Source organism: Ovis aries, chromosome 10, assembly GCF_016772045.2.
Source record: "Ovis aries strain OAR_USU_Benz2616 breed Rambouillet chromosome 10, ARS-UI_Ramb_v3.0, whole genome shotgun sequence".
Lineage (NCBI taxonomy): Eukaryota > Metazoa > Chordata > Mammalia > Artiodactyla > Bovidae > Ovis > Ovis aries.
Window position 1 is genome coordinate 18,077,768 of NC_056063.1, and position 288,358 is coordinate 18,366,125.

At 41.8% G+C, this 288,358-nt stretch overlaps 3 protein-coding genes and 3 long non-coding RNA genes across 10 annotated transcripts; 3 read left to right on the top strand and 3 right to left on the bottom strand.

Annotated features, from left to right (window-relative positions):
- Nucleotides 1-31,554: 31,554 nt before the first annotated feature.
- SUCLA2 (succinate-CoA ligase ADP-forming subunit beta) lies at nucleotides 31,555-115,617 on the bottom strand. Of its 3 annotated transcripts, none has more exons than XM_060394325.1 (11): nucleotides 115,505-115,617; nucleotides 107,625-107,805; nucleotides 100,122-100,221; nucleotides 99,781-99,943; nucleotides 78,376-78,504; nucleotides 75,261-75,399; nucleotides 66,414-66,575; nucleotides 66,181-66,323; nucleotides 64,305-64,425; nucleotides 63,307-63,395; nucleotides 31,555-33,185 (listed from the first exon to the last, which is right to left on the bottom strand). In XM_060394325.1, the coding sequence occupies exons 1-11, from the start codon at nucleotides 115,592-115,594 to the stop codon at nucleotides 33,150-33,152; spliced, it is 1,353 nt and encodes a 450-aa protein (XP_060250308.1). In that variant the 5' UTR covers nucleotides 115,595-115,617; the 3' UTR covers nucleotides 31,555-33,149. The 3 variants fall into 3 exon arrangements, 2 of the variants coding, with proteins under 2 accessions (XP_060250308.1, XP_042110624.1); XR_009595183.1 differs by lacking the exon at nucleotides 31,555-33,185 and adding an exon at nucleotides 55,607-60,090 and having other exon boundaries at nucleotides 61,211-63,395; XM_042254690.2 differs by lacking the exon at nucleotides 31,555-33,185 and adding an exon at nucleotides 55,607-56,542.
- Nucleotides 115,618-115,682: 65 nt separating this feature from the next.
- On the top strand, nucleotides 115,683-144,888 carry LOC132657284 (uncharacterized). The gene is made up of 2 exons (XR_009595184.1): nucleotides 115,683-121,074; nucleotides 140,919-144,888. It is a non-coding gene; the product is annotated as an uncharacterized LOC132657284 (long non-coding RNA).
- A 3,846-nt stretch (nucleotides 144,889-148,734) lies between these two features.
- On the top strand, nucleotides 148,735-157,277 carry NUDT15 (nudix hydrolase 15). The gene is made up of 3 exons (XM_012184994.4): nucleotides 148,735-148,903; nucleotides 152,474-152,670; nucleotides 154,932-157,277. The coding sequence occupies exons 1-3, from the start codon at nucleotides 148,746-148,748 to the stop codon at nucleotides 155,090-155,092; spliced, it is 516 nt and encodes a 171-aa protein (XP_012040384.2). The 5' UTR covers nucleotides 148,735-148,745; the 3' UTR covers nucleotides 155,093-157,277.
- A 3,925-nt stretch (nucleotides 157,278-161,202) lies between these two features.
- On the bottom strand, nucleotides 161,203-175,896 carry MED4 (mediator complex subunit 4). Of its 3 annotated transcripts, none has more exons than XM_012184433.4 (7): nucleotides 175,758-175,896; nucleotides 169,504-169,570; nucleotides 167,468-167,638; nucleotides 166,025-166,082; nucleotides 165,113-165,199; nucleotides 163,913-164,044; nucleotides 161,203-161,889 (listed from the first exon to the last, which is right to left on the bottom strand). In XM_012184433.4, the coding sequence occupies exons 1-7, from the start codon at nucleotides 175,880-175,882 to the stop codon at nucleotides 161,717-161,719; spliced, it is 813 nt and encodes a 270-aa protein (XP_012039823.1). In that variant the 5' UTR covers nucleotides 175,883-175,896; the 3' UTR covers nucleotides 161,203-161,716. The 3 variants fall into 3 exon arrangements, with proteins under 3 accessions (XP_012039823.1, XP_060250310.1, XP_060250309.1); XM_060394327.1 differs by having other exon boundaries at nucleotides 161,203-161,964; XM_060394326.1 differs by lacking the exon at nucleotides 175,758-175,896 and adding an exon at nucleotides 171,758-175,715.
- Nucleotides 175,897-177,092: 1,196 nt separating this feature from the next.
- On the top strand, nucleotides 177,093-219,091 carry LOC121820421 (uncharacterized). The gene is made up of 7 exons (XR_006060915.2): nucleotides 177,093-177,916; nucleotides 187,068-187,171; nucleotides 188,836-189,063; nucleotides 190,011-190,142; nucleotides 209,590-209,701; nucleotides 210,140-210,295; nucleotides 211,269-219,091. It is a non-coding gene; the product is annotated as an uncharacterized LOC121820421 (long non-coding RNA).
- On the bottom strand, nucleotides 199,699-208,770 carry LOC121820423 (uncharacterized). Its single transcript, XR_006060917.2, has 3 exons — nucleotides 208,448-208,770; nucleotides 208,168-208,361; nucleotides 199,699-207,691 (listed from the first exon to the last, which is right to left on the bottom strand). It is a non-coding gene; the product is annotated as an uncharacterized LOC121820423 (long non-coding RNA).
- Nucleotides 219,092-288,358: the final 69,267 nt, after the last annotated feature.

Here is a 288,358-nt window from a genome sequence, read left to right on the forward strand (position 1 = left end):
ATCCCTGTCTCCTGTACAATGGCACTAGCCTCCATCCATAGTTCATAAGGCACTCTATCAGATCTAGTCCCTTAAATCTATTTCTCACTTCCACTATATAGTCATAAGGGATTTGATTTAGATCATACCTGAATGGTCTAGGGGTTTTCTCCACTTTCTTCAATTTCAGTCTGAATTTGGCAATAAAGGAGTTCATAATCTGAGCCACAGTCAGCTCCCAGTCTTGTTTTTGCTGACTGTATAGAGCTTCTCCATCTTTGGCTGCCAAAAAGAAAAAAAAAAAACTTTGGCATACAAGTTCATCCCTTCTCAAAACCTGAGAGAGAACACCCTGTCAAGGAAGTTATGGCATCTCCACATGATTTGCTGGCAACCAGTGCCTGATTCAGGCCTGGAGCAGCCCTGATGAAGGCCTGGCACAGCAGCGATTAAGATGAATACCAGGGTCTGATTGGAACACTGCATGCTGACTATGGGTGCCCCTTTGTCAGTGAATTTTCAATAGTATGCTCCTCCCCTCCCTGAACTAACATCCTCAAGATCTGCCCTTTACCTGTGTTCCCCCAGTTCCTCCTGGTACTTTCACAACTCCTTTCTGAGAACCATTTCTTCCTGAACAGGCCTTACCCATTTAGACCTGAATCTTGTTCTCAACATGATTGCAATGAGGGATAATGAAAGTTGAGCTTAATGAGGACATGCAAGTTATTGACTTTACAGGAGGTTTTGCATGGTATCCAGGCAGTGGAGGGTGAAGAAGTAGACAGGGGAATGAATGTTTTACTTCAGAAAGGTTGACGATGCTATATCGCTGGCTTTTGAAGATAAAGTTGCCACAAGCCACTGCTGCTGCTGCTGCTAAGTCGCTTCAGTTGTGTCTGACACTGTGCGACCCCAGAGACGGCAGCCCACCAGGCTCCTCTTTGCCTGGGATTCTCCAGGCAAGAACACTGGAGTGGGTTGCCATTTCCTTCTCCAACGCATGAAAGTGAAAAGTGAAAGTGAAGTTGCTCAGTCGTGTCTGACCCTCAGCGACCCCATGGACTGCAGCCTTCAAGCTTAAAAAGGCAAGGAAACGGATTCTTCCCTGGAGCCTCTGGAAGAGTCACAGCCCCACTGACACCTTCATTTTAGCCCAGTGAGACTGAAGTCAGACTTCTAACCTACTGAACTTGAAGATAATAAATTAATACATTTCTGCTGTTTTCGCCTCTAAGATTATGGTAATTAGTCACAACAGCTATAGAAAGCTAATTAGGGATGCCACTGCATGCCAGAGTTATTAACTGTCCATGTGCTGGCAGCAATGGAGTTCCTATGGCTTTCAGACAGCAGGCAATTCAAACTCAAACTCCAGTCCTGAGGGTCTGCTTTCTAGACCCACTCCTGCACCAATTTTCTTCCCTTGAGTTCCTTAAGCGGGGGAAAAAAAAGGCTGTGGCAAGACTTACATGCTAAGGCTTTATGGGAAAGTGCAATTTCAGGACAGTAAGAGTAAGACAGAAAGGAGAAAGCATCTGCAGATATAAGGCAGCATACCTTTCATCAAATCACAACTTCACGAGAAAACACAGCCAGTTGCCTGGCATGGTTTCCAGACAGGCCTTGTGAAACCACTTCACCTCAAAAATTCTGTCAGGGGAAAAAGGGAGACATATTTATCCTCTGGGGCCCATCTCCCATCTTCCATAGGTCAGAAAATTTCCTTCACACTTCCCAGGTGTTTACCCACTAGGGCAACTACCAGGAAACCCAGGCCCCATGTCCTGTGGTGAGTGCCTCCCATGAGGCAAAAGTGGTGGGAAGGCAATGTCCAGGTCACAGAGCTCAGAGACCACAGAGAGTGGGCCCTGTGACATTACATTGCTGGCTCCAGGAAAGTCCATAGAGTAATGAGTGACAACAAAAGTGTGTTTTTATAGGAGCTATGTCGCTATGCTGTTAAAAGTACTCAAGGACCTAAAGTAGCTTCAGTACTTGACCTTTTAAATAAAATATAGTTAATGGATTTAAATGGATAATAGCCTGTCAGGATTCTTGAAGTAAATGGGGCCTGGTAGATAAATTATTTTATATGGAAATTACTTCAAAGTCTACTCTAATGCATAGTGTTTTTAAACAATAGAGCAATATTCAATAAAGTTGACTTTAATTGACTGATATCCCATGTTTTCTTAGTGATTCTTCAGGTTTAGCACACTTCAGGACTGCCTAAGCTACTTGTTCAACATGCCCATTTTAGTTGCCAGCCTCAGATGGTAAAGCATCTGCCTACAATGTGGGTTACCCGGGTTCAATACCTGGGTCAGGAAGATCTCCTGGAGAAGGAAATGGCAACCCACTCCAGTATTCTTGCCTGGAAAATCCCATGGATGGAAGAGCCTGGTAGGCTACAATCCACAAGGTCGCAAAGAGTCCAGACTATCACTCAGAGATTTTGAGTCAGTAGGTCTCAGTGGGACCTAGATATCTATATTTTTAACAGGTGTCCTCTTCTTTTATATGTTTCTGACACAAGTCGTTCACAAAGAGCTCTTTTAAAAAATAATGAAGTCTATGATTTGACCCCTACTCTGAAACCTCACCAGTCTTGATGACCAGGCAAGGAATACAATGGGCAGTTTGGTAGGTTGTAAGCACTGTGTATCAGACATCTCTTCCAACACCTCCTACAACCCTTCAGATCCTCTCAGGCCTCATCTGTCACCAATACCCTTGTCCTAGCAATTGGTGACCTGCTCTGCATGGACTCTGGCCAGCTTCGTGGGTTTACGATTCATCAGGACTTCATCTCCATGCCTGTGTCTCCCATTCTTCCCTCCCCCAGGGCTTCATGGTTGACCCAGAGACATGAGGTATTGTGGGACCCACTGGTACCCACGTAAATGTCACCCATAAGTACTTGGGAAATTGAAAAGCAAAACATTGATTCAGAAAAATGGAAATGACTGACAAATTCTTTATCATCCTCCCCCGCCAAGTGGACAATCCCAAGAAGTAGTCAATTATACTACCTTCTAGAAGATGGTTCCATGGAGATCAAACAGTTACCACACATGATACCTCAAACAGCTCTCTCGTTCCTGCCTGCTTCCCTGGTCCCTCACTTGTACTTTGTAGTATAAAATATACTCCTTGATAACATAAGAGCATATAAGCCTTTGCTTCTGGATCCACTTTAGAGAACCCAGGCTAAGATGTATTATAGAATTAAGCTATTTCATTGTAGTTCAGCCAAGAATTATGAATCTGTGCACTCCTCTGACTTGACACATTCATCCATCACTGAAGATTGCTGAGGCCTCTGACCTTGGGTAGAACACGTCTATGTGAGACAAAGGAGGTCCTGAGAAGCCACATCCACTTATACCAGCACACATCCCTAGTCTTGTTGTGTATCCTTTGCACTGCTCGCTAGCTAAAGAAGCTCAGACCAGCCTCATCTAAACAATCATTCTCACCAATTCCCAAATGTGGACTGACCAACTTTTATAGTCTAGCATGACTCACCTGGGTCACACAAAATTCAATTAGATTAAAAGATTTACCTGTTCAGTGAAAATAAAATTTGGGTTAGAGATTCAGAACTTTATCCCAACAAAGCTGAATTCCATTTCTCAGATGTATCTTTTTTAATGACCTATCCTAGGCCATCACATCTGTCACATTCTTTTAATGAGAAATAAGTCACCAATTCAGCTCACAATCACATTCACAGGGGGGAGATTAGACTTCAGCTTTTTCACAGAATACTATCAAAGAATCTGCAGACAGGAAGAAAACCACCACCCAGTTTTGCCCTGGAAAGGCTTACAGGCATATTCACATTTCAGAATCCCTAACTGCTCCTTTCTGAGGACACAATTGTGGCCACTAACTAGTGCAAAGCTCGAAGTAGAGTAGACCACAATTGTTGGCTAAGTAAATAAACTCCAAAGAAATGGATATTACTTTCATGATTTCCTGAACTTTAGTTACTTCAATCATCATTAAATCCAGGTATTTACTCACATAAAAGATCTCAACTGACATACCAGGTGGAAAATTAAGGCAGTTAGCTGAATAACTCAAGCAAAAAGCCTTTTCATTTCAATGACTTCAAAAGATGCAGGAATTTTTGCCTATGATGATATTTTTTTTCTTTCCCCACTAGACTTTCTTTCTTTTCTTTCCCCAGCCAACGTTCTCCTAAAGCGCTTTCCACTCTGTCAGTTTCGAATTCCTCCCGTGGCTCTGAGCAACACACAGCTGCAATCTGTCACACACCCTCTACTGAAGGTGTGAGCTGCTGCTGCTGCTGCTGCGGCTGCTAAGTCGCTGCAGTCGTGGCCAACTCTGTGTGACCACGTAGACGGCAGCCCACCAGGCTCCCCCATCCCTGGGATTCTCCAGGCAAGAACACTAGAGTGGGTTGCCATTTCTGCCGGGGTCCAGCCCCAGTGGATCCAGGGAATTCGAAGCGGGGACGGCGTTGGCGAGGAAAGACTTATTTATTAATAGACGATTAGATCAGGAAGAAATAGTATAGTAGGAAATTTAGGCGGAGAAAAGGAGGCTGAATAACTTGGTTACGTGGAAAGCCAATAACGGAACTTGCACCATCTACCTTGGGCCACCAGCGCCCGTTTGAATATGGGAGAGTGCCCCGCCTTGGGCTCTCTTTCTTACGGATCTTAGAAGCCGGGACAAGTAAGTAGACATGGTGAGCCTCCACGTTCCAAGGGAATTCAGCTGAAAAAGGGGGAAAAGAATGATATGGGGAAGCCCAGCATCGGTGCAAGACTCCAAAAACTATTTTTCAAAATCAGCTTATATACCCCAAGTTGTACATAATGGAATATGCAGAGTTATGCAGGGGCAGCAGTCCTGATCCTCATTGAGATAAGGCTTTCTTTTTGCATACCCTCCCGTATACCAAAGGTCTCAGGTGGTTTACATTATCTTCTGGCCAAGAGGCTTGTTAACATTTTTATGGCTCTCTTCCTAGATAATTGTCTAACAACCAGAAAACTCCTTTTCCCTAGAAGTGTTTTTTCTTTACTCTGCATCACCCTCAAAGTACTAAATAAAGTTACATTCCTGTAGAACAAAGGTGCAGTGGGTTATAACAAAGAAAGTACTTAACTCAAAGATCTAATGTTGCTAATACCAGGTCTACTACCTGTTTTTCTATGTACCAACTATATCTACAAATAAAAGATATGAAAATTTGGCAGCAATTATTGGCTCAACAAATGAAACCTTTAATCAGTCCTATTCTAATGATTTTGACTCCTCGGAAGCCCCTACATTCCTAGGATATTTTAAGCTTCCTGTGCCTCCTGCAGTCAGGAGGCCTCAAACAATCACATGCGCAGCTGTTGGAGTCCTGCAGGCAGGCTAAAAAGCCATCAGAGGGGTTTTTGGATTGAAACACTCGTATTATGCCCAGGAGATTTATTATCAAAAAGCTCTAATTTTTTCCAGAAAAAGGTGGTGGGGGACAGTCCCCTGTTAATAACAGAAGAGTAGGTGGAAAGCATAACACAGTAAAGCAGGCAGATTCTGGTCTCGGGGGGTGGATGCTCAGGAATTTCCAGGGGGAAGCCCTGAAGCCGATCACGTCCTTGCGTTTTGTCAGGCTTCCTTCCGCATGACCTTGTCACAGGTCGGATTCCTCACGCTGGCTCCCAGCACATTTCCTTCTTCAATGCATGAAAGTGAAAAGTGAAAGTGAAATCGCTCAGTCATATCCGACTCTTGGTGACCCCATGGACTGCAGCCCATCAGGCTCCTCTGTCCACAGGGTTTTCCAGGCAAGAGTGCTGGAATGGGGTGCCATTGCCTTCTCTATGTGAGGTGCTACTCCAGCCTAAACGAATCCCAGAGGAGCAGTAAGTTAACGAGCACTAATGCCTTCATTAACTTCATACAGACAGTTGTCCCCTGTGACAAGGGGTGAGAGGGGTGAGAGAACCACAAGGGGTGAGAGAACCACACGGTCTTAATAATAGAATCAGGAACCTGCTTAGGATCTACAACAAAACAAGTATCAAGGGACTTCCCTGGCAGTCCAGTGGTTAACATTCTGCGCTCCCAATGCAGGGTGAACAGGTTTAATCCCTGGTTGGGGAGCTAAGATCCTGCATGCTGCAAGGCACAGCTAGAAAAATTTAAAAAGACTAAGCGTCAAGCCCAAGAAGCCAAAGTATATACGCTTTAAACCTATAGTATCTGAGATCAAAAACAAAGTTGAAAAAAATAGAGATTTCCCCCCCATAGGAAGATATGTATATCCCTAACTACACTTTCTTGAAAAAAGAAACTTCTGCCATAATGCTTTCATTTACTCCACTTGCCCAAGATCAACCCCCCCAAAAAAGTCAATATGTTCTCCAAAAGAAAAGAATGTAGAGCATAATTTATCCAATTTGCACTATCTAGTTATATCCAGCATCCAAACTGACTTTCAAGCAATAGCAAACCTGTTAGTATTTATGGTAGTGGTCCAAGAATATAAATTCAGGCTTTTTGGAAATACTCTTATTCCCCTTACCATGAACTCATCCCTTACTAACTTAAGAAATAAGCCATTTTAATTACAGAGGCAGTGGCTGTGAAAGTCAATTTTTGTCTATTCTTGTAAACTGAAACCTCCTAGGACACAAATTGCCAGTGCAGCCCACAAGTGCTATGCTAACAATAGACCTGGCCTAGCAGCAAAACAGAGCATCACTGAGATGCAAATAAGAGTGAAGGTGTTAGTGGTTACTGAGAAACAAAGCCAAAGGCATCAGGCCTTTTTTTTTTTCTTTTTAAATCTTACAACTCCCACTACTGTGATAAAAACTACACACTCGTTTCTTTTATCAGCTTTTAAAATGGATAGGCGACGCATGATCGAATTTACTTGTTAGAATATAGGACGCATCATTATATAAGGTGCCAAGACTTCACTCTAAAGGCAAGTGGGTAACCCTGGCTCTTCTGAGCCTTACCTTACATGCTAGGCATTGAGGCACTAATATAGAGGTGCTCGTGCTGGAGGCTGAGGTTAGATACAGATAGAATTCCAAGGCCTAGGAGATAGAGTTGAAGTGGAGCAAAAGGTGGTGCAGGATGAAAGCTGGCTTAAGAGTAAAACTGGCTGAGTACAAAAAGGGCCAATGGCCTGGACGAGGCCAGACCCGTTGAATTGATGAGGTGGAAGGAACAGACAATGTGACCAGGAAGCTTATCTGTGAAACCAGATAAATTTGCACTATTATCATTCTGAGGTGAATAGACTTCTTTTCAGACTTGAGAAGCTGTGTTCTGTGTAGGGGCAGCTGAGAAAATCCATTTTTATAAACTCTAAACTGTCACACATGCTTCAGAGCTCTGCCACTGTGAAGTTTTCTATCCAGGACTATACACAATTGCTGTCCCTAGACGTCTTTGAGAATGATAAAAATGCCCATCAGTCAAAAAGAAGTAGAAGTGACAAGGCAAATTCGCAGGCCCCTCCAGGTGTCTGCTTTCCAATAGTCTTCAAATGGAATTATCCCCCAAAACATCATATCTGCTCTGTAATCTGAAAGCCTTCTCAACTGCAATAAAGCTGCAGTATCCATTTCTACCCAAGTGAAAAGTAAAGTACAATGAGTATCGGAGAGATAGACAGAAAGCACAGAGTATTAGAACTAGCAGCCTCCAAAATAAAGTGATGAGTATTCAAAGATTCTTAGAAGGTCAATATGAGATCATGACAGAAATTCATTCATGCCTTGGGCACCATCCATGTGCCAAAAATCATGTTGAGTATGGAGGAGACAAAGATGAAATTCATCTCCAGGATGAATTCATTTCCAGAATTCATTATGATTCCCAAGAAGGGAAATAGGGTTTGTAAAATACAGCATATTACTTGGTATGCTGGATGCTTAGTCGTTCAGTTGTGTCCAACTCTTTGCAACACCTACCTAGGACTGTAGCCCACAAGGCTCCTCTGTCTTGCCTGGGATTTTCCATGCAAGAACACTGGAGTGGATAGCCATTTCCTTCTCCAACACTGAGCAAATGCTGAGGTGCATGGAGGAAAGGACAAATAGTGACTGAGGGGTCAGTGGCCTTCATGGAGGAGGTGGACACTGAATTACATCTTAACTGTGAAAGAGAAAAGGGGAAATGGACTACCCAGGAAGGACAGCTGGCATGTAAGAAATCCATCATGGTGGAAGATATCCGACAAAGACGATCTCCTCTCTCTTTGCAAAGGGTTGGGAGATGGGGGCCAAGCAAGATGAGTTCCCCTCTTGAAATGCTTTAAAATAAGAAAGAACCTCCAACCAGGAAATGTTAAAAAAAAAAAAAAAAGTTTCAGGAGCACAAGGGATCAAAGAGATGGTCTCTCTTCTCCCTCAGCATCTCCAGTCAGTAATGTTAGTATAATTTGCTTTTCAATTCATTAAAGGCTAAAATTAGTATTTACACATTTGGGAGTGAAAGGCTAATATTTTGTGTTGCTGTAATCATCAGATATGGATAATTGTGTTAATTTAGAATCTTAAAATAAATATGATTAATAATCAACCCCAGTAATACTGCTTCACAAAACCACTTCTGAGTGAGTGCTCCCTGCTGAGTTGGGTCTCACAGGAGTACACTTCCTTGCCAATCTCTAGGAAAGAAAAGCAGTTGCAAGCAACCATCACCTCATCCCCCAGAAAGCTTTTCGCACCACCAAGGTGGGGGTTGAGGAGAACCCTTAGGTCTCAATGCTGGCAGGGCTTCTGATAGGGCCACAGATAAAAAGCAACAGGAAACCCAGAATCTCTTTTTTGCTATCAGAATTTGCCAGTGCGAGAAACAACAGGCATCTGGAATTTGAGTAGAAACTGAACCCCCACCCCATGCCATTTTTTTTCCCATAAAATCTTATCTGCCATGCAAACCAAATTTAACATGTGATCCTAAGTTGGGTCCTAAACCAGAAAAAAAAATTTTTTGATATATTTAGGGACAATTGAAGAAATTTAACCAGGGTATAGACTAATTCTGAACTGATGACAAATTTCTTAATTTTCATTATTGTACTGTGGTTAGCTGAGAGAATATCCTCTTAGTAAATACCCACTGATATATTAAGGGGAAAGTGACGGGACTTCGACAACTTATTGTCAAATTGTTCAAAAAAGTAATTATACATAGACACGAAAAATGAGAAAAAAGTGAATGTGGCAGAATATTAGCAGTCAGTAAATCAGGGTGAAAGGTGTGCAGGAGTTCTTTATACTGTAGTTACATTTCTCTAAGTTTGGAAATTGAAGATAAAATTTAAAAAGAGTTTTATTTATACTTCTGAGGAAGTAGAATGCAGAGCACAAAGGAATGTCACCTGCTTGCTACCATCACACAGTATTGCTCCCATCTGCCCTCCTGCCACGTGCTTCTGGTTATCACTTGGGGTGCATTTATGTCACGGAGACTGTGCTGAGTACTCTCGGGGAAATAAAGAGCAGTGAGATGCAAGCCCAGTCCAGCGGGGGAGGTTCAAGTGTGGGCAAACATAGCTATCCTGGAGACAGAAGCTACTATGTGCAAAGGACAGAAAAGGAGATCAGCAATATTGGGGCCAGTTCAGACTGTAGAAGGCTTCATGTCAAGGACATTTGAGGTCAGCACGAGGACAGGTAGGAGCCTAACAGCAGAAGGCAGGGGTGCAGGACAAGTGGGTAAAAGCAAAGAGGTAACTGGAACATCTTAATAAGACCCCTGGCGCAAGAAGGGAAATGCAGGTTCTATCTGACTGGGTAAATTTGGGAATGTGATGGGCAGGGGTTTGAAATAAGGCTAGGAAGAAAGGACAGGGTGAGATGCTGAGTGGACTTAAATGACAAAAAAAAAAGTATTTTGAATTTTATCTTAGACAATAGGGAATTAAGATTTTTGACAAAGTGGTTGTTTCCCTCTGAGATTGGGAACCATATCTTGAAGTATCTTTTGTAGAATTTTACTTCACACACAGCTGATGTTCAATAAACAGTGTGATGTTTGTAAAAAAAATAAACATTTACCACCTAATACGATTTTGTACAAACTCAAATCTCAGAGATATACGTTGTTAAAATATTAAATTTTGAAGGGGGAAAAATTGTTGGGTGCCTTACATGTACCTTTTCCTACTGTTCATGGGGTTCTCAAGGCAAGAATAATGGCGTGGTTTGCCATTCCCTTCTCCAGTGGACCACATTCTATCAGACCTCTCCACCATGACCAGTCTGTCTTGGGTGGCCCCACACAGCATAGCTTAGTTTCACTGAGTTAGACAAGGCTGTGGTCCGTGTGATCAGATTGGCTAGTTGTGATGGTGGTTTTGGTCTGTTTGCCCTCCAATGCCTTCTCTCAGCGCCTACCATCTTACTTCGGTTTCTCTTACCTTGGACATGGGGTATCTTTTCACAGCTGTTCCAGCAAGGCACAGCTGCTGCTCCTTACCTTGGACATGGGGTGGCTCCTCTCAGCCACCGCCCCTGACCTTGGACGTGGAGTACCTCCTCTCGGCCACTCCTCCCAACAGTTGCCAGGCAACCACTGCTCCCAACCAGTCCATCCTAAAGGAGATCAGTCCTGGGTGTTCATCGGAAGGCTTGATGTTGAAGCCGAAACTCCAATACTTTGGCCACCTGATGCAAAGAACTGACTCATTTGAAAAGACCCTGATGCTGGGAAAGATTGGGGGCAGGAAGAGAAGGGGATGACAGAGGATGAGACGGTTGGATGGCATCACCGACTCGATGGACATGGGTTTGAGTAAACTCCAGGAGTTGGTGATGGACAGGGAGGCCTGGCGTGCTGTGGTTCATGGGGTCACAAAGAGTCGGACATGACTGAGTGACTGAACGGAACTGAACTTACATATACCAAATGTTTCAAATATTCTCTTATTTAACTTTTGCAACACCCACATTTAATTAAGTAAAGCAAAAAGATTAGAAAAACACCCAAAATCAATGTTCATGGGCAAGTTAGTCTTCTTTGGTTTATAAAGCAATAAAAATAATATTTTCAACTGAAACAGAAAATGGGAAGTAAATTAAGATTTGAAGGGAAAATTTGGGAACCAGATTCAGAAATTTCAGTGAAGACATGGCAGGTGGAAAGGCAGTAGCTGCTGAGATGAATTCACCTCTGTGGTTTTTAATCTCTTGGTCATTTTACCCAAGATAAAAATTCTAGGCAGACCTCATTCACAGTCATTCCTAGGTACGAAAGGTAGTCTGTCTTTCAATGTTTTTCCCATAATTCTGTATCCATGAGGCAGTAAAATGTAACAGCACAAGGCTGGTACCGAACCCAAGTTTGGCTGCTTGACACCCGAAAGGCCAATCCTGGAGAGACAAGGGTTGCTAAAAAAGGAAAAGTTGCTTTATTCAGGAAGACGGCAATCTGGGAAGATGGCAGACTAACGTCCTAGGACTACCTCCAAGTTGCCAGTTACGAGACAAAGATTTTAAAGGCAGAGTGAGGCATATGCTGCAGGATGCATGAGCAGTTTGTGCACACCTCTCGGATTGGTTGGCAACAAGGTGAAGTTTTGAGCATCACTAACCTTCTGGTTTCAATTAGCCTGGGGTCTATGTGCTTGCAGTCAGCAGTTTTCATCTGAGTGTTCAGTTCAGTTCAGTTCAGTCGCTCAGTCATGTCCGACTCTTTGCAACCCCATGAATCGCAGCACGCCAGGCCTCCCTGTCCATCTCTCCTGGAGTTCACTCAGACTCATGTCCATCGAGTCCGTGATGCCATCCAGCCATCTCATCCTCGGTTGTCCCTTTCTCCTACTGCCCCCAATCCCTTCCAGCATCAGAGTCTTTTCCAATGAGTCAACTCTTCCCATGAAGTGGCCAAAGTACTGGAGTTTCAGCTTTAGCATCATTCCTTCCAAAGAAATCCCAGGGCTGATCTCCTTCAGAATGGACTGGTTGGATCTCCTTGCAGTCCAAGGGATTCTCAAGAGTCTTCTCCAACACCACAGTTCAAAAGCATCAATTCTTTGGTACTCAGCCTTCTTCACAGTCCAACTCTCACATCCATACATGACCACTGGAAAAACCATAGCCTTGACTAGACGGACCTTAGTCAGCAAAGTAACGTCCCTGCTTTTGAATATGCTATCTAGGTTGGTCATAACTTTTCTTCCAAGGAGTAAGCGTCTTTTAATTTCATGGCTGCAGTCACCATCTGCAGTGATTTTGGAGCCCAGAAAAATAAAATCTGACACTGTTTCCACTGTTTCCCCATCTATTTCTCATGAAGTGATGGGACCGGATGCCATGATCTTCGTTTTCTGAATGTTGAGCTTTAGGCCAACTTTTTCACTCTCCTCTTTCACTTTCATCAAGAGGCTTTTGAGTTCCTCTTCACTTTCTGCCATAAGGGTGGTGTCATCTGCATATCTGAGGTTATTGATCTTTCTCCCGGCAATCTTGATTCCAGCTTGTGCTTCTTCCAGTCCAGTGTTTCTCATGATGTACTCTGCATAGAAGTTAAATAAGCAGGGTGACAATATACAGCCTTGATGTACTCCTTTTCCTATTTGGAACCAGTCTGTTGTTCCATGTCCAGTTCTAACTGTTGCTTCCCGACCTGCATACAGATTTCTCAAGAGGCAGGTCAGGTGGTCTGGTATCTCTTTCAGAATTTTCCACGGTTTATTGTGATCCACACAGTCAAAGGCTTTGGCGTAGTCAATAAAGCAGAAATGGATGTTTTTCTGGAATGTCCCATAAAAACAACTTAGGAAAGTGTGTCGGACTTTCACCTGTATCTTTCAGGGAACTGAGTTTGGTGACTGGGCTGGGTGGCTGGTTTATAGTTTAAATTGTTACCAGTTTCCCAGCCCAACAAGTATTCTTTGTTTCCACATCTTTACATTTCCCAAGGCTTAACTCTTGAGCCAGAATTTTGAGACTCAGTGACCGCCTGGGAAACTCAAGCTCTGCTACAAGCAAGAGGCAGGTAGGACACTGGGGTCTCTCCCAGGGAGGTCCTCTAGAGTCCTACTTGCTTACAGCACTCCCTTTTCTTTGATACTACTCAATCATTTTTTAAAGTTTGTTTTGATTTGGACCCTTTTAAAAATTATTTATGTGTTTATGGCTGCACTGGGTCTTCATTGCCACTCAGGTTTTCTCTGGTTGCAAGGGTTACTTTTCATTGCAGCGTGTGGGCTCCTCACAGCAGTGACTTCTCTTGTGGTGGTGCATAGATTCTAGGCTCTCAGGCTCCAGTAGTTTCTGCATGCAGGTTCAGTAGTTGCAGCTCATGGGCACTAGAGCTCAGGCTCAAGAGCTGTGGCCCATGGGCTTATTTTTATTTGCTCCTTGGCATAATGATGCGGACCATTTTTAAAGTCTTTATTGAAGTTGTTACAATATTGTTTCTATTTTATGTTTTGGAGTTTTGGCTCTGAGGCATGTAGGATCTTAGCTCCCCAACCAGGGTTCAAACCTGCACCCCCTGCATTGGAAGGTGAAGTCTTATCCACTGGACCATCAGGGAAGAGCCAATACTCCTCAGCCTTGAGGGAAACAGACACTGGACAAGAAAGGGAAGAACATTTTGACAGACAGAGTTACTCACAAACTCAAGAGAGGAAATCAGTTTCGGGGGGGAACTCAGTTTGAAAACAGAATGTATTCTCAGAGTCTATGGTTGCCATGGAAATAATGCTCTCAGATGCCCTGCTATAAGGATATCTAGCCACCCAGCTGATGCACTCTGGACCTACCATCATTTTCCCCCAAAGCTGTAACCAAAATCTAAGTCCATGTGCCCGGCAAGCAATAAGGCCAAAGGATACCAAAACGTTGGCGTTTGGAGCAGAGAACGGTTTATTGAGGGCCCTGCAAAGAGAGGGCTGGCTCCTGCCTGAAAAACTCTGAACTCCTGGAAAGCTTTCAGCAAAGCCCTTTTCTAATAAAGGTGAAAGAGGGGCGTGGGTAGTTGTTGCAAACTTCTTGAGGTCATCCTATGTTCTTGGGATCAGCTCATGATCAGGTCACAATATTCCTATAAATCTTCACCAAACAGATGTTATTCTCTGTTCTGACAAGAGAGGGCAAGGTCCCAAGGCACAACTGTCACCCTCCAAGGTCCAGGCCTGGTTGAGAAGGAGAAACGGAGGGTGCCTGCAGGGATATGTTTCCTGACCCCAAGCTTTCACCCAACACCCAGTCTGGGTCCTCCCAGCAGCACCCAGGCCTGGCTGAAGAGGCAGATCTCAGCTGCCGGCTCCCTCAGAGCCAAGGCCCCAGATCCGGTCCAGCTGTCATTGCTGAGGGAGGCAGGCGTCCAAGACCCAGATGGCCCTGAGGCTCCTCAGGCTGTGCTACAGCAGGGACCAGTGCAGACTGTGTCCCTGCAGAGGACCGCTATCATTAGGTCGCAGAGGTGGGGATGAGGAGAGGGTCACAGCCACTTCAAGGCCCAGGCTCGCCCAGTGGAGGGACTTGGGCAGGGCTGGAGCCCTGCAGGTCACAGCCTCCAGCCTGTTCCCAAGGTCCCCAACTCACCTGCTGGCCGAAGGCTGGCTCCAGGGAAAAGGCCAGGATCCGCCTCTTACCTCACTCTCCTCCTGACGACCACCACTCCCCAACAGTTCACTGAAAAGTCCACTGACGGTCCCTCCTTGACAGTTGGTGTCTTGGGGGAGGGGCTCACTGCAGCGCCTCGACCAGTGGCTGAGCACAACTACTAGCCCCGCTCTAAACAGCGTGCGCCCCTAGCATCTCGATAACCCTTGCTGGTAACGGGCTGCGAGCTGTAGGGTGCAAGCTACCCGATCTATTACAAGGCCATAGGTTTCACCACTTCTCCCAGCCAACAACTGAGCACAGGGAGGCTGCTAGTTGAGGACTAACTCGGGCTCCTTCCTGCGAGACATGGCACTCCTCCAATAGACACCTGGGCTTGAGGTTCCCCATAAACCTGACCAAACCTTTGTATTTACTCTGCAGACTTCCCACACTGCCCTCCTTCCTGTTCTCTGTCTCAGGTGTCCAGCTTGCATGCTATATGAGGTCTGCTCTACTCCATGGCCCCTGCTCCCTCCCCCGTTAAATCTCTGTACAGCTATCCAGTTCTGGCTTCAGCTTCTCAACAGAGCAGAACTAAAGCAGGGGAAATGCCAAAAGCTGAACTCGGTATGGCCTCAAATCTATGTTTTTTCCCACCCCTTTCACAGGAGCTGCTGTACATAGGCAGAAACAAGTGGTTACCCTAAAATAATTACAGATAATGAGACCCCACTCTCTCCCTCAGGTATCAAGATAGAGAACAAGCTTATCCATAACAGAAAAAAAAAAAAGCTAGGTATGAAATTCATTTATTTTATTTTGTTTATTTATTTTTGGCTGTACCAGGTCTTCATTGCTGTGCACAGGCTTTTCTCTAGTTATGGTGAGGAGGGGCTACTCTCTAGTTTCGGTGCATGGGCTTCTCATTGTGGTGGCATCTCTTGTTGCAGAGCACAGGCTCTAGGGCTCGAGGGCTCAGTAGTTGGGGTGCAAGGGCTTAGTTGCCCTGCAATAAGTGGACTCTTCCTGGACCAGGGATCAAACCAATGTCCCCTGCAATCTTCCCTGCAGGCAGATTCTTAACCACTGGACCACCAGGGAATTCCTGCAATCATTTTTTAGGGGACCAGTTAAGAGATAATTTTTCTATTTCTCAAACTCTTTGACTCTTGGTGATATTGTTTTAAAGGATTGCTTTCTGCTGGTGTGTCTGAAATAAACAGTGACTGACTTCTACTCTTCTGGCTTACTGGTCAATGGAAACTCTGCTCCTGTACTTGGTAATAGCAGGAGGGAAAGAGGCATCCTGTGATCTCCTTCCCAAGCTCTCCTCCTAAACTAGAAACTGTTGCAATAATCAAGTCCCAGTGTGGACAAAGAAAAAAAAAAGGCAAATGTTAGGCACCCTCAGCCCCATTGCCAAAATGAAAGTGAAAAAAGTGTTAGTTGCTGAGTTGTGTCTGACTCTTTGGGACCCTGTGAACTGTAGCCACCAGGCTCCTCCATCCATGAGATTCTCCAGGCAAGAATACTGGAGTGAGTTGCCATGCCCTTTTCCAGGGGATCTTCCCAACCTAGGGATAAAACCTGGGTCTCCCGCATTGCAAGTAGATTCTTTACCGTCTGAGCCACCAGGGAAGAGGCTCTGCCACTGTCAAGGTGGAGGTTAAAAAGTGTCTTTTAGACAAAGACCATTAGATTGTATCTCCAACAGTTCAATGTAAGCCTGGTGAGAGCTCAGCTCCAAGAGACTTCAGAGACATAAGCCAGAAAACTCATGACCTTGTCGTTTAACTCAGCAGTGTGAAAGACCTTAAGATGGAAAAAAATCTTATTGGCCAACTGGCAACTACATTGAAGTGAGACATTTTCATTTGTCAGTCCTTTCCATAACACTCAACCTATAAAAGATATTTCTATATTACTAGGACTGTACTGGAGGAAAACTGAAGGTATTTATAACAAAACAAAGTAAGAATCCAGAAGTCTTAGGAGAAAATCTTGATTGAAATCAAGAAACTTCCATCCATCCATTTTATGTAGCACATATTTATTGAGTACTTCCTAAGTACATAGTTGCATAAATCAAAAACTCTTCAAATAATTTATAACTCAAATAAGAATGTGGGGAATGGTGAATGGAACTAACATTTATTAAATAAATAAGATACATGTGTCAGACAAGACATATACATGTGAACATTTCAACAGCAGTACAGCAAGAGAAGTCTCCAATTTTGAGATATTTACAAAATACAAAAGTACAAGGTACTGAGATTGAAGTTTCTCGAATCGTGGTACTAGGCACAGTAACAATAGCATAGCTTTTGGAATTTAGAATGCAAAATCACCAGCAGCACCCCAGATCTCCTCTGTACTCAGAGTGTTAGGGCTCAAAATTCTGATTTTGCAAGCTTCCTGGGTAATTCTGATTCCCAGTAAAGTTTGAAAAACACTGATATAAATAAAAAGAGCTCCGACCCTCCAAGAAGGTGAGGGCAGAAGTGGTCGGAGAATACAACTTAGGATCTAAGTTAGACTTGGGAAATGAATCAGAGAAAAGGGCCCCCAAGCAAGGGAGACTCAGAAAGTACATATGCTATTGAACCCCCGCCAGTGTTTTCTCCTGGATCTTGGAAAACTTGCTTTATTTTCATAACAAGGCAAATCGCTCATTTTTAGCTGTAAGAGTTGATTAGAGACACTTGAAATGGTTTTAAACCTTTTTTTTTTTTTTTTACTGCAACAGGTCCTAGTTGCTGCACATAGGATCTTTACCCTCGTGTAGGATCTTTAGTTGCAATACGCAAGTATGATGGGATCTTTCCTTAGCTGAGGCACACGGGATCTAGTTCCCTGAACAGAGATCAAACCAAAGCCCCCTGCACTGGGAGGGCAGAGCATTAGCCACTGGACCACCAGGGCAGTCTCTAAACTGTGGTTTTATTCAGTGGATAACTCAGTCTAGTCCTGGTCCCTGATACCTGATCCAATATAATCTCTCAAAGTAGTTGGAGCAGTTCTTAGCATCTTAACAAGATGACATTAATTCCTAACGCTGCAGATGAAAAGCTCTCCCGGCCAGCCCCTTTCAGGCTGGGATTATCTTGATTATCTTCCAAACTCTCTTCAGTCTCTTTTACTCTCCCCAATAGTGATTTTTTTTTTTTTTAAGGAAAATACCCTGAAGTACAGAAAACAGACAGCATGAATTTCAATCTACCATCCCAGGCAGAATTACACATTTCAGAGGATTATTTAAAACTTGGATAGCAACTTGTTCTACAGTTGCAGCTGCAACTTAATAACCAATCACAGCAAGACACTGTGTAGGAATTTCCAGCACTTATGCAAATAGTTTTAAGGCTCATCAACCCGCTCCCCCAAAATGCCTCTCTTTTCCCAGCAAAATTTGCGTATCATCTGTCAATACCCTACCCTCCTACACACCCATATTTCTTTCTAGTGCTTCTCAAGGTCCTGGGTAGAGTGAGAACAAGTTACAGTTAAAACTGTATAGTCAAACTTATACAGTATGACAGGAACATGTTTTCCACTCCAAGTTACCCAGTGAAATGGGACAGAGGCCTCCTACATTAGGCAGAGTGCATTATAATTCTCCTTGTTTATTCATTCTATGAACACTTATGAATAATTCCTGTGGGAGAGGCTATCCACCCCTAGTCCCAAGCATTCTGTTTTCTTGCTGAGTTTGCCAGACCACAAGTCTCTTCCCTCTCCTGACACTGAAGATGATGAAGCGGTAACCAAGTGTAACTAACCTGTTCCCCCAGGGAAGGGAAGTAGCTTGTTTCTTGCTGCACTGCTCACTGCTTGCTCAAGAAGATGATGGGTCTTTGGCCCCACGTGCAGTGTGTAGCACCCTTCCTCCTCATCACATGGCACAAGAGCCCTGGGTAACTGGTCCCATCTAGGTAATGCCTCTGCTGCTGCCCCACTATAAGTAATAAACCATATTGCACTGATCCCTGAAGTCTTGTCCACTTTCAGCACCCAGAGAGTGGCAGGAGGTTTGCTCCTTGCCATTTGCTAGGAGACTAGGGCTCCTCTGTGACATCTGCTCTGTACCAGGACCTGTGATAGTCACTGTTTCTCCACATCCCGGCACAAAAGAACCATGGATCCTGTACTCTCGGCTGCACATGGCACTATAAGGGATGTTGGATGGGACTCAGACTGATGGGCAACATTTTCCAGATCTTCTGGCAAGGCCTTATGACAACATGAGTCCAAAAGAAAGAGAATGAGGAGATGCAGTGGGGTCCATCCTTGCGGGAGACATGGAGATGGGTCACCCAGACTCTCCTTCGAGGAAAGGAGGGAAGTGCTGTCAGCACAGAGACCCCAGCTGTTTGTTCCTCCAGATCTGCTTTAGCTGCAGAGTCACCACCCGCAACCCCATCCCCACCCCCGAGACCATGTCCTCCCCCAGGCAGACCATATCCAGTGGCTGAGCAGCACTGGGGTATAGATGACAAGCAATTGTAACCCCGTGTGGGACAACAGTGATGGAGAATTTTTAACATTAGGTCCCTAAAACGTGCTGTTATCCACTCTCCACTTAAACCCTAACATGTCCTCTCGACCTGTTCAGTTACCCAACTTCTGCTCATCCTTCATTCATGCCCTTAATTTCTCTTCACCTTTCACCTCAGTTGATCTTAACAGTTCAGTATCCCCATCAAGAATCTACTAGAAAAGAGCCCTTCCAGCTTGACCCAACTCCCACAAGTCTCTTCAGCATAATGACTCGTTCATATATTCATTCAATAGTTACGTAGTAATGATTAAATGCCAGGCAGTGCAATAGGCATACAGCAGATAATAACCTCAGATATACAGATGACCCCACCCTTAAGGCAGAAAGTGAAGAGGAACTCAAAAGCCTCTTGATGAAAGAAAGAGGAGAGTGAAAAAGTTGGCTTAAAGCTCAACATTCAGAAAATGAAGATCATGGCATCCGGTCCCATCACTTCATGGCAAATAGATGGGGAAACAGTGGAAACAGTGTCAGATTTTATTTTGGGGGGCTCCAAAATCACTGCAGATGGTGACTGCAGCCATGAAATTCAAAGACGCTTACTCCTTGGAAGAAAAGTTATGACCAACCTAGATAGCATATTCAAAAGCAGAGACATTACTTTGCTAAGGTCTGTCTAGTCAAGGCTATGGTTTTTCCAGTGGTCATGTATGGATGTGAGAGTTGGACTGTGAAGAAGGCTGAGCACCGAAGAATTGATGCTTTTGAACTGTGGTGTTGGAGAAGACTCTTGAGAGTCCCTTGGACTGCAAGGAGATCCAACCAGTCCATTCTGAAGGAGATCAGCCCTGGGATTTCTTTGGAGGAAATGATGCTGAAGCTGAAACTCCAGTACTTTGGGCACCTCATGCGAAGAGTTGACTCATTGGAAAAGACTCTGATGCTGGGAGGGACTGGGGGCAGGAGGAGAAGGGGACGACAGAGGATGAGATGGCTGGATGGCATCACGGACTCGATGGACGTGAGTCTGAGTGAACTCCGGGAGTTGGTGATGGACAGGGAGGCCTGGCAGGCTGCGATTCATGGGGTCACAAAGAGTCGGACACTACTGAGCCACTGAACTGAACTGAGATATAAGAGAAACAGGATTGCTTTCATGCGGTGGGAGGACAGATAATGAATAAATAAATAAGCAAAATAACTCTGAAGAATAATATGAAGAAACTAAGTAAGATACTATGAGAGATTATGATAGAAAATAAAAATAACGGGGACAAGGGACATTCAATCCTTTCTAAATGAGTGCAGTTCCTGGAAGGTGGAAGCATCCCAGACCTGTTGAGTCAGAATCTACATTTCAACAAGAAGCTATCAGAGACCTCCCTTGACCAGCACTTGGACTTACACACCTTTGGGCAGGAGGAGAAGGGGACGACAGAGGAATGAGATGGCTGAATGGCATCACTGACTTGATGGACGTGAGTCTGAGTGAACTCTGGGAGTTGGTGATGGACAGGGAGGCCTGGCGTGCTCTGATTCATGGGGTCGCAAAGAGTTGGAAACGACTGAGTGACTGAACTGAACTGAAGTGACCTGCTTTGAAGAGAAGATTGACAGACACTGTAAATCAACAACAATAACAGTGAAAATGGGCCCATGCTCAGCATTTGAGACCTGGGGTAAGCCTCTCCTTGTAGGAAATTGCTCTACATGATTTTTACTGTCATTTATGGAGCACACTAATCTGACTAATGTTAATTTCAGTTGCCCAGTCCACAAATATCTCTTCCTTAAAGTCACATAAAAGAAGAATTATTCAGAAGGTTATTGAAAACCCCTTTCCATGAAAGTAGCCACAGGTAATCATATTTTAACTAATGACATCCACAAACATGGTCATTAAAAAAGCAAGGAAGTAAATTAATAAGTCCTTGTTATTTGGTGCAAAGTGATGAACAGTGAAGAGATCAAGTGATTTTTACAACTTGAAATTATGTTGCTTTTGGTCAAGAATTCTTGTAATTGGTTCTTTTCACTTCAAAGCAGCATGTCAGATTTTAGCCTGGCATGAAGAAATAACATCACCCAAAAGGCTTACGGCAGTGTGGTCCCCCATAGCACTACTACTTAAGCAACCAAGCAGTCTGAAGCTAGAATTCTAAATTAACCTTCAATATTGAAAGTGAAAGTCGCTCAGTTGTGTCTGACTCTTTGCGACCCCATGGTCCATGGAATTCTCCAGGCCAGAATACTGGAGAGGGTAGCCTTTCCCTTCTCCAGGGGATCTTCCCAACCCAGGGATTGAACTCAGGTCTCCCGCATTGCAGGCAGATTCTTTACCAGCTGAGCCACAAAGGAAGCTCAAGAATACTGGAGTGGATAGCCTATCTCTTCTCCAGCGGATCTTCCCAAACAAGGAGCTTCTAAATCTTGGTTGAGAATAGCCCTCCAAATTTGAGATCTATCTTAAGTTATCCATGAGTAACTTTTAGTGATTTAAGTCCTTCAGTCATTCAAAACTCTTTATTATAGTTTTTTTTTTTAACTCATCATCATAGTATACAAGGGATGATATTTGAAGGAGAAAATCCAAACAATTTATATGGACACTTGTACTTCTGGGCTTCTCAAGACCCTTTCTAAAATGGGGATGGGGGACAATACACAAATGGAAGACAGATCTGCATCCTCCTCAAAGATAGAGGGACATTCACTCTTTCAGAAACCTGGCCCCAACGGCTCAGCTAATCGGATGCGCCCACCTGAGCCTGCCAATCTTAAGGGAGTGACTCAAAGGCTCAGGGTTGATCAAATGTGATGAAGCCAAGGGAACCCTGAGATGGTTTTGACTGGTTGAAGCCTGAGAATTGGAGAACTATAGTTATCCAATTCTTCATTTTTTTCTTCCCACACATCCCTTAGGCTGGTGGTGCCCCAAGTGTGATGGGGCTACATTTGGTTTTCTGGCTATGATAAAGCTCCAGAAGCAATGTATACACACATACATACATATATATTTTTATATATATATAAAATATTGAAAGTCTTCAGTATTTGAACTTTGTACGTCTAGGTTTTATTGACATCCAGTTACTCTCTCAGTTGATGTGATGTGTTTCCTGATCATTAACAGAGCTCTATTGTTTAAAAAAGGAATTAGCAAACAAAAGCACTGACACAGTTAAAGTTTGAACCTGCAAAGTCTTTTTTTAGGGAATCTCTGTGTTACCAAATGAGGCCTGTGATTGCAAAATCACAAACAGAACTTCCAACACTACCTATATCTAAAATGGAAAGAACAAAGAGAGAAGGAATAATGGAAGGAAGGAAAGGAGAAAAGGGAGGGAGAGAAAGAGGGAGGGAGGAAAAGAGGGACAGTCAAAGTCAAAATAGTCATTTATAATGAATGAATAACAGCAGGCTTTTTTCAAAAAAAAAATATATATATGTCATAAGGTTCAGCTCCTTTTGTTCCTGCCACCACTAAAGCAATCTCCTCTACTTGCACAAAGAGGTTCTTAAGAGAAAGAAAAGCTTCCCTTTAAGCCAGAAAAGCTCTCTCCTGGGTCCTGGTACCTCTCTGTCAAAAAGGCAGCATCTTCTGAATCTGGAAGCTATTCAATTTAAAGGTACCATGTGTTATAATCACAGAGTGACCCTCGGGTATCACCCAGGAGCGAGCAGTGGAATAAGGAGAAAGGGCAATGGTGACTCCAGAACCCAAACAGCGTCTAGCCAGGGGTGTGTGTGTGTGTGTGTGTGTGTGTGTGTGTGTGCACGTGTGTGTGTGTGTGTGTGTGTGTGTGTGTGTGTGTGTGGTGGGGAAGGGAGAGGTGTCAATTTAAAAGTCTAGGCTTGTGTTCCATTATAGAACCACACTTCTGGGAATATTTTTAAATTTTAACTTATTTATTAAATGTGTAATCCACACTCATAATATCAAAATTTAGAAAGCTCTAGTGAAGCCTACTAGGAAGCTCTAGTAAAGGCTCCCCAGTGGCTAAGCAGTAAAGAATCCACCTGGAATGCAGGAGACTCGCAGGTGACGTGGGTTCAATCCCTGGGTTGGTAAGATCCCCTGGGAAAGGAAATGGCAACGTACTTCAGTATTCTTGCCTGGAGAATCCCAGGGACAGAGGAGCCTGGAAGGCTGCAGTCCATGGGTTCACAGAGCTGGACACAACTGAGCAATTAAACAACAACAAAGTGCAGTCATAAACAATAGGTCTCCTTCTCATTTCTGTCTCCTAGTAATCCCACTGCTTTCCCAAGAGAGTTTGTAAACTTCGGGGATATTTTATACATCCGCAGGCAAATGTGTGTGTGTTGAGGAATATACCCTTAAAGTGGAAACGTACTATACAGATTGCTCTTCACGCTGGTATTTTTCTTCCTGTTTCACTGAGATATAACTGACATACAGCACTGTATAAGTTTGAGGTATGCAGCATAATGATTTGACTTACACGCATTGTGGAATGATTGTTATTTTTCCTTAACAAAATATTTTGGAATTAATTCCATACCAATATATAAAGATATACTTCATTTTTTCTTTTTTTAAACTCTTTATTGTACTGGAGTATAGCCAATTAACAGTTTCAAGTGGACAGCAAAGGGACTCAGCCATACATATACATGTATCTATTCTCCCCCAAATTTCTCTCCCATCCAGGCTGCCACATAACATTGTACAGAGTTCCCTGTGCTATACTGTAGGACCTTGTTGGTTATCCATTTTAAATACAGCAGTGTGTACCTGTCCATCCCAAACTCCTTGATTATCACTTCCCTATACCCTTCCCCCTTGGCAACCATAAGTTCATTCTCTGTGAGTCTGTTTCTGTTTTGTAAACAAGTTCATTGGCATAATTTCTTTTTAGATTCTGCATATAAGGATATGCTTCATTTTTAATGGCTGCATCATATACCACTGTGCACATTTGTAATATTTGTTTTAATCCATCCCTTCTTGATAGACATTTAAATGGTTTAAGTATTCTCTGAGGCCTCCCTGGTGGCCCAGAAGGTAAAGAATCTGCCTGCAATATGGGAGACCTGGGCTCAGTCCCTGGGCTGGGAAGATCTCCTGGAGAAGGGAAAGGCTGCCCACTCCAGTATTCTTTCCTGAAGATTACACATTGGTAATATTTGCTTTAATCTATCCCCTCTTGAAAGAGATTTAAATGATTTAAATATTCTCTACCATGCTGCAATGAAGGATTGCCTACATCTGTCGCTTTATACTTGCATGAGAGTAACCGTAGGATAAAGTTCTAGAAGTGGCATATGCAGGCCGGAAGGCACATGCATTTGTAATGTATATCCATGCTAGCAAATTGGTATCTAAGGAGTTTGTACTCCCACCATCAATCTGTAAGAATGTTTATTTCCCACACCCTCTTTAACAGACACTATCAAAACAGTTTCATATTTTCTAATTTAATAGGGGAAAAATGATGTCCTAGAATTCACCTTGTAATTTCTTATTAGGAGTAAAAAAAGCATTGGGCATTTGTGCATATGTTTGAACCTTTTTTATCACCTTAAACGGTCAACTTATATCTTTTGACCATTTTACTCTGGGCTTGTTGCTCTCTCGTTAGATTATAGGGACTTTGAATATGTTAGGGAAATCAGTGCTCAGTCTATGATATGAGTTATTTTCATTTGATTGTCTTTTGATTTTGATTATACAGGACTTTGCCTTGCAGAAATTTTATGCTTTTATATATTTAAATTTATCAACAATATCTTTTCTGCTTCTGGGCTTTTTGTTACATTTTAAAGTCTTTCCCACTAGTAAAATTTTTTTAATTCTTCTGTAGTTTTTCTGAGTACCTTTAATGGTCAGGTTTAAATATTTGCTCCACTGTGAACTGACTTATGGTGTAATGGTGTATCTCAACATACTATTCATTGCATCATCTATCTCTACTGATTAGAACCAAATTACAAAAAACTATAATGTTTTATTAAGTTTATAATAAGTATTATCTTAGCACTAAAACAACTATACTTACATGTGTTAAAGTATTTTATTATTAAATGTAAATGTGTGAATTCTACCACAACTTTTAAGATCCTATCTTGGCAAGTCTTTACTTTTAAAGATGCTCTAGCAGGACTTTGAGCTTTCCTGGGGGCTCATTGGTAAAGAACCTGCCCATCAATGCAGGAGATGTGTAAGTTTGATCCTGCAGTCGGGAAGATCCCCTAGAGAAGAAAATGGCAACCCACTCCAGTATTCCTGCCTGGGAAATTCCATGGACAGAGGAGCCTGGCAGGCTACAGTTCATGGGATCCAAAGAGCCAGACGCGATTTAGTGACTAACCAACAACAACAGGACTTCCCTTGTGGTCCAGTAGTTAAGAATCCACCTTGCAACATGGGGGACTTGGGTTTGATCCCTGGTCGGGGAACTAAGATCCCACATGCTGTGGAGAAACTAAACCCAAGAGCCACCATCTGTGTGCTGCAACAAAAGATCCCATGTGATGCAACTAAGACCCAACCTAGTCAAGTAAATAAATAAAAATAAATAAAGATGCCCTAGGAACCTCAAATGGAGCTGCACGAGACTTTGCTTCATTGCTGAGGGACCCTGGAAACATAATCAGTTCCCTTGAACTACCACCTATAGCAATATCCACTTAGTTTTTCTTCTTTCTTCTCCTTCCACCAGCTCAGAAACATAGAGGAAGAGTCCAACTGTCTTAGAGAAGAAAGTGTTGCTTCTAGAGACTGTTAAACAAAGATCTAGATATTCATGTCACCATGGTGACAGCTGTGGTGACTCAGAGCCCATGACAGCAAGAGAGGATGACATGCAAAAGATGGGAGGGGCCAACAAAAGCATCTGAACTGCTAACTGTTATATCCACCGCTAGATAGTCTTCAGAATCACTGACAGCAGAACAGCGAGGAGAAGATTCTGACAAGCAGGAGAGAATTTGACATGGGAGGTGTTCCAGTCCCTCCCTGGCTCTGGGCTACATCAGTCCCCCAACACAGCACATGCCTCAAATGAGAAAAGTGTGTATATTTGTGTGTGTGCGTGTGTGTGTGCGTGTGTGTTTGTGTGTGTGTGTGTGTGTGTGTGTTGTGGTTGGAGGGCACCTGTTTTTGTTTGTTTGGAGGTGGTTTGTCGTCTGGGGCAGATTTGGGGGTTGGATTTCAATCTTGCTGTTTGTTCCACACAGTGGGTTCTGCACCTGAATGTCTTTCTTTCCACCCTGACTTGTTTTGACTGCTTCACAAGATGCTTTCCCCAGGGGAAATTTTGGTAAGGAGCTTAGAATAGTTAAATTGGATCTAGTTCTCCTGATTATTAAATGGCAGAGACAGGATAATACAAACTCGCGTTTTACTTTTTGCTCTCTTGCATCTGAAACAAGTTTACTGCTGGAAATGGCTGCAGATAAAAATACATTCAAGTGACTGGGACTTGGAGTAGGCCACAGAAAAGGTTCTCCTATTTAATGTCAGAATGCAAAACAAGCCAGATGTTGGGGTTTTGGAATGAATGTTCAGCAATGATGTTCATTCCTCTTGGAGGCAGGTAGGTAAAGGAGACAGGTAAATATTCCAGTCCTCACTCCAGGAGAAGTTAACATATAAAAGACTGGTGAACAAAAACAGATAGTGCTCTGACCTCCTCTAGCTTACAGTCCAGAGATTGTTAGGCCAGCAGCAGAGAGAAGAAAAGGCCTTCATTTCTCATAGTACAATAACTAGAGTTATCTATTTGGATGCTTCATTTTTACAGGCAAGGAAGCTACAGCCATCTCCAAATAGTTCATCACCCCTCACCACGACCTCACCACCATGGAGTAGACTGCAGTTAGGCCCATTTTCAGAAAGATTCAGTCTCTAGGTTATCAATAATAACTCATGAATGAATGGATGAAGAATTCTAATGCATTCACTCTGCTGTTGCATGGCTGTCTTATTCTTTCTCCAGGAGCTCTCCTGACAGGTCATCATTCCCTCATGGAGCCTGATCCTCTTCCGGGTTCCCTGTCTCTGTGAATAGCCCACCAAGCTCCACAGGCACAAGCCAGAAACCTGGGCGTCTCCTTAACCCCTCCCCTCTGACACCCACCTTGAGAGTCCTTCACCAAGTCCTGCTAGCCTCCTCTCTCAGAATTCTCCTGAATGCATCCCCAGCTGTCTACCTCCACCACCTCATCCTTGTCCAAGCTGCCACCACCTCTGACCTGATGACAGCGGCCACCTCCTAACAGGATCCCCTCGCCCCATGGACTCTGGGCTCCCTTCAGTTGTCCTTCCACATTATAGCAAGGGTGCCCTTTGCAAAAGACAAATCTCTTCATTCTTTCCCTTTTTCTTTACCTTTCTCTCCTGCACAGTTCAGGAGCAAAGCTGCTAGGTGGGACATATCAAAGCAGGCATCCCAGCTTGAGATCTAAGAAGCTGCTGAAAATGAGACTCTGAGGAGGCAACCTATGGTAATACAGTTACACAGGACCCAAACAAGCTCCACTCAGCTCTTTAACCCCTGGGACTGGGGATTAAAATCAAGAATTCCCATAGTTATGGAATCTGCTGACACACTCTAGTGGGACAAGAGACTGAAGAACCCAGCCTAAGCAAAGTGTTCAACATTGGCTTCTCAGCCTCTAGGTTCTGATGTCATCCATAGGTCCCCATCTTGTGTTCTTCTGTGTTCCCCTCCTTGCCCTTCCCACTGAGCCCTTTGCCAACAGCCTTGCCATATATGGGCTTCCCAGGTGGCTCAGTGGTAAAGAATCTGCCTGCCAATGCAGGAGACACAGGGAATGTGGGTTTGATCCCTGGGTTGGGAAGATCCTCTGAAGAAGGAAATAGCAACCCACTCTTGTATTCTTGCTTGAAAAATCTGATGGACAGAGGAGCCTGGCAGGCTACAGTCCATAGGGTCGCAAAGAGTCGGACATGACTTAGAATGTAGGCACTTGGTTTTAGAGGCTTCCCTGGTGGCTCAGAAGGTAAAGAATCTGCCTGCAGTGTGGGAGACAGGGTTCAATCCCTGGGTTGGGAGATTCCCTGGAGAAGGGAGTAGCTATCCATTCCAATATTCTTGCCGTGGAGAATCTCATGGACTGCGGAGCCTGGTGGGCTACAGCCCATGAGATCTCAAAGAGTCAGACACGACTGAGTGGCTAACACTTTGCCATATTCCCTGGTGGCTCAGATGGTAAAGAATCTGCCTGTAAGGCAGGAAACCTGGGTTTGATCTCTGGGTCAGGAAGATCCCCTAAGAAGGAAATGGAAACCCATTCCAGTATTCTTGCCTGGGAAATCCCACAGACAGAGGAGCCTGGCAGGCTATAGTCCATGGGGTTGTAAAGAGTCAGATATGACTGCATGACTAACACTTTCTTTCTCTGCCATACATGTTAATTCATCAGAAGGCTGTCCAAGCTCATAGTAGTATCAACACCAGACTGCCCCCAAGCACAGATATTAGAAGATTGCTAAGTTAACACTTAATATGGTCTTCCTTGGTATTCCAGTGGTTAAGAATCTGCCTTCCCATGCAGGGGACACAGGTTCAATCCCGGGTCAGGGAACTAAGATCCCACATGACGCACGGCAACAGCCTGCGTGCCTCAAGTATGAACTGGCATGACGCAGCCAAATAAATATTTTAAAAACAAACAAAAAACACTTAACAGTACATAGTTTACACTCTCAAGGCCTTCGTGTTAGGTGTGGGCTAGTGAAAAAGGCAATAATATACTCTCTTTTACATTTAAAAATACTAAAGTATTATCTGGAGGGAGGCACAGGAAACTGGTGACAATGGGTGCCTAGAAGAATAGAACTACTGTGCTGGAAACAGGAACTTGCAAACTGTGTCTGTCATTGTTTGCACTTCAAGCAACAAAAACAACTCTGGCTGATTTAAGTCGGAACGGAGTCTTTCAGAAGGATATCAGAAGGCTTAGATATTTTCCGGATCAAGCATAGGGGACTAAAAAGTCAGAAATAGTTCCCTAAATCAATTCTACCTTTTGTATGAGAAGCAGGCTTTGCCTCAAAAAGAAGACTCCTCCAACAGAGCTGAGTGACTAAGAATCTAAGCAAACAAATTGCAACCCAGCAGTTACACTTACAGGTATATAGCTGAAGAATCAAAAGCAGGAGCTCAAACAGATATTTACACCAATGTTCACAGCAGCAGCACCACACTAGCCAAAAGGTTGACACAACGCAAATGTCCATCAACAGGAGAATGGGTAAATGCGGGGGACGACCCGTGAAGGGTTAAGTCTTGGGAGCTCCCTGGCAGGTATGCCAGGCCCTAGGACATGTGCCTAAGCTCCTGTCCGGGTCTGGTGATTGTATCCTGAGATTAAAAAACAACCTTGTGAGTGCCTTAAGTCACGTACTTACCCTATATACCGCACAATAAAGCAAGGTATCAGCCATTTGGTCTGATCCCATCTTGTCTCTCTCTTAGTGCAGGTGCGACTCTTGCTTGTGCTGGCCGCGGCAGGTAAACAAAATGTGGTACATACATACCACGGAATGTTATTTAGCCTTAAGAAGCAATGAAATTTTGATACATGTTAGAACATGGATGAACCTTTAAGGCATGCACAGTGAAACAAGTCAGTTACAGAAAGACAAATAGTGTATGGCTCCACTTCTATGAGGAGTCAAATTCTTGAACACAGAAAGTAGAAGAGTGGTTACCGAGGACTGCAGGGAGGAAGGGGAAATTATTGTTTAATGGGTACAGAGATTTTGTTGGGGACATAATGGAAAAATTGTGGATATTGATTGTGGTGGGGCTTCCCAGGGGGTGCTAGTGGTAAAGAACCCACCTGCCAATGCAGGAGACATAAGAGACGTCAGTTTGATCCCTGGGTTGGGAAGATCCTCTGGAGAAGGGCATGGCAACCCACTCCAGTAATCATGCCTGGAGAATCCCCATGGACAGGCTTACAGTCCATGGGGTCGCAAAGAGTTGGACACGACTGAAGCACCTTAGCATGCATCCATGCACACATTGACAGTGGTTTTGATTATACAGCCTTATGAATGTACTTAACCACTGAACTATATACTTACAAATGGTTAAAATGACAAATATGTATTTTTACCAGAATAATAAAGAGAATTGCAAGTACCCACGACACAATTTTTTTGCATATTCTTCCGTACCTTCATATCATAGGCATGCATTACCTATTTAAAGCACATTTTTAAAATCAAGGAATTAACTTTTATACATTTACAGGAGATGCTTTCAACAATGAAAAAGTATAGTTCCACTGTATCTTAGAAATGGCAAATTATTGAGAAAAAAATCCTAAGAACCCAAAGCTACATCTGTGTGTAAATATATTCATCAATGTAAATAAATTCATCCATCGCTACTGTTCCCTGCAGGAGCAAAGTACAAACTCTCCCCTCTTTCCTCTCTTCACAGCCCAACCCCAGCTTCCTGTCACACACCTCGAGAATTTCACAACTCTAGCTACCTCTCATCCAAAGAAAGGTCCTTGGCACAAGATTCATCACTCCCCCAAATCACAATGCAAATTACATTTTGGATGCTTAGCACATTAATTTGAGAAGGTGAGCAATAATTGCAGAAGTGTCACAAAACAGACTTTCAGTCTTTTTCTTTTCTTTTTTTCCTAAAATAGAGAACAATGGAGGATGTTGAAGCTGTGACTGGCCGGGAGAGTGCGGACAACCAAAATGGGTTTCTAGCAGCATTAAATGAACCATGCAGGAATGAGCTAGTCAGCCTCTGTTTCTTCCCTGACACTTTGCACCATGATACTATAGCTTTCATCCAAAATACTGGAAATATGGACGCTGAAATAACTTATCAACACACCTTTAAGAACCTGGTAGATACCCAGCAAAGTAACTTCAAGTCTTTATCCTACCACATCTATGGTGTCAAATGGAAACAGGAAAAATTTCCAGCTATGCCATGTTCTATGTTGAACTTGACAACAGAACGTATTTTGTTCACTGTTCAATCCCCGACAACAGGAGGCGCTTAAAATATGTCTGAAATGTTGAATGACTGAAGAAAGGAAGGTCCGGAGCCCTTGCCTCATAGGTCTGCGTGCCAACCATTGGTGGCCTCACCTTCAACACTCAGACCACAGCCAGCAGATCATTAGGTCAAGTCGAGCTGTGACCTTGCTGAGTGGTGGGTAATTAGGGATTTCACTCAGAAGCACCTACTGAAAGCCTAGTCTGTTCCAGATACTGTGCTCAATCCTAAGGGCACAAAGGAAATGGAATGCCCCTGAGCATTGGATGCTGATAATCTAGGAGCAGAGACCAGAATGGGAGCCTACAATTACAGTAAGTCCCTTACATAAGAATGAGTTCTGTTCTGAGAGCTCGTTTGTTAGTCTGACTTGTTTGTAAGTCCAACAAAGTTAGCCTAAGTATCTAACTAAGACAATTAGCTATATAGTACTGTACTATAACGGGTTGATAATACTTTCACACAATAATATTTACTTAAACACAAAAAATGTGGAAAACATTTTTAATCTTTCAGTGCAGTGCCTTGAAAAGTACAGCGGTACAGCACAATAGCCGGCATACAGGGGGCAGGCACACCTATTCACATCTTTGAAAATTTGTGACTTGAAAGTTCAAATGTAGGGGACTTACTGTAAGCTGCAGGATGAGAAATGCCACAGGGCAGGGGTGAGCACAGCGCCCTGGGAGCAGCGGATGTGGCCACCCCTGAAGAGCCCCATATTTCAATTAGGTACAGCCCACCTGTGGCGGGGCAGGGACTAGCAGGAGGAAAGGGCCCTCAAGCGGCCTGGAGGGGACGTCACAGGAAAGGGGAGCTGGGCAGAAGGGAGCTAGGATGTGACCTGCAGGTGCTGAGGAAAGGAAAATGAATGCCAAGGCTGTGGGTGGGTAGCTAAAGACAAACTCAACTTGCCCTGTGTGTTTCCCCTGGGAGAAGCCTAAAAAGAGGCTGGAAAAAGCCTCAGAGGAGGCTGGGAGGAGTGGCTCATTGTTGGGGGGAGCACCCCAGCAGTGAGCGACGGCTGAGGGTTGGGGAGGCCTCGCCTGGAGTCGAGAGGAACTCTGTGTTATAAGAAAGGAGCCGGATGTCATTGCCCTCCTGTCCGTGGGACACGGTGTCACTCTGAGGAGGTTTCTGACTGACCGACCTCCATCCTCGTGGAGGCACGTAGGGCCTGTAGCTCCAGCCTGGACTGGAGCCAAATGCAGCTGGGATTGTAGGGAAAAGAAGTTGGGATTCCCATATTTTTTCAATCCAGATTTTTCCAGTTTCCCTTCTGGAATTCAGGCTCTGCATCTGTAAATTGGGTGTTTAAATGCCAGTCCATACAACATTTTTCTCCAAGCAAAAATAAATTTAAAAGAAATACTAAAATTATAAAGTCCATTCTAATAGGCTCTGACTCTCACATTTAGTATCCATCACAGGTATAGAAATATATGGTGCCATGGACTAAATCACATCATCTCCCAATACATATGTTAAACTGATAACTCCTGGTACCTCAGATGGTGACTGTGTTTAGAGATAGAGCTTTAAAAAGGTAATTAAGGTTAGATGAGCCACATGGATGGTCCCTAATCCAGTCTGATGGGTGTTCTTATGAAAGGAAATTTGAACACACAGAGAGACACCAGGGATGCACAGAGAAAAGGCCATGCAAGGACATGGGAGGAAGGCAGCCATCTGCAAGCCAGGGAGGGGCCTCAGGAGAAACCACACCCGCCAACACCTTGACCTTGGACTTCTGGCCTCCAGACATGAGACAGAAAATCCCTCTTGTGTAAGCCACCAGTTTGTGTATTTTGTTCTGGCAGCCCTAGCAAACGAATACATATGGTAACAGAACAGTCGCTAAAAACTTTAAATCATCCAAGAAGAGAACTGCCTCAAGCCAAACAGCTTCTGGTTCTTCTGACATTCAGCCAGTTCACCTGGGCCTCTGTGTCATGACTAATGAGATGCAGCTCAAGACAACAAGCATGGACTGAATACCAGTCACAGTGAGAGGCGCTGCAGCGCATCTAATCCTCCAAGGTCCATTGGAGGGGATCGGGCAGGGAGGGACGAAGGACAGGTCCATCAGAAATCTACCACCAGGCGGCAACATGGATGGACCTATGGGTCAAACAAAGACAAATATGATGTCACTTCTATGTGGAATCTAAAATATGACACAGATGAGTTTATTTACAAAACAGAAATAGACTATCAGACATAGAAGACTAACCTGTTGACTAAAGAGGAAAGGGGGAGGGAATAATTAGGAGATTGTGATCAAAATATACACACCATTGTCTATTTAAATATACACACTAGTATATATAAATAGATAACCAAAAGGACCTACTGTGTAGCACAGGGACCTATACTCAATATCTTGTAATAACCTATAATGGAAAAGGAATCCGAAAAAGAATACATATATAGGGCTTCCCCAGTAGCTCAGCAGTAAAGAATCTGCCTGCAATGCAGGAGATGCAGGAAGATCCCCTGGAGAAGGAAATGGCAATCCACTCCAGTATTCTTGCCCAGAGAATGCCATGGGCAGAGGAGCCTGGCAGGCTACAGACCAGGGGATTGCAAAGAGTCAGACATGACTGAGCAACTGAACACACACACACGTGTAGACATATATACACATACTTAACTGAATCACTTGGCTGTACACCTGAAACTAATACAACATTGTAGATCAATGATATTTCAATAAAATTTTTTAAATGATAAATTTTTAGAAATCTAACACTAGCCAAAACACTCAAATCCCTCCCTCCTTCATGTGTGACCAGAGTCGCAAACAACTGATGGATTCTCCATGCTCAGGACTAGCCCAGTTTCTCCCAGACATGCTGATAAGCCACAAGTACAAAAAGGAAGAACGTATAGACATGCATAAACTCAGAATAACCATCCGGACAAAGGGGAAGCTGGGGCTGCTCCCCATGAGGGATTCTCCATCTCAAAGTGAGAAGACAATTCAGGAAGAGTAGGGACCTATGACAGCTTCCCAGTGTTTATCATCAGAATGGCTTACTTCACTAAGGCGGGAATTCATTGACTAGGAAAGAATTGTTCAGAAATCCCTTAGATCATTTTCTCAGATATGCCCAGAATATGATGAAGAAAGAAATTTCACATCAGACCTCTTCCTTTAGATAAAAATATGATGAAACGGAGACAAAGGGGACTAGAAAATGGCAATAAGGAAAGAAAGACCTGGGATTTGTTTTACTCTTATAATTAATGTCCTTCAGAGATGAGCATCTTCAGAAGCCATTCTATTATCACAAAATTTTCAGCCGTCAACAATGTTAAGATGAAATCACAGAGGCTAAACATTCTATCTCAACATCCTAAACATCAGAGTCCCACACATGCCTCTGAAAGTCACACCCAGTAGGAACCTCGGCTCCAAGATCTCAAGAAGGTGACCTCTCATCTCTTGCTTTTCAGTGACAAAGATTTAAGGTCAATTCTAGGAGCTTGGTCCTAGCAGAAGAGCATAGAATAAAGATTTTTTTCTAAATGTTCCTCTTGACACTCTCTGTCTTTATTTATATCCTTTCCTAGCAGAGAAAGACAGCTGCGGTCCTTCTGGGGACCTCTCTCATTTCTCAAGGGAAACTGACAGTCACTTCCAAGATCTGGTCTGTACTTCTAGAACGTAGCCTCGCCCCACAGTTCAGGCCAGGACCTTCAGCCAAATGAGCAGTCTCAGGCACTCAGCAACCCCAGGCCAAACCAAGGTAGCCACCCACCCATCACTGGCCTGTAGCCTCAGGCATGAAGTCTTCATTTGCCTGAACCTGGGCAGTAGCAAGTGGGCAGGAGAGGCCCTGTGGACAAACCTCTTAGAGAATCAGAAATAGGGTCTGGAATTTGTATAAATGCAAAGGTGGTGGTTGGATCTGAAAGAAATCAAATTGCTAATGAAATATATAACAGGTAGGAATCCTCTCTTGCAGGATTTACTGCTGAAACTAGGTACTTCCCTGTCTGTTCACCCAGAATCATATCAAGCTCCACATCATCCCCACTGAGAATGGAATTAAGTCCACTGGAGCTCCTTCCTGGCCTGGCCTGGATGGGGTACATCCCTTCTCTGGACCTTGGTTTTCTCACAGAGTGAGGAGCCCCTGCTTTACCCTGCCTGGTAGCTTTTCTTTTTCTTTCTTTCTTTAGGGAAGAGCCTCTGATGCTTATCCCTTTTATTTTATTTTTTTATTTGGCTGTACTGGTCTTAGTCTCAGCAAATGGGATTTTTGTGGCAGCATTCAGGATCTGCAGCATGTGGGATCTAGCTTCCCCACAAGGGATTGAATCCAGGCCTCCTGCATTGGGAGCACAGAGCCTTAACTGCTGAGCTACCAGGGAAGTCCCCACCCTGCCTGACCTTTGAGGCTGAGTTGCTTCTGCAAGTTCTGAACCCCTTCTGAACCCCTGCACGTTCCCACAGACCTTCCAGTTAAACCACCGTTTAACTCCTAGTTACTTCCCTTCCTCATCCCTCCCCAAGCTCTGGGCTTGGATGTATCATGAGGAAGTTGAGAGTTCTCAAGCTCCAGGAGGCCAAGACTCAGAGCTCAAGGTTTTAAAGAGCCTCGGGGAAACTGTATGAATCTACTGAAGCGAAACAGAAGTTAATCGCATAACCTAGTGATTCTAGTTTCCCACACCAGTTCGCTCATCTGCAAAGTGTGGATAATAATACCTACCTCGTGTACTGGGGCTTCCCAGGTGGCATAGTGTTAAAGAATCTGCCTGCCAGTGCAGGAGACGCAGGAGACCTGGGTTCAATCCCTGGGTCAGGAAGATCCCCTGGAGAGGGAAATGACAACCCATGCCAGTATTCTTGCCTGGGAAATCCCATGGACAGAGGAGCCTGGCAGTTTATAGTCCATGGGGCCGCAAAGAGTGGGACATGAGAAGATGAAGCAAGAAGCGATATGTAAAGTACTTAGTACACCACCTAACACACTTAAGAGCAGAATAGGTCTAACCTTATTCTGAAATCAAGGCCATCAAAGAGGACTGAGTACCTTGCATACACTGAGTTGTTTTGCTGAAGTGGAGGTTTTCATGTGCTATGCAGCCTGCTAAATTAATGGCATTTCACTGGGGCATCTCATCCTCTCAAAAGTTTGTTTTCAAAAAAATAACATGTAGGATACTTTAGTGCTTATTGCAAAGAAGTAAGAGGCTAAGAGTGTAACGTGCTGCAGGTACCCAAGCTAACCCCTCCCTACAAAGCAGATAGCAGCAAACTTCATCCTTAGGCTGTTTGGATTTGTTGAATGATAAGTGCAGACAGTTATCAGTGATAAGCTATAAGTAAGAAAGTTCTGAAGAGACCAAAAAGCTTATCAGACTATGTAGAGACTTTCTGGTTGTCAGGAGAGGCAGGTGGGAAATATTCCTTTCTTTTTCTCTCTTTTCATAGAGCAAAGGGAACCATTTCTTACTTTAGAAGTCCTGAACAATTTCCTTCTAGGACTGATTTAACACCTTGAACGCATTGGCTTCATGTTATCAATATCAAGGTGGTATTTTTAGAAAACAAAGACAGCAAATAATTGATATTGAACACATGTCAGGGCTTTGAGAAAGTGTCTTGTTAAGAGAAAAGGCCAGTTTCTTAAAGTTTATCAGTTTGACATATCATGGCTTAGAATTCCCAGCACAGTCAATAACCAACTTCTTGCTCACATCAGGATCTGCAATAATCCCCATTCTCTAAGGTCAGAGAAATCATTCCATCTACAGTTGTTCAGTTGCTCAGTTGTGTCTGACTCTTTGTGACCCCATGCACTGCAGCATGCCAGCTTCCCTGTCCTTCATCATCTCCCAGAGCTTGCTCAAACTCATGTTCATTGAGTTAGAAAAAGGCAGAGGAACCAGAGATCAAATTGCCAACATCCGTTGGATCATCAAAAAAGCAAAAGAGTTCCAGAAAAAAACATCTACTTCTGCTTTATTGACAATGCCAGAGCCACAACAAACTCTGAAAAGTTCTTAAAGAGATGGGGATACCAGACCACCTGACCTGACTTTTGAGAAATCTGTATGCAGGTCAGGAAGCAACAGTTAGAACTGGACATGGAACAACAGGCTGATTCCAAATAGGAAAAGGAGTATGTCAAGGCTGTATATTGTCACCCTGCTTATTTAACTTATATGCAGTGTACATCATGCAAATCACTAGACAGGATGAAGCACAAGCTGGAATCAAGATTGCTGGGAGAAATATCAATAACCTCAGAGATGCAGATGACACCACCCTTATGGGAGAAAGTGAAGAAGAACTAAAGAGCCTCTTGATGAAAGTGAAAGAGGGGAGGGGAAAAGTTGTCTTAAACCTCAACATTCAGAAAAGTAAGATCATGGCATCTGGTCCCATCACTTGCTGGCAAGTAGATGGGAAAACAGTGGAAACAGTGACAGACTTTATTTTGGGGGGCTCCAAAATCACTGCAGATGGTGATTGCAGCCATGAAATTAAAAGATGCTTTCTCCTTGGAAGGAAAGTTATGACCAACCTAGACAGCATATTCAAAAGCAGAGACATTACTTTGCCGACTAAGTTGCGTCTAGTCAAGGCTATGGTTTTTCCAGTGGCCATGTATGGATGTAAGAGCTGGACTATAAAGAAAGCTGAGCACTGAAGAATTGATGCTTTTGAACTGTGGTGTTGGAGAAGACTCTTGTGAGTCCTTTGGACTGCAAGCAGATCCAACCAGTCCATCCTAAAGATCAGTCCTGGGTGTTCATTGGAAGGACTGATGTTGAAGCTGAAACTCCAATACTTTGGCCACCTGATGTGAAGAGCTGACTCATTGGAAAAGACCCTGATGCTAGGAGGGATTGGCGGCAGGAGGAGGAGACGTCAGAGGATGAGATGGTTGGATAGCATCACTGACTCAATGGGCATGAGTTTGAGTAAACTCCAGGAATTGGCAATGGACAGGGAAGCGTGGCGTGCTGCAGTCCATGGGGGTCACAAAGAGTCAGACACGACTGAGTGACTGAACTGACTGAACTGAGTGTCATCTGAAACCATCCGAAGCCACTCCATCTATAGAGTTTGCTGGAAACTGGTACATGTGCATCTGTGATGTTTCCATTTAGAGTAGCATTTTCTTTATAAAAGCTTATATACAACCCACACATATTAACATTTTATATTGAATAGTTTTCCCTTGAGCAAATGAGGAATATATCCACAACCTAAAACTCTAGCCCATATTTTATGATGTGAAAGGACTTAAGTCTTCTCTAAGTTTACCATTTTAAACTGAAAAGGCGAGAATTTCCTTTTTTGTTGTTGTTTGTTGTTAAGTCATGTCCAACTCTTTGTGACCCTAAGGACTGTAGCTCGCCAGGCTCCTATGTCCATGGGATTTTCCAGGCAAGAATACAAGAGCAGGTTGGCATTTTCTTCTCCAGGGGTTCCTCCTGATCCAGGGATCGAACCTGCATCTCCTGCATGGGCCTCATCTCCTGCATTGGCAGACAGATTCTTTACTGCTGAGCCACAAGGGAAGCCCAATATTTCTTCATTATCATCATGAAAAACAGTGTGTTCACATGAGAATCACGGAGACCCACCCAGTACAGGAAAACCCTTTACAAAAATCCTGCAAATGGTTATCTAGCTTCTCACTTAATGCTTTGAAATGACAGGGAGCTACTCACTAATTTACAGGTATCCTTACGATTGTTTGCCATATTTATACTTATGCCCCCTTGACAATTATTATGCTTCTGAAGTCAAAAGAACCATTTCTGATGCTAACCCTTGGATTTAAAAGAGAAATATAGTTCAGTTACCAGCTTACCCAGACGATTTGTTTCAAGGAAAGACACAGTTACAGAGACTGGTTTTGTAATCAACTTACAGATAATGTGGCTGACATAATCCTGCAAAAGATTTATAGTTCCTGGGAACTGGTCTTCAATTTTTAAAAAAATGACTACCTCTCATAACAAAATACGTTTTCAAAGACATGACAGTTGTCATCACGTCCACCCTATCTTTTCTATACCCAGCTAAACTTTTGCAGTAAGTACTCTCAGAGATTTTTTCCAGCCCCATGAATATCTGGAACATCTTCTATTTTGTCAGCATCTCTCTCTCTCTCTCTTTTTTTTTTTTTTCCGATGAATTGGCATATGGGGTCTTGGTCCCCTGGTCAGGGATCAAACCCATGCCCCCTGCATTGAGAGTGTAGTCTTAACCACTGGATCACCAGGGAAGTCCTGTGAGCATCTCTCTTGACTCTTCACATTAGGAACTGAACTGAATAACCCAGAACAAGATACAGAAGAACTTTCTGGTCATGGGATGTGGCCAGTGGCTTCCAAGGTGGTGTGAGCTTTTTTTGGAGATCATACCACACCATCGGCAACTACTTTAAAAATGTCAGAAAATGAACTGCCTTACTTTGAGATGTGAGATTTCACTTACAGTCTCACACATGATCTCCATTTTCTATAAAGCTACATTTACTGAAATGTTATATTGTGGGCTAGCACTGACCTTGTTGTTGTTGTTTAGTTGTTAAGTCATGTGCAACTCTTTGCAACCCTATGGACTGCAGTACGACAGCTTCCATCCTTCATGTCCCCCAGAGTTTGCTCAAACTCATGTCCATTGAGTCAGTAATGCCATCCAACCATCTCATTCTCTGTCACTACCTTCTCTTCCTGCCCTCAATCTTTCCCAGCATCAGGGTATTTTCAAATGAGTCAGCTCTTCACATCAGGTGGCCAAAGAATTAGAGTTTCATCTTCAATATCAGTCCTTCCAATGAACACCCAGGACTGATCTCCTTTAGGATAGACTGGTTGGACCTCCTTGCAGTCCAAGGGACTCTCAAGAGTCTTCTCCAACACCACAGTTCAAAAGCATCAATTCTTCGGTGCTCAGCTTTAGTCCATCTCTCACATCCATACATGACCACTGGAAAAACCATAGCCTTGACTAGATGGATCATTGTTGGCAAAGTAATGTCTCTGCTTTTTAATATGCTGTCTAGGTTGGTCCTATCTTTCCTTCCAAGAAGTAAGCGTCTTTTAATTTCATGGCTGCAATCACCATCTGCAGTGATTTTGGAGCCCCGCAAAATAAAGCCAGCCACTCTTTCCACTGTTTCTCCATCTATTTGCCATGAAGTGACGGGACCAGATGCCCTGATCTTAGTTTTCCGAATGTTGAGCTTCAAGACAACTTTTTCATTCTCACACTGTACAGAGTACATCATATACATACATGACCGTTGGAAAAACCATAGCTTGAACTATACAGACCTTTGTTGGCAAAGTGATGTCTCTGTTTTGACCTTAAACAGAATCAATTGTAAGAAGTTAATTGCTAATGCTGGACAGGAAATGGTTCTTTTGTTGGCAAGCAGAAAGGTCACTAGATGTCTTGCGTAGAAGTAAACTAAAACTGTCTTTCAAATTGGTCATTTTCTATGAGACAGAGAAAGAATGAGAAATGATGTGTACAGCAACTTCCTAGACAGGAGGAAAAATAACAAGCCATGAAAAGCAGGAAAGTCATATAAAATTACACTCACTTTAATTAAGTGACACACTGTGCAAAGACTGGATAAAATAAAAGAGAAGGAAAAGCAACATACCATTTTTGATGCCAACACCCTGATTTCAGAGGGACAGCTCAATCACTGGCTACCCCAGAGGATTTGCTCCAGGGGAAGATGCAGTTAGATAAATGGGTTTTTTAAGTCAGCTAGTGGACAATGTGCCTGACAATAATTCTGCAAAAGATTTATAGGGAGAAGCATGTTCCTGGGAAGAGGGCTCCAATTTTTTTTTTAAAATTTAAAACATCCTCATTTCTCTTTTCTCTTTCTTTGAATATATCTCAACTATAGTTGTTAAAACTGTAGGTTGAAGCAGGACAATTACTCTTTAAAGAAGGGTAGCTTACAAAACATGAGCACGTGGCATTAAAATGAGAATGATTATTGTTAAGCAAGGGTCAGAAGCTATGTACTTTCTGACGATGATGTTGACTGGATGTTCTGTGTGTGCTCAGTAGTATCTGACTCTTTGGGACCCTATGGACTATATAGCCTGCTAGGCTTCTCTGTTCATGGAATTTTCCAGGCAAGAATACTGGAGTGGATTGCCATTTTCTCCTCCAGAGGATCTTCCCATCTCAGGGGTAGAACCCGAGTCTTCTGCCTCTCCTGTGTTGGCAGGCGGATTCTTTACCCCTGAGTCACCTGTGAAGCCCTGACTGGATGTTTGTGTCCTCTCAAAATTCATATGTTAAAATCCTAACCCTCAAAATGATGGCATTTGGAGGTGGGGCCTTTGGGCGGTGCTTAGGTCATGAGGGTGGAGCCACCATGAATGGGATTAGACACCCTGGAGAGTTTGCTCTGTGTCCTTGGGAAGACACAAAGAACCAAGAACAAGATACCCTTGCCAAGGTCCTCACCAGACAATGAATCTGCCAGCATCTTGATCCTGGGCTTCCCAGCCTCCAGAACTGTGAGAAAGAAATGTTTGTTATTTAAGTTGCCAGTCTATGTTATTTTTGTCATAGCAGTCTGAGTTAAGGCATGATAACCAAGTGTGCTATGAAAATGTTCCAGAAGAGAACCATGAGGTAAGTACTCTAACCACAGTCACACCCTTCAGAAATAAAGATAAGTTTCTTACATTATCAGAGGAGCTTCTGTTTAGTATAACTTCATGTGAACTCCCTCTCCCCACAGGTACCCAAAACCAGTTTTTTTAGCCTCCATGGATTATTTGAAGCTTAAGAAGAACATTTGTACCTGACTGATTTCAATAAGTGTAATTATGAAGCACACTATTTGACGTAGGTATTAAGCATGAAGCGTATGGTCTATATCCACTCTGAGAGTTCTCGGACCACTGTTCTTTTTCCCATTATTTTCTCTCCCAAATGTCACCATTTGATCACTTTCCACTAGCTCAAAATTACCTCCTGCCTGCTATGGGACGAATCTTCTGGTTGTATGCCTGTATCACAGCTTATTACATACCATTTCTGTTCTCTTGTGTACCTTAAGTGTTAAACCAAGATATTCCCAGTTACATCTCTGAAGCGATGGATTTCAGGCCTACCTGCACATTAGAATCACCGGGGAAGCTTTCTTATAATTCAAGTACCAAGGCTTCAACCTCAGAGATTCTAATTTAATGGAAGGCCCTGACACCAGTAATTCTTAAAAGCTTTTTGGGTGATTCTAATGTGAACCAAGGTTAAAAATTATTGTGCTACTGCTTTCACTTACCTGCAAGCTGTGATGTAAGCCATCAGTAAAAGATTCTCATGATTGCAGTTACTTTAGGGCAGAGAGAGGGATATTCCTAGGATAGATAGTTTCAAAAAGAGTCCCAGAACACCTCAGGAATAAACAAAATCAAGAATTAAATGTCTCATAAAAGATGATCCTAAAAGGCACACGGGAAAATAAAGGCTAAGAAAACACTAACAAGGAAGAGTTCTGGGGAGGATTAGCCTGATCAGATATTAAAACAAACTACAAAGCCTCTATAGTTAAATCAGTGTAGTACTGGTACACAAATAGAAAACAAATCCAAGAAATGGAATGAAAAGCTCCCAAACAGATTCAGCTACATATAAAAATCAAGCATATGATAAAGATGGGATCTCAAATCACTAAAGCAAAGATAGTCACTTTTAATAAATGAGATTGGGACAACTGGATGGCCATTTGGAAAAAAATTAGATTCAATGCTTATACTAGAGAAAAGAATAAATTTCAAAAGGATCAGAGACCCCAAAAAATGAAACTACACAAGTATGGGGAAAAAACATGAGTGAATCCTCTCTAACTTCAGAGCAGAGAAAGATTTTCTAATCATGACTCAAAATTCAGAGGCAATCAAAGAAAAGATTGATAAATTTGACTACATAAAGAAAAGAATAAAAACTTTTGCGTGGTCAAAAATACTGTAAGCAGTCAAAAGGCAAATGACAGATTGGGAATAAATATCTGCAATATACATCAAAGCTAATATCCCCAATTTATCCTTTTAACTTTTTAAGTTGAGGGGAAATGTCCAAAAATAAGTAAAAGGCGTGAACAGACAATTCAAAAAAAGATTTTAAAATAAACTTTGAATAAATGTTCACTTACAATAAGTGAAATGCAAAACTTTAAAACTTTACTGAGATCACGTTTATCACCTATCAGTTTGAAAAAAATAATAAAATAAAAATGTTGCAGTGTCCTCGCTGGACAAGACTGTGGGGAAAACAGGCACTCCCACACATTGTTGAAGGAAAAGCAAAGTGAAATAGTCCCCAAGAAGGGAAATTTGGAAATATCTTTAAAAAACCGACATCAAACCAGTAATCTTATCAGTGGGAATTTATCCTAAAGATACACCTACAATAATACCAACATATACATGCACATGATTATTCATGACAGCATTACTTGTACCTGTAAAATATTGGAAACTTCCTAAACGTCCGAAACAAGGGAATTGGTTGCATACGTTATGGTACGTACAACCAAGGGAGTACCATGTAAAGAAGAAAGAGGAATCTCCCTATGAACTGAAGCAATTTCCAAGAGACATTAAGTTACAAACATTTTTTAAGGAACTTCCCTGTTGGTCCAGTGACTAAGACTCTGTGCTCCTAATGCAGAGGGCCTGAGTTCAATCCCTGGTCAGGGAAGTAGATTCTGCATGACACAATGAAAACCCAGAGTGGCCAGATAAATAAATAAAAGGAAGTATTAAAAAAAAAATTTAAATAAGTTAGCCTTCATAGGTGAAAAGTAGAAGGGACTTTTCATTGTGCTGGCATTCAAGAACCGTTCATATAGTTCACTTTCTCTATTTATATTTATGAGTCCAAGTGGTTACCAGTGGGGAGAGGGAAGGGAAGAGGAGCAGACAGGGGTGTGGGATTAAGAGGTACAAACTACTAATGTATAAAATAGATAAGCAACAAAGAAATATTGTACAGCAACAGGGAATATAGCCATTATTTTGTAATAACTTAAATGGAGTATAAGAATATTGAATCACTATGCTGTACGCTTGAAACTAATTTAATATCTTAAATCAACTATACTTCAGTTTTAAAAAAGAGAGGCATTAATAAACATCCTTTGAACCCTGGACTTTACAAGTTGCCAGGAAGCCCAGAGACCCATCAAGAAACACAGTTACCTTAGTCAAATTTGTATTCCCTGTGCCTGCTGAAGAGTCTAGCATTTGACAAACGTTTGTTCAACTCAACTGAATTGAATGTCTTTTGTTATAAGTCACCCAAGTCCTTTTGTGGAATGAAGAGGATAAATAAATAGGAAATGTGAAATTTTGTGGGTAGAAAGAAGTAGCTCTACTTCTCGGGAAAAGGAACAGTCCTTCTTAGAAATTCCCTTTTGTAAATCGTAGGTGTCACAGTAGTGAAAAAAAGGCAGGGGCTTTATCTGATAATGAACTGGCTGGTTTGACTTGTGGAAAATAAACCTCTAGTGCCATCTTTCAGGGTGACTGGGATTCTCATGTGAGAAAAAGCAGCTAATTATTCACTGCTTAATTATAGCACTGTCTTGCCTAGAAATGGGAAAAGTAATATATTGAGCTGTGTTGACCTAAGGTGACAGCTTATAGGAACATTAAATTCAATGTAAGGAACAAATCACATTCCCTATAAGTTATATATTGCCCAAACTTGTGTTCTTTGTTTCATTATGGCAGTAATGAGCTACTTGAGTTGTGTTGTTGCTGTTGTTTAGTCACTAAGTCACGTCCAACTCTTTGCAACCCCATGGCCTGTAGTCTGCCAGGCTCTCTGTCCATGGGATTCTCCAGGCAAGAATACTGGAGTGGGTAGCATTTCCTTCTCTATGAGATCTTCCCGACCCAGGGATTGAATCCTCATCTCCTGTGTCTCCTGCATTGGAAGGCAGATTCTCTACCACTGAGCCACCTGGAAAGCCCAAGCTATTTGAGTTGTTTTTAGTCGGACACAGAAGAGATTTCTTATCCTTGAAAATTAAGGAGTGAAATGTTCATTTGATTTTGTCACCTCTGAGGAGTTCATATCTCACTCCTTTTCACGAGGTCTGGTGTTCTTTCTATTCCTATACAGCATTGACAGCTTTTTTGGAATGTGATTATAAAGGCACCACCCCCTTATACATTTGCTATCTGTGTTCTTAACTAATGCCCACTCTACCTTTGCTATAGTTTACCAAGCAGCCTATTTTCCTTTGGGTGAGTGTTTCTCAGTGCCCTAACTTAGGGCATAAAATCTAGTCCAAATATTGATACATTTCAGTTCGATGAATTATGCAGTCTGTTTATCTTTGCACCCCAGAGTGTGCAGGTTCAGGGGTTCTTAGAGTCTGACCCCTGCTCCTACCAATGATAGAATGCTATAGTTGTGAGGTCATCTACCTTTCCAGAATTTCCCTGGTGCCCGCCAATGCAGGAGACTTGAGTTTGAGCCCTGGGTCGGGAAGATGCCCTGGAGGAGCAAACAGCAATCCACTCCAGTGTTCTTGCCTGGGAAACCCCACGGACAGAGGAATCTAGCCTGGCCGGCTACAGTCCATGGGGTCACAAAGAGTTGAATATGACTGAGCGACTCAAGAAGAGCAACAACATCAACCACGCCAGTCTGAGAGATTGAAGCCTGGGCATAAGCAGAAAGGAAGAGCAAAAAGAAAAGGACAGAGAGGAAAGATGGGCAAGCAGAAGGGAGGAGGGGAAAAGGAAGAACCGAAACAGCACAAGGCTGGTGAGGGGCAGAGGAATCCCACCAGGAATGGCCCCTGTAAGAATGCTCCTATTCAGAAAGGGAATCTGAATTGACTTCTTCTAGCAACTACTATCAAATGGCAGAATATTCTACAGCCTAACATCACCTTCACTTTAAAACCAGCAACATATAGAGGAAGTGTGCGGAAATATAGTTTGGAAAAACATGGAATTTGAAGCCAGAAGGCTGGGTTCAGTTCATACTGACCTGACCGTGCAAAGATGCAATAGTAATATCAAGGGTTTGTTGGTTTTCAGTTGCTAAGTAGTGTCTGACTCTTTGTGACCCCATGGACTGCAGCACACCAGGCCTCCCTGCCCCTCACTATCTCCTGGAGTTTGCCCAAGTTCATGTCCATTGAGTCAGTGATCCCATCTGACCATCATATCCTCTGCCACCCTCTTCTCCTCTTGACCCCATGGATTGTAGCCTGCCAGGTTCTCTGTTCATGAGATTTCCCAGGCAAGAATACTGGAGTGGGTTGCCATTTCCTTCTCCAGGGGATCTTCCCGACCCAGGGATTGAACCTGCCTCTCCTGCACTGGCAGGTGGATTCTTTACCACTGAGCCACCAGGGAAGAGGGAAAGGAACTATAACAGGCATCGAATGTCAGGAATGCTGGGTCAGAGGAAAGAGTCAGATATGGCTCCTTATGTGGTCTTCTTGGAAGAAAAGCATTACATTAAAAAGATTCAGATCTATGTTTTCCCACTTCACAAGAGTCTTGGCCCACCAAACACAAAGTAACTCATCACTCAAACCAGTATTTCCATTTCTTCTTGTCAGCCCACACAATCTTATACATTTGGTGTTAAATATTACAGTTTTTTTCCTCTAGTAGAATCTGAATCATCAGAAAGAGGAAAGTTAAAATATTCACAAATAAACAGTGATGACTTTGACAGTAAATGACTGAAGGGAAACTCCTTTGCCTGTGACATCCTGTGCCATGGTTTCCTACCCTAAATAAAAATTAAATAAAGAGCATGTCTTTAAATGCTAGTTTCATACATACATGTATGTATGTATGCATACATGTATATAATGTATACATACATATATACACATATATACATATACATATATACTGAGGCCATCATAGCTCAGTTGGTAAAGAATCAGCCTGCAGTGTAAGAGATCCCAGTTCGACTCTTGGGCTGGGAAGATTCACTGGAGAAGGGATAGGCTACCCACTCCAGTATTCTTGGGCTTCCCCTTTGTGGCTCAGCCAGTAAAGAATCCACCTGCAATGCCGGAGACCTGGGTTCAGTCCCTGGGTTGGGAAGATCCCCTGGGGAAGGGAAAGGCTAGCCACTCCAGTGTTCTGGCCTGGAGAATTCCAATGACTATACAGTCCATGGGGTTGCAAAGAGTTGGACACAACTGAGCGACTTTCACTCACTTCATATACACACAAGAACACATAGGAAGTTGGTATGTAATAAAGGCAACATTCCAAACTTGGTGAAATGGATGAAATAATAAAAAAAAAAAACTGTGTTTGCAAAGTTGGCCAACAATTTAGGGGGAATAAATATCTGCATTCATAACTCAAGTTCAGACCTTATAGCAAATAAATGAAATTATATTATAAATTAAGTCTTTCAAAATATGTCATGAAAATCAGAAACCACAAAGAATGCACATTTGAGTATATTAAAAAGTACATATGAGAAAAATACTGAATGACTCCACTTACATGAGGTATCTAAAATAGACTCACAGGAACAGAGTAGAATTGCGGTTTTCCAGGGGCTGGGGTCGGGGAAATGAGCTGCTCTTCAACAGGCGTCAAGTTTCAGTTATACAAGATGAACAAGTTCTAGAGATGTGCTGACCAACGGGGTACCTATAGTTAAGAATCCTATCTATGTACTTAAAATCTTGTTGAGAGGGTAGATTTCCTATTGCACTCTCACCGCAATTTTAAAAAACTACATGTGATGAAACACATGCAGTATATAACAAATGTGGCTAATCTCAAATATGTAAAAAGTTCTTAAATATCAGTAAGAATGAATAATCATTGGAAAAGTAGTCAAGGAGCATGAAGTGGAAGTCACATACACAAGCTTCTCCACAAAGGACTAGTAAACAGATGAAAGCCCAGTCCATACTAAACAGGAAGAATCTGTTTTTTGCCCGTTTGGAATTAGGGATGCACCATTGTCAAAACCTTGGAAAAACCATATGCACTGCAAATGGGTGAGTAACCAGTACAGATTTTCTGCAAAGGAGCTCAGTAACCGCCATGAAAATATTACATATAGTTATGCTCTGGGGCTTCCTCGGTGGCTCAGTCAGTAAAGAACCTGTCTCCAATGCAGTAGACCCGGGTTTGATCCCTGGGTTGGGAAGATCCCTAGAGAAGGGAATGGCAACCCACTCCAGTATTCTTGCCTGGAGAATCCCATGGACAGAGGGGCCTGGTGGGCTACAGTCCAAAGGGTGGCAAGAGTTGGACATGACTAAGAGACTAAACCACCACCAGTTACGCTGTTACACATCTCTTCCACCTACAGGCTTTCACCTGAATTAACCACGTGATGAGAATATGCACCAGAGCATTCACCTCTGTTATTTATAATGTTAAAAATGCAAAAACTGGACTTCCCTGGTGGCTCAGTGGTAAAGAATCCACCTGCCAATGCAGGAAACATAGGTTCCATTCCTGCTATGGGAAGATCCCATGTGCTGTGGAGCAACTAAGCTCGTGTGTCACAACTCCTGAGCCAGAACTCTAGAGCCTGGGAACCACAACTACTGAAAGCCCAAGCACCCTAGGGTCCATACTCTGAAACAAGAGAAGATACCGCAAAGAGAAGCCCACGCACCACCTAGAGAAAAGCTTGTGCAGCAATGAAGACCCAGCAGGGCCATAAATAAATAAATAAAATTATTTTTTAAATGTAGAAAGTAAATGCCAATAATACAAGACTAGGTTATGTAAAATGATAGTATGTGTATTCTTCCATGTGTGTAGCCATTGAAAGTGATGCAGACCTATATCGGACACCAGGGAAAGCGGTCCAAGTGTTTTACTGAAGAAAAGCAAATTGTAGAACATTATATATAATTTGATCCCATTTATGTAAAAGTATCAGAGAAGGCAATGGCACCCCACTCGAGCACTCTTGCCTGGAAAACCCCAGGGATGGAGGAGCCTGGTAGGCTGCAGTCCATGGGGACTCTAAGAGTCGGACACGACTGAGTGAATTCACTTTCACTTTTCACTTTCATGCTTTGGAGAAGGAAATGGCAACCCACTGCAGTGTTCTTGCCTGGAGAATCCCAGGGACGGGGGAGCCTGGTGGGCTGCAGTCTCTGGGGTCACACAGAGTCGGACATGACTGAAGTGACTTAGCAGCATGAAAAAGTATGTGTGTGTGTGTGTGTGTGTGTGTGTGTGCACAAATGTTCATATGTAGAGAAGACCAGAAGTATGTTTAGCAAACTTAACAAGTCATCTCTGGGATCTGGCTTTGGCATTAATCTTTTACTTGTCTTGTACTTTCTGTATTGTTGGGGGTTTTTGTTTTTACAATGAGTGTGTATCATTTTCACTTAACCAAAGGTCTCTTTTTGTAAGAAAATGCTAGTTTCATCAAGCATATAATATCAAAAACAGAATGAAAGGATGCTTTCTGCTTTTGGAGTTCATCAGAGAAATAATCATGCAGTATTCAAGGTTTGTCTCCAGTTTCCTTCTTACGAAATGTCCACCCCATCAACCTGGAGCATGTTGCCTGAACACGCACGATCTCAACTGGTGGTCAGGTAACTCCTCCTAAAGATGTTGATAATGTCAGGGCTCAGTTAGCATCATGAAACTCAGGATACTCCTGGCCCTTTCATTGCATTCCCCTCTATTTGGCTAAACATCAATCTCTACATAAAAGTCAACTAGATTCTAGGGCATAAAGAAGGCACGTGGCTTTTTTGATGAACTGCAATTGCTTCAGAGATTTACAAAGCTGTGAGTATCATAATGTTCACTAGAAACTATTCAGTTAAGCCTCTCAACCCTAGATGTTTGTTTACATCCCACTTCCAATTCGTGTGTTTACATTCTTACAAACTGGATGTGATGGAGCCTCTCTCAGTCCTACTGAAAATGTGATCTGTGTGGACTAATGCTGATCCATGGACAGTTCACAAACCTCAAAGACAGAAGCAGATATTTTAGGGTAAGCATTTAGAAACCTTTATAGCAATTTGAAAGAGCAATTTTACACTGTTGAATCAAAAATAAGTAAAAGAATCCGGGCTTATATTTTGCATGCTTTTTAAAATTTTATTTCTTCAGTAATAGTTTTTATTACTAATAGTGTGTTATAAAAGAATCAGTCCATGATAGATTAAAAAGGTATAAATTTCTAATTTTTAAAGAAAGCTCCTTCACCTCAGTTTACGGGGTGAAACTCATTTCCAGCAGTCTGAGTATATTAGCATATTGTTTCCCATTGCTGCCATAACAAATGACCACCAATTTTAGCAGCTTAAAACAACACAAATTTATTTTCTCCCAGTTCTATGGGTCAAAAGTCCCAGTGGACTTTTCTAGTTTCTCAGCTCAGCCTCACAAAACTAAAATTAAGGTGTCAGCCAGCTACGTACACTTTCATTAGGAATGCATCCAACTGTTAGCAAAATCCAATTCCTTTCGCTGTGGACTGAGCCCTTTCCTCACTGACTGTCAGCTAAGGGCCATCTTCAGTTAAAGGCTCCTCTCCAGTCCTTGTGCTCTGAATTCTTCTCATGTCTGGAATTCTCAGCTTCTCCTTTGAATGCATCTCTCTTGCTTCCATTTGGAGGCTGTTCTCTGCTTTTAAGGGCTTGGGCCTTGCTGTGGACCGAGTATCTGTGCCCCCCAAAATTCATATACTGAAATTTAATGCCCAATATGATAGTCTTAGGAAGTAGGTCTTTAGGAGGTGTTCAGGTCATCAGTGGAAAGCCCCCAGGAACTAAAGGATTAGAGCTCTGATAAAAGGAACCCCATGGAGCTCCCTCACCCCTTCCAACATGGGGAGAAGGTATCAACTATGAACCAGGAAACAGGCTTTCACCAGACACTGAATCTACTGGTGCCTTGATCTTAGACTTCCCAGCCTCTAGAGCTGTGAGAAACACTTTTCTGTTGTTTATAAGCCACCTAGCCCGTGGCATTTCACTATAGAAGCCTAAATGGACTAAAAGAGGCCCACAGGGATAATCCTGAATAATCTTCCTCTTTTGAAAGCCACAGCCTTAATCTCATCTGCAAAGTCCTTTTGTAATGTAACATAGGCACAGGTTAGAGGGATTAGGATGTGGACGTCTGTGAGGGGCTATTATTCTGCTGACTGCAGACAGGGCAAGGTGAAGTCCAGGAGAACTCACATATTTGGTCTTCAAGCAGAGAACCGAAAGGCTAAAATGACAGGAATAGACTATAACGAAGGAACGGCAAACAGTGCAGGTGGCTGTGGAGGACTCATCAAACTCCTCCAGGAAGCTGCCTGAGCGGATCCTGACAAGGTGGACCCTAACTGTCTTGTGTCTCCAAGATGGCTGCTTACTGAGCACTTTGCTGCCGCTGCGCCATCAGCGGAATCATCAAGTGAAGGCAGGCAAATGGGGGTGGCTCCTCTTGACTACCTGAAGGGGAGGCAAGACGCAGGAATACAGCAATGTAAACACACGATTGAAACAAGTGAAAAATGGAAAGAAGCTGGTTATGTGTGAAGAAACAAAGAGTTGTCCATGATCTTACCTCCTTATGAGGCAAAGTTGTGAATAAGAAAGCCCTTCAAAGTCTTCAGAGCAGAAAAAGATGCTGTCGGAGCTGGCTGTTTGAAAAGGAGAACAAAGACGCCACAACCTCAATTCCGAGAACATTCAGACGGTAGGTCAAATCCTGGTGCTCAAGGACACTCGGCTTTATCCCGTCCCTCCTGCATCACTGCAGACAAGCCTTCATTGCCCAGTTCTCGCCTCTCCAGGCTGTTGCTTAGACGCCCACGTTTACATCATTGTTATTTCATCCCTTCACGTTCACCACTTCGTTTTAAATCAAACGTGAAACAAAAATTGATTTCCCAACCTTTCATCTTCCTTCGTTTTATATTGCAAACCTCTAAATCTCATTTCAGGTTATCACCACACGATAAATTACATACATCTGAAAATGGATTTTTCCAAAGGTCTTTTCTCACCCTTTACGTTTCAGCATGACCAAAGAGCATGATTCTAATTACAGCCCTGCACATCTGACCCTCAGCCTGCTAACATTTACGCCCATGATTTTTTAACTTTTCTTTAAATAGAATTCTCAGCCAGGCAAAGCACTCACTAAACAGCTCACTAAAATGTGAATAGCTTCAATGTCCTGCTGGAGTTGTGAGTGTCACTTCTCTCTTTTTGGGTTTTGCTTGCTTTCTCCCTTAACATGTGTGGGTTTTAAAAATCCCACCTGCTACAAAGCACCAGTATCTATCAAGCTTACTGCCCTAGGTTCTGTAGCTGTAAAGTTGATATAATAGTCAAAATTGGCTATATTCTATGGAGAAACCGGAGAAGTTTATATGGTAGACCCATATAATTGTAGAGAATTCAAATATTAAGGTAGGTTTTCTTTCCACATGAAGCAAGTAGGGCTGTAAGGAAGGAAGCCTCAAGACAGAACATTCATGAGTATCACAGGCACACCGCACTTAACTATACTTGACTTCATTGTGTTTCACAGATTCCATGATTTTTACAAGTTTAAGGTTTGTGGCACCCATGCTTATGGGTGCCATTTTTCCAACAGCATTTGCTCCCTTAGCGTCTGTGTCAAATTATGGAATTCTTGCAATGTCAAACTCTTCCATTTTTATTATATCTGTCTTAACGATCTGTGATCAGTGAGCTTTGAAGTCACTAATATGACTCATGGAGGGCTCAGATAATGGTCTGTATTTTTTAGCAATAAAAATTTATTTTTATTAATTTTTTGATGTGGACCTTTTTTAAAGTCTTTATTGAATATGTTACAATATTGCTTCTGTTCTACGTTTTGGTTCTTTGGCCACGAGACATCCCCAGTTCAGTTCAGTCGCTTAGTCATGTCCAACTCTTTGCGACCCCATGAACCACAGCACACCAGGCCTCCCTGTCCATCACCAACTCCCAGAATCCACCCAAACCCATGTCCATTGAGTTAGCGATGCCATCCAACCATCTCATCCTGTCGTCCCCTTCTCCTGCCCTCAATCTTTCCCAGCATCAGGGTCTTTTCAAATGAGTCAGCTCTTCGCATCAGGTGGCCAAAGTATTGGAGTTTCAGATCAAACCCACACCCCCTGAAATGGAAAGTGAAGTCTCAACTGCTGGACCTCCAGGGAAGTCCCTGCAATAGAAGTTTTTTAAATGAAGGTATGTACATTGGTTTTTAGACATAATGTTATTGCACACGTACCAGACCACAGTATAAAAATATCTTGGGAAAACAAAAAATTGGTATGACTCCCTTTATTGGATATTGGCTTTATTGCAGTATTCTGGAACCAAAGCCACATTATCTCCAAGGTGTGCCTGTATGTGTGCTTGCGGGATGAGGAAGGAGGGTGTATAAGTAGACACCAGTCAGTTATCTCCACTCTCTCTTGTCCACAGAACTGATTTCTTCCCCCACCATTACATTATAATCATTCTTATCAAGATTAGTTATAGCCTGCTGCTTCAATTCCACTAGTTTTTGTCCTGTTGGGCTTCCCTGGTGGCTCTGACGGTAAAGCGTCTGCCTGCAATGCAGGAGACCCGGGTTCGATTCCTAGGTCGGGAAGATCCCCTGGAGCAGGAAATGGCAATCCACTCCAGCACTCTTGCCTGGAAAATCCCATGGATGAAGGAGCCTGATAGGCTACAGTCCATGGGGTCGCAAAGAATTGGACACGACTGAGCGACTTCACTTTCTTTACCTGACTTCTCAGCTGTAACTGATACTATCAGAGTCCACCATTCAAGCAGGGTTTGAACATTAGCAGCCAAGACGCTCTCCTCTCAGTGGTCCAAGCCTCAGAACTCTTCCAAGATCCTAGATGCTGGCCGCACTCACCTTCTGTGATGGCCCACACTGTCTGTGGAATGTTTCTCTCTGAATAAATCCACTTCTTACCTATCAAAAAAAAAGACCCTAGATGCTCATTACATCTGTCGGAACAGCTATGGATCTCTGAACTCAGCACACACAGTTTGCTTTCAGTACCCAGCACACATTGTGATTTAAAATATGTCAACGAACTCCTTGATATTTCCCTCTTCAAGAATGGAGATTAATTCCCTTCTTGTAGACTGAACTTAGTGGTTCTTTTTTTCTTAAGGTCTTTTTAAAAATATGTATTTATTTATTTAGCTGTGCTGGGTCTTAGTTGCAGCACCCAGAATCTTTTAATCTTTGTTGCAACATGCGAGATCTTTAGTTGTGTGCAGCACGAGAACTTGGTTGCGACACGTGGGATCTAGGTCCCTGACCAGGGATGGAACCCGGAGCCCTCTGCGTTGGAAGCTCGGAGTCTTAGCCACTGTACCACCAGGGAAATCTCTGGACTTACTGATTCGTTTCTAGTAGTGTGTCACACAAGGGACAATGAGATGAGAACACAGGCAGGGCAACTTCCTTCTTGTTCCCTTGGATCACATGCTCTGGAGGCAGCCAGCTGCCCTGTCACAAGGACACTCAAGCAGCCCTGAGGACAGGCCGACACGGGGAGAAACAGAGGCCAACAGCCGTGAGTGGGGGCCATCGTGGAAGCAGTCCTCAAACCTGCAAGTCAGTGTATCACCAGGACCACCGCCCAGATAAACTACTTCCAAATTTCTGACACATACAAACTGTGAGGTTAAAATTTTGTTATTTGAAAATCACTAGTTTGGGGATAATCTATTATGCAAGAATAGAAAAAACAAGTATTACCAGGAGCCTGTATTACATCCTCTCTGAAATACCAAGCTGTCTTTAATTCCTGACTAGACCCAACCAAAACAAATGCCAGTATTTTCTGAGCTAATCACTGGCTGGCATTTTTGGGAATGATTTAATTAAAAGCTAAAGGCTTTGGACTTTTAATTATAACTTTACCACAATTCTAAACGGTTCGATGGCTCTGATTTAGTCTTTCAATGTGTAGGCTGGGAAGACAGATTATATGATATAGGTGGTTTGAATGCAGGTATATTCCATGTGTTCTCCCTATACAATTGCCTTCCCCCTCTTTGCCTCTGTCTCCCTCTCCCCACTAAGTAATTCTAGCGAGGATGAGAAGGGGGCTAAGGAAACTGAGGTACACTGAAATTTAGAAACTTGACCAGCTTATACTGCTAGTAAGTAGTGGAACCAAGATTCAAACCAGATCATCTACTTTCAAATTCTGTGCTCATGATCATTGTGCTATGCTGCCTCGTGTGTGTGTGTGTGTGTGTGTGTGTGCACGCGCACGCACGCGCGTGTGATCACATTTCAAGAAATAGGTAGAAGTTCTCAAATTCACCAGTATGTTTACATACGTGGTCTACTCCTTAGTTGATATTTCCTCCCATGGTGCTTAACCTGTTAATAGTTAAATTATTAACTGTTTTATGCAATGAAGATGGACATCTACATACACACACATATACGAATTGGGACACAAAGGACAGTGTAGGCTTTTCTGGAGAAGAGTACCAGATGGCAAACATATAAACAGTAGAATTCAAGTGAAATATCTTTAGATTGCTTTATTATATGCAAATATCATTCCTAGTACACAATCTATGAATCAGTTCCTCAGAGGTATTTAGTGCAATGATAAACACATCACTTTTTACTGTGTTTACTTAAAAAGGAAAAAAAAAATCCAAATCACATTGGGAGATCTTTATTAATTTAAATTGATATTGTTAATTTTGTCTGCCAAGTCCTTAGTAAATAGACCCTTATTTGATACAAACTTCCAGGTTCTTCATAACACAGGATCATCATGAGGACTAGCAGTTATCAAGAGTTTTGTAATGATTAAAATAATGTTCAAACAATTCATAAGTTACTTCACCGAAATACTTAAAAGAATATTCTGGGGAGTGTTTGAAAGATCTGCTTATAAATAGTGACTGATATACTTAGTTAAGTATTTGGTGCTGAAGATAAACACTTCTTATATAAAACATTGTTTTAATACATTGCTCTACTGATGAAACTAGTTTATTAGATATAATACATTTCTAACACTAAAGAATAAAGCTTTATCTTCATATTTACTTTATTCATAAGACTCTTATCAATGAAGAATGCTGTACCCAACAATAATAAACTGGCAGACTGCAATAATAAACTGGCATATTCTGTAAAAGTGGAAAAGAAAGCTGCAACAGAACAGACCAGATAACTGCCTTACACATTCTTTACACAAACAGCCCCTTTCGAATAGAAATAAACGCGGACCAAACGCTTTTAGTTTTTATGCCTAGGTGGTAATTACAAAGCTGCACACGCTTAAGAGAAAAGGAACAACAGTGATACAGAACACAGTATTTTTAACAATTATAACACATTTAACATCCTCAGTCGACCACTGGATTCTCAGATCAGATTGGCAACTGAAATTTCACATCCACCTGGGCTTGCTTGGCTAAGGTCACTATCTCAGAGAGCTTCACAACCTGAAAGGAAAAGAAGACAATCTTTGTCTCTATTTTCACAAGAACACGGAATCAGAACAATTGGTCAATGCGAAATTAACTGCATCTTCAATCCTTTTCATTTAAAACATCTGGGCTACTCTGATATTGTTATAAACTACTTCACAGTCTCAGAAGCATCTGCCACTCTGGCATGCCTCCATGCTAGGCTGCTTCAGTCATGTCCAGCGGTTTGCGACCCTATGGACTGCAGTCTGCCAGGCTCCCCCGTCTGTGGGATTCTCCAAGCAACAAAACTGGAGTGGGTTGCTGGGCCCTCCTCCAGGGGATCTTCCCAACCCAGGGATCGATCCCATGTCTCTTACCTCTCCGGCGCTGACAGGAGGGTTCTTTACCACTAGTGCCACATGGGAAACCCTTGCCACTCTGAGGATGACAGTCAAATCTAACACTTCATAACCTGCATATTATAACCCACACTAGATTCTATTCACATATAGAAAATCAGAAGGTATTAGACACATATCTTATATATGTATATCTCTTTTTCATTGCCCTATTTATATCTTTAATTTTTTCCTCTTTTTAAATTGAAGTTTAGTTGATTTACAATGTTGTGTTAGTTTCAGGTATACAGCAAAGTGATTCAGTTACTCATATATAGATTCTTTTCCAGATTCTTTTCCCTTATAGATATTGAATATAGTTCCCTGTGCTATATAGTAGGTCCTTGCTGATTATCTATTTTATATATAATAGTGGATATATGTTAATCCCAAACTCTTAATTTATTCCTCTCCCCCTCCCTTTTACCTTTGGTAACCCTACGCTTGTTTTCTATATCTGTGTCTGTTTCTCTTTTGTAAGTTCATTTGTGACATATTTTAAACTCCACATGTACATGGTATCATACAGTATTTGCCTTTCTCTTTCTGACTTCCTTCACTTAGTATGATGATCTCTAGGTCCATCCATGCTGCTGCAAATGGCATTATTTCATTCTTTTTTATGGCTGAGTAGTATTCAATTGAATATATGTGTATGTATATATACTGCATCGTCTTTATCCATTCATGTGTTGATGGACATTTAGGTTGCTTCTATCTCTTGGCTACTGTAAACTTGCTGCTATGAAAACTGAGGTGCATTTATCTTTTCCAATTACAGTTTTCTGCAGATATATCCAAGAATAGGATTGCTGAATCATATGGTAGTTCTATTTTTAGGTTTTTGAGGAACCTCCATACTGTTTTCCATAGTGATTTCACCAATTTACATTCCCACCAAAAAACTGTAGGACGTTTCCCTTCTCTCCACACCTTCCTCAGCATTTATTTATAGACTTTTCAGTGATGGTTTTGCATTTCTCTAATAATTAGCAGTGTTGAGCATTTTTTCATGCGCATGTTAGCCATCGATCTGTATGTCTTCTTTGGAGAAATGTCTATTTACATCTGCTGCTCGTAACTATCAGAGAAGGCGATGGCACCCCACTCCAGTACTCTTGCCTGGAAAATCCCAGGGATGGAGGAGCCTGGTAGGCTGCAGCCCATGGGGTCGCAAAGAGTCAGACATGACTGAGCGACTTCACTTTCAGTTTTCACTTTTATGCATTGGAGAAGGAAATGGCAATCCATTGCCTGGAGAATCCCAGGGACGGGGGAGCCTGATGGGCTGCCGTCTCTGGGGTCACACAGAATCGGACACAACTACACAATGCAATACTACACAACGCAAAGCACACCTAAATAAAAGTTTGGGGAATTCCCTGGTGGTCCATTGGTTAGGACTTAGAGCTTTCACTGCCAGGGCCCAAGTTCAATTCCTGGTCAGAGAACTAAGATCCTGCAAGCCACATAGCATGGACATAAATAAATAAATAAAAGCTGATTTTTAAAATATGTATATAATCCTAGAATGTTGGGATAGGAGCTTGAATCTAGAAGTTACTATTTTACTTCCTGTCAGTAAGTTAACAATTATCAACCTGAATTCCAATGTTCTCTCTATAAATCTATCTGAGAATATTCAGCTGGTACCATACAAAATATACAAATTAAACATATCTAAAACCAAACAACAAATTTAGCTTCTCTCCTCTCCAGCAGAATAGTTAGGAGAAGGTTTTAGACACCTTGAGTTCAGATCCCACTCTGATGTTTACAACATGTGATCCTGAATAAGATTAATGTATCGAGCTTTTGTTTCTTCATCTATAAAAGTGGATATTATATCAGCGAACTTACATTAAGTCAGGTAATAGTGGAAGGGGAAAAAAAGGCTTAGAATTGCATGCATAATAAATTATAAGTGGCAGCAACTGCTAATATTATCACCATATTATTAATACCGTCATGACTTCCATAACCTCCTACTCACTAGAAAAACACTACAGACACAACTTAAATCAACTGTTCACTTTTATCTTCCACGGTTTATCTGATCAAGCTCCTACTGATTCTTACCCTTTCTCGCCATGTCCAAAGAGCTTTTCCTAATTCAGGCTCTCACTGCAAACAAGCATATTTTCAGAGAAAAGTTCTAACCTACTCATTCCCTTCACCTCACCTCACATCTAATTACTGAACTAGCCAGACTCCTACTATCCCTCACTCTTTCCTTCAGCAACTGATCCCACATCTCAGTGTCAAAGCAGGCTTTCTGAAACACTTTCTCCCTACCATACCCTTACTCAAAATCTTAATTTGAACTCAGGATTGTGTGTAAGTTCACAATGAACTGTCCATGAACTTCAGATAAAAGTCAAAAGTTGGCATTTAGAAACACCTCTGTTTCCACTACAGAGTATTCACCAAGATAAAGTATTAAATAAAAGAAATGAGGTAAGATATATGTTACCATGATGTAATGTGGGAAAGTGGAGAGATATATGTACACACATACATACATACCGTATTTGTGTTTTTAAAGAAAGTGAAAAGATGAACTAAGAAATTCTAATAAAAAAAAAAATCTGATTACCTATGGGGAAGGAAGAAACAGTAATAGGTATAAAGGCTAGCTTCTCTGAATATATCTTGTTTTATACTTTGACTTTGGAACCATGCAAATATTTGCAAAAAAAAAAAATTAAGCAATTACTTTAAAATAAGGAAATGAAACTGCATCAAAGTGGGATAAAACAAAGAACTATTTCACAAGAATTTTAGAATCCAGCAAATTTGGGGAAATACTTCAAAGGACAAAAAGAACTGTGGACACAAATCTACTACTCTACTTTCAGTAGACATATTGTTGGTATCATTATTATAAAACTGTTCTGTTTGTATTGAGGGACAAAGCAATGAATATTTATGTTAGCATGGAATGGGAAAAAAAAGAGAAACATATCAGATAAAAAAAATAAAACTGTACTCCTGGATTTGGAAATATCAGTACGTGCTCATGTATTTCTCTCTTTAAAAAATATGTATTTTCCTAGACTTGAAACTTAAAATCTAGAAACCATGAACAACCCAAAAGTTATAAGTACCCTTAAGGTTTAAATTGTGATATATAAACACCATTTGGCTGATTTCAGGTCAGCAGCAAGAAATGTAAAAACGAGCCTGACTCCAAAAGATTTGTATCCTGTGCTTGAACGTGAATGGCCTTAAATCTGTTTCAGCTTTAACAATAGAACTTTACTTGGGCAATATTTGCCCATTCTGGTGTAACTTACGTGACTCTATTGCTTAACAGCTGCTGTTGAAGCTAGTGTTCTTGTTCAGTTCTATAGTGTTCAGAATACCTTTTGTCATTGAAGATGTGAATGAAGTGTGCATGTGCATCGACTGTTGAATTCACTTTTGTGCCATTTTTGTAAATACAATAGTTTTGCACAGCCTCTCACAACTGTCTGTATTACTTTCACATATTAAAGAGTAGATAATGTGCCAACCAGAAGCACAAGAGTTCCTACAAAAAACTCTGTATATCATTAGAGCTTTTGTATAGTAAGAGTGGTTTATAGTCTTGGGGTTATAGAATACCAAACTGAAATCTTTGCTCAGTCTGCCATAGACTTAAGCTTTTTCATTTGTTAGTAGTACCCATGACATTCAGTGGCCTTGTGCAAATATGGTATGTTGCTTAGGCGTATCTTTTGTCCTATGCAGAACGTTTCATTTTGACTTTTATGAAAATTACTATTCATGTAATTTATATAAACTTTTTTAATGTAGAAACTTTTTACTTCCACAGTCAATTTAGGGGACACTAGAATAAAATACTTCGCCTCTTGTGGCCCCTCCTTCTTTTTTGCTTCTTTGACTCACATTGTGTTGGGCTGTGCGATTCAGCCTTTTCAGAAACATAAGTGTCTGTATGTTCACTCTTGAAATTTGCTCTGCTGAATGCTGTATTTTCTAACCCAATAATTACATTTTCCTTATAATTTCTCAGTTGTTAACCACTCTTAATCCTGTATTATTACTAACTGACAGTTGTTTAAATAAAAGGAAATTTATAATAAAACAAGTATTTGAGAAGATTGGCCCAGGAATCTAGTCAGGATGAGCTGAATTTTAAGTAGTAATAATAAGCTAAGACTTGTGACAGTTAGAGCAATTTACATGATAGGTGGAACAGATAATATGTATTTAGATATTTTGCTTCTATAGATGTCATTTTAATAAAATGTAAATTTTAAAAAAAAAAAACAAAACAAACAAAAAAAAAAAAACGAGCCTGAAACACCTCATTACACCAGAAAGCATATCATAGGACGTGTGAGGAGTCAACGTGAAGAGGTTCTCACTGACCACAGATGGGATAATCTAAGAATCAGTAAAAATAACTAAAATGGACTGAACCACATCAAATGTATTGAAATCCATGAGTTCAAAATAGGATGTGCATACATGCATGCCATGTAACACACAACACACACCTAAAAACAAAAACTAAGAAACAAAAAAGCCTGTGTTACTGTCATAGGCCATACTGGAGGCACTGATACCATCAGCGCCTTAGCATCATCAACTCATGTACCTGAAATGATTTATGCAAATTTAAAGGTTTTAAATATCTACACAAAATCATTTAAAATTTACTTATCAATGAAAGCAAAGAATCAAGTAAGTATCCTGCCTTTTCTAGGCAAAATGGGCACCATGACAATAAAATAATTGATACAAGAAAAGTTTCACTTTTTATATGTATTCCATATAATAAATAATTACAGAATTAGAAAAATCACCACTTTTGCATAAAATGTTACATCTAAGTTATAAGTGTCAAGGACTGCTAGTATTATCTGAGCAGTTACTTGACATTTATATACCTCTTTATGTACTTACACAAAATCAACAATAAAATATTCTTGCTTCCCGCTCCCCAAAATCAAATACATATACGATCAAGCCTACAGACTGAACTACCAGTTTACAGGGAGTATAGGAGCAAAGGAACATGTTAACACATTACTGACCAGGGGATTTTTTGCAGAAACTAACACCTGTGTCAGACTTTATTTTTTGGGGCCTCAAAATCTCTGCAGATGGTGACTGCAGCCATGAAATTAAAAGATGCTTACTCCTTGGAAGGAAAGTTATGACCCACCTAGATAGCATATTCAAAAGCAGAGACATTACTTTGCCAACTAAGGTCCATCTAGTCAAGGCTATGGGTTCTCCAGTGGTCATGTATGGATGTGAGAGTTGGACTGTGAAGAAGGCTGAGCGCCAAAGAATTGATGCTTTTGAACTGTGGTGTTGGAGAAGACTCTTGAGAGTCCCTTGGACTGCAAGGAGATCCAACCAGTCCATTCTGAAGGAGATCAGCCCTGGGATTTCTTTGGAAGGAATGATGCTAAAGCTGAAACTCCAGTACTTTGGCCACCTCATGCAAAGAGTTGACTCACTGGAAAAGACTCTGATGCTGGGAGGGATTGGGGGCAGGAGGAGAAGGGGACGACAGAGGATGAGATGGCTGGATGGTATCACCGACTTGATGGACATGAGTTTGAGTGAACTCCAGGAGTTGGTGATGGACAGGGAGGCCTGGCGTGCTGCGATTCATGGGGTTGCAAAGAGTCAGACACGACTGACCAACTGAACTGAATGCCTGTGGCCAGCAATATATTATGTAAGTTAATACTGAAACATTCCAGTGAATAGTGTTCAGGTAACAATGTATTAATACAACTCTGGTCAATAAATTGTTAAATGTCACCCCATAGATACAATCATTAAAATCCAGACTATAGGAGACACTACTAGCCCATCAGCCTGTTTTGTTTTCAACAAATAAACTTAAAAAGGGGGGTGGGGGTGGGCAAGGGGGAATCTATAAGGAGAAATTTAGTGATATATTAACCAATTGCAAGCATAGATTTATTTTGATCCTAAATCTAACAAAGATCGTAGGCAAAGTATATTTATGAAAATCAGAGACGTTTCAACACTGACTCGATTCTTTTTTATAAAATATAAACCTAATACCACTATCCCACCTGAAATAACAATAATTCCTTTATATCATCAATACTTTTATCTTTTATAGGCACATGATGGTATGTATGAAATGATATAGTGTCTGGGATTTGCTTCAAAATAATCATGGGCAATGGAAGGAAGTAGGTAAAAATTAGATGAGACGAGGTTGGGCATGAGTTGGTAACTGTTTAGGATGTTGGGATATGAAAGGTATATGGGATTCAATATTCCTAGTATTTAAGTGAAACACTAATTATTAGCAGTATTAGCTGTTCACTTTAGAATCGAAGTGCCTGTTAACCTTTCAGACACTGCAAATTTTTCCTTAGATCAACATAACCCGTTTACCATTTTAGCAGCTTCGTCCAAGTCATCACAAGCAAGAATTTTAAGTCCACTGTCCGCTATCAGTGCCTTAGCATCATCAACTCGTGTACCTGGAAATGATTTATGCAAATATAAAGATGCTTTAAATACATACACAAAATCATTTAAAATGTTTGTCACAATATACTACAAATATAAAAGTTCAACCAACTTCTGTCATTTAATACAAATGCTTCTAAACCAAAGAAAATACTGTAAAAACCTGGAGCCATCTTGTAAAATACTTTGCCTTATCACATTAATGGTAATTCTGACAAGTCGGAACTCAAGACAACGCATAGCAAATAATGTATCAATTTATACCAAACAAAACTATCAATAATTTTGTCCCAATGTTAGATTTTTTTTAACTCACATTTTAAAAAGTCTCTATTATACACTCTTATTTTTAAAATACAGCTATTTATTTTTAATAGCTTCAACTGTAGGGCTGACTTTTTTTTTTTTACTTTATTTTACTTTACAATACTGTATTGGTTTTGCCATACATTGACATGAATCCGCCACGGGTGTACATGAGTTCCCAAACATGAACCCTCCTCCCACCTCCCACCCCATATCATCTCTTTGGATCATCCCCGTGCACCAGCCCCAAGCATCCTGTATCCTGCATCGAACATAGCCTGGCAATTCATTTCTTACATGATAGTATACATGTTTCAGTGCCATTCTCCCAAATCACCCCACCCTCTCCCTCTCCCTCAGAGTCCAAAAGTCCGCTCTACACATCTGTGTCTCTTTTGCTGTCTCGCATACAGGGTCATCATTACCATCTTTCTAAATTCCATATATATGTGTTAGTGTACTGTAAAAATACAGCCATTTAAAACTAAATTTAAATGAACTAAACTCCCTGGAATTACGAACTTTTAATAATGAACTTTTAAAAGTTTAAATAAAAGTTTAATTATGAACTTTTAGAGTTAGTGAAACAACTACAAGATACCTTTTACACTCACCTTGTAACCGTACCACGATCGGTATTTTAATTTCCAAATCCTTTACTGCCATGACTATACCCTGTGCAATAACGTCACACCGCATGATTCCTCCAAAAATGTTGACCAAAATAGACAGTACCTGTCAATAAAATGTTTTGGGAGGTTAAAATTTTAAAGGAATGACTCTTTTTCCTTCCTTCTCAGGAACACACTCATATCTGGGCCTTGTGTGTGTGCTCAGTCACTTCGGTCATGTCTGACTCTCTGCAACTCTAGGCCTACAGCCCACCAGCTCCTCTGTCCATGGGATTCTCCAGACAAGAATACTGGAGTGGGCTGCCGTGCCCTCCTCCAGGGCATCTTCCCCACCCAGAGACTGAACCTGCATCTCCTGTGTCTTCTGCATCACAGGCAGATTCTTTACCACTGAGCCACTGGGAAAGCCCTATCTGTGCCTTACAGAAGCTAACCCCACAGAAACATTTTCAGACCAAACAGCCATACTGTCTGCGTGCAGCTCTCCTCACTGAAGTCTGGCAGTCCACTACCCACCAAAATTTCCTTCCCCTCCTTGGGTAATTTCAACACCTAGTTCACAGTTTCTTCTCTCCTGTTCCACATTATGGAGAAGGCAATGGCACCCCACTCCAGTACTCTTGCCCGGAAAATCCCACGGACAGAGGAGCCTGGTGGGCTGCAGTCCATGGGGTCGCTAAGAATGGGACACGACTGAGCGACTTCCCTTTCACTTTTCACTTTCATGCATTGGAGAAGGAAATGGCAACGCACTCCAGTGTTGTTGCCTGGAGAATCCCAGGGACGGGGGAGCCTGGTCTATGGGGTCGCACAGAGTCAGACACAACTGAAGTGACTTAGCAGCAGCAGCAGCAGTTCCATATTAACAAGACCTCCGGATTCCGTTTACTTGCTTCCTATTAAGCAAAGCCATTAGTCCAGGCCACGTGGTAAGACAACGTTATGTGCAAGATCTCCAGCTTAGTCCTCACGATTTCTCTTCATTCTTCCCCATCAACTCTACCAACTTTCCACAAACACCCCATCCCCCAAAGCACTCAACAATGTGGCCACTCTTTGAATACAGGCCACATTCAAACCTCAGGGCTCATTTGGGTCAGCATTCTTTCATGATCACATAGTCAGGCCACGCTGATTCTCCCAGTTTATCAGCTCTGTCTTCTGTTCTTCTATAGCACTACATTCAATTCATCAGCCTCAACACACTACAGAAGGCCTTGAAGGGAAAAACCATGTGTTCCTAAATCCAAGCCCAGTGTCCAATACAAAGGGACAGATGTATACAGCTACTTCCATGCTATCCACGTTGTCACCCCGGGCTCCGGGCCTGCTTCCGACTCCAATGCCCCAGCACAGGAACTCTTCATGTGCTTCTCTCCATTCTTGTACACAGGCCTCAAAAGCCATGCTTAGAGATATAATAAGAACTCTAGTTCACATTATTGGGATTCCCTGGTGGCTCAGACAAGTAGTCAACGGTTAGGTAATTAAATAATGCTCTGCTTTTAGAGTTTTTGCCAAAGGAAGCTACAGGAATATAGTTCCAATAAAATTTATTTTAAAAAGAATAATTATAAAACAAAAGAAACAAAGCACATTTTGTATCTCATTTTAGTTTAATGCTCTTTATAACGTTGAATATGGCAAATAAGTCCATAGACTCAAAGGGAAAGAGCAATAAAATGAAAAATTTTATTAAACAATTCTAGACTCTAACACCAAGAAAAAATACACAGCACCATCAATAACAAATATTTATTAATGACCTATGTATGCTCAACAAGTAAAACTATGTACTCTACTAATTAATCAAGTTACTTCTTACCATTCAAATCTAAAACACAGGTTCTGCCCTTACCTTTTTATCTGAAGTGATAAGTTTAAACGCTTCTGTTACTTGATGGACTGTGGCACCACCACCAACATCAAGAAAGTTAGCTGGAGTCCCTCCATGGAGTTTTATTATATCCATCGTAGCCATAGCCAAACCAGCACCATTCACTATCAAGAGAGGAAAATGATTTGTGTAAGCGACAAACATAAAGAAAAGAAGATTAACCAGTCCACCTCTAACATAAGAACATGTGGTACCGAGACAGCCTATATTTCCGTCAAGGCCAATGTAGTTGAGATCTGCCTTAGCTGCATCTTTGTCCCTTTCATCTTCCTGGGTCCAGTCCTGCAGGTCAAAGATTTTCTTCTGTCGGTAAGCTGAATTAGCATCAAAATTGATCTTTGCATCCATACACAGCACTTTAAAGGAAAAAAAGAAAGCGATTTTAATTTCAAGATAGGAAAAAAAAACTATACAATAACCAAATTTTTTTTTTACTTTAGGGGAAAAAAACATTTTGTTACTTACTGAAAGCTTTTCAACTCATGTTCACAACTGACTCAAACTATCTCCTGAATAAGAATATGTGAGAATTTAAAACTGTCCCATCAAAGTTACTGCTTCTACATCTCTCCTAAGCAACAGATAAGGAAGAAAGAAAAACCTCAGAAGCATTTAATGTTCTTTTTAATCACCAAGAAATAACAGTCCATGCTCTTAGCTAATTCCATTGCTTGGGTTCTGGGTCCCAACTCAAGGGCACTGTCACAGCAATTCTGCTTTTCCAGCACCATAAATTTCACTCCACTTTTCCATGGGCTAAATTAAACTGGCTTGCAAAAAAGGCTATCCTTTCCCCCACCTAATGAAAAGAAAGAAGAAACTCTTTTACCCACTACCTCCCTGCTTACTCTCCTCTTCTTATACAGCATTATTCACAGAAAAAGTTAGCTGTTTAAATCTGGAGTCAGCAAACTATGGCCCATGGGCCAGAATCAGCCTGTGCTGGTTTTTTAATGGCCTGGGAGCTAACAAAGGGTTTTACACTTTTATGAATAAAGTTATCAAGAAGAAAAAACAAAGGGTAAAGGAAGGAGAAAAACAGCAGCAACTGAGACTATACACGGCCCACAAAGCCTGAAATACTTATTATCTGCCAATACCTATGCTTAACTCACTGCACCAAGTTTTCCTCCTGCCATTCTCTCTTAAATTCACTCTAGTCAAGCTTTTACCTGCAGCGCTCTACCAAAATGGTCCTTACAAAGGCTAATTCTCTGACTTCATCTTTCAGTATTTTATCCCTTCCTTGCTCCAATCTAACTACAACATTGTCCTTACTCCTGAATGGATAGAGATGAAAAGAACCAAGCAGTTTCAGCTGCTGCCCAAAACAAGAGACAAAGTTTGGAGTCAGCCAAGTTAACTAACAACAACAAAAGCCAACCATTCTTTCAGAGGAAGAAGACAGAATTCAGCCTCCCAAAATGTCCAGTATAAAAATTACTACATCTCTTAAGAAACAGGAAAATGTAACCAATGGCAAAAAGGAAAAGCAGTCAAAAGAAATAAAACCCAAGATGACTCAAATTTTAAATTATCAGAGAACTGTGAAACGGCTTTTTTAAACATGTTTAAAATGACTTAAAGGAAAATATGTTCATAATAAAGCACTAGATAAGAAATATCATCAGAAAATAAAACTATGAAACGAACCATATTGGAAATCTAAACTGAAAAGTACAAGATGTGAAATCACTGGTGAATGATAATATATATGTTTCTCATATGCTTCAGATCCCTTGTATTTTCATAATCACTTACAAATTTATAAACTGTGGCATATCTATATATGTTTCTTATATGCTTCAGATCCCTTGTATTTTCATAATCACAAATTTATAAATTGTGGCATATCTATATACGACAGGATTACAAACACTAAAGTAAATGTTTTAGAAGAATATTTCAGTAAACACAAAAAGTGCTCAAGGTACGTTCCCCCCAAAAATCTGCATATAACTTTATAGACAGCCCTCCACATCTGTAGCTTTGCATCCACAGATTCAACCAACTACAGAATGTATAGTACTGTTGTACATAGTTACTGGGGAAAAAAAATCTGTATATAAGTGGACCCTCACAGTTCAAACGCATGTTTTTCAATGATCAACTGTGTATCTATTTTTTTTTAATGAGGATTACATGGACTACATTACTAAGGAACGAATCCTTAGTAGGCCTCCAAGGCATACAGACTCAAGAAGATCAAGACAGGCTCACTAAGTTGAGGGTGATTCTCCAATAAATACAACCTGGGGTGAAATACCTAGGAAGCACATTTCCTAGGCCTGAGCTCTGTAACAGTCAGTAGAACCAGCCACTGACAACTGTGCTAACTAAGCAAGGGTACGTGTAATAGCAGCAAACAGAGCCCACGCTCAATTCATAGTGTTCAAAAGAGGGAAAGCTTTTAAGAGATGTACATACGGTTTTTCACCCCTATAAATCACAAATACCAAATTAACTGCCAAAATCACTAGGCCAAAATTAATTTCCTGCTCAAAGATTTCTCTCAACTGATTTAAAGTCCACAAGTAAAATAATCACCTGGCATCCTGGTAAGACTAAAATCAATCCACTCTCCTTTATTCAGCTTTTGCTGAGTCCCTGCCATGTGCTGTGCTGTGCTTAGTCACTTAGTCTTGTCCACTCTTTACAACCCCATGGACTGCAGCCCACCAGGTTCCTTTGTCCATGTGGATTTTCCAGGCATGAATACCAGAGTGGGTTGCCATGCCCTCCCCTTCAGGGAATCTTCCCAACCCAGGGATTGAACCCAGGTCTCTCCACATTACAGGCAGATTCTTTACTGTCTGAGCCACCAGGGAAGCCTGAGTTTCTGCCATGACCCTTCATAAAGCGAAGTACATGGTTCTGAGAAATAACTGTGCCTGAGATCACTGTTCCTGGCAGTGGGAATGGCCTGGGTTTGTTTTTTTCCAAATTTGGTAACGGAGGGTCAAAGCTGTGATAAACTTATATGTATTATTAACCTTTTGTACACCATTAGAATTGAGGTCCATAAGAGACCTGAAATTCAAATAATGCAACTTCTGAGACTACAGAGAAACTCGACCTATTCCTATGGGAAAAAAAAAAAAAAAAAAAAATCCAAACTGCCCTGGCTGAAAGAATTTAAACTGTATCTAGAATTCACAGCCTCTTGTTCAATGAAAATAGTCAAGAAATTAGCAAGAACATTAATTCCTTTGAATTTCTAACTCAGATAAAAGGATCTGACTTGGGACTTCAGTTCTCTAAGTCCTCTGGACTTTATCACATTTGTGTCTTTATGTTTCAAGTGTGTCTTTATGCAGTTTACTATTAAAGTATTTCAGGGAATTTTAATGCTATATAATCTAATCTCACCCATGAACTTCTGATACTCCAATAGATGACTGGACATAATCTGGAATCAGAAACAGAAAAGAGTAAATTTCCAGAATTAAGCCTAACACCTTCTTAAACAGCTGACACTGGTATACTGTTTTGACCCATTTTGGAAATTTCTGGGGGTAAAAATTCAAACTACCTATAAGGGAACCCATAACATCCAAAGGAACAATGGCTGGGACTGGAATGACAGCCTCAAAATCAGAACAAGACAGCAAACAGACAGCTAATCTCTCTCCCTCAAAATTTCCACATCCACGCTGATAGATCACAGGCTTGATGGCTGAGCTCAGTGGGTAAAGAAAATACTGTGGAATGTTTGGGAGCAGGTGAGCAAATTCCCCACTCTGGATGCTTCCTTTCACATCCGAAGGGCTCACTTAGTGTAACATCTGTCTTGTCATTGCCTCTTTACTTACTTCTTCCCAGAGGAAGGGAAGTAAATTAACTGTCTAGTTAATCTAGATATTATAAAACCAGACATGCATAATTTAGCTCAATCTTTCTTCCTTTTGGGAGTAAGCTTCCCACAGGGAACAAGCATTTCCAACTGCTATTTCCAAGGCATAGCCTATCCCTGAAAGGACTGCCCTGTTAAAGCCTCATATGTAAATAGATTTATTAAGTCTGTCTAATTGTAATTTAGCTGTCAGATCCATTTTAATTAGAACTCAGGCAGGGAAGACGGGTAGTCACTGGAAGATCTCTCAGAAACCCCAATGATAGCAATGGTATGTCAAGCTATTTAAGCAATTCTATTCAAATAAATATGTATATTTTTATATTACCCTATGTTTTCAGAGCATTACTAGGAAAGTAAGTCTACAGTCTACAAGCTTGCATCTTAAAATTATTCAAACAATTAAACCAGTACAAATTAACAGGTATACTTCAATTCTATGCAGCAGATATGTTCCAAAAGAACTGTGCACAAAGGAAATAATTCCAAATTTAGTCATTCAAAATGTCCTTAAACAACTATTTTAGAGAATACTATGATAATTTTCCCAAATGTATATACTATCTTGTCATATGGTAGCTTAGTACAAAAGGAGATAAATATCTTTATTTCCTATTTTTTTAAAATATTACTTTCAAAACTCAGTATGTACCTCATAAATAAAACATATCAATCTGTAGATGTTTAAAAACTACCCAGAGTACACTGATCTGAAGCCTGCATTCAAAATACATAAAAGAAGGTACTATGAGAAATGTAGATGTGTTAACAGAGCCTGAGCTTGAACTTGTCTGTAAAATAAACCCTTCTCTCCACTCCCACTGCCTCTGTTACCTTCTGTTTGGACTACTACTAAGCTTCTCAGCCTAAAAGACTGCTGTTGTTTAGTCGATAGGTCGTGCAACCCCATGGATTTTAGCCTGTCAGGCCCCTCTGTCCATGTAATTTCCCAGGCAAGAATACTGGAGTGTATTGCCATTTCCTTCTCCAGGGGATCTTTCTCACCCAGGAATTGAACCTGGCCTCGTGGCTCAGTGGTAAAAAATCTGCCTGCCAATGCAGGAGACTCAGGAGATGTGGGTTCAATCCCTTGGTCAAGAAGATCCCCTAGAGAAGGAAATGGCAACCCACTCCAGTATTCTTGCCTGGGAAATCATGGACAGGAGAGCCTGGTGGGGGTCTACAGTCCATGGGGTCACAAAGAATTGGACTGAGCACACAGCACACATATTCTCCTGCATTGGTAGGCAGATTCTTTACCACTGAGCCACCAGGGAAGTCCCAGCCTAAAAGATGACCCCAACAGCTAATCCCTTACTACTCCAGTACTGCTGATAGACTACTCTCTACCCAAAATATCCCTGTCATACAACTGTGTCATATCTAAGAGTACAAATTCTGCAGTGGACTATTTGGATTCACAGTCCAGTGCCGGGAGCCAGCATGAGGAATCCCACCCGTGACAAGGTCATGCGGCAGAGATCTGATGGGCAAGGTCGAGTCAGATCTCAGGTTTTCCCCCTGGTATTTCCTGAGCGTGTACCCCCCCAAAATAAGAATATGCCTGCCTGGAAAAAGTCATCTCAAGGCTTTAGTCTTCTGCATTTGAAAGGGTGTTTCAATCCAAAAACCCCTCTAATGGCTTTTTAGCCTGCCTGCAGGACTCCTATAGCTGCGCATGTGATTGTTTGAGGCCTCCTGACTGCAGGAGGCACAGGAAGCTTAAAACATCCTAGGAATGAAGGGGCTTCCGAGGACTCAAAATCATCAGAATAGGACTGATTAAGGGTTTCATTTGTTGAGCCAATACTTGCTGCCAAATTTTCATATCTTTTACTTGTTGATAATAGTTGGCATATAGAAAAAACAAGTAGCAACATTAGATCTTTGAGTTAAGTACCTTCTTTGTTATAACCCACTGCGCCTTTGTTCTATAGAGATGTAACTTTAGTGCTTTAAGGAGATGCAGATTAAAGAAAAACACTTCAGGGGAAACAAAATTAACATTCATTAAGGAAGAGAGCCAAACAGTGTTAGCAAGCCTCTCCGCCAGAAGATAATGTAAATCACCTGAGACCTTTTGTATACAAAAAGATATACAGAAAGAGTCTGGGCTGCTAAGGCTACATAATTTTGTATTACCCATTGATCTCTATGTATAATCAAAAGTATAAAAGGCCTTGAAGGAAAATAGAGGGGGGGCCAGTCATTGGAAGGACTGGTTTCCCCGTGTCTCCTCTTTACTCTAATTTCAGGCTGAATTCCCATCTGGGGCATGGAGGCTCACCATGTCTACTTACTTGTCCCCCGTAAGAGAGCCCAAGGCGGGGCACTCTCCGATATTCAAACGGACGGACGCCGGTGGCCTAACGTAGATAGTGCAAGTTCCTCGTCTGGAACTGTATTGGTTTTCCACGTAAATCAAGTTAATCAGCCTCTTTTCTCCACTTAATTTTCCTACTATACTATTTCTTCCTAATCTATCTTATATTAATAAATAAATAAGTCTTTCCTCGCCAACGCCGTCCCCGCTTCAAATTCCCTGGATCCACCGGGGCTGGCCCCTGGCAGTCCAGCTCTACCATTAGCCATGTGTCCCTGGGTAAGTCACTTAAACCTCTTGATAACTCAGTTTCCTGCCCTATAAAGTAAGGATAGTAATAGTACCTACCTTGCCAGAACTGTTATAAACATCTAATGAACTACAGGGTCTATATTTGAAAAGCTCTTACAATAGTGCCTGGCACTAAGTATTTCTATGTTTTTGTTTATAGAGGGAAAATACTTTAAAAAAAGAAAAAACTTTACTGTAGGAAACTAAATTATACTTAAAATGTCTATTTTGTACGGTCAAAATTCAAAACTATATACTATGAAAGAAGAAATTGGGAACAAACCAAAACATGGGAGACAAGCTGAAACACAGTAGAGATATTTTTCACAGACTAAGGAAAACAAATAAAATGACAGAATTAAAATCAACAAATGAAGAACAAAATCAAAAGCCTCTGTATAGCAGCAATGAACAGTAAGAAAATACAATGGCAGAAAAAAATCCTATTCAAAATAGCAACAAAAAATATATTTCTACAAATAAATCTAAAAGGAAATACTTTCCAAAAGATGCCTTATTTAAAAAAATATAAATGGAAAAAAACTGTATTTCTAGTTGGAAAACCTGACTTCTAGAAAGATGTCAATTTTCCCCAAGAATTTATAGGGATGATACAATTCCAATAAAATTCCAGCATGATTGGTTTTGAAACATGAAGAAAAGATTCTAAAGGTTGCCTAGCAATAGGAATTAGTAATTTGACATCCAAGTACCAAATGCAGGACTAAAGGCTTTAGGGAATCTGAGAAGCTCTAAACCACATGAAAGTTTAGACTTCTACAGTGCGTATGCACACGCACCCATGGGAACACTGGTTCGATTCCTTGGTGAGTGTTACTCGCTTTCATACAATTTCACTGCATTTCTTAAAATTAGTACTTGACCCACAATGGGTTAAGTAATGCCAATCTAAAAGAATAAATAGGTTGAGAACTGTCTCCCTAAAAAAAAAAAGGGAAAAAAAAGTTTTATACAGATTCTCCTACACAAATTATTAAAATTTCATTTTTAAAATGTGTATCAGCCCTCACTCTTTAAAAAGTTTAACTATTTTAGTTTTATAAACTACCTCTATAATCACAAGAGAATTTACTCCTTTGTCTTTATATAACCTTATAAATGACCACCTAAAAATTGATTTCTACAATAATAAACAGAACTCATTAGAAGTACAAAAGTGAAAGAGTTCTACAAATGCTTAAGGGGATTAGAAATATCCAAAGAAATGTGAAATAAAATCTAACAAATCACAGCAAGAGAAGCAATTCACATGAAATAGCAAGAAAAACTTAGGCTACAATAAAGCAGCTTATATTTTTAGAATATCTATACAGGGAAGGGATGGTAATTCAAAATCTGACTTGCCTTTTAAACACATATAAAAGGAAAGCTGTCAAAGTGATAAGCTAATCTTTTTTCCCTAATATTAAAAGGATTCCAGTATCAAAATATACTCTTTGTACAAAAAGAATCATGTCTCTAAAGTCTGAAACCTGGGGAGATTAAAATGGCTAATTACCCCAAACTATAACTATCCACTTCATGGGAAATAGATGGGGAAACAGTGGAAACAGTATCAGACTTTATTTTTGGGGGGCTCCAAAATCACTGCAGATGGTGACTGCAGCCTTGAAATTAAAAGACACTTACTCCTTGGAAGAAAAGTTATAACCAACCTAGATAGCATATTCAAAAGCAGAGACATTACTTTGCCAACTAAGGTCCATCTAGTCAAGGCTATGGTTATGTATGGATGTGAGAGTTGGACTGTGAAGAAGGCTGAGCGCCGAAAAATTGATGCGTTTGAACTGTGGTGTTGGAGAAGACTCTTGAGAGTCCCTTGGACTGCAAGGAGATCCAACCGGTCCATTCTGAAGGAGATCGGCCCTGGGATTTCTTTGGAAGGAATGATGCTAAAGCTGAAACTCCAGTACTTTGGCCACCTCATGCGAAGAGTTGACTCATTGGAAAAGACTCTGATGCTGGGAGGGATTGGGGGCAAGAGGAGAAGGGGACGAGAGGATGAGATGGCTGGATGGCATCACCGACTCGATGGACATGAGTCTGAATAAACTCCAGGAGTTGGTGATGGACAGGGAGGCCTGGCGTGCTGTGATTCATGGGGTCGCCAAGAGTTGGACACGACTGAGCGACTGAACTGAACCGAAATGATAACTATCCACTACAGCGCTAAATACTCTAATCCAAAACTGCCCAGCAGAACTTTTTGCAAGAATGAAATTGTTCTGTATGTGTGTTAGTGCACTAACCACATGGGGCTACAGAGCACCTGAAATGTAACTAGTGCAACTGAGAAATATTTTAATCTTATACCATTTCATTTTAACTGCCACATGTGACTGTTAGCTGGCATACAGTACAGCTTTAATCCCTCTGTGCGTAAATATATAAAGTGTTTGTTTAATGTGTCTCTTTGTTCACGTTCACTCTTTTCATTATAACACAAGTTTCTACATAGGAATGAGTTCACTTCCTTACGAGTTCAATTCCTCAGTGAAGCATATGATAGGGGCTAAACAGATAATCAATGTTTGATGAAAGAAGATACTTTACCAGCTCCATCTGAATCCTCTACCATTGGATTTATTTCTACCATGGTTGCATCGTATTTCAGAAAAAGGTCATAAAGCTTGATCATGTTTTCTGCTGCAGAATCCACAATACTGGCTGGAAATCCCATCTTCTCTGCAAGCTGAAAGCAATATGTCTCTTTATTATAGGAATGCTGCATAATATCCAATCAACATTAAATTGTTACAAATAAATAACCTTGTAGTTTATTATTTAAATAATAAGCATGAATCATTTATGATCAAATATTAATCAATATTATCAATAAATGGTTAAACAAAACTACTCAAAATCCTCACAAAGCAGATAGTATGCCCATTTTACAAAGAAAGAGATTCCGAGAGGTCAAGTGACTTGCCATTCAACTCAATCCCTGTTCTCATGTTTATCCCATAGCCTCCATACTGCTACTAAGCCTTACAGCGAACCTAAACTGAACAAAGAGGCTTATATTTCATTAAAACTACATATAAAAGGTAGACTACTAATCTCACTGGTCTAAAAACAATGGCCAAAATACTAACCCTATTTTACCTTTTAGGTAATTTATGAAGAGTGTCTGCTGCTGCTGCTGCTACTAAATGGCTTCAGTCATTTCCGACTCTGTGCGACCCCATAGACGGCAGCCCACCAGGCTCCCCCGTCCCTGGGATTCTCCAGGCAAGAACACTGGAGTGGGTTGCCATTTCCTTCTCCAATGCATGAAAGTGAAAAGTGAAAGTGAAGTCGCTCAGCCGTGTCCGACTCTTACCAACCCCATGGACTGCAGCCTACCAGGCTCTTCCGTCCATGTGATTTTCCAGGCAAGAGTACTGGAGTGGGGTGCCATTGCCTTCTCTGATCAAGAGTGTCTACATTCAGTAAAATGACTAGTAAAATGAGTATCATCCTATTCATTCAAAAATCTGCTGCTGCTGCTGAGTCACTTCAGTCGTATCCAACTCTGTGCGACCCCATAGATGGCAGCCCACCAGGCTCCTCCGTCCCTAGGATTCTTCAGGCAAGAACACTGGAGTGGGTTGCCATTTCCTTCTCCAAAGCATGAAAGTGAAAAGTGAAAGTGAAGTCGCTCAGTCGTGTTCGACTCTTTGCAACCCCATGGACTGCAGCCCACCAGGCTCCTCCATCTACGGGACTTTCCAGGCAAGAGTACTGAGTACCTAATAAATGCTAGATTCAAAAGATATCTTAAACCTAAACTTCCCTGGTGCCTCGGCTAGTAAAGAATCTGCCTGCAATAAGGAAGACCTGGGTTCGATCCCTGAATTGGGAAGATCCCCTGGAGAAGGGAAAGATTACCCACTCCAGTATTATGGCCTGGAGAATTTCATGGACTATATATAGTCCATGGGGTTACAAAGAGTCAGACATGACTGAGCGACTTTCACTTCAAGCTTCTAATCTAGTAGAAGAGTTCACAGTCTTGAGCAAAGATTTCTTGCTAAATATACCTGAAGAGCTTTTTAAAAAATACATACACCAAGGTCTCAACCCAGAGGCTGTGATTCACAGGTTCTACAGGCGATCAAGTATCTATAATTTTTTAAAGTTTTATAAGCAATTTTGACCCTACAGAAGAAGCTACATGCATGGAAGTTACATGTCTCTTTTTTTAATCCTAAATGCCACAGCTGCTCAGAAACCCTCTGGAGGAGTTTTCTCCTGTTTTCCAATTGTTATCTAAAACTACAATACATTTAACTTTTAATAACAGAAAATACTAAATTCTTTGAAAGTGAATGTGATTCTGCAAGAAGTCAAATGCAAACAATTAAATACAAATAAAATAAATTGGATGATCTAATTGACAAATGCCATTTGGGGTTAAGACATTTCAAAAAAAAACAGTAAGAAGAATTAAAAGTACCCTTTCATTTAGAAAGATTTCAGAGGTCACAATCTACTGTTTTAAATTTAAACATCTGAAAACTGCAAAAGAATTCTGATCAGCCTAGTATGACATCAGTTTGTCTCACATTATACTGAGTAAAATTTCCATTCATCCATCACTCAAAAAGCTACAAACTCAGTACACTATTTCTTCAAATATTGTTGTAAATCAAATGTTTTCTCTCTCATCTAAATTCAAGATTCTAGTTACCACTCTCATATAACTATCTAATGAGTCAAATCTCTGTCCCCGTTAAACATTTATACCACTCACTTGCCTAAATGATTTGCTTCACGCTTTATCGGGGAGGTCTCTGTATCAGTCAAAATTCCTGCTCTACTGTACTTCAATACCATTAGCTTCGTTTGACAGTTTCCTGATAAGAGATGTTAATTTCATTCAAACTTTAATACTCAAACTTCTTTTTAAGATGGGTCACTTATTTTTTATATATAAACAATTTAATAGCAATATTACAAACATTACCAAGCAACTCTCACACACCATAATTAACTTCATACTTAAGTTTTTGTCTTGGAGAGCTCTTTTTGAGGGGGGAATGTAATGAGAGGCAGAGGCACACAAGGATGGTACAGAAAACTAGTGTAATTGCAGGCAAAATTTATTGTGCATGTGAATACACTGAGAGAAAGCCCACAGCTTTAATCAGATTCTTAAACGCACCCATAAAACCCCCAAAATAAAATCACTGATCTATCACAGGGATATATGAGACAGTGTCCCTACCATTCCATATAGTGTATAGGAAATAGAGGGGGGACAGGAACATATTAAATGCCACCATGCAGATGTAAAATCCGGAGTATCACTCCAGGTTCTTCAACAAATGAAAGAAAATGGATGAAGAAAGTGAAGAAAAGGAAACCTATAAGCTATTAACAGAAGACCTATGACACCTATTAACCAACTGCAATGAAGGAACTTATGTGGATCCCAACTCAGATTCTAAAAGGAAAAAAAAAAAAAAAAACACGAGACAACTAGGGAACTGGAATGACTGGGTAAGTGACAATACTGAGTTTACTAGGTATGGCTATGATAAGTATAGTGGCTCTTTTAAAAGAATCCTTATCTTTAAAATGTTTTCAGAAGTTTTATCAAGCACTTCACTTACATAAAGTTAATTCTCTTTAAGTGTTGCAATTATCCAATTAAAAGCTAGAAATGTTTCAAAACACAACATACCCGAACAGCTTGTTCCTTTTTGATGCCTTCTACGATATCGATAGGCTCTTTAACTATGGCCTCAGGAGTCTCAGCAGCAACATCTTCAATGTTGACACCACCGTGAGAACTTCCTATTAATACAGGACCCTAGCAGGAAGGGAAACAGAAAAAACATCTAGATTTTATTTTGGGCCCATCAATAAAATCTTAAAATCTATTTATGCATACTATCAAACTTATACATCTGTCACTTCCCACTATTTTTAAACCCCCTTGAGAATTTATCCTTGCATCTCCTATAGTGTTCTTCTAAACATTTAATTGAAATAATGGAAAGGCGGAGGAAGACATTGTCTTACCTGTGAGGGGAAAAGGATTAAAAATGTACACAATGTATCCAAACAATATAAATATACACGTATATGTGAAATATAACCTCTACATTTCTCACAAGAATTGCAGGGACATTAAACTATTGTTTAAAGAACATTTAAAAAATAATAGAAACAGTTTACTGATACTTAAAAGGGAAAATCTAATGAACAAACGTTCCGATTTATAATCTCTAGGCTATTGGAAGTCAGTGAAAAAGAAAGCTGCTGCTGCTGCTACTAAGTTGCTTTAGTCATGTCCGACTCTGTGCGAACCCAGAGATGGCAGCCCACCAGGCTCCCCCGTCCCTGGGATTCTCCAGGCCAAGAACACTGGAGTGGGTTGCCATTTCCTTCTCCAATGCATGAAAGTGAAAACTGAAAATGAAGTCGCTCAGTCATGTCCGACTCTTCGCGACCCCATGGACTGCAGCCCACCAGGTTCCTCCATCCGTGGGATTTTCCAGGCAAGAGTACTGGAGTGGGTTGCCACTGCCTTTTCCGAAAAAGAAAGCTATCTACCTTCAAAAAAGAGCTCCAGCTATTATCATGAACAATATAATAAGACATAAAGACTAACCAATTAACTTTTAAGTCACCTAAGATCAGTTAAGGAAAAAACCTTGAAGCAAAATTATCTAATAGATTTACCAATCTATGGACAAAAGTGGAAATAATCTTAATATGCAAAAATAGGAAATGGTAAAAACATACTGAAGATTATTTAATGCTTCTGGAAAGGAAAATGATTCAGCAGTATAATCTGGGTGAAAAAAGGTACAAAACTCTAGATTCTATACTCAATTTTTTTTTAACATGAAATGTGTTTAAAAGTGCACCCTCCCAAATTCACAGACACACAAAAAGATAAAAAATAAAACATTAAGTAAGACTTCTATTATTTTATTTTGTTATTTGTGTCACTATTTGGTGACTGAACAACAACATTTTCTAAAAAAAGAAAATTTCCACAGTGAATACACGATTCACGATTCTTAATTCAGGAAAGAAAAAAATAAACCTAAAGACTAATTTCACTTTTCTACCCAAGCATCTAAATGTCTCAGTAACAAATTCATTTCAAGATATAAAGTAAAGAAATAATATTATTGGGTTGGCCAAAATCTTTGTCTGGTTTTTAAAGTAAAAATAAAAGGCACATTTGATCTCTATCAACTTCAACTGGTCTACTCGACCAAGCAGCACTGTCCAGTGAAAAATATCCAGCACAAAACTTCACAAACCATTTTTGACTAACTCACCCCGTCACAGCACCTTATGTATACACTGCACAAATCTTTTTTGTGTATTTCAGTTGCATTTTTACTTTCTTGAAACAATAAACCATAATATGCCAAAAACATTGCTTTTTTTCTTCCATCTTCAATATTAAAATGGCTATACAAAAATTCACCAATTGTGATTTTATTATAAGCTCACTGATCTGACAGCTGTCACAACACATCTAACAAAAGTGTTTCAAATGAAATTAAAAACAACTTAGCCACTGGAGAAGGGGATGGCAAGCCACTTCAGTATTCTTGCCCTGAGAACCCCATGAACAGCATGAAAAGGCAAAAAGATAGGATACCACAGGAGGAACTCCCCAGGTCATTAGGTGCCCAATATGCTACTGGAGATCAGTGGAGAAATAACTCCAGAAAGAATGAAGGGGTGGAGCCAAAGCAAAAACAATACCCAGTTGCACATGTGACTGGTGATAGAAGCAAGGTCTGATGCTGTAAAGAGCAATATTGCATAGGAACCTGGAATGCCAGGTCCATGAATCAAGGCAAATTGGAAGTGGTCAAACAAGAGATGGCAAGAGTGAACGTCGACATTCTAGGAATCAGCGAACTAAAATGGACTGGAATGGGTGAATTTAACTCAGATGACCATTACATCTACTACTGCGGGCAGGAATCCCTCAGAAGAAATGGAGTAGCCATCATGGTCAACAAGAGAGTCCGAAATGCAGTACTTGGATGCAATCTCAAAAACAGAATGATCTGTTTGTCTCCAAGGCAAACCATTCAATATCACAGTTATCCAAGTCTATGCCCCAACCAGTAATGCTGAAGAAACTGAAGGTGAATGGTTTTATGAAGACCTACAAGATCTTTTAGAACTAACACCCCAAAAGATGTCCTTTTCATTATAGGGGACTGGCATGCAAAAGTAGGAAGTCAAGAAACACCTGGAGTAACAGGCAAATTTGGCCTTGGAATGTGAAATGAAGCAGGGCAAAGACTAATAGAGTTTTGCCAAGAAAATGCACTGGTCATAGCAAACACCCTCTTCCAACAACACAAGAGAAAACTCTACACATGGACATCACCAGATGGTCAACACCAAAATCAGACTGATTATATTCTATGCAGCCAAAGATGGAGAAGCTCTATACAGTCAACAAAAACAAGACCAGGAGCTGACTGTGGCTCAGATCATGAACTCCTTATTACCAAATTCAGCGTTAAATTGAAGAAAATAGGGAAAACCGCTACACCATTCAGGTATGACCTAAATAAAATCCCTTATAATTATACAGTGGAAGTGAGAAATAGATTTAAGGGTCCAGATCTGACAGATAAGAGTGCCTGATGAACTACAGAATGAGGTTCGTGACACTGTACAGGAGACAGGGATCAAGACCATCCCCATGGAAAAGAAATGCAAAAAAGCAAAATGGCTGTCTGGGGAGGCCTTATAAATCGCTGTGAAAAGAAAAGAAGCGAAAAGAAAAGGAGAAAAGGAAAGATATAAGCATCTGAATGCAGAGTTTCAAAGAATAGCAAGAAGAGATAAGAAAGCCTTCTTCAGCGATCAATGCAAAAAAATAGAGGAAAACAACAGAATAGGAAAGACTAGCGATCTCTTCAAGAAAATTAGAGATACCAAGGGAACATTTCATGCAAAGATGGGCTCGATAAAGGACAGAAATGGTAGGGACCTAACAGAAGCGGAAGATATTAAGAAGAGGTAGCAAGAATACACAGAAGAACTGTACAAAAAAGATCTTCACGACCCGGATAATCATGATGATGTGATCACTCATCTAGAGCCAGACATCTTGAAATGTGAAGTCAAGTGGGCCTTAGAAAGCATCACTACAAACAAAGCTAGTGGAGGTGATGGAATTCCGGTTGAGCTGTTTCAAATCCTGAATGATGATGCTGTGAAAGTGCTGCATTCAATATGCCAGCAAGTTTGGAAAACTCAGCAGTGGCCACAGGACTCGAAAAGGTCAGCTTTCATTCCAATCCCAAAGAAAGGCAATGCCAAAGAATGCTCAAACTACCACACAATTGCACTCATCTCACGTGCTACTAAAGTAATGCTCAAAATTCTCCAAGCCAGGCTTCAGCAATACATGAACCGTGAACTCCCTGATGTTCAAGCTGGTTTTAGAAAAGGCAGAGGAACCAGAGATCAAATTGCCAACATCCGCTAGATCATGGAAAAGCAAGAGAGTTCCAGAAAAATATCTATTTCTGCTTTATTGACTATTCTAAAGCCTTTGACTGTGTGGATCACAATCAACTGTGGAAAATTGTGAAAGAGATGGGAATACCAGACCACCTAACCTGCCTGTTGAGAAATCTGTATGCAGGTCAGGAAGCAACAGTTAGAACTGGACATGGAACAACAGACTGGTTCCAAATAGGAAAAGGAGTATGTCAAGGCTGTATATTGTCACCCTGCTTATTTAACTTATATGCAGAGTACATCATGAGAAATGCTGGACTGGAAGAAACACAAGCTGGAATCAAGATTGCCGGGAGAAAGATCAATAACCTCAGATATGCAGATGACACCAGCCTTATGGCAGAAAGTGAAGAAGAGCTAAAAAGCCTCTTGATGAAAGTAAAAGAGGAGAATGAAAAAGTTGGCTTAAAGCTCAACATTCAGAAAATGAAGATCATGGCATCTGGTCCCATCACTTCATGGGAAATAGATGGGGAAACAGTAGAAACAATGTCAGACTTTATTTTGGGGGGCTCCAAAATCACTGCAGATGGTGACTGCAGCCATGAAATTAAAAGACACTCCCTGGAAGAAAAGTTATGACCAACCTAGATAGTATATTCAAAAGCAGAGACATTACTTTGCCGACTAAGGTCTGTCTAGTCAAGGTTATGGTTTTTCCAGTGGCCATGTATGGATGTGAGAGTTGGACTGTTCGCACCGAAGAATTGATGCGTTAGAACTGTGGTGTTGGAGAAGACTCTTGAGAGTCCCTTGGACTGCAAGGAGATCCAACCAGTCCATTCTGAAGGAGATCAACCCTGGGATTTCTTTGGAAGGAATGATGCTGAAGCTGAAGCTCCAGTACTTTGGCCACCTCATGCGAAGAGTTGACTCACTGGAAAAGACTCTGATGCTGGGAGGGATTGGGGGCAGAAGGAGAAGGGGACAACCGAGGATGAGATGGCTGAATGGCATCACAGACTCGATGGACGTAAGTCTGAGTGAACTCCGGGAGATGGTGATGGACAGGGAGGCCTGGCGTGCTGCAATTCATGGGGTCGCAAAGAGTCGGACACGACTGAGCGACTAAACTGAACTGAACTGAAGCACTACTGCTGCTGCTGCTGCTGCTGCTGCTAAGTCGCTTCAGTCGTTTCTGACTCTGTGCCACGGAGTCCCATAGACAGCAGCCCACCAGGCTCCCCCGTTCCTGGGATTCTCCAGGCAAGAACACTGGAGTGGGTTGCCATTTCCTTCTCCAATGCATGAAAATTAAAAGTGAAAGTTAAGTTGCTCAGTTGCTTCTGACTCTTGGCGACCCCACAGACTGCAGCCTACCAGGCTCCTCCATCCATGGGATTTTCCAGGCAAGAGTACTGGAGTGGAGTGCCACTGCCTTCTCTGTAGCACTACTACAGCTGTCTTAATGGAAAAAACTGAATGAACCTCTTGGCCAAACCAAAATATTCATTACTGTTTGGAGAACAATACAGTGTTTTAAATCCTCAAAATACTGCAACAGCCAAAGAGATGAGGCTGGGAATATTTATTATTTTTTTAAAAGAGAGTTACTATACCTAGGCAAAAAAAGATTTTTAAAAAGTATCAGTCTTAGAGGAAAAAAAACTGTGTGGTAGAGGAACAAGGGTAGGTGGAAGATTTATACTTCCCTGTACATCTTTGTACCTTTTAAATGTAATATTACAGGACTAGATTTCAATACTGTTGTTCCTGTTCAGTGGCTAAGTTGTGTCAGACTCTTTGCAACCCCATGGACTGCAGCATGCCAGGCTTCCCTGTTTTCACTATCTCCAGGAGGTTACTCAAGCTCATGTCTACTGAGTCAATGATGCCACCCAACCATCTCATTCCTTGCCGTCCCCTTCTCCTCATGCCCTCAATCTTATTCAGCATCAAGGTCTTTTCCAATAAGTCGGTTCATTGCATCAAGGTGTCCAAAGCACTGGAGCTTCGCCTTCAGCATCAGTCCTTCCAATGAATATCCAGGGTTGATTTCCTTCAGGATTGACTGGTTTGATCTCCTTTCTGTGCAAGGGACTCGCAAGAGTCTTCTCCAACACCACAATTCGAAAGCATCGATTCTTCTGTGCTCAGCCTTCTTTATAGTCCAACTCTCACATTCATATGAATACTGGAAAAACCACAGCTTTGACTATACAGACCTTTGTCGGAAAAGCGATGTCTCTGCTTTTTAATACGCTGTCTATGTTTGTCATTGCTTTTCTTTCAAGGAGCAAGAGTCTTAATTTCACGGCTGCAGTCACCATCCAAAGTGTTTTGCAGCCCAAGAAAATAAAGTCTGTCACTGTTTCCATTTTTCCCCCTTTTATTTGCCATGAAGTGATGGAACCAGATGCCATGATCTTAGTTATGATACAAATAAAAGCAGTTGAAGATAGTAAATTTCATATTCTATGTTTCTGACCACAACTTAAAAAAATGACAGCTCTAGACCACAAGCTCAGTGAGCTTCTGAGGTTGCACAATACTCTGTGTGTTGTCATATATCAGTATGTGAGGAAGGTGACACAATCCTGAAGCAAATGAAAATTTTATGTGTGGGATTCTCCCAGACCATGCCCTGTGCATCTCCATTTGGCTGGTTCTGGCTTTTATCCTTTGGCTATAATAAAACTGTAATCACAAATACAGTATTTTCCTAAGGTCTGTGAGTCATTCTAGCAAATTATGAACCTGAGGGATATTGCTGCTGCCAAGTCACTTCAGTCGTGTCCGACTCTGTGCGACCCCATAGACGGCAGCCCACCAGGCTCCCCCGTCCCTGGGATTCTCCAGGCAACAACACTGGAGTGGGTTGCCATTTCCTTCTCCAATGCATGAAAGTGAAAAGTGAAAGGGAAGTCGCTCAGTCATGTCCGACCCTTAGCATGGACTGCAGCCTACCAGGCTCCTCCATCCATGGGATTTTCCAGGCAAGATACTAGGAATCCCTAAATTTGTTGCCAGTTAGTCAGAAGTGAAGGTGACCTGGGGACGCTAAACTTGCAACTGATGTCTGAAGTGAGGGCATTCATGCAGAGGAATGTGCCCTTAACCTGTGAAGTCTGGCTCGCCTCTGGGTACCCTGCTGCCAGAACTCACTGCAACACACACACACACACACACACACACTTTAACAAAATAATTCACGGTGCCTTTCTGAAACTAAAGAAAACAGAAGCAAGCTCAAGTAAAGGGAAATGTTTTAAATTAAAAGTATAATTTTTACTTTCTCTACTGTCAGGAAGCAATTAACAGGAGGCTTCCCGTGTGCTGAATATTCAGGAATTAAGAGGAGAGGCAAGCCTCTCCAGGGGGCTGAGGAATCCAGGCATTTCCTTCGTTAGTTTTTCTATATGGTGATAAATACCCTCTTCCTTCTTGTGAACTATACGGTAAAAGTGATTATTTACAACTCTCTGTCTCTTTAATATGGATCGCCTATGTTTTGTAAGTCTGGAATTTTAATCTTTATCTTTGCTGAGAATAACTACAGTATATATGCCCACACCATGTTGATTAAAACACCTCTGCTCCATCAGAGTTCTGGCACCCATGTCCTGCTTTCTCTCTCTCTCTCTCCCTCTTTCTCTCTCAGGTGATTTCTTCAGAGCACAGAGGCTCTCTGAGTTCACTTTCCTGCCTGGGCTTCTAAGACACACTCGAGAAGGCGCTTTGCGCCTTCACCCCATCGAGAGGGTGCCTGAGGCCTCCGTGAACAGAGCAAGCCCCATGCCAGGGGTTTTATTGGCTTTCTGTGTAAACCAAGGAATATCAGCCTCTTTCTCTCTCCTTTACTTTCTTATCAGTTGACTCCAGACCACCAGGTTCTGGTCCATTAAAGGACCTCAACAAGTGGAGCCCAGAACAGGAGCTTGGTACACATATGCAGATTCGGACGGAGTGACCCCAGGGCCTATTGAGGCCGAAGTATTAAGACATGAGCAAAACGGCGGGAAAGCCCCGTCACTTTTCTACTTTACTTCGTCACTTATTTAAAGTTCAGGGACTTAATGAAACGTATGCTGATTTTTCAGCTAGATTACAAACTGCTATTTCCTGTACTATAATTGGAGAAGAAGCCAAAAGGCAACTAGAGAAATTACTTGCGTATGAAAATGCAAATCAGGAATGTCAAAAAGCTATAGCTCCAATTCGTGAGACAGGGACTATTATTGATTATTTGAAGGCTGGTCGCAATCTAGGCTTAGAAACTCAAAAGATACAAATGCTAGCTGAAACAATGTTGCTGCCTTAAGAAAGGGAAATGAAGGATGCTTTACATGTGGAAATAAGAACCATTTAAAAAGGGACTGCCCTAAGAGAGCTACAAAAAAAAAAAAAGAAAAAAATATATAAAAATAAAAAACCTCCAAAAATCTGCCCTCGCTGCCATAGAGAAATGCATTGGGCCAAAGTCTAAATTTGACATTGAAGGAAAATCTATTCCAGGAAACTCCAAGCAGGGGGGCCCCCAGGTCTCCTTCAACAAAAACCTGGGGCAAATTCCATCTTTTCTCTCAAACCCTCAACATCCGGCAGTGCTGCCGTCATATACCAGCTTTGTTTTTAGATAATATGAAGTTAATGAGCTCTATTTAAATTCAAACCCAGTGAACTGAAAAATAGTAAATATAATGTTTATTTAAATATAAATATAATTTAAATATAATTGTTTGCTAATCTAATTAAGACATGTCTTAAGTCATCAACATTATATAATACTTTTATTATGCCTAGGTTTAAGGTAAACTAAATTTGTCAACAAAAGGTAACTCTTTATATATATATAAATATATAAATGAGATGAAAACTTTTAGATAAACAATATTTAAAATAATTATATTTTAAATAGAATAATCTATTATTATAATTTATTATTATAATAATCTCTTCAGTTCAGTTCACTCACTAAGTCGTGTCCGACTCTTGGTGACCCCGTGAATTGCAGCACACCAGGCCTCCCTGTCCATCACCATCTCCCAGAGTTCACTCAAACTCACGTCCATTGAGTTGGTGATGCCATCCAGCCATCTCATCCTCTGTCGGCCCCTTCTCCTCCTGCCCTCAATCCCTTCCAGCATCAGAGTCTTTTACAATGAATCAACTCTTCGCTTGAGGTGGCCAAAGCACTGGAATTTCAGCTTTAGCATCATTCCTTCCAAAGAAATCCCAGGGCTCATCTCCTTTAGGATGGACTGGTTGGATCTCCTTGCAGTCCAAGGGACTCGCAAGAGTCTTCTCCACCACAGTTCAAAAGCATCAATTCTTCGGCACTCAGCTTTCTTCACAGTCCAACTCTCACATCCATATATGACCACTGGAAAAACCATAGCCTTGACTAGATGGACCTTTGTTGGCAAAGTAATGTCTCTGCTTTTGAATATGCTATCTAGGTTGGTCATAACTTTCCTTCCAAGGAGTAAGCGTCTTTTAATTTCATAACTGCAATCACCATCTGCAGTGATTTTGGAGCCCAAAAAATAATTTCTTAAGATTGGGATAACTTAAATTTCTGGAGTTGTACTAAAGTAAATAATAAAATTTTATTAAATAACTAGGTCATTTCCAAATAAAATAAGATTTTAAAACATTAATTACTGAACATTAACTTCCTCTTACAAAAAGTTTTTCTTACAGAAAAACTAGAGATTTTAAACTATTAATAATATATAATGTATAATATATACATTTATATATAACATATATTATAATATGATATAATAAATATATTCACCAATCTATAAAATGCTAATATATAAGACACTTCATAGTTGCTAAGAAAAAGTCAGATATATGCATAACTTGGAAGTATGACCAGCCTATTTGGACAGAGCAGTGGCTCCTCACGAAAGAGAAATTACAGGCAGCTAAGGAACTTACAGATATACAACTAGAATTAAAGCATATTGAGGAATCTTGTTCTCCTTGGAACTCTCCTATTTTTGTCATAAAAAAGAAATCTAACAAATGGCGTCTCCTAACAGACCTCAGCCTATCACACAAGGTATTAAGCCTCACGAATGCTTTTATTTGGGACACACCTCTTCGTGGTGAAGCTACACAGCACGTTATAACTGACTTAATTAGCTTGTTTTGATGTCATGGGAACTCCTATAAAAACAGACAATGGCCCTGCCTATATTTCTAGACACTGTAATCAATTTTTACAATCTTTTTCTATTAAATGTATTACAGGTATTGCTTATAAGCCACAGGTACAAGGCACAGTCAAACGAGCACATCACACACTAAAGTTCAAATTAAAAAATTTTTAAAGGGGGAATACACAGGAACCATATGGTAAAAGTGATTATTTACAACTCTCTCTCTCTCTAATGTGGATCGCCTATGTTTTGTAAGTCTGGAATTTTAATCTTTATCTTTGCTGAGAATAACTACAGTATATATGCCCACACCATGTTGATTAAAACACCTCTGCTCCATCAGAGCTCTGGTACCCATGTCTTGCTTTCTCTCTCCCTCTCTCTCTCTCCCTCTTTCTCTCTCAGGTGATTTCTTTGGAGCACAGAGGCTCTCTGAGTTCACTTTCCTGCCTGGGCTTCTAAGACCCACTTGAGAAGGCACTCTGCGCCTTCACCTCATCGAGAGGGCGCCTGAGGCCTCCATGAACAGAGCAAGCCCCATGCCAGGGGTTTTACTGGCTTTCTGCATAAACCAAGGAATATCAGCCTCTTTCTCGCTATTTTCTTTTCGGTCAACTCCAGACCACCAGGTTCTGGTCCATTAAAGGACCTCAACACTCTACAAACTTCAAATGAAAAGGCATTCTTCATTTCCTCCCTAGAAAGGCAATTCATAATTATAAGCTTTTACAGAGATCTAAAGAGAGAAGAAAAAATTCAGATTTAAGAGTCTATTTACTACTGTCCTGCTACTGAAGTATAATATAGATGAATTAATGTACAGATAACTCCCAAATATGATTTTACTCAAAAGAAGAGGTAAAATGAATAAACTTTTAGAATTTGAACATTTTATTTTAGTTGTACCGTCCTTTTCTTCTCATAGCTACCAATAAGAGAAGTGAAAAGCCAAATAAAATGCAGCGCTACTGGGGGAAAATAGTTAATATTAAATTCTCACTAAAGTAATGATTAGATCTCCAAGAATTGGCTATAAGTTAGAGACAAATCTAAAAAAATACATAAGAAATTAAATATATAAACAGAAAGTGAACTGCTCTTTGTACTAATTCCCTAATTAGAAAGAAACCCTCAAATCTGTAGCCAACTGTTCAGAAGAAAGCTTACATAGGAAAATTAGAAAGAGATCTGTTAAAACAATGGCTGTAGTTTTGCATATGGTCATGCCTGTTGAATTAACTGGCAGTTCAAATAATCAAATTTCAACTCTGAAATTTTAGTGATTAACTTTCAGAACAGTAAGTTCTGGCAAAGAATTATAATTTCAAATACATTAATAATGCTACTTTCACATTCTTAACCTGAATTTCTCTTTTTTTTGTTGATCTTATGAAAGGTTTTACCTTAAAATGGAACTGGATTTAAAATTATATGACAGAGGGAGGTCCTAAGATGGCGGAGGAATAGGACAGGGAGACCACTTTCTCCCCCACAAATTCATCAAAAGAACATTTCAACGCTGAGTAAATTCCACAAAACAACTTCTGAATGCCGGCAGAGGACATCAGGCACCCAGAAAAGCAGGTCATTGTCTTCGAAAAGAGGTAGGAAAAAATATAAAAGACAAAAAAAGAGACAAAAGAGGTAGGGAGGGAGCTCCGTCCCGGGAAGAGAGTCTTAAAAAGAGAGAAGTTTCCAAACACCAGGAAACAATCTCACTGCAGAGTCTGTGGCGAGCCTTGGAAGCACAGAGGGCAACATAACAGGGAGGAAAAATAAATAAATAATTAAACCCCACAGATTACGAACGCAATGGTAACTCCCCAGAGGAGAAGCAGCGCAGACGCCTGCATCCGTCACTAGCAAGCGGGTGCTGGGCAGGGAGGCGCAGGCTGCATTGCTTTTTAAGGATCAGCCTGAATGCCCCAAGGGTAACCAGAGTGAACTAACCTGGGCTAGCAAACCAGACTGTAGGAATAGCTACCAAGCAAGAAGCTCTAACATAAGCCACCACCAGGACCGTGCACAGAACAAAGGACAGAACAGAATTAGCCGGCTGCCAACCATTCCCCTCCGGTGACAAGCGGCCAGAACCGGAAGGGCCGGAACAGGGCAATAGCAGCCCCAGAGAGACATTAACTACCATACTGCAAACAGGCTTCTTTATTAAGACTTCTTGGGGCTCTGGACAGTCATCATCCACCTGAGAAGGTGCGCCAGTTGTACACCCAGAAAACTGAGCAGCAGGGATGGAAGAGGTGATAAGTCACAGTGACTGCGCTCGCCAAACACCTGAGCTACTCGGACCTGGGAAGGGCACAAAACGCAGGCCCAACCGAGTCCGAGCCTCTGAGGACTATCTGAGTGCCTGAGCCTGAGCGGCTTAGACCAGGGAGGTGCATGCAGCCCAGGGCTGGCCTCAGACGGTTCCCGGCAGAGCAACCTAGAGCCTGAGCGGCGTGCACCGTCAGCGGTGTGCACCGTCAGCGGGGGCAGGCCCCATGTGGCTGAGACACTGCAAGCACATGCCAGTGTTACTTGTTTGCAGCGTCCCTCCCTCCCCACATCACGACTGAACAAGTGAGCCTAAAAAAAGTGTCCACCACCGCCCCCCTTGTGTCAGGGTGGAAATCAGACACTGAAGAGACCAGCAAACAGAAGAAGCTAAAACAGAGAGAACTGCCTTGGAAGTGACAGGTGCAACAGATTAAAACCCTGTCTTTAGTACCAACTACATAGGAAGGGCCTATAGATCTTGAGAAATATAAGCCAGACCAAGGAACTATCCGAAAATGAACTGACCCCACACTGCCCACAACACCACCAGAGAAAGTCCTAGATATATCTTTACTATTTTTACGATCATTCTTTTTTTCTTTTTTTTTAACTTTTTAAAAATTTTAAGTCCTCTATTACTCCTTTAATTTTCATTTTTATAACCTACTATTTCTTTTCAAAAAAAAGACCCTATTTTTAAAGCAAACTTAATATATATATATTTTATATTAATTCTTGTGACTTTTGTTTTCTTCTTCTTCTTCTTTTCCTTAATATTATATTTTTGAAAATCCAACCTCTACTCTAGATTTTTAATCTTTGCTTTTTGGTATTTGTTATCAATTTTGTACCTTCAAAAATCCAATCTTCAGTACCCATTTTTACTTGAGAGTGAGATTACTGGCGTGATTGCTCTCTCCTCTTTTGGACTCTCCTTTTTCTCCACCAGGTCGCCTCTGTCTCCTCCCTCCCCTTTCTCTCCTCTATCCAACTCTGTGAATCTCTGTGAGTTCCAGACGGTAGAGAACACTTAGGGAACTGATTACTGGCTGGATCTGGCTCTCTCCTTTTCATTGCCCCCTTTTATCCTCCTGGCCACCTCTGTCTCCTTCCTCCCTCTTCTCTTCTCGTATATGTGTTCTCCGTGAACATCTCTGAGTGGTCCAGACTGTGGAGCGCACATAAGGAAGTGATTACTGGCTAGCTTGCTCTGTCCTCTTTTGATTCCACCTCATCTCAGTCAGGTCACCTCTAACTCCCTCGTCCCCCTTCTCTTCTCCATGTAACTCTGTGAACCTCTCTGGATGTCCCTCAATGTGGAGAAACTTTTCATCTTTAACCTAGATGTTTTATCAACAGTGCTGCATAGAAGGAGAAGTCTTGGGACTACTGTAAAAATAAGACTGAAAACCAGAAGCAGGAGGCTTAAGTCCAAATCCTGAGAACATCAGAGAACTCCTGACTCCAGGGAACATTAATCGATAGGAGATCATCAAACACCTCCATACCTACACTGAAACCAAGCACCACCCAAGGGCCAACAAGTTCCAGAGCAAGACATACCACGCAAATTCTCCAGCAACACAGGAACACACCCCTGAGCTTCAATATACAGGCAGCTCAAGTTACTCCAAAACCACTGACATCTCATAACTCATTACTGGATACTTCATTGCACTCCAGAGAGAAGAAATCCAGCTCCACCCACCAGAACTCCAACACAAGCTTCCCTAACCAAGAAACCTTGACAAGCCACTGATACAACCCCACCCACAGTGAGGAAACTCCACAATAAAGAGAACTCCACAAACTGCCAGAATACAGAAAGGCCACCCCAAACCCAGCAATATAACCAAGATGAAGAGACAGAGGAATACCCAGCAGGTAAAGGAACAGGATAAATGCCCACCAAACCAAACAAAAGAGGAAGAGATAGGAAATCTATCTGATAAAGAATTCCAAATAATGATAGTGAAAATGATCCAAAATATTGAAATAAAAATGGAATCACAGATAAATAGCCTGGAGACAAGGATTGAGAAGATGCAAGAAAGGTTTAACAAGGACCTAGAAGAAATAAAAAAGAGTCAATATATAATGAATAATGCAATAAATGAGATCAAAAACACTCTGGAGGCAACAAATAGTAGAATAGTGGAGGCAGAAGATAGGATTAGTGAAATAAAAGACAGAATGGTAGAAATAAATGAATCAGAGAGGAAAAAAGAAAAACGAAGTAAAAGAAATGAGGACAATCTCAGAGACCTCCAGGACAACATGAAACGCTCCAACATTCGAATTATAGGAGTCCCAGAAGAAGAAGACAAAAAGTAAGACCATGAAAAAATCCTTGAGGAGATAATAGTTGAAAACTTCCCTAAAATGGGGAAGGAAATAATCACCCAAGTGCAAGAAACACAGAGAGTCCCAAATAGGATAAACCCAAGGCAAAACACCCCAAGACACATATTAATCAAATTAACAAAGATCAAACACAAAGAACAAATATTAAAAGCAGCAAGGGAAAAACAACAAATAACACACAAGGGGAATCCCATAAGGATAACAGCTGATCTTTCAATAGAAACTCTTCAGGCCAGGAGGGAATGGCAAGACACACTTAAAGTGATGAAAGAAAATAACCTACAGCCCAGATTACTGTACCCAGCAAGGATCTCATTCAACTATGAAGGAGAAGTCAAAAGCTTTACAGACAAGCAAAAGCTGAGAGAATCCAGAACCACCAAACCAGCTCTCCAACAAACGCTAAAGGATATTCTCTAGATAGGAAATACAAAAAGGGTGTATAAACCAGAACCCAAAACAATAAAGTAAATGGCAACGGGATCATACTTATTAATAATTACCTTAAACGTAAATGGGTTGAATGCCCCAACCAAAAGACAAAGACTGGCTGAATGGATACAAAAACAAGACCCCTATATATGCTGTCTACAAGAGACCCACCTCAAACCAAGGGAAACGTATAGACTGAAAGTGAAGGGCTGGAAAAAGATATTCCACGCAAATAGAGACCAAAAGAAAGCAGGAGTAGCAATACTCATATCAGATAAAATAGACAACAAAGGCTGTGAAAAGAGACAAAGGCCACTACATAATGATCAAAGGATCAATCCAAGAAGAAGATATAACAATTATAAACATATATGCACCCAACATAGGAGCACTGCAACATATAAGACAAATGCTAACAAGTATGAAAGGGGAAATTAACAATAACACAATAATACTGGGAGACAGTAATATCCCACTCACACCTATGGACAGATCAACTAAACAGAAAATTAAACAAGGAAACACAAACTTTAAATGATACAATAGACCAGTTAGACCTAATTGATATCTATAGGATATTTCACCCCAATACAATGAATTTCATCTTTTCCTCAAGTGCTCATGGAAACTTCTCCAGGATAGATCACATCCTGTGCCATAAATCTAGCCTTGGTAAATTCAAAAAAACTGAAATCATTCCAAGCATCTTTTCTGACCATAATGCAGTTAAGATTAGATCTCAATTACAGGAGAAAAACTATTAAAAATTCCAACATATGGAGGCTGAACAACATGCTTCTGAATAACCAACAAATCACAGAAGAAATCAAAAAAGAAATCAAGATATGCATAGAAACGAATGAAAATGAAAACACAAAAACACAAAACTTGTGGGACACAATAAAAGCAGTGCTAAGGGGAAAGTTCATAGCAATACAGGCATACCTCAAGAAATAAGAAAAAAGTCAAATAAATAACCTAACTCTACACCTAAAGCAACTAGAAAAGGAAGAAATGGAGAACCCCAGGGTTAGTAGAAGGAAAGAAATCTCAAAAATTAGGGCAGAAATAAATGGAAAAGAAACAAAAGAGACCATAGCAAAAGTCAACAAAGCCAAAAGCTGGTTCTTGGAAAGGATAAATAAAATTGACAAACCGTTAGCCAGACTCATCAAGAAACAAAGGGAGAAAAATCAAATCAATAAAATTAGAAATAAAAATGTAGAGATCACAACAGACAACAAAGAAATACAAAGGATCATAAGAGACTACTATCAGCAATTATATGCCAATAAAATGGACAACGTGGAAGAAATGGACAAATTCTTAGAAAAGTATAACTTTCCAAAACTGAACCAGGAAGAAACAGAAAGTCTTAACAGACCCATCACAAGCATGGAAATTGAAACTGTAATCAGAAATCTTCCAGCAAACAAAAGCCCAGGTCCAGACGGCTTCACAGATGAATTCTACCAAAAATTTAGAGAAGAGCTAACACCTATCCTACTCAAACTCTTCCAGAAAATTGCAGAGGAAGGTAAACTTCCAAACTCATTCTATGAGGCCAACATCACCCCAATACCAAAACCTGACAAAGACGCCACAAAAAAAGAAAACCACAGGCCAATATCACTGATGAACATAGATGCAAAAATCCTCAACAAAATTCTAGCAATCAGAATCCAACAACACATTAAAAAGATCATACACCATGACCAAGTGGGCTTTATCCCAGGGATGCAAGGATTCTTCAATATCCGCAAATCAATCAATGTAATTCACCACATTAATAAATTGAAAAATAAAAGCCATATGATTATTTCAATAGATGCAGAGAAAGCCTTTGACAAAATTCAACATCCATTTATGGTAAAAACTCTCCAGAAAGCAGGAATACAAGGAACATACCTTAACATAATAAAAGCTATACATGACAAACCCACAGCAAACATTATCCTCAATGGTGGAAAATTGAAAGCAATTCCCCTAAAGCCAAGAAAAAGACAAGGGTGCCCACTTTAACTGCTACTATTCAACATAGTTCTGGAAGTTTTGGCCACAGCAACCAGAGCAGAAAAAGAAAAGGAATCCAAATTGGAAAAGAAGAAGTAAAACTCTCACTGTTTGCAGATGACATGATCCTCTACATAGAAAACCCTAAAGACTCCACCAGAAAATTACTAGAGCTAATCAATGAATACAGTAAAGTTGCAGGATATAAAATCAACACACAGAAATCCCTTGCATTCCTATACACGAATAATGAGAAAGTAGAAAAAGAAATTAAGGAAACAATTCCATTCACCATTACAACAAAAAGAATAAAATACTTGGGAATATATCTACCTAAAGAAACTAAAGACCTATATATAGAAAACTATAAAACACTGGTGAAAGAAATCAAAGAGGACACTAACAGATGGAGAAATATACCATGTTCATGGATCGGAAGAATCAGTATAGTGAAGATGAGTATACTACCCAAAGCAATCTACAGATTCAATGCAATCCCTATCAAGCTACCAGCAGTATTTTTCACAGAACTAAAACAAATAATTTCACAATTTGTATGGAAATACAAAAAACCTCGAATAGCCAAAGCAATCTTGAGAAAGAAGAATGGAGGAATCAACCTGCCTGACTTCAGGCTCTACTACAAAGCCACAGTCATCAAGACAGTATGGTACTGGCACAAAGACAGAAATATAGATCAATGGAACAAAATAGAAAGCCCAGGGATAAATCCACACACCTATGGACACCTTATCTTCAACAAAGGAGGCAAGAATATACAATGGATTAAAGACAATCTCTTTAACAAGTGGTGCTGGGAAAACTGGTCAACCACTTGTAAAAGAATGAAACTAGAACACTTTCTAACACCATACACAAAAATAAACTCAAAATGGATTGAAGATCTAAACATAAGACCAGAAACTATAAAACTCCTAGAGGAGAACATAAGCAAAACACTCCAACATAAATCACAGCAGGATCCTCTGTGACCCACCTCCCAGAATACTGGAAATAAAAGTAAAAATAAACAAATGGGATCTAATTAAAATTAAAAGCTTCTGCACAACAAAGGAAACTATAAGCAAGGTGAAAAGACAGCCTTCTGAATGGGAGAAAATAGCAAATGAAGCAACTGACAAACAACTAATCTCAAAAATATACAAGCAACTCCTGCAGCTCAATTCCAGAAAAATAAATGACCTAATCAAAAAATGGGTCAAAGAACTAAATAGACATTTCTCCAAAGAAGACATACAGATGGCTAACAAACACATGAAAAGATGCTTAACATCACTCATTATCAGAGAAATGCAAATCAAAACCACAATGAGGTTACCATTTCACGCCAGTCAGAATGGCTGCGATCCAAAAGTCTACAAGCAATAAATGCTGCAGATGGTGTGGAGAAAAGGGAACCCTCTTACACTGTTAGTGGGAATGCAAACTAGTACAGCCACTATGGAGAACAGTGTGGAAACTGGAAATAGAACTGCCTTATGACCCAGCAATCCCACTACTGGGCATACACACTGAGGAAACCAGAACTGAAAGAGACACATGTACCCAATGTTCATCGCAGCACTGTTTATAATAGCCAGGACATGGAAGCAACCTAGATGTCCATCAGCAGATGAATGGATAAGAAAGCTGTGGTACATATACACAATGGAGTATTACTCAGCCATTAAAAAGAATACATTTTAATCAGTTCTAACGAGGTGGATGAAACTGGAGCCGATTATACAGCAAAGAAAGAAAAACACCAATACAGTATACTAACACATATATATGGAATTTAGAAAGATGGTAACAATAACCCTGTATGCAAGACAGCACAAGAGACACAGATGTATAGAACAGTCTTTTGGACTCTGTGGGAGAGGGTGAGGGTGGGATGATTTGGGAGAATGGCATTGAAACATGTATAATATCATATAAGAAACGAATCACCAGTCTAGGTTTGATGCAGGATACAGGATGCTTGGGCTGGTGCACTGGGATGACCCAGAGAGATGGTATGAGGGAGGTGGGAGGGGGGGTTCAGGATTGGGAACTCATGTACACCCGTGGCAGATTCATGTTGATGTATGGCAAAACCAATATAGTATTGTAAAGTAAAATAAAAATAAATAAAAGAAAAAATAAATAAAATAAAATTATATGACAAAGAAGCCACTTTATATATCTCGTTTTAAAGAAATAAAAGTATGGAAAATAAAATTTGGAATTCTTGCAGCACATTTTATATCTAAGCAAGTAAAAAAAAAAAAGAAAAAGAAAAAACTGACAGAGTTAAATGTACCATTCATTTACAGCAGCCTGCAATGTTTTACTAGAAAAATTAAGTAGCAAATATGATTTGTTAAATTAGATTTGTCTCAGCCCAAAAGTACCCAACTGGCACTAGGCAAATGTTAAGAAATCTGTTTTTAAAGTGCCAAAATACTGAAGAGGAACTTAAAATCAATTTTGGGGGGCACATCAACCCTATGGTACATATCTGCTCAGGCTTCCTTATGTGATACACACTAAAGAAGACCAGCAGAGCTTATGATTCATCTCCTGAAAACAGATAAGCAACCAAATCAATTTTTAAAGATCTATTAACTTAGAAGTATTTGACTTTAATTCAATCAAAATGTACTTCTCTTTTTAATTTAAGTGGCTGACTTATTTTTTGTTGCTTAATAAGGAACTGTCCACAGGGATCCCCAAAATAGTTCATTTTACCCGCAAAAGTAACATCAACCAACTCCACATTGGTCTAACATGATAGTATCAAAGTACATTATAATGTCTTTGGCTGAATAGTTCAACTAGTACTACTGAATTTTTGCATGAATTACTACAACTATATATTACTTGTACAAATGAAATAAAAACAGTTTTCCTTAATAAGACTCTGAGTTCTCTAAAAATTCAAGTTCTTAAAATGAATTCAAATTTGATCCTTTTCTCTATTGCTTTAAAATATCTTTAATAAAACATATTCACAGTGTTATAGCTGTATCTTTAAAACATATTCAGTTTGCTACCTTTATTCCCATCAAAATGAGCTACTCTGAATATGCAATATAACAGGACTCATTATCTCAAACTGTTTAGGCACATGTATCCTGTTCCTGGCTATAACAAAAAATAAAAACATAATAACTAACAGAATGATAGATGTTGATATATAACATCACTGAAAAGGAAAAGAAAAAGTAGAAAAACATAAATGAATTTGTAAAAACATAATTTTTATAAATGTTTATAATATACAAGATTACTGTCATGGGATTTCTAAAGCAACTTACAAAAGTAAATTCTATCACATGAAGAAACCTAGAGGTAAAGACATCATTTCCAAACAAAACAATGCTTTTTATCTTATATCCTGAGTGGGTTTTTACTACCATCTAGTGTTATACCTTAAGAAATACTTTCTTATAAAAATTAAAAGTTACAAAAGACATTTTATAATATCACTCAAAAATTATTAGAAGACTTAATTAAATGTTAAAAAAAACAGTATGGAAAACAGCTATTTTTTTAAAAGATGTTTTATGTAAGAAAAGAGTTTCATGACTCTTAAAATTTGTCATATTACCAATTATATAATTTAGTGATGTTCTACATCAAATCTTGACCAGGGCTATGAACACAGTCTGCTTCAAAAGACAAGCTAGTTAGCACACAGATTCAGCTCATAAAATTTAACCAATGCACTCAGAAAGCCAGATAATTATACTATAAAATGACTCTCAACACCCTCTCCAAGCAGGTCTACAAAAGAAATTTCTCGCTCCGTGATGCCTTAAATTCATTGCTAGTATATTAAGTTCCATAAAGAAAGCAAGGCAGAATAAGGTTATGTTCCGTAGAAGCATATTGTTTGCTACTGAATGTCTTCCTTGAACTTACCCAGTAGCAGGTCATCACAAAACAAACCTCAAAGTATAAAAATACCAAAAAGCTGAAAAAGACAAAGATGAAGCCAGGGGTACACATTCTCTTAGTGGATACGGAGACTTTCTCTTTGGTTAGACCATTTCACGGTGCTAGAAGTTCTTTTCTCAGTTTACGGAATCTAAAGGTGAATTAGAGATGATTTAAGCTGCTCTTAGTAAATTAACAATTTAGAAATTCTGTGGGTTTTGCTTCAGCACAGTTTTACCTACAATTTTTATTACACAAGATTCTATTAAGTTTTATGGCATTAATCATGCTGGTTTTTTAAACAAAAACACTGTTCTCCTGACATATACAAATAGATTATGGACCATACCTTTTTAATCTTTCCCATACAAATAGAAATAATGATCAACTTTTGATACTGAATGTAATAAGATCATCCTAAATGCATCATGTCTACAATTACTCACTTGAAATGACCTTTCCATTGTGATTGCAAAGTAGTATTCTCTCCTGGGATATCTTCGTTCACAAACCAATACTTGATTGCATATCCTGCCCTTTTCTCCTGTTTGCTTGGTAAACAACTTTTTCCCAATCATTTGTGAGGAAACAGCTTTTGCTTCTTCTGGACTAAAATAAGAAAAAGAACTCAAACTCTTTTCTCTTCCAAGTGAGGTAAATATAAGCACATGACAGCCAAAACCTTATCTCACCTACTACTTAAATCTCAGTATTTTTATCAATTCAATAGGGCATCTTTTATAATATTCATTATTTCTTTAATAGCGATGATTAAAAAAAAACTTACGAGAAAACTATCTTCACTCCACCTTTGAGGCCACTTTCAAATGTTCCTTTTCCTCTGCCACCAGCCAAAACTTGCGCCTTTATCACAACATCTTTTGAACCTAGAAGAAAAACACTTCTATTAGATACGAAGCATGGAGCAGCACACAACACGCAATACTTTGCTATTAAACATACACATTTAGCAATATTACTAAACATAGTAAATTTAAGATCCATTTACTCACAATGTAGAAAAACGAGGCACTCCACATACATAGATTTTCTAGATTAGGACACTAAAATATTCACCACCTAAAGATTACTTTACCAACTAAGGTCCGTCTAGTCAAGGATATGGTTTTTCCTGTGGTCATGTATGGATGTGAGAGTTGGACTGTGAAGAAGGCTGAGCACCCAAGAATTGATGCGTTTGAACTGTGGTGTTGGAGAAGACTCTTGAGGGTCCCTTGGACTGCAAGGAGATCCAACCAATTCATTCTGAAGGAGATCGGCCCTGGGATTTCTTTGGAAGGAATGATGCTAAAGCTGAAACTCTAGTACTTTGGACACCTCATGCAAAGAGTTGACTCATTGGAAAAGACTCTGATGCTGGGAGAGACTAGGGGCAGGAGGAGAAGGGGACGACCCAGGATGAGATGGCTGGATGGCATCACAGACTCGATGGACGTGAGTCTGGGTGAACTCCGGGAGATGGTGATAGACAGGGAGGCCTGGCGTGCTGCGATTCATGGGGTCGCAAAGAGTCGGACACGGCTGAGCGACTGAACTGAACTGAAAGATTCACAAACTTAAAAAAATCAGCCACTCATATTAAACCATTTATTAAGCATACTGAAAACAAGTTTACCTTTATCTGGTACTTTAAATATTAATTACTCTGCTGCTGCTGCTGCTGCTAAGTCACTTCAGCCGACTCTGTGCGACCCCATAGATGGCTCTACAAAGTACTAAATTTACAAAATTGAGAGTCAAATACCTTCCTAACAGTTTCCTCCCTCTCTATTGACATGTAAACTTGCTATCCTATGAAAATTTGAGGTATAAATGCTGCTTTGAGTAGAAATGTACCATGACTTTGAGGGAAAGTTCCACTACTGATAACAGCTCACACCATCCCACTGACACTCTCCAGCTGTACTGTTGTGAGGGGGATGATAGGAATTAAGGTATGTTAATCCAAAGATTCCAGAATGTTATGCTTCCAAGTCTTTAAGACATTTTTTCAGAAAATAATCTGAACTTTTCTTCTTTAACAGGTAAACTGATCTCTTTTCCTTTCTTTTCTAACATGATGAAGAAAATTATCTTAGGTACTACTCTTCATGATCCAGAGCAACACTTTTTAGAGGTGCATTCTGTCTCCCGAGACAGGCAGAATTTCAGAGCCTCCTCATTTTGCTTCTCATAGTATTTGCCCATACTCGGGTGTTACCGCCTGAATCCACAGAATCCACTTGCCAGTGCAAGTGGATGATCCCTGGATGGGGAAGAGCCCCTGGAGGAGGAAATGGCAACCACTCCAGTATTCTCGCCTGGAAAAATCCATGGACAGAGGAACCCGGTGCACTACAGTCCATAGGGTCTCAAAGTCAGTCATGACTGAGCACAGATGCGTGCTCAGTTACACTGTTACAGCAGTGTAACACCACTATTACATTATGAAAAACAATTAACCTTTGAGGTCAGGATTAAGGACATTGTCATCTTATTTGTTGTATCCTCAGCACAAAGAGGTCCCCGGGATGTAACGACCACTCCATAAATGTGTATCTGAATAGGCTAAAGATGGGAATTCTACCACCAGGAAAAGCCAGTCTCTAACATGCATATACCAAGCCAAATGAGAGGGAACCCTCACCTGATCAAGGAGGTAACAAATACAGATTGTGATCAAATTAGAAATGATCAAAAGTTTACACTGGAACAATTATTACAAAATGTTTAGACTTCCCTGGTAGCTCAGCTGGTAAAGAATCCACCTGCAATGCGGGAGACCCCAGTTCAATTCCTGGGTCAGCAAGTTCCCCTAGAGAAGGGAACGGCTACTCACTCCAGTATCCTCAGGGTTCCCTGGTGGCTCAGTTGGTAAAGAATCCGCCTGCAATGTGGGAGACCTAGGTTCGATCCCTAGGTTGGGAAGATCCCCTGGAGAAGGGAACAGCTACCCACGCCAGTATTCTGGCCTGGAGAATTCCATGGTCTGTATAGTCCATGGGATCGCAGAGAGTCAGACACGACTGAGCAACTTTCACTAATGATATGAATCTGTTCACACTGGAAATGTACACAAGTCAGAAGACAACTCTGTGAGTCAGTCCAGGCAGTGTTTTTTAAAAAAGTCCTTTCTCACACTCCACTATCCATTCAGTCAGGAAACCATACTAGTTCCACCTTCAAAATATATCCAGTCTCTTGACAACTTGTCATCACCTCCAGTTTCGGCCCTCATCCCAGCCACCATGACATCTCACCTAGATTACCCTCATCCCCAAGAGGATATTCTTGGCAGCAGCCAACGTGAGCATGAAACTCCTCTACCTAAAACCTTGCAGTGATTGCCCACTTCCCCACGAGTTACTGGCAGAGTCCCTACAATGGCCTCAAGGCTCCGTATAATCCCCCAGAACCCCTGCCCCTTATCACCTCCTCCTCACTGTTCACGCCCCAGCTACTCTAGTCTCTCTAGTCCTGGGCATGTTCCTGTCTTCCTTCAGGATCTGGCTCCCAGCAACCTCTCTCCCTGGAATACTCTGCATACAGGTATCCATTTAGGAAAGGTACCCATTCCTTTTCAGTTTTTCTTTAAGTCTAAACTGTCCATGAGGTTCACCCTGATCACTCTACTTAACACTGCAACTGCCCACCGTGACCAATCCACCTTACCCTGCTCTTTTTTTTTTTTTATAGAATTCATTGCCTTCAAACAAAATTTTCTCATGTCTATCATTTTTGTTTTGCTCCCCAACTAGAATGTGGACTCCAGAAGGGCAGAATCTTGTTCAGTGATATTTACAAGGTCCTGGGAGAGTTCCTAGTACACAATATATTCTGAATGATGAATAAAAGAACATTTACAAACCAAGAGAATTCTTATGAATCCAGATTTTCCACTGCTCTTGAAAAATCTGAATTGGAAATCTTGGGCCCTACAACCAGAAATGACTAAAAGTGTTTTGTTTACACAGGACATTATTTCAATTTGCCACAGTCCCCACCATTCCCAAATGTAACAACTAATTTTAGATAAAGATTAGAGAAAGTTTAGAAATTTCCTTAAAACTGAAAATAATTTCCTTACTGAGAAAACAACAGGTAGCCTCAGGGACTACGGCAAATTAGAGTACATGCCCAAATTATTGATAAAAGTAGCAGCCACTAGTCATTTTCACCTGTTTCTGGTTACCTGTCGAGTCAGTTTTCCAGTACTTAAATATTCATTTAAATCCAAAGAGGATATCTGTAATCCAAACAGTATAAATATAATATAAAAATGGACAACAGTTAAACTGGTGCTTTGCTGGGCTAAATTCAAACATTCCTATTCATCAAGCTGGGAACTTAACATACTGATCTATTTAAGTAAGAGTAATGAAGTTCTATTTCTTCAAAAACATTTTACAAAACAGAAAGCTCTTCCCCCAAAGTATCAATTTTCTTTTTCTTAGGAAAATAAACTCCTTAAGGGCACAAAAGATTCTTTAAAAGTTCCCTCTAAAAAAGTCCTTCACAACAAAAGAAGAGCCAAAAAAAAAAAAAAAAACCCACAAGTAATGACATACAATCTCATCAGCTAGCAAAACAGGGAGTATTAGAAGATAAATCTGAGGACAAATGATTGAAAGAAGATTTTATTCAATTCCATTAATTCAATCAACAGTTACATCTACATACGAGATACTGTGCTAGAGTTCTTGATACAATAATGAGCAGAGAGCTCAGTCTTACTGGATTTGGCCCTTTCTCTAGTCAGACAAGAGCAAAATTTGTGGGTCTCAAGATTATTTTTAAAGTTTATTCACCATCCCTCCTAGCTTTTGACATTGACATTGACAAGTCGCTCAGTCGTGTCCAACTCTTTGCAGCGCTATGGACTGTAGCCTACCAGGCTCCTCTGTCCATGGGATTTTCCAGGCAAGTACTGGAGTGGGTTGCCATTTCCTTCTCCAGTGAATCTTCCTGACCCAGGGATTGAACCTGGGTCTCCCGCATTGTAGGCAGACGCTTTACCTGAGCCACGAAGGAATCTAGTCATTCACAAACGTTGTTAAGCACTCCTCATACACAGTCATCTAACAGACATCAGTAAAAGGAAAAGGAGGCAAAGTCCTGTTGTATGCCAAAAGAAATCTGCCTCCAGGCTGACATTCACTAATCGGCACCCTCTGCATGTTTATTTAACCAGAGAGAAATTCTATCTCAACTATACTAGAATCCAAACTATATTTCTACAATCAACAGGGAAATCATAAGAATTCTACCAAATGCCTTAGTGAAATCATGTTTTCTTAAAGCAGTAACTGTAAGAAGGAGATGGGAACCTGCTCTTAGAACTGACCCCAAATTATAACTATTTCATTTCTCTGTGCTTAACAACCCTTTGATAATCCATTCCAGAAATGCCTGCATTATGTTCCAGCTTATCATCCTTCATTGTGCGGACTCCTATGAGTCTTAAAATACTGGAAGTAGATTTCTTTCCAACTATTCTCCTATCCCTAACTTCAATTATTCACAATAGGTAAAACTTGCCCCTAGGGCAGTATTTTCAAACTTTCATCACATCATGACATGCCAGAAAATGATAGAATTTGTAGAGAATACTGGGGAAAGAGGTCAGAGCTCTTTTGAAAGCAGTTACCAGCTACAGGGTTCAGTGGCCCCAGGCCTCATGCTAACCAAACTTCTCTTGCCACCCACAGAACTGAAGGGAAGCAATACTCTGTCACATCTGTAACACATTTTTGCCCTAGTTTATCAGTTGGTAAGGTAAGATTTAAAAAGAAAAGGGGGGGGAATTAACATTTTATGAATTTTGGAGTAACTGAGAAGCAAAAATTAGCCAAAATCGACACTGAAAATTGCTAGCTAGATGGAAAGAATCAGGTGTATTTCTAGCACACCTCGTAACACAACTTGTACAATTATATCCCATAATTGGTATCTTCTGATATTAATGACTCACCACAAAAAACAAAATTGTTTCAACATTCTTAAAGTAGTTATGAAATGCATCTTTTAAAATGTAGTGTTTCTGATCCTTTAGATTTAAAGGTCCTATTTATCACTAATCCCGCTCCTTACGACAATCATCATTTGCAGCCTTCTTTGACAAAAGCACACTTTCTAGATAAACATGATGCCTTCTGTTCCAAGGGCCTCAGAATCAGAGCTGCTTATCTGCTCCTTACTACTTCTAAGTCCTGGATCCAGAGAACTTGCCAGAAATTTCACAGCTATAATATATCCTACATATTAACTATTCTTTCTTCCACAGCTAGAAATCATTCAAGATTTTTACAGTGAGTAAATAAATCAAGAGACTGGCATCTGAATAAATCCTGCTTGTTTTATGAAAAAGTTTGTACACAAATTATTTTTTTTGGACAACACAGTGAAATTTGACTAAATGAGAAAATATACGGAAAACTACAAAAACCAATTATAATAATTTGGAAGCAGAAAAAAGAAACACTAACTTTAACTGACTTCATTAAATCTGGCCCTTTTATCACATAAAGTGTATGGAAAACACTTTATGCCTTCAGCTTTATGAAGAAGGAAAGAACTAGTAAACAAAAAATGAATCACTCAAAAAATTAACAAAATTAAAAGAACAAAGTCAAAAGTCTGAAATTCATCCTTAAGTACAGAAGGGTAGAATAAGAAAAACTTTTGCTTCCTAGTTATCTGGGTCTTCTTTAGAAATTAACATTTAGGTCACATATCTAAGACTGAATCTCAAGAGGATAGTTATTAAAAAGTGCCTTTGCAAGAAATACTACAGAATTATAATCATGAGTTTTCTTTAAGCCGTGACCCTTAAAAGCCCCTAATATACATGATGTTTTAAAGATTAAAATGAGGTACATCTTTTACCATGGACAAGTTCAAACTGCACGTTACCATTAATTAACAAAAATTTCACCAAAATTAGTATGAATTTACATCAGACTTTTACTGAATAGAAATAAGTTTGCCTGTAATCTGAATAAAAAGAATTGTTTTTCTGATTAAGAATAAACAAAACTGTAAATTAAAAATCGTACTCCCAAGACAAGGAAATCAAGAGTGCCCCATTCAAAAACATATCATAGGATATATGACAACCTTCTAATCTTCTACATGCTTTCACTTTTGAAACAAAAACCCATCCTAGAAACCAGTAAGTACAAATAGAGATGAAAACTTTTACAATTTTCAACAGTTTAAAATGTTCCACATCTTTCCTAAAAAAAATAATAAAAGCAAAGTCTTCACCAAAACACATTTAAAAGCATATTAATCAAATGTACATACAAGAGAGATTATGATAATTATTAATACATAAATTGGTGTGATTTTAAATACTACTAAAAAGAAAATGCAGTGTAGAGCTAGTACATTACTCATTAACATGTTCTCTTATTAGATCCTTAAAAATAAAAGTGAAGCACTTTCCAAACTCCAAATTTATTTTTTAATTAACATAAATTCAAATTAATCAAAGCTATTAAGGTTTCTATTATCAATAAAAGAATCTAATAAACATGGGCAACTATTTAATTCATTTAAAAATATTAACATTTCTGTTAATATTGATTACCTAAGTGTCAGGCCCTCTTCTAAGAGACTGGGGTCTATTAGTGAATAAAAGTCAAAGAAACCCTGCTCTCATAGAGCTTACATTCTAATGCTAAACTTCTTTTTTTCTCCTCCTGATTCTCTATTTCTAATGTCCAAAAAAAAAGACGGGGAAACACTGTACCTCTCTTTGTGTTCTCAGTCAGTCAGTCTTATCTGACTCTTTCTGACCACATGGACTGCAGCCCGCCAGGCTCCTCTGTCTGGGGAATTTTCCAAGCAAGAATACTGGAGCCGGTTGCCATTTCCTACTCCAGGGGATCTTCTCAACCCAGAGTCTCTTGGGTCTCCTGCACTGGCAGGCAGATTCTTTACCACTGTGCCACCTGGGAAGCCCCAGACTTCTCTTTACAAATACATAAACAGCTAAGATCTCTCACCATTCCCTGAAGAATCAACAGAGCCAGAATTTCCTTCCCTAAAGGACTTCAGCTCAAAAACTAAAAACAGGACTTCAGCTTCTTGAAGCTTTGATTCTTAAGATACGAGCACTATGGGAACTCAGAAAATCTCAATAATTTTAGCATGTCACCAATCATAAGTTCCACCTTCTCTTTTACATTAATAAAACTTATTTTTAAAAATATAAAAGCCAAAAGTTGTTATTAAGCCAGAAGTAAAGTTCATATCTTATCTAAGAACCTATTTCTTAATTTAGTACCTAATTTTTTGGCAATTGCATAAGCTTCATCTGGTGACTTAGCCACATGTCCTTTGGGAATAGAGACGCCAGCTTCCTGCAACAATTCCATACTCAGGTATTCATGCAGCGAGAGATTCCTTTGCTGTTGATGCTGTATTTGGACTCCATGGTTGTTAAACAATCCAAAGCTTCCCAGGACCTAGAGAATTTGGGGACATATTTACATAAAGAGTGATTTAGCAGGAATTCTTGGTTAAAAACACTTCAAAATACTTTAGAGTACTTGATTCCTCAAAACTATAATAAAATTGTCGTAGTAAAACATCAAAATATCATATTCAGAGTAAATTGCAACACAAAACTAACAGCTAATCTACTAGCTAAACATCAAAAGTGACACTTATAGTTTCAACTTTTTCCTCATTATCTCTAGTCTTTAACTTTCACTTGAGCTTTACGACCATATCCCTAATGATCTACAGAGCATTTCTACCTCAAAGCCAAATTCTGCAGATCTAAAACCAAATCAAAAATCCTTCCCATCTTTCTTCTCTCCATCATTCCTCCAGCACCTAACAAATTGCCTGACACGAGATATGAGGTACCCGTACGATGCGGTACGATCAATCTTTCATACTTTCAAAATTCAAACCCCGACTTCATCAGCACCGCACATCGTAGTGTGCTGTCCAGATCCCCCCTCAGGACCAGGGCATTCATGGCCCCAGCTGCTGGGAGGGCTGGCAGCGGACAGGCCTCAGCTGAGTCCCCTCATTGGAGCCTTTCTGCCCAGTCATACTCCTTTCCCACTGTCAGCCTGTAGCCAATGACTGGCCAATGAGAATTAAGGTAAGGATGTAAAAACCCGGTGTGCGTGTGCATGCTCAGTCTCTCAGTCAGTCGGGTCCGACTCCTTGTGACCCTATGAACTGAGGCTGCCAGGATCCTCTGTCCATAGGACTCTACTGGTAAGAATACTGGAAAAATTGGGTTGCCATGCCCTCTTCAGGGGATCTTCCTGACCTAGGGATCGAATCCATGTCTCTTATGTCTCCTGCATTAGCAGATGGGTTCTTTACTGCTAAGGCACCAGGGAAGCCCAAATACCTGGCACCTCACCCCAATTTGGGACAATTCAGGACCTTCCTAGTTGCAGACCTCTCATAGGAAGAGCAGAGGTCCCACTGCACTGCACTGGAGTTGCAGTCAATCCTCCTTCCTTCACTCTCCCACAGGTACTGATCCTGAGATCACTTTTCAATAAACTTCCTCCATGAAACTCTCCATCGAATACTCAGCAAATTACAATCTGCAATATTATCTTTAATGCATTCCTTCTAAACAATTCCCTTTAAAAATCCCTTTAGGTGTATGTGCTTCACAAACAAACTGTGAAAGCTTCCAAGAAAGAAATGCCCCACCAACTCCCCTTTTTCAATCTACGTAAAACATTCATTCACTCAAAAACTCACTGAGCACCTAGACACTGGAAATAGAGAGGTCAACCCAACAAAACCCTTGCACCTAAAGCTTACAGACTAGTATGTATTTGTATGTCGGGGGTTGGGGGAGGCAAAAACAATAAAGAAAGAAAATGTGCCAAACAGCAATAAGAGTAAAAAGATAGAAAATTAAAAAATAAGAAGTGCTATTTTATACAGCTGCAGGAGTTTTCTCCACTAAAATATCCCTCGGGGTCGGGGGGGAGGGGGTGCTGAGTTAAGAATTATCTTTTCAAAAAGAAATAAATAGGAACGAGAAACAAGATATTCCTCTACAAGCTCACTAAGTCACTGCTGAAAGACAAAGGAGTGAGAGTTGTCAGCGTCTGGTTGCAGCGCCACAACAATGAGAAGTACTGGAAGAAGGATGCAATCAGAAAGACCTCAAGCATCTATGGGTCCCAAAACTTCCCCCTAAGTTAGAGCCTAGTCTTAAACCATCATTAACACCACACAGAAACACTTCTCAACCTTTTTCCAGACTCCTCAGTTCTATCAACTTTATATGGCAATATGCAGAACAAATTAAGTGCTACTGCAATCACACATTTAAATGTCATCCATCCATACATTTCCATTATCTCCACACACAATGCTGAAACATTGTTCATATGAAACACAGGTGTCATAAGAAATGAATTTAAAGGAATTGCATAGAAAGTAGTCTGCTTCTTAAAGAGGGTTCATGAACCACCTGCATCAAGATTCCCTAGGAATGCCTCCAAAATGCAGATCCCAAGGCCCAACTCTCATTTATAAAAGCAGAATCTCTGGACTGTGCCACAAAAAATCTGCATTTGTAAAGTTATTCAGTTGATTCTTAAGCACTCTACAGTTTGAGAACGAATAGTCTAACAAATCAATCACATAGAAGAGCAAGCTATTTCTGATTCATTTGGTAAGCTAAAACCCTGGATAAAATTTCTCTTGGTAGCTCAATTCCCTGATTTAGTTTCACTTCAGTATTAAAAACTAAAAATCTCCCAAACTTCAGTGTACGTCTACCTTGTGAAATCCCACTCTTGGGTAAAGCCTCAGGAGAAATGAGTACTTAGTCTATCAAAAGGCATATATAGCAGGCTTATTCATAAGAGACAAAAAAAAATGGAAACGACCTAACTGCTTATCAGCACAAGAATAGGTAGGAACTTCCTTGGAGGTCCAGTGGTTAAGAATCCACCCTTCAATGCAAGGAACATGGGTTTAATCTCTGGTAGGAAAAATAAGATCCTACATGCTTTAGGGCAACTAAGCACCAAAATGAAGACCCAGCACAGCCAAAATAGAAAAATAATTTAAATTGTTTTAAAAATAGAAGAATGGGTAAAATGTACTATATCAATAGAAGGGTAAAGAGCCAAAAAGGAAAAATGTATTGCTCATACAACAATGGATTCATCTCACAAGTACAATTTTAAGGGAAAGAAGCCAGACACAATAATACAAACTTACATGATTTTTTTAAATATAGTTCAAACTCAGAATTAACATACAGTGATGGAAGTCAGAATAAGTGGTTGGTTACCTTCTGTTGGTGAGTACTGATAAATAGAGTGCCTTCTGAAGGCTAAAAACACTATATATATATTATATATATATAATATATATATATAATATATATATATAATATATATACACACACACATACATACACACACACCACGATTTGAATGGCAGCTACACAGACGGATCCATACATACAAATTAATCTAGCTACTCACATGGGATCACAAAGAGTAGGATACAACTTAGCAACTGAACAGCAAAAACTGAAGTTATACATAAATTATGTACTTTGCTGTACAGAAATTATACCTCAAAATAACAAAAATAAGAGGGCCAAGGGGGAGTACCTAGCATAAACTTGGTAAAAATAGCCATACACTGAAACATTTTTTGGATGCCTATATATCAGACACTGTACTCAGTTCAGTCAGTTCAGTTGCTCAGTCGTGTCCGACTCTGTGACCCCATGAACCGCAGCACGCCAGGCCTCCCTGTCTATCACCAACTGCCAGAGTTCACCCAAACCCATGTCCATTGAGTCAGTGATGCCATCCAGCCATCTCATCCTCTGTCATCCCCTTCTCCTCCTGCCCTCAATCTTTCCCAGCATCAGGGTCTTTTCAAATGAGTCAGCTCTTCGCATCAGGTGGCCAAAGTACTGGAGTTTCAGCTTCAACATCAGTCCTTCCAATGAACACCCAGGACTGATCTCCTTTAGGATGGACTGGTTGGATCTCCCTGCAGTCCAAAGGACTCTCAAGAGTCTTCTCCAGCACCACAGTTCAAAAGCATCAATTCTTCGGTGCTCAGCTTTCTTTACAGTCCAACTGTACTAGGAACACTAAAAGAATGAGATCAGCTTGGTCCCAACTACAGAGTTCACAGATGTGTAAATAAACAGCTGCAACAAGTGTAAGAGTGAGCATAATCACCAGGTGGTTAATTATCTAGACAGACCAGAAAAAAATACTAGAGGCTTGATTCCAGTTTAAAAAAAACAAAAAACACTAACAGCTAAAAAGGACATTTGGGGACAACTGGGGAAATACTGCCCTATACATTAGATATAAGTACTATGGCAATTTTATATTTCTAAAGTATGATAACTGTATTGTGGTTATTTGTATTTCTCATTCTTAAGAGACATACATTGCAATATCTAAGGATGAAGTGCCATGATAGCTGTAACTTATTCTCAAATACTTCAACAAAAATATATGAATGTAATTTATACATACACGCATATGTACATAAATTATATATATTATATAAATTAATATATTTTAAATGATATAATTTATATAAATTATAGTATATAAATTGAATAACATAAATTTTTAAAGATAAAGAAAATGTGGCAGAATGTTAAATGAAGGTGAGGGTAATATGGGTGTTCACTGTATAGTTGAAACATACCTATCAGTTTGAAATTTTTCCAAAAAAGCTTGATGATAAATCCATGACACAAAACTCTATTTTTATGGTTTCTTTCAAATGTCTAAAAGAATTAGTAGTACTCATAAGGTGTTGCTGATAGCTTTTCAGACCACATTAAGGTTTTTTTTAAATATCAGAAATATTTTGATAATCCTTTCCTTGTGCCACTAGAAGCTATAACTTGAAATATCATCGGCTGGGAATCATGACGGTAATATAAATCCCTGCATAATCACAAAGATTCCCGACACTGATGCATTTTTCTTTCCTGATATATCACTTAGAAGATTCCTGCTGCCAAAAGGCCACCAACTCCTGACCAAACTCCTACACCACCACCTCTCCAATCCATACTGAGTTTAAGTAATACTCAAATGTGGGGAAACGTAGTTACTAGGGAGTATGATTCACAACGAACAAGAAGATATCTAAAATTGTTTAATATGCTCATAACTTGAACTATTTTTATCAAATATACACTAGGCAAAAGATACAGAGAAACAAGAAGAGGGTCAGAGCACTAAACAAAATGTTTAAGCGAATTTGCTAAACTCAGCGGGTGACCTTGAACAAGCTTCCTTAAGCTCTGCACCTCTATGTCCCCATCTACAAAAGCAAGGGGTTAGACCCAATGTTCTTGACAGTATTATTTACAATAGCCAAGATAATGGAAGCAAGTTAAATGTCCACTGTCAGAGGACTGGACAAAGAAGATGTGGTTCATCTATACAGCGGAATACTACTCAGTCATAAAAAGAATGAGATATGCCATCTCATGAACATGGATGGGTTTCAAGGTTACTATCCTAAGTCAGAGAAAGATAAATATATGGTATCACTTACATGCAGAATAGAAAAAATACAAACAAACTTATTTACAAAACAGAAACAGACTCAGAGACTTCAAAAACAGTGTTATCAAAGGGGAGGAGGAAAACTTGGGGAGGAAGGATAAATTAGGACAAGGGTCCCCAACCTCCGGTATCTAACGCCTGATAATCCAAGGTGGAGCTGATGTAATAATAATAGAAATAAAGCATACAATAAATATAATACACTTGAATAATCCCAAAACCATCCCCACCCCCAGCCCGTGGAAAAACTGTCTTCCACAAAACTGGTCCTTGGTACCAGAAAGGCTGGGGAACACTTAATTAGGAGTTTGGGATTAACACATACACACTACTATATATAAAACAAATAATCAATAAGGACCTACTCTATAGCACAAGAAACTCTACTCAATATTCTATAATAATCTAGATGGGAAAAAAGTCTGAAAAAGAATGAATATATATATGTGTATACCACACACATATATATCCATATATAATTGATATATATAACTAAAATCGAGTATTTTATATATATATATATATATATATATATATATAATTGAATCACTAAGCTATACCTGAAACACAACATTAAAGATCAACTGTACTCCAATACAAATTAAAGATTAAATTAAAAATAAAAGCAAGGGTAGACTAAGGTGAATTCAAATTCCAAAGCTGTATTTCTTAATGTGAGAGTGGAAGAGATGTTTAAGACAATATATTAGGCATCTCTATAAGGAGAAATAAAGACTTTTAAAGGAATTTCCAAAAGTATAAAGACAATCATTAGAAGGGAAACAGATTTGTTCACCAAAGTCTCATTTTCTAAAAACCAGACAGCACCCTTTAAGACCCAAAGAAGGAAGTTTAAGGCTTTAAAAAAAAAAAAAAATCACTTCTCCTATTAGGAAGCAAACTCACAGAATTGACTAGATTGAAAGAATGAACAGCTTTAAAAAGAAAAAAAAAATGTCTAAATTCATTTACAGCATGTCTGAGGCTACTTCAGAACACAACCAAAAGCTCTAGAAATGACTTATGAAGCCAATCATACCCTTCCACAAGTTTATTAGTGTCAACAATATTGGGAAGAATTGTCTAATTTTTATGCTCTAGAAAAAGACTGTAGAGCAGATTCAAACACAGACTTTGGAGCTACACGCTTCCGGAATGAAGGCTCAGCTCTAATCTCACCCGCTTGGTGATCTAGACCAAATTACTCCTTCTCTTAGCCAGAGTTTCTCCATCAGCGATATGGAGATTAACGACTTCCTTACAGTGTTGCTCAAAAGCCTAATTCAAGACTACATGTACAATGCTTGGCACAGTTCCTGGCATACAGCAAATGCTCCAACACACAGGAAACCAAGGCCTCCTACCACCAAATTCCCTTACTGAATTTATGATTAACCTCTTTACCAAAACTTTATTCCCTTTCTTGTCCCCTCCTACCTCAATCCTGTGCTATCTGAACACTAATCAACCGGAGTTTGATGACTAAAACTGCTGTGTGGATAACATCATTAATGTCCTAAACCTGCTACTGCAGAGACCAGCATTAAAGAACAAACTCAGGCTGCTTCTCCAGGGCAAGAGGAGCTAACAGGCCCCAAGCCTTGGACCATTTGATCAGAGAATCGTAAATCATAGACAACTCAACTCCCTGACACTAGAATCAGAAATGTCACAGAAATTACACAAACCAATGATTAATCCCAGCTTCTTTGTTCTCCCCCTTTAAAAAGAAAACTCCTTAAAAAAAAAAAAAAAACGAACTCCTAACTGAAACATCAAGTTGCAGTGGATCTGTGAATTGTCTCCCACTCTCTTGCCTGGTGCCCTGCAAATAAACCCTTATTTTACTGCAAACAACCCCTGTCAGAATTTGGCTTTCTATGCCACGGACACTCAAGCCCTTGCTCCGTACTTTTACTTACACACACACACACACACACACACACACACACACACTTACACACACACACAAACTGAGGCTATGATGCTATGGTGTATGCAGAAAAAAAAAAAGTGATCCAAAAGATTATTTTCCCAACTGATAAGATGGTGAACATGATCTCATTCTATTCAACAACTACCTGGGGGAAACGGGAAGCTTCCCGGCCTCCTCTCAGGAAAGGCCAGTCAGCAAGCAGTGCTGGTTCTGCGAAGCATCCAAGAGACACAAAAGTGTATGTGAAGGGCATGCCCTCCTCCTCAAAGAGCCGCGGAAGCCTCGGCCCACCGCGCGGGAGGCAGGAGCAAGCAGCAGAAGGTGCCCAGCCCCCGCCTCTCCTTTTGGAGCCCACCCTGGCTCCCCGCCGCCGCCGCCCTCTCAGCAGCAAGGTGAGCAGCCCTGGCCAGATGGCCAGAGCTCCTCGCTGACTTCAGGCTGCAGCAAAAAGGCGCAAACCTGAGCCCGTTCGCAGGCCTGGCGGGCAGCACTCCCGGGCAAGCCGCCCGCCACTCCGGCGGGGCACCCCCTGTCACCCAATGTCACCGACTGCGGAGTGACCCGGAGCCCGGGCCCCCTCACACCTCGCCCACCGGAGCCAGCCCTCCACCTCGCCCTTTCTCCTGCCAACCCTCAAAGCGAGCGCGGGCAGGGCCTCAATACCTGGGCGGCGGCCGGCAGCGCCGTCCGGGGTCGGTGGCTCCTCAGGGTGGCGGCAGCCAAGAGCCGGCTGTAGAACACGGAGGCCGCCATTTCTCAGTCCGACCAAGTCCCCTGGGCGCCGCGCGCAGGCGCAGAACCTCGAGACGGCCGGAGACGCGGCGGCTCCCTACGCGCGCACCGCCCCTAGCCCCGCCCATGGGGCGGGGCCTCGGTTTAACTCTGCGGTGGCGGCCATGGGCAAGTGCAGCAGGCGTTCCTGCTGACAAGCTCGCGTAGGCGGACAGAGAGCAAACTTTAACCTTTGTAACAGGACACCGGAGCCTGAACATCAGACCTGAGGTCGGCGCTCAGAAACCCGAAGCTTTCCTAGCGAAATGTAATGGAGATGATCAACGCCACCACCTGTGTGATCTTAACATCTCCGAGTCTCAGGTGCCTCATCTGTAAAACGGGGTTCGTTCAGAAAACAAGAACTTGCATTCCTGTTTTTGTGCCAAATACTGCCTTTGGGATAAATATCCCATACTTTGTCCAGTATGGCCACCTGATGCAGAGAACTGACTCTGGAAAAGACCCTGGAAAAGGCTGGGAAAGATCGAAGGCGGGAGGAAAAGGGGACAACAAAGGATGAGATGGTTGGATGGCATCACCGACTGGATGAACATGAGTTTGAGTAAACTCCGGGAGTTGGTGATGGACAAGGAAGCCTGGCCGCGCTGCAGTCCATGGAGTTACAAAGAGTGGAACAGGGCTGAGCGACTGAACTGACTGAATACGTACAACAGAATGATTCTGTCCTCAAAGGGAAGATGATCAAACACTAGTTACTGAGGACCCTAGCCAGGAGATAACTTCTCAGATAGCTCCGAGGAACTGCTCCCAAAAGGTAAAGAGAAGCCAGGATGTACAGGACTTTTTTGCTGGGGGAAAAGAACATGTAGTTAAACATATAACTGCTGCTGCTGCTGCCAAGTCGCTTCAGTCGTGTCCGACTCTGTGCGACCCCAGAGACGGCAGCCCACCAGGCTCCCCCGTCCCTGGGATTCTCCAGGCAAGAACACTGGAGTGGGTTGCCATTTCCTTCTCCAATGCATGAAAGCGAAAAGTGAAACGGAAGTCGCTCAGTCGTCGTGTCCAACTCTTCACGACCCCATGGACTGCAGCCTACCAGGCTCCCCCGTCCATGGGATTTTCCAGGCAAGAGTACTGGAGTGGGGTGCCATTGCCTTCACTGCTAATTAAAGAACAGACATCTCAAGTTAATGATTTTAGAGCTTTTCTAGGTATAGGAAGATGTAAGGATCTCGGTTTATTGAAATTATTCCTCAGAAATGCATATTAACTATCTGTACATACAGTCCATGGAATTTTCCAGGCCAGAATACTGGAGTGGATAGCCTTTCCCTTTTCCAGGGGAATCTTCTGGACCCAGGGATCAAACCCAGGTCTCCTGCATTGCAGGCAGATTCTTTACCAACTGAGCCACAAGGGAAGCCCAAGAATACTGGAGTGGGTAGCCTATCCCTTCTCCAGGGGATCTTCCCAACCCAGGAACTGAAGGGGATGGGGGCGGAGGTGGGGCTGGGGTGGTTCTCCTGCATTGCAGGTGGATTCTTTACCAACTGAGCTATCAGGGAAGCCCCTTAACTATCTAGAGCCAGTATCCAGAGCACAGAATGCTTTGGTTTTTGCCATCCTGATTTCCCCTCAGGGCACACCAAGGAGAGGAGGTGTGTGTGCTTGTGCGAGGCTGCAGTGGTTTAGGATAGCTTGATCTTTTAGAAGTGGAATCAGGGGGTGACATTCCACATTATCAACCCAGAGGGCATACCAGAATCACCTGGAAAGCTTTTCTTTTTTTTTTTTTAATGTGGATCATTTTAAAAGTCTGTATTGAATGTGTTACAGTATTGCTTCTGTTTTATGTTTTGGTTGTTTGGCCCCAGGCATGTGAGATCTTAGCTTCTGACCAGGGCTTGAATCTGCACCTCATGCATTGGAAGGTGAAGTCCTAACACTGGACACCAGGAAGTCCCTGGGGACTTTTGTGAAAAACACCTTCACCAGAACCCATCTATGGAGCGGGGTCAGGACATCTGTATTTCTTTGAATCGGATGTACACACTGTGCATGGAAAACCTGAGATGGCATGTGCCCCACCAGAGAGTTGACCACTGGACAAATGACTGGATGTCTATTCTGCTCTGAGCAGCGAGCTTTGAAATATGTCAGAGCGATTTCTGTGGGCAAGATCTTAACCTAAGAGCAAGTGGACACTGCTGACAGGCATCAACCAGGCTCTGGCACCTACCTCTGATGCGTAGTGACCCAATCCACTGAATGGCACTATGTAAAGAAAAAGTGAATCCAAACCAAGGAGCCTATCGATTTAGAGAATGGAGGGGAGCTTTTTGCATCTCCCACAGCTCTTAAGTTCTTAAAGGCAGGGACGGTCTTAAGGACTTTATTGTTTCATTGACACTCATGGGGGACTGACCTCAAGGCTCAGCACTAATTGATATTCTTTTCAATTAAAAACAGGGAAACGGGAAACAGTAGTGGTTCAGATGTCTCTTACTCCTCCTTTCTACTGCCCAATCTAACCAATCAAATAAAATCTGGATAATCAGTCCCCCAAATCGGCACTGAGACCTGCCAGTTTCTGTTAGGAACATGTATCCCATTAGATATGTATACAGCATACTTATTGGGGCTTCCCCAGTGGCTCAGCAGTAGAGAATCCGCCTGCAGTGCAGAAGTCACAGGAGACACAGGTTCTATCCCTGGGTCTAGAAGATCCCCTGGAGGAGGGCAGGGCAACCTGTTCAAGTATTCTTGCCTGGAGAATCCCATGGACAGAGGAACCTGGCGGGCTACAGTTCATAGGGTTGCAAAGAGTTGGACACGACTGAAGCGACTTCACACATTGTCAAACCAGCTCTTTTTAACTGTTAGTAGACACAGAAGTTGAGCTACCAAGTACCACCCACCATCTGAGCCCAAGGCCAGTTATTTAAAGGGCACCAGGGGGAAACCAGAATAAGTCAGCATACTAAAATAAGATGTAATGCTATAGCCCTGTTAGGATCCTGACTGGGTTAACTTTGCTTCACAAGCTTCAAGTCGGTCATAGTTGATTCATTAAAGGAAACATCTCCACTGCCATGCCCTCTGTAATACTGGCTCAAAAGCAAGAACAGCAACAGCAGAAGTAACTAATAGGAGCAGGAGTGAGAAAGAGAACATGTAGGTCCCCTGGGGTCCAGCTCTTTTGGAAGCCTACACAAGGCAGGGGAAGGGGGCAGATTCCTCCCACAGCACTTCTTGGCTCTGCTCAGAGCTCTCTACCTCTGGATACCTCCTTAAAGAACTAAGTAGGTAACGTGATGGTGGGCCTCCTACCTAAGTGCTTCACCACCACACAACCAGCCTTAAAAAATGAAATCACTTTATCAAGAAACCACCTTTTGCACAGCAAAAACTTTTGCAGTCCTTATCTGCAAGGATTTTAGAAACTAGTAGACACGGGTTTGATCCCTGGGTGGTGAAGATCCCCTAGAGGAGGGCATGGCAATCGACTCCAGTATTCTTGCCTGGAGAATCCTATGGACAGAGGAACCTGGTGGGCTACAGTCCATAGCATCGCAAAGAGTTGGACACAATTGAAGCAACTTAGCACGCACACAGTGGGCAGTAAAGGATAGCAGAATATGATTAAGTAAAATAGATGCTAAGGGGTTTTGGTTTAATTTTTTCTTAACTTCGGGGAGGTAGGAGGAAGAATATTTGAGGAACAGGGGAAAGAAAGAATTGTTCTTCAGGTACAGTGGAATTACAATCCTCAACGTTTAGGCTCCCACTTTGTCTGTCTCTTTTTTCTACTAGGAAATTAATGGTAGGATGGTATGCAAGGGAAAAAAGGGAAAATAAATTTCCTGAGAGACAGAGTGGCTTTAATTTTTTTAACAGTGCTTTAAAAACATTAAAGTTATATACCCTTCACATCTTGATGCCCAGAGCAAAGCCTTGGCTAAACTGTTCTAAGTTAACTATAGAAGTAATAGAATTACAAAGTGCCATAGAAATAACTTGCAATATATCTGCTTACCTCAACCCTTCTGAGGGCTGAGATGAATAAAAGCCATCTTCCCAGAAAAACATCTATTTCTGCTTTATGTACTATGCCAAAGCCTTTGACTGTGTGGATCACAATAAACTGTGGAAAATTCTGAAAGAGAGGGGAATACCAGACCACCTAACCTGCCTCTTGAGAAATCTGTGTGCAGATCAGGAAGCAACAGTTAGAACTGGACATGGAACAACAGACTGGTTCCAAATAGGAAAAGGAGTACGTCAAGGCTATATATTGTCACCCTGCTTATTTAACTTCTATGCAAAGTATATCATGAGAAACGCTGGACTGGAAGAAACACAAGCTGGAATCAAGATTGCCGGGAGAAATATCAATAACCTCAGCTATGCAGATGGCACCACCCTTATGGCAGAAAGTAAAGAGGCACTAAAGAGCCTCTTGATGAAAGTGAAAGAGGAGAGTGAAAAAGTTGGCTTAAAGCTCAACATTCAGAAAATGAAGATCATGGCATCTGGTCCCATCACTTCATGGGAAATAGATGCAGAAACAGTAGAAACAGTGTCAGACTTTATTTTTTGGGCTCCAAAATCACTGCAGATGGTGACTGCAGCCATGAAATTCAAAGACACTTACTCCTTGGAAGAAAAGTTATGACCAACCTAGATAGTATATTCAAAAGCAGAGACATTACTTTGCCGACTAAGGTCCGTCTAGTCAAGGATATGGTTTTTCCTGTGGTCATGTATGGATATGAGAGTTGGACTGTGAAGAAGGCTGAGCACCGAAAAATTGATGCTTTTGAACTGTGGTGTTGGAGAAGACTCTTCAGGGTCCCTTGGAGACTGCAAGGAGATCCAACCAGTCCATTCTGAAGGAGACCAACCCTGGGATTTCTTTGGAAGGAATGACGCTGAAGCTGAAGCTCCAGTACTTTGGACACCTCGTGCGAAGAGTTGACTCATTGGAAAAGACTCTGATGCTGGGAGAGACTGGGGGCAGGAGGAGAAGGGGATGACCCAGGATGAGATGGCTGGATGGCATCACGGACTCGATGGACGTGAGTCTGAGTGAACTCCGGGAGATGGTGATGGACAGGGAGGCCTGGCGTGCTGCAATTCATGGGGTCGCAAAGAGTTGGACACAACTGAGCGACTGAACTGAACTGAACTGAACTGAACACTTGGCTCATATGTTAGTGTTTGCCTGCAATGTGGAAGACCCAGGTTCGATCCCTAGGTCAGGAAGATCCCTTGGAGAAGGAAATGTTAACCCACTCCAGTACTCTTGCCTGGAAAATCCCATGGATGGAGAAGCCTGGTAGGCTACAGTCCAAAGAGGAGTTGGATACGACTGAGCAAGTTCACTTTCACTGAACACTTATTTTTAAAGCCAGATCGTTTGTTGTTGTTCCCTGACCAGAGATGGAACCCACGGCCTCTGCAGTGTTAGCACGGAGTCTTAACCATGGGATCACCAGGTAAGTCCCTAATGCCAGATTCTTTTATATATTTTCTTTCTCTTTTCTTTTTTCTCCTATCCTTCATTTTGCCATGAGACATTTCCAGAATTCTCTGGTTTTCATCTTACTCCATTTTACCCATCCAGCCTCTGCAAGAGAAAAAACTAACCAGATATATACAATCTCTTGAACTAAAGTCTGGGGATGAAGGAAGATCAGTAACACAACATGAGACAGTTGGATGTTTACATGAGGTTTCTCTTAGTTCTCTTGAAGTCTCACAAATTAGGAGGAACACTCAATCTAGACCACCCTTGAATGGCAATGCCAACAAAGCAAGATACATACATTTGCACATTAATCCTCACAACAAATCCTGCATTTTGCAGAAGGGAAAATTGAGGCTGATAAACAATAAGTAACTTGCCCAGTGTCATAGCTTTTACTCAGCTGTTCCAGCACAATATTCAAACCCAATTCTCAGTGGCAGGATGAGTATTTGAGAGAACAACTGAGATTTATACCCTCCTATTTTCTTTAATCCTTCACTACTTACACCATTTAGCTAAAAGTATTCATCATCTAAAGAAAAGGATGATAGTGCAGACCAGCAGAGAACAGGTTTTGAACTGCAAGTTCAAGAGCTTTGAACTGCAAGAGACTGAACTTTAACTCAAAGTCCAGTAGGACTCAGGGAAAGTTTATGCCTCAGAAATGGAATTGGAAGGATCCCTGACCCCCAAGAAAATGGAGACGAGCATAGAAGAAAAGAAAGTCTCTGGTGGTTCCTTAAGGAAGGTCCCCTTGCTGTGTACTCGCCAAGGCCATCATCTCCAGGCCAAAATTTAATCCTACACCCATAGAGATTCGGGAATCTCAAAGAAGGAGCACTAGAGGGAGACTGAAAATCCTTGACTCCAGGGATAGCACGAGGGTGGGAACCTCTGGCAGGCTAGTGCCTCTCTGCAGATGGAGCTGAGTCATTCTCAGTATTTGGGAGAGTCTGCCAGGGCTTTCTGAACCCTCTTCCAGCTTCCAGTGGATACTAGCTCTCCATAGCCTGTAGCCACGTGACTTCAACTTCGGCCTCCTTCTCTTCAATCTGTGTCAAATCTCCTGCTCTTTTCTTACAAGGATACAGGTACATTGAGAACGAACCGTAGTCTAAGATGATCTCATCTTAAAACCCTAGTTTAATCATACTGGCCAAGTACTTTTTGCCGTGTAAGGTAAAAAAAAAAAAAAAGTAAACTAGTTTAGGAGCAAACTAAAACAAATATGTGAAAGTTCCTTTAAAATGTTAGACAAATATTGTACAACCTGTAATCGTATTGCCAGTTTCCATGACTTGGCTTTTAAAACCTCCAGGGATGTGTGCTGTACCCCTGGCAACCTCCCAGCTCCTCTCCTGGGATATCTTCCCTGGATATAGTCTTCCATGTCTATAGTCTCCTATGGAATTAGAAAGCAAAGTGACCCCATCCTCAGGACACTTCGCTTCTGCCTGTTGGAAAATTAACAAAATACATACAACCATCTCTCAAAGACTTGTAAGAGGAATTAAGCAAATAGTTAATATATTAAAAATAGTGGGATCCAGGTTTTTCTGTATCAAAGAAGGAAGTCAAAATACAGAAGAAAAGAGTTTTCTCTCAATTGGAGTTAATTGTTAGCATAAACTCATGGTTTTCAATATACAGATATATAAATAAGTATAAATATTGTGTTAGGAGTATATACTGTTAGGAGTCTCCAGAGAAACAAATCCAATAGGATATGAATAGAGAGAGAGATTCATTTTGGTAAATTAAAAGTGTTAGTCACTCAGTCGTGTCTGACTCTCTGCGACCCCATGGACTGTAGCCCACCAGTCTCCTCTGTCCATGGAATTCTCTAGGCAAGAATATTGGAGTGGGTAGCCTTTCCCTTCTTCAGGGGATCTCCCCAACACAGGGATAGAACCCAGGTCTCCCGCATTGCAGGCAGGTTCTTTACCGTTTGAGCTAGCTCATTCAATAATGGAGCTAGATTCTGGATTTGACCAGAATCTACAGAGTGAGTCATCAGGCAGGAAACCCTAGCAAGAGCTGATGTGGTCGTTCAAGTTCAAAGGCCATCAGCAGACACATGAAAGAGAGAGTTTCGTTCAAGTCCAAAGTCCATCAAGTTGGAGAATTTCCTTTTTCTTGGAAGTGGTGAGTCTTTTGTTCTAGTCACGCCTTTAGATGGTGGGGTAAGGCCCACCCACACTATGGAGGACAGTCTGCTTTTCTCAAAGCCCACTGAGTTACATGTAAATCTCATACAAAAACACCCTCATAGACACATCTAGAATAGTGGTTGACCCAGTATCTGGGCACCACTGCCCAGCCAAATTGACACATAAGACTGACCATCACAGATATAAATATGTATGTGTGCTCTGTTCACGGAGAAGACCTGGGAGCAGTAATAACAACATCAATACAGCAATAACCACCAATAACAGCAAGCACATCTAGTGCCCATGTATAACTACCCTTCTCCACTGGAGGGAAGTCGGATTTCTTAAAGAAATGGCTGCTTAAGGATTGAGCAGGGAAAGCATATGATGAGCCTGGAATATTTTGTTAGCCCAGAAAGTTAGGGTGTATTGAAAGAATGATGGAAATGCATCAGAAATATACAGAAGCCAGTTTGAAGGGTCCCCCAGTAGCCAGTTATGAGACAATTTGAACAACAAAATAAATAACAGTGGGGAATATGGAGTACAAGTACTTTTCCTATTCTTCCCAATTAGTTCGACTAAAAACTGTAGGCCTTATATATAAAACAATCAAAACAAGACTCTGAGAGCAGGAGAGAAGAAGACAAGCCAGCCAGGGATCCCTAGAACCAAGGAACAACATGGCGGTGAGTTCCCTGGATTTTCTTCTCTGTCCTGTATATCCCAAATCGGTGCTAAAGAAGCTAGCAAGCCAGAAATGCCACTGGGTACAGATCAAAAATTAAAAAAGAACCCCCACCAAAGTCTGTTCTCTCTAACTAAAAGGCAGTGTACAGCCTAACAAGATAGAAAATTTTCAGACAACAGCATTCTGCTCTGGCCAAACACCACAAGAAAAACCGTGGCCCCTCGTCCACCAATGCCAACAAAGTTTGAGTACAGCTTCAAGAGTTCCATCCTTGGGACTTTCCTGGCCATCCAGTGGCTAAGACTCCACCATGCTCCCAATGCAGGGGGCCTGGGTTCGATCCCACATGCTGCAACTAAGACCTGGCACAGCCAACTAAATAAAGAAATATGGGGGTGGGGGGAGGATTCCATCCTTGCAAACTATAGCTAGGTGCTCCAGCACCCCACTAAGGGTGGTGTCAGAAAAGAACACTGAGAACCATATTTTCACTGACACTGAGCCCCCTCACCCCTCAGTTTCAGTGGAGATCATATGGGGAACCTGGTCTTCTGCCCCAACCCAAAAGTAATGAGGTTCTTCTCTCCCTCCTGACCTGGGTGGTGTCAGAAGAGACCCGACAGAGTCAGTACTTTCACCCTTGTAGAGTGGTAACAAAACCACCTCCTCTCTGGTGCTGGTGGAAATCAGGACTCCCATTCCCACCCAGCAATAATAAGGAGCTCCCCACCTTGGGGGTCAGTGAAGGCCAAGAGGAGAACTTGGTCTCCTCCCTTTACCTGGCAGTATCTAGGCAGCACCCCCTTTTCCTTGAGAGAGCAGTGTCAAAAAAACAAACAGCTGAACAGAAGGTTTTAATAAAACCCAAAATCTCATAACATCATACAAAATGTCCAGATTTCCAAATGAAAGAACCACACAATCTCAAACTGAATGAATGAAAGACAATTAATACATGCCAACACAGAGCTGATACCAACATTAGATTACCTGACAAAGATTTTAAAGCAGCCATGATAAAAAAAATGCTTCAGTGAGCAACTATAGACATGCTCGAAACAGACGAAAAAATCAAAACCCTCAGCAAGTCATCGGAGATAAGAGGAGGAACCAAATGGAAACTTTAGGAGTGAAAAATACAGTAACTGAAATAAGGAAGTTCGGTGGTAGGCTCAACAGCAGAATGGGAGCAGAGCAAAGACTTTGTGAACTGGAAGAACCGGCCTCCTCACTGCATTTTTGTCTGCCTGCACTGTGATTACTCCAGGATAATTTCAGTTTGTCTTCTGAACATGCACCTTTTGTCAGTGCATGAATAACACACGTGTGATATAATGAAAAGAACACAATCATACGGTTCATCTCTCAGGGGGATAAGAGCATGGGATGTAGAGCTAGACTGCCTGGACCCAAATCCTGGCTCTACGATTTGCCTGCTCTATAATTGTGAGAAATTTCTTCAGCTGTTCATGCCTCAGTTTCTCTACTGTTTATTCATTTATTCTGCCCATGTGGCATGTAGAATCCTAGTTTCCTGACCAGGAATTAAACCTGTGAGTCCTGCACGGGAGCATGGAGTCGTAACCACTGGACTGACAGGGAATTCCAATTTCTCTGCCTTTGAAATAGATGTACATCAAAACCAGCCCTAAAGTAATCATGCGTACAAAGTGAGTTAAATTGTATAAAAGTGCTTGAAACAGTGGCTGGAATAAGTGCTCGACAAATGTTAGCCCAAATTGTGAAGGAACATAAAGAAAATATGAAGTTAATAGTTCTGGAATCCAGATTTATTTCCGTTAGGATGGTTTCCACTGAAAAATGGATTATATTTTAGTCCCTCCCCCGAAACAGAAGACTGGTATGGTATCAGGATACTACAAGATTAAACAGTGCTGCGTTTCTCTGTGTTTAGTTATTAAGTGGAGCTGCCTGTTACAAACAACTCAACTACCATTGTCTTGAGAGCTCTTTACCCTTCCCCTAGGCAGTACTAAGAGCAATTTAATTTGGGGTTTCCTGTAATAGAGAAACCCAAGGAGCCAGGTGACTAGTAAAACCAGAAATGTGAGTTCGTGGTGAAGAACATACAATACCAAAAATTACCAAGAAGAAAGTAAACAGGGAATCTAGTCTCCCTCCTTTCCAACCCCTGCCAAACACACACACACACACATACATATACATACAAGGTAAATGGTAGAAGTCACAGCAAGAAGTCCACAGGGTCGGACTCAGATATAGCTTAGCAACTGAACAACAATAGCAGCAAGAAGCTGGTGTCTTTCCTCCATTCCCCATCCTAATATAACGAGGGTGTTACTTTAGAAAGAGGCTGAAACTAGGAGACTGCAGTGATGTGTTGGAAGAATTTCCTTGTCAGAAATACATAGTATTTAGAACAGTGCCTGATACCTGGCTCTCAAAACATATTACTTATTACTGTTGTCATTATTCTCATCTATAGTTCCTCAGTTTCCAAACAAATACCCCACTTAGGAATTACATGATTATACTTAGAATATAGAGTATAAGCGTAAGAATTTTGTCTTTTTCATTACGCTGGGACCTTTAACAGGGCTTCTCAAAAAAAAAAACAAAAAAACAAAAAAACAAAACAGGGCTTCTCAAGTGGTGCAGTGGTAAAGAAACTGCTTGCCAAGCAGGAGATTCAGGTTCGATCCTTGGGTTGGGAAGATTCCCAGGGGAAGCAAATGGTTACCCACTCCAGTATTCTTGTCTGTGAACTCCCATGGACAGAGGAACTTGGCAGGCTACAGTCCAAGGGGTAGCGAAGAGTCAGACACAACTGAGCAACTGAGCATGCCTGCCTGCACAAAGGACCTTTAACAGTCAATTATGTATTTTAGACACTCAATAAATGTTCACTGAATAAGTCAATGACTTAATTAATGAAATTAACCTACACAGCAGGTTAGCTAGGTTGCATGGGTAATTTTCAGATTGTTGATTTGAACGTAAATATCAGTTTTGAGTTTATAAATTTTATCATGAAACTGGTAACGGAAATTTGTCATTTTAATTTCTTGTCTTTTTATTATCTGAGCAAGAATTTTATAAAGTTTATTCCGATAAGTAGTAGGACATTTCAGCATGGGGATGTTGACCTGATAGCTCAGTTGGTAAAAAATCTGCCTGCAATGCAGGAGATCCTGGTTCAATTCCTGGGTCAGGAAGATCCGCTGGAGAAGGGATAGGCTACCCACTCCAGTATTCTTGGGCTTCCCTGGTGGCTCAGCTGGTAAAGAATCTGCCTGCAATGCAGGAGATCCTGGTTCAATTCCTGGGTCAGGAAGATCCGCTGGAGAAGGGATAGGCTACCCACTCCAGTATTCTTGGGCTTCCCTGGTGGCTCAGCTGGTAAAGAATCTGCCTGCAATGAGGGAGACCTGGGTTCGATCCCTGGGTTGGAAAGATCCCCTGGAGAAGGGAAAGGCTATCCACACAGCATTCTGGCCTGGAGAATTCCATGGACTATATAGTCCATGGGATTAAAAAGTCAGACATGACTGAGCAACTTTCACTTTCAGCATGGAATTACAAAACCTTGGGCAAGTGCATTATAACCAAAGTATTTCAGAGTGGGATCCAAGCATTGTGAAAAACTGTTAAGAAATGGTTTGCAGCCATCCTATATATTGCTCAAGAACTGATCATAGAATTTACGCATCAAATGAAACAGAAGTATCATTTCTATGACAAATCTACACAAGATAGTATATGCCTGAATTAATTGTTGCATCTCCTGTGTTACTTTTCTGAGGTAGTATCTAACTTGATAAATGAATTAATTTGTCTCCTGTACAGTTGATATCAGCAAGCACTTGAAAATAAATCCATTCAGACCTTAAATTTAACTTTAATTATTGTAGATTGACCTGTAGAAACATAACACATTTATATTACAAACTATAAAGGTACTTATGTGACAATTACCAACATTATAGGTAATTAATGCACTAAAAGAAAAAGATAACTCAGTTGAAAAATGGACAAAAGAGGTTTACTTAATTCTCAATGGAGTATAGGATATCAAAATTGTACATATATCCTTTTCTAAATGAGCCTTTAAATTAACTCTCTGTTTAGGAAACTTTATCTAAAATTACTTCATAAGACAATTCCAAATGGTTTTAAGATTTGAAATCCATCTCATAAACATGAAGAATGGCTTCCCTTTGGCTCCTGGTCATGATAAGCGCTGTTGTATTCTTCGGTCCATTGCACCCTAAGTGAAGGATACAGAAGCGAAGGCAAAGTCTCTAATGTCCACTCTGTCGCCTATGAATAGTAACAGCCAGCTGGTGTGAGCCCTAACTCTTTGGCTCTGGTCCTGATAAGGACTAAGAATTCCAAAGGAGATAAGTTTACAATCATCATAAGAATCTAGGCTAGCTATGCAAAGCAGACAAAACCAGCAGTTCTCAAACTTTCTGGTCTCAAAATGCTTTTACACCCTGAGACTTGTTGAGGATCCCAAAGAATTTTTGTTTGTGTGGTTTTATCTCTCAATGTTGTATACCATCTTAATTTGAATTGAGAAAATTTAGGTTTACTTTAAAAATAACTAAAATAACCTATCACATGTTAACATAAATAGTATGCTTTTATGAAAAATAATTATTTCCAAAATAAAAAGCATTAATGAGAAGAGTGGCAATGTTTTACATTTTTGCAAATCTCTTTAATGTCTGGCTTAACAGTAGATGTTAAACAGTAAGATTCTCATATGTATTTCTGCATTCAATCTACTGTAGCATGTGTTTTGGTCCAAGGGTATGAAGAAAACATGTACAGATATGTAATCGGGAAAAGAGGGGAATATTTTGTTATTTTTATTATTTTCAGATAATTATGGATATTTGTCTTTGACACTACCCTGAAACTCAAAGGATGATAGCTCCCTAAAGATGTGCTGCAACGTAGAATCTGAAACTATGTCAGTGAATTTCTCAGACTGTAATTTTGAAGTCCATTGATCTATTGCGACTGTTGAATGAATCTTTACCTATGCATGATTTTGTACAGGCATGAATTGATCATTTGAAAAAAAGTACTGGTTCACTGAGTTATGTATCATTTGCCGCATCCAAAACTTAGCTCCTGGGTTTCTTTCCCAAGCCTGCTCCTCCTGAAAGTTCATGCCACGTATACTTTTCTAGTTACTCACATCCCACATTTTCTTGCATATCCAATCCATCAGCAAATTCTATTGACTCCCCGTTCGAAATACCTCTAGAATCCCACCACTTCTTAGTCCTTCCATTAATACCACTGTTGGGCTTCTCTGGTGTCAAGTGATAAAGAATCTACCTGTCAATGCAGGAGACAGAGGTTCGAACCCGGGTCTGGGAAAATTCCACATGCCATGGGGCAACTAAGCCCGTGCACCGCAACTATTGAGCCAACACTCTAGAGCCCAGGGGGCAGCAACTACTGAGTCCATAGTGCCACAACTACTGAAGCCCAAATGCTTTAGAGCCTGTGCTTTGCCACAAAAGAAGCACCACAATGAGGAGTCTGCACACCGCAACTAGAGAGTATCCCCCGCTTGCTGCAACTAGAGAAAAGTCAATGTGACAACAAAGACCCAGCACAGACAAATAACTAAAATTAAAAAAAGAAATACCACTGTTGTCCAAGTCACCATCATCTCTTACCTGCATTACTGCAACAGCCTCTTAATTAATAACCCAGCTCCACCCTTGCTCCCGGCAGCCAAAGTGGTCCTGTGAAAATACAAGTTAGATCGTGCCACTTTGCACATCTTAGGGTAAAAACCAGACTTCTTCGAAATGGCCTGCAAAGCCATGGTTAGACCTACTAACCACTAAGACTGAATCTCCTGTTACTCTCCCTTGCTTTTTCCACTCCAAGCATGCCAGCTTCCAGGCTTTTCCTGAAACACATCAGGCATGCTTCTGCCTTGACCTTTAGACAGTTGTCATTCATTCCAACGAGAATGCTCTTCACCCATAAGCTGCCTGACTCACTCTCGCACCTTAAAGTGAAATGTAAAAAGAGGAGGAGAAAGGTCAACATTTAGGCCAGGAATAGCACTGAAAGTATGTTGGCAATAATAATCCCTATTAAGAAAGGACCCAAACCAGATCCATAAGCCTTTCTGTAGACAACTAGTGAGTTATGTAATTTGACTGTAGATACATAAATAGGTCATTGCTCAGGGTCTTTACATTTGATATTAAGATCAGGCAAGAGTTTCTTACCAGGATCACTGTAAGGTCACATGGGACATAATGGAAAACACATTTTTCAGTTCTACTGAGAAATAGATATACATCACTATATAAGTTTAAGTGTAGAGCATGATGGTTTGATTTACATATATTGTGAAATGATATCACAAAAGGTCTAGCTAACATCCATCATCCCATATAGATACCATAAAAAGAAAAAACAGTCACTATAATGAGAACCCTTAAGATCTATCCTCTTAATGACTTTCCTATACACCATACAGCAGGGTTAACTATAGTCATCATATTGTATATTATAGCCCTAGTACTTATTTAACATTAACTGGAAGTTTGTAGGTTTCAACCACCTTCCTCTAATTCCCCCTACCCCGGCTCTATCCCACTGCTCACCTCTGAAAATCACAAAACTGATCTATGTTTCTATGAGTTTGGTGTGTATGTGTGTGTCAAGTGGGGGTTGGTTGTTGTTTCTGAAATGAATTTTTTACAATATCGTTCAGTCGTGTCCAACTCTTTGTGGCCCTGTGGACTGTAGCCTACCAGGCTTCTCCTGGGATTCTCCAGGCAAGAATACTGAAGTGAGTTACCATTTCCTTCTCCAGGGGACCTTCCCAACCCAGGAATCGAACCCGGGTCTCCCACATTGGAGGCAGATGCTTTAACCTCTGAGCCACCAGGGAAGATGTACAATATCCTTAGAGTAAGTAAAAAAAAAGCAAACTGGCTATCTGAGGAGGCCTTACAAATAGCTGTGAAAAGAAGAGAAGTGAAAGGCAAAGGAGAAAAGGAAAGATATACCCATTTGAATGCAGAGTTCCAAAGAATACCAAGGAGATATAAGAAAGACTTCCTCAGTGCTCAATGCAAAGAAATAAGAGGAAAACAATAGAATGTGAAAGACTAGAGATCTGTTCAAGAAAATTAGAGATACCAAGGGAACATTTCATGCAAAGATGGGCTCAATAAAGGACAGAAATGGTATGAACCTAACAGAACCAGATGATATTAAGAGGTGGCAAGAATACACAGAAGAACTATACAAAACAGATTTTCACAACCTAGATAATCATGACAGTGTGATCACTCACCTAGAGACAGACATCCTGGAATGCAAAGTCAAGTGGGCCTTAGGAAGCATCATCATGAACAAAGCTAGTGGAGGTGATGGAATTCCAGTTGAGCTATTTCAAATCCTCAAAGATGACACTGTGAAAGTGCTGTACTCAATATGCCAGCAAATTTGGAAAACTCAGCAGTGGCCACAGGACTGGAAAAGGTCAGTTTTCATTCCAATCCCAAAGAAAGGCAATGCCAAAGAATGCTCAAACTACCACACAGTTGCACTCATCTCACACGCTAGTAAAGTAATGCTCAAAATTCTTCAAGCTAGGCTTCAACAGTACATGAACCGTGAACTTCCAGATGTTTAACCTGGATTTAGAAAAGGCAGAAGAACCAGAGACCAAATTGCCAACATCTTCTGGATCAGAGAAAAAGCAAGAGTTCCAGAAAAACATCTATTTCTGCTTTATTGACTATGCCAAAGACTTTGACTGTGTGGATCACAACAAACTGTGGGAAATTGTTCAAGAGATGGGAATACCAGACCACCTGACCTGCCTCCAGAGAAATCTGTATGCAGGTCAAGAAGCAACAGTTAGAACTGGACATGGAACAACAGACTGGTCCCAAATAGGGAAAGAAGTATATCAAGGCTGTATATTGTTACCCTGCTTATTTAACTTACATGCAGAGTACATCATGAGATATGCTGGGCTGGATGAAGCACAAGCTGGAATCAAGATTGCTGGAAGAAATATCAATAACCTCGGATATGCAGATGAAACCACCTTTATGGTGAAGAAAGTGAAGAAGAACTAAAGAGCCTCTTGATGAGAGTGAAAGAGGAGAGTGAAAAAGTTGGCTTAAAGCTCAACATTCAGAAAACTAAGATCAAGGCATCTGGCCCCATCACTTCATGGCAAATAGATGGGGAATCAATGGAAACAGTGACAGACTTGTATTTGGGGGGGGGCTCCCAAATCACTGCAGATGGTGATTGCAGCCATAAAATTAAAAGATGCTTACTCCTTGGAAGAAAAGTTATGACCAATCTATACAGCATATTAAAAAGCAGAGACATTACTTTGCCAACAAAGGTCCGTCTAGTCAAGGCTATGTTTTTTCCAGTAGTCATGTATGGATGTGAGAGTTGGACTATAAAGAAAGCTGAGCACCAAAGAATTGATGCATTTGAACTGTGGTGTTGGAGAAGACTCTTGAGAGTCTCTTGGACTGAAGGAGATCCAACCAGTCCATCCTAAAGGAAATCAGTCCTGAATATTCATTGGAAGGACTGATGCTGAAGCTGAAACTCCAATACTTTGGCCACTTGATGCAAAGAACTGACTCATTTGAAAAGACCCTGATGTTGGGAAAGATTGAAGGCGGGAGAAGGGGACAATAGAGGATGAGATGGTTGGATAGAATCACCAACTCAACGGACATGAGTCTGAGTAAACTCTGGGAGTTGGTGATGGACAGGGAGGCCTGGTGTGCTGCAGTCCATGGGGGTCGCAGAGTCGGACATGACTGAGCAACTGAACTGAACTGAACTAGAGTAAGTGTAGTGTTAATACTCCCATGGAGCTGTTTCATGTAGCCCTCAATTCAAAGGTCAATTTAACTTAAGAAATAAAAACAAAACAGAGCAAAAAATAAATAGACATTGGAGAGGTGGGGAGAATAGTACACTGATAACCCAAATACCCAGGATAGTACAGAGATTTACTTTGGAGCCTGGATTAGGAGGTGAACTTAATGTAGGTCTTTTTATCTCTTGACCTGGAACATCATTTATCTCTCATTTAATAAATTTTAAAAGACGGCAAGCTGAAGGTTTAATTGTGACCTCAAAGAAGCTAGTCTGATATTGCCAGTTAAAGATCAACTTAGGGCTTCCCTGGTGGCCCAGTGGCTAAGACTCCATGCTCCCAAAGCAGGGGACCCGCATTCCATCCCTGGTCAAGGAATGATTAAGAGATCGAACAGGCCACAACTGAGTTCTCATGTCACAACCAGCTAAGACCGGCCATAGTCACATACATAAATACATTTAAAAAGAAGAAGAGGAACCCAAAAGGTGTCTCCAGATTCTCCCAGTCATTCTTCAGTCCATCCTCCATACAGGAGTAATCAACGCAGATGTTGTTGTTGTTGTTGTTTAGTTGCTAAGTCGTGTCTGACTCTTTTTTGACGCCATGGACTGTAGCCCAACCAGTTCCTCTGTCCATGAGATTTCCCAGGCAAGCATACTGAAGTGGGTTGCCATTTCACTCTCCAGGGGATCTTCCCAACCCAGAGATTGAACCTGCATCTCCTGCTGGGCAGGCAGATTCCTTACCACTGAGCCACCTGGGAAGCCCAAATATAGCAAATACAGCATCACAATAGCTTTTAGAGGTGTCGTTGTGTTTCCACGTATAAAGACCATCAGTGGTTCCTTGGCATTCCAAATCTCTTCATCTCCCAGCTCCTTCCACATTCTTACACAGTCTGGAGACTCACTGAACTCCTTACAGTTAGAGGTCTTTTGCAATTAAAGGTCATGGCCCTGAGGCCAGTGTTCCTGCTGTTCCCTGTCTTCCTCATCACTCACTGGGCAACTGCCACCTCATTGGCTCTTAGGACTTGACACAGTGCGTACCTCTTCTTGGAACCCTTTCTCAACTACCTTTACCTGCCTTTTCTCACGCTCCACTCCCAACCAGGCTGAAGTTGAAGCTGCTATGCTGTGTATGACTTTTGGTACATATCACATTATACTGAAATCACTCAAGGGTTTGATCTTTTTTCCTCACTGAACTTGAGTTCTTTGAGGCAAGGCAAATTTTTATCTTTGGTGCTTAATTCAGTGCCTGGCAGCTGGTCAAAAAATGAACTGTTGAATGGATGAAGGACTTCAACACAAAATATCTATTGATTGAATGTCAACTCTGTTCAAGCAGCTGTGGATCTGGGCACCTGGGAAAACAATGGAAAGCAAAAAATTAACACAGCATCACCTCTCATATGGCTTACACTCTGTTGGACGAGCAGGCATGAGCTAAATACCCACAGTAATGAATAAATAGCTGAAACTAAACTGTGTGTTTTGAAGATGAGGAACACAGTTTAATGAGAGCAGTTAAAAAGGACCCTGATCTAGACTATTATGTTCTGTTCATATTCGTTTGTATGGTTTTAGATGGAAAAGATGTGAGTATATTTAGATTGGATGGGAACAATTCAACTGAGTGAAAGAGGTTAAATAATATACAGGAGAGAAGACAATTAAATAACATCACACTTCTGGAGAGGGTATCTTACAACCCTCGTGGAGGGACTGGCCTCTTCTGAAGCCACAAGAGGGAGCACTGAGAGTGGATACAGAAGTAGCAGGGTGGCAGGTTTTGTACCAGAAAACTGAATGAGGTTTGATCCAAAAGCTTGGATTTTCTGAGGGAGAGGAGTCACAGCTGTCTACTGGGAAAAAAGGCAGAAGGTGAGAAAGTCAGAGATCTGAAGAGACTGGAGAGGCTTTGAAGCTTTCATCATGGACTGTAGGAAAGCAAGTCAAGTGAGAAGCCTCAGGACAGTTGGGCTGTGTTAAGAAGAACCCATCTGAAGGCGGTGATGCTGACTATATACTGACGACAGTCTGCCTATTATGCCATTTTCTCCAGCAGACACAGAGGCTCAGGGGCAACCACAGAGACAGCGCACAGTTGGTTTCACTCCGGGCTGGGTTTTTGTCACATGGAGATGAGAAAGTGCGAGTGGGTGAAGGGAGTTTAGTATAATGTTAAGAATGTTATGGAACTAAGAAACCATGGAACCCAAGAAGAGAAGCCTGATGGATTAGAAAGTGGGAGGGGTGTCAGTGGACCAGAAGGCCCAAGGAGGAAGACAGTGGACATACAGACGGCGGGAAGGAAGGACGGGGCAGAGCTGGAAGACGGCAGATGGAGCAGCTACCCTTGATCACATCCTCCAAACAGAGCCTCTTCCACAAAACATAGATACTAAGAGATAATGAAACAATACTAGAGGAAACAGCATGAAAACGAGGCAGAGAACCAAGCCATCAATGAAGTGGTTAAGAGTTGTACTTATTTAGCTTCCATTTTGCTTCTCTGTCAACCATGAGCATAATAAGCCCCAGACCTCAGCCCACACACTACCCTTTCCCAGGTTTCTTCTCCCCAGTGTTGAGCCTAACTAGGCTGTTGAAGAGGGAAGGACACAATTACAGGTCCTTACACATTTATCAGGGGGTTTCCCTGGTGGCTCAGTGGTAAAGAATCTGCCTGCAATGCAGGATTTGCAGGAAACCCAAGTTCAATCCCTGGGTCAGGAAGATCCCCTGGAGGAGGGCATGGCAACCCACTCCAGTATTCTTGCCTGGAGAATCCCATGGACAGAGGAGCCTGGTGTCGGACATGACTGAAGTGACTTAGAATGCACACATTTATCAGTACTTAAATTTGTTACTTTGGAAATAGTTTCAAATGATGGTAAGAGTTGGGGTGTGGCTATAGGAGCTTGTAACAGAAGTGGAGAAAAGGCCACTGAAAATGAGGAAGCCAAAGTCTTGGAGGGTCATCCATGGAGGGGGATGGCACATGCAGTAGAGAAGGCCATGAGTTGAGCATCAAAGTCTTCACTGAATGACAGAGTACAACCATAGGTGGGCATACGACAGGGACCTGAAGACAGATGGGAGAGCAGATCAAAAGGCATGAACCTTAGTAAAGGAGAATGTTTTTGCAGGAGAGTGAGGGAGTAATGGTCTGGAAGAGGCAGTGAACAGAAGGCAGACAGAAACTTAGTCACTCAGTGGGTCCAACTCTTTGCGACCCCACAACCTGTTAACCCACCTGTCCATGGGATTCTCTGTCCATGGGATTCTCCAGGCAAGAGTACTGGAGTGGGGTGCCATTTCCTTCTCCAGGGATCAAACCAGGGATCTTAACTCAGGGATTGAACTGGTGTCTCCTGCATTGGCAGGTGGATTCTTTAGCACTGGGAATGCTGATTCCTGAGGCCAGTGGAGTCTAAGGGCATGAACAGCCAACATTTAATCTAGGCAAAGGCACACATGAGAAGAACATTCCCTAAACTGTGACCCAGTGGACTGTATCAGCCCAAAAGGCATGGCGTTCAGGTCTGCCAAATGCACCCTCCAGGTTCATTGTGACCTTGGCTGGGAAAGTGCTGACCCAAGGAAGAGTCAGATTTCAGTTAAGACAAGGAGATGGAAGGGGTGGCAGAGAAACGCTGATTAGGGTTTAGCCCAGGGTACAGTCTAATAAATAGTCACTCACTCACTTAAGAGAAAACTTAAGACTAGCTCTCTCTAAGATTTTATCTCTCGACTAAAACCTGGATGGACAGGCTGCATCTTGTTAACCACAGGGCCCAGTACTATCTCTAGCAGATAGCAAGTTCCTGAAATATGCTTGTTAAAAGTAGGAATGAATTTCCTGTTACCACAGTTGTAGTATGGAAGGGAATGGGGGACTTCCCTGGTGGTCCAGTGGCTAAGACTCCAAGCTCCCAGTGCAGGAGGCCTGGGATTTGATCCCTGGTCAGGGAACTAGCTCCCACATGCCACAACTAAGAGTTCATGTGCCACAAGTCAAGATCCCTTGTGCCACAAAGAAGACTCAACACAGCCAAATGAACAAATAAAAATTTTAAAAAGGAAGGGAAATGGGTGAGCAAAAATAGTGATACACACGTTACACCTCCATCAGTAGAAATAAGGTGTGGATGTGACTGGTGATAGAAGCAAGGTCCAATGCTGTAAAGAGCAGTATTGCATAGGAACCTGGAATGCCAAGTCCATGAATCAAGGCAAAAGGGAAGTGGTCAAACAAGAGATGGCAAGAGTGAACGTCAACATTCTAGGAATCAGCGAACTAAAATGGACTGGAATGGGTGAATTTAACTCAGATGACCATTACATCTACTACTGTGGGCAGGAATCCCTCAGAAGAAATGGAGTAGCCATCATGGTCAACAAAAGAATCCGAAATGCAGTACTTGGATGCAATCTCAAAAACGACAGAATGATCTCTGTTCGTTTCCAAGGCAAACCATTCAATATCACAGTTATCCAAGTCTATGCCCCAGCCAGTAACGCTGAAGAAGCTGAAGTTGAACGGTTCTATGAAGACCTATAAGACCTTTTAGAACTAACACCCAAAAAAGATGTCCTTTTCATTATAGGGGACTGGCATGCAAAAGTAGGAAGTCAAGAAACACCTGGAGTAACAGGCAAATTTGGCCTTGGAATACGGAATGAAGCAGGGCAAAGACTAATAGAGTTTTGCCAAGAAAATGCACACTGGTCATAGCAAAAACTCTCTTCCAACAACACAAGAGAAGACTCTACACATTGATTATATTCTTTGCAGCCAAAAATGGAGAAGCTCTATACAGTCAACAAAAACAAGACCAGGAGCTGACTGTGGCTCAGATCATGAACTCATTATTGCCAAATTCAGACTTAAATTGAAGAAAGTAGGGAAAACTGCTACACCATTCAGGTATGACCTAAATCAAATCTCTTATGATTATACAGTGGAAGTGAGAAATAGATTTAAGGGCCTAGATCTGATAGAGTGCCTGATGAACTATGGAATGAGATTCGTGACATTGTACAGGAGACAGGGATCAAGATCATCCCCATGGAAAAGAAATGCAAAAAGCAAAATGGTTGTCTGGGGAGGCCTTACAAATAGCTGTGAAAAGAAGAGAGGCGAAAAGCAAAGGAGAAAAGGAAAGATATAAGCATCTGAATGCAGAGTTCCAAAGAATAGCAAGGAGAGATAAGAAAGCCTTCTTCAGCAATCGATGCAAAGAAATAGACGAAAAGAACAGAAGGGGAAAGACTAGAGATCTCTTCAAGAAAATTAGAGATACAAAGGGAACATTTCATGCAAAGATGGGCTCGATAAAGGACAGAAATGGTATGGACCTAACAGAAGCAGAAGATATTAAGAGGTGGCAAGAATACATGGAGGAACTGTACAAAAGAGATCTTCATGACCCAGAAAATCACGATGGTGTGATCACTCATCTAGAGCAAGACATCCTGGAATGTGAAGTCAAGTGGGCTTTAGGAAGCATCACTGTGAACAAAGCTAGTGGAGGCGATGGAATTCCATTTGAGCTATTTCAAATCCTGAAAGATGATGCCGTGAAAGTGCTGCACACAATATGCCAGCAAATTTGGAGAACTCAGCAGTGGCCACAGGACTGGAAAAGGTCAGTTTTCATTCCAGTCCCAAAGAAAGGCAATGCCAAAGAATGCTCAAACTACTGCACAAATACACTCATCTCACATGCTAGTAAAGAAATGCTCAAAATTCTCCAAGACAGGCTTCAGCAATACATGAACCGTGAACTCCCTGATGTTCAAGCTGGTTTTAGAAAAGGCAGAGGAACCAGAGATCAAATTGCCAACATCCACTGGATCATGGAAAAGAAAGAGAGTTCCAGAAAAACATCTATTTCTGCTTTATTGACTATGCCAAAGCCTTTGACTGTGTGGATCACAATCAACTGTGGAAAATTCTGAAAGAGATGGGAATACCAGGCCACCTGACCTGCCTCTTGAGAAACCTGTATGCAGATCAGGAAGCAACAGTTAGAACTGGACATGGAACAACAGACTGGTTCCAAATAGGGAAAGGAGTATGTCAAGGCTGTATATTGTCACCCTGCTTATTTAACATATATGCAGAGTACATTGTGAGAAATGCTGAACTGGAAGAAACACAAGCTGGAATTAAGACTGCCAGGAGAAATATCAATAACCTCAGATATGCAGATGACATCACTCTTATGGCAGAAAGTGAAGAGGAACTAAAAAGCCTCTTGATGAAAGTGAAAGTGGAAAGTGAAAAAGTTGGCTTAAAGCTCAACATTCAGAAAACAAAGATCATGGCATCTGGTCCCATCACTTCATGAGAAATAGATGGGGAAACAGTGGAGACAGTGTCAGACTTTATTTTGGGGGGCTCCAAAATCACTGCAGATGGTGACTGCAGCCATGAAATTCAAAGACACTTACTCCTTGGAAGAAAAGTTATGACCAACCTAGATAGTATATTCAAAAGCAGAGACATTACTTTGCCAACTAAGGTCTGTCCAGTCCAGGCTATGGTTTTCCTGTGGTTATGTATGGATGTGAGAGTTGGACTGTGAAGAAGGCTGAGCACCGAAAAATTGATGCTTTTGAACTGTGGTGTTGGAGAAGACTCTTGAGAGTCCCTTGGACTGCAAGGACATCCAACCAGTCCATTCTGAAGGAGATCAGCCCTGGATTTCTTTGGAAGGAATGATGCTAAAGCTGAAACTCCAGTCCTTTGGCCACCTCATACGAAGAGTTGACTCATTGGAAAAGACTGATGCTGGGAGGGATTGGGGGCAGGAGGAGCAGGAGACGACAGAGGATGAGATGGCTGGATGCCATCACTGACTGGATGGACATGAGTCTGAGTGAACTCCAGGAGTTGGTGATGGACAGGGAGGCCTGGCTTGCTGCGATTCATGGGGTCACAAAGAGTTGGACACAACTGAGTGACTGAACTAAACTGATAGACCACAAAAGAAATGGAAAGTCTCTGCCCTCAAGAGAAGCTCTGCCAAGTGCCCTTGTTCCAGGCAAAGTCATTGTTCCAGAAGTGGGCTGTACCCCAGGATACCTCCACCCAAGAGGAGTTTTCAAGTACTGCAGTAGAGGCTGAGCAGTAGTTAAAGTTGGGGAGAGGGAGGAAGGGTAGAGAGAAAAGGATAGAGAGTTGGATCTATTAGAAGCGGGTGTATCCAAGACCCAATTGATTTTACCCTGTTTCATATGAAGGAAGAAGGATAGATAGATAAGATGCTTATTAGTTTTCCAGTGGTGTCTTAGGAGAGGAACTGGAGATATACAGCATTAATGCTAACCATAGTCATCTCTGGCTGGTATATTTGGTTTTCTCCTTTGTACATTTCTTCATGGCTACATTTTCTATATTGACTATACCTGACTGATTTTTTTTTTTTAACTGTAGAAAAATATTATGCCTCTTCTAAATTTCTCACAGGCTCAGACTATCTACTCTTAGGGCAAAATTGGCTGCAAACTAAAGGGATTATAAGACTTCAAAAGAAATAATCTCTAGTCATTTCAGCAGTGGTGCAATTGTGAAGAATCAATAGATACCCATTTAATAAAATGAAATGTGTTAGAAAAGTAAACAACTTGCAAAACACCAGCTGTGTGGCTTAATATTGATATTGATCTACAGTATAGAAGAAGGAAAATTCAAGGCTACAAGAAAGTTTGCTACTCATAATGGGGGAAAGACACATTTTTAGTTAATCTCAGGCAATGACAAGGTACCCAAGGGAAAATAACTAAACTATTATTATAAATAGTCTGAGTGATACAAGTTTGAAACTAGATGAGAAATTCTGAAATTAAACAGAAGTTTTTCTTACTTGAAGTATCTACAAGGATACATCCTCTATTCCAACTGAGAACAAGAAATATGTACTTGATTTCGCCAGATCGTGCTGCAGTAACAAACAGCCCCACAAATCTCAATGGCTTACAAGTGTATTTCTCATTCATATTACATGCGAAGGGCTACAGGCTGGCTATGGCTCTCATCCATTTTGCTTCTCATTCTAGGACTGGTGCCAAAGGAATAGTCTTTATCCGGACCTGACATTCTCATGGCAGAGGAAAATATTAAGTGAGTTCGTAGAAAACAGCAATGGTTCTTAAAGTTTCTCCTAAGAACTAGCACATTGTAATCTCCTTTTGGTTTGGTTTTGGTTTTTGTGGAGTTTTTGTGGAGTTATGTTGTTGTTGTTAAAGAAAGTGACGTGGCTAAGCCTAGTGACAGGCACCTATACTCCGTCCGGGGGATGCAGTGCCGTAGACAGGAGTGTATAACCATTTTACAAGGAAGGGATCTGTGGATATTTGGGAATAACAATACAACCTCTCACAAAACGTATTCACTTACACATGCCATGAGGACGCAAACATTCTTGTATCCTTAGGAGCACAAGGCAGAGCTGCCTAAGAGTGCCTGCTGTGGGGCATTTGTTGTTGATGTTTAGTTGCTAAGTCATGCCCGACTCTTTCCAACCCCAAAGGTTGCAGCCCGCCAAGCTCCTCTGTCCACGGGATTTCCCAGGCAAGAATACTGGCGTGAGTTGCCATTTCCTTCTCCAGGGGATCTCGCCAACCCAGGGATTGAACTCGTGTTTCCTGCATTGGCAGGGGGTAATTCTTTACCCCTGAGCTACCAGAGAAGCCCCACTGTGAGCCATATACCGCAGCAGACCCTCTACTCACTGTGTCCTATGGAAGTCTTTCAATAACCCTTTCAGCTGTCATAGGTACTCATTATTCTCATTTTACCTAAGAGAAAACTGAGTTGGCTAACTCTCCCAAGGTCTCTCTGGTAGATTATGAAAATGGCCACAGTCTTCTCTTGGCATCCACACCTCACAGTGTCAGTTGGCAGACGTTCCCATTGAGGAGCCGAGGCTATTTTCTCCACTCTTAAATCAGGTTGGCCAGCCACGTGGCTGGCTTTGGCACATGAGACGTTAATAAATGTAATGAGCTTGAAAAGTGCTTGTGCACAGGGACTTGCCTTTTTTCTGCTCTTGAATCACTCACCATGAGAACAAGTCCAGGCTGCCCTTCTGAATGATGAGCGACAAGTGGCTCACTGCTCCTCTTGTCCCAACCCCAGCCGACTAATCACAAGTAAGGGAGGGCCCCCTACATCATCTAGTCACCAGACAAACCACCGCCTGACAACAGACACACGAAGTGGGTACAGAGATTGAGTTGGCAGTGCTGAAGCTTTATTGATGCTTCTTAAGAAACAGTGAGGGAAAACGATTGAGCAGGGGAGCCATCAAACAATAACCTGACAAGACTGCTAACCCAGTAGGGAGCTCTGGAGCAAAAACGGCCTGTTAGATAAATTCTATGTGGGATAAAAGTGCCTTGTACCTCTGCCTCTAACCGTGATCTCGGTCACTGGCTGAGGAACACCACAAGAAGGTGACCTCAGTTGAAACACTGAGGGTGGGAGGATCTGAAGGAGCTAACAGCTGGACAATGCTAGTTACCCACACAAGGGTTCATATCTTGGATCTCTGTTCTATTCCTTTGGTCTATGCATGTGTGCTAAGTTGCTTCAGTAGTGTTTGACTCTTTGCAACCCTGTGGACCATAGCCTGCCAGGCTCCTCTGTCCGTGGAATTCTCCAGGCAAGCATACTGGAGGGGGTTGCCATGCCCTTCTCCAGGGGATCTTCTCGACCCATGGATTGAACCTGGGTCTCCTGCATTGCAGGCAGATTCTTTACCATCTGAGCCACTGGGGAAGATCAGATAAACTTCTGGTAAAAAACCTGACTCAACTATAATAAATAAATAGAAAATGTATAGAAAATAAACAGGATTTCATTAAAATAACGATGTATTGAAGTTGGACAAAAGAGTCAGTCTGGAGGATTTCCAGCACCCTCCATGGTGGGCATTCAATACTTTTGCCTGGATGGGTGGGAGGAGAAGTGTGCCCTCCCAGGAAAGTCCTCGAACTGGGCATGGGAGTCCCCTGTGCCTGAGAGCCATACCCTTCAGCTGAGAATCTAGGTAAACTAAAAAGAGATGCAGTGATAAGAAGATCTGTCGGGTTCCAATGCTGCAGGAACTATTGGTATGCCCTGTTTAATGGGCTGGCGGTCCTGCAGAAAGGAATTGTGGTATGCGGATTGTCTAATTAGAGTAAGTAACATCCATGTGGGCTGATTTATATTTCTCTTGTAGGACCCCTAAACATCAGGTTGGTGCCTTTTTCCTTTCATAACCATTTGTATTTCATGTCAATCAGCATAAAGATTTTGAGAAAATTTTTTTTCTAGTTTCCTTAAATGATAATGTGGACAGTAGCTTTTGTTCAAGTATTCAAGTATAGGGCACTTACGTGTTAAGTATAGCTTGAGTACATAGTGCAGTGAGATCAAAGACTTTGATCAAATGGCTTTGACATTTGATGCTCTCTCAAAGCTCTCTGGCCTGATGCCCTTCTTTTTTCTTTATCCCTTCATAGGAGGGTAAACTCAGGCCCATCCTAACTCTTCAAGACAAGTTAAGACAAGGCTGTAATGTATAACCAGACTTTATTGAAGGCTTCAGGATAGTAAAATGAAATTACAGCGTAGTAAAGGAAAACTCTGGGCTTCCCAGGTAGCACAGTGGTAAAGAATCCACCTGCCAATGCAGGAAACAAGAGCCGTTCAATCCCTGGGTCAGGAAGACCCCCTGGAGGAGGAAATGACAACCCACTCCAGCATTCTTGCCTGGACAGTTCCATGGACAGAGAAGCCAGGCAGGCAGGCTATAGTCTATGGGGTTGCAAAGAGTTCAACAGAACTGGGCACAGAACAAAGGAATACTTCAAACTGGCTACTAAATGTGACTTCTTCTGAATCTCCTTATCTACCCACTCCTATTAGCCCCAGACTTCCTACTGTGTTTTAGGAGTAGGCTACCCTCCTTACCAAGAACCATGAACATCACCCACCAGAGCTCAGGCTCCCTGAATCTTCTAAGGCCCAGTGAGCAGGAAACTCCTCCCCTTATCTCCAGTGTAACGCTAGCTTTCCAGGAGATGTCATCACTTCCACAACTCCATCCACAAGGATGACAACTTCAGGTGTTGTTAATAGAGCAGTTTAGCTCTGAAATGTCTTTTTTTTTTTTTTTTTTTTGCTAAGCCGCCAGCATCTGGGATCTTAGTTCCCCGACCAGGGATTAAACCCATGCCCCTTGCATAGAAAGTGCAGAGTTAACCACCAGGAAAGTCCCAAGCTCTGTAAGATCTTGACTCTTACCATTGCTAAACTGCATCTTGACTTTTCCTTTCTCTGACTTCCCTGGTGGCTCAGACAGTGAAGCATCTGTCTACAATGCGGGAGACTCGGGTTCAAGCCCTGGGTTGGGAAGATCCCCTGGAAAAGGAAATGGCAATCCACTCCAATACTATTGCCTGGAAAATCCCATGGACAGAGGAGCCTGGTAGGCTACAGTCTACGGGGTCACAAGAAGTCGGGCATAACTGAGCCACTTCACTTCACTTTCCTTTCTTCAAGTCCAAAGTGCACTATGCTTTTTTGTTTTCTTTTAAGTCAGATTTAATGAGATTTAATGTACATAAAATAAAATTCATCTACTTTAGTGTATAGTTCTGAGCTTTGACAAACAGATAGCCATGTTACCACCACCACCACAATCAGGACAAAGGACAGTTGCTTGACTCCCCACCATCCGTCAGGTCCCGTTGTGCTCACCCTCTTTACACCCTCAGCCCCAGGCCAAGAGTGCCCTGTACTATGTGTCTATAGCTTTGCCTCTTTCAGAGTGTCATATAAATGGATCCAAACAGCAGGCAGCTTTTTATATATGATTTTTTTCACCTGAGACCCATCCATGTTGTTTGCTCCTTGTATTGCTGAGTCATTTTCCATTGTATGAACATACTAGATTTATCCATTCACAGTTGAAGAACATTTGAGTTATTTCCAGTTTTTGATGATTATGAATAAAGCTTCTGTAACATGTGCATACAAGTTTCTGAATGAACTCAAGTTTTCATTTCTCTTGGGTATACATCCAAGAATGGAACTTCTGGGTTGTGTGATAAGCATATGCTCAACATTATATGAAATAATAAGTTGTCTGCCATACTGTTCGTACCATTTTGCATTCCTACCAACAATGTATGAGAGGTCTAATTAGTCTGTATGCTTACCAGCACTTGGTAATACCAGGGTTTTTTTTTGTATTTTATTAATAATCTTATTCATTGTAACAGATATGTACAGGTACTTCAGTGTAGTTTAGTTTTTAATGACTTGAGCATCTTTTTATGTGCTTATGTGCTACCCATATTTCTTTCTGGTGAAATATTTTCAATTCTTTTCAAATATTTTCAATTCTTTTGACTATTTACTTATTGGCTTGTTTGCTTTATTGTTGGGTTTTGAGCATTCCTTACATATTCTTGTTCCAGCCCTTTAGCAGAAATATGCTTTGCAAATATGTTCTCCGAAGCCTATATTTAGTCTTTTCGTTTTCTTAAACCAGCCTCTATAATCCAATATCATAAACTGGGTGGTTTAAACGGCAGACCATTATTTCTCACAATTCTGGAGCCTGAGAAGTCCAAGATCCGGGATGCCAGCAGGTTCAGTATCTGGTGAGAGCTTTCTTTCTGGCTTGCAGACTGCCACCTTCTGGCTGTGTTTGCACATGGTGTGGAGAGAGAGCTCAAGCTTTCTGGTGGCCTTGCTGCTGTTAAGTCACTTCAGTCGTGTCCAACTCTGTGCAACCCCACAGATGGCAGCCCATTTACATAAAAGTACTAATCCCATCATGAGGATCCCACCTTTATGACCTCACCTAAGCCTCCTAAGTGAGTGAATCATAGTCACTCAGTCATGTACCGACTTTTTTCAACCCCATGGACTGCAGCCTGCCAGGCTCCTCTGTCCGTGGAATTCTGGAATTCTGGCAAGAATACTGGAGTGGGTTGCCATTTCCTCACCCAGGGGATCTTCCGACCCAGGGGTTGAATGATCATAGGTCTCCAGCATTGCAGGCAGATTCTTTACCATCTGAGTTACCAGGGAATCCAAGCCTCTTAAAACCTCCACAATCAGATAATTGAGGGGGCGAGCCTCCAATATATGTCTATGGGGAAATACAATTCAGTCCATAGCAATGTCTCACAGAGTAAATTTTAAAGTTTGATGAATTCCAAATTAACAGTTTTTCTTTTATGGGTCATGTCTTTGGTGTCACATCTAAGAAGTTTATGCCTAGTTCAAACTCACAAAATTTTTCTATTTTCTTCTAGAAAGTTTATACTTTCAGCTGTTCTTATGTAGGTCTAATCCATGCAGATGGTGATTGCAGCCATGAAATTAAAAGACGCTTACTCCTTGGAAGGAAAGTTATGACCAACCTAGATAGCATATTCAAAAGCAGAGACATTACTTTGCCAACTAAGGTCCGTCTGGTCAAGGCTATGGTTTTTCCAGTGGTCATGTATGGATGTGAGAGTTGGATTGTGAAGAAAGCTGAGTGCCGAAGAATTGATGCTTTTGAACTGTGGTGTTGGAGAAGACTCTTGAGAGTCCTTTGGACTGCAAGGAGATCCAACCAGTCCATTCTAAAGATCAGTCCTGGGTGTTCTTTGGAAGGACTGATGCTAAAGCTGAAACTCCAATACTTTGGCCACCTCATGCAAAGAGTTGACTCACTGGAAAAGACTCTGATGCTGGGAGAGATTGGGGGCAGGAGAAGGGGACGACAGAGGATGAGATGGCTGGATGGCATCACCGACTCAATGCACATGAGTTTGGGTGAACTCCAGGAGTTGGTGATGGACAGGGAGGCCTGGCGTGCTGCGATTCATGGGGTCGCAAAGAGTCGGACACGATTGAACTAAACTGAATCCATTTTGTTATGTGTGTTCAGTCGCTCAGTCGTGTCTAACTCTTTACGACCCCATGAACTGCAGCACGCCAGGCTCCTCTGTCAATGGGATTCTCCAGACAAGAATACTGGAGTGGGTTGCCATGCCCTCCTCCAGAGGGATTTTCCTGACCCAGGGATGGAACCCAGGTCTCCTGCACTGCAGCGGATTCTTTACAGACTGAGCTACCAGGGAAACCCAAGTATACAGGAGTGGGTAGCCTTTCCTTTCTCCGGGGGGAAATTCCTGACCCAGGAATCCAACCAGGGTCTCCTGCATTGCAGGGGGATTCTTTACCAGATGAACTACCAGGGAAGCCCTGGTGTGACTTGTTAGATATGGTGCCAGATATAGATCAAGGCTCTTTCTTTTAACATTTGTATGTCACACTGTTCTACCAGCATTTTTGTTATTATTATCATTTTTTTAATATCTTGTCTGGGACTTCCCTAGTGGTCCAATGGTTAAGGCTCTGGATCCCAACGCAGGGTATCCGGGCTTAATCCCTGATCAGGGAACTAGATCCCACCTGCCACAACTAAAAGATCCTGCATGCTGTCACAACCAAATAAATAAATATTTTTAAAAACCCATATAACACAAAATGTATCATCTCAACCATTTTTAAGCATATAGTTCAGTAAGTGGCACCCTTTAATGGTTCCCGTTGGCTTGTTTCTTAAATCTTGAATGAGTACTGAACTTTATCAGATTTTTTCCTGCATCTATTAACATGATTATATGTTTCCTTTTTTGCCTTTTTTAGAATGGTGAATTACATTCAGTTTTCAAATATTAAGCCAGACTTGTATTTCTGGAAATAACCTCATTTAGTCATGATATATCAATAGTCTCCTTTTCATATGTTGCCAATTTTATTTGGGAAAGCATCACAGAGTATCTTTATGGACACAACACACTGAAGGCTGCTGAATTTCTGGGTGGAAGGAGAGATGCTTTAAAAATGTTTAATCAGTTCATTTACCATAACATGCAGTGTAAGCATATTACTTAAAAATATGTAAGCAAGGGTCAGAAATAACAGCTCAGAATTAAAAGTGAATGGAAGCAGGAGTAGAAAATGAGGTTATTCTTCCACTTTTTGTACCACCTGTTAAAATTATGTGCACATTATTTTAGAAGTAAAACAATTTAAATTAAAGAAAAAGATCCTCTCCAACCAGAAACCAAACAACTCTGATTCAGCTGAGATTTTTTTTATTGGTGCATGCCATGCAAACTGGAAAGGTAAATAGAAAACTAATTTGTCCCAGCATAACTGATTAAGTAGTCCTTAATTTTCTTCCCATGATTTAATACTCTTGTATCACGGTGTTTCTGTATTATTTGTCCTTGTTCGAATACTACACTGATTAGAAATACAGTAGCATGAGTCTGGGCTTCCACAGTAAAAGAATCCGTCTGCAGTGTGGGAGACTGGGTTCGACCCCTGGGTTGGGAAGATCCCCTGGAGGAGGGCATGGCAACCCACTCCAGTATTCCTCCCTGGAGAAACCCACGGACAGGGCTACAGTCCAGGGGTCGCAGAGTCGGACACGACTGAGCGATTAAACATAGCATGAGTTAACTGTAGTGAAGCTCATTAAAAAAAAAAAAAAAGGATGTGCAAAGGCACAGAGGTTTATAAAAAAGTAGGTGGCTGGTAAGCACGAGGAGGAATCTGAGAGTAGATAAATGCACGTTGAAACATCCACAGTAAACGGCACTCGCTTAAACGAAAAACTCCGACCGCGCAGTCCCCTGGGAGGAAACAAATATCACAATTTGAAAGCCGTAAATGAAGCAGACACATAAAGACGCAAACCGCCGAGGCCAGGTTTGCAGGCCCTCACCTGCTCAGGCTGATTGGCAGCGGCCGCGGGGGCGGGGGCGGGGAGGGGGGCCGAACGTCACTTCCCGTCGCGGCCGGCCTGGTCCTCTCGCGCGATGACGGCCAGCGTGGAGCCGCGGGGGCGGCGCCCGGGGGTCGGAGTGGGCGTCGTGGTGACCAGCGGCAGGCATCCGCGCTGCGTCCTCTTGGGAAGGAGGAAAGGGTCGTTCGGAGCCGGTAGTTTCCAGCTTCCCGGGGGCCACTTGGAGTTCGGGTAAGCAGCCGCCTGACTGACTGGGAAAACGGAACGGGCGCGCAAAGGACGACGTCGCCTCCTGCGTGCATCTGTGCGTGCGTGCGCGCTGACGCTGCGTCCTTTCTCGCGCGCTTGTCTTTCTCGCCTGAGGCCGGCAGGGGGTGCTGCTCTGCGCGAGGCGGACGCAGGAGTCGCCACGTCCGCGTGCGAGCTGCCCTCCAGGGGTCAGCTCTTCTCGAGCCCTGACGCGGCTGGTTGGTGTGAGCTGTCTTTTTCCTGCTGCTTGCGCTAGAAAGGCCGGAAGTGCGTATTTACAGGCCTCGAATAGTGTAGTTGTCCCTTCAGACGTTTGCACGGTTTGCTGGAGATTTAAACGCAGGCGGTATGTTATTTTCCTGCTTCCGTAAGTCTCGTAGCGCTCTAACCAGGCGAATGGTTGACGGAAACCCTGGGCCTCTCTGCCTCCCTCGTTAAAACGGGGAAATCGCCCGAAGTACTCCCTATGGTCTCCTTCTCTGCTTTGACTTTCTGTGAATTGAGGTGTCAGACCGACAGAGAAAGTTTGGTTCTACACAGGGGTGAAGAAAGGCTGAGAGTGACCTAGAAGGTGGGTTCACCCGGGCTCTTGGACTCTTTAATCGATAGAAATTGGTAAGATGCCAGAGGAGGAATTTAGGCAGAGCTTTGTCCGGGCTCATGCTGTAGCCGGAGGGAGGGAGCGAGAACAAGAAACAGGTGCCCTTGCTCGCTCTCCTGGAGCGGGAGGTGGTGGTGAGCTGGTTTCTTAAATGGAGTGGGGCGTGGGCACGGATCTGCAGGTTGCGCGGAAGGTGCAGCTTAGGTGGTCTGCCTGCTCCCTTGGTTCTGTGCACGGAAATCATGCCTGGTAACCCTGCTTCGCTCTGAAGTGAAGTGAAGTCGCTCAGTCGTGTCCGACTCTTTTCGATCCCATGGACTGTAGCCTACCAGGCTTCTCCATCCATGGGATTTTCCAGGCAATAGTACTGAGCAGCTCACAAATGGCTGTAGGTCTGTGGCCTTTTTTGTAGTTTGCCTTTAATTTCCCCAACTGTGCATGCGTTATTTTTAGTCACTAACTTTGTCCAGGTGCGAGCACCCCGGGAAAGGGTTCCATCCTATCTCAAAGTGAGAATAAGGATGACGTCTGCTGCAGATAAACAGCATCAGAAACGTTCAAGGGGCTTTCCAGGTGGCGCAGTGGTAAAGAATCCGCCTGTGATACCCAGTCCAGCATTTTTTGCAACTGGCTTGAAAATGTCTTTTTACTGCTTTGTACCAATTTAGACCAAAGAGAGGGTACATACTGCATGTGATTAGGACTCCCCAGGTGCCACTAGTGGTAAAGAACCCGCCTGCCAGTGCAGGCGATATAACAGAAGCAGGTCGGGAAGATCTCATTGAGGAGGAAATGGCAACCCACTCCAGTATTCTTGCCTCGAGAATCCCATGGACAGAGGGAGCCTGGCAGGCTACAGTCCATAGGGTCGCAGAGTCGGACACAACTGAAGCGACTTAGCAGTAGCAGCAAGCTATCACTTAATAAATAATAAAATCACTAGATTAAAAATGGAATCGCACAGGGAAGCACACCCCTTGACGGCGCTGGGTGCGGAGATCATGTGAGGTGCCCTGCTTTTGCTCCTGGCAGCCCACAAGTGGCAGTTGGGTTTTTAAATCTTGTTCATAATTTATGGCAGCTGTGCGCTGGTATAGTTACTTTTGGTCCCTATTTGTTTCTTTTTGTTCTGCCGGATACAGAGGAGAGGAGACGTAACCGGCCCCAGGTCCCAGCCTGTCCCACCATCAACGGGATGGAGGGAGGGGGAATGTACAATTATGGCTGATGACATTGTTGTGCGGCAGAAACCAACACAACATCGTAAAAATTAAAAAAGAAAAAAGTAGTATTTGGGCGTTCCGGTCCTCTTCCTTCCAGGCGTTTGTTTCCTTTGTGGTGGGGAGAGGAGGTGCGGGGCCCTTGTTTTGCACTCTCGGCCGGTGCTTCTGATTTCTTTCTGGGTCGGAGGGGAGGGCGCAGAGCTTTCCCTGGGTCCTGCTGCTGCATGTGCCCTCTGGGTGCAGTATTTACGTGTGCGGTCTTTCTGCGGATGTTTGGTGCTGGTTGGAAGTCCTCCAGTCCTACAAGGATTTCTGCACTGCACAGTTCCCTGACACAGGTGACCAAAAACTTCTGATGCTGGCCGCCAGCTCCTGGTGCTGGCGCCCCGCGCTGCGTTTTCTTATGCCGGGTCCCCAGTAGTCTCACAGCATCTGCTTGGCCCGGAGAAAACGTGCTGCTTCGTCTGCTGCTCGTTTTCTCTGCTCAGCCATTGTGGGCTGCTTTCGCCAGGCTCCTACCGTGCAAATGCCGAGAGTGGGGACGAGCTTCTGTGTTCACGTGCATCCCACGCAACGCACTTCAGACTTCCCCAGCTCGTTGCCTGCTGGTCCTCTGCTCTGAGGCACCGGGCAGCCCTGTATGCTTCCACAGCTCAGCCCTTTAAGTGGGGGTGGCGCACCGGTGCCTCCTTGAGAGTCCGTGGTCACCCCGTCTCCGTGAGCGTTTCTTTCTCTTGGAGCGCCTCTTGGTTGGTTTGGGGGCAGAGGTGGCCCCCCATCAGGAAGAAAGGGAACATTCCCACAGCCTGAAAATTCACAACTTTCCTCCCTCCAAAGATCTGTCTAATGGGTAGAGTGAGGGTAGATTAGGTAATTAGAGAAATAGTCAAGGTACAAAAGATAGAGAAACAGTATTATTTTTTGCTGAATATCTCACATACTAAAGTGCTTCATAAATATAAGGAAATTTAAAAGTCAGTGAACCACAGAGATTTCTTTTCATACTTGTTTTCACTTTTCATGTACTTTATCTGACTATAAAATTCCATTTGGAACCATTTCTAAAGGGAGATGCTATATATTTTTAATCTTGTTTCATGTATGAAAACTGAATAGTGAAATGTTTGAATTTATATGCAGGTTTTGGTAACTTTTAGAGTATCAGTTCTTGTCAGTATCTAGTTATTATGGATCATATGTTGAAGGTGAACTAATCACATCAGTGTATTTTAATATTTTGTGAATGCCTTTTGTTCTCAATTTTGAGGCATAAACTGAAATTCTGAACCTACTGGAAAAGACTTTACTTACTTCTTGATACACTTAAAACAAGCCTGTGAGAAAGCAGCATTATCTTTTTACTTATCCAAGGTGGAAATTAATGGACTTTGAACTCAAACCTAGGTCTCGTTAACTACAAGGCCTGTGCTCTTAACTGATACATCAGACCACCTCCTGGTTGCATGCTGCTTCCAGGCAAGTGAACTAGTGCTGAATTGGCTAAATGTTCATTTTTTGTTGTTCAATATGAAGTCCTTTTGGTCTTCAGATAACTAGATACAGGATAAACACTATCCAAGGAGGGTTGTTGATTTATTGTTTTAAAGCATGAATCAATTACAGCTCTTTTGGGGTTACACTGGAAATTTCTAGCCAGGAATTTCATGGCTAAAAAAAAAAAAAATGAATAAATAGAATTGAATATGGTGGTGTGTTTCTGTTTTCCAGTGAAAGCTGGGAAGAATGTGCTCAAAGGGAAACCTGGGAAGAAGCAGCTCTTCACCTGAAAAATGTTCGCTTTGCCTCAGTTGTGAATTCTTTCATTGAGAAAGAGAATTACCATTATGTCACTATTTTAATGAAAGGAGAGGTGGACCTGACTCATGATTCAGAACCAAAGAATGTAGAGCCTGAAAAGAATGAAAGTAAGAGAATTATACACAATAGTGCATTTTCTACGAGAGCATATGTCTGAAGGAAGATTACTTTATGTCACCATATGAAGAGTTAGAATGTGATTATACTTTAATTAGAGCTTAAATCTACTGAAGTTCTGAAGACATAAGGACAGAACAGGAAAGAGAATGGGTCGAGAGCCAGACTGCTTGGTTTGCATCCTGGTTCTTCCGCTTAGAGGTTTGTGACCTCCGGCCAAGTTCTTTAGGTCTCTGGGCCTCTTTTCTCATTTGTTGTAATAGTAGCTACTTCAGATGGGTTGTTGTAAGGATGAAATGAGTTATTACCTACAGTGGGCCCGTCCTAATGAACAGTGTTAGTTGTATTGCTCGTGTTTAATTTTGTTTCAAACTGATTTTTTTAAGCAAAACATTTAATGTGTTTTCCTCAGTTTTTTCACCTGTGCAAGAGAGATAATAACTTTCTTTTATAGAAAATGATTAACTTGCAAAACACCTAATCTGTTACCTTCTGTGTTGAATTGAGTGCTCTGAAAGCTTTAATGACTAATTAATAACCGTTTATTTACTGTGTACTACACTTTGTCTCTGGGGCTTCCAAGCTGGCTCAGAGGTAAAGAATCCACCTGCCAGTGCAGGAGATGGGGTTTCGATCTGTGGTTCAGGAAGATCCCCTGGAGGAGGAAATGGCAACCCACTCCAATATTCCTGCCTAGGTAATCCCATGGACAGAGAAGCCTGATGGGCTACAGCCCATGGGGTTGCAAAAGAGTCAGACAGGGTTTAAACAACAACACGGGAAGGTGTGGGGACGGGGGCATGGATGCACCACCCTCCCAGCAGCTTGACGTGTTCAGCTCTGAAGCTTTCTGAACCCAGTTGTGTGGAGTTTTTATGAAGCATCATGTTACAGGATTATTATTATTGTGATTGACTAAACCATTGCCTATTGATTAACTCAAACCTCCAGCCCCTCTCCCCGCCCCTAAGGTGGAGTGTGGGGGTCAGCAGTGGGCTGAAAGTTCCAACCCTGTGATCATGCCTCTGTCTTTCTGGTCAGCACCCACTTCCCGAAACTGTGTAGGAGCCACCAGCCATCTCATCAGCATTGACGCAGCCTTGGTTGAAAGGGGCTTATTATGGAAAACAGAAAGATGCTCCTCTGATCCCTGTCACTCAGGAAATTATTAATACAAAGGTTTTAGGAATCCTGCCAGGAAATAGGGATGAAGACCAAATACATATTTCTTATTTCATGGTATCACATGAAGAAAAACACAAGAAGGATCCAGAGGCCTTCAGCTGGCCTAGGGTACAAGAAAAATTATTCACGCCTTAAGAATGGGAAGGCAGGATTGTACCAGATTAACTAGGGGAGCTGATGACTGGCCAAGGTACAGTGGCTCGGGGGTTTTGTTTTATTTATAATACGGGCATGCAGACTCTGCCCTGTGTTCATCAGGCCCTGGATCCGAACAGCCTGCTAGTCACCGCATCTTTCCTCCAGCCGACAGATTATAATTAGAGGGATTATCCAGATGCTTCCTTCTCTAGGAGAGAGGGTAGACGCTACTTCAGGTCTCTGGAGACTCAGTTAACTGAGCATCTTGCAACACATAGTTAGGGTGTGCCTCCCCTCTTCCTCCCCCACCTCTCCTCCCCCTACCCCCCACACTGTGTGGTCACAGGTGCTGATCAGCCCTTGCAGAACTTGTTCCAGGTCCATGGATTCTTTGTCCTCTGCCTTGCCAGAGTGAAACTACATATCTGTATTTTATAGGCAGAGAGATGCGTAATGGAAGAAACAGTAGTTACACATAGATATATACATACAATCATAAACTAATTTAGAACGTAGAATTCTTAATAATCATTGTATTTTTGTTAATATATTTAAACATTCACCTGTCGTGAGCATCTGTGCACGCTCAATCATGTCTCTTTGCGACCCCGTGGACTGTAGCCCACCAGGCTCCTCTGTCCATGAGATTATCCAGGCAAGAACACTGGAGTGGGTTGCCATGCCCTCCAAGGAATCTTCCTGACCCACAGCTCCTGCCATATACCCTGCATCACAGGCAGATTCTTTATTGCTGAGCCACTGAAAATTATGTTTGTATAGCCAAGATAATGCATAGCATTGCGCTTCATCTTATTAGTAGCAAATCACTTTTAAAATTAATTTTTCTTAGTACAGGTTACCTAGCCAAAATGAATATGCTTTGTTTCCTTTCAACTGAAGAAATTGCTTTAATGTCTGTCTTTTCTAGGTTGGGAGTGGGTTCCTTGGGAAGAATTTCCTCCCCTGGACCAGCTTTTCTGGGCACTACGTTGTTTAAAAGAACAAGGCTACGATCCTTTTAAAGAAGATTTGGATCATCTGGTAGGATATAAAGGACGTCACCTGGAGGTGAACAAGGAGATTCACTGAGTTTTTTTTTTTTTAATGGATTGGCCCAAAAGTTCACTTAGGCTTTTTTATTGTACGACGACTATTGTGCTCAGTTGTCTCTAACTTCATTTAAAACAATTTTGTGAGATTGTATTGTGACACCTGTCACAGCAATGTGCATTTTTTAAAAGAAAGTTACCAAAATTGGTGAATTTGGGGGTAGCCATTTTAATATTGAAGATGGAAGAAAAAAAGCAACAATTTCGGCATATTATGCTTGATTATTTCAAGAAAGGTAAAAATGCAACAGATACCAAAAAAAAGATTTGTGCAGAGTATGGAGAAGGTGCTGTGACTGAGCGGACATGTCAAAAGTGGTTTGCCAAGTTTCGTGCTGGAGATTTCTCTCTGTATGATGCCCCACGGTCAGGCAGACCAGTTGAAGTGGATAGCAATCAAATTGAGACATTAATTGAGAGCAATCAACATTATACCACACGAGAAATAGCCGACATACTCAAAATATCCAAATCGAGCGTTGAAAACCATTTGCACCAGCTTGGTTATGTTAATCGCTTTGATGTCTGGGTTCCACTTAAGTTAAGCCAGAAAAACCTTCTTGATCGTATTTCCACATGTGATTCTCTACTGAAACGTAATGAAAGTGTTCCGTTTTTAAAACAAATTGTGACAGGCAATGAGAAATGGATACTGTTCAATAATGTGGAACGGAAGAGATCATGGGACAAGCGAAATGAACCACCGCCAGCCACACCAAAGGCCAGTCTTCATCCAAAGAGGGTGATGTTGTGTATATGGTGGGATTGGATGGGAGTCCTATATTATGAGCTCCTTCCAGAAAACCAATCAATCAATTCCAAGAAGTACTGCTCCCAGTTAGACCAACTGAAAGCAGCACTCAATGAAAAGCGTCCAGAATCAGTCAACAGAAAATGCATAATCTTTCATCAGGATAACGCAAGACCACATGTTTCTTTGATGACCAGACAAAAATTGTTACAGCTTGGCTGGGAACTTCTGATTCCTCCACCATATTCCCCAGACATTGCACCTTCAGATTACCATTTATTTCGGTCTTTACAAAATTCTCTCAATGGAAAAAATTTCAGTTCCCTGGAAGACTGCAAAAGGCACCTGGAACAGTTCTTTGCTCAAAAAGATAAAAAGTTTTGGGAAGATGGAATTATGAAGTTGCCTGAAAAATGGCAGAAGGTAGTGGAACAAAATGGTGAATATGTTGTTCAGTTCAGTTCTTGGTGAAAGTGAAAAATGTGTTTTATTTTTGCTTAAAAATCAAAAGAACTTTTGGGCCAACCCAGTACATAAAAGGCAGAATAAGGTCCTGTTAAAGAACAAAAAAAATCTACATTTCAGAACAACTCCATTTTACTTGAAAAGTCCCACATGATGGACAGTTTATTTGTAGTCTCTTAATATACCCAACACCTTTTCATTCAGTACTTGTGAAAAATTTTCAGAGATTGTGTCATGAATTATTTCAGAAAATGTGATAATTGGTGATGTTATAAATGGTAATTCCACTTTCTGTATTTCTCTGGTATTGATGTGTGTGGAGGAGAGTGCAGTAGAATTTGTCTTAGCGTTTCAGTTCTAGTAGAGATCCTAATTGAAGTGCCAACACAGAATTTATCTCATTTGTTGGTTTTTCCTTTTCTGTTTGTTGTTGTTGTTGTTGATGTATTTTGACAGTGCCTACAACTAGAGCAGACAGGACAGGTCATTAGGGTGTACTTCTGATTGGGAATGTAAACCCAGGGAAGCAAGTTAAACCATCCAGGATCTGTATCCCATTGTTAACAGGCTTTACCATTTTGGATCTCAGTTGATCTCGCTCAAGATTCGATTTCCTTGTATGTGAACTGTGACTAGACTAGGGCCTCGGGGTCAGTCGCTTATGTCACACCCTCATTCTTTGCTGAGTGTACAGAGGAGTTTTCCAAAAACTGCGTGTTACAGGTTACTCTAGTAGAGTGAATGCAAAGCTGATAAAATCTGGCTCTCTCCTAGTAAGCTAGATGTGGAAGAAACTGACAAAAATGTAAAACAGTGCCACGCTTCTCACTTCTTTTTTTTTTTTTTAAAGAAAAACATCTATATTTTTTATAAAAATTATGTTAACATACAAGTTTTGTGTTATGGGTTTTTGTTGTTTGTAAATAAATAAAAGAATTCTTAAAATTTATCAGTTTTAATTCCTAGTATGATACTAGATAACATCCTACAAAAACTCTTTGGGGCCTCTGTTTGTTTGTGTTTTAATGAAGTATAGTTGTTTACAATGTAGTGTTAGTTTCAGGTATATACCAAAGTGATTTAGATATGTATCAGTGCACACACATTTTCAGATTCTTTTCCATTTCAGATTGTTGTAAGATAAATAGAGTTCCATGTATTATACAGTATGTCCTTATTGTTCATCTGTTTTATACACAGTGTGTATTTGTTAATCCCAAGCTCCTAATTTGTCCCTCCCCATCTCCTTTCCCTTCTGGTAATCATGCCTTTTCCCTGCATCTGTGAGTCTGTCTGTTTTGTAAGTAAGTTCCTTTGTGCCATTTGTTTAGAGTCCACGCATTAGTGGTGCCGTGATGTTTGTCTTTCTCTGACTGACTGTGGCCCCCCATGTTGCTGCAGGCGGCATTAGTTCATTGTTTTTGTGGCTGAGTGATACTCCGTTGTATGTGCGAGCCACCTCTTTATCCAGTCCTGTGTTCATGGATGCTTAGGTCGTTTCCACATCTCAGCTATTGTAAATAGTGCTGCTGTGAACATTGGGGTGTGTGAACTTTTTCAAATTCCTTTTCATCTTTTCTGAGTATCTGCCCAGAAGAGGGATTTCTGGATCATATGGCATCTTTTTTATTTTTTTCTAAGGAACCTCCTTACTGGCCTCTTCAGTGGTTGCACAGTGTACATTCCCACCAACAGTGTAGTAGGGTTCCGCTGCCTTCCCCACCCTCCTCAGCATTTATCATTTGTAGACTTTTCGATGATGACCGTTGGGACTGGTACGAAGTAGTACCTCATCGTAGTTTTGATTTGTGATACTGAGCATCTTTTCTTATGGCTCTTGGCCACCTGTATGTCTTTGGAGAAATGATATTTAGGTCTTCTCACTTTTATGATTTTTTTATGTTGAGCTGCATGTCAGTTGCATAATTTACAGATATTCTCTCCCATTCTGTAGGTTGTCATTTTGTTGTGTTTACGGTTTCCCTTACTGTGCAAAAGCTTACAAGTTTGACTAAGTCCCATTTGTTTATTTTTGCTTTTATTTCTTTGGCCTTGGTTGGGAAACTGACCTAAGAAAACATTAGTACAATTTTACGTCAGAGTTTTGCCTGTGTTCTTTTCTAGAAGTTTTATAATGTCACGTCTTATTGAAGTCTTTAAGCCATTTAGAGTTTATTTTTGTGTTTAGTAAAAGGGAGTGTTCTAACTTCATTGATTTTCATGCAATTTTCAAACTTTTCCAGCACCACTTGCTGAAGAGACTGTCTTCTCTGCATTTTTAATCTCCTTTGTCAAAGATTAACTGGTGTGGGTTTATTTCTGGGCTCGCTCTCCTGTTCCATTGATCCAGATGTGTGTTTTTGTTATTAGTATCAGCTTTTAGTATTAGTATTAGCTGTTTTGATACTCTAGTGTTGTCAGAAGTCTGGGAGGGTTATACCTCCAGCTTTGCTTTTTCCTTAGAATTGCTTTGGCAATTCTGGGTTTTCTGTGGCTCCATATACATTTCAGTTTTTCCTACTCCTATTTGATTATTCACATCCTTCTTTTGCCTGCTCATTAGTTTTACTCCCTTCAACTGACTTAACCCCTTTCTGTCCCTGAAAGTGGAGTGAAAGTGTTAGCTGCTCAGTCGTGTCTGACTCTTTGCCACTCCATGGACTGCAGCCCACCAGACTCCTCTGTCCATGAATTCTCCAGGCAGGAATACTGGAGTGGGTTGCCATGCCCTTCTTCAGGGGATCTTCCCAATCCAGGGATCAAACTTGGGTCTCCCACATTGCAGGCAGATTCTTTACTGTCTGAGCCACCAGGGAAGCCTCCTTGAATGGCAGATATGGGAGGCTTGGTAAGAACCCAGGCAAGGCTTGTGGATGAAACTCCTCAATAACTTAATCCCAAGTATAGTTGATTGGGAATTCATTGAGATATATCTTTATGCTAGCTAGTACTTATATAAACAGGTGTTTTATAGTTTCAGAAACTTAACATAAACTACAAGTTTCTTCCGTTATCTCCTTTTAAAAATTTTCAGTAGACTTAAAAAAAGTTTTAATTTTTAAATTAATTAGGAGCTTGTGAGGTTTTCCATTTGTTTTAAATTCACCAAACTAGACATGAGGGTTTACTTCAATGGAAAGAGAAAAACCAATCTGGGCTCTTTATTTATAGTGAAAAGTAAAAAGGTAGAGGGGGATCGTACTTTCTCAGCATCTGACGTGTGCAGTGGCATCCAGTTATCACTAAATAATTTCTCTAAAAGAGCGAATGGCCAGAATAGGATTTAGAGCTCTTGAGTAAGCAGTTAATTCTCAAATGGTTGAGAATTGCTTTTAATAGAAAAAACTAATAACTGACTACTAGCAATGTTCTCCTGAAATGAAATGTCTATACCTCACTCTGCCAGGACGCTGGCAAGTCTGAAATAGCCCTTCATGTGTTTGTTAAATGAAGCCCCAAGGTGTCCTCTATCCCAGGCAAGTCCTCCTACACTGATCCTTGAAACGTCTGAGGGACATAAACGAGAGCTGTTTCTGGAAGTGTAGAGAGAGGAGCTAAAGTCTGAAATAGAGATGCCCTGAAGGTTAAAGAACTGTGCAAAAGCCAAAACCAGGCGGGAGAGTGGAAATCCAATCATCAGTTTAACAGGAATAATGAGGACAAGTTCCTGTGTTGAGGAAATTGCTAAATAACGTGTGTGTATATGAAATGTGCCTAAAATGAAGGTTTAATATTTGTAATTTATAAGATGCCTCTTCAGTTCTTGCTGGGGGTTTATTCTATAATATTCAGTATTTAAGTCCTGCTAACTTTCTAGAATATTTTTTAAAAATCCAAGTTCTGAGGTAATTTTAGACCTAAGGGTTTTGGGTGAGAGGTTGTAGAGCTGTACAGATAAACACCAAATGAGCATGTACACAGCAGTTTGATTTGAGGTACACATGGAACTCCCTTTTATTTCCCAATCCGCTGGTCCACCAACACTCAGAATCTAGGTATTCCTTGAGTCCTATTTTTCCATTTCGGTTTATTTTTTTGTTGTGTTGTTTGTGTTGGTTTATAAGTGAAAGCCCCTCAAGGGAAAAGGTGCAAGATTCTTGGGTTGTGAATGGCAGTGACTGGCAAGGAGCTTAAGGGCTTTAGGGCCCCAGTACTTAGATTTGGATGTGAAGGCTTCACACAGATGCTGTTTCAGCAGGTTAAGAAGCAGATCCTCAATCTGCCTTCTAACAGCACCCAAGTGATTTTCATACGCTTGGCTTGTGGCCACACTGAGAAATACCACTTTGGAGATAAAGTGTAACTAGTTATGTTTGTTGTCCTCTGCACAAATCTAACATCGGTAATATGGGCTGGTGTTTTTTTTTGTTTTTGTTTTTTTGTTTTTTTTTTTTTTACAAAATGTATATAGTGTGCCTTTTTTAAGAGAAGAGTCTACACCAGGAAAAAGAGTAAACGATGCAGTACTGTCTAAAACTGACAAATCAAAATGTAGCTGTATAAGCGTATTATTTAAACAAGGTTAACCACCAGAAAAAAATTAACAGTGATTCTAGGAGCTGCAATAAGAGGGAAGGTGAAGCCTGAGAGTGTTTTCCCTTCTAAAACCCTTCCTACAATTTATGTTCGTCATGACATTTCTATGGTAAGTTGTCAGAAAAAACACCTGCTTCATTTTGTTTCTTCTAAGAAGGGCAGTCTATGCCTCTGAGAAACCTAAACCAAATTTGGGATTCCTAGTTCAGGTGTATATGCACTGCGTCACATTTGCTCATCTTTCGGGTTCTAAAGTGTGGACAAAACGCAACTGGATTTACAGACCTATCTTACCTACACTGGAAGTACATTTTAAAAAATTTAAATACATGCAAGAATACAAACAAGAATAAGTTTATTTACAAAAAATACAATAATTATCAAGTATAAACTGAGATGATTTCTCCTCTTCCTGTGACAGAAAGTAACAGCCTTTACTTTCAAATGAAGGTTTCTGGTATACAGTGCACACTGAGTGACGTGCTGCTCTTGTTTATGCTTTTCTAAATAATTCCAGGAGGCCTATTAGTGATATGCACATGGGTCATTCCCCTCAAATCTTATTTCCAGTACTATGCACAAGTCCAACACAACTGGAACAGAACAAGGTAAGACAGCATTGAACTGAAAAAGCTGTACCCCAACAGTAAAGTGTGATTTTTCTTAAAGTATTAACCTAGTGGTTTAGAACTGAAACCATACTTTTGGGCTTTAAAAAGAAAGTCCACTATGATTTTTAATGGCAGAACAATTCCACTACAGCCAACATCACCTGGCTAGCTTTCCACGTTTGCCATTTAAGAAACAGATTCCTATAGTATTCAATTCTGTATGCTTTTTGTCTTACGGCCTCTAATCAGAGTCACTGCTGCTGCTCGAGGAGTCCGTTGACATAACCTCTACATCGTCCTCGTTTTCTTTGTTGTGCCCTGGAGGTTCCAGCAGGAAGTCGTGACTGTGGTTGGGTGGGAGCATGCTCATCGCCATGTCACTTGCCTGCCATGGGTACTGTGGAGCAAGGACATCTGGAGAAAGACGCACACAGGAGGACAGTGCAACTAGCAATTCATTCGCTCCTTACTCTTTCCTTCATGCAGACACTTCGAAAAGTTTTTTAAAGGTTAAAAATCAAAATATACATTTGGCCAAATTAATGATCAAACTTAGCTAGGAAAAACGTGATGTTTTAGTAACTAGAATCTATGACTTATTTTTTAAAATCATACTTTCCTACAGTCACTATTCAAGACGGTCACAATTTCAAATCAAATGTCTCGTCTATATATGTAATAGGTCATGTATAGTACTTTCTATACACACATTATGAATAGCTAATGTGTACTATACTAGGTATTCCAGTTTAAGCTGCCTCTAAGCCTGCACTCTTCTCCCTGGACCCTAAACACGGTTCTCTGCCAGCAGCGACAGTGCTCAGCTCTGCCCGTAGAGGGTGCCGCAGGGGCTCCACAGGTGGCGGCGGTGGTGTACTCAACAAGTTGTGTCTCCAACTCTTGCGACCCCATGACTGTAGGCCACCAGGCTCCTCTGTCCATGGGATTCTCCAGGCAAGAATATTGGAGTGGGTTGCCAATTTTCTTCTCCAGGGGATCTTCCCAACCCAGGAATCGAACCCAGGTCTGCACTGCAGGCAGACGCTACTGACTAAGCTATGAGGGACACCCATAAGAGGAAAAGGCTTCTTCCCCTACTGGGGCCTGCATTCCCTCCTGTGGTGCCTGGCTGGTGTGCAGGATGTCAGTGGCATCCCAGTTGGATGCGATGCTGTACTTTCAGCCTTCTGCCGGGACTGTACTGACATGATATGGTACAATCACAGTGAGAAAAATGAGGTGATACTAAGGAAAACTAATGCACAGTGAGCTCCCAGTTTGTCTTAGCTAACAATGTTCACAAAAGCTTTAGTAACACAGGGACAGCCTGACAACAAAACGTTAAACGTTAAAAAAGCATTATCTAGAGTACATTTTTAGCAATGTAAAAAATACAGGGTGGGCTTCCCAGTGGCTAGGACTGCCTGCCAATGCCAGTAACGAGGGTTCAATCCCCAGTCCAGGAACTGGGACTACGCATGTTGCAGGGCAGCTGGGCCCGTGTGGCACAACTACTGAGGCTGCTCTGCAACGAGAGAAGCCACCTCAATGGGAAGTCGGCCTGCCGTAACTAAAGACAGCCCATGAACCACAACAAAGACCCAGTGGAGCTGAATAAATGAATGAATAAATTTAAAATAGGTATTTTAAAAAATACACGGAAAATCATGAGATGTGTAAAATACTAAGTGACTGCCCCAAAAGAGTAATTTTTTTCCTATCTTATGCCTTTTAGAAAACTTTTTTAAAAAGTTCTACCAGATGAAAACAAGTAGACTTCTATGTGAAACCTGAGGTGGGCTGAAGAGTTCAGAATGAGCTCTCATAAAAAACACACTCTATTTAGATACTAAAAAGTCCATTAGAAGCTTTGTTATTCACTTAATTTGGGGGGTTTTAACAAGTATGTTCACGTGGTATCCTTTAAACTGAATACATCTTACTCTATTTATAAAGTATGGTTCATTAAAAAAAAAAACTAAGTCTGGAGCTTAAGTTAATGAGAGGCCTGAGGAAAATGGCACAATATCACTTCATTCCAATTTCAGGGGGCATCCCTTCTGGCTCAGCTGGTAAAGAATCCACCTGCAATGCAGGAGACCCAGGTTCAATCCATGGGTCGGGAAGATCCCCTGGAGAAGGGCATGGCAACTCACTCTGGCCTGAAGAATTCATGGACTCTAGTCCGTGGGGTCGAAAAGAGTTGGACGCGCCTGAATGACTTTCACATCACATAGATTCTAATTTCATAGCCTCCATCTAGACCGGTCTTAAATGAGAAGAAGCAGAGCGCAGGACAAACTGGTAAAGTTAACTCTAGCAACTAAAATAAGATGGGTCCAGACCCTCAAACCTGTTCAACAGCCAGACCTCTGTCTTCATCATCATCTCTGAAAAAAAGCCTTTATCTGGAAGTACTATTCTGATTAACACATACCGGGCAGTCTGCCGGCTGCAAGTGCGTCCCCTGGGAGATGACCATTTACTCCATTAGTGGAAGGATTGTTCATCTGACCCAGTAATCCACTTCTCATCTCCAAATCAGTTGGGTATGGTCTCCGTGGGTCCCCTAAAAAATACAGCCTGCTTTTAATTCAATCACATATGGAAATATGCTTAAATACATTATTTGAAATATTGATTTTCCTTGGTTCACTTTGAAAAACTCAAGCCACATTTTAAATTTTAGAATATTAGAGTCATCAATTGCTATTAAGAACATGTTAAAATTTTAATTACATGTATTTTTATACCTTCTTTAGATCTTCAAAATAACACTATATGAAAATTGTCATTTCAGCAACCATTTCAAATGACAAAATTATAATCCTGATTCCTCTAAATTAAAACCTTTTCCTAATCAACCTCTTTAATCATGTCATTTAAAGACTAATTCCTGGGGACTTCCCTGGTAGTGCACTGATTAAGACTCTGAGCTTTCACTGCAGGGCCCTCAGGTTCGATCCCTGGTCAGGGAAGTAAGAGGCCACATGCCACACAGGGCGGCAAAAAAGACTAATTCCTGTAACTTTCAGGTGGAGAATCAGAGGCCAATCATGTTTGTTTCCAAACATGAAGGCACACTCTTTAGTTCTGGGTTGATGAAAAGTTGGCCAGATTTGAACCAATACTGGGGTATTTTCTCACCAACTCTAAATTATTTACCCTCCAAAACTGCAGCTACCCTTAATGTTTCAAGGTATGGCAAAATACCACTGTTAGGAGTGACCAAAAATAACTACATCCCATCCTCCCAAAGGCTGGAGCTCTACCTGAGGTCTCTGGCTTATAAGTGTTTTATCTGTCAATACATGTTGCAGTTTCTCTCTCTCCTGTTCCTGAGTTACTCCAGCTTTCTGCAGCCCTGTGCACCTGCTGCCTGGTGTTCAGCGCTTCATCTTTATACCCTGTCTGTTTCTCAGGCTGGAGCCCTTGTGGAAATCCCTTGAAACAGTTGGCTCCTGGCCAGCCAGGGTTTTCCAGGTATATAAATAATACAGCTTTAGAATCATCACATATTACCTTGTATTTTAAAATATATACATTCTATATTTAAATCTTCTTTCCTATTTTTATGTATAGTTACCTAAGAATTTTCAAAACCACATATATCTAGTAAAAAGGGAATCACTTTTACCTGGGACCCAGGTCAGTGGGGCACACACAGCATTACTTGCACTAATCCTATGTGCATACTTAATTATTTCTTCAGAGGAAATAGCACCTAAGAGAGTGGAGAGAAGAGTTTAACATTTGAGTCTACTAACATGCAACTTTATCAGTGCGCAGGTCACAGTTACGCTCCATACTTCTATTCATTTGGTTACAAAAGTGCACATAAGCAGTAATCTGTATTCCATGACCTGGTTTTACGCATTATCATTATCACATATGTATTACACATAGAAGAATCTGGAAGCACACACATCAAACATTAACAGTAGTTAATCTAAAATAGGAAAAGAGGGAATTTAGATGTAAATCGTACCTATATATCATGAAAAGCAAACCACCAAGGTTTTCATTGCAATTCTGACTTTTAGTATCCAAACTAAAAGATCCAAAATGGAAGCCTTTTAAAGAGAAAAGCAGGACAGGACAAGAAGGCAGACTGAGCGTCTCCCAGCACCACTAAACGGGCGCATACCCCAAGGGCTTACTCAGCTCTGACCTCATGGTGCTCTGGCCCTACTCGAGTTGTCCACTGCATGCCTCTCTCACCCTCCATCCCGTCTTTCAAGGTCCACCTCAAATCACATTGCTTCCAGCCCATATTCTGGTCTCCCAACAATGTAAAAACCCCATTGTCTTTATTACACATTTAAGTAATAGCCATAACTTCTTCATCTCATTTTGTAACCTGCAAAAGGACGTGACACCTCCCTAACAATGCCCGGCACAGGGCTGTAACATGGCAGACATTTCACAATGAAAATTCACTGGAAACTTTTTAACAGCATGACGTGATTACCATTAATACTCTCATGAGTTTCTTGAAACCAAAACTTGAATCTTTCAGAAAGTCATTTAATGTTCCCACATTACTAACCTTTCCTTGCTTTTTCTATTGACTTGAGTTTTTCTTTTGCTTGGTAAACAGCTGTTGCCTAATTTAAACAACATTTTAAAAAGAAATACAGGTTATTCAGAACTATACCAAGTCCAGTTTTTGGCCTAATTCCCAAAACCATTTATCCCATAGAAACAATATATAAAACCTAGAAATCCCCACAATTTATTTGTAATATTCTGAAATACCACTTGGGTATCATTTACATCAGCTATAATCAATGAGAAAAAACCATTATTTATGCATTTATGAATTAGCCTCCATTCACAAATTAGTTGTTGGAAACAAAACATAAATTGGATTGTTCACTACCATTTTTGCTTCATGTCTTCTATCATAAGAATGTAGAAAACAGACCAGGTACTACTCCCAAAACAATCCTTACATCTGGTTCAAGGATAAAATACCACAACTATTTTTTTTCTACTTTACAAGATAAGTTTGTGGATTGAGAATGTCATTCATTTATACATTATCAATGCATAGACTATTACAATGAACTCCTCCACGTACCCACCCTGGGCAAAGACAAACAGGGCAGAATGAAGCTGACCCTAGCATATGCATCCTCAGTGATAACACAGTGGGTAAAAGTAGGCAGGCAGAGAGATCTAGGTTTAAGTTCCATCTCTCTATTTTTACCCTCTTGGGCAAGACAGGTATTCATTTAAAGTCATGGTTTCATCTGTAAAAATAGAAAAATGGTACTGACCTCATAAAATTGTCAAGATTAAGCTAATACACTAGTGCACCAGGGTGCACTGGTAAGACTGTTAGTTGCCATTATCTAACTCATAAGGGTTATTCTTTTTCTAGCCCTCATGTTCACTGTCTTTAGAGAAGAGCCTGCAAAGTCTGGTCCAAATGAGAATCAAATTCAGCTCTTCCTGCAATACCACCATGTAACAATTATGTTGGTCAGCATTGAGAGAAATAATTGAACAAACAAATTGTCTCTTTGAAATAGTAGAACAAGAAAAACTAAGAGTCCTTGACATATCCAAATCCCACCTCATTTAAGATGGAAGATGACATAAATTAATGTGAATTTTAATCAGTTTATAAAAGTGGTATATATTTTTACTGATTGCAAAATTTCTAAAACTGAAGATTTAGACTATTAATAAATGAAACATATTGAAGACAGGATAAAAGTAAAATGTCATACTTCTGTGAATTGAATCTTGTGAAATCTTTAAATAATGAAAATATGGTTCTAAAGAAATGCAGAGTATCTGAAAACAATAATTAAAAAGTGAATGACATGGTGTTTCATCTAATGAAAGTGACAAGTTTGGTTAGATTTTCGACCTGGAAATTCAAGTTTTCTGCCACTTCCAAATTCTGAAAATAGGTTTATTTTTTGTAAGTAGAGTAAATAATAGCCCTTTTTACATTAAGAACCAGCCTCTATCAGCTTACCAGTATCTGTTCTGCTTCCTTTAGCTGTTTTTGTAGTTGCTGAATATCACTGTCTCTCTTTTCTACTTCTTTTTCTAAAACTTGCATTTCATGATGGATTTTTCCCTGATTAAGTGCCAATTTCATTAGTTCCTGAAATTCCCCATCTCTGTGAATTAGCAACTCCAGGACCTGTGAGGTAATAGTTGGTTAAAACAGACAACAGAATACTGAAGAACTACATTTCCAATGAAACAAAGAAGCCACAGGTGAACTGGCTAGTCCTCAAAATTTTAACACCTTCAAAGTATTATTTTCTAATCATTATTAGAAATAAAAATAGCCTATCTATGATTATTTTAGAAAAGAGATTAATCAAGATTTCCTACTTTTTCTAATTATATGCTATTCTTTCATACAAAAGAAATCTTTCAGAACTAGCAATATACCAAAATGAGCAGGCTTATTCATTTCTCAGGGAAGGCAAAATTTATTTGAGATGATTTTAGTCGATAGCCCTGGCAATCCACTCCAGTATTCTTGCCTGGAAAATCCCATGGACAGAGGAGCCTGGCAGGTTGTCCATGGGGTTGCAAGAGTAAGACACGACTGAGCAACTAAGCATGTATGTACGTATGTTAGTTAACACCGGGAACTGAACAGACATTTCTCCAAAGATACACAAATGAACAAAACCAGAAGAAAAGGCATCCAATATCACTAATCATCAAGGAAATGCAAATCAAAGTCACAACTGGGTATTACCTTGCAGGTATTACCAGCTAGGTGCTATCATCAGAAAGACAAAAGATAACAAGTGTTGGCGAGAATGTGGAGAAAGAGGAACCCCTAGCACACTGTTGGCAGGGATCTACATTAGTGCAGCTGCTGCGGAAAACACTCTACGAAGTGTGGAGGATACTTAAAAAGTCAAAAAAACACACACCACCATATGATCCAGCAGTTCTATCTCTGGGTATTTATCCAAAAGAAATGAAATCACTACTTGCAAAGAGATGTTCACTGCAGCATGCTTCACAACAGCCAATGCATGGAGGTCATCCAAGTGTCCACGATGGATGGACGGAAAAAGAAAGTGCAAGGTAGACCTATACACATGCACACACACACACAAGGGAGCATCATTCATCCGCAAAAAGGAAACCTTGGCATCTGTGGTAACATGGATGGACCTCACAGACCATCACATTAAAGGAAGCAAAGTCAGACAGAAAGACATGGTATCATCTCAGTGGAATGCTAAAAAAGCCAAACACACAGGAAGAGAGCTCAGGTTGGTGGCTGCCAGAGGCCAGAGGGAAGGGAGTAAAATGGGTGAAGGTGATCTAAACGTACAAACTTCCAGCTATCAGACAAGTAAATTCTGGAAATGTAACATACAGCATGGTGACTGTAACTAAGAATACAGCACCGTAGATCTGAAAGTTGCAAAGAGTACATCTCAGCAACATAAAAGTTCTTAAAAAATGTGCAGAATGCAACAGACATTTTTCCAAACACATACAAATTGCCAACAGGTACATGAAAAGGTGCCACCTCTGCCTTCCTTGCAATTTTCTTAAAGTCTTATCATAAAAAAGACTTCCTTGCAAATCCAGTGATTAAGACTCTGTACTTCCACTGCAGAAGGTGCAGGCTGGGTCCCTGCTCAGGGAACTAAGGTCTCGCATGGTGACTAAACTTGTAGTCATTTTGCCATTTGCACATATATCAAATCATCATGATATACATATTAAGCTAATCCAGTGTAATGTATTGAATATATTACTTATTTGTATCCAATATTTATTAACATATTTATAATATACAATTAAATATAAATAAAATACTAAATATATTAAATAATGTATTAAATATAATTATACGTCAACTATATCTCAATTACCTCTCACCTAAATGGTGCAAAAAAATCCACTTAAAAACTGCAATTAATAATTTAATAGTCTGATCTTCCTGTTCTCACAAAGTAAACATAAACAGGAAACTGAAGAAATGATGGAGATTTTTTGTTTTTAATTCAAAAAGAAACCACTTACCTGGTTTTCCTCTCCAGACTGTAGCAACTTTTGGTTTCTTGAAATTGCCAGCATTTCTATAAGTTCTCTATAAAACAAAAACAAAGGCTACAAAGTAAACACAACAGAGGCTCTCTTCCTGGCCTCCACCCAACTGACGTGCTGGACTGATGGTCCTCACAGCAAGCTGACTCAGGGCTTCTGCCCCACAGGCCCTGTGACTGGACTTCAGCTCTCACCAGCACAGTGCATTCTCACCAAGACTCAGCTGTGTTCATTACCAGTCCCATTTATTCAAGTTTACTATTACTATAATTATATAAATCAATACGGAGTATATAAACACAAATGAAGTATGACTATGAATAGGAAGAACTGGTTCTATAAAAACCTAAGCTGGAAATGCTCAACAGAGGTGTTACAAAGGAAATCTATTGAACCAAGAGAAGTCAAGTCATAAAAACTCAGCAAGAGCCTGCCCTAAGACTGCCTGATGAGTGGCCAAGGGCTCATTTCACTTTAAAGAAACTGAAGGAGAAAACGCAGATGATGAATTATGGGTGGTCTATGCAAGAAAAACTCCTACTCCATCAGTTCAGTTCACTTCAGTCGCTCAGTCGTGTCCGACTCTTTGCGACCCCATGAATCGCAGCACACCAGGCCTCCCTGTCCATCACCAACTCCCGGAGTTCACTCAAACTCAACGTCCATCGAGTTGGTGATGCCATCCAGCCATCTCATCCTTTGTCGTCCCCTTCTCCTCCTGCCCCCAATCCCTTCCAGCATCAGTCTTTTCCAATGAGTCAACTCTTTGCATGAGGTGGCCAAAGTACTGGAGCTTCAGCTTTAGCATCATTCCTTCCAAAGAAATCCAAGGGCTGATCTACTTTAGAATGGACTGGTTGGATCTCCTTGCAGTCCAAGGGACTCAAGAGTCTTCTCCAACACCACAGTTCAAAAGCATCAATTCTTCGGCACTCAGCCTTCTTCACAGTCCAACTCTCACATCCATACATGACCACAGGAAAAACCATAGCCTTGACTAGACAGACCTTAGTCAGCAAAGTAATGTCTCTGCTTTTCAATATGCTACCTAGATTGGTCATAACTTTTCTTCCAAAGAGTAAGCGTCTTTTAATTTCATGGCTGCAGTCACCATCCACAGTGATTTTGGAGCCTCCCAAAAATAAAGTCTGACACTGTTTCCACTGTTTCTCCATCTATTTCCCATGAAGTGATGGGACCAAATGTCATGTTCTTAGTTTTCTGAATGTTGAGCTTTAAGCCAACTTTTTCGCTCTCCTCTTTCACTTTCATCAAGAGGCTTTTAGTTCCTCTTCACTTTCTGCCATAAGGGTGGTGTCATCTGCATATCTGAGGTTATTGATATTTCTCCCGGCAATCTGATTCTAGCTTGTGCTTCTTCCAGCCCAGCGTTTCTCATGATGTACTCCGCAGATAAGTTAAATAAGTAGGGTCTACAAATCCAGCCCATCTGTGGTTTAGGTAAGTAGCTATTTTAGGAAGATAGCCACGCCTCTTCATTTATATATTGCCAAAAGCTGCTTTCTCATGACAAAGGCAGAACAGAGTAGTTGTGACGGAGAACTTGTGGCCTGCACATTTTTAAATTAACCAAACAGGTATCAACTAAGAGGGATTCTTACACATAATAAATCATACATTTCTAAAATGCTTCTCTGTTAAATATGTTAACTTTCCTATATGAAAAATAGTAAAATGATTGGGAGGAAATGTGCAGCAGGCATTTTCTATCTCTACATTAATTTCAAAACCGATGATAGATGGGACAATTCAGAACTTATCCAGGAAAGGACAGCTTCACAATCAGCCACCTGACACGACTGGTCAGGCCAGGGTTGCCCCTATTTATCTTCATCTTCCATTTTACCTTCATATTCCCACCATCCACCTTCCTCTCACCAGCCTCAGGCTATTTTAGTGGACGGTACCAACTGGACTCAGTATTCCCCACTACTACCTCCCTCCCATACACCATTACATATGAATTAATTAAAGCTAATTAATGAAAAAAGTGGTTAAGGGGGTGAAAAGTCTTCATACACTCAAATATTTCTTGAGTGCCTATTATGGGTCAGGCACTTTCTAGATGATTTGGGTTATAAAAGTGAATTAAATTCTAATACAGAAGTCAAGAAAATATATAAGTAAAACCAGAGTTGACAAGGATCAGGAAGAAAATTAAGCGGAGTGTTATACCAGAAAGTGTCAGGGAGGTAGTCTGGCTACTTACACTGTGTGGTCAGGGGAGGTTTCTCTACAGGGTTATCTTTGGAGTAAAGCATGAACTAAACAAGAGAAGCCAGCCAGCAGATGTGGGAGGAAAGAATGCTTGTCAAAGACACAGCCAGTTCATCAGCACAAAGACAGGCTTGAGGAAGCGCACAGGAGGTGCCAGGGAGGGCACAGAGCAAGGATGCGAGGGCTGCACCGTGTGGGGCAGGAGTCCCCAGCCCGGGGAGAACTCCGAGGTCACTACAAAACAGAAAGTAAAATGCACAGTACGGGTAGTGCCCTCAAGTTATCCCGAAACCATACCCCTCTCCTTCCCCACCCTGTCCCTGGAAAAACTCTTCCACGAAACTGGTCCCTGGTGCCCCAAAGGCTGGCGCCTGCTGGTGCAGGGCCTTGCAGATCAGGTTAAAGGTTCAGTCTTTCACTCTGAGTGCAAAGAGAAGTTACTAAATTGTTTTAAACAGGAAAAGGACATGACCTGATTCATGTTTTTAGACAATTACTGAGCCATCTGGAGACAAGACTGTAAGAGAGCTAGAGTGCAAATCAGGTTAGGTGGTCTTTGTAGGAACTCAGGCAACAGAATGACACTGGCTTTGACTAGGTCCCAGGCATGAGGATTTAGTCACGGAAATGGGGAAACCTGGACAGATTTAGGGTATATTTTGGAGGCAGAGCTGACAGGACTTGCTAAGATGACCAACTGTTTTAGCCCATTTCTGTACCGCATTAATGAGATGAAGAGAGTTGAGAACTCCTGGCCTAAATGCAAGCTGGCTTCTGGGGGCCTCTGGGCTGGGGTGGCTGCAGGGAGTATGGTGGGAGATGCAGAGAAAGGAAGTCCACGGGGCTGACCAAGAACTCAGGCACGGACATCAGAGCGTGGATTCAGGCCTCTACTCCTTTCTTCTTGTGCAACCTGGAAAAGATGCTGCGATTGTCTGTACTGTGGATCCCTCATCAGCCAAATGTAAGAAATCATAGCACTACCATACAGAGTGATTTTAAGGAGGCGATGTCCGTATGTATCCGAAGGACTTAAAACAGCACCCTGGCTGTTGGCTGGAATGTAAACTGATAGAACCACTACGGAGAACAGTATCGAAGCTCCTAGGATCCTACATGTGTGTGTCAGTCGCTCAGTCGTGTCCGGCTCTTTGCGAACCCAGGGACTGTAGCCCACCAGGCTCCTCTGTCCATGGGATTCTCCAGGGAAGAATTCTGGAGTGGGTTGCCATGCCCTTCTCCAGGGGATCTTCCCAACCCAGGGATTGAACCCAGGTGTCCCACACTGCAGGCAGCATGATGCCAATATAATTTTCATCAGGAGTCAAAGTAACCAGAGAGAATTTAGGGTGGGAAACTGCGGCCAATGGCGTTGGACTGGAATTGTTATAATAAATCACAGCCGTTTCAAGACCCTGGGGCCATACGCAACTCCCTAAAGCTAAAAACAGGCCCTTGAAGGAAGAAAACAGGATTAAAAATTAGAACTATGCCTCAATATACACCTGAAATATGCAACAAGCATGCCAGTTCTATTTGATACAAATTATTTGGATTTCCCTCCAATGGCTCAGATGGTAAAGAATCTGCCTGCATTGCAGGAGACTGGGTTTTGATCCCTGTGTCAGAAAGATCCAAATTAATAGGAATGAGAATTCGGAGGCAAATTATTATAGCCCTTAGTTGATATCTTAACCAAATTCCAATTTAATAATCCATGACAAATAGTATACTGGAAATAGTAGTGAACTCAGAGTACAGGACACCACAGTTCTCATCTCAATTCAACCACTAACTAGTCACACACATCCTGAACCAGGATCATAGTAAATACCCAGCAAATGGGATGTTAAATCCATAAACCTATCTTCTTTGAATCTCTACTTCATTTCTAATAGAGATCACTGGATTAAAAGATCCTACATGTCACAGGGCAACCAACCCCATGTGCCACAACTACTGAGCCCATAAGCATGGAACTCAACCATGCTTTGCACAAGAAACCACAGCAATTTGAAGCCTGTGAACCACAACTAGAGAGTGATTCCCCACTCACCATAACTATTAATACAAATAAGTTAATTTTTTAATAAAACTAAAACTGCCATGTGATGCCGCAATCCCAGTCCTGGGCAAATATCCAGAGAAAACCGTAATTCAAAACGATACATGCACCCCAGTGTTCACTGCAGCACTGCTGACAACTGCCAAGGAGCTGGAGGCCACCTAACTGTCCACTGACAGAGGAAAGGACAAAGAAAATGTGGCAACTGAATATTACTCAGCCGTAGAACAGAATGAAATAATGCCATCTATAGCAACAAGGATGGAACAAAACATTATCCTACTAGTTGGACAGAAAAAGATAAGTATCATATGATATTGTTTATATGTGGAATCTAAAAAAAAAAAAAATGAAACAAATGAATTCATTCACAAAACAAAAACAGACTCAAGAAACAAATTTAGGGTTACCAAAGGGAGAAAGTGGGAAGGAGGAGGGATAAATCAGGAGGTTGGGATTAGCACATACATACTACTCCATATAAAACAAATCATCAACAAGGATCTACTGTACAGAATAAGGAGCTCTACTCTGTAATAACCTATATGGGAAAAGAATCTGAAAAAGAATAGATATTTAATAGGTAAAAAAAAATCTTGGTATTCTAAAAGTTAAATCATTAAAGACACGTTGCCTGTAAGCTTAAATTATACAAAATGTCCCATCTCTAGGAAGCCTGCCTCCCAGGTAATGAGCATTAAGCTAAAATACCTTGTTTAACTCACAGGAAACATCCTGACCAGGCCCACCCCTGAAGGACTGCAGGGAGGAAGAAATTAACAATTCCCCTCCAGAAGCTGTGGGAAACATTTGATTTGCCTCCCCTTCTAGTATAAAAGAAGGCTGAATTCTAACTCAGACAGGTGGCTCTTTAGGGCACAACTCTACCATCTTCTAGGTTTGCTGGCTTTCTGAATAAGGCTGCTATTCCTCTGCCCCAACAATTCTCTCTATTGGCCTGTCATGTGGCAAACAGTAGGAGCTAGGACTGGATAACTGATATACATACACACACATGTAACTGAATCACTCTGCTGTTCACGCATGTGTGAGTGTGTGTGTGTTAGTTGCTTAGTCGTGTCCGACTCTTTGCAACCCCACAGACTGTAGCCCACCAGGCCCCTCTGTCCATGGGACTCTCTAGGCAAGAACACTGGAGTGGGTTGCCATTTCCTTCTCCAAAAGGAACTACAGAAAGAAAGTGAAGTCGCCCAGTTGTGCCCGACTCTTTGCGACCCCATGGACTGTAGCCTACCAGGCTCCTCCATCCATGGAATTTTCCAGGCAAGAGTAGTGGAGTGGGTTGCCAGTTCCTTCTCCACTGTACATCTTGAACTAACACAATATCTGACTACACCGAGGACAGGCCTTGGGGAGGCTCCGCGCCACAATCACTGTTGACACAGACGTTCCTCTGGGTCAGTGGGCTCTCCCCCATGACACCAGGCTCCTCCTCGTAGTCGGCACCGAGTCTCACCCCTGGGGACCGTCTCCCAGCGCGCAGCACCCACGGGAGTTCCTTATACGTCTCTCGAGTGTCGGTGGACGAAGGGACCCACACCCGGCGACCTCTAACGTCCGCTAAGATTCCCATATTCTGGAGATCCAGGGTCACTGTCAGTATTAAGATGGACGTGAGTCTGAGCAAGTTCCAGGGGATGGTGAAGGACGGGGAAGCCCGGCCTGCTGCAGTCCATGGGGTCGCAAAGAGTCAGACACGACTGAGCGACTGAACGATAACAACAAAGAGGGCTCTTGACCCCGAGTCCCTGAGGGTTGCAAACGGACTTCCACGGCGCTCGGGCACTGTCCCTCGGGGCGCAGCCCTCCCCTTCTACCCCCGGGGAACCAGCCCAAGGCAGGCCGGGGGTCCCGACTCAGTCCTCCCGGCCCAGCCACAGCAAGGGCCTCGGGCCGACGGCCTCACCTCGACAAGACCTCCAGATCTTCCAGCGCTGAGAGCAGCCGCTCTCGCGTGCTGTTACCGCCGGCCGCTCCCAAGCCGCCGCCCGGACGCTCCTTCTTCTCCTCGCCGCTCGACGCCGCCGCCATGGTACCCACGGGCTGGCGTGCGCGCAGCTGCGCACTGGCGACGAGAGGCGGGCTCGCCCGGCGGAAGGAAGGATCGCCGAGGCGGGGAGGAGCGACGGGCCAGAGCGCCCCCTGCGCGCCTGGCAGTACGCTGAGGGCGCCAGCGCCCCCTGCTGGTTAGTGAGGTCTTCTCCTTTCAGCCCCTGATTCAGTTCAGCTCAGTCGCTCAGTCGTGTCCGACTCGTTGCGACCCCATGGACTGCAGCACGCCAGGCCTCCCTGTCCATCGCCAGCTCCCGGAGCTTGCTCAAACTCGTGTCCATTGAGTCGGTGACGCCATCCAACCATCTCATCCTCTGTCGCCCCCTTCTCCTCCTGCCTTCAGTCTTCCGCAGCATCAGGGTCTTTTCCAATGAGTCAGTTCTTCGCATCAGGTGGCCAAAGTATTGGGATTTCAGCTTCAGTTCCACCCGCGGGAGGCAGAGCCAAACCGAGAACTGCGGGCCAACGCGGTCAGAGTCTCCTAGCCTGTGCTTGCTTAGTCGCTCAGCCCTGTCCAACTTAAGAGCCTCCTAAGCCTTAAGTTATTCAAGCAGGAATGGGAAGCTTCCGCTCAACGGATTTTCAGCATTCGAAGGACTTGCCTCTGTGTCAGTTTCTTCGTGAAATGGGCGGGCAGGGGGTGGGTGGGGTGGGGGGCTCCTCTTACTAACTTCTCTCTAGTCTGCATTCCCGTAACGCTATTCCCGTTCTCCTGTTTGGGCTCTCAGGAAGGCTGTAAGAAGTTTAGGGCAGGAACCGAGATCTATCATATTTTCTTCCTTTTTTTCTTGGTGGTAAAATACGCTTAGCATAAAATGTACCATTTAACCGTGTTTAAGCGCGCAGTTCAGTGACATCAAGTACCTTCATATTGCGCTACCGTCCTTCTCTCAGTTCAGTTCAGTTCTGTCCCTCAGTCCTGTCGGACTTCTTGCGACCCCATGGACCTTTGTTGGCAAAGTAATGTCTCTGCTTTTTAATATGCTGTCTATCTTTGTCATAGCTTTTCTTCCAAGGAGTAAGCGTCTTTTAATTTCATGGCTACAGTCACCATCTGCAGTGACTTAGGAGCCCAAGAAATAAAGTCTCTCACTGTTTCCATTTTTCCCCCGTCTATTTGACATGAAGTGATGGGACCAGATGCCATGATCTTAGTTTTCTGAATGTTGAGTTTTAAGCCAGCTTTTTCACTCTCCTCTTTTACTTTCATCAAGAGGTTCTTTAGTTCCTCTTCACTTTCTGCCATAAGGGTGGTGTCATCTGCATATCTGAGGTTATTGATATTTCTCCCAGAACTCTTGATTCCAGCTTGTGCTTCATCCAGCCCAGCGTTTCTCATGATGTACTCTGCATATAAGATAAATAAGGAGGGTGACAATATACAGCCTGATGTACTCCTTTCCCAATTCAGAACCAGTCTGTTGTTCCATGTCCAGTTCTAACTGTTGCTTCCTGACCTGCAAACAGGTTTCTCAAGAGGCAGGTCAGGTGGTCTGGTATGCCCATCTCTTGAACAATTTTCCACAGTTTGTTGTGATTCACACAGTCAAAGGCTTTGGCACAGTCAATAAAGCAGAAGCAGATGTTTTTCTGGAACTCTCTTGCTTTTTCGATGACCCAGCGGATGTTGGCAATTTGATCTTTTGTTCCTCTGCCTTTTCTAAATCCAGCTTGAACATCTGAAAGTTCACAGTTCGCGTATTGCTGAAGCCTGGCTTGGAGAGTTTTGAGCATTACTTTGCTAGCTTGTGAGATGAGTGCAACTGTGTGGTAGTTTGAGCATTTGGGGGCATTGCCTTTCTTTGGGATTGGAATGAAAGCTGACCTTTTCCAGTCCTATGGCCACTGCTGAGTTTTCCAAATTTGCTGGCATATTGAGTGCAGCGCTTTCACAGCATCATCTTTCAGGATTTGAAATAGCTCAACTGGAATTCCATCACCTCCACTAGCTTTGTTCACAGTGATGCTTCCTAAGGCCCACTTGACTTTGCATTCCAGGATGTCTAGCTCTAGGTGAGTGATTACACCATCGTGATTATCTGGGTCATGAAGATCTTTTCTGTACAGTTCTTCTGTGTATTCTTGCCACCTCTTCTTAATATCTTCTGCTTCTATTAGGTCCAGACCATTTCTGTCCTTTATCGAGCCCATCTTTGCATGAAATGTTCCCTTGGTATCTCTGATTTTCTTGAAGAGATCTCTAGTCTTTCCATTCTGTTGTTTTCCTCTATTTCTTTGAATTGATCTCTGAGGAAGGCTTTCTTATCTCTCCTTGCTATTCTTTGAAACTCTGCATTCAAATGAGTACATCGTTCCGTTTCTGCTTTGCCTTTAGCTTCTCTTCTTTTCTCAGCTATTTGTAATCCCATTTGTAAGCTATTTGTAATCCTCCTCTAGAGCTTTTTGTATCTTGCAAAACTGAAACTCCATATCTATTAAATAATAGTTTCCCATTCCTCCCTCCCTTCTTGTTTATCCATTCATCTGTCAGAGACACTTGGGTTGCTTCCACAATTTTATAGTCCATCTTTATAATCATATATCTCCCACCAAAATGTTTAGTTCACTGTTCAAGATGACCAGTGAACTGAGTCAATGAACGTGGTATGTGAGTGCTGTGTGTGTGTGTGGTTAGTTGGTCAGTCGTGTCAGACTCTTTGCAACCCCATGATTTGTAGACTGCCAGGCTCCTCTGTCATGGGGTTCTTCAGGCAATAATACTGAAGTGGGTAGCCATTCCCTTTTCCAGAGGATCTTTGTGACCCAGGGATCAAACCTGCATCTCATGTATTACAGGCAGATTCTTTACCGACTGAGCAACCGTGTAAGTGGTAGTTGCTGAAAATAGTTCGTTTGGGCTTTTCTTTTTGTTTTTTGGTCTGTTCTCCGAGGCATGTGCAATCTTAATTCCCTGAACAGGGCTTGAACACACACCCCCTGGGCTGGAAGTGTGAAGTCTTAACCACTGGACCATGAGGGACACCCCTGAAAACAGTTTAAACAGTTGATGTAGTTTAAATAATTTTAAAGTTCAATAATTTAAATAACAATTCCAAATCAACCAAAAATGTGATTTAACTCACTTTTCAGCAGGGAAAACAATGTAGCAGAAGACCTTCCTTACTAGGAAAACCCAAGGTTAGACAGCCCTGAGTGTGGGAGCTCTGCATCTGACCCAAGCTGCTGTCACAGAGAGTGAGCTGCAAAGATGTCACTTCCAGACAGCAGCTGGAAGGGAGCCAGGAGTACCTGTGGTCCTGTCCTCTGGCCTGTCCTTTCTGGAGGTGCCAAACCTGATTCCTGCTGAAGGATTTCCTCAGGATTCATGCTGAATAAATTCATTCATTACAACTGCTGAATAGTAATAATCCAGAATGGCATTTTATTATCTTAAGTTGAGCACAATTATATGCATAGACAAACCCACACTGAAAGCCACAAATTATCACCAGAATGCTGACTGGTAAACCTGGATCAGAACAAATGAAGATAAACACAGATTTAATTGATGCAATCATCAGGACTTACAGCACCATGGTGTAGGGATATCGGTGTTAAAGAGATTGGCATGTTTGTGTTCATCGGTCAGAGTTGCCTTCTTCCCTACACAGGACGAGATTTATGGACAGCTTTTATTGTCCTACCACCCCCTACTTCTGCTGGGGGCTCACCTCTTCATTTCATACAGTCAGTTCTCAGGCAATGCACTTAATTAGATTTAGGCTTTCTTAATTACAAATGCATTCTAAGCACGCCTCCCAGTAGCTCTAGTCGATAATTTCTTATATTAAGTTTCCAAGGGGCTAAACTCCTTCAATTTATGTGGATTTTGTTTGTCTTGGGCCAAGATTCTGGTGAGGGGATGAGGTAGATCATATTAGTGTAGCTTCCACATAAAAATCCTGGGAGGATTCTAATTAGTTAAAAATGGCCAGTTACAAATCCTCCTTTACAGATAACCAGGGTCAACACGTGGACTGTCTGTGTGATGTGAGGGCTTCTCTGGTGGCTCAGTGGTAAAGAATCCACCTTCAGTGTAGTAACTGCAGGAGACGTGGGTTCGATCCCTGAGTTGGGAAGATCCTCTGGATGAGGGTATGGCACCCCAATCCAGTATTCTTGTCTGGAGAATCCCATGGAGCTGGTGGGCTACAGTCCACAGTGCCATACAGAGTTGGACACGACTAAAGTGACCTAGCATGCACACATGCCCTTGTGTGTTGTGAACTACATACCTCCTCAGATGTGCGCAAACTCACATGTACACTGAATACTCTCTATAGACTAATAAGCAATGGTACTTCCTACTGATACACTCTTTTGCAAACTGTAAAGACCCAAGTATGGTAAACAAAATATGAGCTATTTTATAATATAGAGTTGGCCATTGAGCAACGTGGTGGGTAGGGGTGCCAGTTGGAGTCCTGCTGCCTTTGCCCTGAAACAAAGAAACTGATAAGTGATTCACCCAGGGCAGAATTGAACAGAAGGTGAACGTGAGGTCGCTCAGTCGTGTCCAACTCTTTGCGACCCCGTGGACTGTAGCCCGCCAGGCTCCTCTGTCCATGGGATTCTCCAGGCAAGAATGCTGGAGTGGGGTGCCATTTCCTTCTCACCAAAGGCAGAATTGAACAGAATCGGGACTCAAATCCTAGTTTTTTTATTCCATATGTTGTGACCTAAAGCTTTCCCCCACACTCATTTAACTTGAAGATCTACACTCATTTAACTTAAAGATCTATAAAAGGAAAATGCAGTTTCTATATTTATTGAAAAAATTCCACATGTAAGGGGACCCCTGCAGTTCAAATCTGTGTTGTTAAAGGGTCAATTGTAACTAAATATGAATATTTTATATATTTACACTGTTCTTATGATAACTGTTCATGGGGTAGATAGCATATTGAAAAGCAGAGACATTAGTTTGCCAACAAAGGTCGTCTAGTCAAGGCTATGGTTTTTCCAGTGGTCGTGTATGGATGTGAGAGTTGGACTGTGAAGAAAGCTGAGCGCCAAAGAACTGATGCTTTTGAACTTTGCTGTTGGAGAAGACTCTTCAGAGTCCCTTGGACTGCAAGGAGATCCAACCAGTCCATCCTAAAGGAGATCAGTCCTGGATGTTCATTGGAAGGACTGATGTTGAAGCTGAAACTCCAATACTTTGGCCACCTCATACGAAGTGTTGACTCATTGGAAAAGACTCTGATGCTGGGAGGGATTGGGGGCAGGAGGAGAAGGGGACGACAGAGGATGAGATGGCTGGATGGCATCACCAACTCAATGGACGTGAGTTTGAGTGAACTCCAGGAGTTGGTGATGGACAGGGAGGCCTGGCGTGCTGTGATTCACAGGGTCACAGAGTCGGACACGACTGAGCGACTGAACAGAACTGAACTGAACTATGATAACTGAATTCATGGTAACTTTGAGTGTAAAGTATTTTCTCAATCTATTGATTCCAAAAGGATACATACTACACTGCTGTATTTAAAATGGATAGCCAACAAAGTCCTACTCTATAGCATAGGGAACTCTCCTCAAGATTATGAGGCAGCCTGGATAGGAGGGGAGTTTGGGGGAGAATGGATACCTGTATTTGTATGACTGAGTCCCTTTGCCTTTAAAGGTAGGGCCTTTAATGAGGTAGTTAAGTCAAAATGAAACTGTTAGGGTGAGCTCTAATCCCATATGACTGGTGTCCTTATAAGAAGAGGACATGGGGACACACTGAGACCAGGGATGTGCAAGCACAGAGCAAAGATGGTGTGAGGATACTGCCGTCTCACTCCCGGGAGGCACCTGCGGTGGACAGCCGTCTGCGAGCCAAGACGAGGCTGCAGAAAAGACTACCCTGCTGCCACACTGGTCCTGGACTTCCATTGTGTTTGTGTGTGCACACGCGCACGGGCACACACACACGCAGCCGTGTCCAACTCTTTGCAGCTTCATGGACTGTAGCCCACCAGGCTCCTCTGTCCATGGGATTTCCCAGGCAAGAATACTGGAATGGGTTGCCATTTCCTCCTCCAAGGACTTTTCCTGACCCAAGTATCAAACCAACATCTCCTGTATCTCCTGCATTGCCAGGTGGATTCTTTACTAGCTGAGCCACTGGAGAAGTCCCTTGGACTTCCAGTTTCTGTAACAGTGAGAAATTTTTATATTGTTTAAGCAACTGAGTTTGTGGTAATTTCCATCCTTTACTCATTCTTATCATTCAGTTCAGTTCAGTCGCTCAGTCGTATCCGACTCTTTGCAACCCCATGAATCAGAGCACGCCAGGCCTCCCTGTCCATCACCAACTCCCGGAGTTCACCCAGACTCATGTCCATCGAGTCAGTGATGCCATCCAGCCATCTCATCCTTTGTTGTCCCCTTCTCCTCCTGCCCCCAATCCCTCCCAGCATCAGAGTCTTTTCCAATGAGTCAACTCTTCCCATGAGGTGGCCAAAGTACTGGAGTTTCAGCTTTAGCATCATTCCTTCCAAAGAAATCCCAGGGCTGATCTCCTTCAGAATGGACTGGTTGAATCTCCTTGCAGTCCAAGGGGGCTATTTTTCCTGTCAAGAAAATCTTCTCTTGAGCCCACTTCCCTCACCAGCAACTGCTTGGCTTCTTTGCTCCCCTGAGCAGCAAAGAGATCAGATTATTTTGTTGCCAAGTTTAGCCCTTCCTCCTGTCAATTTCAGTTCGTTTTTTCAGCTCTAATCCCCCACCTAAACTCAGCTGGTAAAGGTCGTCAAGGACCTCTGTGCTGCTGAATGTGAAGGTCAGTGCTCACTGTGCTTGATCTCTCAGCCGCCTGGACACAGTCCATCACCCGCTTCTACTTGATGACCCTTTCTTCACTTGATTTCTAAGATGCCAGACTCTCTTCATTTTTCTGTTTCCTCACTGATCTCTCTTCTGCACCTCACTCGCTGCTTCCTCTTGGTTCCTCCTGACCTCTATGGAAGTGAAAAAGCGTGTCAGTCTCTCAGTCATGTCCGACTCTTTGCGACCCCATGGACTGTAGCCCTCCAGGCTCCTCTGTCCATGGAATTCTCCAGGCAAGGATAATGGAGTAGGTTGCCATGCCCTTCTCCAGGGGATCTCCCCAACCCAGGGATCGAACCTGGGTCTCTTGCATTGCAGGCAGGTTCTTTACCATCTGAGTCACTAGGGAAGCCCAAGTGGCCTATGTACAGAAGAGCATTTTAGGGCCACTTCTAGGTTCTCATCTCCATCTGGCTCACTTCAGATCACGTCATTCAGTCCAGTGGCTTTAAATGCTACTTGTAAACTGACTCCCAAATTTTTATTTCCTGCCCAGATCTGTCCTCTGCACTCAGACTTGCAAATGCAGCTCCTCCCGGCTACTTGAGAGTCCTCCACTTGGGTGTCTAAAAAGACATTAGCAAGCTGGGATTCCTCATCCACACCCCCACCCACCCAGCCACACTGCCTGCAGCCTCCCTCAACTCACTTCAGTTCAGTGCAGTTACTCACTCATGTCTGACTCTGCGACCCCAAGACTGCAGCATGCCAGGCCTCCCTGTCCATCACCAACTCCCGGAGTTTACTCAAATTCATACCCATTGAGTCAGTGATGCCATCCAACCATCTCATCCTCTGTCATCCCCTTCCCCTCCTGCCCTCAATTTTTCCCAGCATCAGGGTCTTTTCAAATGAGTCAGCTCTCCGCATCAGGTGGCCAAAGTATTGGAGCTTCAGCATCAGTCCTTCCAATGAATACTCCAATGAATAATCAGTCCTGAGTATTCCTTTAGAATGGACTGGTTGGACCTCTTTGCAGTCCAAGGGACTCTCAAAAGTCTTCTCCAACACCACAGTTAAAAAGCATCAATGTTATAGTCCAACTCTCACATCCATACATGACCACAGGAAAAACCATAGCCTTGACTAGATGGACCTTTGTTGGCAAACTAATGTCTCTGCTTTTCAATATGCTATCTAGGTTGGTCATAACTTTCCTTCCAAGGAGTAAGCGTCTTTTAATTTCATGACTGCAATCACCATCTGCAGTGATTTTGGAGCCCCCAAAAATAAAGTCTGACACTGTTTCCACTGTTTCCCCATCTATTTCCCATGAAGTGATGGGACCAGATGCCATGATCTTAGTTTTCTGAATGTTGAGCTTTAAGCCAACTTTTCACTCTCCTCTTTCACTTTCATCAAGAGGTTCTTTAGTTCCTCTTCACTTTCTGCCATAAGGGTGGTGTCATCTGCTTATCTGAGATTATTGATATTTCTCCCAGCAATCCAGCTTGCTATTCATACGGCCCAGCATTTCTCATGATGTACTCTGCATAGAAGTTAAATAAGCAGGGTAACAATATACAGCCTGACGTACTCCTTTTCCTATTTGGAACCAGTCTGTTGTTCCATGTCCAGTTCTAACTGTTGCTTCCTGACCTGCAAACAGATTTCTCAAGAGGCAGGTCAGGTGGTCTGGTATTCCCACCTCTTGAACAATTTTCCACAGTTTGTTGTGATTCACACAGTCAAAGGCTTTGGCACAGTCAATAAAGCAGAAGTAGATGTTTTTCTGGAACTCTCTTGCTTTTTTGATGACCCAGTGGAAGTTGGCAATTTGATCTCTGGTTCCTCTGCCTTTTCTAAATCCAGCTTGAACATCTGAAAGTTCACAGTTCACGTATTGCTGAAGCCTGGCTTGGAGAATTTTGAGCATTACTTTGCTAGCATGTGTGCAGGTAATGAGGATAATGGTGACCTCCTTCAAAAGGTCCTGCGCAAAGACTGCTGCACTCAGTGCCCCAACCCTGCAGCAGCCTACCATCCACCCACGCCCCCACCAGAGACACCTGGACACTCACAGGCAAGTCTAGGTCAGTCTTTTGTGGGGCAATGCCAAAGAATCACAAAGAAAGGCAATGCCAAAGAGTGTTCAAACTACTACACAATTGCACTCATCTCACACGCTAGCAAAGTAATGCTCAAAATTCTCCAAGCCAGGCTTCAACAGTACATGAACTGTCAACTTCCAGATGTTCAAGCTGGATTTAGAAAAGGCAGAGGAATCAGAGATCAAATTGCCAACATCTGCTGGATCATGGAAAAAGCAAGAGAGTTCCAGAAAAACATCTATTTCTGCTTTATTGACTACACCAAAGCCTTTGGCTGTGTGAATCACAACAAACTGTGGAAAATTGTTCAAGAGATGGGCATACCAGACCACCTGACCTGCCTCCAGATAAATGTGTATGCAGGTCAGGAAGCAACAGTTAGTACTGGACACGGAACAACAGACTGGTTTCAAATCAGGAAAGGAATACGTCAAGGCTGTATACTGTCACCCTGCTTATTTAACTTACATGCAGAGTACATCATGCAAAATGCTTGACAGGATGAAGCACAAACTGGAATCAAGATTGACAGGAGAAATATCAATAATCTCAGATAAGCAGATGACACCACCCTTATGGCAGAAAGCAAAGAGGAACTGAAGAGCCTTTTGATGAAAGTGAAAGAGGAGAGTGAAAAACCTGGCTTAAAACTCAACATTCAGAAGACTAAGATCATGGCATCTGGTCCCATCACTTCATGGCAAATGGATAGGGAAACAGTGGAAACAGTGTCAGACTTTATTTTTGAGGCTCCAAAATCACTGTAGATGGTGACTGCAGCTATGAAATTAAAAGACTCCTTGCTCCTTGGAAGAAAATCTATGACCACCCTAGACAGCATATTAAAAATCAGAGACATCACTTTGCCCTAAAGGTCTGTCTAGTCAAAGCTATGGTTTTTCCGGTAGTCATGTGTGGATGTGAGAGTTGGACTATAAACAAAGCTGAGCACTGAAGAACTGATGTTTTTGAACTGTGGTGTTGGAGAAAACTCTTGAGAGTCCCTTGGACTGCTCGGCGATCCAACCAGTCAATCCTAAAGGAAATCAGTCCTGAATATTCATTGGAAGGACTGATGCTGTAGCTGAAACTCCAATACTTTGGCCACCTGATGCAAAGAACTGACTCATTGGAAAAGACCCTGGGAAAGATGCTGGGAAAGAAGGCAGGAGGAGAAGGGGACGACAGAGGATGAGACTGGATGGTATCACCAACTCGATGGACATGAGTTTGAGTAAGCTCCGGGAGTTGGTGATGGACAGGGAAGCCTGCCGTGCTGCAGTCCTTGGGGTTGCAAAGAGCTGGACACGACTTAGCAACTTAGCTGAACTGATAGTTGAATTACAATGTTGTGTTAGCAACTTCAGTTTTATTTATTAAAAAAAAAAATGTTATGGATTTATTTATTTATTTTTGGCGGTGCTGGGTCTTCCTTGCCGCATGGGGTTTTCTCTAGTTGTGGCAGGCAGGGGCTCCTCTCTAGCTGTGGCTCACAGCCTTCACACTGCAGTGGCGTCTCTTTCTGCAGAGCGTGGGCCCTAGGGTGCGGGCTTCAGTGGTTGTTGCTCCTGGACTCTGGAGTGCAGGCTTAGTAATTGTGGTGCACAGGCTTCGTTGCTTCACACAGGTGGGATCTTCTGGAACCAGGGTTCGAACCCATGTCTTCTGCATTGGCAGGAGGATTCTTTACCACTAAGCCACCAGGGAAGCCCCTAGCAGGTGGATTCTTATCCACTGCGCCACCAGGAAAGTCCAGCAACTTCAATTTTTAAATCAATTACAAAGCCTCAGAATGTGCCATTTTAACTGCTTTTAATAAGCCGAGTTCTCTCTACTCAATCCAACTGGCATTGCTCTACATCAGGAAAAGTTTTACAGGCTGAACAAGGCCCCTTATCTTCCTTGTCCTGGTTACAATGGGAAGCTTTCATCAGAAGAACCTTATCCTCCTCTTTCCAAAACACAACACGGCAAAAAACTCCCACTGTCCAAAATTGCTCAGTGTTAATTAAAGTCATTAGCCCGGTGGAAAGTTAAGCAATTTGTCTTTTAACTCCCTACATTCTTGGGCCTTGAAAATAAAAAGGAGTTTAGGTTAAACATCTGCTTCTCTTTAAATATTCATGGTGTGGTTTCAATGAAAAGGTTTTCTAGAATTAATAAACCTTCTAATATTAGTCTCATCTCCTGCTAGAAATTCTCCAGGCATCACTGAAAACTTACCATTCTCAGTAACTCCAGAGAAGGTGGGCATCATCACTGGCCTGGTTTGATAGTTTCATTTATTCTCTCAACAGATATTTATTGAGCTCTTTATGTGCCAGGGATCACACTGAATGCTGGACCTGCAGTGGTCATGGAAGGCTTCCTGGAAGAGATGCCCTCAGAAACTCTTAAGAAGGTAGAAATTGGCTGGGCTAAGTGTTGGACATGGGGCAGGAAGGTAGGCAGGGATAGAAGGAAGAAGAACTAGAATAAGGAATCAATGTCAGAAAGAGAATGGTTCAGATGTCTCACCATTCTTGATTCAAACATGTAGTGAATTAAATGGAGAATTCAGTCCATTTATATGGAGGATTAAGTAGTAAATTCACTACACATTTGAATCTCTTTGAACCTCCAAAGAGATATGTCCACGTCCCAGAATCTGTGAATGTGTATTTGGAGATGTGTGATATTCCAGTTAGCCCAATAGCCTTGATGTCTTCAAGGATTTTCTGGGACACAGCAGCCATCAATTAATAAATCAGTGCTGTTGGGGTATGAACTATTAACCACAAAAATCCACCTACTCTACCATCACCCTGTCCATATTTCTTTGTTTGGTACTCAAGTAATTCATGATAGACTCTGCCAAATTCAAGAACTTCACTTACGATCATTTTTATTTTTTCTCCATTTAACATTCCTAAACAACAATAACAGCAACGAAACGAGGTTTGAGGAAAAGGAACATGCTTTTGTATAATACCCATTTTTGACAGAATACGTTTAAATTTGTTCTTACATTTAAGGACACATATTTTTAATTTCATAAAACCAGTACCTACCACAGAGCAAATGTTCAGTATTTTTACCGAAGCTTTTTGGCTTATCTAGCATCTGAATGTGAAGGTCAGTGTTACATTCATTTTAACTTTTGTTTTCTCCCAGATCAAAATATTTGTTTTGGCTATACTGAGGGAGATTTCCCAGAAAAATTCTCCTTTTTGGCTGTTAGTAAGTTAGTTCACTTCCTGTCTCGAACTGTGGAGACAATTCAGAGAAGATTAACTATAATCTCCAGGCTGCTGGTTTGATTTTCATTTCCTCGCGTTTCAAATCCTGTTCATTTTTGTGTATCAGCTTTTCACATGATAGGCAGATCCTCAATCAATGTTTACTAACTTAATTGAGGAAAACACCGCGTGAGCTAAACCCTATAGTTCAATTGGCAAAATTGGCTTCAGATTGCTTTCATCCATCGTCTCTCTGAATGTTTCACAATCCGGAATGAACCACAGGACCATGTAGGCAAATGAGTCTGTGTAACGCCTCCCCGCAAAAGCAAAGAGATAAACACTCAAGTGTGAGGAGATGAAGCGTTGATGAAGAATGCTCAGAACCACCACATTTCGAGGCCGTTTAGCCGTCTTGATACAACAACATCATCATCGTTTCCCATTGTTCTGATAACTTTCAAATACATCTGCATTCGTGTCATCTGCTTCTGATACTGGCCAGATTTTTACCCTTAAAGCCATACAGATGAGTTTGCTGCTAATTGAGTAAAAAGCTTGAGGTTGAAGGCGGTTTCTTGGCCCTGGTCAGGGAGAACAGTGGCCCCTTTGTGTTTCCAGACTCTCTGGGGCTTGGTCCTTGCCTCTTCTTGGATAACTAAGAGCTTCGGCCAGCTCTGGTCACAACCCTCCCCGCAAGTCGCTCCCCTGGGGCCGCCCGGCCAGCGGTGAACACACTGACTCGCTGTCCTCCAGGGCTGGGCTTCCAGAATGTGCCCTGCCCATTTTGTGAACCTAACACCTGATGTAAAACTTCTAATTACAGACCCCAAATTCTCTCTCCTAGGAGATCTGAAACTGCAAGCCGCTCTTCGTTAAGAACTTGTATTTTCACTGGAAAGCCCGTTCCAAACGTTGGCCACAGTTCACTCCATCTGATCCATGCTTTTTATCTCTTCTCAACCAGACAATGCATAATAAAGCTTCATTTGCTGCATGATCAGGCGATCCGTTTTCAAGACTGGATGTACACAAGCCCCTGCCGGGCCAGTGGGCTGTACAAAGTGCCCCAAAGGTATTTCTCCGGTTTTGCCTCGGGTTCTGGCAGAACAGCCATGACGTTCCTCAACAAAGGCTTTGCAGTTTCAAAGGGAGCTTAGATCCCTTGATTTTAGTAGTGTCAGTGGTTCTTTTCTGAGTCTTCAGACATCCAGCCTGCTGTGTGTTTAGTGCTGGATTTTGATGTGAAGTGGTGGAATTATGAAACACAAATATCACTTGGCAAGGGACCATTCTAACAGATTTTTGCATATTTCAATCTCTTCGCAACCTATGCCTTTTGGATTACTCGCAGCCTGGCGTATTGTCAGAAAACTTTACATCCCTAGTGTGAGTGAAGGGCCCATCCCCAGTCTTGCACCAAGGACAGTGAAGTGGGGAGAAGTCCAGGGATACAAAGCTCCAATCAGTCCTCTTTCTTATTCCAAGTCACACTTGATGTACATGCATTTTGTATTTGGCATGCACCCCAGGGGCCCAGGCAGGCTCAGGGTGGCCCAAAATATTAGGGGAAAGAAAGGCTGCTGAGGTCTGGCACTGCCCTGAATTACCAGAAGAGAAGGTCAAGTCAGAAATGGGGATGGGGGCAGGATGAGGGAGCCTGGGGGAGCCCCAGGGAACAGCAGATGACGCAGGGGCCTCGGTAGGGATAGTCGGCATATATTTGGCTAGACTGTCCCCTTTTTGCATTTCTCTCGGGAAACTGTATTGCAGTAAAAAATCTGAAGAGGGTCCAAATAGAAGAAATCTTGTGCCAACTTTGGGTGCAAGTCTTCCTGTTCATTCATTCTTTCAGCAACTTATTGAGCAGCTATGATCCTGAATACTGCTCTAGATTCTGATGACGCAGTAGAGGATGAGTCAGATGAATTCTCTGCCCTCTTAGAGCTTGCCTTCTAATGGGGAAGGCAGAGAATTAATAAGCAAATCTATCTGATATTTGTTGTTGTTGTTTCTGTTTAGTCACTAAGTCGTGTCTGACTCTTTGCAACCCCGTGGACTATAGCCCGCCAGGCTCCTCTGTCCATGAGATTTCCCAGGCAAGAATACAGAAGTGGACTGCCATTTCCTCCCACAGGAGTCTTCCCAACCCAGGTATTGAACCGCCCGAATCTCCTGCATTAGCAGGCAGATTCTTTACCACTCAGATTTTAATTTTAGTTTATGATAAATGTTATAAAGGGGTGGGTGACATGTTATACAGGGTGCCCAAGGAGGGCATCACTGAGGAGGTTGATTTTTAGCTAAGAACCAAAAGATGAAAAGGAAGTTCTCACTGTTTGATGATCTGGGGATCATTCTGTTCATTCCAAGCAGAATGAACAGGAAATGCAAAGGCCCTGAGACAGGGAATACCTGGGAGTGTTTGAGGAAGCCTGCAGGATGGAGCACAGTGAGTGAGGCAGAGTATGTGGGATGAGGTGAGTGTCAGACAGAGGCCCCATCATGTGAAACCTTGTAGGTCACAGCAAGGAGTTGGTATTCTAATTTTGTTACAATGGGAGTGGAGAGGGTGATCAGTAGGTGGCTTTGGGTTGAATTTCATGGGGTCCCTACAACCTGGTAAAGTCATGTAATACTCAGGGTCATAAAAAAAGATCAGATTTTGTGTGTTTGCTATTGTTGTTGAGCCACTAAGTCATGTCCAACTTTTTTGGGGACCCCATGGACTGTAGCCCGCCTGGCTCCTCTGTCCATGGTATTTTCCAGGCAAGAATACTGGACTGGGTTGCCATTCCCTTCTCCAGGTGATCTTCCCAACCCAAGGACTGAGCCTGGGTCTCCTGCATTGCAGGCAGATTCTTTACTGCTGAGCCACCAGGGTGCTGAATATTTCAACCATGTTGCCTATCAGGACTTTAGTCCCTACCAAGGGCCGCTTTTCTTCTCACCAACCTACTTCAGATCTGTCAATTAGAATTAAGGTGCATCCGCTTGTCACGAGCTGTTCACATCCCCAGTGCCTAACAGCACCAGTGACTTATGGTGGGGCCCTCACTCATTTATTAAGTATTTATTAAGTGCCTGTTATGTCCTAGGGATACAGAGATGAGCAAAATACACATGTTCCTTGCTTATTATGGAACTTAATGATAGGGAAAGTGCAGTGCTAGGGGAACATACAGCAGCGTAGTCAAGTAACCTGGTCAAGGAAGACTTCCTGGAGGAAGTGACGTTTAAGCTGAGAGCTGAAGATTAAGTAGGAGAAGACCAGTTGTAGAAGTTTTCCAGTTGGAAGGAATGGCATATAGCCAGAGGTAAGAGAGAATGTGGTGCATTTTAAGAAATATTTTCAGAAAGATGAGAGGCAGAGTACAACATTGAGAAGTGGGAAGCACTGAGGCCGAAATGTACTTAAGGATCCAGGTCATGAGGCTAAATCATGAAGAGTCACATCAGGGTGTTAAAGCATCTGTACTTTATCATGAAGGTGATGGGAATTCTCTGAAGGGTATGGAAGATGGATTGGGAATGAGGGAAGACAGTGGTAGGAAAAGTCATTATACTAATTTGGGGGGATATTTGTGATTTGACCAAAATAGTAGCCATGGAAATGGAGCAAATTTGACTGATTACAGATACATTCATCCACAGCTTAAAAAGATAACTTGGAGCCAACTCTCGCTAAGGAAATCAAGCCAAAAAAATATGGGGAGAATGAAATTGATGCGGAGAGAGAATAAAGGGAACATGATGGGTTATATAAGCTGAATTAATAAAGGAGCAAAACCCAAGCATGTGTAGATGCTATGAAGAAGATGGACGATATGCAGAGAACAGGGAGAGAAAAGGATAGTGGGAAGAGGGAGATGATATGGCCCCTGAGAGAGGGATGGGGGTGAGTGGTCGTCCCTGGGGCCAGCCCACTTCCTGGCAACTTTCTAGGTTCAGTTCCCATAAGCTTCAGCTTTATCACGTGTTCCAGTCATGAATTCTCATGACCCTGTCTCTCATATTGCTCCATATGGAGGAGCTTCTCCCCCTCCACATGCAGGCTAGCTTGACTGAGTTTTGCTCCTTGCAACTTAAAAGAATCTGAATCAACCATTATGTTATACAAACTAATTCTTCAAGAAAGTCATTAATTAAAGCAAGGCAAACTGATGCAGTTATAATGAGAACTATAACTTCTGAGTGTTTGTAGATGTCCCTGTCCACGGATCAACTGTTTTTCAATTCGATGAGTCCAACTGCGATCAAAAAGTGCCTTGGAGAACAAAAAGCATTGAACGGTCGTGATGTCTGATCTCTCTCCAACTCCTTCTCCAGGGGTTGAATCACAAGAAACCACTTCTGAGGCCAGAGACCACAAATCCGGGGGCGGTGGCCCAAGGAAGGATGAGGAAAAAGAACAGGGGAGAGAAGCTGGCTCTTGCCAAGAAGCACTCATGAATATTCTGGAGAAGTCAGGTCAAACAGTAAAAGGGAGTGAAGGCTTGATGGAAACCCAAGATGATAATCATATTGGACATGATGAGGATGGGATAGGATGAGATAAGGCTCAGATTGAGCTGGTGGATGGAAATTGTTTGTGAGGTACAGCGTGAGAAAACTGAACAACCTACCAAGTTTCAGAACTTGTGAGGGGACGAAAAGAGAGGATGGCCTGCTCCATGTTCTTAAGGACTTAAAGTCTGGTGAGGAACCCAGACGTATACACAGATTACATAATGTGGTGAGAAGCAGGTTAGCACGGGTGCTATGAGTTTACAAAGTGCATTTAGATTAAGCTAGGGGTTCAAGGTATCACAGCTGGACACAGTTACGTTCGGTTATAACAGTTACATCAGATATAAACCTGAAACATAGTTATGCAGGGAATTTTAGGACCAGCAAAATTTTAGGTGTATCTGAAAAGTTCCGAAGCACTTGTAGCAGGCTGTACAATTAATATCAGAATATAAAGTGGTCACAGCTGAAGAGAAGGCTGGGGATTTAAAGAGAAGCCATTCCAGGAAGGGCATTTTTATTTCCAAGATAAAAATCTTAGACTTATTCTTTTTTATAGATAAATATTGGTAAAAGTTTTAGTCACAAGAAGATGCAAAAATTATGCAACAGTGTATCTTCCAACTTTAAAAAAAACTAGAAATGGAAATTTTTACAAAACACTGTTAAATTGTAGCTGTAAATACTTAGCTTTTAAAATTCCAAATATCAAACAAAAAGTGACCAACCAGACATTGAAGAATATAATCATGAAATCAATTTAGCATAAACAGGGTTAGGATACGAACACTGTAAATAGTGAATATATACTTTTCTTTCTGTAAATCAGAAACAGAAAATACACACCCTTTCCTGTGTTGTTGGAGAATCTTCTAATATAGATCATGCATTTAGGTACAAAGAGAATCTTAATAACAGAATATCCTAAAAGAGATTTTATAGATCATTATTTTCTGATGAGATTCTAAGCTAGAAATCAGCAATAAAATTGGACGTGGTTTTATCAGTCACTGAAAGATGTTTAGCAAGAGGGTGACACAACCATGTGAGGAATGGGTTTGGAACAAGAGTTGGGACACACAACCAGTTAAAGAGATATTGCAACAGTCTAAGAAAGCAAGACAGTAAGTCCCCTGCCTATGAACCTTCAAGCTACAAACTTTCAAAACTGCGAACGTGTGTTCACATGTTCAATAACGTAAGTCCGTTCACACTGTCTCACGTGCATGCACGCTCTACAGGGGGTTGTGCCTCTGTGTGCTTTACTCTGCAGGACTGTGTAGGGTACAGTGGTGCAGGAGCTTTATTTCAAGCCCGGGAAGTCCAGAAGCACGTGGAAAAGCAGCAGTGATGTAGTGGGTACTGCTAAGAAGCTCTTTTACAGTCGTACTACTGGTTCTGTACTGTAAGGTTTAGAATGTTTTCTTTATTGTTTTTGTGTTTGTTTTGTACATATTATTTGTGTGAAAAGTATTATAAACCTACTACATTACAGTACTATACAGCCTATTGTGTTAGCTGGGTTCCTAGACTAACTTTGTTGGACTGAATGAAAAAAAATTAGATTTATGAACGTGCTCTTGCAACAGAACTTATACATATGTAGGGGACTTAGTGTAATGTGAGTCTGAACCAAGACAGGAGATGTAGGGAATAAAAAGGAATAGACAATTTAAGAAGTATTTAGTAGATAAAATACAAAAGGACTGGCTGACTGAATTTAAGGGAGAGAGAGACAGAGAGGGAAAGGAGAGGAGGAGGAGGGAAAGAGAGAGAAAAGAGAGAGGTGAGGGATGGAGAAAAGGTGAATGAGGAGGTTGGGTGGTGATCCAGTGGAGGCAGTGTCATTAACTCAGGCGGGCAACACAGGGGAAGGGAGAGGTCTTGGGGAAACAGGCAGCGCTTGTCTTCGGGCTGGTTCGGTTTGTGGAACACAGGCTGTAGTGCAGTTTGTGGAAAGAAAGCTGTAAACATTGCCACCAGCAGCAAGATTCTTCTTTTGTGCAGGGGAAATTCAGAACTCAGGCCATGAAAGAGGAGAGCGTGTCAGGGTTCCTCTTTTATTTGGTGCTTGGTTGGGGACGGGTGTGCTTATCAGAAGTACTTAATAGGACTTTATACCACCTGCCTCTATGCCCACCACTTACCTGACATGTTTAGGAGAATGAGGGGGTGATAATTGTCCAAGCCAGCTGGAAGACAAGATGAGGGACCCTACAATAAGCGCCATGAGGGCCGACTAATGCTATAGTGAATCCAGAAAAGGAGACAGGACTGTGGCTGAAATCGAGAGAGTGGCCTTGCTTTTTTTCATAAGTCCGGAGGAGGCACACAAGTCTTTTCGGTGCTGGGATGGATCACAGGCAGTGACCCACAGATAGGAATAAGCTTTGGGTGGAAAGATCAGGACCCAGTGGGTACACTGGGAGGGAGGAGGAAGGGAGATGGGTCCTGAAGCCCAGACAAAGGTTAGGACTCAGCAAGGCAGACCAACAGCAATGCGGCAGAGATTTGGGGTCTGTAGACTATAGTTATTTCATGGGCTCTTATGTAAATGGACTTCCCTAGTGGCTCAGATGGTAAAATGTCTGTCTACAATGCTGGAGACCTGGGTTCGATCCCTGGGTAGGGAAGATTCCCTGGAGAAGGAAACGGCAACCCACTCCAGTACCCTTGCCTAGAAAATCCCATGGACGGAGAAGCTTCGTGCAGGCTACTGTCCATGGGGTCGCAAAGAGTCGGGCACGACTGAGCGACTTCACTTCACTTCTATGTAAATTGAAGTCATTAAAATTAATTTTGCCCTGTGAATTTTCTGAAGAGTTTCTCTGCATCTTTGGATGGTTGATATCCAAGACCAAGGAGATTCAGCAGAGACCTTTATCTAACAAAGATAAAGCCTTGCTTTATGTGTTCACAGCTGAGGATTAAAGGACTTTTGACTACTTAAGGGGGCTTAGTAAGTGTTGCCTACAATGACTTAGAAAATCCTTAGGGCATCAGATGGTGATGCAGCCCAAGTCTTCCTGAACACATTCCACTTTGAAGCACGTCCAGGGGGCCTGGAGAACGAGGAGGCGGTGATCTCAAGCAAAAGGCATGACCTTTTTTATCTGCAGTTTTCTAGTCTGTAAAATGGGAACTGTAATTTCTTTCTTCACTCAGTGAATGCTTTATGGGCATCTTCTGTGCGCCAAGCAAGATTCTACCCACATTATAGAGTTATTTTGAGAATTAAATGAAGCAACGTAAGTGAAAGTGCTTAGTATAGGGTCTAGAATCTACCAGGTGTGAACTGTATTCACTTTTTTATCCAAAAGAATTTTTTTTTTTTCTTACTATAACATGAATGGGCATTTGAGCCAATATTGGGTCAGGCCAACAATGGGCCAAGCATAATCAGAGTGCTTGTTGTAAATATCAGGATGTCTTGCAGGGGGAAAGGATTGACTGCATTGGGGATCCAAGGAGATGACTTTTAATTTAAAGGTACATTTTAGAAGCAGTAGGATGAAGGGCAAAATGTTGCTCTTGGGAAAGCGAACCCTATGTCCAGGTCATTCTGAGAATCTACATAGGGTGTAATGAAGCAGCACAGATGTTCCGAGTTAAGACCCGTTGGAAATATGACTGTCCTGCTGGGTCTAGAACATCAAGAAAGAACTATCAGGTAGCTTGCTTCATCAGCATGTTGAGTTAAGGTGCATGACAAAATAACTGTTCTTCTGAGACATCTTAACTGTAAACACTGCAATGCACTCACTGAAGCCTGGGAAGTGAGTTTGCAATTCAGAATAAATATTTGGGATTAACTGGTAAGGACCCTGATAATTCATATATTAGCATTTCCCAGTGCTCTGGGTAATTCATTTTAAAGAGTAAAGGAAGAAAACCTGACTCAAGCTGGAAAACATGTTTTCTCTCAGTATTACTTTCGCTTCCAAAATGAGTTGATTCATTATCAAAGGGTGTGGGGTTTTCCATTTTCCTTTTATAAACTGGACTTTAGCCCAGGCTGTGATGAGCCTAATGAGGTTGGTCAGAAGTCACAATGAGATGGAATATACCTGATACTCAAAGAGAGAAGGGGAAGACCAAGGCTGCTTGCCCATGCTTCCCCCCCCCCCGCACCCCCCCACCCCGGTACTCTGAAAGACAGCAACATCACTTACTACATTATGATAACTGTAACTGCCAGACTATTTTTCAACCTTTCCAATAGACTTTTAGCTCCTCAAGGACAAGGACTGTGTATTATTTTTTTTAATTTTTAAGTTTATTTATTTTTGGCTGTGCTGGGTCTTCTTTGCTGGAAGCAGGCTTTCTCTAGTTGTGGGGAGCGGGGCTGCCCTCTAGTTGCCATGCACTGGCTTCTCACTGAGGTGGCTCCTCACTGTGGTGGCTTCTCTTATTGCGGAGCACAGGCTCTAGCCACCTGGGCTTCAGTAGTTGTGTGCAGGGGCTTAGTTGCCCCGTGGCATGTGGGGTCTTCCTGGACCAAGGATCGAGCCCACGTCCCCTGCACTGGCAGGTGGATTCTTAACCACTGGACCACCAGGGAAGTCCAAGGACTGTGTATTATTAATCATTGTAACTCCAGCTGCTTGAATACCCCTCATAGGAGAGGCTCAATAAATGCCTTATAGTGAGCAAGGGGTTCAGTGAATTAGAGGGGTGGATGGACAGATAGGGGGTAGACAGATGAATCTTGGGTTCGTGACATTAAAGAAATAAATGACATAACAATGCAGAAATGGTGCTCAGGTTAAAGGGAAAAAGAGACTGATTGGGGCCCAAAAGAGTCGCTGAGGAGGGATCCGATTTTAGAGTCATTAAAGAAAAAGCAAACATGGATTGGTTTCACCACAGTTTCTCCTAATCCGTCCTGCTGGGACTCCAGAAAGAAAGCTGCTGTAGGGTAAATGAGGTTGCCTTGTGGCGATCAAGAACTAGGAAGGGCTTCAGGGCTTTCCAAAGGGACAGAAGGCGCTTCTCCTTGACTATGGATTTGTAATCCTGAGAGGCAAGTCTCCATCAGCCTGTGGTGGGAGGCTTACAGGGTTCTAGCGCCCACTGAACAGTCATCGAGATGACAGCCTCCAAATGGTCACTTATAATGGATGGACAATGGTGGAGTGAGGGGTGGAGGAGCTTTGGGAGCGGAGGCCGTGGGGGTTAGCTTGAAGACTTCAGGGTGGCAGTGTGAGTGCCAGGGGACCGTATTTCATACTAAGGGATTTGGTCAGGTCAGCAGCTGCAGGGCACCGGAAGCATAAACTTTTCACCTCCAGGGCATCTCAGACTGAGCCTGTCCACATAGAGTAATAAAAAAACCGCAACCTGCCAGACCTGGAAACAGCCAGGAGAGGGCGCCTCCAGGGACAACTCACTAGTCTGCAGAGCAGCGAAAGGTGAAAATGTTAATTGGGACCCCATGGACTGTAGCCCACCAGGCTCCTCTGTCCATGGAATTCTCCGGGCAAGAATACTGGAGTGGGTTGTCATTCCCTTCTCCAAGGGATCTTCCCAACCAAGGGATCGAACACAGGTCTCCTGCATTGTAGGCAGATTCTTTTCCATCTGTACTGCCAGGGGCTAAAAAGCTGTGGGGAGGGAGGGACTGCAGGGTCCCCTCCCTGGGCAGCACTGACCCAAGGCCCTTTGAGAGAAGGTTGTGCCACAAGAATGGTCATTAGAGAATGCAGTCTCTCCTTTCTACTGGCCGGTGGAACATGAAAAAATAGATTGGCTCTCAACTAACTGCATGGAAAGCAGCAGATACAAACACAGCTGTACAAGGGAAACCTCTCCACTCCCCAGTGCTTTACATGGTTCACATGAAGATCTGAAATTTCAAGTTTATAATCTACACATTCAACAGGGTGGGGGATATCGGAGGGGCGGGGTCAAACATACTGTACAAAGGGAAAGCTTGAATATATAGATTATTCTACTGCTGTCAGCTCTAACCATTAAGGATGCAGCAAATCACCATTTTTAAGAGCATGTGAGCCAAATGCTAGGGTTTCAATCCAGGCTTAGATGCCTTTTACTCTGAGACCATGAGCAAGCCTCTTCACTTCCTAAGTCTCTGCTTCTTCTATAGTAGAACACCGATCACAGAATTGTTAAGATTAATGAAAGTAATCCAAGTAACTGCTGGCACATAATAAGAACTCAGGCTTCCCTGGTGGCTCAGCTGGTGAAGAATCCCCCTGCAGTGAGGGAGACCTGGGTTCGATCCCTGGGCTGGAAAGATTCCCTGGAGAAGGGAATGGCTACCCACTCCAGTATTCTGGCCTGGAGAATTCCATGGGGGCACAAAGAGTTGGACACAACTGAGTGACTTTCACTTTTACAATAAGAACTCAGGAAATTAGCATTCATATAAAATATGACTTGAATGATAAATTTTGAATTGCACCACATTTGGCCAAACATTCCCAAGTTTCCTGGGCTTCCCTGGTGACTCAGTGGTAAAGAATCCACCTGCCAATGCAGGAGACCAAAGTTCAATCCCTGGGTCATGGAAAGGGCATGGAAATCCACTCCAGTTATTCTTGCCTGGAGAATCCCCATGGATCCACGGGGTCACAAAGAGTCACATACAACTTAGTGACTCACCACCGCCACCATCACCACGAGCTATTTTTCCTACATAATTACCAGTAGCGTGAACTCATGAGACGAATCAAAAACATATATTCAGATACACTCTTTTCCTTCTAAGATACTTAAGAATCTCTTGTTGAGCCTCCAAAGTTTTTACAGAATGTAGTTTGGAAACAATTGCTTTATTCGGCCAAAACTAAAAGCCATACGTCCTAACCTGATTATAGTGAGTTCAATACTTTACTTCTGGCCCATTCATGCTGTAATAACCACAGACAACATCTGAAGGTGGCTCCATTGAAGCTCCTTCTAATATTTGGTGTCTATCTGAGCTGGTATGATCCTGAACCTATGTGAAGGGTACATAATTGACACTGCCAAGGAAAACAGTTTAGGAGGAGACCTTAGGTTAGAGGAAATAAAATCTGTTATTTGGAGTCACTGTGAATAGACACAGAAGCTTTTAAAACATATATAATAGGATGTGAGAGTTGGACCATGAAGAAGGCTGAGTGACAAAGAATTGATGCTTCCAAACTGTGGTGCTAGAGAAGACTCTTGTGAGTCCCTTGGACAGCACGGAGCTCCAACCAGTCCCTCCTAAAGGAGATCAACCCTGAATATTCATTGGAAGGACTGATGCTGAAGCTGAAGCTCCAATCCTTTGGCCACCCGATGTGAAGAGCTGACTCTTTGAAGAAGACCCTGATGCTGGGAAAGATTTAAGGCAAAAGGAGAAGAAGGTGGCAGAGGATGAGATGGTTTGGTAGCATCACCGACTCAATGGATGTGAATTTAGGCAAACTCAGGGAGACAGTGAAGGACAGGGGAGCCTGGTGTGCTGCAGTCCATGTGGTCGCAAAGAGTCAGACACAATTTAGCAACTGAACAACGACAATGGAATGTTGCTAAGATGCTCAGTGAAAAATCTGGGTGCCTGTGAACTTCACATAAAAAGTACACTGGCACAGCACTGTAAAGCAATTATACTCCAATAAAATTTTAAAAACTACAAATAATGGGGCTTTAACAAAGGACATAGAAAGAGTGATGAGCAGATATGAAAACAGACTAAGAGATTAACAACCTTGTCAAATTTGCTCAGAGGTCTAAAGAAAAATTAGTCACTGTTTCTGTTAAGTTATTTATGTCATTTAGAACGGTGGCATGAAGTGTAATCTCTATTTGTGTTAAAAAAGAAAAAGGCTTTGGAATTAGATTGTCACTTAAAGATGACTGGAACTTAAGTCTGTGAATCACTGGCTTCTTTTAAACCTTGTGTTTTAAAAATATTAACTCTGGGTGGTGAAGTTAAGGGGAAGGCCTGGAGAAATTTTTGTTTCATACCCTCCCCTCTGTTCTCTTCTCCTTTCCATTCCTTACCCTATGTCTCTTCCATGTAGCAAATAGCTGGGAGTTGAATTTCAGACTGGTTCCAAATAGGAAAAGGAGTACATCAAGGCTGTATATTGTCATCCTGCTTATTTAACTTATATGCAAAGTACATCATGAGAAATGCTGGACTGGAAGAAACACAAGCTGGAATCAAGATTGCCGGGAGAAATATCAATCACCTCAGATATGCAGATGACACCACCCTTATGGCAGAAAGTGAAGAGGAGCTAAAAGCCTCTTGATGAAAGTGAAAGAGGAGAGTGAAAAAGTTGGCTTAAAGCTCAACATTCAGAAAACGAAGACCATGGCATCCGGTCCCATCACTTCATGGGAAATAGATGGGGAAACAGTGGAAACAGTGTCAGACTTTATTTTGGGGGGCTCCAAAATCACCGCAGATGGTGATTGCAGCCATGAAATAAAAAGACGCTTACTCCTTGGAAGAAAAGTTATGACCAACCTAGATAGTATATTCAAAAGCAGAGACATTACTTTGCTGACTAAGGTCCGTCTAGTCAAGGCTATGGTTTTTCCTGCGGTCATGTATGGATGTGAGAGTTGGACTGTGAAGAAGGCTGAGCACCGACGAACTGATGCTTTTGAACTTTGGTGTTGGAGAAGACTCTTGAGAGTCCCTTGGACTGCAAGGAGATCCAACCAGTCCATTCTGAAGGAGATCAACCCTGGGATTTCTTTGGAAGGAATGATGCTAAAGCTGAAACTCCAATCCTTTGGCCACCTCATGCGAAGAGTTGACTCATTGGAAAAGACTCTGATGCTGGGAGGGATTGGGGGCAGAAGGAGAAGGGGACGACAGAGGATGAGATGGCTGGATGGCATCACGGACTTGATGGATGTGAGTCTGAGTGAACTCCGGGAGTTGGTGATGGACAGGGAGGCCTGGCGTGCTTCGATTCATGGGGTCGCAAAGAGTAGGACATGACTGAGCGACTGAACTGAACTGAATTAGATGAAATAATTACCTAAACTTTTTGTTTTGCCTGGAAGCAAAACCACAATGGACAAGGCTATAATCAAATGATAAGGTTATGACAGCAACTAATTAGGAAAGCCCAATATACGTGAAGAGAGTTTTGCCATTTCCAAATAAAGACTAATGAAGTTAATATTATTAGGACTTAATAATACAGAGCTATATTATTATGCTGGTAGACAATTAGGCTTAATTGGTAAGTAATCATATATGCAGCCTGTGTTACTTTTATGTATGCAAATTATACTTCTACAGGTTAAGTCTTCTCATTTTAGGTCCACACAACAGCATTATCTCAGCAAAGCGGGGCTGGGGTGAAGAGAGCTAGACCAGAAGTAACTGACAAAGCAGAGGACCCATGAAAACAGACCCTGCATTCCTGGCAATTGGAGGTCTTGGATAAAATACTAGGGTGAGTGAAGGGAAAGCGATTCATGTTAAGGCAGGAAGGAACACGATAAGGATGGAGAAGGGATTTAGGTTTTTTTGTTTGTTGGTTTGTTTTAAAGAGAGGGTTTTGGTCAAGGGCAATTGAGATTTTTCCTGTTCTCATCACCCACCTTTCAGCACTCCCTCAAAACATTTATGGTATCCAGAAAGCCATAAACAGTAATTATCTGCACAATTAGAGACAAAGCTTGATAAGCAAGCCAGCTGGCAGAGGTAACATGAAACTCTTTCTCACTAAAATGTTAATGGCTGATACTGGATCCTCTGCTATTTCCATAGGAAGAAAAAGTAAGAGTATGAGAGGGCTCTGGCACCAGAGGTCTTCCCAAGGAAGGAAAGCATATTACATGGTGACAAGAGGGATAACTAACATTTACTGAGTACGCGTGGCCAGGTTCTGTTCTAAATGTGCTCATGGATTAACTCATTCCCTCCCAAAGTGCTTTGTCTGGGGAAGGTACTCTTACTAATCCCTATTTTTCAGATGAGAAAGCTTAGTCACAGAGAGATTAGGTACTTGCTCAGGGCCATGGCACCCCACTCCAGTACTCTTGCCTGGAAAATCCCATGGACGGAGGAGCCTGGTAGGCTGCAGTCCACAGGGTCGCGTAGAGTCGGACACGACTGAGTGACTTCACTTTCACTTTTCACTTTCATGCATTGGAGAAGGAAATGGCAACCCACTCCAGTGTTCTTGCCTGGAGAATCCCAGGGACGAGGGAGCCTGGTGGGCTGCCGTCTATGGGACTCTGTCGCACAGAGTCGGACACAACTGAAGCGACTTAGCAGCAGCAGCAGGGTCATGGGGGTGAGACCAATATTTGAATTCTGGCATTTCGAGTCCCAGAGTCCATACTCCTGGTTATTGTTGTTGTTCAGTCACTAAGTCGGGTCCGACTCTCTGTGACCCCATGGACTGCAGCACTCCAAGCTTTCCCCGTCCTTCACCATCTCCCGGGGCTTGCTCAAACTCTTGGCCATAGTTGAAAGGAAACTGATTTGGAGAGAAGATGGCCCAGGAGACAAAACTCTGCTACATGGATGATGTTGCCTAAAGTCAGCCTGTTTACTTCTGAGTGTTGGAATGAGAAGGAGTCCATGCAGAGGTGTTTTATCTTGTCACAGAGTTGTGCATTTGCTACTTACAGGAGCTCCAGTGCTGGGGAGGACGTTACATTGGGTCCTATGGAACATTTTGATACCGCCTTGGTTCCCAAGTGTGTATGGCTTTGCTGCCTGAATTAGTAATCCTGTTGCAGTTATTTAAGCTTTCTATGCCTCTGAGTGCACATTTGGAAGCTGGGTTCGTTCCACTTGTCAGCTTCCTGACTCAGAGGAATGCCAAGGGCTAGTGGACTGATCCATGCAAAGTGCGTTGAGCCATAAACCAGGACTAACTGAACTTTGAGAGAACAGTGTGACTTGGCAGCTGAATTTGGATTAAGGGGAGTGGTAGGATAGTCTCACAGTAGCCTCTGGATGTTCTTGGTTCGGCCGCCTGGTCTGCTAGGGCTGCCTGAATTCCCCTCTAGGCTTTCAAGCGGCCCCGCTATAATGAAGGGCAACTGTCTAGTAGACTTGGGCCATGTCCATATAGTCTGGGATTGTTCCAATTATGTAGAGATAAAAATTCCTAATTCAAAACAAGAATCTTCAAGCCAGGACTTTGAAAGCCATTACTTATCAAAAAAGGTTAAAAAGAACTGGATCGACTCCAAGGAAACGTTTAACCTAATAGCAAACACCATACCTTAGGATTCAATTCAAATGATACTGATCTAATTGACATTACAAGGGCAGAACCATTGGAAAGTTGTTTAAATAATAATAATAATAATAATGATTTATAAAGAGACATGGGTAAGAAGATGCCCAAGACAAAGAGGATGGGGAGAGATGTCTCAGTTATAGCTACGATTAAGAAACAGCAAACCCAAAAGAAGTATAAAGCTACTTTTTTTTAAAACAAGAAAAATGTGTCTGATTAGTCCACACTATCTACTGGAATTTCTCTTCCATTTTTTTAAGCATAGAACTATTAATTGCCAACCTATGTCTTCAGATAAAACCGATGAAAGCAGGAGGGTGATCACAATATTTTTAATGGATGCAGTTATTAACTCAATGATTTCACCTCGGATTTTTGGTCTTCTAAGGACAGAGTTATATCTTGGGGCAGTCAGGTCTCTCTCGACCCAAGAAAGGATCATGTGAGCTAAAAAATAAACACAACCAGTGGGGACCAAGGTGGGAATTCAGGATCGGAAATAGGACAGATTAAAATAGTTTACGGAAAGAGTGTGAGAGCAAGGGAAGGAAATTGAATGACAGAAGGGAAGACCGTACAGTATTAAGAAGCAACAAACCCAAAACAAGAAAACTAAGAGAGTTTTTCTGAGTGCTGCTGTAATTCAAACCGTTTCAAATAAAAACTGTGACAAATTGCAGAAAACTTGAGATACAGATTTGGTTTAAAGAGGCTAAGACTTCCTTGTGGGAGCTGCCTAGGCTCGTCAGTGTTTTCTTAGCGTTAGTGGCAGCTCATTAGTGTTAAACTTGGCAGTGTTTTTTCGTATCTATGGGTTCTTCTCTTTAAATACTCAAGGCCCTGTCTATTCCTCACAAAAGGAGAATAGTGATACAGATTTTTAGTGTGAAAGTAAGGCAAGGTATAATCTTCCCAGAAGTATTTGGGAGACTAAAGCATCACGAGAAGGAATTTTTCAGGTCAAAAGCTGGTGGACGAGGTACAAGAACCTTCCTGGTATCCCTTCTCCCAAATCTCATGGAAGGCAGTTTCTGCTTTTGCTTCTGTCTCCCATGACCCCGTTTATGTTGGCAGTTACCTGGTTCACAGACACATCTTCACAGGGTCTTTGCTGCATTGAAAGAGGTTCCCTTCACTAAAGAACAATGGGATTTGTGGAAGAAAAAGGTCATTTAGGTAAATCCACGCCATTGAGATGGGAGGTAAGGGGGCAGGCCACACCTTAAAAGAATGGCGTAGCCATCGAGGATACAACAAAAACTGGTTACCACCTACTAGGCCCCAAAGGGTGGAAGATTCCACTTCTGGTACACCCTGAACCTCTTCCACACTCACTGTGATACAGTAACATCTAAATGACAAACCCACAGGCACAATGTTACGTTCAATCTGTGATAAGGTCTTTGAAGGTCCACTACCGAGCGGTTCCTGTTTTATGTGTCAGGGAGACAGACAGTCATTAACCAGCCCATTTCACATAGAAAACGTCCATTGCGTTTGCTGAGGATGGGGTTGCCGGGGCTGATGCTCTGCGTCTCTGTGTCTAAGCCTGTTTACAGGGAGGTGAAGGATAGCTTCCTTGCCCACACTCTGCGGGCTGCCCCACCCTGCGCTGGCCTCAGGAAGGAAGGGTGGAGCAGGCACACAGAGTTTTGACAATGCTCCAGGACTTTGCACCCCAAATATTTACTGAGACAGTCAGGTAATTCTTTAGAGAGGCTGGGCCTAACCTATAAAAAAAGCTGGCAGAGGGACAGGAGAAGAAAGAAGTGCTCCCTCTGTCTGGAAAAGGCGTGCTCCGTGTGCCTGTAATAATTGCAAAAGCCTCGATACAGAAACACAGGGATGGTCCTCCACACCCTCTTGCAACTGATCACCCATCTGACAGCTCAGCTTCAGGGCAAGGAGCCTAGGCAGCTCCCACACACTGCTCTCCTGGGTCTATAGGCAGCTGTTTCCTCTGCCTGGAAGAGGCTCTTCTCACTTAAAGCTACCTTTTCTTCGCAGAGTCCTCTCCAGCCCTCTCCACATCCCACTTCCTGTATTAAGCTTCTCCCAGCTGTCTCAGCCCACAGTCATCACTTTGCTCTTTGGCCTCCCACACCACTCGCCCAGCACTTGGTAATTTCTGTGGTTGATCTGTTTATCCCTTCAACTCCCCCCGCCCCACCACTGGACTTTGTCCGAAACAGTCAGCCTTGACAACGTGCTTATAAATGATGATAAATCATTGCAGTAGAGTGGTTTAGGCATGCCTGACACAAGTTCATGCTTGTGTAACTTTTAACTCAAATGAAAAGTTTTTCATGGCTAGCACTTTCGAAAGGCAGTAAATCCTTAGTGTGTGACTGTTTTCAAACATTGTGGATTTTTCAAGGAGGCATAAGGAACAGGCCTCATCAGATCTGGGGAAAGAGAGGAACAAAAGCAGGTTCACAGAGTCCTAAAAGCACACTGGTGTGACCCACTCGTCCTGCTCACCCGGAACTTTGCCAGTTTCAACACCGAAAGTCCTGTGTCTCAGTCCCAGGCAGACCTGGACAGCTGGTCACTTAGCAGGTGGCCAGTGCACATTTTGATAAGAAGCAAATGCAGGTCTTAACTAATGGACTGCACCTACTTTATCTTCTCTCCTCTCAAATCCTGGTGCCACAGCCTCTCCAAGGACACTCCACTCTCTGGTGACAAGTGGAGAAGCAGGCAATGATGCCCACTTCTCGAGAAGGAACCTTGAGTTTATTCAACTCTGCTCACTACAGAAGCCATCTCAGGCCTGGGAGGACAGACGGTCAAGGGAAAAAGCTTTGTACAGAGTTCTCACAAAACAGAAACTAAAAGGAATATTTGGAACAGGAAACAGTGACCTTGATGGCACGATTCCCAAAGGGAGAGGCAAAAGGCAGCGATTCAGGAAGGCAAAAGTCCAGGGTCCACGGGAAGTCCGTCTCACGCTGAGCATTCCACACCAGGCTTGCTCCGTGCCTCTCCAGAGCATCTGCTTTGATAACGCTCCTGGGCAATCCGGCCAACTATGACAATTCAAGTGGCTTGGCGCTAGCAGTAAAGAATCTGCCTGCCACTGCAGGAGACGCAAGAGACATGGGTTCAATCCCTGGGTCGGGAAGATCCCCTGGTAAGGGAATGGCAACCCACTCCAGTATTCTTGCCTGGAGAATCCCATGGACAGAGAAGCCTGGTGGGCTACAGTCCGTAGGGTTGCAAAGAGTCGGACACGACTGAAGTGACTTAGCACACACAGAACAGATAAACAAGAAGACTAGAACCTACGACCACAAATACCTCTGAATATCACAGCAATCAGCAGGACTAGTAATACTTTCTGAGCCCACAAAGTCTCTTATGAGAATAGATACATTTGGAAAGCCCAGATGGTCCTGAAATGAGCATAACGATAGATAGATACATCATCAATAATGGTACACATAAAAAACCAGTCCAGGTCGATAGTTTGTATCATGATGAGAAATTTTTCCATAATAAAATAACAGAATGAAGCATTTTAATCTGTACAACATATAACCCAGTAACTCACAACAACAACAAAAAGTGTAATTGGGAAATGGAAATATTACTGCCTGTGTCTCTTTATATCACTGAAGATTTAGGTGGAGCTGATTTCTCTAAGCGTGGTTTCCTTTGACTGATAATGCTCATGTGTCCCAGGACCAACTTGGCCGGGGGTGGGGATGGGAGGCTGAAATTTAGGGTGTCCAGGGTGTCTCCTGCAGGAATGTGCTCTAACCACCAGAGGGTATTCTTTCCTCCTTTGGACTGTAGGCAAGTTTCTGGAACCACAAACTAACCCTAAACCAACCCCCTACTAAAAATGGGCCAGGCCAGATCACAGGAAAGTGCACTGATTCATAATATTCACACACATTCCCCCTTGTCTTTCCATTTGAGAGACGGTTCAGTTTTCTTCAGCTCAGAGGATCATGCTGGCAGCAGGCCAACCTATACACAGAGTAGAAAACAAATGACATCTCTCCTGCTGGTCAAGGCAAGAGAGGAGTCACTTCAGAAATAAGTCCAGCGGTTATTTCAGATGATCCAGACCACACGCACCCCCCCCCCCCCCCCCCCCCCCCACCGCAACAGTTGCCCACCCCAGCCCCCACTCCTCATGGGTAGAGCAGGATTTTCAAGAAAGTGCGGATGCCCTGGTCAGAAAGAAAGCGGAGGGATTTCAGGGGCTGTGGGGCCTCCTGCCTGAATTTTGATCCAGGCTAATTTACAACTGAAAAAGGCCCAAGTCTCATTGGAGACCAGAAAGCCTAGGAAAGTTACCAGAGAGATATTTGACAACGTCCAGAGTCAGCCCGGGAGTCTGTCCCAGCGCATTAATATACCAAGTTTAGAAAGCAAGGTCCTGGAAAGATGCCCCAGGGAGATGCCCAAGGGAGTCAGTTTGAATCCGGCCAAATGCTTACTCTGAAAAAAGGAAGACTTTGTCCCTTCTAGCTTGTTCAGTGCCAGAAGCTCTTTCAGGGAGAAAGGCCGTGAAATTGAGAAATATGGGATATCGGGTTATCTGCCCAACAGAAGGCAGCTTCAGCAAACCCAAACTTCAAGTTGATATTTTCCTCTTGTTTTTCAAATGACTTCAAATAATACTTATTTGCTGCTAAAAATTCAAACAGTACAGAAATAAAAGTAAGAAGTGAAGCGCTTTCGTCTCACAGCCAGCCTACTCCCTACAGCCCCACTCACCAGAAATACTGTGGATAATGGCTCATGCTTTCCAGGGCTTCCGATTTCTATGAATTACAAAAAACTGATCTCTCTGCTCATCTAGTTCTCCATCTCTTCACCTCATATCTCTCTCAATCATCCGCTCGGGGATTTTTGTTGTCGTTGTTTTGTTTTGTAAAAAATGGAGATCCTGAAACAGATAGATATTATTTGACTTGAGATGGTCGTTGCACAAATTATTACATTTTTCCAGGTCCTCATTCCATTTAGTTGTGACACTGGGTCGTTCCGTTGCGCAGACGTGCCAAAAGCCAGTGCCCTATGGATGGACGTTTATGTTGTTTGCAATTTCTCCTCCTATTACAAAAATGCTATAGGGCAATTCTTAACTAAAAGAAATAACTATTAACGGGAATTAATAGATATTAATTGACCCATTAATAACTATTAATAGGTTGTATTATGGTTCAGCCCCTGCCTGTGCTAAGCCCTCTAGAGGATGTTAAGGTGAATAAAACAGATTTTTTTTTTTTTGCCTTCCTGGAGTTTGCTCTCTAGTAGGGAAGATCTATAAGCATCCAACTGACGCAAGAAAAAATGACTTAAATACTAAGAACTTGGACAAGTGGGATATTCAAACATACAACACATTCCCTGCCTAGAGAGCATACAGAAAGGAGTTATCCAATACTGACAGCTGGGGTGAGAGAAGGTTTGATAAGCAGGCTTCATCTATGGAGAGATTTGCTGTAGTGTTTGATGTAGGGAAACTGATATGGGAGCTTGTAAAACTCCTTTAAAAAATTTTTTTTATTTTAATTTATTTGGCTGCGCTGGGTCTTAGTTGTGTCTTATGGGATCTAATTCCCTGAGCAGGGGTTGAATCTGGGCACCTTGCATTGGGAGTGTGGAGTCTCAGCCGTTGGGCCACCGGGCAAATCCCCATAGAAGCCTTAAAATCATCCTGTTGACCGGGACAGAGGACTCTAGTATTTTTGCTTTTGAATTTCCTGTAACAAACACAGTCTCAGACAGGACTAGGAATGCTCTGTCCTTCTTGCAGGCGTGCTTGACTGAGTTTAGTCTACAACTTTGTCTCACAACCTGAAATATCCATTTACAAATACCCAACATACTTATTGCTTTTGCTGTATCTCCAGATTTTCTGGGCGAGAGTGTGATCTCTACATAAGCGCATCACAATTGAATTACTTGTTCCATCTGGTGTGACTGTCCGGAGAAAGAGGTTTTACTGGTACTCCAAATCCAATGGTATGTTATAAAAAGAAAACATGAAATAACTTGCCTGTGATAACAAATCTCTGTAAGTCAGAATCTTCCCAGCCATCATGTACATATGCTGAAAGGAGAAGTTTTCTTTTCAAGCAATCTTAATGAGCAGGTCTTTTGCTTATTAACATCTTCAAAGTGCTTTGAGCTCCTCCCCAGACGAAAGGTCCTGTGTGACTACAAATTATTATTATGCTCACAAAATGCGTACATACTAAATGCAGGAAAAGTGCAAACCATTTACCTGCATGGCCTGCAATGCCCTTGAGACCCTTTGATCTGCCAATATAACCACCAATTATTCTATATCCTTTTCTCTCTAAATGCCTGCATCAAAGCATTCTCATGCACACCCTTGTAAATCCAGCTGTTTATTCCACAATAGCTCCTCTTAATTAACCCTGTTTCCTTTCTCTTTAGTTGGCAGCTGCTGACTCAGCCTTTCTTTGGCTAAAGAGAAATTATATGCAACCCTGGGTATGGAATGGAAAATAACTCCTTTTTTTTTTTTTTCTACAAAGAGGGCCATGACATAGTAAAGATTCTTTGATGACCTAGGAAAATGCATATGATACAGTAAGTGAAAAAAACATACAAAAATGTAGAGAGTAAATGACATGTACACACTGCTATTTTTTTCTATGCATCTTGAGATTTATTGTTAGCATGCTGCTACATTTAAAACAGACCTACTGTAAAAAAATAAATAAATAATCAGTTAAAAAACAAAGTAGAGAGTGTTATCTCAACTGTAATATGAGTAATTGGTCACATGAATTGAATAAAACCATGCCAGTCGCTGAACTGAATGTTTTGCCTAGTGATAGACTTTCATTTTCAGTATGAGCTAAGTACTATCATCCCTCTTTTAAAGATAAAGACGCTGAGACTTAGATAGGTTAAGTGATGGGGTTCTCTCTGGCATTGTCTGGCTCCAAAATTTGTCCCTTTAATGAAAGTCATGCTGCCTTTTAACAATGATTGTCCTAAGATAGGGAAAGGTGGGTTTTTTCCCCCAACATTTTATAGTTACACAGTTTTAAAAAGAAACAAAACTAACATATTAATGACATGAGTTAATCAAATAAAAATGAAGAGGGGACTAAGACACTCTTTGATTGATGGATGTGATGACTTAGGATAAATACAGGTAATGTGTCATTAAGCTCAGAGTTCTCCAGATCTCTGCTTTCGTATCTCTAAAGTAATGGGTTGAACCAAGGTACCTTAAAGCACTTTTCAGCTCTAACATTGCTTTAGTCCCTTCGTTTCTGTTTATGCTTCAGAGATGGCACTTTTCTTGAACAATAAGTAGATTCCAGTTCCTTAAGTCTGCTCAAAGAGCTCTGTTAAGTACCAAAGAAAGAACCATGAAGCTGAGTGTTAAGCTGAATTCAGTCTGTGAGTCATCTTTGAACACCAGGAAAGAATAAAGACTATTTATGTTAATGATAAATGTTGAAAAGTACTAATTAATGTAAAATTATTACACAATTATAAAATTGTCATTGTGAATCAAGAATAACATACTCTTCTGATCTGATTCTAGAGTAAAAGACAAGTTACCCTGGAAATCAGAGCCAGGTCTCCTTCTGACCGGGGTTTAGTTTGGACATGTCTAGAATGCAGGAGTAAGAACCCTTGGAAAGAACATGAAGAGTGGGTGTCTCCAGCTGAGAGGAGCATTTGATCTTTTCTTGGAAAATAACTACCTACAACACAAAGGAAAGTTGCTTGTCCCCACGGAAGGATGAGCTCCTCAAGCAGGAAGCATGTGGCACCAACCATGAAGAACCATCTGTAATGCTATAAATATTAAGATGTCTGGGAAGTATGAAGAATTTTTATTTCTGCCCACGGAGCATTACATTTATTTATTTATTTTCTATTTCTGAGAATAGTCTTTATTTAGAACTCTTTCATGCCCAGTATTGTATTTTTCAACACAGAGAAATGCAATGATTCAGCACATAATATTAGCTCAATGAAGGAAGCATATTAATATTTAAGCTTTAATTAGTACAGTGTTTTTTAGGTAAGCCTTAGGAACAGTAGCAATGGCACCCCACTCCAGTACTCTTGCCTGGAAAATCCCATGGATGGAGGAGCCTGGTAGGCTGTAGTCCATGGGATTGCTGAGTCTGGCATGACTGAGCGACTTCACTTTCACTTTTCACTTTCATGCTTTGGAGAAGGAAATGGCAACCCACTCCAGTATTCTTGCCCGGAGAATCCCAGGGATGGGGGAGCCTGGTGGGCTGTTGTCTATGGGGTCGCACAGAGCCGGACACAACGGAAGCAACTTAGTAACAGCAGCAGCAGTAGGAAATTAATTTCCATAATTAATACTTAGAATTGAATCTTCTATAGAACCTAGAATCTTTTTTTAAATCATCAATTTAAAAAAATCCTTCCAGGGATCAAAGACTCAGGAATGAAAAATAAAATCATTTTTATACTTGAAGAAAACATGGTAGAATTTCTTTATAATCTTAAGGTGGGGAAGATCTTTCTATTACAACTAAAACCCAGAAATAATAATGTTAGATAAGGTTAACAATATAGCAATTAAAAACAACAAAAACATACACACTTTTTTTTAAATGAAAGATTAACTACCAACAGATAAAAATGTTTGAAATTCATATCAAGATAAAAAGTGAATGTACCAGTGTATGAGTTCTCAGCAATCAATAAGAAATGGATCAACAACCCAGCAGGAAAAAAGGCAAAGAAAATGAACTGAGAGTTCACAGATAAACACATATGGGAGATACTCACTTTAACTTGAGCATCTTCAAGAAGTGCAAGATATAACTATTCTAAGTAGTTTTGCCCTACCCATCAGGTGGGCAAAAATCTACACATTTGATAACTTGTTCCTTAGCTAAGACCTTGAGAAGAAAAGCGCTAAGGGTAGAAGAATAAATTGGACAGCAATATAAAAATATCTATCAAAACTACAAAGCCACACAACCCAAGGCAAGTTTTAGGACCCCTTGCTTGCACAGATCCCTTTCCAGGCCCTGGAAAGTGTCTCAATAGTTCTTCAACATATTATGTTGTTTTTGAAAACTTTCCAAAAATTAGATATTTTCATCACGATTGTTTAAGACCACTGTTCCCTTTCCACCAAGTCTCCCTCTCTATTCCACTTTCCCTTGAGAAGTGTGGCACCGAAATGGCATCAGGAGCTTTTGGGGTCAGGCTAAAGGAAAGCTGATGTGTAGATACATTTAGTCTGGATTTAGTAGCATACCCTTTTGTGGTATGCGGTCACTTCCATTATAGCCAAGTTATTGCCTGATGTCTTGCTGTAAGAACGGTTTCCAGAAATATTCCTATCACCCACTTTGCCAACTGCCTGTTGTCCTGACTAGAAGTTACAGGGTAACAAGTTCTACTGAAATACAAACATGTCTTATGGTGCCTGATACCAGAATTATGTAGAGAGTGGAAAAGAAACAAGGTTTAAAATATATGAAGCCTAAAGCCAATCTATGGAAAATTATTTTAATTGTTAGACATGTAAAATTATAAGTGGACTCTTCAGCTTTTAACCAGTATCTGGTCAAAATGGATGTCCTTCACAATGTAGCAATTATAAATGGCCTGTGTATTTATAATCATTTTTGAAATGAGAATCCTATGAAACAGACTTTATCAGAATGTCTGGACTGTAGGGCACAAATCTATAGCAGCACTACAAATGGCAAATGTTTGCAAGATTTGAATGCTTCATGCACGCCAACTCTCAAAAAATAATTTTTAAAATGTAAATTAACCACACTAAAGCAGAGCCTAAATTACCTTTCCGCTTTCTCTCTTTAAAATATCACAACATTGTAGCTACATGAAGAGGTAACCCAAGTGTATGCAGCCAATTAAAAAAACAGAAAGAGAAAGAAAGCATTATGGAGATGTCTCACGTAATTAGTAAAACTATTATGTTACTTTTCAGAATACTCATGGTATTTTTTTTTAGCTTTTCAAAATTAGTAGTCTATTGTGATTTTCTTTCTATATAAATATTCATTTTCATACCAATTTTGAATTGGATAATTTTGTATTCTTTTTCTTAACGAAGATCCACAGAATTATAATCCTCAGGGTACATACAACATGAAGCATTCTTTGTAATCATCCAATGCACTAGAAAACCTCAAGTGTGGGAATTTATCTCAGAGTTGTTCTTGTACAGGTCTGTGCAAGTTTATTCAGTCCCAAATTGTTTTGAAAAAGGATTGAACTCAGTAGGCTGAACAGATTATGGGCATATCCATATAATGGAATATTATACAGCTCTAAAACTGGGGACACACAACATTCTGGTATGGAAATGGCCACAAGATCTATTCTTCAGTGAATATACCTTGGTGCAGAACACTGTGTACAGAACAGTTTTTATTTTAAAAATAAGCAGGAAGAAAAGGAACATACATTACCATTTGTTTTGTTTATTTTTGCATAAATAGGTTCTGAAAATGAATAAAAGTGATTGTAGGGAGGAGGCCCTGAGTGGACTCAGAGGTGGGAATGAGATTGTTGGTTTTTGGCTGCACCATGCAGTCTGTAGGATCTTAATTCCCTGATGGGGAATTGAACCTGGGCCCTCTGCAGTGAAAGGGTTGAGTCCTAGCCACTGGACTGTCAGGAAATCCCCTGACACCTCTTTATTTTTTTTTTTTTTCCCTGACACCTCTTTAAAATGCCAGCGTAGTTACTTATTAGCTATGAGTCTTAAATTCATGTGTATTCATTTCAGCACCATTTATAATAGTCTTCAATCAAAAGAATTTTGAAAACCTGAGTGAATTTTAAATAAGGATACAAGAAAACATAACACCATTGAAAATATTTAATTATATGAAAAAATTTTAATTTCTGCACTTGGAAAGAAATAAAGGCAAACAAACAGGATTTATTGTCTTTAACATCCAATTGATACAAAAGGAAACTCTTAAAACTACTCAATAAATAGCGAGCAAAGAATATGAATAGTCCAGCAAAAAATTAAAAAAGCAGATAAAAATATTAAACTTGGAAAGCATTGTTAGCTTCCCCTCTGCTATACCCCCAAGTCCAATATACTGCGAAGCAGTGTCATTTTATCTCCATTGTTAATATAGTCACCACTGTCGCTGTCATGATTCTAGCCCAAGCCACCACTTTCTCTCATTAAGATCAGCCCAGGACTTTCCAGGTGATCTAGTAGCTAAGACTCCATGCTCGCTCCCAATGCAGAGGCCTGGGGTCCCTCCCTGGCTGGGAAACTAGATTCCACACGCCACAACTCAGAGTTTTCGTGCTGCAACTAAAGCTCCTGAATGCTGCAACTGAGACTCAGTGCATTGGATATAGTCCCAGAAGTAGCATTGCTGAGTACTTTTTTTATAAATGAAATTCACATACCATCAAAGAGAACCATTTCGTTTAACCATTTCAAAGTAAGCAAGTCAGGGGCATTTAGTATGTTCACAACACTATGCCACGACCTCCATCTAGTTCGAAAACATTTTCATCCCTTCAAAAAGAAAGGCCATACTCGTTAAGCAATTGCTCCCCACTCTCTTCCCCCCTCAGCCCCTCACAGCTAACAATCTGCCTTCTGTCTCTATGGATTTACCTATTCTAGGTATTTCATGTCAATGGAATCACACAATGTGTAGTTGGTGTCTGACTTCTTTCACTTTAGCATAATCTTTTCAAGGTCAATCTGCAATGTAGCTTGTAGCAAAACATCATTTGTTTTAATGAATAAATACTGTTTGGCTACCTGCGTATGCCACACCTTGACTAGACGGGTCATCTGTTGATGGGCACTTGGGTTGTTTTCCTCTTTTGGCTATTGTGAATAGTGCTGCTATGATCAGCCACCTTTTTGATGGGCATATGAACTGGTACTGAGCAGACCGACCAACAAGCCTGCTGGACTCCTATCCAGGATGGAGTCTGGCAGGGACACTCCACCATGGCACATCAGCTAGGGCCTCTGCCATTAGTGGTTAAGTACTTTGAATAATTACATGCAGATTACCATAACTTGAACATATTAACAACTCATCTATTTCATCATCTGCTCACATTACCAATTTATCTACTTCCTTTCATATTTTCTTGCCTCTTTTTTTTTTTTTCTTGCTTCTCTTAAACCCACAGAAGATTGAGACAGAGATGGGCCTTTAACCCAGAGCAGCCAAGGATAATCTGTTTGAGTGACCGCGGATGTAGCCTGAAGTAAAAATTCAACCTAATAGGCATGATGTCTATCAGTTGAGTCAGTCGTGGGGAAAATGAATTGAAAATATGAAAGGAAGTAGATAAATGGGTAATGTGAGCAGATGATGAAATAGACGAGTTGTTAATGGAATCTTGAGGGCAGAGCTTCCTGGGCGGCAACTGCTGACCGGTGACAAGGGGACAGGCTGGTCCCCAGAGCTCTCCTACATCCCGAATGACCTTCACCTGCAGCCTGTGTGGTTCAGCTAGTTCTTGTTCACTCTGTGATGTTACAGGAGCTCTGGCTTTATGGCTTGGATTCCTGCCCTGAATGTTTCTGCAGCTTTCATTCCTACAAACTTCCCAATGACTGAGGGAACTAGAGTGATTCCTTGCATCCAGGAATGTGCTTCAGGCAAATACCTCTGAAAAGAAATTAGGTTGCAGATATCTAGAGCTGTACAATCATTTCCACTCTCTGATTCCTCACCTTCTCTCCAGAACTACAATCTAAGGCAATAATCCCTACATCAGGAAAATTCACATGGCACAAAGAAGTTAATCTCAATTTTAGTTGAATGCAAGAAACTGGAAATCTGTGTCAAATTTAGGAGAATTTGAAAAAGAAAAAAACAAGGGTCCTAATTTTATTTAATAACTTATTTGTTTTATTTTAAATTAGATGAAGTACTTTAATCTAATACCCTATGCAGAATTATATAACTATATTAACATTGATATATTGTTATATTAGAATCTTAACTGAAAAAAAAAGAATATATATTCATGTGAAAAATATTCATAGAAAGAAATGGGAAAATAGGAACAGTGATTATCTTTGGGGGATATTTTTCCCCTACACTAAAAAATTTCTAATGATGATGTATGGCAGAAACCAACACAATATTGTAAAGCAATTATCCTTCAATTAAAAATAAGTAAATTAAAAAAAATTCTAGTGAAATGTGCATGCGTTGTTATAATGGAAAAATGCTTAAAAAAAATAAAAGCAGAGGGACTTCCCTGATGGTCCAGTGGTTAAGACTCCACGCTTCCACTGCAGAGGGCACCAGTTCGACCCCTGTTTAGGGACCTAAGATCCCACATCAAGCACGACATGCAGCGTGGCACACACCCCTACTCCCCACCAAAAAAAAAGTGGTATTCCACTTTTTTTCCACAACATGGTTTTAAACAAAGCTTAATCATCCTAAAGTGACATTTATTTCTTAGGAAAGAAGGAGTGACAAAGCCTTCGGAGTGAGTACAAACTAAGAGAAAAAGATGATGGAGATTTAAAGGATTTCATCTCCACTGTACTCCTCAAGGAACCTGATGGAACCCGGCTTTTCCAGAAGGGACAGGATACTGCCTTTTGTGGCAAGAACAAAGAAAGGTTGGGGTAGCTAAGACACTACAAGACTTTCTGACAAGTTTAAGCCCTCCATGGCCAAGAAGGGCCAAGACACAGAGCTTACTAGAGAAAACTTGTGCCAGAGAGGCAGTTCCAAATGGCCAGACTTGTGACTTTTCCTTGCGGGTCAGAAACATATGCCCATGATACAGCAGGGTAGTGAGACTACAAGAATGGCAGGCTATGGAAACTATTTGAACATTTGTTTCGTGTGAATTTTTTATTGACTCTCCAGACATGCTAGTAAAGAGTGTCCCTCAGTTGCTGAGGAAGACTTTGTAGCTTGTGCAACAGCAGAACGGGCCAAAAGCTGGGGGCTGTGACCTGTTTTCAAATAAAATGTCTTGAAATAATTTTTTTTTAAATGATGTCAGGGCGAGATCTGGTGGTCAATTAATTCATTAAGCACATACTCGTTGAGTGTTTACTATGGGCCAGGCACTACTGTGAGCCTTAGGGAGAGAATTTCTTGTCGCCACGGTACACACATCCTCTGATGGGGGACTGCAAGGTGCAGAGAGGGGGCTACAATAAATAAAAAGAATAGGTAAGTAATACAGTATGTTGGACAGCTATGGAGAAAATAAAACAATGGAAGGAGTTAAGGAGAGTCAGTTGTCAGGTTTTAGCATTTACATAAGGTGAATCAGGAAAGACGGCACAGGGATTTCCCTGGCGGTCCAGTGGCTAACTAATACTTTGTGCTCCCAAGGCAGGGGCCCTGGGTTGGATCCCTGGTCAGGGAACTAGATCCCATGTGCTGAAACCTTGACGAAGATGGAAGATCCTGCATGCCACAACTAAGACCCAACACAGCCAAATAAATAATTGAAAATAATAAATATTTTTTAAAAAGGAAAGATAGGGCAGGGACATTGAAGCAAAGATGTGAAGAAGATGGGAAATACACCTCCAAAAAAGCGTTCTGGGCAAAACCCTGGGCAGGGCTGTATCTGGCCTGGTCAAGGAACAGCAAGCAAGGAGGTCAGGGAGGCTAAGAGCAGAGTGATCGAAGGGAGAGCAGGGAGGGAGGAGAGGTGATGAGGGAGGGTCAGGTCACATAGAGTCCTGAAGGCTGTTGTCAGGAGAATAAAGGGGACAAATTCACCAGCACAGGCCGACAGGCTGAGGAAGCTGATAAAGGGAGACAGGGCAAAGGTCACTCTTAAGAGTGATGAGGGCTCAATGGTGTCATTAGTGAGATAGGAAACACAAGACGAGGGATATACTTGTGGCAAGGGGGAAAGGGGAGAAGTCATTTGTTTGGAAGGTAGTTCTTTTGAGGTGCAAAGAGGGCCCCAGAAGTTAGAGCCGGTACCTCAGGAAACAGGTCAGGATGGAGATGCATGTGGTGAGTTATCAGGAAAGACTGCATTTCCCAGCCTTTCTTGCAGTTAAGTTTGGCCATATGACTAATTTCTGGACAATGGGACATAAGTAGAAGTTTTGTGAAGAAACTGGAAATGTTCCTTCAAGAAAATGGACTCAGCTGGGTCAGTTTTTCATCTCTGTTTTCTCTTTTCTGCAGTCTGGAATGTGGATGATTTAGCTGGAGCTCCAGCAGCCATTCTGAAATAAAGAGGTGCCCTTGAGGATGGTAGCCAAGGGTTAGGATAATAAAACAAATAAAGAGAAGTTCCCTGGGTCTATGATGACTATTAAGCCACTGTATCCCATACTAGTTTGCTTTCCTTAAAAATTTTCATATATTGAATAAAAACAAACATTTTAAGCCACTATTATTTGGGTGTTTTTTTTTTCTCTGATACATTCAAACTAAACTAACCCTAAGGGTTATAACTGGAAATACAGATTTGAGAGTCAAGATCATATAGATAAGGGCTTCCCAGGTGAGTCAGTGGTAAAGATTTCACCTGCCAATGCAGGAGATGCAAGTGAGGCAGGCTTGCTCCCTGGGTCAGGAAGATCCCCTGGAGGAGGAGAGGGAAACCCCACTCCAGCATTCCTGCCTGGACAATTCCATGGGCAGAGGAGCCTGTTGGGCTACAGTCCACGGGATGGCAAAGAGTCGGGCACGACTGTGTGACTGAGCATGCACGCACGCTATCATATAGGTGGTCTTTAAAACAACGGGACTGGTGAAATTACCAAATAAAGACTGTAGAGATGATCAGGCTTGAGATCAAGCCCTGGAATTAGGGCTCAGAAATTACACATGGAAGGCGGGACCAGCAAAGAAGGCTGAAAAGGAAAAATGAAGTAAGCGGGAAACCAGGAGCGTGTGTTGCCAACAGAGGCTAAGAGTACAGATTATTTCTGGAAGGATGGCGAAATGAACTGTCAAATACCACAGGGAAGTGAAAATGAGGACGGAGAACTGACTGATTTCTTGGACTTCCCTGGTGGTCCAGTGGTGAAGACTCTGTGCTTCCAATGCAGAAGGTGTGGGTTCAATCAATCCCTGGTTGGCAAACTAAGATCCCGCACACCATGTGGCACAGCCAAAAAAAGAGAAAAAAAGATTTAGCAACATGGACGTCATTCATGAGCCACCGCTTCAGTGGAGTGATGAAGACATGAAGACAAGTCCTACTGGAGCAAATTCAAAAGAACAGGAGGTGAGAATGCGGAGAAGGCAGATGGAGACAGCTCTTTTGACATGTTTTACCCTAAAGGGAAACAAAGAAGAGGTAACGGGGTTAAGAAAGGGATTAAGATGAGCAACATTAAGTCAGCTTAACAGATTGATGGGGGTGATTCAATGAACGGGAGAAACTGATAATGCAGAAAAAAGTAAACAACTGCAGAGGCAGACTCTTTGAGACAGAAGACAAGATAGAACCCAGAGCACACCAGGAAGGTTGCCTCCGATAGACACCGACCCTTGGGAGAAGAGTTCTAGGGAAACGGAGGAGGCAAAATCCAACTGTGCTTGGTTCAGGAGTGAACACAGTTCAGTTCAGTTCAGTCGCTCAGTTGTGTCCGACTCTTTGCGACCCCGTGAATCGCAGCACGCCAGGCCTCCCTGTCTATCACCATCTCCCGGAGTTCACTCAGACTCACATCCATCGAGTCCGTGATGCCATCCAGCCATCTCATCCTGGGTCGTCCCCTTCTCCTCCTGCCCCCAATCCCTCCCAGCATCAGAGTCTTTTCCAATGAGTCAACTCTTCGCATGAGGTGGCCAAAGTACTGGAGCTTCAGCTTTAGCATCATTCCTTCCAAAGAAATCCCAGGGCTGATCTCCTTCAGAATGGACTGGTTGGATCTCCTTGCAGTCCAAGGGACCCTCAAGAGTCTTCTCCAACACCACAGTTCAAACGCATCAATTCTTCAGCGCTCAGCCTTCTTCACAGTCCAACTCTCACTTCCATACATGACCACAGGAAAAACCATAGCCTTGACTAGACGGACCTTAGTCGGCAAAGTAATGTCTCTGCTTTTGAATATACTATCTAGGTTGGTCATTACTTTTCTTCCAAGGAGTAAGCTTCTTTTAATTTCATGGCTGCAGTCACCATCTGCAGTGATTTTGGAGCTCAAAAAATAAGACACTGTTTCTACTGTTTCCCATCTATTTCCCATGAAGTGATGGGACCAAATGCCATGATCTTCATTTTCTGAATGTTGAGGTTTAAGCCAACTTTTTCACTCTCCTCTTTCACTTTCATCAAGAGGCTTTTTAGCTCCTCTTCACTTTCTGCCATAAGGGTAGTGTCATCTGCATATCTGAGGTTATTGAGATTTCTCCCGGCAATCTTGATTCCAGCTTGTGTTTCTTCCAGCCCAGCGTTTCTCATGATGTACTCTGCATAGAAGTTAAATAAGCAGGGTGACAATATACAGCCATGACGCACTCCTTTTCCTATTTGGAACCAGTCTGTTGTTCCATGTCCAGTTCTAACTGTTGCTTCCTGACCTGCATGCAGATTTCTCAAGAGGCAGGTCAGGTGGTCTGGTATTCCCATCTCTCTCAGAATTTTCCACAGTTGATTGTGATCCACACAGTCAAAGGCTTTGGCATAGTCAATAAAGCAGAAATAGATATTTTTCTGGAACTCTCTTGCTTTTTCCATGATCCAACGGAGGTTGGCCATTTGATCTCTGGTTCCTCTGCCGTTTCTAAAACCAGCTTGAACATCAGGGAGTTCACGGTTCATGTATTCCTGAAGTCTGGCTTGGAGAATTTTGAGCATTACTTTACTAGCATGTGAGATGAGTGTAATTGTGCAGTAGTTTGAGCATTCTTTGGCATTGCCTTTCTTTGGGACTGGAATGAAAACTGACCTTTTCCAGTCCTGTGGCCACTGCTGAGTTCTCCAAACTTGCTGGCATATTGTGTGCAGCACTTTCACGGCATCATCTTTCAGGATTTGAAACAGCTCAACTGGAATTCCATCACCTCCACTAGCTTTGTTTGTAGTGATGCTTTCTAAGGCCCACTTGACTTCACATTTCAAGATGTCTGGCTCTAGATTAGTGATCACATCATCATGATTATCTGGGTCATGAAGATCTTTTTTGTACAGTTCTTCTGTGTATTCTTGCCATCTCTTCTTAATATCTTCTGCTTCTGTTATGTCCAGACCATTTCTGTCCTTTATCGAGCCCATCTTTGCATTAAATGTTCCCTTGGTATCTCTAATTTTCTTGAAGAGATCTTTAGTCTTTCCCATTCTGTTGTTTTCCTCTATTTTTTGCACTGATCGCTGAAGAAGGCTTTCTCATCTCTTTTTGCTATTCTTTGGAACTCTGCATTCAGATGCTTATATCTTTCCTTTTCTCCTTTGCTTTTCGCCTCTCTTCTTCACAGAGTGAGCTAAAAATGACACAGGTGAAATGATATTAGTGGTTGCCTCTGGGTAATACAGGACTGGGATTATTTTTTTCCTGTGCTTCTTTTTGCATTTCTGTGACTTGCAAATTTTCTAGAGGCATACCTACTACTATCATAATTAGAAAAGACTTGACGAAAGTGGAAGGAAAGGAAAGTCAGCCAGTGTGCTCGTTTCTGTCTATCTTGGAACTAGGCCCATCCCTGGGAATAGAGGAAGTACAAGCTAGACATAGAAGTGACTCTGCAGGAAGGCCTTATTTATGATGAAACCATTTCTTCTTTCTCAATCTCTCGTCTGCTCTCTGTTGGGAGCTACTAACCCAACGTGCTCCAATAGAGGAGGAAGTCCAGTGTAGCAGACAAAACACAGTGGCTAGAGCCTTGGTGGGCTTCCCTGGGGGCTCAGTGATAAAAAAAAAATCTGCCTGCAATGCAGGAGACCCAGGTTCGATCCCTGGCTCGGGAAGATCCCCTGGAGGCAGACATGGAAATCCACTCCAGTACTCTTGTCTAGAGAATCCCATGGACATAGGAGCCTGGTGGGCAATAGTGCATAGGGTTGCATAGAGTCGGACACGACTGAAGTGACTAAGCAGCAGCACCACCATGGTAGTTGATCCGAATTGCTGGCCCAGGCAGATTCCTGGGGGTTCGACAGGTGGATAGGAATCAGGCATCACAAGCAGGTGAGGCTTGGAAGTCTAGGTAGATAGGCAGTAGCACTAGAAATGTCTACCTGCAGGCAGCCACTCAACTCAGGTTGAAGAGCAGAACTGGCAGAGTCAGAGATGGGCTTGGAAGAACAAAGCTGAGGTCAAACAGGGCCCACCTTGGTGCTCCACTTACCAAGCCGCACATGTATGAAGGGCTCCTCATGAGTTGTTGGCAAGTCTCACACACATTACAGAGACACACTGAGAGGACTGAAGTTTGAAACATGCCTCATACAGTTTGGAACGTGTCTCTTGTTACTAGATCACTCGTCAGTCATGAATTAAGATATTTATAATCCCACAATTACCTTATGAGCAGCACAATTATTTATTTTCATTTGTTTCAAAATCATTGCATTTTTAAATGGAGATATTTAAAATAAACCACATTTTTGTGGTATGAACCCTATTTTAGAATTTATTGTTATCTAATTAATAGCCTTTATTTTTTAGAACAGTGTCAGGTTTACAGAAAAATTGAGCAGATGGTTCAGAGTTTCCATAGCCTCGCCTCCCTTCCTCTACTTTCACGCACAGCTCCTTATTTTATTAATATTTTGTGTTAGTGTGGTATATTTGTTACAGTTGGTGAACCAGTTTTGATACATAATTAACTAAAGTCCATAGCGCTGGTGGTAAAGAACACATTTACCAGTGCAGGAGATGTAGGAGACTCAGAGTTCAATGCCTGGGTTGGGAAGATCCCCCTGGAGGAGGGCATGGCAACCCGCTGCAGTATTCTTGCCTGGAGAATCCCATGGACAGAGGAGCCTGGCGGGCTACAGTCCATGGGGTCACAAAGAGTTGGACACTACTGAAGTGACTTAGCTATCAGCTATAGTTTACATTAAGGTTCATGTTGTACAAATCTAAGAGTTTACAAGTGCACAAAGTCAATGACAGTATCGCGCAGACAAGTTTTGTTGCACTAAAAATCCCCTGTGTTTTACACATGCATCCCTCACCTTTGGACTCACCCATCCCCCTGGACTCTTGGAAGCTACTGATTTTTCAGTGTCTCCACAGTTCTGCCTTTTCCAGAATGTCATAGGTTTGGAATCTTACAGTGTATAGCCTTTCACATTGGATTCTTTCACTTAGCAGTATGCACTTAAAATTCCTTCCTGTCTCTTCATGACTTGATGGTTCATTTCTTTCTTTTTTTTAAATCACTGGATAGTATGCCATTGTTAGATATACCACAGGTTATTTATCCATCCATCTAATCAAGGATACCTTGGTTGCTTCTCAGTTTGGGCAATTATGAACAAAGCTGCTACACATGCAGGTTTATGTATGAACATAAGTTCCCATTTATTTGGTCAAATTTTTTTTAGTTTCCATACTGCCACTAAAGATCCTGTGTGCCACAACTAAGACACAGTGCAGTCAAATAAATTAATTAATGTTAAAAAAAAATAGTCTATAATGAGTATTGAGGGTGCTATAATGGCCAGGCCATCACAGTCTCCATTCATATGCCCCTGGTGGGTGAGTCTGGGTCTGTCCTATCAGGGAAAAGCTCTGCGTCTGCACATGGTTAAAGTTTCAAGTTAAACACCCTCAGAGTCTGCCATTGAGAGGAGCAGTAAGAAGGCTCCAAGGAAGGCAGAAAACCCAAGCAAAACTCAAACTGTAGACCTGGGGAAGAAAACAGAGAGCCCAGTCATCAGAAGGGAGGGCCACAGGGCGATTGGGTGCTTGTTTTCAGTGCTGAGCTGGGGATCCTGAGATGCCTATGACCTCAGGATCACGCCAGGGCTGAGCCTTGAGGTAGGGTCAGGGGAGCTGGACCATAGAAACAAGCCAACAGAGCGCACCTGTGTGAGACCGGCAGGTGGGCACTGCGGGGAGAAGACTTGGGCAGCAGGCCCTGCGGAGCAATGGCATCCTACACCCTGAAAGAGCCAGTCCTTCAGGACTCAGCTCCTGAAAAGCAATAAGCAGTTTGTAAGCTGACTGACACGTAAAGACACCCAGAGAGACTTGTTCTTTAAAGGAAATAACATAGTGAATGCTTTTTGTAATGTAAATTATTACTCCCTAATTGTTACTACTTGTTGTTGGAAGGACGGATGCTGAAGCTGAAGCTCCTGTATTCTGGTCATCTGATTCGAAGAGCCGACTCATTGGAAAAGTCCCTGATGCTGGGAAAGATTGAGGGCAGAAGGAGAAGAGGGTGTCAGAGGATGAGATGGCTGGATGGCATCACCGATGCGATGGACACGAACTTGGGAAAACATTGGGAGATGGTGAGGAACAGGGAGGCCTGGTATGCTGCAGTCCGTGCGGTCACACGACCAGGCAAACTGAACAATAACTATTGCTATCATCACTATTTTTGAAAATTTGATTTTAATCCATTGATTTTCTTAAATAGAGCATCCTTTTAATCTGGTTTCCTTCTATTAGATATAGATATATAGATCTGACATTTCCAAAAACAGAAACAGATGCTACTAATACATCCTAATTAGTAGGTTTAAAGTTGAATCTTTACAAAATATTCATGAAGCTAAAAAAAATTTAGTCTAAACCAGAATTTCCCAAAACTGACTATACATAGACTTAAACTGGGAGTGTTAAAAACGCAGATTCCTGGGTCCCACCTCTTGAGCTTCTGAGTCAAAAGGAAACGTGGGAAGGCTTGGCGACTCCTGATGATGGCTTGTGGCTTAGAAACTTTTGTGCAGCCGTGGAAATAGAGCACATGGACATTAACACAGAAACGATCTTATTGTTCCTGTCCCTGGCTGCCCCTCACCCAGTGCACGAGGGAGGTATTTCCAGCTTATGCTGAACACAGTGATCCTAAGGGTGGCTGGGGCAGGCGAGGGATGGGGTGGGCTACTGGCCTAATCAGGAGGTCTCAGAACCAAGGGAGGGGCCACTGCTGTGCAGGCTGGTGTAGAGGCAGACCTTGGTGGCAGTAGGTTCCTCAGCTCCTGGAGAAGACCTCTAAATGCAAGGCCAGGGCTGTGACTGTGCTCAAGAGGCTGCGAACTTGATCTAGAATTCAAAGATTTGTACTCGCTCCTATGGTCCCTAAAAATCATTAGAGGAAACCTGAATTTGCCCCTGTGGCAAGCAGAGCAATGACTCCACCCTGATGATGTCCCCGTCCATGTCCTACTCCCTGAAACTGGGGCCGTGTCAGGCCACGAGGCAGAAATCGATGGCTGTTAATCAGCTGACCTTGAGATGGGGAGATTATCCTGACTGGGTGGGCCTAATGTCATCACAAGGGCTCTTAAAAAAGTGCAAGAGGGAGGTGTGAGGAGGACTCCATGTTGCTGGAGAAATGGGGCCACAGGCTGTGACATGCGGGTAACCTCTGGAAGTCTAAAGAATCTGCTTGTAATACAGGAGAGCTGGGTTTGATCCCTGGGTCAGGAAGTTCCTTTGGAGAAGGAAATGGCAATCCACTCCAGTCTTCTTGCCTGGAGAATTCCATGGACAGAGAAGCCTGGCGGGCTACAGTCCATGGAGTCACAAAGAGTCAGACACCACTGAGCGAGTAACACCCTCACACTTTTCTGGAAGCCAGCAGAGGTAAGAAAGTGAACCAGAAAGGACCACAGCTGACCCGCTGACGTCAGCTGAGAGAGACCTATGTCAGACTCTGACCTCCAGAAAAATAAATTTCAAGCCACTAAATCTAGGCTTTAAACAACACAGATTCTATTTTTACAGCAAGAATAGGAAACTAATACAACACCTATGACAAGGTTCTTAATTTTTTTCCTTTAGAATTCAAGAAAAGAAAAACTAGAACTTAACATCTGACAGTCTGTCGTGTCTTCTTATCACAAGTCCCTGCAAGCCATCTCGAACATTTTACTTTCCTTCTCTTTGAAGAGACAGAGAAGATTCTACATCTAAGATAACCAGGCTTGTTTATTGGGCCAAGTTTTTAACACAGTATGATACAATTGTTGGAAGATCCAGGATCCATATTTTAAAAATCTCCCTTGGTGTCTCTAAGTTGATAGCCAGGTTTGCAAACCACCGGGCTAAAATTTTAAATTCTAAATCACATGATTAGGAGTGACTGCACGCCTGGAGAATGAGCACACTGGATTATTATTAACCTGAGAGGGCATCACAATGTGGTATCCACAGAGACTGGGCCTGGTGATATAACATTTCATCAATGACCTGAATGATGAAACGGTGAGCGTGCTCATTAAATGTGAATGTGGTACCAAAATGGAAAACAGGCGGACAGAGGCAGGCATTTTAATTAATTAAGGAGGGTTGTTTGGATGGAGAGCATATTGATTCAAAGGACAGGTGACAGCGGGGTGAGGAAGTGCTGGAGGAGTTGCTGGGAACGGAATGAAGGTCAGGGAAGGCAAGCACAGAACAATACACGTTCCGTGGAAGGGAAGGAAACAGCACAGTAACAGGCAGGGTGGGAGCAGACTGTGACATTAGAGAAGGATCCTGTAGTAAGGCTGACCACAGAGTTGGTGGTGCTGGGGGCGGGTGCTGGAAGGCCACTTGGCTTGGGCCTCGCATTCACATAGCCCCTGAAATTTAGAATTCTGACATCATGCTGGTATCTGATAAAGGCGTTCATTTGTTAGTGTAAAGCCCAGTTTTATGATCCCATTTTTTTGCAACTTCTCCTTTCTTACTATATTGGGAGCCTCAGAAAATGAAAGCAGCCTAGACGTCTCAGCTTCAAGAGTCTTGGCTAGAGATCACAGAGGATCACAAAACTCACTATTGCAGGCACAGGTGCACAGCCATGGAGTACTCTGAGGATTCACAAGGAGCAGTGAGGGGTCTCTAGCCAGCAAGGCTGGGGGGATTCGAATCCCAAAAGGATAGGAGATTTACTTTGATTTTTCCCGAAGAAAGTATCAATAGATTCTGATTTGATTTTTCTGTTCCCCCCACTTCCAGAGTTATATATTTGTATAATCTATTATTTATTGTTTATTTATTTTTTGTGATGCACCAGGTGGCAACTGAAATCTTAATTCTCCAACCAGGAACTGAACCCTGCAGTGGAAGCATGGAGCCTTAACCGCTGGACCACCAGGGAAGGCCCCATATGTATAATCTGAAAATTATACACATGTAGAATGCAGTTCTACAAGGTGTGTTGTGAAAACCACAAATCCTCTAGAAATCCCTCCTCACCAGTTTCCACATTATCACCTCTTCTAGGTGACTCTTTAGGTCTTCAGGTCTCTAAATTCACATGCTTGAAAGACTTTTCCTTGCTCTTTCAATGGTGGCTATTGTCTGAGTTGTCCCCACCATAGAAATAAGGATTTGGTGTCTTTCCTCTTGGGCCCCACATGTATGAGTGTGCTTCCCCATCACCCGCTCTTCCAACATAGCAACCCTATAATCTCTGTTAGGTGTGTTACTATTAACAGACAAACTATGGTAAATTATGATACATCCTCCCTTCTTGCATACTTTTTTTTTTTGGTCCCTGGAACTAGTAACTGTCTTGTTTCTTCTTTTTTTATTTTCTACATTTTCATTTATTTTAAATTTTTTATTTTGGGGGCGGGGGTGAACCATGTGGCTTGCAGGGTCTTAATTCCCTGAGCAGCGATTGAACCCAGGCCCTCAGCAGAGAAAACACTGAGTTCTAACCACAGGACTGCCAGGGAATTTCCTTCCTACATATTTATATTTGCTGTTTGCCTGTATCTGCTCTCAAGGTCATCGAAAAAATTCAGATATTCTCATATATTTCAGCAGTGTCTCCCAAAGACTCCGAAAATGCTGCCGCCTGGACCTGAGACAGGGCTCTCATCTTAAGCCCTCTTTTTTCCTCATCCCAGGGACGCCTCCCTCCTGGCTAAACTCTGGGTCCTCTTTCTTTATTTGTTCCACCTTCTGACTTGTGTTCTGGAGACTTCCTGAGGCAGGGGCACAAGATATGAATTTTCGAGAACTTGTATGTCTGAAACGCATTTAATCTATCTTGACAACGTGATAGATGGTTGGGGTTGGGTACACACAGAATTCTAAATTGGAAATTATTTTCTTTGAGGACTTTGAAGGCTGCGGCCATCTGTCCTTCAGGGTTGCCGCTGATGAGTCTGAATCTGTTCTGATTCACCACCCTTTATTTCCTCTTCTTTGAAAGCTTGTAGCATCTTTCCTTCATCCTCATTGTTTCAAGATCTCACCTTGGTGTGCTTTGACATGAGCCTATTTTCAATTCTATGTGGGCATTTGGTGGCCCTTTCATTCTAGAAATATGCTCCTCTGTTCTAGGAAATAGTTTTGAATTTGAATTAAATTTTTAATGACTTCCTCTATTCTGATTTCTCTGTTCTCACTTTTTGGAAATCTATTTTCATATATTAGATCTCCTGTTCTGGAGACTCGGTTTTCTTATCTTTCCTTTGTCTATTTCTTTTTCTTTTGCTCTAACTTCAGGAAAATTTACTCTCCTTTATTTTCTAACTCCTTTATTGAATTTTTATGAGTATGTATTCACTCATGTCTGACTCTCTGCAACGCTATAGACGTAGCCCGCCAGGCTTCTCTGTCCATGGGATTTCCCAGGCAAGAATACTAGAGTGGATTGCCATTCCTCCTCCAGGGCATCTTCCTGACCCTGGGATCAAACCCAGGTCTCTTGTGTCTCCCTGAATGCTCCTTTTCCTGATGTCATATTCTTTTTGATGGTTATACATCTTAGTTCTGAGGTTGTTAATCAGAGGATATTTGATGTTTTCTTCAACCTGCACTGTCTCTCTTTTCTCCAAGTTGCCTTTTCTATTCATTTTGGTCTTTGTAATGCATGTGAGAGGCACCCACAGTGTCTGGGAAATGTGGATTGTCTGCTCTTATTTAAAATGGGGGGAGCTGGGGGCGGCAGGGGTGGTGGTGGTAGCTGAAGAGCTGAGTGGAAAGTCTGAACCTGTAAGGGCTTTGTGACCAGACGATCCACTGTGCGTTCCAGTGGGGATGTTCGGTTGGAAGATGCCCACATCAGTTCAGTTCAGTCGCTCAGTCATGTCCGACTCTTTGCAACCCCATGGACTGCAGCATGCCAGGCTTCTCTGTCCATCAGCAATTCCTGTTTTTCCTCAAAAAACTGAAAGATTTTGGGAGTCCAAATTCCCCAGACAGGACTCTTCCAAGCTCATGCCCAGAGGATATAATTCTGGCTGCAGGCATTGTGGGAGCACAACAGGGAAAGAGCCCTGGGTCTTCATTTATTCACTCAACCCCTCTATTTTTGCTACAGCACCCAGTCCTCAACTCTGCCTGGTGTCCTCCAATCTACAGATCTCTGTTTTGGTCTCTCTGCAGTGGGGAAGGGGCACTGATCGGGCTCTGAAGAAACAGGAGGAGATCTGGGAGTCTTGTTGTTCAGTTGCTCAGCTGTGTCTGACTCTTCATGACTCCGTGGACTGTAGCATGCCAGGCGTCCCCTGCCCTTCTCCATCTCCCAGAGCTTGCTTAAACTCATGTTCATTGAATCGGTGATGCCATCCAACCATCTCATCCTTTGTCGTCCCTTCTCCTTCTGCCCTCAATCTTTCCCAGCATCAGGGTCTTTTCAAATGAGTCAGTTCTTCACATCATGTGACCAAAGTATTGGAGCTTCAGCTTCAGCATCAGTCCTCCCAGTATTTAGGGTTGATTTCTTTTAGGATTGACTGGTTTGATCTTCTTGCTGTCTAAAGGACTCTCAAGAGTCTTCTCCAGCACCACAGTGAAAGCATCAGTTCTTCAGTGCTCAGCCTTCTTCACGGTCCAACTGTCACATCCATACATGAAAAGAGGTAAAAGTGAAAGTGTTGGTCGCTCAGTCCTCTTAACAACTAACTCTTTGTGACCCCATGGACTGTAGCCCGCCAGGCTGCTCTGTTCATGGAATTCTCCAGGCAAGAATACTGGAGTGGGTTGCCGCTCCCTTCTCCAGAAGATTGTCCCAACCCAGGGATTAAACCCAGGTCTCCTGCATTGCAGGTAGATGCTTTACCATCTGAGTCACGCAGGGAAGCCCAAATCCATACATGACTACTTGAAAAACCATAGCTTTAACTATGCGGACCTTTGTTGGCAAAGTAATATCTCTGCTTTTTAATGTGCTATCTAATTGCTTCCTAAATGAACTTTGAACTGATACTTTGGTTTTGTCATGCTGCCACTTCTTTACCGAAGGTGCCTGGTGCAGCCTGTTCACGAGCCTTTGGGAAATTCTGGACGGCTTCTTGAATTGTTCCACTGCTGGTTTAGGATTCAGTTTTTCCCCTGTCTGCCCTGTCATTAGCCATGTTTCTGCCTTTCGAGCTTTTGAAATTTTGTTGCTATGGGAAGTTACACATTTTTTGTTGCTACTATTTCTTCCCTTAAAAAATTCATTTGCATCATTTGCATGAGACTTCTAAAAAGAGAAAGCGAAAATGTGTGCTTGTACAGTTTTCCATCTTCACCAGGAAGATTGACTTCTTCCTCTTTCCATTTCTGACAGTTTTGTTTTTTTAACCAATATTCGTTTACAAATTATCATTCATTGTTTTGCTTTTCAAGTTAAGACAATCTAGTTGCTTTTTTCAAAGAGTATAGCGCAGGACCTCCCTGGTGGTCCAGTGGTTAAGAATCTGCCTGCCAAGGCGAGGGACACAGGTCTGATCTCTGGTCCAGGAAGATTCCACACGCCGTGGAGCAACTTAGCCCACGCGCCACAGCTACTGAGCCTGCTCTCTAGAACCCGAGAGCTGCGATCACTGAGCCCGCGTGCCCTACAGCCTGTGCTCCCGAACGAGAGAAGCCGCCGCAGTGAGAAGCCCGTGCTCTTGCAACTGAAGAATCACTGGCTTACCACAATTAGAGAAAGCCCATGCCCAGCAATGAAGACTCGGTGCAGCCATAAATAAGTAAATAAACATGTAAAAAAATTAATAAACTAAATGTTAGTAAAGAAAGGGCATAGCGCATAGAGACTATGAAATAACGATTGGCTTTTTTAGGGCTCTGAGAGCTTCGCAAATGCTGACCTGTGTAGTAGGGGCTTGTATGTGCATGTATACCTACCGTTGTCGAGACAGCTACAGCCTACCTGGGGAAGATCATACACCCACAGCTGATGACCCCAGACCAGTAAATAGCAATACACTCCTAAGAGGGAAACTACGTGGGTCAAAACGACTCATCAGCCGTCATGAGACAGACATTTCCTTGTCTCAGCCTGGAGTTGTTGGATGTTTGAGTTATTCCACTCATAATGAATTCTCTGAAGCAGTTGTCTCCAAATTTTTCCATTGACACTCTTCTAAGAAACATATTTTTAACATGCCCTCGAATATGCAAATTGATTTATTTACAAATTATATGTGTCTTCCTATAGCATTATCATATACAATATTAATATATATATAAGTAGAGTCTTTTTTAAGGAGGTGATAGAAAATAAAATTAGAAGTTCTAGTATTTTTCTTCAGTATCTCAGTGAATCATCTAGCACACCATGGAATTTTCAAACAGGATGAGTTGAGGATCAGAACCCCTGGGAAGGTTTTTTCAAAAGCCTCCTGTCCAGGGCCCACCTGGGCACTCTGAATCAGGACTTCTGAGGACGGGACCCTGGCAAGGATATTTTGAAAAAGTTTCCCTGACGATTCCCATGCATACTTCTGGTTAAGACAAGACTTACAAATCAGAGGCCTTAAGAAGCTGTGACTAGTGGTCAAACATCGACCCTGAGTTGCAAATTGGGAAATGGATAGCTTGATTAAATATCTGAAATATCATAGACCTCAAAAAATTTTGTCTCCTTCCCTCAGCTCTTTTTCTTCCTCTGTATCTGTCCTCTTTCTTCACTTTTTAGTATAATCTTGATATTTCTATTAGAGACAATAAACATTCCTCTTTGAAAATATAGATAAGAGAAGAAAATTAAAACTTATCTAGAATCCTACCATTCCAAGATAACTCTTAAAATTTTTCATTTATAGCCTTATAGATATTTATGCCAACATATATTTAAAAGTATATTTAAAACATGTGCTATACATGCTATTTTTAATCTATTTTCTCACTTGATAATTCTATTTTTTCCTATGACAAATTTGCAAGTGATGAGACAGCTGGTGCGCATGCTCAGAGCAGATAGTGACATTGAAGCCCCCTAAAGCGGACTGAACTGAAAGTTCCTCAGACTAATATTCTCTCCCCTTGCCCTTCAGATCCTCCCTTACTTGGTTTCTCTTGCTTTCTGCATGCTCTTTCTCTTTTCTTTTACCTTCTACCCTCCTCTCTATTCATTAAACCAACTGAAGCCTTCAGGACAAGGGTTAATATTCATATTTGACAGTATGAATCTTCCTGATAATTTGACAAGGGATGTATAACCAGGGAACTGGAGAGACAGCTGTGCCTTCCTCTGCAAAAGGATTTTCTGAGCAAGCCCAGGCAAGAGCCTGCTGTTCTTGATGATTATCTGTTATTTCCACTTGGGAGCCCAAATTAAAGCTGCTTATTTGCCTTCTAAGCAAGGTGTGGCCAGAGGCAGCCAGAGGCGCCCAGACTGTCAGAGAAGAGCCGTTTCAGGGAAATTGCAGTTTCTGGAATTGTAATCAAGAGACAAGACTGCAGCTGACACAAGGCAAGGTCTGAGAAGCAGCAGGCTCGACAGTCCAGAGCCAACCAGCTGCAGTGCTTCCACTCGGAGGGTAATCAGTTTTCTCACTGCTGTTCTTCATAAAAGAGCGGCTACAGAAAACCAGTTCCTCCTGTTTGAAGAGTGCTGGTTACCCTTGCCTGCTTCCTCAACCCACTGCCTTAGGAATTTCCATCTGTAGTTACCAATGCATGGAGAGTGAGGGAAGCTTCTGAGATTTGAAAACTTCATTGGGATGACATGAAAGCAAGTAAGCCCCTTCCACCGCAATAGAGCCAAACTGTGTTTTCTAGAGGCTGTGGAAAAGGATTGTTTTCATTAAATGCAAATCATTGCCCCCAAATTAACAATGAAGCGGGCAATGGCTTCATTGACTATAAGAGCCTACATTAACCAGCTCTCTAAGGGCATTCTGCTGTGGAAGGTCCCAGGAAATGAGTACAAAGTAACTTGCTCTCCAACTTGGCCCTCAATACCACCCCCTCCCAAGCTTCCTTAGTTTTCAGTTGGAGTGGGAGGAAGGGGACAGTATATCCCCACTTGGGCCTATGCTGGGAGATGCTTCAGGAGGACAGCCATTAAGCGCTTTAATAGAGTGTTAGTCACAGTGGGTGGGACTCCTTCTCATTCTACAGAGGCAGAGCCAGAGAGGCTGATGATAGCTGAAGAAAGGGAGGGCCCCCTGTCCCCCCACACACATACAGCCTCTCCCTTTCCCAGCAAGAGCTACTTAATAAACACCACTAAGCTTGTGTATATGACTAGAGATCTCTTCAAGAAAATTCGAGATACCAAGGGAACATTTCATGCAAAGATGGGCTCAATAAAGGACAGAAATGGTATGGACTTAACAGAAGCAGAAGATATTAAGAAGACGTGGCAAGAATACACAGAAGAACTGTACAAAAAAGATCTTCACGACCCAGATAATCACGATGGTGGGATCACTCACCTAGAGCCAGACATCCTGGAATGTGAAGTCAAGTGGGCCTTAGAAAGCATCACTACAAACAAAGCTAGCGGAGGTGATGGAATTCCAGTTGAGCTGTTTCAAATCCTGAAAGATGATGCTGTGAAAGTGCTGCACTCAATATGCCAGCAAATTTGGAAAAGTCAGCAGTGGCCACAGGACTGGAAAAGGTCCGTTTTCATCCCAATCCCAAAGAAAGGCAATGCCAAAGAATGCTCAAACTACCGCACAATTGCACTCATCTCACACGCTAGTAAAGTAATGCTCAAAATTCTCCAAGCCAGGCTTCAGCAATACGTGAACCGTGAACTTCCAGATGTTCAAGCTGGTTTTAGCCACTGGATCATGGAAAAAGCAAGAGAGTTTTGCGACCCCGTGAATCGCAGCATGCCAGGCCTCCCTGTCCATCACCAACTCCCAGAGTTCACCCAAACTCATGTCCATCAAGAAAAACTCATGTCTCTCAGAAAGACATCTATTTCTGCTTTATTGACTATGCCAAAGCCTTTGACTATGTGGATCACAAACTGTGGAAAATTCTGAAAGAGATGGGAATACCAGACCACCTGACCTGCCTCTTGAGAAACCTGTATGCAGGTCAGGAAGCAACAGTTAGAACTGGACATGGAACAACAGACTGGTTCCAAATAGGAAAAGGAGTACATCAAGGCTGTATATTGTAACCCTGCTTATTTAACTTCTATGCAGAGTACATCATGAGAAACACTGGGCTGGAAGAAGCACAAGCTGGAATCAAGATTGCCAGGAGAAATATCAATAACCTCAGATATGCAGATGACACCACCCTTATGGCAGAAAATGAAGAGGAACTAAAAAACCTCTTGATGAAAGTGAAAGAGGAGAGTGAAAAAGTTGACTTAAAGCTCAACATTCAGAAAACGAAGATTGGCATCTGATCCCATCACTTCATGGGAAATAGATGGGGAAACAGTGGAAACAGTGTCAGACTTTATTTTGGGGGGGGGCTCCAAAATCACTGCAGATGGTGACTGCAGCCATGAAATTAAAAGACGCTTGCTCCTTGGAAGAAAAGCTATGACCAACTTAGACAGCATATTGAAAAGCAGAGACATTACTTTGCCAACAAAGGTAAGTCTAGTCAAGGTTATGGTTTTTCCAGAAGAATTGATGCTTTTGAACTGTGGTGTTGGAGAAGACTCTTGAGAGTCCCTTGGACTGCAAGGAGATCCAACCAGTCCATTCTAAAGGAGATAAGGCCTGGGTGTTCTTTAGAAGGAATGATGCTAAAGCTGAAACTCCAATATTTTGGCCACCTCATGTGAAGAGTTGACTCATTGGAGAAGGGATGCTGGGAGGGATTGGGGGCAGGAGGAGAAAGGGACGACAGAGGATGAGATGGCTGGATGGCATCACCGACTCGAGGGACATGAGTTTGAGTGAACTCCGGGAGTTGGTGATGGACAGGGAGGCCTGGCGTGCTGTGATTCATGGGGTCGCAAAGAGTTGGACACAACTGAGCGACTGAACTGAACTGAAGCTTGTGTATAAGCTTATGTGAAATAAGGGGGAAATATTTTGACATAAATATGTCCAGAAAAGATCTCTTACAGAAAGAATAACCTCTCACTTATGGAAAATTTGAAAATTAAAAAAAAAATTTTTTTCTTTGAGAAAAACTGCAAATTTTTTTCTTCTCCCCAGGGAAACAAATCTTACTTGTAGCAACACCTGGAATTCCACCATTAGTGACTAATTTCAATGTGTACTATAGGCACCTGGAATTTAAGGGGCCTGTATCAAAATGCATATTCTTTGTATGAGACCAGCCAGTATTTCTTGCTGAAACCGGAATCTTTGAGATGACTTTTTAGTGCTGACAGCTGGCACCACACACATATACTCCATCGCCCCAGCCCCTAATATGACCATGACCTTTAGCCGATAGGTGGGTCTCCAGTTTTCTGATGTCTTAGTCGTCTCAGGCTATAACAAAATACCAGAGACTGGGTGACTTAAACAACAGGCATTTAGTTCTCATAGTTCTGGAGGGTGGAAGTCCAAGATCCAAGGGCCAACAGTTTACTGTGAGAATGCTTCTTGCCTTGTAGATGACCACCTTCTTGCTGTTCCTTGTACAGCTCTGTTCGTTTGCTTGTGCACGTGGAGAGAGCAAGACCTCTCTATCTTCCTCTTCTTATAAAGACACTTATCGCATTGTGCCCTCATATGAACCTAATGACAACCCAAAAGCCACACCTCCAAATAACATCACATTGGGAATTTGATCTACAGTATACGAATTTGCTTCCCTCATAGCTCAGCCAGTAAAGAATCTGCCTACAATGCAGGAGACCCGGGTTCAATTCCTGGGTCAGGAAGATCTCCTGGAGAAGGAAATGGCAACCCTCTCCAGTATTCTTGCCTGGAAAATCCCATGGACAGAGGAGCCTGGCAGGCTACAGTCCATGGGGTCGCAAGAGTCGGACACGACTTAGCGGCTAAACCACCAACCATACGAATTTGCAGGGGCGGGAGGGAACATACAAACATTTAGCTCATAATAGCTGGCTTTTGATAGGACCTTGGGGTAATTAACTTTAGCTCAGAATAGGTAGTTGACCTACTTCTGCAGGTTAGAAAATGATTTCCACCATAGATGATGATTGGGTTGCTTCAATCAGGACTGACCCTCTATAATTAAGGAAGAAAGCAATGAAAACTGGAAATAGTTGTTTGCAAAATGTTGACACTTCAAAGGGAAGTATAGACAATAATCAACGCTGTCACTCTTCCTGCACTGAATCCACGGTCCCTCCCAAATCCCGTCTCTTTCTTTTCTCCCTACTTTCTCTACCAGCACATATTAGGGCAAACATATTAGGAATGCAGTGTGCGTTTGTGTTATATACACACTTGTCTTGTACTTTCTTTACATCACATGGGTTTAATATTTCACTTGGAGATGTAGTTATTTCACTGTGGTGGCCTCTGTTACTTCATGGGCAGTGGCTGAGACTAAAAAAAAAAAGTCCTTACCTTTGTCTCGTGACCTTCAGAGTAAAGGAATCATGTATCAGGTGGTGACATCACAGGAGCCCCTAAAGAGTATGAGAGGGCAGTAAGGAGTAAGTTGAGGTTGAAAAAAGCAAGACAAGATGCCCCTGCCTGCCAGTTTTGCAAAGAACAAGCTTCATTATGATAAAGTCAGTTCCCGTAAGCAATCTACATGGAGGAAGCAGTTAGTCCGAGGTCCCTCAGGTTGCTCACTACTTATACCCTACCTCAGGTTTCCCTCGGGTGGAGATGTACTTGGAGCCCAGAGTCATTGTCCAGGGTTGGGAGAACACAACTGTGCCTCTCCTGCCTGTTGGCCTCCTTTTCCCCACCTCCATGCAAGGGGGTGAAATTAAATTGCAATTAACACCAAGGACCCCACGAAGGGTAAAGAAACTGCGACAGGGCCATGCAGGCAGAGGCCACGGCTAGAGGAAGCGGAAGGTCATTTCAGGTTCTTTAGGCATTTAGGAGAACTTCGGAGGATGAAGTTGCTGTTATTTCCCTAGTCCTCTTCTCCCCTGTGTGCTGTGTAGGCTGCCTGTCACACCTCCTGGCTCCAGGCAGCAGCTCCGCACTGCATCCCGAGTGCACGATGTGCACGGAACAGTGCGGTGAAGAAAGAGCAAACTGCCTGGGCCCCTCGCCCGCCCAGACCAGCGACGAGGCTCGTGCTGGTTCTGCTGGTTTTACACCACTTCCAGGCAGCAGCATGTGACAGAGCCACAACCTCCGGGCACTCTGTCAGCTATCTGCAGTTCCTCCTTTTCCTGTCCCTGACCTGATAAACAATGACCGTTGAAGCATCGCACTATCTACAGATTCTGAACCACACTCGGTTTTGGTTAAGAGAAAAATTCTACGTTCACCAAAACAGTGGTCAGAATGCTTTACTGTATGAGCAGGAACTTTACTTTCTCTGATACAGACTACAAAATCTATTAGCCACCATTCCTGTTTTCTGTATGTTTATAGTTGACAGCAAAATCGATGCTACCCAAGAAATAGACAAGGAACTCCTTGGTAAAGGGAGGAAATAACCAAGCAGCTGAAAGCGGAGACTCAGGAAGTAGCTTAGTTCTGTGTTCAATTCCTCCTCTCATTTCTAAGACTTCCCTCCTCTCTGAAAGAAGAACAGGAATAGCAAAATCAACAAAGTGTGAACTCTGTTTCCCACCTGTCCTAAGAATGCTGGTGTCCCCTGCCCCGCCCTTGCCGCCCTTGCCACAGGCAGGATTCTTAATAGTAAATTAGAGCAAACGTAGAAATCTACTAGTACAAGCAGGTGAAGGCATGCCTCTACTGTCACTTCCCAAAGACAGGAAGAGTTCTCTTTCGTCTAAATGGCAGACACCAATCCTTCCAGCTTTCTCTTCTGTAAGTTAATGTCTAAAGACGGCATTTCAAAACAGTGGCGGGAAAGACAGATTATCCGATACATATTATTGAGGCAACCATACAGCCACATGGGAAAAAAAATAGAATAAAACTCATATGAAGCAAAGATTTAAAAATACATAGGAAAATATAAAAGTACTAGGAAAAATGGTTTAAATTTTTTAATGGTTTTTTTAAATAGTTTTGGGAGTGAGGCTGTATTACGTAAAACCAAGAAGCCATAAAAGGTTCAACTATATAAAACTGGTAGATTGAAGTATATAAAATAAAATTTTAAAAATTCATGAGAAAAATGACTGGAGACGAAGACAAAGAACAAATGCCAACCTGGGGGAAAGTGCCTGCAATTCTTGTCACAAGAGGGTGATTCCCCCAGGTAAAAAGAACTCTTAACTTTTTTTTTTAATTGAGGTAGTGTTGATTTACAATATTATATAAGTTTCAGGTGTCCAACAGAGTGATTCACAACTTTTAAAAGTAATACTCCATTTATACTTTTATAAAATATTGGCTATATTCCCTGTGCTGTGCAATACATCCTTGTAACATTCATTTTACACACAGTAATTTGTACCTCTTAACCTACACCCCTACCTTGCCTCTCCCCCTTCCCTCATTCCACTGGTAACCCTTGTTTATTCTCTTTATCTGTGCGTGGGTGTGTGCTAAGTTGCTTCAGTAGTGTCCAGCTCTTTGCAGCCCTATGGACTGCAGCCTGCCAAGCTCCTCTGTCCATGGGATTCTCCAGGCAAGAATACTGCAGTGGGTTGCCATGCCCTCCTCCAGGGGAACTTCCCCACCCAGGGATCAAACCTGCATCTCCCATGTCTCCTGCATTGGCAGGCAAGTTCTTTACCACTAGCACCACCCGGGAAGCCCCTTTATCTGTAAGTCTGTTTCAAAAAGAACACCTAAAATTAATAAGCAGGGTAACAAAACCCAATAGAAAAAAAAAACAAAACAAAACAAAAAAAAAAGGATACAAGCAGAGAGCTCACAAAAAAGGATACACAAATAACTCGTAAATACATAAAAAGATGCTCAACCTCAATCATAATAAAAAGAAGGGAAATTTAAACCACCTTGATAGATTTTTTTCCCCCTATCAGATTGACAAAAACAGAAGTTTGGTGACATATTTTGTAGGCCGAGCTGTGAATATACTTCATTCTGTGTATATATCTTACCCATTGCTAGTGAGTGTAAATTAGTACTATCTCAACAGGTCTTCCCCGGTGGCTCAGATGCTGAAGAATCTGCCTGCAATGCAAGAGACTGGGATTCGATCCCTGGGTTGGGAAGATCCCCTGAAGGAGGAAATGGAAACCCATTCCAGTATTCTTGCCTGGAGAATTCTAGTGACAGTGAAGCCTGTCGGGCTGAGCAAGTAACACTTTCAGTTTAATGGCTTCCAGCTTCCAAATAGGCATAACCTTTGACCAACAATTCTACTTGCAGGAATTGGTCCTACAGATGTGTATACACAAAAGGAAGTATATTCAAAGTAATTCACAACAGTGTTTTATGTGTATAAGGATTACACGGAACTGTAAAAGAGAATAAGGAAGCTCTCTATGCACTGGGATGGAACCAGCTTCAACATATTTTGTTACATGAAGAAAAACAAAGGGTGTATGTGTGTGTTTAAGTAGTCTAAGAACTTTTTACTACTTTAAGAATTTTCAGAAAGTATACCAAAAAAACTCATAACATTGGTGTTCTCTAGGGAAGGAAATTGGATGGCTGGGAGACAGAAGGGGCAGGGAGACTTTTTACTGGATATATTTTTGTACCTAGTGAATTTTAAACCATGTAAATATATCACTGATCTCAAAATAAAATATTATAATAAAGAATAAATATAGGAATTCCCTGGCATTCCAGTGGTTAGGACTCTGTGCTTCCACTGTAGGAGGCCCAGGTTTGATCCCTGGTGAGGGAACTAGGATCCCACAAGCTGCCTGGGATGGCTAAAAGAATAAAAAAAAAAAACAAAAAAACAGACAACAACCTATGAGCTTGAGTGAACTTCAAAAATGATGAGGAGATGGTAACTTTATGCTTTGAGAATTTCATCTTAATTGAAAAAAAAATGAGCAGGATCCCGACAAAGAAATAAAGACAAAGCCTGGTCTTCTTTTGGCAGGCCTCTCTCTTGGGGCATGGTACTATCCCATGTGCTGTAAATGTTTAACAAATGCCTCCCTAGGAAAAAAACAAAACACTGATTTGTAGCCTTTGTCGATTTCCGTGTTATAAATATTCCCAACACTGAATAAAGAATTGGGACAAGACACACACAGTGTGCTCTAGTGAGCCAGCACCATCCAGCCTCATTATACAACCAGCATCTCTCCAGTTATTGAAACCAGTACCTCGAGAAATATCTTTGATTCCCAAATGCTCTCTGTCCCCACTCCTTACTGCCCATTGTGCCCTCAATAGCCACTCCACTTCTCCCTGATTGAGTAGAACGCTCCTAGTTTGGGAGTGGATCTGATTCCCAGCGCGTGTGTCCTGATCGTTTAACCCAACACACCGTACGTAGTTCCCTATTGCTGTGCAGAGAAAGATTTATCCCTTGGGATGGCCAGATGGGCCCTGAGCATTCTGGAGCTCCAGTTAAGGCCAATGAGATGTAAAGGAGATTCACTGGAAGCATCTCAAAAGTTTCCCACTTTTCAAAGACAATGGCAGGAAGAGACTGTTTCTCTTCCTCATACAGATGAGGCTAGAGCAGCTGTGCCATCTGATCAAGCAGCCTGAGTTTGGAGGGGAGGGTCAAAGCCAGAGTCTAAGCACCCCACCCTACTTCTGGTTTTCCTGGGCTGAAAACCAATACATTCACTATTTACGCCCTTCTCAGCTTCTTCCATCGAATGAATCTTAAGCAACACATTTTTAACCCTCTTGGGTGGGTTTGTTTTCTGTATCAATGTGACTAGGCTACAGCACCCAGTTATTTAATCAAATACCAATCTGGGTGTTGCTGTGATGGTACTCTGTAGATAAGATTAATATCTATTTCATTGGCTGTAAATGAAGATTATCTTCACACTCTGCTGCATGGCTTTGTCCAGTCAGCTGAACGGTCTTAAGAGCAAAACTGAAGTTTCCCTGAGGAAGAAGAAATTCGCCTGTGAAGAGCAACATCGGCTCTTACCCAAGATTTTCCAGCCTGCCCTTCCTGACAGCCTGCACTACAGATCTCAGATCTGCCGAGCCAGCCCCACAATCGCATAAGCCAACTCCTTGTGATAAATACCTCCCTCTCCCACATACATGTGTGTGTGTGTGTATCTGTTTTTTTTTCTCCTACAGAACTTTGAAAAACTTTGAAACCTGTTTTCCCTTTACAGTGCTTATCTCAATTCAGGGTTATGCATTTATTTGTATATTTGGCACTTTTCCTGGTTAGTCTATAGCCTTTATGTATACGTGTGACTAATCGGTAGAATAGCTGGTCAAAAGTTATGCACATTTGGAAGATGAAAAACATTGTTAAATTAGCTTCCCTGGAAGGATCTACACTCTTACTAGACTACAGGCTTTATGTTCTTGTCTTCCTATGTGTTCTCAGCACATAGTACCTGTTCAATAAATAGGGACAGATGGAATTTTAGGAGGAGAAACATAAATTAAGGCAGAAAGTCCTGAAGGTATGCTAGGCTGTGGAGTTCCAATCATAACATATCCATTTGGCTGTCCAAATTCAATGCCATTCATTAATGATTTTTTTAAACTCAGATTACACACCGAACAAAATTTCTCTAATAGTTTCAGCTCCTCTGTGGCCTGTCTATAAAGAATCTTCTCTGGTCAGGCTCACCTGGCCAGTCAGCTCTCCCCAAACTAACTTTCCACTCAAACCTCTGTATTATTAATCATTCTGGGGGTCAGTCGGATCAGAACAGTCTGATCCAGAAGAACAAGGAAAGAGAATTCATATTTTTGACTAAACTACAACTCCAATTAAGGGGAGAAAAGAAAAATAGAGCGTGAGGAGAAATTGTCCAAGAGCTGGGAAATCGCTAAAGCACCCACATCTGTAGAGGGGTGGGACTCTTGTGAACCTTGCCTTCTCAGCTGCGCTGATCTCATACCAACCTCTGTTTAGGAAGCCAGAGCAAGCACTTGTCCAGCTTGTTCCTAAAAAGACTTAAGGCAAGTGGACCTTGATGATGATTCTCCTTGATTAACGACAAAGCTAAAGTGGTAAAAGGAGGAGATTTGTCCAGGATCACACAACTTTTACATAGACATTCAGAGAACAAGCGTTAGCTTCCTCTGAGTGCAAAGCTTTTGCCAAAGAACCAGACTGAAATAAACTGCATCTGATCTGGGCAGGAAGAGTATCTGATCTGGGCAGAATGTTGAGTTCAGAAGGCTTGAGGACAGTCTTAGATTGGGACTAGAGTTCTATGATCTATAATTCAAATTTTATGCTTTTTTAATTTCCTTATTTCATTCACTTGAGTTCTTTTAGATTTTTTTTATAATATAGAGTATGCAAAATGTAAAAAAGAAAAAAATTAGATGTTATCTTTCATTTGTTTTTAATTGATACATAATTGACATATAATGCTATGTTAGTTTCAAGTATACAACATTATAATTCAATATTTGTATATAAAAAAGGAAAACTTTGAGGACTTTCCTAGCAGTCCAGTGGTTAAGACACTGGGCTTCCACTGCACGGGGCACGGGTTCCATCCCTGGTCAGGGAACTAAGATTCTGCATGCCTCAGACCATGGCCAAAAAAAGTGTGTGTGGGGGGGACCTTTTGATTCTAGCCATAACATGGTAGTTTTCATTAACCAAAGTGAAAATTGCTAAAAGCTGGACAAAATATTTAACACACCATTTGAAGGAATGTGGGGAGTGACCAACACAGATGATCCCTAAGAGAACGTGGGCACATCAATATGACCTCCATATTCACCCTGGCTCAATTCACAGGGCAAGGAACAGAGTAGCAGGCTGCTACTTTATTAGTCTGTTGCACAAAGAAGCCAGATTGGAGTTTGAAGTTGCCAAAGTGGCTGGGACTTGGGTGGTAAAATCCCAGAGAGAAGGAAATTTCAGAGAAGTGAACCCAAAGGCTAGATGCAATCTCCCCTTGAGCTGTCTGACAGCTCCTAAGCTGAGCAAACACAGCAGAGACTGCAAGAAACCTAATAGAAAGCAGCAACTGGGAGGCCGATGCATTGTGCAAAGTTCTTGCAGCACTGGGTGTTAGTGAGGTGGGAGTACAAGGGGCACCAAAGTGAAAGAGCAACACTCAGACTTCTGAGTGAGGTCTCAGAAAGACCTCATCCTGGCACTGAAGCCAAAACCAAAGGAGACCAAAGCTAATAAATCAACCCTTGACATATTAAGGTGATTTGTCTGTACTAACTGCCTCCCTTTTAGAAGGAATGTAAAATAATACGGAGCCTCTAAAAGTGAATAACCAATATGCTAAAATAGGAGGAAAAGTGGAATAATAAAAAGCATTTGATTTCTCCCCTCAAAAAAAGAGGAGAAATAAAGTAATAAAAAACAGAAATTGAAACAAGAAAGTACATATAAACATTTCAATGATTACATTAAATGTTAATAGATTATTACTCCAATTAAAAGAAAAAATTGCTTTTGGATAAAAAATTAAAATTTCTATGCTATTAATGAGACAATTGTCTAAGGACAGAACATTAAAAAAAAAAGAATTGAAAAAAATATGTCATGTAAACACTAACCAAAAGAAAATTAGTGTAGCTATATTAATATCAGGCAATACAGGTTTTAGGGGAAGAAATATTTCTAGAGATTAAAAGAGACATTTCATAATGATAAAAGTGTCAATTAATGATCAAATTAAATTGTCACAAGTTTGTAATACACTGAAGAATGTATTAGTAATTTATAAAAAATATAGCAAAATTTCATTATATATTAAGCAAAGTTGACAGAACTAAAAGAAGAAATGGATAAATCCACAATCATTATTGGAGATTTTAGCACTTCTTTCATTAGCTGATAGAACAAGTAATCAAAAAAGATACAAAAAAAGGGAAAAGACTTGAATAACACAAGTAGTCAAATTAACCTAATTGACATACATAGAATATAACAATGAACAATGACCTTGTACTGTTGTTTTCAAAAGTATATGAACATTTGTCAAAATGGGCCAGGTGTTAGGCCATAAAGTGAAAGTGAAAATCGCTCAGTCATGTCTGACTCTTTGTGACCCCATGGACCATACAGTCCATGGAATTCTCCAGGCCATAATACTGGAGTGGGTAGCCTATCCCTTCTCCAGCAGATCTTCCTGACCCAGGAATAGAACTGGGGTCCCCTGCATTGCAGGCAGGTTCTTTACCAGCTGAGCTATGAGGGAAGCCCAGGCCATAAAGCAAGTCTCAAAAATTTTCAAAGGACTGAAATCATACAAACCATGTTCTCCAGCTACAAAGGAATCAAACTAGAAACCAATAACAGGAAGAAAACTAGAAAATCTCCAAATGCTTGGAAAGTAAGCAATACATTTTTAAACAGAGTGTAAGTCTAAGAAAAAACTGCAATGAAATTAGAAAATATTTTAAGATAAATGATAATGAAAATATGACATATTAAAACATTTGTGATGCAAGGTGAAAGGTGAAGTCGCTCAGTCGTGTCCGACTCTTTGCGACCCTGTGGACTGTAGTCTACCAGGCTCCTCCATCCATGGGATTCTCCAGGCAAGAATACTGGAGTGGGCTGCCATTCCTTCTCCAGGGGATCTTCTCAACCCAGGGATCGAACCCAGGTCTCCCGCATTGGAGGCAGACACTTTAACCTCTGAGCCACCAGGGAAGCCCGATGCAAGGCTTACAGGGAAATTAAATGTATATATTTGAGAAGACTGAAAATCCACATGATCTAAGCTTCCATCTTAAGGAGCTACAAAAAGAACAGTAAATTAAACCCAAAGGAAATGGAAGGCTACAATAAAGATAAATGTAGAAATCTTTGCAATAGAAAATACGTATACAATAAAGAAAGTCTACCAATTCTAAAATGGACTCGAGGTGCCTATCTTTGTTTCTTAGTTAAGGTTTGTTTTAGTTCTTTTCCAATCTGTTTACCTTTTATTTCCTTTTCTTATCTGATTGCACTAGCTAGGCCTTTCAGTATGTTGTTGAATAGCAGTGATGACAGAGGACTTCTTGCCTTTTTCCAACCTTTAAAGGTAAGTATATAGTTTCTCACAATTAAGTGGAATGTTATTTATTTATTTATTTATCCATGAAGCTAGCAGGATCTTAGTTCCCTGAACAGGGCTTGAATTCAGGTCCCAGAAGAAAAAGCACTGAATCCTAACCACTGGACCACCAGGGGATTCCCAAGAGGATGTTATTTGTAGGTTTTTTATAGATTTTTTTTAAATCAAGTTGAGGAATTTCCTCTCTATTCCTAATTTGCTGAGAATTTTCATCTTGAATGAGTGTTGGATTTTATTACATGCTTTTTTCTGCATCAGTTGATATGATCATCTGATTTTTCTTCTTTAGCCTGTTGATGTGGTGGATTACATTGACTGATTCTTTTAAAATATCAAATCAGCCTTGCATATCTGGAATAAATACAATTCAGTTCTGGTACATACCTCTTTTTATACATTGTTAGATTTGATCTGCTAATATTTTGTTGAAGATTTCTACATCTGTATCCAGGAAAGATACTGGTCTGTAGTTTTCTTTTTTGTTATTTTTTGTCTTTTTTCAGTTTTTTGTTATTTTTTCTTTCTTTTTTTCTGTAGTTTTCTTTCTTGAAATGTCTTTATCTGGTTTGGGTATTACGGTAATGCTTGCCTCATAGAGCAAGTTAGAAAGCAAAGATTACTTTCTAAAAGTTTCCTTGTGATATGGTGATGATTGTGCAACACTATAAATATATTTAATATCACTGAACTTTACACTCAAGAATAATTAAGATAGCAAGTTTTATGTTATATGTATTTTACCACAATAAAAGGAAAAATATTTTTTAAGTCTTCTTGAGCGTTCATTGTACTTAGAAGTGGTCTATGTGAGATCTGGAGAGCCTTAGTTGAAGGATCCAGAAAACTCTAGTAGAAAAGGAGCAGGAAGCCAGGAAAGATGCTGGAACCAAGGGTTATAGGGAGCAACTTTGGTTGTTGAAGGTTAAACACACAGTTTAGTTCAGTTCAGTTGTTCAGTCATGTCTGACTCTTTGTGACTCCATGGACCACAGCACACCAGGCCTCCCTGTCCATCACCAACTCCCAGAGTTTACTCAAACTCATTTCCATTGAGTTGGTGATGCCATCCAACCATCTCATCCTCTGTTGTCCCCTTCTCCTCCTGCCCTCAATCTTTCCTAGCATCAGGGTCTTTTCAAATGATCCAGTTCTTTGCATCAGGTGGCCAAATTATTGGAGTTTCAGCTTCAACATCAGTCCTTCCAATGAACACTCAGGCCTGATCTCCTTTAGGATGGACTGGTTGGATCTCCTTGCAGTAATGAATATTAAATTGACAATGGAAGATAATATATTGGCCAAAAAAACACCTCACAGATGGTAAATGATGTAGAATTTGAGAAAAGGGTGTCCATGAGTCCTTGTCTTCTTCTAAACTAAGCGTGCTCTCCCTTTTACTCATCTAACACATAGAGGGCCAAGGACTGGGGTGATGGGTATGTGAAACACTGCCACAACTACATGAAAAGACAGCATTTTACATTCAGGGGTAGGAAATACACCACATTAAAATCTTATTAAGTTCCTATAATTTAAAGACACATTATTCTATCCAAGGTTGACAAAGCATACTTTAGTAATGTGGAGACAGAGATTGCTAATCAAGTTAATGGTGTAGGAAAAATTGTGTTGGAGGTAGAAATGGAGGAAGGAATGATTTGGACTTATTTAAAAAGAACAAATGCTTCAAGCTTGTTAACAATTATGGTAAAGTCTCATTAAGCTGAACTTCACCAGTTTGGCATTTGTGCCAAAACTCAGTGCTAGTACTGAATTTTACTTTCACTAAATACAATCTTTCTTGTAAAAAGAATGTGTTAAAGGCTTTCCTCCTCTGATTCCTCAAAACACCATGAAATACAAAGTAGTTATGGTTTCACAGATTATTCTTATTTTACAAAATATCCTCTGCTTTGACACCATCAGTTATAATTCACCATGAAAATGCTATTTTTAATATACAAACTTTTAAAGGCCCATTCTAATTTCTGAAATGGTAACTGTAAAAATGTCCATCTTAGAATTAAATTCTAAGCCCATTACTTCTTTCTCATCTTTAGATTCCTACAGTCCAACTGCCTGCTGGGCACGACTGCCTCCATTTGAGCACCCCTGAAATTTCATCCTTTAAGCCATCAGTCTCCTCAGCCAAATCTGTCCTATTCCTATTATCCATTTCTATTTCCATTATCAAAATTTTGTTCAAGCCAGAAACCTTGACTCCTCCTTCTCTCTCATCCTCCGCATCCATCCAGTCACCGGGATCTCTATTCATTGCACCTCCTGGACGCATTTTGACCCCATCCACTTCCTAATATCCCTGTCACCTATCCCATTCAGCCCCTCTCTCCTGGAAGACTACAACAATCTCCCATTGATTTCCCCTTCTCCTCATTGCAGCTGAAACAGTCTTAAAAACCCTGCACTTCAAATCTTTTCAACAGTTGCCCAAGGCCCTTAGAACAAAATATCAAAGCCTTATTTTGGCACCCGAGGCCCTCTGTTATAGAAACTGGTTTGTTCTTCATCATCACCTCACTTCATTTGCCTCTCTGCTCTCAAAACTCCAGCTGTACTGATTTCCTTTAGTTCCTCAAGCATTCAGGGAAGGGTGTGCCCGGCTGCTGATGGCCCTCACTTCCCCTTTGTTTAGCCTCTGTGCATGTGGCCTCAGCTAAACTGTCCCTTCCTTGAGAAGGCTCTCCCTGACCCCAATTAGAACAGGTCCTCTGTCCTGTTCTCCCGTACCACAGTGTTCCTTTGCTTTCACAGCACATATCCTGCTCATAATTAGTCATTCAAGTCCATCTTCCCTCCTAGAAAGCAAGCTACACTCCTGCACTAAGCTTAATGCCTGGCACACAGTAATGTTAAAATGTTAGCTGCTCAGTAATGTCTGACTCTTTGCAACCCCATAGACTGTAGCCCACCCACCAGGACCTCTGTCCATGGAATTCTCCAGGCAAGAATACTGGAGTGGGACACTATTCCCTTCTCCAGGGGATCTTCCTGACCCAGGGATGAAACCTGGGTCTCCTGCATTATAGGCAGATTCTTTATCATCAAAGCCACTAGGGAAGCAGTAAGCTCTCCTTAAAATTTTGATAAATATATTAAATTCCATTCAATTATATTAAGTATTGTATTTTATATGTTATATTTTATTAATATTAATATTTTAAGTAAATTAAATATATTAGAGAATAATGTCATTAAAGAAATGTATTAAAGAATAAACATTCACATATATACTGCTTAACAATATGGACTCTGGGATCCGTCTGCTGGGTTCGTACCCCAACTTCCCCACTTACTAGCAAGGAGACAAATTATATAAACTTTTGCATCTTTCTAAGCGAATACAGCAATGCTATCTGCTTCTCATAACTTGGGTCAGTTATGGGGACTAAATAAATTAGTATGTGTAAATCACTTAGGACATTGTCTGGCACATAGCAAGCACTCAACAAATATTAGTTATTATTATTATCTCTTTTGTTTGTCCCAGCAATCCTAGGAAAAATTATAGTCAGTAAATTAAGGTATATACACAGTAAGAGTCTCCAGAGTTTGAGGATGTGCTGAGGAGAACATCATTGTCTTGAAGTGGAACTATCAAAAGTCAACATAAAAAAACATAAATTCAGCCCTCAACTTGAGTAGTCCTTCCTCCAGCTGCTACAGATAAAGCTTTGGGAACCATCCAAATGAATCAAGGGAGCATCTTCAGGTCCAAATCAAATGAGATATGAACATTAGGAGCACTTAGAAAATTGTAAAGTATGATATAAATGTTTGTGGCTGTAATGACTGTTATTAGTAGTAGAGTAATTCTCTTACCCAATCAATAGTACATATAGTAATCTGACTGTCTGAAGCAACACAATTGCTTGTAATCACAAGGACCTATTAGTCGAGCAGAGGAATTGAAGTGGGAAGAAAGAAATAGGTGATATATATCCAGCGCAATCCAATTAAGAGAGATGCTTGTGTGAGGCAAGGGAAGTAAAACTCATGGAACAAATTTCTCCAGATACTTTGCAAATATTTTGGTTCTAATTGTCCATGCTCATCAAGCGAATATTTTGCCTTTGATCAGTTTTGCAGGAACCAGGAAAAAGAATAAACCGGATATTAATTACTCTAAGAAATAAGTGTATTCATTTTTTCTCAGCCATCACATACTTACTGAGCTACTAGTGTAGGGCAGGCCCCATACAGTGGTGTTAGTGGTAGGTAGTTCCTGCCTTCTTGTTACAGTGCAGAGAGGAAGTTACAGGAAGGAAATCACATAAACAAAAACATAACTGCATCTTGTGCTAAGTGCTATCTTAGACTGGACAATTAAGGCTGAATTCTGACACTTTAAGTGGACCTAGGGATTAACCAGACAATGGAATGAGGGTAAGCTATCAGGCTGAAGGTAGTAAAGAGCTTGGTTGAGAGTAAGCTATCAGGCCGAAGGTAGTAAAGAGCTTGGTGTGTTCGGGACTCTGAAAGACCAATACAGATTGGAAGTATCAAGGAAAAGAAGGGGCATGAGTCTGGAGAGGTAGGCAGGAGCCAGATCACAAGGGACCTCAGAGGCCACTCAGGGGCAGCTTGGATTTGAGTACAAAATACAAAGATAATGTTAGACATGGTGATGTTTGTCCTTTCAAGTGACCCTTTTGGTTGCTGTGTAAAGAATGGATTGGAGTGGGCATGAAAGTGGAAACGGAGAGACCAGATAGGAGAAATGTGCAATCACTCCGTCAAGAGGCAATACTTACATGGATAAGAATATTGGCAGCAGACAGAAAGGAACAGAAGTACAATATATTTAGGAGACAGGGTTACAAGGGCTTGGGGATAGAGTGGATATAGGGGAGGAAGCTAAAGAATTCTGGCTTGAGTAATTGGGTTGAAGAGTTATAGTGTGTTAGTCACTCAGTCACGTCCAACTCTTTGTGACCCCATGGACTGTAGGCTACCAGGCTTCCCTGTCCATGGAATTCTCCAGGCAACGATACTGGAGTGGGTTGCCTTTCCCTTCTCCAGGGGATCTTCCCAACCCAGGGATCGAACACAGGTCTCCCGCATTGCAGGCAGATTCTTTACCATCTGAACCACAAGGAAAGCTTGAAGAGTTGCCATCCACTCACTAAAATGAGCAAAGATTAGATGTGGCTCTGGGTCAGAACATAGATGTTAGGGAATGAAGAAGAGTTTGGTTTGAGTATGTTAAGTTTGAAAAGGACGTGAAATTTCCCAGGAGAAGTAAGTGTCGAGTGACCATTTTGATATATGGTAAAGGAGTCTTAGCAGAGAGACCCAGTTTTCTGGACATTTGAGGGTCAGTGGTGTATAAAAAGCATCTAAAACCTTGGGATTAGAGAGGTCACCTAGGGAAAAAACGTAGACAAGACAAGCCACAAGAATCTCCAAAGTCAGATTCTTAAAATCTGTCAACTCTGGGTAGGTTAATAAGATCAGCTTTCTGAACTCAAAGAACTTGATAATCATCTCTGCATCCACGGTGACCCCAGTAAGGTAGCTAGCCAAAACAAGCAACAGACCATTCCATCCTCTTCTAAAATACAACAGGTGTTATTATCCCTGTTTTACAAAGGGCACAGTGAGGCTATATGAATTTAAGTGATCTGGTTAAAACTGCAGAATCAGTAAGTTACAGATTGGATTAAAGTTGAATTCAGGTCATTATCATTGCAGTTCAGACTTTCCTGGTGGCTCAGACAGTAACGCGTCTGTCTACAATGTGGGAGACCTGGGTTCAATCCCTGGGTTGGGAAGATTCCCTGGAGAAGGAAATGGCAACACACTCCAGTACTCTTGCCTAGAAAATCCCATGGATGGAGGAGCCTGGTGCAGGCTACTGTCCATGTGGTCACAGTCAGATACGACTGAGCGACTTCACTTTCACTTTCAGAACTCCTTCCATCCTTCAAAAAGCTTTCCCTGCAATTAATTATCCGAAGCTTGTGAAGAAACACAAAAGTTTGTTATGCTGGTGGGAAGATCATAGAACAAAGAAGGCTGTTAGGCAAAGTTAAATTCTAAACCTGTGGGAAGAAGAGATCACCATGAACTCAGGGAGTTAATGAAGAGTGTAGTGTGGACTGTGAAGGTTAAGGAGGAATTGGGATGAGGGAAAGTAAAAGTCACTCAGTCATGTCCGACTCTTTGTGACCCCCATAGACTATACAGTCCATGGAATTCTCCAGGCCAGAATACTAGAGTGGGTAGCCTTTCCCTTCTCCAGGGGATCTTCCCAACCCAGGGATCAAACCCAGGTCTCCCGCATTGCAGGCAGATTCTTTACCAGCTGAGCCACAAGGGAAGCCCAGCATGAAGGAAAGAGAGGGGGAAAACTCTCAGACTTAAGGGCATGATGAACCAAGATGCGGAGCACACCAGGGTACAGAAAAGAACTGGTGGCAAACGGGCTTCCGTTTCACGTGTCAGCTCGAATAGACTGGTGGTGGCTCAGTGCAGGGGATTAGCAAGATCTGTCAAGGGCAGGAGGTAAGGAAGTGGGGGCAGGGCTCCCCCGTTACCCCTCTCAGACTCAAGGATCTGTGTGTGACTGAAAACAAACATACTTGGATAAGTAAAGTAAGGTCAGGTTATTTCTACCTGGAAAACCAGGGGGAAAATGTTGAACTTAGTTTAGTAGTTCAAATAGGAGCCTTTAGAAATTTTTGAATAGGCAAGAAATACCAAGAAATCTTTAGGAAATGCATGTGTTGTTGGTGGTGGTGTGTTACACAAGACTGAAAGGACTGAACTCCCAGAGGAAAACTAAGAAGCTGTTAGCCTAAGGTAAACCAGTGACTTTTCAAACTTTCCTTTGCAGGAAATCCCTTCTAGATATGAAATCTTACGTGAAATTCCAACATATAAAGCAAAAAATAAAAATAAATAAAATAAAAATGAAAAAGTGGTTCTTTTATTAGGAGAATATTTCATGGCTTTGAACACATAATATGTTTATAATAATCTCAAAGCAAAGATAAAGGAAGTTGATTAAATAAACCTGAAAATTTTAACTCTGGAGTGATTGAAGAGAGTTACATGTTGTATTAGGTTTAGCACTCAGCTGTCCAATTCATTTCTGAATTTTAGTTTGGTTTTATGTAGCAAGAAAATCCTCATACAATGATTCATAGAGATAAATACTTACATATGGTAATTTTTGTTTGTTTTGTATTTTACAGTTGGCCAGCAATCACAAGTGTTAGTCACTCAGTCATATCTAACTCTTTGCCAGCCCCACCAGGCCCCTCTGCCCATGAAATTCTCCAGGCAAGAATACTGGAGTGGGTTGCCATTTCCTCCTCCAGGGGATATTCCCGACCCAGCGATCGAACCAGGGCCTCCTGCATTGCAGGCAGATTCTTTAGTTTCTGAGCCATCAGAGACGCCCAACACAAACCATCACAAGGCACTCTTCAATTAAACTAATCCAGAAAGGAGTGGCGGAAATTTTTTTCTTCCTTAACGAAAATATGAATAGCCAGAAGCCTCCATCGGGAATATGAGTGCGCAGACACCTGTAGTGTGAGATTGCCATGCTGGGCCATGGTGTAGGTCATCTGCTAAAGCGCAGTCACTACTGTGTGTGAAGACCAAGCGCAGGAAAGATGAGCAAGCCTAGGCAAGATGCTCTGGAGTCCAGCCAGACGCTTAATCTTGTGCAGTGCGCCTGCGCCGGGCCCTGGCTACAGTTGCAGTTTTACGCAAACGGATGTGCCCACTCCCTAGTGGAAAAAGAGCAGTGTACAGTTTCAGCTTTCCCAACATCAAAAACGTTAGGTTTTGCGTCTGTGTTCGAATCTGCTGGCATCACAATTCTTTATTTTACTTGAATTGCCCCCAAGAAGAGAAACTAAGGCAAGCAAGGGGAGAAGAGGAGAAGGTTCCGGGTCTGAGATTTCTTTCCAGCTGTAGAAGAGCTTTTGTAATTTATTTAGTTATAGGCTTGGATTAAGCCCCAAGGATTAACATAGATCATTCACAAACCAAGTGAGCAAATTTCATTTTGTAACACATATTGCATATTATATGCCTAATGGTTGAAGGAATGTTGTATTTAACAGAAGTTTTTTAAAGTGCTAATAATTCCCTTCCTTAGGTTAAAGAAGGCTGGTGTGGATCATTTATATTCCAGAAATTTCAGGACCCTAAAGAGCAAAGAGACTGTGAGGAATAAGGTTTCATTTACTTTAAACATATTTAGGGCCTCTCTTTTAATATTGTCAGATGTTTATTTGGTGGGGTTGTTTTTTTTTTTTAATGTCTTGGACAGAAAGAAACCTTAGGAGTAGAACAAAACTATTTACACTGACTAGGATATCAAATTGATACTCCATTTTTTAGTTACAAAATTAAAAATTTAGTTTTCCTTGAGTTTAAATTAGTGATCTTGTTATGCAAATTTAGATTACTCTCTCACTTTTCTTTAATTAATATTGGGTTTGCTCATGCTAAGAAACTAAATTAGGTTAAATAATCAGTACAAGCTTGGATAATTAAATCCCCTTAAACATTTTAAACTGCATTTATAAATTTAATAGAGCCAATTTTTATTATAAACATTTCAAAAAGCCTGCAGAGCAAATTTATAACCTTATGAGTGCTTCCCCAAATACTTAAATAACCCTTATTAATTGAATGCATTAAATGCATAAATAAGGCAAATTAAATTCTCTTAGGCATCTTACCTACTTGGAAAAAAGAATGTTAATACTGAAAGGAATGAGGAAATTGGAAAGAGAAGGTGGTATGATGAAGGCATGCTGATGCAAGGTCTTAAAAGATGTGCCATAAGAAATTGTTACTAAGTGGGAATTTCCTGGCAGTCCAGTGGTTCAGAGTCTGTGCTTTCACTGACTAGGTCTCAGGTTCGATCTCTGGTAGGGGAACTAAGATCTCACAATCTGTGTGGCATGGCCAGAAAAAAAGAAAATGAAATTGGTATTAAGAGGTTTGGGACTGAGGTTCCCTGAAATTAGAATCACAGGAGTCCTCCAACATACACATGCCCAAGCTCCAGCACAAACCTACTCAATCTCAAATACTGCGGATATTTCGAAAAGGCTCCCTGATTCCTGAGGCTGCCCAAGTCTCCCCACGTTTCCGTCTCCCTCACTCCAGTCCCATAATCTCGGCCTGCTTGTGAATCACAGGTTGGAGCCCAGGGAAAAGCACCTTCAAGAAATGTTGATTTGATATTAATATTATCACCTTGGTAGTGTCTACCTTGTAAGCAACTCCCATGGAGCAAATGCTTAGAGAGTACAGCACCGAGGTTTGGGAAGACACCGAGATCAAAGGGACAGAAGGAAGAGAAGCCTAACGAAGTCATGAAATTTATCGTTTGCACTCTGCACATCAGATCTGGGTTTCTATAGCCCTCCTCCTCTACATATGTATGTATATATTTATTATCAATGCCTTGGAATAGAAATCGGATGCTAAAAATCTATATTTGAATTCTGACAAGGATATAGACCAATGACCTAATATATGTATGGTTTCATAACAGGGTCCAGGTAAAGAGTTTTTCAAAAAAGCGCTCAAATTTTTTGCCTTGAATGACAAAAATATTCAGTGAATCTTTTCTTTCCCTCCCTCCCTCCTTCCTTCCCTTTTTCCTTCCTTCCTTCTTCTTTCTTCCCATAATTCCTTCCTCCATCCCTCCCTTTCTTTCTTTCACAGGAGCTACTGCATGCCCAGCACCGAATGAGGCACTGTGGAGGTTGTGCAAGAAATTCATGTGCCTTGGCCTTTCCTCCAGACTGTACACTTTAGCTGAAGAGATGAACCTAGCCCAAATGAAACAATAAGAAAAACGTAAGACCGCCTGCAATGGAATATTAGGTAGAATGTAACAATAAGTAATAATAAGAGATGGGAGGTCTCTGCACATGGTTGGAAAAGGCAATTTGGGCTCTTAGGAGATGCAAAGACATCAGCCTGCACAGACTGAGTAGGATGTATGCACAGCCCATACCAGGCGCAGAGACCTCTGGACACCAGAGGCCCATTAGAGAAACACTGAAAATTCTGAGGAAGCTGACCACATTTTCCATAAAAATATCAGGACACATGGTTTGACACATGGTCTGACAACAGGAAAGAATATTTCTAATTGGGGCTGTACCAGAAAATCTAGAACATATGGTTACTCTATTTATGGGCCAAGAAAAACCTAATACAAGAGAGGGCTGAACTCGCCAACCCTAGGTAGACGAGACACAGCCACACCATCGAGAGGCTGCTAGACTGTTTCCCGTCATTGGAGTTTGTTTTTTTGGTTAAGATTTCTGTTAATCTTTTCAAAGAAAAGGTCAATGCTTGAACAAGGAAAGACAAGAACCAGAAGAGAGAATTTACATTCAGATTTCTTAAATCACATTGTTTAATTTTTTCTCAATTGCCTCAAATGATTTTTGTAGTAGGATGTAAATAATGAATGCAAAAATATTTCTTCCTCCTGGGGTAATAAAATGCAACGTAAAATTTCCTTTCTTGTAAGAAAAAGAGAACATCCATACCTGGTGTAGTTCCAGGCTTGTGATCAGAGCCTCCATTCATATTTTTAAAATATATTTTCAATTACCAGGATAGTTATATGTAATTTTGCCTTTTAAGTCCTTGATGTCTCTCTGTTTTTCTCACTGTTTTAGTAGCTTGCTGTCTGAAATAAAGTACAAGCCAGAAGCTTCCTTACCCAGTTTTGCGATTTAATATGGAGAAGGCAATGGCACCCCACTCCAGTACTCTTGCCTGGAGAATCCCATGGATGGAAGAGCCTGGTGGGCTGCAGTCCATGGGGTTGCAGAGAGTCAGACACGACTAAGCGACTTCTTTCACCTTTCACTTTCATGCATTGGAGAAGGAAATGGCAACCCACTCCAGTGTTCTTTGCCTGGAGAATCCCAGGGATGGCGGAGCCTGGTGGGCTGCCATCTCTGGGGTCGCACAGGGTCGGACACAACTGAAGCGACTTAGCACCAGTAGCAGCAGGAGCAGAAATTATTGGAAAAGAAACAGTTTTAAAGGCTTTAACTCTAGTCTTGGCAGGTTAAAACATCTTCCCTTTCACCTTTCAGCCTATCCTGGAGCTCAGAAATCACTTGCCAACTCAGTCTCAATGTTATCAAGGAATTCATTTCTTTCCTTCTGTTGGAGAAGACTCTTGAGAGTCCCTTGGACTGCAAGGAGATCCAACCAATCCATTCTGAAGGAGATCAGCCGTGGGATTTCTTTGGAAGGAATGATGCTAAAGCTGAAACTCCAGTACTTTGGCCACCTCATGCGAAGAGTTGACTCATTGGAAAAGACTCTGATGCTGGGAGGGATTGGGGACAGGAGGAGAAGGGGACGACAGAGGATGAGATGGCTGGATGGCATGATTGACTCAATGGACGTGAGTCTGAGTGAACTCCGGGAGTTGGTGATGGACAGGGAGGCCTGGTGTGCTGTGATTCATGGCGTCGCAAAGAGTCGGATACAACTGAGCGACTGAACTGAACTGAACTGATGGTCAGTAAATATATTGACCAAGATGATGCGGTAATCACTGCTGAAGCACAACAACGAAGCCACCCGTTTGAACAACTGGCTTCCTCTGCTTCTAAAAACACTCTTTAATGCATCTTAAAATATATGTATTTCCGCTGAAAGCATGAAGACATGTTTTTAATGAGATTTCCTGGATACTAGACTTGTCAATAGTTTTCTTCAGCTTCCCAGTTTTTTCAGGCCTCAAAAAACATAGGTACATTTAAAGGCAGAGCTTGATTTTCATTAACTAGAATTGCTAAGAAAGAGGAAACACCTGAAGGTACACAACAGAAAGGGAATGTTTTGCAACCATTAAAATAAAAAAAACTGTGTTCCACCTTAAGAAGGAATGAACTTCTGACATAGGCTACAGCATGGATGAACCATGAAGAGATTATGCTAAGCGAAATAACTTAGACACAAAAAGACAAATACCACATGAGTCCTCATGATACAATGGGCGACCTCAAACTCACAGAGATTGAAAGTAGGATGGTGGTTGCCAGGTGCTGGGGTGAGAAGGGAATGAGGCGTTATTGTTTAATAGGTGCAGAGTTCCAGCTCTGGAAGATGAGAAGAATTCTGGAGATGAATAGTGCTAATGGTCGCACAACAATGTGGATGTATTTAATGCCACTGATCTACACACTTTAAAATGGCTTAAATGGTAAACTGTATGTTATGTACATTTTCCCAATTTTTTTAAAAAAATAAAAAATGTAATTATGGATAAATCAAATCTACCTGAATTGAAACCTCTCTGTACCAATTCCCAAACCTAGGTCCAAAGCTAACAGGTGAATTATCTATCCATGGCTTTTGGAGAATTTAGCTGAATCCTAAATAGTCAATAAATGATAAAGAGAAATGGAAAAGATAAAAATTGTTTGTTACACAAAAACGTGTGATAAAGAATACTGTCAGGACCACAAAGAAGAAAGACTCACTTCTACTCAGAATGGGACATTTTGCTTATTTTTCCCTTTGTATATTTTGAGAAACATTTAGACTTTTTAATCTCACTGGTATAACGTGTACATAAATTGGGCAACAGAGAAAGAGAAAACAAGTTCTCAGGGTCTTTCCTGGTGGCTCAGTGGTGAAGAATCAGCCTGCCAATGCAGGAGATACGGGTTCAATCCCTGATCGGGGAGGATCCCACATGCCACAGAGAGACTAAGCCCAGGCACCACAACTACTGAGCCTGTGCTCTAGACCCTAGGAGCCACAACTGCTGAAGCCTGCCCGCCCCAGGGCCCCTGCTCCACAAGAAGAGCTGCCACAGCAATGAGAAGCCGGAACTAGAGAGTCACCCCCACTGCCACAAGTAGAGAAAGCCTGCAGGCAGCAACGAAAACCAGCACAGCCAAAAACAAATAAAATTATTATTATTTTTTAAAACTTCTCAGAGGTACTTGAGGACTTCCCTGGTGGTCCAGTGGTTAAGAATCTGCCTGCCAATGCAGGAGACATGGGTTCGATCCCTGGTCAGGGAAGATCCCACGTGCCACTGGGCAACTAAGCCTGTGCCCCACAGCTACTGAGCTCAAGCTCTAGAGCCCGAGTGCCCCAACTACTGAAGCCCATGCTCTGCAGAAGAGAAGCCACCTCAATGAGAAGCCCACACACCAAAATGAACAGTAGCCCCTACTCGCCGCAACTAAAGAAAACCCACGTGCAGCAAAGACCCAGGACAGCCAAAAATAAGTAAATAAATTTGTTTTAAAAAAAGAATATACTTGACAATATAAAAATACAAGAGGATAGAAAACCCATTAGACATGTCTGACTTTTTGCTACCCCGTGGACTGTACCAAGCTCCTCTGTCTGTGGGATTTCCCAGGCAAGAATACTGGAGTGGGTTGCTATTTCCTCCTCCAGCAACCTTTCCAGCCCAGGGACCAAACCCATGGCTCCTGCCGCATTTCCTGCATTGCAGGCAGATTCTTCACTGCCAAGCCACCAGGAAGGGCCATTTAAATGCTATATGTTAACTGTAAGAAGACCGGCGATAAAGGCTAGCTTACAAAGTAGAGAAGAGAAAATTGTGATTAGGAGGAAAAAGTGATAAAATGGCCATAGTAGGCAGTAAGTGTTACTTACTGTGTTTGATAGGATAAACTACAAAAGAATTGAAGGACATGCACTTTATTGTTAAGGATTCTACAATCTAACAGAGACAAAAGGCACAAATAAGAAAGAAACAATATTTTTTAATCAATGATTCAGAAGGGCAACATAACGTAATGTCAAAGATATGTAAGTATTAACTGGGGATCAGGCAGAGGAGTAAAAACAATAAGACTCCAGACATTTGGGGTCCAATTTGGAAATAAAGGAGGGATAATGTAGATGAAAAGGAGCGTTGCAAACTGGAAAGAACAACAACAGAGCCCCAGAGACTGGAGCCACCTAAGCCCCCTAAACCTGCACAAGAATTTCCAGAGGAAGCAAGAGAGTCCTACACGGTGACTATCCACAGATGACTTGGAGGAATTCAGGGGACTAAGAAGTGCTTGCAAATTCCTGGAAAGGCATCTAAAAGTACACTTCCACAGTTGTTAGAATTTTAATGTTGTAGTCCTAGAAAGGGGAATCACTGCAATTATGTGGATTCAGCTAGCCAAAGGCTGACCTGGAAATTGCTAATTGCTAAGTCACTTCAGTCGTGTCCGACTCTGTGTGACCCCATAGACAGCAGCCTACCAGGCTCCCCGTCCCTGGGATTCTCCAGGCAAGAACACTGGAGTGAGTTGCCATTTCCTTCTCCAATGCATGAAAGTGAAAAGTGAAAGTGAAGTCACTCAGTCATGTCCGACTTAGCGACCCCATGGACTGCAGCCTTCCAGGCTCCTCCATCCATGGGATTTTCCAGCCAAGAGTACTGGAGTGGGGTGCCATTAAGTCAAGTATTTATCTTATTAAAATGTAACCATCAGCAGGGTTCAAAGTTGTCACAGACCACTCACTCTTGAGTCCAAGTCGGATCTTGAGTAAGACTTGGGCTAAGTCTGAACTCAGTGTAGGAAAGAGACCCCATCAAATGGGAAGTCTGCTCTGCGAAGTCCAATGACAGCAGCTCTCACAGGCTGCGCGTGTCGCTGGGCATGGGGCGTTACTCCAAGGGCTCTCCAAGGGCTCACTCATTTCACCTTCATGATCCTCCTGAGGGTAGGAAGTGGTGCCGCTGCCCCTAGAGCCCAGGCCCTTAAGCCCTTGGCTGTACCAACCTTCTCCTGCTTTTCAAATGATTATGTGAAATTGTGTCTGTTCTTGGACTGGAGGAGCCATGAGGTGTATATATGAGTGCAATCTAAAAAAGGTATTGCAGCTGTGAGTTACACAACCTCAAGAGTCTGTTCTATATGTGGGACTTCCCTGGTGGTCCTGTGGCTAAGACTGAGCTCCCGATGCAAGGGACCTGGGTTCCAGCCCTAGCCAGGGATCCAGATCCCACATGCCACAGGAAAGAATTCTCATGCCAGAACCCAAAGACCCCACATTGAAGATCCCTGTGCTACAACTAAGACCTGGCACAGCCAAATAAATAAATATTAGAAGAAGAATTTTCTCTATTTTTAATGAACTAAAAATGAATGTAATAAATTTAATTTTAGCCTGGCCACAGGCCATGACAGCTTTAAGACCGCAAGAAATATAGGTTTATGAGAAGTAGACTGTGAATTAGGCAGGCTCTGTATATGCTGCTGCTGCTGCTGCTGCTGCTGCTAAGTTGCTTCAGTCGTGTTCGACTCTGTGCGACCCCAGAGATGGCAGCCCACCAGGCTCCCTCATCCCTGGGATTCTCAAGGCAAGAACACTGGAGTGAGTTGCCATTTCCTTCTCCAGTACATGAAAGTGAAAAGTGAAAGTGAAGTCGCTCAGTCGTATCCAACTCCTAGCGACCCCATGGACTGCAGCCCACCAGGCTCCTCCGTCCATGGGATTTTCCAGGCAAGAGTACTAGAGTGGGTTGCCATTGCCTTTTCCAGACTCTATATATGATACCATAAAAAAATGTTCTTCTGAATTTTGAAAATTACTGAAAATGAGTCACAGAGAAGTTATTAGACTGGAAAGAGTTTATTCCCCAGACCTCCATTTGCTTACAGCTTTAGAGACTTAGAACTAGTCAAGCCCTTCTTGGGAGTTATGACATATGCTCATCTGGGAATTCAGCAGGTATCAATTCATAACCCAATCTGGTCCCTGAAAGATAATGAATGACTTTGTAATATAAGGCATCAAAGAATAAATATTCATTTTCTGACACTCTGAAGAGAAGATAAATTTAAAATGTCAGTTGCATTTCATCCTCACCAGACGAAAATTTGTTTCATTCCTATCAATCTGCTAAATAAAGAAGCTCCAAAACATACAAACACACTGAAAAAGAAGACTGAAAGCTGCAAGTGTTGTAATAGAGTAAACAGCACTTTCCCCAGAAATGACCAGTGCTTGGAGTGCAATGATAGTGTCTAGCCTTTGGTCTCAACTTCTCCAGTTCTTCCTGATGCTATTGCTTGTTTTATTGTCATTTGTTATGAACTGACTTCCGTCTCCCCTAAATTCATACGCCAATGTCCTAAACCCAGCACAGGTGACCCCTCAGAGGGTGATGATATTTGGAGAAAGGGTCATTTTTTTTTTTTTCTTAGTCAAAAGGCCAAGAAGCAATGGAGATAGCATCTTGAAGGAGGTAATTAAATTGAAATGAGGTCATGAGGGTGGACCTTAATCCAATATGACTTGTAAGAAGAGGAATTTTGGACACAGTCACACTCAGTTTGAAGATATAAACACAGAGGGAGAAGATGATCGTCTATCAGCTAAGGAGGGAGACCTGGGAAGAAACCAACCCTCCTACATCTCGATCTTGGCCTCCAGAATTGCATAATAAAAACCTGTGTTCTTTTAAGCCACCCAGTCTGTGGTCCTTGTTCTGGCAACCCTGGCAAACTACTGTACTATGCCTTCTACCAGATTGTAAGCTTATCGAGGGCCAGCCAAGTGTCTGGATGTCTTCTCTAAACTTGTATCCCTGGCACATATCATGAGCCTGATGAAGAGCAGACGCTTAATAAATATTGTTGAATGAATAGCTGACTGCCACTGGATGTCTTGGTCCATTTTACTGGAGTACAGCTATGTAACCATTACCAAAAATGATCAAGGGTAACTTTCTCTCTTTATTAAAAAAATAACTCTGGGACTTCCCTCCCTGGTGGTACAGCAGTTAAGAATCTGCCTTCCAGTGCAGGGGACAGGGGTTCAATCCATAGTGGGGGAAGTAAGATCACATAGGCTGTGGGGCAACCAAGCCCACATAGTACAAAGAACAGTCCATCCACCACATGGATGACCCAGCACAGCACCGCTCCCCCCCCAAAAAAACTATATGGCTTGCAAAATGAGTACATTAATTAAAATAAGCTTAAAAATAACTTCATATTCTGATTAAAAATGCTGATCATTGTGAAAAACAGAGAGCAGTGTAAAAAAAAGTAGAAAATCATTTCAAACCCTGCCACTTAGAGATAACCACTTTAAGTTTTGACACTTTCCAGTCCTTTTTGTATTATATATATATACATATTTCAATATAGTAAAATAATACTGTATCACTTACCATATGTTACATTTTCGCTACAGTTAAAAATTCTTCATAAACATTTTAAATGACTATAAAATGTGTAATATCAGGTAAATTTTTTATAATTGAAATCCTCATTGTCAGACATTCAGGTGTTTCTAATTTCTTCTATCATAATTAGCACTGCAATGAATTTCTTTGTGTGAAAATGCTTTTATCCACTTTTCTGAGGTTTTTAAAGGATAATATTCTAGCACTGCAATTATTGATTCAAAAGATATGGCTGTTTGAATCACTTGTTAAGGCTTTTCATCCATATTCTTCTATTTTTTTAAAAAAGATAAACCAGTTTATACTCTCACAAGCAGTCAATGAGATTTCCCATCTCTTTACCCTTGAGTATGATTTTACAAATCCTATTAATGTGATAAGATAAAATGGCATCTGGGTGGCATTTAAGTTTTCATCCTTTGAATATTAATGGAGCTTTCCATTTTCCTCTGTCATTTATAATTTTACCTTTAGAATTGTCTTCATGCCTTTTCAATGGGATTTTTCTGAGTGATTTTTTAGGAAGTAGTCTTCTAGCCAAACTCCTACTGCAATATTGCCTGCCCTTCATCAGAGGCCTCTATTCTGAGTTAATTAGACCATACATTTTAGAGTGGTCCCAGAATCTTATCACTGGCTGCTACACTGTAATGAAGTCTTTACAGTTCTGAATAGACAGACAAACTTGGCCAGTTACTCATCTCCTACTAACAAATTTTGGTACAGCAAATACAAGTGGATATATTTAACTTAGTTATCTAAGTCTAAAATCAATTTCATTGTAGAAAAGAAAGTTCTCACTTTAAAATAATAATAGCAATACAACCAAACTTTTGTAAGGAAGGGAGATGGCACTCTCCCTCTAATACAATTTTGGCATAAATGTGCCTATTTCTTGGGCTTCCCTCGTGGCTCAGATGGTAAAAGCATCTGCCTACAATGAGGGAGATCCGGGTTCAATCCCTGGGTCGGGAAGATCCCCTGAAGAAGAAAATGGCAACCCACTCCAGTACTCTTGCCTATATTTCTTAGCTGCATTTATTAAATTTGGGACACAGAGGAAATTAAAAATACATACATTCTTCAACTGCTTCATTCTAAACTTCACATCCATGGTAAAACATAATCTTGCACCTTGAAGAAATCTTGGAGATCTTCTCATCAAATACCTTTCATCAAGGAAAACTTCAACAGAGAAGGTTTTAAGGTGGTGGTTAGTGACAGAGTTTGGCTTTAGAGAGAGTAATAGATGAATAGTTGGAATTTGGAAGGATATTGGTAACACCAAACAGACCAGGGGAAGCCCCATTGAGCGGAGTGAAATCAATACCATGCAGGGACTTTCCTGGTGGTCCGGTGGCTAAGACTCCACGCTCCCAATGCAGGGGGCCTGGGTCCAACCCCTGGTCCGGGAACTAGATCCTACATGATGCAACTAAACAGCTCGAATACTGCAATGAAGATAGAAGATCCCAGGTGCTGCCACTGAAGACCTGGTGCGGCCCCAAAAATAGATCAATGTTTGTAAAAACTGGGTTGTTTAAAAAACAAAACCAAGACCGTACAACTTGGTCTCCTTCACTCTGCTTCTCTTCCAAGTCCTCACTTGCTAATCCTCGCCCATCCTTGCCCTCCGTCCCACAGTCACAGCGGGAGAAGTGTCCTATGCTTTCCCCTGCTGCTCCCCTCCTCATCCTCTCCCTTCACACCTCCGGATGTCACCTGTCTCTTCCCCTCTGTGTTGTCATCCCTCCCTGTCCATCTGTTCCTTACACTAAAAATACATTCAACTTTCTTTTTCCTAAAGAGAAAGAAAAGTTTCATTCTAAGCTTTGCTAGCTAACATCACCTGGTGTGTCCCCTGTCCAAAGCCCTTGGAAACCTTCCCTGTGTGTCTCTTTTCCTTCAGCTTTCTTCCCACACACACATATATTAAGGTAGTTGCTGCTCAGACACCACCCCCACTTTCAATTCGGTTTGTGTGTTCCTGAACTTCATATAAATGGACTCATACAGTGTGTACCCTTTTGCGTCTGGCTTCTTTTATGCCTTTATTCTTTTTTGTGTGGTAAGATATACATAACATTAAATGTACTATTCTAACTGTTTTGAGTATACAGTTCAGTGGCTCTAGGTACATTCACATTGTCAGGCAGTCATCACTACCATCCATCCACAGACCTTTCACATCTTTCCCAACTGAAAATGTATACCCATTAAACAATAACGCCTCCGTCTCCCCTCCCCTCTAGCCCCAGGTAACCTCTATTCTACTTCCTGTCTCTATGAATTTGCCTATTGTAAGTACCTTATATAAGTGGAATCGAGCACTATTTACCCTTTTGTGTCTGGTTTATTTCACTTAGTGTAATGTATTAAAGGCTTTCCTGGTGGCCCAGTCGGTAAAGAGTTTGCCCACAATGCAGGAGACCTGGGTTTGATCCCTGGGTCAGGAAGTGCCCCTGGAGAAGGAAATAGTAACCCACTCCAGTTTTCTTGCTGGAGAAATCCATGGACAGAGGAGCCTGGTAAGCTACAGTCCATGGGGTCACAAAGAGTCGGACACTAAGTTTCACTTTCACTTTCAATGTATTCAAGATTCACCCACACCGTAACAGAACTTCATTCCCTTTTATAATGATAATATTCCATTGTACGCATATACCAAATTTTGATTACTGACTTTGTCCAAAAGTGGACATTAAGGTTGCTTCCATTTTTTGGCTATTGTGAACAGTGCTATGTGAACACTGGTGTACAAATAGCCATTTGAGTCCCTGCTTTCAATCCTTTTGAGTAGCGGCATTCATGGGTCATGTTCTTACGGAGTACAAGCTCATACTGCTTGCCCCACAACAGGCCAATAAATTGAGAGATGAGTTGTTGGGGCAAGGAATAACGATCTTATTTGGAAAACTGCTAGGCCAAGAAGATGGTAGACTTGTGTCCCAAAGAACCATCTTCCCTGAGTTAGGATTCAGGTTTCTTTTATACCAAAAGAGAACAGAAAAAAGTCCTGGTTCCAGCCAGACTCTGGAGGAGATGTGTTCATTTCTTCCTGTACTCATTCATATGTGGGCCTGGTCAGGGTGTTTCCTGGGAGCTAAACAAAGTATTTTAGCTTAATGCTTATTACCTGGGATACAGGGTTCCCAGAGATGGGCCATTATGTATAATTTAAGCTTACAGGGCAACATCCCTTTAGTGATCAACTTGTAATAGAATGCAAAGGTCTTTGCTTTTACAATATGATAATTCTTTGTTTAACTTCCTGAAGAATTTCCAAACTGTTTTCCACACAGCTGCAACATTTTGCATCCCTACCAGCAGTGAATTTTCTCCACATTCTCACCAAGACTCATTTTTCTTTCTGTCTTTTTAAAAATAGTAGCCATCCTATTGAGTGTGAAGTGGTATCTCACTGTGGCTTTAATGTATGCATTTGTTCTTAAAATGCTCTCTGTCTTTGGATCCTGCTTTTCTATTGGTTCTTTGTTCACTCTTCATGCTTCCTGGCTGACTTCTCCGACTTTCTCTGCCTCTTTAATTTGGTTTCCCTGGGTTCCTCCTTAGCCTCTCCTACCTGCTTTGCACACAGTCCCTGGAGATTTCCTTCAGTCCATGATAGAAGGATCACACCCATGCTGGTAACTAACAAATCTATACTTCTGTAGTCAGGACCTCTCTCTGAGCATAAGATTGCTTTTAAATCATTATCTTAGAAAATAAGAGTGTGCAGTTTAAAACTTGTTTAAAAATATGGACACTTTGATGGTCTTTGTTGCTGCTGAGGGGAGGGAGTGAGGAGGAAAAGACTCTTGCTTTCTGAAAAAGTGTGATTAAAAAATACAGAACATAAATGTACTATTATAACCAATTTTTAAAAATAGACTTTATTGGACTTCTCTGGTAGACCAGTAGTTAAAAATCTGCCTGCCAATGTAGGGGACACAGATTCGATTCCTGGGCCTGGATGATTCCACGTGCTGCGGAGCAACTAAGCCCACGAGCCACAGCTTCTGAAGCCCACGCGCCTGGAGCCCGTGCTCCACAACAAGAGAAGCCTCCGCAGTGAGAAGCCCGCGCACCACCGTGAAGGGGAGCCCCCGCTTACTGCAGCTAGAGAAACCCCGCAGGCATCAGTGAAGACCCATCGCCGTCAAAAATAAATAAATAAAAATATAGAGAACAGACTCTATTTTTTAGAGCAGTACTAGCTTCACAGCAAAACTGAGGTGAAGGTATAGAGATTTCCCAAATACCTCTTTCCCCCATGTACACATAGCCTCTCCCATATCAAAATCGCCCACCAGACTGCTGCATTTGTTACAACTGATCAACCTACACCGACGCAACATCATCACCCAGAATCCATAGTTTACATTAGAAATCACTGTTGGTGTTGCTCATCCCATGAGTTTGGGCAAATGTATAATGACCTGCCCATGATAGTATCATGTCAAGTAGATTTACTGCACTAAAAATCCTCTGTGTTCCACCTATTCATCCCCCTCATCTGCCTAACCTCCGACAACCAACTGATCTTTTGACTGTCTTCATTGTTTTGCTTTTCCCAGAATATAGCTGGAATCATATAATAGGCAGTCTTTTCAGGATAGTTTCTTTCACTTAGAAATATGCATTTAAGTTCCTCCATGTCTTTTCATAGCTTGATAGCTCATTTCTTTTTAGCACTAATATTATGAATACATTGTCTGGATATACCACAGTGTATTTATCCATTCATATGCTGAAGACCATCTTGGTTGCTTCCAAGTTTTGGCAATTATGAATAAAGCTGCTATAATCATCTGTGTGCAGATTTTTGTGTGAATGTGAGTCTTCAACTCACTTGGGTAAAATGAAGGATCATGACTGCTAAATCACATGGTAAGAGAATGTTTCGTTTTGCAAGAAACTGTCAGACTGTCTTCCAAAGTGGCTATATCATTTCGTATTCGGCTAGCAACGAATAAGAATTGCTGTTGGTCTACATCTGCACTACTATTTGGTATTGTTAGTGAAAGACGAATGAATATGCTGGACCTTATTAAAATGTAAAACTTCTGCTCTGCAAAAGACACTTGCAAGAGAATGAGAAGACCAGCCGCAGACTGAGAACATGTTCATGAAAGATATATCTGATAAGACTGTTATCCAAAGTACACAAACAACCCTTAAAACTCAACAATAACAAAGCAAACAATCCAACTGAAAAATAGGCAAGGAACTTGAACAGACACTTTACTAAAGAAGACGTGAAGATGGCAGATGTGCACATGAAAAAATGTTCGGCTTGTGTTACGGAGTTGAAAATTAAAACGATGAGATCCCCTGCACGCTTATTAAAATGGCCACCATCCATCATAACCATTTTAAGTGCACACCTTCAGCAGTATTTATTCACACTGCAGTGCAACCATCTGCAGAAGTCTTCTGATCTTGCAGAACTGAAACTATGTACCCACTGGGCAATGACGCTGCATCCCCCTTCCCCCAGCCTCTGGCGAGCACCAGTCTACTTTCTGTTTCTATGTACTTGACTGCTTTCGTTAACTCACATAGGAGAATCAGAATCGTGTGTGTCCTTCGAGGACTGATCTATTCCACACTGTAGGGTCATCCATGCACATCCTTGCACAGGCAGGATTTCCCATGGTTTATTTAATCCTAAAAAGTGACTGATGTTTTCAATTAGGTAATGTATATTGTGCTAGCTGTTTGTTCCACCTGCCCCCAATCAGACATTCTCTAGCCCCCTCTCCCTGCTGAGTCCCAGGAGGCTGACTTCTACAGACTGCCTTCCCCCTCGCCCTCTGGTTTCTGGTTGCAGTTGGGTTGGCACATGGAAGCACCATCAGGAGCCTGAAGGGCATGAGGGCATTCGTTTATCCCCCCACCCAAACACTCCCTTCCTGCTCAGCACGGTTCAGGGAGTGGCTGCTCTTCACCCCACTTCCTCAGCACCAGCTCACTCTAGGCTCCCTTAACACCATTCCCCACTCTGACTGCACCCCTGCCCCATAGGCCTGGGGTTAAGAACAACTTCCTGCTGTTGCTAGTCCCTGCATGCTTCCCCATCCCTTTTATTCTTCCTTTAACCTCACCCATGTGTGTGCAAACCATCTCTTTATTAAAGTCTCTTCATCAAACCCTCTGTTCATAGGATTCCTGCTCTGATCCTGAGTCAGACACATGCAGCTATGTTTGAAAAAAAAAAAACTTAATGGTGTAGAAGGCTAAGAAGTGAAAAAAGAAATCTGTTTCTACCCCATAGCCTTTAATTCCATTCCATTCTATGCCCAGTTGCCTTTTATTTACTTGGGGATTTGGGGGGGAAGGGTGGGGGATGGAGGTAGGATGACCTTGACCTCACCTCTTGGGTGAACTCTAATTGATCTCAGATAAGCGTGTTAAACCCTCCCTTGTGTGCTGTGTTTGCTTAGTTGCTCAGTCGTGTCTGACTCTTTGCGACCCCATGGACTAGAGCCCGCCGGGCACCTCTGTCCACAGGGATTCTCCAGGCAAGAATAGTGAAGTGGGTTGCCAACCCTTCCTCCAGGGGATCTTCTAAACCCAGAGATCAAACCTAGGTCTCCCACATTGCAGGCAGATCCTTTACTGTCTGAGCCACCAGGGAAGTCCAAGAATTCTGGAGTGGGTAGCCTATCCATTCTCCAGGGGATCTTTCTGACTCAGGAATCAAGCTGGGGTCTCCTGCATTGCAGGTGGATTCTTTACCAGCTGAGCTATGAGGGAAGCCCAAATCATCCCTTACTGGTACCTGGTTCAGAATGCTAGGCCTAAGCTATCCTTGTAGGGTACTTTCCTGTCTCAGGGATTCAGCTGAGAATGAGCTCATGAGTCACTGCTGTGATTCAGTTCAGGCCAATAAGATGCAAGGAGAAATTTGCTGTGGGCGGGGGTGGGGGGGGGTGTTCCTCTCATGAGAACCACAGTAGTCCCAGAACTGCTAGAACTAGTCTGAAAAGTCAACAGAGGAGGTTGGGCCAGGAGAACCAGAGAAACAGAGTTGGGCCAGCAGATTAAGCCATTGAAGCTAAACCCTATATCCAGCAAGCCTCTACACTGTAAACCAAGGGATCTGATCAGTTTCATGATTATCTGTTTACTTACTAACCAATACATATTTACACTGTAAAACACACATACCCAAATGGGATCATATCATAGATTTTGTATGGCAAATTGCTTTTTTCACTAAGTCATACATTCTAAACATCTTTCCACATGAAAACATTTAGCCCTGCTTCACTATTTTAAATGCCGGATGGTGTTTTCTCAAAAGGAAAAGCCATAGTTTTTCCTTTCTTCTGCGGAAGAACATTTAGGTTGTTTGCAGATTTTCCTTATTACAGATGGTGGCACAAAGACATATATTTTGGAGTGTCTATATTAATATGTACATAAGATAAATTCTTCATAGAATTGCTTGGTCAATAAGTCTGAGAATTTTAAATGTTCATAAATACTACTAAGTTGTCTTCATTAGTTTACTTCATTAATAAAAAGGTTTCATTAGTTTACACTCTTACTATGGATATGTGAGTGTACTTATTTCTTCACACCCCTCAGATACTAGGTATTATAAAAAGTTTAAACCTTTAAATTAGTGAGTTAATATTTTATTCATGGGTTAGGTCAAAGGAGAAAAGGAAAGATATACCCATCTGAATGCAGAGTTCCAAAGAATAGCAAGGAGAGATAAGAAAGCCTTCATCAGTGATCAACGCAAAGACATAGAGGAAAACAATAGAATGGAAAAGACTAGAGATCTCTTCAAGAAAATAAGAGATACCAAGGGAACATTTCATGCAAAGATGGGCTCAATAAAGGACAGAAATGGTACGAACCTAACAGAAGCAGAAGATATTAAGAAGAGACGGCAAGAATACACAGAAGAACAATACAAAAAAGATCTTAATGACCCAGATAACCACGATGGTGTGATCATTCAACTAGAGCCAGACAGCCTGGAGTCTGAAGTCAAGTGGGCCTTAGAAAGCATCACTACGAACAAAGCTAGTGGAGGTGATGGAATTCCAGCTGAGCTATTTCAAATCCTGAAAGATGATGCTGTGAAACTGCTGCACTCAATATGCCAGCAAATTTGGAAAACTCAGCAGTGGCCACAGGACTGGAAAAGGTCAGTTTTCATTCCAATCCCAAAGAAAGGCAATGCCAAAGAATGCTCAAACTACTGCACAATTGCACTCATCTCACATGCTAGTAAAGTAATGCTCAAAATTCTCCAAACCAGGCTTCAATAGTACGTGAACTGTGAACTTCCAGATGTTCAAGCTGGTTTTAGAAAAGGCAGAGGAACCAGAGATCAAATTGCCAACATCCGCTGGATCATGGAAAAGCAAGAGTTCCAGAAAAACATCTATTTCTGCTTTATTGACTATGCCAAAGCCTTTGACTGTATGGATCACAACAAACTGTGGAAAATTCTTCAAGAAATAGGAATACCAGACCACCTTACCTGCCTCTTGAGAAATCTGTATGCAGATCAGGAAGCAACAGTTAGAAGTGGACATAAACAACAGAGTGGTTCCAAATCGGGAAAGGAGCACATCAAGGCTGTATATTGTCACCCTGCTTATTTAACTTCTATGCAGAGTACATCATGAGAAATGCTGGGCTGGATGAGGCATAAGCTGGAATCAAGATGGCTGGGAGAAATATCAATAACCTCAGATATGCAGATGACACCACCCTTATGGCAGAAAGCGAAGAGAAACTGAAGAGCTTCTTGATGAAAGTGAAAGAGGAGAGTTTAAAAGCTGGCTTAAAGCTCAACATTCAGAAAACTAAGATCATGGCATCCAGTCCCATCACTTCATGGGAAATAGATGGGAAACAGTGGAAACAGGGGCAGGCTTTATTTTGGGGCTCCAAAATCATTGCAGATGGTGACTGCAGCCATGAAGTTAAGACATTTGCTCCTTGGAAGAAAAGCTATAAGCAACCTAGACAGCATATTAAAAAGCAGAGACATTACTTTGCCAACAAAGGTCCGTTTTGTCAAAGCTATGGTTATTCCAGTAGTCACATATGGATGTGAGAGTTGGACCATAAAGAAAGCTGAGCGCCAAAGAATTGATGCTTCTGGACTGTGGTGTTGGAGAAGACTCTTGAGAGTCCCTTGGACTGCAAGGAGATCCAAACAACCCATCCTAAAGGAAATCAGTCCTGAATATTCATTGGAAGGTCTGATGCTGAAACTCCAATACTTTGGCCACCTGATTTGAAGACCTGACTCATTTGAAAAGACCCTGATGCTGGGAAAGATTGAGGGCAGGAGGAGAAGGGGATGACAGAGGATGAGATGGTTGGATGACATCACTGACTCGATGAACATGAGTCTAAGCAAGGTCTGGGAGCTGGTGATGGACAGGGAAGCCTGGCGTGCTGCAGTCCATGGGGTCGCAAAGAGTCAGACATGACTGAGCGACTAAACTGAACTAGGTCAAAACATTTTTATGGTTGTTGTGTTTTGTAAACTGTTTGTATATATTTTGCCTACTTTTCTATTTAATTTCATTTTTCTTATTGATTTGAGATAGCTCTTTGTATATATTTTTCAAATAGTTATTTTTGATAGGTGTTAAATTTTGTCCCCCTGCTTTTGTTAATCATTTTTATTTGTTTGTAATACATTTTTTCACAAGAAGGTTTCATTCAATCTAATGTGTTGATATTTTCCTTCATCATTCCAGTGTATTGTTTACACTTAGAGTTCTTCCTTCACTCCAATATTATTATTTAAATTCACCAGTGTTTTTCTCCACTTATTTTATGGCCTATTTTTACATTTGAGTCTCTGATCCAAGTTAAAAGTTTTTGTTCTACACAAATCTGAACTCTTTGATTTTTTTTTTTACAGTGAGTACATATAAGTATCACAGTTTTTAAAAATATAGTCACCAGTTAGTATAGTACAGCTATATCTTCCTATGAAAATCTTGACAAAAACAAAACCAATAACAGATGTAATTTTAAAAACAATATGGCAAATGAATGAAACTAGGCTTCCCATATTTTGCTTTGAAAGATCACCATATGTGAGCCTCCCTCTGCTTTCCCATGTGTACACACTGTTCTGCACATGAGGACGGCTGGCTTCGTATTGGTGGCCACCCCTCCTGAAGCTTGATCTGAATCCACAAGAGAAAAGGAAGAAAAGATGTCAAGGGAAAGAGTAATTGAGTAAGAGAAAAGCCTGTTGGAAGCAGAATCAGCATTTACTGCCAGGCAGCAATAGCTCTGCTCAATAGTATGCTTCATTTCTCAACTCCCACCCCATTAAAACTCTTCAAAGCTCTCCACCCTTTCAGACCACAGCCCCAAAGCGTCTCCCCAAAGCATAAAGTCAAGAAGCGTGGGCTCTGGAGCCAAACTGCCCGATTCACACTGGACTCTGCTACATGCCTAGCTGTGAGTCCTTAGCAAGTTGCTCAAACATTTGTGGATGTCAGTTTTCTCTTAAAAAGTGAAAGTAATCGTAGTAAGACTTACCTCATATAGATGTCCCGTGGATGGATTTGGTGAGGTAATACACATCAAGCACTTATCATAGTATCTGGAACATAATAGGTCTCAGTAAGTATTAGCTCTTTTCATTACCTAAGTCTAATTAAGTCTATCTGAGCCTCAAGTCCCTTGTAGAAGTCTAAGGGAATATCAGAAAGTTAGGAATTATGAGAAATTCCAGTTGTAGTGTTGTTTCACAGGTTTGGGAAATCATGCAAGTTCAGCCTTTCTACTTTGCTAAGCTGTAATATGTGGACAATTAGTTTCTTATTACAATTAACTGCTCATTGTGAATTACTGTAAATATGCAGTTTGAAGGCTACTATTATTAAAGTGGTTCTTATTCACCTGACTTAAAATGTGCTGTTTTTTTCCAACTGACTCAGAGCTCTACTCACTACCATTGTGCAGTAAAATTAGAGAAAGTTATTGAATCATTTCAAACCTGCTTATTGACGCTAAGATCCCATTGTGAAATGGGGGAAAAAAATCTTAGTCATGGTTAGGCAATAGCACCACATCAGAAGGGAAAGGAAAGGAAACGTGTGGTAATTGATAAACTGTGCAATTGAGGTCTATTTTGTGATAATAATTCTCCCACCAATCTTCTGAAGTTAGCAGTTTATAATGTTGGCCTATCAAGTTCCCTTCTTATAGAAAAGTAGATTGAAACTTTACAAGATTACATTACTGGCAGGGATCATTAAGATTCATTTTAGAAAACGGCTTACCACATTTACATGTAGATACAAGTTGCTTTCCTTTTTTCCCCAAAAAAATATAGTAACGAAATTAAAATGCACTAATTTATTTTCTTTAAATTCCTTTTCTATGTGTATTACACTTCATCTTTGGTACACTCTACTGTGGCTAAATTTTTTGGTTCATTCCTTAAAATTCACTAGTTCATATACTTTGATGTGTTTATGTTGCTATTTGGTTTATCTGTTGTTGTTTAGTCGCTGAGTTGTGTCTAACTCTTTTAGGACCCCGTGGACTATAGCCCGCCAGGCTCCCCTGTCCATGGGATTCTCCAAGCAAGAATCCTGGAGCAGGTTGCCATTTCCTTCACCAGGGCGTCTTCTGACCCAGGGATCAAACCTGCATTGACAGGTGGATTCTTTACCACTGATCTACCTGGGAAGCCCTTATTTGGTTTACTTACTAGGACTTTTATTTCAATGATCATATTTGTGTGTGTGTGTTGTTTACAAGAGCAACAAGTGATTCTTTAATTAAAAACTGCCTGCTCTTACAGGTATAGTATCCTGTCATATCTCTGCAGTTATTGATCATAGTTAACTTGAAATACGATTTGTTCTAGAAACTGTTTCCTTGGGCATTCACGCTTATACTTATTGCCTTTGATGCCTGTCTTCCATGGTGCTGGTTTGCCTTAAAACCTTGGTGATTCTTGGTGCACCGCTTGTCTTCGTGTTTGAGCAGCCCTTTCTGAGCTGCTTCTGCTCCTGGGAGCTGTACCAGTCACTGTGGATCTCTCCAGCCCTCTTCTCCTTCCTGCTCCTAGACACCTCCCCCCCACCCACCACAATTTCACTACCCTCTGGAACATGTTTCTCAATCCTGTTTTCATTGTTGTTCTTCTAAGAAGCTTTTCTATGACACTTCCCCCCGAGCCACTGCCTAAGCTCAATGAATTTTAGTACCACACATGTGCTGTATATCTGCTTATTTATTGTTGCCCTTTGTTGCTGTTCAGTCTCTAAGCTGTGTCCGACTCTTGGCAGCCTCATGGACTGCAGCACACCAGGCTTCCCTGTCCTTCACCATGTCCCGGAATTTGCTCAAACTCATGGCAACTGAGTCAGTGATGCCATCCAACCATCTCATCCTCTGTTGTCCCCTCCTCCTCCTGCCCTCAATCTTCCCCAGCATCAGGGTCTTCTCCAATGAGTTGGCTTTTCATATCAGGTGTCCTTTGGAGGGCCGCAAATTATTGCAATATTTAAGGGGTTCTTTGTCTTTCTTCTCTCCCCACTCCCCACCCCCAAACCAATTTTTGCCACACCGGGAGGAATAGTGTACACACCCCCAGCTGATGCTGTGTGCTCTGAAGAACATCCCTGCCTTTCTGCACCAAGTGTCCTGGAGGTAAATGCTCTTACTGCCTTCTGCTTAGAAAGTGAAAGTGAAACTTAGTTGCTCAGTTGTGTCCGACTCTTTGCGACCCCATGAACTGTAACCCACCAGGCTCCTCTGTCCATGGAATTCTCTAGGCAAGAATACTGGAGTGGGTTGCCATGCTCTTCTCCAGCAGATCTTCCCAACCCAGGGATCCAACCCACGTCTCTCAAATTGCAGGCAGATACTTTATCATCTGAGCCACCAGGGAAGCCTCTCTGCTTAGAAAACTGTTGCCCAAAAAACTCTCCTGCTTCTCCATATTCAGTGCCTCTGAGCTTAGAACATCCCAACATTCCCTGAGTCATTCCTACCTCTAGAGTCTCTGATGCACTAGGATGTCTAGTTGCTGTTGTTCTTTTAATAAACTTTATTCTTTAGAGCAGTTTTAGGCTCACAGCAAAATCAAGCAGGAAGTACAGGCCGCTCTCATACACTCCCTCCCCACCCCACACACAGCCTCCCTCACCATCAACATCCGCCTCAGTGTGGTACATTGGTTACAACTGGTATTTTGTTTTCAGCTGATGTTTACTCTGTTAATCCAATGATACAAGCTTTCGATATTTCTGGAATTCTTCAAACACAAGGACCTAATCAGAGCATATTTTGTTATTTTCAAGCAATAGTATGAATTCTGGTTTGTCTTTATAATTTTTGTAATTTTGAGGGACTAGAACAGGTGGGTAGGGAGACCTTTCCTTATAGTCCTCCATCTGAAATCAATCTTCTAGACGTACCATAATTTTTAAAAAATGAGGTTGAAGTGGTAATTAACTTCCATAGACTGTTATTTTAACTTGTATCAGCAATCCTCCAATTTACCAAGAATCTTCTAAATTCTAAAAGACGAGTAAGTTATTCTTCACTAAATATTCTACATTCGTAACAAATCATGTGTGTTAGCCTATGTATGATGAAGTAGCAGGGCTCTATTTTCATGGGTTCTTTCTTTAGTGTGCTATAATTATGACTGTTGGAGTTTACGATATACTTAATTTATATAGTATATTAAAATGATATATCAATACTATATGTTTAAGTAAATTTACAGAAGACCACAAAAGCCATTAAATTCTATTTCTATTGTTCCATGTTCACTTTTAATCTGTCAGTATATATGTACACATATTGCATAGTCCTGTCACCCTGCTTATTTAATGTATATGCAGAGTACATCATGAGAAACGCTGGGCTGGAAGAACACAAGCTGGAATCAAGATTGCCGGGAGGAATAGCAATAACCTCAGATATGCAGATGACACCACCCTTATGGCAGAAAGTGAAGAGGAACTCAAAAGCCTCTTGATGAAAGTGAAAGTGGAGAGTGAAAACGTTGGCTTAAAGCTGAACATTCAGAAAACAAACATCGTGACACCTGGTCCCATCACTTCATGGGAAATAGATGGGGAAACAGTGGAAACAGCGTCAGACTTTATTTTGGGGGCTCCAAAATCACTGCAGATGGTGACTGCAGCCAGGAAATTAAAAGACGCTTACTCCTTGGAAGGAAAGTTATGACCAACCTAGACAGCATATTCAAAAGCAGAGACATTACTTTGCCAACAAAGTTCCATCTAGTCAAGGCTATGGTTTTTCCAGTAGTCATGTACGGATGTGATAATTGGACTATAAAGAAGGCTGAGCTCCGAAGAATTGATGCTTCTGAACTGTGGTGTTGGAGAAGACTCTTGAGAGTCCCTTGGGTTGCAAGGAGATCCAACCAGTCAATTCTAAAGGAGATAAGTCCTGGGTGTTCTTTGGAAGGACTGATGCTAAAGCTGAAACACCAGTACTTTGGCCACGTCATGCAAAGAGTTGACTCATTGGAAAAAACTCTGATGCTGGGAGGGATTGGGGGCAGGAGGAGAAGGGGACGACAGAGGATGAGATGGCTGGATGGCATCACTGACTCAATGGACGTAAGTCTGAGTGAATTCCAGGAGTTGGTGATGGACAGGGAGGCCTGGCGTGCTGTGATTCATGGGGTGGCAAAGAGTTGGACACAACTGAGTGACTGAACTGAATACTTTATACATACTATTTTTGTGCTGTTATGTTAGTGTATGTGTTTACTTAGAGTTCTACAAAGTTGCCATTTTTACTACCCACCTAATTACTTTTCAAATAATTGTATCTGTTTATGGCTGTGCTGGACCTTCACTGAGGTGCTCAGGCTTTCTCTAGTTGCAGGGAGCAGGGGCTATTCTCTAGTTGCAGTGCACGGGCTTCTCATGGCAGCGGCTTCTCTCTTTGTGGAGCACAGGCTCTGGGGTGCGTGGACTTCAGTAGCTGTGGCGTGTGGGCTCAGTAGTTGCAGCTAGTGGGCTCAGTGGTTGTGGCGCATGGGCTTAGCTGTCTCTCGGCATGTAGGATCTTCCCCGACTATGGATTGAGCTCGTGTCCCCTGCATTGAGAGTAAATTCTTAACCTCTGCACCACTCGAGAAGCCTTAGTTATATAATTATCATGCAGAATGTAAATCACCGATATTTATGGACATCTTCTCAGTATTAAGAAATAAGAATATTTTTATATTGTGTCAAAGAGTATGAATACTATCAAGCGGCTTTCCAAAAAGCATGTCCCCATTTACAATTCACCTTCAGCCTTGCCAAACACAAAATCTTTTATTCTTTTGGAAGTTTTTAAATTGGCTTTTTTTTTTTTTTTCACATTTGTGACTGTGTTTTCCCACTCAATGACTTCCTATCTATATTGTCCCAGGCATTTCTTAATCTGTCTATATCAACCTAATCATCCAATACATTTTTCTTGGACACTCTTCCCACTGAGAGACAAGCTCTATGCTCTTCCCCTTGATTTTGGGTGGGCTTATGACTCTGGCAGAAGTGATACTATGTGACCTCCAAGGTTAAGTTTAAAAAAAAAAATGCAATACAGTGTCTGCTTCAGTTCAAAAAAAGTGCATCGAATTATACACTTGCTCTTAGGACTCAGCCACTTTGCTGTGAGAAAACCCAAGTCACTGTGAGGAGGTCCAGGTGAAGCAGCTGTACAGAGGGCTGCAACGCATAGTCCTGGCTGAGCTCAGAACAAAGCCAGCACCCACTTGCTAACCGCATGCATGAGTCAGCTTGACTCACTAGTGCTCAAACTAGTCGCTCCTGCTGATGCTGTGGGGTGAGAGCAGAGGTAAGCAATCCTGCTGAGTACTGCCCGAATTAAAGATTTATGAGCAAAACACATAATTGTTTTTGTTTTAAAGCACAGGATTTGGGGCTGATTTGTGACCCAACAGTTGATAACTGATACAGTGTGCATATCTCCTTTAACCACTTATCAAGTGCAGTTAGGAATATTGTTTAACTCTTTATTTGGAAGAGCCACTTTAAAAAAAAAGAGAGAAATATAGAGACATGAGAGGTAGTACAGCATAACATATGAGTATTCTAGAATTTGACTGCCTGGGGTCAAATTCTGGCTCTGCCAAGCACTTACAAATTGTCAACAGATAGCTTGTTATCTGTTAAGTGGGATGTTAATGGTAATCACCTCATTAGAAGTATTATGAGGATAAAATGAGTTAACATATATAAAGTACGTAGTCCAGTGCCCAGCCAACTTCAAACCTTATTTAAATGCTGGCCATCCCCAGCAGTTACATATTTTTGCATATTCTCTATTGTGTTTTCTTTCTTTCTTTTTCAAAAAAGTTGCACTGATACACATTTACTTTATTTTTATACTTGGTATCAGTCAGGATTCTTTCCAGTACAGCTATAGAAAACACAGTGAAAACAAAACACAATAAAAACTGACTTAAGGAGGAAGTAGCTTAACTAACTTAATCAGAGGTAAGGTGAGATCTGCAATGGGTCAGTATGTTATCTCAGTCTTGACATCAGAGGACTTCCCTGGTGGTCCAGTGGTTGAGAATCAGCCTTCCGTTGCAGGGGACATGGGTTTGATCCCTGGTTGGGGAGCTAAGATCTCACATGCCTCCAGGGAACTAAGTCTGAGCACAGCAACTAGAGAAAACCCAAATCCTGCAATAAAGACCCATTGCAGCCAAAAAAAAAAGAATAAATTAGTTTGCTACCATATTTTTTTGTAATGCCACAAAGACCCAGGTTCTATTTAGCTCTTAGATTTTCTCTTAGTAATATAGTGGGGGGAATTCTGTGGTGGTTCAGTGGCTAGGACTCTGTGCTTTTACTGCAAGGTTCTGGGTTCAGTCCCTGGTCAGGAAATGAAGATCCTACAAGCTGTGTAGCAAGGCCAAAAAGGGGGAAAAAAGTAACAGTGTGTAAATAATTCTAAGTCATATCCAGATATGGCAAAATGTAGAGGAAGAAGAAAAGTCATCTCTCTCTTGGTTCTTTCATAAAAGGAAAAAAGCTTTTCTTTGAAGACTTACATCCATTGGTAAAAATTGGGTATGTCCTCAATCTATAGCCAAATCTCTTCAATGTGATTGGAATGGAATAGGTGTTGGACTGTCAACTACAATGTTCAGTTGAACACTTTGAAGAGTATACAGCTTGATTCTGATAATATGCGCCATTTCATCAATGTGTGTGTGCTAAGCTGCTTTAGTCACGGCCACCCTGCGCAACCCCATGGACTGTAGCTCACCAGGCTCCTCTGTCCATGGGATTCTCCAGGCAAGAATATTGGGTGGTTGCCGTGCCCTCCTTCAGGGGATCTTTCTGACCCAGGGATCGAACCCACGTCTCTTACATCTGCCTTGGCAAGTGGGTTCTTTACCACTAGCACCCCCATGGAAAGCCCCTGTTTAATCAACCAGTTCAGTTCAGTTCATTTGCTCAGTTGTGGCCGGACTCTTTGCAGCCCATGGACTGCAGCACGCCAGGCCTCCCTGTCCATCACCCACTTCCGGTGTTAACTCAAACTCATGTCCATTGAGTCAGTGATGCCATCCAACCATCTCATCCTCTGTTGTCCCCTTCTCTTCCCACCTTCAGTATTTCCCAGCACCAGGGTCTTTTCAAATGAGTCAGGTCTTCACATCAGGTGGCCAAGGTATTGGAGTTTCAGCTTCAGCATCAGTCCTTCCAAGGAACACCCAGGACTGATCTCCTTTAGGATGGACTGGTTGGATCTCCTTGTAGTCCGAGGGACCCTCAAGAGTCTTCTCCAACACCACAGTTTAAAAGCATCAATTCTTCAGTGCTCAGCTTTCTTTATGGCCTAACTCTCACATCCATATGTGACCATAGCTTTGACAAGACAGACCTTTGTTGGCAAAGTAATGTCTCTGCTTTTGAATATGCTATCGATGTTGGTCATAACTTTCCTTCCAAGGAGTAAGCGTCTTTTAATTTCCTGGCTGCAGTCACCATCTGCAGTGATTTTGGAGCCCAAGAAAATAAAGTCTGACACTGTTTCCATTGTTTCCCCATCTATTTCCCATGACGTGATGGGACCAGATGCCATGATCTTAGTTTTCTGAATGTTGAGTTTCAAGCCAACTTTTTCACTCTCCTCTTTCACTTTCATCAAGAGGCTCTTTGGTTCCTCTTTGCTTTCTGCCATAAGAATGGTGTCATGTGCATATCTGAGGTTATTGATATTTCTCCTGGCAATCTTGATTCCAGCTTGTGCTTCATCCAGCCCAGCGTTTCTCGTGATGTACTCTGTATAGAAGTTAAATAAGCAGGGTAACACACAGCTTTGAAATACTCCTTTTCCTATTTGGAACCAGTCTATTGTTCCATGTCCAGTTCTAACTGTTGCTTCCTGACCTGCATACAGGTTTCTCAGAAGGCAGGTCAGGTGGTCTGGTATTCCCATCTCTTGAACAATTTTCCACAGTTTGTTGTGATCCACACAGTCAAAGGCTTTGGCATAGTCAATAAAGCAGAAGTAGATGTTTTTCTGGAACTCTCTTGCTTTTTTGATGATCCAGCAGATGTTGGCAATTTGATCTCTGGTTCTTCTGCCTTTTCTAAACCCAGCTTGAACATCTGAAAGTTCACGGTTCATGTACTGTTGAAGCTGGGCTTGGAGGATTTTGAGCATTGCTTTGCTAGTGTGTGAGATGAGTGCAATTGTCCAGGTGGTTCATTACTTTTAAATTCTAGCTTTTTAGAGGATGGGCTTCCCAGGATGACTCAGTGGTTAAGAATCTGACTGCCAATGCAGGAGATGAAGGAGTCCCCAGTTCAATTCCTGGGTTGGGAAGATCCCTTGGAGAAGGAAATGGTTACCCACTCCAGTATTCTTGCCTGGGAAATCCAGAGGTGGAGGAGCCTGGTGGACTACCGTCCATGGGGTCACAAAAGATCCCAGACACAACTTAGTGACTAAGCAAAGAGGACAAAGCAGAGACAGATTTAAAGATGCTGTACTTGAAGATTTGACTGATGAAGCCACAGGCCAAGGAATGTCAAGAGCCAGCAAAAGCAAGAAGAGTCAACAGATGGATTCTCCCATTGGAAGACGTGTGCCTCCATCAACATCTTGATTTCAGTCTGGTGATACGAGTCCAGGACTTCTGACCTCCAGATCTGTGAGGGAATATATTTCTATTGTTTGAAGCCATCACTTCTGAGATAATTTGTTAGAGCCACCATAAGAAGTGAATATGATTCCTATCCAATAATACTTTTTCAGTTATAGGGAGATTTAAGAATCATACATCTGCGGGCTCCTGAAACCCTTTTTATCTTCCAGTTCTGACCTAATGGCACCACGAAAGTCAATCACACTGTAGACTGTGTGAAAGAAGCCGCTTTATAGGACCCTTCCACGAATGTTATCAGCCAGCTTGAGTCGTTTTTCGAGGCAGCTCAATAGTATGTAGATCAGCACTGCCTCCACCCACTGCCCCCAACAGTTCTGTGCAGGTTGATCTCCAAGAATCTGTTACCTGTCAAATTCTCCCATCTCTCAGGAGACTCTAGCCTTTAGGACAGTGTTTTAATGACAGCGGGATTCCCGGATATAGAAGTAAGAACTACCTTTGGTATCTAATATGGAAACAAACGATCGTATGGAACGGACACACTGGTAAAGTAGGTTCCTTCACATGTAGAAAAAAATTCTGCCAGTTTCCTAAATACAGTTGGCTATAATTATCTGGCTGAGAAGAATATGGAAACGTTCTCGCTTCCATTGGACCAGAGTTGAGCAAAATGTCCCACCTTATAAAATGCCAGTTGAATGAAACCTAAAAATGGAATGCAGCCATACAGGTACAGCATGTCATTTCTCTGCTCACAGAAGTTCCCACTTGACAGAGTGTCTTTGTGTTTAGGTTCCTTTAGAACCAGCCCACCCCCATGGGCACTGGAGATAGATACAAGGTCTTCACGCTTTTTCAGGCACTTTATGTTTTGGGTTTTTTTTTTTTTAAGGTTTCTTTGTTTTATTTTATTTTGTAAACCAGGAAAGCAGCTTGCATTTCCAAGGTCATCAGCTCCCTCTCAAATCTCTTCTTTTCACGACCATATTGTTCTGTTTTTCTTGACCCTAGGGAAAAATTCAACCACAAATGTAATGTTTATCCTTCAAAATAGCAGCTGAAAAAAGCACAGGATGTGTGAGACTAAAAACACTCTTTTCGCTTCCTTTCGTGTGTGTGTGTGTGTGTGTGTGTGTGTGCATGTGTGTGTTATATCTTCCTCAGGTTTCTTCCAAAGGGAGCCTGCTCCAAGTAAGAATTTTCAGTTTGGCTGGGAAGGAGACGCTCCCCAAGTGAGACCAGCATCACCTTGGGAACAGAGCTTTGTGTGCTCTGCGCCTTTGGGTTCAGGGCTAACTTCAGTTTAGCAATGATTCTTCTCCTCCCTTGTCTTTTTTGTTAAGTCATGACTTCAAGCATGTTAGTCCTGCCTCCCTCCTTAGTTGTTTGAAAATACCTTTTAGATCATGGGTACTAGAGATTCCAAAAGACTGGCTTTTCTTGGGAACTCTATAAGAAAGTCCTCTTGGAAACCTGACGGAAGCAGCCACTCAGCCATTTACTTTCCTTTTGGATGCATTCCATTTGACAACAAGATATTTTAGTTTAAACTCTTGCCTCGCAGAACCCACTTGTTCTTAATGCTACGTGTCCTTTCTTCCACTTCTCATACACCACACCCTCTTTACTCAAGTTTTCCTTTATCTTTGTGTCCTTGTACACTGTTCTGCAACCAACTTGTTATTAACAAGGGAATCTACTTGTTTTTTAACAAGGGACCTTTCTCACCCTCATTATTTCAGTTATGCCTTTTTATAAAGTGTCTATAGGTACTGTGGCCAATGATTTCTTAAAAAATTGAATTGAATTGCTTTGGTTAAATGCCAGTGAGATTCCTCATCTGCAGCATACACATGTTTGCGTCTGTTATAAGCACTCTCGTTTGCATTCAATTAACTCTGGTGTCTTAGAATGACGGCCATGTTATTTCTTGGGATTGTCTATAATGCAATATACTTTATTATGCCTCCAAAGCATCATCTTTCTTTTTGCAAAAATGTAACTAGTTCACTTCCAGAAAGAAATGAATTTTTTGAAAACCGAATAACCCAAAGGAAAGAAAAACTCGGTATGGTGTATCTAGAGCAGCAAGCTCCATAGGTGGTGTTTTGACCCACAGCGCTGAGAGGCATTGAAAGAGCTCCCTGGAGATCCAGTGGTTAAGACTGCCTTCCAGTGCAGAGGGTGCAGGTTCAGGGAGCCAAGATCCCTAATGCCTCATGGCCAGAAAAACCAAAACATAAAACCGAATCAATACTGTAACAAATTCAACGAAGACTTTAAAAATGGTCCACATCAAAAAAAAAAAAAAATCTTAAAAAAGAGAACAAACGGTCCTCCTCTGAGTAGTGCAAGCCACAGTGAAGTATTGCCCCCATGTCTCCCTTTTCCTGTTAGTAACTTTAAGGATGATCATTGAGACTAGGTTACTTTAAATATGTGCCTAAGTGTATGGACATTTCTGAAACTACAAGGAATTTTTTCTTTGTATGACTGGAAGTTTATTTGCAATTCTGCATGATTTTGTTCTTTCAGGGAATGTCTAACTGTGTTTATTCCCTCAATTCTTCTACATCTGAAAAAAAAATGGCCCAGAGAGAGCACTTTGAAAGAGGAAGAAGATACTATCCTTTATTCCTTGGCTGTTGTCTCTGATGAAACCAAAGGTGGGTCACTTCCTCAGTCTATCTTTTAGTATCTTATCTGATTTTCTTTTATAATATTTTTTTTTCCTTCCATGTAGTCTCTTAAAGCAAATGGCAGCTAAATGAGCAGTTTCTGGCTTAGGTCAGGTAATTTCTCAAGATGGATTTTTAAGGCCTATTATGTAGTGTAATCAACCAGCTCCAAGAACATCCTAAGGAGAAACATGTGTGTTTAGTATACGTAACATGCCTGAATTTCCCTTGGCCTTCAAAATATATATTCCAGCTCTGCTCCTATTTTATCTGCCTGAAACATCTTTTAAAAGAAATTATAAACATAAAAAAAGAAGTTTCTAAATAAATACTTGGGTCTTGATTCTCTAGAGTTTTCATAAATCAAACTCCCACCCCCCAACCTTTTCTTAAATTTAGCCAAAGGAAAGCTAAATGATAGATTATACAGAAACGATCCCTTTAGATGCTTTCTGACTCAAAGCACAATTTTTCTCTTGGGTATATGCCTTCCCTCTTATGCAATGATTCAAAGCAGAAGGAAGCTGATGATACCACATTCAAAGTAAAAATCCAAGTAGATTTCTCCTGTTCTGGTGGACTTATTTGCATTTCTCATGTTCTTCTGCAGTTGGTTAAAGTGATTTGGGACCCATATCCCCTAAGTGGAGAATAAAATAATTCCTTTTGTAGCCAAGTGTTTTTTAAAGTGTGATCTGTGATGGGGAGGCTCTTAAAAATACTTCCTAAGACCTTGTTTTGTCCCTGGCATGGGTCACACAGCACAGTTCATTGTTATACATCTTATCTTGAGCTCCTTTAGTTGTAGTCTGCTCATTTGTTTTACAGATATCAAACCCTAAAGATATATATTTTTAATAGTCTCCTCTTGGGCATGGAACAACCTTAAAGTATTTTTAGAGAGTACTGGGGCAGAACCGAAGAGAAGAAAACAACTCATTCACTATCCCAGAGATCTTGCAATTATTACCAAGTTTAAGAAACACAGCTCTGAATATATGCCCCACCTCTGTTTGCCCTAGGAGTGTAGTAGCAAAGAGTCAGAACTGGGCAACACAGATTAACTGTGCCAGTAGGTGCTAAGTAACTCATTGTAAGGTCTTTCCCAGGTCTTTGTGTCTACTAAGGGTTAGAAATACAGGGAAAGTTTCAGTTAGGCATAGACTGTCATGGTTATCTAAGAAATGATCTCTGAATAAGTGGGAAATAGCCTCCTCATTGGGCTTCCCAGGTGGCTCAGCAGTAGTGGATTCTTTTTACTGTTGGAAAAAGAGAGATGCAGGAAACATGGGTTCGATCCATGGGTCGGGAAGATCCCCTGGAGAATGGCATGGGAACCCACTCTAGTATTCTTGCCTAGAGAATCCCATGGACAGAGGAGCCCGGTGGGCTACAGTCCATAGGGTTGCACAGAGGCGGACACGACTGAAGCGACTCAGGAACACACACATAGCCTCCTTATCAGTATCTATGGCTGGGTTTGGGTTGTACTACCACCTAGAAGTCATGAAGAGTCAGTGTGGAATAAAGCCCTTAATCTTACTACCCCATTAATTATGCTGCTTTATGAATGTTTTACTTGCTTAATAACCATTGCTGGATGCAATGTATCTTGAGGTCCCAAGTTGGAAATATCATTTTAGTGATCATAGCTCAGTTGACCACAGTTGTGCAGGAGACCAAACGAATTCAAGTTTTTTGTTGATTTTTGAATTTTTTTTTTTTTAAACGATCGGAAGGAAAGTTATTTTGCGTTGTGTCTGAAGAAGCATGACCTTCCCATTAGATTGTATTGCAGTCTGTTCTTGGACAAGGCAGTAAAAGAACTTTCAGAAGACTTCTTGAAGGCTTTTCCAGGATGGTGATTGTAGTAGGTAGAACACTGAACACAAGGCAAAATCTTCTGGCTATTTAGTTTGAGAACATGAGATTTTACATTTATGGTTTTCAGAAATTTGACTACTCCTAAACAGCCAGGTTAACTCTTAAATTCCCTGCCCAATCTTTATTTTTCTATTTTGACCTAGATTTAAAATTGTATATATACCTTAGATGTAATTAATGAGTATATATTAAATACAAGATATAATATACAAAAATATTTATAGAGATGTGGTATTTCAAACCATGATTAGACTATCCTAGCCATTCTCATAAAGCTTCTAGGCAAATTAATTTTACAAGTTATTTGGCAATTAAATTTACGAAAATATTTCCAGGAGAGAACATATGTTGCCATATGTTCCAATAATGAATGCACCTACAGTTCAAATAATATTTTTGGAGTTAGGTTTAAGTGATATTTTTTCCTTTATGTCACTAAAGTGTCAGAATGGTAAATAACTCAGCAGAATTCATGTAGTGATCACTGTTTTTGTTTCAGCTGTAAAGAAAAAGTCAAAAAGTAAGGAAGAAAAGTATATTTAGGAATCACATGGGGACTGTTAATCCTAGGGTAATGAATATATTTTAAAAAAATCAGTGTTAGATGAAGTCTGCCTTCAGGAGTTCATATATGTCCTACTATCATTGACCAAGCCTGTTAATAATTCCTGGGAAACCAAAATAGAAAAATAAAATCCAACCTTTTTTTTTCTTCTTCTGTGCTTAGTCTAGTTTCACGTGCTCATAGAGGGCCACGTGCAGAGGGCTTGAACTTGGAGCTTCAGACCAGAGTTCCTGGTTCAAAATGGCTCCCTCCACACCTCAGCTGGGAGGGCCATCTGCAGGTCTCACACACACACACACACACACACACACACACACACAGAGGATACCTCAATTCAAAATGGCAGCGGCGGGCTGTGTGCAGGCAGGCTGTGTGCAGACGGGCTGTGCGGCTCAGGTGTGCCTTCCTGGGAGAACCCTGCCCCCTCCCTGCTGAACAGGTCCCGATAAAGCAGCTTTGCCCACAGCCTGTGGAGTTCAGTGCTCTGGAGCCCAAGCTCACACCTGGCTCTCCATTCGTTGATAAAAGAAATGTTTCCAGGACTTCCCTGGTGGTCCAGTGGCTAAGACTTCACCCTCCCAATGCAGGAGGCCTAGTTTCAAGCCCTGGTTAAGGAACTAGATCCCATATGCTATAACTAGAGATCCTGCATGCTGCAACTAAAACCTGGTAAAGCCAAATAATACTATAAATAAACATTTTTTAAAAATTTCCTTTGCTTCTAAACTGAACTTGGT

What these genes read in the sequence shown, in the direction of transcription:
- MED4 (XM_012184433.4), bottom strand. Translation starts at nt 175,882, where the DNA reads ATGGCGGCGGCGTCGAGCGGCGAGGAGAAGAAGGAGCGTCCGGGCGGC. An exon ending in AGTCTGGAGAGGAAAACCAG is followed by an intron (nt 167,639 to 169,503) that starts GTAAGTGGTTTC and finishes ATTACCTCACAG; the next exon opens with GTCCTGGAGTTGCTAATTCA. An exon ending in AGGAAGCAGAACAGATACTG is followed by an intron (nt 166,083 to 167,467) that starts GTAAGCTGATAG and finishes TGTTTAAATTAG; the next exon opens with GCAACAGCTGTTTACCAAGC.
- NUDT15 (XM_012184994.4), top strand. Translation starts at nt 148,746, where the DNA reads ATGACGGCCAGCGTGGAGCCGCGGGGGCGGCGCCCGGGGGTCGGAGTG. An exon ending in GGGGGCCACTTGGAGTTCGG is followed by an intron (nt 148,904 to 152,473) that starts GTAAGCAGCCGC and finishes TCTGTTTTCCAG; the next exon opens with TGAAAGCTGGGAAGAATGTG. An exon ending in AGAGCCTGAAAAGAATGAAA is followed by an intron (nt 152,671 to 154,931) that starts GTAAGAGAATTA and finishes TGTCTTTTCTAG; the next exon opens with GTTGGGAGTGGGTTCCTTGG.
- SUCLA2 (XM_042254690.2), bottom strand. Translation starts at nt 115,594, where the DNA reads ATGGCGGCCTCCGTGTTCTACAGCCGGCTCTTGGCTGCCGCCACCCTG. An exon ending in CGCTGCCGGCCGCCGCCCAG is followed by an intron (nt 107,806 to 115,504) that starts GTATTGAGGCCC and finishes CAAATTCTCTAG; the next exon opens with GTCCTGGGAAGCTTTGGATT. An exon ending in CAATGGAAAGGTCATTTCAA is followed by an intron (nt 78,505 to 99,780) that starts GTGAGTAATTGT and finishes CCTTCCTGCTAG; the next exon opens with GGTCCTGTATTAATAGGAAG.